The following is a 288,358-nucleotide window of genomic DNA, read 5'->3' on the forward strand; positions in this document are numbered from 1 at the left end:
TCCTTTACCAACACATCTTATAACACCTGAATAATTGAAGATGAACTTTGAACAGTGAAGCCTGAACAGGAAGAAGATGAAGAAGCTGTAGTATAATTCTTTATCAACATAAACCTGAATAAATGAAGACGAATTCTGTGCAGGCTGTTAAAAGATCCACCTGGGATTCTAAGGCAGCATACTAGCAACCACCTCAGATACCATCTAGCAATCTCAACAACCACATGGGATATCAAAATAAGCAAACTGCTCTTTTTCATAACAAAGGTAAAAAGAATAATTTATGTATGTCCTTCACTACAAGCAAATAAACATTCTTTCTTATATACAGCTGGTTAATCAGCTGGTGTCCAGTAGCTAACTTACTCAGCAAGAAGACAGTGGACCATCTGAGGGCAAAATTGAAGGTCCAATGGGGTTTTCTGGGCAGACCATGGATATTTATACAGTTTCAGACAAAATGCTGCATTTTTCCATTCACAGTCAGATTTATTGATATTTCCTATTATATTACATTATATTTTCAACCTAATCATTTTTGTTAGGCCTACTCATTATTTTATTTCTCACATTTGTTGGTAATATTTGTAATTTATTTTTCAAAATAAAAGTCTCCGTAAAATATTGTTTGAGGAGTCCCATGTTGTACAGGTAGTGGCCTACATCCTGTGGCATACATTGTGCCAACCTTAATAAGTCAGTGGATTTATATGCTTGTCTAAGTAGTTGTATAGATTGTGTTTACCAAGAAGACAGTGAGGAAACAAACAAACAAACAAAAAAAGACCCAAAAGACAGCATTTGGCAAGCTAACTGGCTAATTTGTGATACAGGAAATGCAACTGTACTCTACTACACTGTAATGCAGGTTTATTATATTAAGCTACAGGTAACAAATCCCAGAGCAGATGCACTGAGTTTGCCATTCTGAGATCTCCAAATACACAGTTGCGCTCTTATTTGGCTCCATTAGGAATGTCATAGTTGTTCCGTAGCAAAATATAGATAAGTAAAACCTATGACATGGCCAGAAAACACCCGCAAAAACCTCTTTACCACTCTGTTTTAGAATTCAACTTCTGTGGAAATTGTAGCACCCGGACACGGATATTTATTATAATTATATATTTTTACATTTACATTTACATTTATGCATTTGGCAGACGCTTTTATCCAAAGCGACTTACAAAAGAGGAGCTAACATTCGAACTACAGCACAAATTATGCAAAATACCTTACATTAAGTGCAGTATGCCAGGAAGTAATAAGTGCATTATTAAGAAAGACATTCAGTGCAAAAGATACTCTCGGAAGAGCTGGGTTTTCAATGATTTCTTGAATGCAGAGAGGGTTTCTGTTGCTCTGATAGTGCTTGGAAGCTCGTTCCACCAGCGTGGTACCAGAGATGAGAATAGCCTCAACTGACCTGTACGGAGGGTTGGTCGTGTTAGTAGGCGCTCCTTTGAGGAACGGAGAGGGCGGGCGCTAACGTATGGTTTTAAGAGTCTATTGAGGTAGATGGGAGCAGAACCAGTGAATACTCTGAAGGCCATCATTAGTGATTTGAATTTGATGCGAGCAGCTAAGGGTAGCCAATGCAGCTCAACTAATAGGGGCGTGACATGTGCTCTTTTTGGTTGGTTGAAGACCAGGCGTGCTGCCGCATTCTGGATCATCTGTAGCGGTCTCACAGCACAGGTCGGAAGACCTGTCAGGAGGGCGTTGCAATAGTCTAGACGGGAGATTACTAACGTCTGAACGAGGAGCTGTGTTGTATGTTGAGTTAGGTATGGCCTAATCTTCCTTATGTTGAATAGGGAGAAGCGGCACGATCGAGCTACAGCGGTAACATGATCTGCGAAGGTCAGCTGGTCGTCAACCATGACACCTAGGTTTCTTACAACCTTGGTGGGAGCCACTGATAGGGACCCTAGCTTGATGCTGATGTTGTGGAGAATAGCTTGCTTGGCTGGGAGGACCAGTAGTTCAGTTTTGGATAAATTCAATTGGAGGTGATGTTCCTTCATCCATGTAGATATGTCAGAGAGACAGTCAGAGATTCGAGTTGCCACTGAAGTGTCTCCTGGAGGAAAGGATAAATAGAGCTGTGTGTCATCTGCATAGCAGTGATAGGAGAAGCCGTGCGAATGTATGATTGGGCCTAGAGAGGTAGTGTACAAGGCAAAGAGGAGGGGTCCCAGCACCGAGCCTTGGGGCACACCTGTGGTGAGGTGGTGTCGCGCTGATGTTTGTCCAAGCCATGACACACTGAAGGATCGTCCAGTGAGATAAGACTCAAACCAGGAGAGTGCATTGTTCTTGAAGCCCATGTCAGTGAGTTTGTTTAGTAAGATGTGGTGGTTGACCGTATCAAACGCTGCTGATAGGTCGAGCAGAATGAGAACTGAGGATTGACCTGTTGCTTTTGCATCTTTAAGAGCTTCCATTACTGACAGAAGTGCAGTTTCCGTCGAGTGGCCGCTCTTGAAGCCGGACTGGTTCGAGTCAAGAAGGTTATGTTGGGAGAGGAATTTTGTTGCCTGCTTAAAGACAGCTCTTTCAATGATTTTAGACAGGAAGGGGAGGAGAGAGACTGGTCGGTAGTTCTCTACTATAGAAGGAGCAAGAGCAGGTTTTTTGAGTAGAGGTCTTACTTGAGCTTGCTTGAAGGTGTTTGGAAATGTTCCAGAGGTTAGTGAGGAATTGATTACATGAGTGGCTGCGGACACAATGGACGGGGCTATTGTTTGCAGTAGGGTGGTAGGAATGGGATCCAGTGAACAGGATGTGGGACGGCCACCTCTAAGAAGATTTGATACCTCGTCTTCTGTGAGAGGAGTGAAAGAAGGGAAGGAAGCAGTAGGTTTAGGAGGATTCAAAGGGGGAGCCGAAGGCTGTGTAGAGGGGTCAGAAAACCGGCTGCTGATTGCAGCAACTTTGCTGGTGAAGAAGTCAGCAAATGCGTCAGCGGTGAGGTTGGTTGCAGGGGGTGGAGGTGGAGGGTTCAGCAGAGACTTGAAGGTTGAAAACAGCTTCCGGGTGTCAGTAGCATTGTTGATTTTGTCTTGATAGAATTTCTTTTTTGCAATGGTGACATTTGTTGAGAAGGCTGAGAGCAGGGATTGTAGTTGTGTCAGGTGTGATGGGTCTTTTGTTTTTCGCCATCTCCTCTCAGCAGCTCTGAGGTTAGTGCGCATTGATCGAAGGGAGTCAGTAAGCCACGGGTGGGGCTGCATGGGTCTTGCGGGTCTGGTAGTCAGAGGGCACAGGCGATCTAAGCAGGAGCTCAGTGTTGTGCAGAGTGACTCTGTGGCGTCATTGACCTCAAGAGATGAGAAGGTGCTGGGGGGTGGGAGAGCAGAAGTCACAAGGGCAGAGAAGTGGGTGGGAGATAGGTTGCAGAGATTGCGCCGGACGGGGACAGGGGGAGCGGACACAGTGGGTTGCTGAGGGAGACAAGCATTGAGCTGAATAAAGTAATGGTCAGAGAGATGTAGAGGAGTAACATTTACAGAGTTAATTAGGCAGTGTTTGGTGAGAATGAGATCAAGTGCATTACCTGCTTTGTGAGTTGAGGGGGTGCATACCTGCTGTAGCTCAAAGGAGTGGGTCAGAGAGAAGAAGTCAGCAGCAGCCGGAGTATCAAGGTGGATGTTCATGTCACCGAGAATGAGCATGGGACAGTCATGTTCAGGGATGGATGAAAGCAGGGTGTCTAGTTCTTCTAGGAAATCACCCAGTTGCCCTGGGGGACGGTATACAACGACCACATACATTTTTACTGGTGCAGTCATCAGGATGGCATGGAATTCGAAGGAGCTGTATGAGACCGATGATTCGAACTGGGTATATTTCCATGGAAAATCAACAGCCCCGTACCACCACCTCGTTTACCAGGCCGTGGTGTATGGGAGAATCTGTAGTTGATGGAGAGAGCAGTGGGGGTAGCGCTGTTTTCCGGTTTGATCCAAGTCTCAGTGAGGGCTAGGATGTCTAGTGAAAGATGCTTTGCATAGGCGGAGATGAAGTCTGCTTTGTTTACTGCAGACTGACAGTTCCATATACCTATTGAGAAGGAATTGGTTATGGGTGTGGATGTGTGATATAGAGAGCGAAGGTTATCAAGGTTTCGTTTCCGTCTGTGGAAGTAGAAGCGCCTGCGAGTTCCAGAGAGAGGAGAGATGGGGTAGGGACACATTGTGGAAAGAGGAAAGAGGAAAATTAGGTTTAGTGGCCTCGCTTGGGGGACACGATTGGGAGACACGTTATGTCTTTACCCCAGAATGTCTTCACACCACAAAGGCTGACGCTTCGCTGACGCTTCAGAGGGATCATTCATTTTTGTAATGGAGATCTCACACAGCTGTCCTGTGTTGGTGATTGATTGTCCCAGCTGAGACCGCCCACTGACAGTTTGGTAGAGAACAAAAGGCCTGAGGGAGTGGTCACAGCTGAAACTCCCTCGAGCTGATTGTTTCCCTAATTGAATCAGTAGTGGTACTTAACACCTTTAGAATGGGTTTCAGTTGATACTTGCAGTCAGGTGACTGGAGCCACAGCACAGGAAGTCCACAAGATCAGTTGAGTTGGTAAATAAATACAGAATGCACAAGCATGCACTTACTCAGGTTCTTCTTCTGTGTCTGCAGTTCTGCAGTTCCTCCTTTTTAATCATTGCAAATAAGTTTACCTAGCCAATAGCTAGCGAACAGAAGTTTTTAAACAATAAATAAATCTAACGTTAGATAAGATTAGTTTTAACAAGGGTTTTAACTAGCACATCAAATACAATAAACCAGTTAAGTGGAACCACAAGTAAAAAAAATCAATATGTATAGACATGGAGAACAGCACAAATGTGAATTTCTTTGCATTTAATGTTTGTGCTTGTGCAGACTAGCATGGGTGATGCTGCTCCACTGAGTCCTATTCATTTTATATTAGTAAAAAAGAATATCTAACAAGTTTAATGATATTCATTTCAATATTTATTCATGTCTATAAATCAACAAAAGTCAATACCTGTGTTGCTTAACTTATACGCTATTATATTTCCTATGACCAGCATAAGGAATACTATTTTTTAAATTTCAATTAGCATACATCTCAAAACACAAAAATCACAAAACAAATTCTATAGAAAATTAATGTCTAATATCAAAGACTTCTTTTAATTAAAATTTCACAGTTTTGTCCTTAGTGTATAGTCTATGAACTATATATTAACACATTTTCTTAGAAGCATTTGTGAACACAGAACAAAAGAGTGTGTAGAATAATTCCAAAAATACTAATGACAACAAATATATTGACTGGTTACATGATCATCTTATTAGTTTAGTATCCTATCTTCGACAGAACGTTTCTTGGCAAAGAGATGATTTGGGTCCCTGTTGCGCAGGGTGGGTTGGATTCTGAACGTGGGTAGCCCCTGGGGCCAGCGAAAGCTCTCCTGGTTATCTGTCCCAGCCTGGCCAGTCCCAAATTCCACTGTGCACTGATTCTTTTGAAGCAGCTGGAAGATGGTGTCCATATCGGGTCCAAGTTTAGACACCAGCCCTGATCGGACCACCTCCACTGTTTCTTCATTGCACTTCATCAGACTTTGCAGCAAGGTACTGTAATATCTACATAGATGAGTTTAACAAAAACAGATCATTCATAATTACTGTTGAAGATTGTTCAGACACTAATATTCAGTCACATAGCTGGGAAAATTTGTGTTAGTACGGTCTTAGCTGTATGATTCATAGTAGGTTTGGGACCAACTCTGGTCCTCATCAGGGTGAAGTTGTTACAGAAAATGAATGAATGAATTAATGAATGAGTGCTGATTACCTGTTTCAAATATAATTTGCAATATTATCCACATAACCGATTAATTAATGTTACTTTCTGTTAACTTGTCTTTTTAATATCATGTATTCAAAAAAAACTAGGACAAAAAAAGAAATAGGTATTATATATAAGTATTTATGGTTTATGGAATGTAGGTATACATCATTATTGGGTACTTAAATGGGTTGATGAATCTAGTTTGGGATTCAAATAAGACAAATAAAATATATCAGATATTTCCCTTTTTAACAATTATGTGATGTATAATTTAAGAGAAGGTGGGATGAAAATACATAACAAGAAAATAGAAGCTATTATTTAAAGGAACACTAAGTAAGATTTTTTTTTTTTTGCTCCTGTAGTTCCCCCTAGTGTAATAATTTTTTACAGCACTATACTGAAATAAATAGGAGTGGTTGCCTACCCTCCTCCTAGTGCAGTTTCCTGGACTGCAGAGCCCTGTTTAGTTTTGACATAGCCCATTTAAACCATTGGAACCAGTTCAGTTTGTTAAAATTTACCACATTTTCACCAATATTAATTGGTTCCCAAAACTGGTAGGGTCTTCAGCACGAAGTGAGGCATCACTGGGTATGCTGAGCTAAAGAAGCTCCATAAAGAGTACAGAGCATGAGCATGCAGGAAAAAAACCTGCAGCACATTTTTCCTGTGGACTGTAGTGTGACACAAGACACGTTATAACGGATAATTTTCTCCAATGTTCAGAAGCTCAGCTGGACAGCACAGAATTCGATATTATTTACACACCTGTATCAGAACTGATATATATATATATATATATATATATATATATATATATATACACTGATTTAAACAGGGGTGGCACAGTGGCGCAGCAGGTAGTGTCGCAGTGGCCAGGGGCCTGGAGGTTGTGGGTTTGACCGCTCCGGGTGACTGTCTGTGAGGAGTTCGTGTGTTCTCCCTGTGTCTGCGTGGGTTTCCTCCGGGTGCTCTGGTTTCCTCCCACAGTCCAAAAACACAGGTTGCAGGTGGATTGGCGACTCAAAAAGTGTGTGTGTGTGTGTATATTGCCCTGTGAAGGACTGGCGCCCCCTCCAGGGTGTATTCCCACCTTGCGCCCAATGATTCCAGGTAGGCTCTGGACCCACCGCGACACTGAATTGGATAAGCGGTTACAGATAACATGATCCTATCCGTTTATCTGTGGATCAATTTCTATTGATCCATTCATCATGAAATTTTTTACACAATATTTATTCATTCATTCATTCATTGTCTGTAACCATTTGTCCAGTTCAGGGTCGCGGTGGGTCTGGAGTCTACACATCACTGGGCACACGAAGGGAACACACCCTGGAAGGGGCACCAGTCCTTTACTGGGCTAGGACACTCGCACCTATGGACGCTTTTGAGTCACCAATTCACCTGCCAATATGTTTTTGGACTGTGGGACGAAACCGGAGCACCTGGAGGAAACCCACACATAATTCTCTGAAGTCTTTTTTCCTCCATATCACACTTATATTGTTATTTAATATAAAGTACATACAATATATTTGGAACATAAAATATCCCAATGACCACAAGTAATGCTGATTGAAATAGACTTGAATACCTGTTAGGAAAATGTCTGGGCACCTGGACAACATCTCCTATAGCATCAGGGTTTGTGTAGGCCACGTTACAGATGTCCAACTTGCTGTAACATTCCTCTTGCACCTCAGTAATCATTTTTTGGAAGGTGGCACAGCGTCGGATGGTTTGATACACCTTAGACGTAATGCCTTTGGCAATACACTTGATGCTCTCTTTTACAAAAGTCTTGCCCTGTGTGAGATTCAAGTAGTTTCTATGATTTGTTTTTAGCAATGTACAATATATTATCTCTTGTGCATGTAAATACCACAATTCAATAATCATAATTTCATTATTATACATTGAATAACTTACCTCTGTGTTGAAAACTGCAGCTGTATTGAGAAAGACATTGCAAATGTCATGCATGCCATCAGTATCACACGTAGAGTTTTCCAGGCAGGCAAATACACTACAGCCCACTTGCAGAGCACTGTTCAGACAACGGGCCACTTCAGCTGATAGGAGGAAAAACAAAATGAAAACATAAATAAAAAATAATAAATATATAAATAAAATAAACAAACAAAAAAAACGGATAAAATATTCAATAAAAAAGAAGCATGTAACATGTTGGAATCTAGATGGCAAACTTACATGGACTGCTGGGTGAAAAACGAGCTTGTCTCAGTGCAGGTTCATGCCCATCTGTGTCAAATGCAGACACAGATAGGACAAGGGCAACCAGAAATCCACTTTTTATGAGCATTTTCGTAGCCGTGACCAAAATGTCTGAGGCCTTGGAAAAGCTTTAATGGTAACTTCTTGTTGAGGAAGGGCTGGGAACCTTATTTATACTCTTGACCAGTTTTAGTATAACAGGTCATAAACCTTGTGTGGATGCTAGTCCAATCAGAAGCCAGTGTCTCAGAGCAAAGTTTAGCCTGCTTGAATTTTAAAACGTTCCATCACCTGATAAATATGTATGAAACGTGTTGATTTTATCTCACTTCCCCACACCCCTTAGGCTAAAACTGGACTTAAGAAGTCTTAGAGCAGCAGTTCTCAACTGTAAAATATAGAAATGTCAGTTAATAATATTATTATTAATAGTAGTAATCATTGTCGTAGTTCTAATATCAGAGCTGGCTGCCACAGTGAACTTTTATATGTGCAGTTGCTTAAATAAAACAGTAGGCAGAAATTTCGAGAAACTCAACTTAGAACTTGGGAGTAACTATGTAATTTCTAAGGTGGAATGACATAGGAATAAGAAAGGAATTTTAGAGTGTACTGGTGTGTTTCTGGAAGTTTAAACGTGTACTGGACCGTGTAAAAACAACAGTATATATAACATAAAAGCAGGTGTTGCCCTGATTCAGCCCCTGTGTATCCTGTACAAGATCCTGGCCTTGTCTCATCTACACTATCATGCTTGGCCATGCTGTTTTATCTCAGATTAACTCTGCACCTAATTTTAACTCACACAGAATCCCTGATCACCTCCTCCTTCATCAGACTCGTACATCACTAATATCATCATCCTGATCATTTTCTTTTCCGCTTCTCCATCATCACTAATATACTACATTTATATTACTATAACCCCTTCATCTGTCATCATTTCACTTTTACTTCTGTTCTCTGTTGTGTCTCCGGTGTCGACCCGAGGAGGATGGGTTCCCCGTATGAGTCTTGGTTCCTTCCAAGGTTTCTTCCTCGTGTGCTGAGGGAGTTTTTCCTTGCCACTGTTGCCCCTGGCTTGCTCATAGGAGGCTTGGACCCGGATCTTTGTAAAGCTGCTTTGTGACGACTTTTTGTTGTGAAAAGCGCTATATAAATAAAATTTGATTGATTGATTGATATATGTTAGCTTTTCTGCTTCAGAGTTTCGTTGTGGCGCTTCGAGGCTTTTAAGGTCGTGGAGAGCAGCTGCGCAGTGCACTCCACCTCTAAAAATATTTATACGGCTATGTTCGTAGATTATTATTTATTAACAATGCAACCTCGGGAAGAACAGTCACAGGTTTATATGACTGCTGTTTACGCAGCTGAGCCGTGTGGAGTCTTTTTTTTCCTCTTCATATCTTGAAGTATAGTTTCGTCTCATTTTCTAATGACACGACACGAGGGGAGATGAGGGGCCTTTGTCAAGGGGCGTTCCGGCTCTGAGTAATTTAGGTATATGTATTGAGAATTATTTTGTAAATTTTGTAATATTTAAAATAACAATTGACCTTTTATATATATATTGAAAATGGCAGTATAAGAATTCATTAATCACTGCATTTATGAGTTCTATCAAAGAAAGTGCACTGCAAAACATGTGCATCGACATTTTCTGTTCTTGGGATACTATTGTATCTAAAAATATGCGTGAGTTTTGGTTTAGGCAATTTAAAGATTGTCATTTTGATGTTAGCAATTGTAATTTTTATCGTGTTTTTAAAATGTACTTTTAATGTTTAACAGTAAATAAAGAGGCCTACTTTACAAACTGCTATAAAACAGAGCAAGGACAATGAAGAACAAGGAGGAAGGCTTTGTTATGGACATGTATCTCTTATAAAATTCAGATTATAGTAATAATGACCAATGTCAAACAAAATGTTAGATTCCATCAGAACAACACACAACAAATAAAAGGGTCATCTATTGCATATTAAGTATGCTTCTGATGAGAAAAAATAACTTAATAATAATTGTGACCTTATTATTCTGTTTTAAAGCTAGCCCCTTTCTTACATTTACTATTCTTTCCTGTTTCTTCAGCAATTATTTCAATTCTGTCAGAATAAGAAGGAAGTGAGTTTTTCCATGACGAATACATTTACCCCATAAACCTTTCCATGTACTTTCTTCTAAAGTTTTAATTACACTGATAGTGATCAAAGCACTCAGTAATTTAGGGGGAACTGAGTGGGCTATTTGTGTTTTACTGCCTTTGCTCACATATTTTCCCACAGGTTGTTGGTCTAGGAAAAGGCACATTCATTCAGACTAAAAATAAGAAAGGTGGAAAAGGTACAGAGAAAACATATGAGCACTGTCTACATATTACTTAGATACAACTATCCATGTATTTATCAACTTAAAACATTTAAAACAACAATTAATAATTAATGAATATTCAAATAAATTAAATTAAATTAAATTAATTATTGACAGCAGGAAGTGTCACAGTCACACAGCTCCAGGGACCTGGAGGTTGTTGGTTCAAGTACAACTCTGGGTAACTCTCTGTGAGGAGTTTGGTGTGTCCTGCAGGTAATTTTATAGTAGTTCTTGGAAGTGACACTTTAGGAGGATATATAAAGAAAACAAAATCTCATTGGATAATTAGTGTTGTTGCAATCTCTATGAAGACTAAACCATTTTAAATAACACAAGTATGTTGTGTGACTGTAGATTCCAGGTATTTTTACATGTTCCCACACCTGAACATCTCAGCAGAAAGCAATTTTCTGATCATTGTGATCTATTTTTAGGGTATTGAAAAGCTAATTGCTAGATCTAATACATGAATAAATGTTGGAAAAATAAATAGATTGATAATACATTATAATAAATTTATTAATAAATTTATTATGTGTATAATTTGAAATATTAATAGCAATGAGCTTTCCCTGTGTTAAATAGAAAGTGACTAATATTTATTGTGCACAGCAAATTCCCCAGTGTTAAATCAACAGCGTTAGTGTTAAATTAACACGGTTAGTGCAATAATTTAACACTCCCAGATTTAACACTGGAGAATATGTTGTGTAATATTCGTTTATACATAATAACAAAGGTGGCTAATTTTAGAATATAACAGCATTTGTTCAATTCAATTTTTAGGGTATTTTTTTGTTGTTGTTTTTTTTTTTTTTTTTTGAGTCATGGCACAATGTTAATAAATATAAAGTGTAATTATGTACAAATAACTAAAATTCTATATTTAAATGAAAATGGCACAAATACAATATATTAAATGGTTCAACTGAGAAATGTTTTTTAATACATTTTAATTTGATGCCAGCAACATGTTCCAAAAAAGCAGAGAAAGGTGTGGTAAAGTTGTTTGGTTAAAAAAAAAACAATACAAATACAACAACAACAAAAATTAGGTTAACTGGAAACAGGTCAGTGACATGATTAGGTTTAAAAGCAGCATCTCATTGAGGCTGAGACTTTTAGAATTAAAGATGAGGAGATTTCATCATCTACAGTACATGATATCATTAAAAGATTCATAGAATCTGGAGAAAGGTTTATATGAAAACAAAAAAGCCCAAACCAGTACTGGTTGACTGTAATTTTCAAGCTCTGAGGTGGAACCTAATTAATAATACATTGACTGTGAATAGTTTGTTGCTGCATCCACAAACACAAGTTAAAACTCACATAGATAGATAGATAGGACCCATAAATGCTCCCACCTTCTCTCAGCCAATTTCTCTCTGACAATTCAATATGGAAAGCCCCAAGCTTTAAGATGGACTGGGGCAAAGTGCCCTCTGGTTCAAAAAATCTAAATTTGAAATACTTTTTGGACATTTGAATGCTGCATCCTCCTGGATAAAGCCAGAATCTGTGATGGTATGGGGATTAATACACATGTAACGACTCCAACACATCTGTGAAGGCACTGTTAACACGGAACATTATATATAAGTGTTGGAGCAACATACTGCCATTTTGACAATGTCTTTGGGAAGGTTTGCTTATTTCAGTAAGACAGTCCACATTCTGAATGGAATTAGAAACCACTTGGTAAACTTGTCCAGACCTGTCGTGCATTGTACATAACTGGTGCGTTATGAAATGAAAATCACTAGAGACCCTGAGCAATTGAGCCACTTAAAAAAAAAAAAACAGCAATTGGTCTCAGTTCTCAAACATTTAAAAAGTGTTATTAAAAGAGGAACTGGTGCAACACATTGGTATTGCCCTGTCCCAACAATAAACACGTAAAATAAATACATACATGAAATAAAAAATATAAAAGAATAAATAAATCGAACAATAATAAAAAGAATAGAGGCAAACACATTGAGAAATACATACATTAAAAAATAAAATTAAATACCTGTATAAATAAAATAAAAATGACAGGGTTTTTCATATATTTTTTATTTATTGACGAATTTATTAATTGATTGCAGATATGGAGCTCCGAACCTGCACTCTTTCTAATAACTCGTTGCTGTGAATGTATTTTCAATCATACATTTTCATTACGAATAGTAAAAAGGCATTCACACTCACATCTCCCAAAAGGCATGTGGTTTTAATACAAAACGGCAGGTGGCGCTGTGAGTTTAATTCCTACAACCAGAACCACAACGAGAAGAAGACAGCAATGATAACAATAACAACAACAACAGTAAAGCTACACGTTGCGTCCTCCGTGTTAAATATTTTGGGAATATAACATTAAAAGAAAAGCTATCACTGCCAAATGGTAGGTGGAAATTATTCATATGGTTTAACACATTATGGAAGCCAAATAAACAAGTGCTGATTTTGTATGTATCTTCGTGTTTTCTTCATGATTTCAACATGCATGTTGCTGGCGAATTATTTTCTTTGTTGACATTCTCCGTACGAAGCGTTACTTTTCGTTGTTTAGGATTTGAGTTGAAGCTTGATAGATGGTCCATCCAGCGTCAATTCATTCAAATTTCATTTTCATAGGCACGCAGTTTATTTGGTGTTTCTCATACCATTCCTCAAATGCAACTAGAATCGACACGGTTTAGCTATCCCCAGGGCAAATTAAAACCTTATTACAATGTATTTAATATGTCATTTATATGGCTATTACATGTAGGGCCAATTTGGTTAGCCATCTCTTATAATTCACCTATAAAGCTGTTAAAAAAATCAGTCTGATAAAAGTCGTCGTCGATATATATATATATATATATATATATATATATATATATATATAATATATATATCAATGTTGAAATCTTCATTTCTTTAGTGGGTTTTATATACTGCTTATAAAAACAGTTAGTTGGTTAGGTGTTTCCCAGAAGTTTTCTATATTGCTACAAAAGGTTCACTGCCAGGGTCTGTATTATCAGTGCAGATGAGGTAAACATTTATTGTATAACTTTGTTATAAATCCATATTACTCTAGATGGCTTTAATGCAGTTTGGATGTCCATTACATATAGGGCAAATTTGATTAGCTATTACTTGTAATTTTCCCATAATGCCACAACAATTCCATTAGGTATCATTTGTCTGTCAACAGTGCAAATTCTACTGTAATACTTTTGTAAATATGGGATAAACGTGGTTAGTTATTTCTCATAATTCACCTCATAACTCATAATTAGCCATCTAACAGGGTTAGCCATTGACTTTTAACCAATTTTTATATGATGAAATTACGTTGTGCAATGTTTTTATTCTGAAACCCATAGTGATGGATTTATATCAATAGGTATTAGTGAAAATATATTACTGAAGAATTTGGCTATACATACAAATATATGAATATAATGGTTCTTATATTATCCATGATGGTACTTTAAGAGTGGATATATTTCTCTATTATTGCAACATCAGACTGAGACATATATTAACCCTATTGGGTACATGTGACCCCTACATTTTGCCCAAGGCTACGTGTCACATTAGCATCGTCTGGGATCACTGGAGACACAGGTTTGACTGATAGCACATGTGATTCACGCACAGAAATATTGTCTTCAAAGACAACCACTTAAGATCAGTTTATGGCAAAAGATCAAAGGGTTCTTTATCACAGTGAAAGAAGAGACAAATGAGGCAGGCAAATCTCTGTACCCCCTTTCAGAAAGGTCACAACCAGTTTTGGGAATCCAGAGATGAGAACCAAAAATGTGACATGAACACTTGCCATATGCATATGTATAAGGTGTAGGTTGAAAACCAGCAACTGGGTCCTGAATGTCAAGAAAACCAAAGAGATCATCGTCGACTTCAGGACGATTTCTATCTCCTCATCAAGGACACAGCAGTGGAGACAACAAAACCAGGTTCCTGGGGCTACAGATAACATACACTTTGACGTGGTCCACTCACACTAAAGCTCTGGTCAAAAGAGCCCAGCAGTGCATGCACTTCCTGAGATGGATGAAAAGAGTACACCTACCCCCAACAATTCTCAGCATCTTCATACTGACCAGCTGCATCTCTGTCTGGGCAGGAGCCTGCAGCACCTCTGACTTGAAGTCTCTGCAGAGGGTGATAATGACAGCAAAGAGAATCATTGGGACTTAACTTCCTCCCATACAAAACATTGCATCAAGTCGCTGTCTGACCAGAGCTCAGAACAAAAACAGTGGCCCCTCCCACCTCCACCATGGACTGTTTTTGCTTCTAGCCTCTGTCTTTGAAAGTCTTCACAGCAGAACAGCCAGGTTCAAAAACAGCTTCTTCCCACATGCAGTAAGGCTGCAGAACTCTAAATAGATGCTGCTGACAATTAATGACAATAAAGACATAAATACAGTTTTTCTCAGATTTGCACTGCACAGCAAATTCACTGTTAGTGTAATCATTTAACACTCTCAGTGTTATGTTAACACAAATAGTGTTGATTTAACACTGGAGAATTTGCTGTGTGGTAGCCAAAGACCATTGTTGGGCCACAGTGGAATTATTGTGGCATTATGGGAATATGATGAGAAATAGCTAAGCAGAATTTCCCCATATTTGCACAGATGATACATGATTACTTGACCGTTAATTGAAAAATGCAGTAAGTCTGAATTCATGGTTAAAATGCTCAACTCTTACCTGACCATTTAAACAGAAAATATGTGAATATGACAAATATGGTCTCCTGTTTTTGCAGCAACATTTATCTCTGTGTTTTGCTTCCTTTACACAGTTCAAAGCATGGCTCAGCAACGAGGAGTCAACAGTCTGCAGTTCAACCAGGACCAGAGTGGGTTACACTCTATGAGCTTTACATTTACTCTCTTTGTGGATTAGTCATGACTGTGTTTTATTCTACATCTCATCAGACTACTTATCTAATTTAAACATAAATATATTAGGAATCTGGGATGAAATTATATTGACATACTGAATATTTGAGGAAGTTTATAAGTGGGCTAACATAGTGGCATAACATAGTCAAACTTACATGAAAAATTGACAGATAAGTACAGGTTCAAATTTGTTCAAACTGTTAAAATGTCACAAAATTTTGCTTCAAAAGGGTACTGTTATTGAAATAGAAATAGAAAAAATCTTTAAATGTTGGTAAAAATTGACAGGATTTTAGGTTCAAACCATACAGTGTAATGTTCCTGACAATTTCTCTAATGTGAGTCTTTTTAAAGACTACAGTTTTTTTCTTTTTTTTTCAAAATTCTTGATTGAAAGAAACTGGCGATTAACAAACTAGTGCTTGTGTTTTTTTGTTTTTGTTTTGTAACGTAGTTGGTCTTAGCACAGTCTCTGCAGCCTATGGATTTAATATACATTTCCTGAATTAATGTACTTAAAAATATATATTTAATTTTGCTGCAGTGCTAGTAATATGCTCATTTCTCAGTGGTGACGGTGAAGGTAGACAGTTGCATGGAGGTGGAAATAGGGTCTCTGAGTTCTGCAGGTCCTGCTCCAGTGCAGTGTTGTAGAGTGGTATTTAAAACTTTGTCAAACCTGTTAACACACTGCTTCATCCAAACACAACCAGTGACACTGACCAGAACCTTATTCCAGAGTAAAATTATGAAAAGGGTTTTTAAGTATTGTAGCCAATTAGTCGCTTACAGTGTAGGAAATATTCAATCTTGATGAAAAACATGTTGTGTTAAAAACATTCAATATATGGTTCAAATGTGCAAACCATTTAAATCCTATATTAAACTAAAGTACAAAAGACATTTTAAATGTTGAAACTGCTGAAACTTAAATATATTATTGTTTTTTTTAAATATCTCAGATAAATCAATAGATTTTTTAGACTAATTTATCTGTATTGAGTTATCAATTTATGGCATATGCCTTCTACAATTTGAAGAGGTACACTCACATTAAACACACAACTGAAAAAATATATCTAACAGTGTTTTTCAAAGAAATGTTGTCATCCAACTAGGAGAAGAGTAATAAAATGTAGTCCTTACTAGGAATCAAACCCAGACTAATTATGATAAAAGTAGCTTTCTTGCCAAAGTAAAAGACTCCTATCATACACAGTATAAGCTAAGCATTTATACTTTTTAGCCATGTTGCTTGTAATTTTGTTTAATTGACCATGACAACTTTTATATTCTTATGTCTAATATGGCTTTGACTTTCTGATTTTATTCTATTATGTTTTGTAGGTTGTTTCTGTTGTGCCATGGAAACAGGAGTTCGAATTTACAATGTAGAACCCCTTATGGAAAAAGGACACCTGGGTAAGGAAATTTTCTCTGGTCCTAAATATTTGAAAATTGTGTGTGTTTATAAATATGCAAGTGCGAGTAAGATTTAAATATTTTTTTAATTAAGTTTACATTTTTTAAAGCCTTCATTTTTCATTATAAAACATACATTAAATAGCTAATGGATTTAATGGTTATAAACTGAATTTGATAATTTTCTTACTGATTACTGAAAACTTTCAGAGTTACGTGCTTTTTTGAATGTAAGTGGTCCCTTAAAGCACTTTGTTTTCAGTGTAGGAGACCTCCAAGGATTGATACATTTTCAGCTAATATTGCTACTTCTGATAGAAAGTCAACAAATTCTTGTAGAAACCTGGTGATCCTGGTGGCCTGTAAATTGCAATTATAAGAAGTTATTTGCTGGACGTTTGCTTTGAGAAAAAGACTTCCAAAAAAGGAAGAATTTGTACAGTGGTGTCTAGATAATCCCAACAGTATTAATCTAAGTATTGGCTGTTCTTCCACTTCTGCCACTCAAGCAAGGGTTTTGTAAATAATTGTATATTTTTGTGGTGTAGCCTATTTAGAGCATTTTTTTTCTAATGCACTCACAGACAAACACACACATATTCTAATACGTTATTTAGATTTGACATATAAAATATACATGCAGACAAAAATTTGAGAAGCTATTAAGACAACATTGAAATTTGATTCAGTCATGCTACAATCTCTTTCATACACACAAACAAACCTCATTCACACACTACCGCTTACACATAATATCAAATTCACTCATGCACACTATCAAAACATTTTTACGCAGTAACAGACTTCACATGCACACCTACAAACCTCTCATGCACATACTATTAAGTCTCTATCACACACTATCCAACTTTCAAACACTATCATACCTCTTATATACACTATCAAACTCTTACACTCATGGTCAAATTTTCTCACACAATACTAGACTTCTCACTCACACACTGTCAAACTCTCAAACACTATCTGACCTCTGATATACACTATCAAACTCTTACATTCACTGTCAAATTCTCTCACATAATACCAGACCTCTCTCACACACACACTCACACCTATGGACACTTATTGCCAATCCACATACCAATGGGTTTTTGGACCATGAGAGGAAACTGGGGCACCCAGAGGAAACCCACACAGACATGGGGAAAACACACCAAACTCCTCACAGACAGTCCCTGAAGCTGTGTGAAAATGACACTACCTGCTGAGCAACCGTGCTGCCCCTCACTCTCCTACGCACTATCCAAAAATGATGGACATGCTATCAGACTCCCACAAACTATCAAACATTCTCTTACACACTGTCAAACTCTTTTACACTATTGAATATTTCACACCACACTTGTTACTTTACATTGAATGCGTACATGTAGCTCATTGATGAGGCATGACTGCCTGTTACTCAGCAATTCACTGGTCATTGGTGAAATACCAAATTCATATATATATAACTACATTTATATAATACATTTATGTAATTTCCCTTTGTTTTTACAGACCATGAACAGGTGGGCAGCATTGCTCACTGTTCGATGCTTCATCGATCAAACCTCTTAGCCATTGTAGGTGGAGGTGTCAACCCAAAGTTCTCAGAGATATCTGGTATGCTTTAGTATCTTTTCACTCTCTCTTTCTAGTGTCTAGGTTGTAGTATCTGTTGTGGAAAATCATTGTAACAATTACGGTGCCAAATATGTTGAGTCTATAAGTAAATTGCTTATAAAAAGCAGCAAGCAATGATTTATTAATTCTCTTTAGGCTGTATTACACTGAAAACAGTATAAAATGGAAACCTGTCTCCTAAATAGAATGCTCCCAAGTCCAGCTAATAAACTGAAATAGTACAAAAGTAAGCAGCAACTTGCCAGAGATTAAGAAAAAACTATCAAGTCATAAGTTAAAATGACATGACATGCAGCAGGGCTGCAATGACACCACATTCTTCCAAATTGTTCGAAGCAAGCAAGACAAGAACACAAATAGAAAAAAACAGAATCATGATACATTAACTGGAACACATATATTCGCCAAACACAATCATCATGTCCAAAAAATGTTGCGATGCTGGGCAAACTGTAAATACAAACAGAATACAATGATATGCAAATTATTTAAATTCTATATTAAACTAAAAATAGTACAAAAGACAACATTTTAAATAATACCTTAATCCAAACACACATATATTATCCAGAAAAAAAGTACATTCACCAGAACACAAGTGCATTTAGTGAAATATACATTACCAACCTCAGATATTAAAGAAAACATATATGAATGAAACCTTAAATGCTACATTTTTGAAAATATTATCCCTGTTATGTCAGAACTATCTTAGAAAACAGGGTGGCAGATTTCAAATAATTGCTTGGCAATACAACCAGCACATTTTCCTGATTTTTAACTACAGTTTCTTGCAAAATTATTAATACCCCTTGAACTTTTTCACATTTTGTCACCTTACAACCACAAACTTAAATGTATTTTATTGAGATTTTAAGTGATAGACCAACACAAAGTAGCACATAACGGTGAGGTGGAATGAAAATGATACATGATTTTCAAAATTTTAATCAAATAAAAATCTGAAAAGTGTGACGTGCAAAAGTATTTAGCCCCCCTATATCAATACTTTGTAGAGCCACCTTTCACAGCAATTACAGCTGCAGGTATTTTGGGTTATGTCTCTACCAGCTTTGCGAATCTAGAGACTGAAATTTTTGCCCATTGTTCTTTGCAAAATAGCTCAAGGTCAGCCAGGTTGGATGGAGAACATCTGTGAACAGCAATTTTCACATCTTGCCACAGATGCTCAATGGGATTTAGGTCAGGACTTTGACTGGGCCATTCTAACACATGAATATTATTTGATCTAAACCATTCCACTGTAGCTCTGGTTGTATGTTTAGGGTCATTGTCTTGCTGGAAGGTGAATCTCTTTCCCAATCTCAAGTCTTTTGCAGCCTCCAACAGGTTTTCTTCCAGGATTGCCCTGAATTTAGCTCCATTCATCTTCCCATCAACTCTGACCAACTTCCCTGTCCCTGCTGAAGAAAAGCATCCCCACAGTACGATGCTGCCACCACCATGTTTCACAGTGGGGATCGTGTGTTCAGGGTGATGAGCAGTATTACTTTTCTGCCACACATAGCGCTTAGCATTTAAGCCAAAAAGTTTAACTTTGGTCTCATCTGGCCAGAGCACCTTCTTCCACATGTTTGCTGTGTCCCCTGCAAGGCTTGTGGCAAACTGCAAATGGCACTTCTTATGTCTTCCTTTCAACAATGGTTTTCTTCTTGCCATTCTTCCATAAAGGCCAGATTTGTGGAGTACATGACTTATAGTTTCCCTGTGGACAGATTCTCCCACCTGAGTTGTGGATTTCTGCAGCTCCTCCAGAGTGACCATGGGCCTCTTGGCTGCTTCTCTGACCAGAGTGCTCTCCTTGCTCCATCTGTCAGTTTGGGTGGATGGCCATGTCTTGGTAGGTTTGCAGTTGTAAAGTACGTTTTCCATTTTTGGATGATTGATTGAACAGTGCTCCTTGGGATGCTCAAAGCTTGGGATGTTTTTTGTGATCTAATCCTGCTTTAACTTCTCCACAATTTTATCTCTGACCTGTCTGGTGAGTTCCTTGGTCTTTATGACGCTGTTTGTTCTCTAGTCTTCTCTAACAAATCACTGAGGCCTTCACAGAACAGGTGAATTTATACTGAGACTAAAATACACACAGCTGGACTCTATTAACTGATTAAGTGACTTCTGATGGCAATTGATTGCATTGGATTTTATTCAGGGGTAACAGAGTAAAGGGGGCTGAATACTTTTACACATCACACTTTTCAGATTTTTATTTGATTAAAATTTTGAAAACCAAGTATCATTTTCATTCCACTTCACAATAATGTGCTACTTTGTGTTGGCCTACCATTTAAAATCTCAATAAAATACGTTTAAGTTTGTGGTTTTAAGGTCACAAGCCACTGTACACTTAATAATCAGTGGGGAACATTTTGAAAATATCAGTACATCCAGTTTTGAAACTGAAATTTTCAGCAGCTCATCTGCACAAATCTTTCCTTCATATTGTGCCACACATAAAAGAGAGACAGGTCTGGACTGAAGGAAGACCAGCCTAGCATCTCTGATTAGACAGCAATATGTATGTAGCTTTCAGTATTAATGGTTTCTTCACAGATGTGCATGTTACCCTTAGTAGTCCATTTCTCTTTGGCCAGGCCATTTATTATTTCCAAAGATCCTAGTCCCCTGTTTTCTCAAAGGACAAGGCATTTTGTTTGAAGGTCCTTTTATACAAAGCGTTATTTCACAAAGACTTTTAAAGGAGACCTATTAAGTAATACATGACCTCCTGTTCAGTTTCTGTGGTCTGTCGTTTTGTTTTACAGTCCGAAAATGTGGGGAAAAAATGAGCTGTTCTGATTTTGTGCAGCTTCTTACGTAGAGGGCAGGAAATTTAGGGAAACAAGAATGGAGAAAAATAATACCAAGCAGAAAATGGCCATAACCTGAGCCTCTGCTTACTTGCTTCTCACTCCTGGGCAATTTTTATATTCATTTCAAATACTGTACAATTTTTTATAATTAAAATGTATAAAATACATTTTATAAAATCTCAATATGAGTGTACATGAAAATAACATGGCTTTTTGTCTTATTGCTTTATAGAAATGTCCTATTTAATATTTCAATGTATTGTTTTGTCTTGCTGCAGTTTTAATCTGGGATGATGCTCGAGAGGTGCGAGACACCAAGGATAAATTAGTGCTAGAGTTCACGTTCACCAAACCAGTACTAGCTGTACGCATGAGACATGACAAGTAAGAACAAGACTTTTGCCACTGGCAGCAGTGTATCATTCAGAGGAGAGTCACATAAACTTAGTTCATGTAACATATATTTAATATTGTATTTTCTTTTATACAAAGGATCATTATGGTGTTGAAGAACAGAATCTACGTGTACAGTTTTCCAGAAAACCCAGTAAAGTTGTTTGAATTTGATACTCGAGATAATGTAAAAGGTATTTTATTTTTGCTTTATGCTTGAATTCAGAGTAATTTCTGAACATGGTCATAAGCTTTTGTAACTAAAAACCAAATGCTATATTCTCTTAGGCCTGTGTGACATCTCTCCCAGTATGGAGAAGCAATTGCTGGTTTTTCCTGGACATAAATGTGGCAGCTTACAATTGGTGGTAAGTCATGTGCACGTTGGCCAGTAAAAGGTTGTAGCTTGTGTGTGTGATAATGCGCACATGAGTTAGGGTTAGGGTTTCATTACAGAAAAAAAGGTGGAAATATTCAGACCAAAAATATGTATGTATGTATTAAACAATTAATCAGATCAGTCTGTGTAGTCGCCATTGATATTTATGCTCACATTTGACCCTAATGTGTAGATGTCCAGTTTAAAATAAATGTATATAGTTGTAGATATTAGAGTGGACAAAATAGGCTTTGTGTAATTGATTACTTTCAAAATGCACCTGTGAGCCATTAATTACCAAATTTTTTTTAGAGATAAAAATGATCCAATGGACAAGATCTATAGCTGTTTACTCCTACATAGAGTTACACACTACAGAGAAATGACATTTAGTTATATTATGTGTTACTGCCTCAGCTACTTTCTGCAGTGAGCCCCACATACTGTGAATATGCTTATTATCATCCAGAGTGTGAGAAAAGAAGAAAGGAGGGAGAGAAGGCTTCAAATACAAAACAAATAGAAAATAAATGGTTGTATAAAGGGTAGCTTTTGAGTGTTTTCCTACATGTATTAATATAGGGTTGGTGCCCCCCCCCGACCAACTGTTAAAATCTTCCCCACGCCAAACTCACCCACATGGGCACAGTCATGCTAGAATAGAAGAGGGGTTTCCCTAATACTTTCCCACAAATGTCCAAAATGTCTTGGCTTTATATTTTCTCTTAATTGGAACAAAGATGCCTAATCCAATCCCTGAAAATCAACCCCACTCGTGTTGTTTGTCACTCCACAGTTAGTGTGTAGGCAGTGTGCTGGTGACTTTTACGAAGTGTGTGCCTCAGCACTCTGTTACCCCCTCTGTAACATCCTGTGGTCTGCTAATTAGACTCTGTGTTCCTGTGGTTCCTAAAGGCTTCCGCTTTTAAATAAAACAACTCAAAGTTGATTATGGAATATCTAGGAGGGAAGAAATATAGCCATACCTGAATCCAGAGAGCTCTTTAGAATGACTCATCCATTCAACATATGTTTCTAAGAGTAGGCAGCATGGCTAGGTACTTGATTTTATACATCTTTGGCAATGAAATTGCATGAAACACCTCAATTCAATGATTAGGAGGTGTGTCCCAGTGATGTGTATAGTTTAACATGTATTACTACATTTTAGTAACTTTAGTATTGTGGTATTTCACAGTGCAGTAACATTTTACAGTAAGTACAGTTACAATAATGTGCAACGTTTATGCTGTAATTTTCCAGACTTAAGACAATAAAGCAAACTGGCAAGCTGTTTAGTTCACTATTAAGCAAAGGCAGCAGGTTCATTCCCAATAGAAATGTTGCATAATGTAATTGGTCCTCAATAGCAAGCTTCTTGCCTGTATCATGCCTCAATGAAACAGTTTTTATTTTTACTATTCTTCTCTGTGTTCACACTGATATTTTTATTAAATTACTTGTCATAAATACATCCCTTGTTTGAATACTGTATATCTGCACCTTTTGTTTATCTATTTTTTACAGGACCTTTCTAATGCAAAGCCTGGTACGTCTTCTGCACCCTTCACTATCAACGCTCATCAGAGTGAAATAGCTTGCCTGGCTCTTAATCAGGCTGGTAGTGTGGTAGCCTCTGCTTCCCGTAAGGGTACCCTGATCCGCCTATTTGACACAGCCACGCGTGACAAGCTTGTGGAGCTACGACGAGGAACTGATCCTGCTACTTTATACTGGTGACTGTTGTATTTAAAAGTGATAACATTTACATACTGGTACTGTATAGTTGTACAGTAGATATATCTTATCTATAGTTTGTGGAAAATTTTAAGTTCTGGCAATTTGCTCATATTCATGTCATGAGACAGAAAAATGTGGTGATTCTGATTTCCTATGGACCTAGAATATGAGATTAAAACCACACATAAATTAAATCTACAAGCACAGAGTACAGAGCAAATTTTGGTTCATACAGTTTGATGAACATGTACATGCACCTTCGTCAAATGAAAAATCTCAGTTATAGGGTTTTTCATTTCGAAAATATGTACTTCTCAGTTTATGCAGAGACATACTTATAATTTGTAGAGTTGTTACAGACCTAATCATTTATATTAACACTGTAGTCCTTCTACATTTTACATGTTTTACAGTATATCACTTGTTTTATCAATTACCTCAATTTTGTTTTTCAGCATCAATTTCAGCCATGACTCTTCCTTCCTGTGTGCTTCTAGTGATAAAGGCACTGTTCACATTTTTGCTCTCAAGGACACCAAACTGAATCGCAGATCTGCGTAAGACCATATTTGCTCTGAATTAACTTTAACATTAACTTTATATATTTTTTCTGGTTGACAATAATGCACCATGTTTCAGATTTAGTTGCTCTTTATGCATAATGTAGTGTTTAGCTATTTATACCTTTAATTATTTATAATTTACTTTCTCATTGTAATTTTTTTAGCTTGGCTCGGGTGGGAAAAGTTGGGCCAGTGATCGGACAGTATGTAGACAGTCAGTGGTCTCTAGCCAGTTTTACTGTTCCAGCTGAATGTGCTTGCATATGTGCCTTTGGGAAGAACACCTCCAAAAATGTCAACTCTGTCATTGGTGAGTATGCTTTGTGATGACATCTCTCTTGAGATGGCAGAATGTGCTTGCATGCTTGAACTATGCTTAAAGATTTATATTACACCATTATGAGTTTGTCTTTTTCTTTTCCTCAGCTATATGTGTTGATGGAACTTTCCATAAGTATGTCTTCACCCCTGATGGAAACTGTAATCGTGAAGCTTTTGATGTGTATCTTGATATCTGTGATGATGATGATTTCTAAGGTTGACATCAACAAGAGTTGGATACAAACTGTAAGATTGTAAAGATAAATTATGTAGATAAATAACTTGGCAATGTTCAGCAATAGTATACTTGTATTTTGTGTACAGGACAGGACATGTAATACTAGGTTGTACTTTATAATATACGTGTGTTTTTCTTAGTGGTCTCTGTAATCTTCAGTGAAATTCGAGGAATGTAAATCTTAAGTATGTTTGCAATTTAAACATTATGCGCTCCTCTCAGTACACTCTCAGAAATTTAATTGTGGAAGTGTAACCCAAATGGGGCTGTTAAAAATGTATGGTTCTCCAAAAAGCCCAATACAAATTTGATGACAGAAAATATAAAGAGTGCTGATTGACTGTAATTACCTGTATGACCCCAACAAGTGTGCATCCCCATTAGCTTTAAGAACATGTTATTTTTGCCAGACAGGTGGTTGATTTTAAAAATGTACAGATTAAGTTTTTTCAACCATATTGTCCCAAATTTCATGAATTATCAAAATAATGTTTAATAAACATTACATAAAACTAGACAATATTAAATTTTTCTCAGATAAAATTATGTTCTACTTTTATTTAAAACTGTTGTCTGTTGACACCGTGACCCTGAAATGGAAAAGCAGAAAAGAAGATGAGATGAGATGAGATGTTGTCTGTTGAATACCCTTGAATTTATTTAGGACTCCAAAAACCCAAGAAGACAAAGACATTCAAGGTGCACAATACATCTTGCCGAAATCTAGCAAGAATCTTTTTATGTGACACCTGTTGATTAAAGTGTTTAAACAATTGTTACCAATGCTATTTTTTATGATGTCTTAATGTTTTGCTTGTATAATCTCAAGCAAATTAATTATTTTATTATAAATCATCAAATAAATCATTAAAAGAATCAAACATTTTTTCTACACCCATTTCATTTAATAGAACATAGTTCTGTTGTATGATATGAATATTAAGACATATGTGTCTCAGGAAAGATATTCTCATTTCATTACTTTGAATACATACAAGTAATTACATGCTCATGTGCATACATGATTCATGTATAAAATGAATTTTGATTTTAGGCTTACTAATGAGTCATAAAAGACATAATTCATAAAACTACACATTAAATTAAACAAATATAATTTCATGTTAAAAATAACATACATTTATATTGACCAAGTTTCAGTTTAAAATTCTTGTTCAGAATAGGTTCTGAATCATCAGACTTCTAAAGTTCGATTGCAAATGCTATAAATACAATTTCTGGTACCTTAATATATGTTAACTGCCCAAATATATAATACCTGGCTTTCAAAACGAATTCTGATATGGAAATGTTTTGACAAAAGGCATTCTATGGTTATTTTGCATTGCAGCGTGAAGGTAGGTAACCTCATATAGCGGAACCAAAAATGAACGAAGACGGACATTTTTTTAAGTCGGACGTTAAGAAAAAAACAACACGTGAACTTATTTGGCACAACACAGTCCTTCTGTCGGTGAGGACGTTTGTCTTTTTATATTTTTGTCTTTCTTGCGTGTTGCGTTCTTTTACATGTCTTTAGAAAATATGTCTACGTAAAATTCTTATAATTTATGAGGTACCACGCTGATTAGCTTGGTCAATTTTAGCTAAAATGGTTGTGTTGTCAGCCCTTCGCCTAATTTTGGGGTTTTGTTTGTAATACTGCCAGAACACACTACGCCAACACCATATTGTTTGGTTTGTGGCTGCATTATGGGGAGGTTGCCGATAGTGGCTCTAATACTATTAAAAGTGCATTGCACAAAAGAACTAAAACATTGCTTGGACTTTTGACATGAGAGTAATAGAATGTGCCTTTGGTTTTCGGTGTTTAAAGAGCGATGAACATTTAGCCAAACTTGGTTGTTAAGAATATTCAGATATTAAAAGTGGATTATAAATATTTTTTAAATATCCCGAATAAACAAGCATGAAAAAATAAAACCAAAAACAAAGACGCCAGTAACAAAATGGGAATTATATTAAATCAACAAAAATTATTGAGGAAATATCTATATATTATTTGGTAAGTCACTAAAGTAATTACATTGTCAGGCCTAGTCTGAACGGACATAATAATTTGTCTAGAATCGGAAAGTTTGTGAAGGCCAAATAAAGTTTGAAAATGTTACTAACGTATTGGATCTGCTTTGTGGCTGACGAGAAGATTCTAAAAGGTTTGTGGAATTTAAGTTAGCTGCTAAGTTATTTCTAAGCGTTGCTATGGAGTCCGAGGTGTAGCTGGGCTGATGCTAAGGCATTGCATAGTGATTGCTATGGTATCCAAGGTGGTTGTTAAGGTGTACCTATACTGCTGCTAAAGGTTTCCCCAGTGGTTAATCTCAAGGTGTTAATTAGGTATTACTAGGCTGTGGTATCCCAGATGGTTGCTAGGTTATTGTTGCTGCTGTTGCTTTGGAAGACTATTTAATTTTGTAATTGCTGGAGCAACGAGGGAGGTGTGTCTAACGGAATAGACAGGGAGTGGACACTGTTAAAAAACGGATTATTATTATTATTTCTGTAGCAAAACAGTTTTTAAACAGTGTCCACTCTCTATCCATTCTGTTAGAGGCACCACCCTCATTGCTCCAGCTTGTAGATGTAAAGTGTTTAAGTGTTTTGGTTGTCCTCAAGTCCATCAGTGGATACAGCATGTCTCACACAGGATGCTGTTTTCCATTGTGAAAGAAAATAGGTTTGGCCAGGTAAAATAATATGGGAAACAAAGAGACGATAAAACCAGTATTTGTACATTTTGTCACTGAGTTTGTCCATATACACATATTGATAATCACATACACACAAAGATAAAGTAAATAAATTTGATTGTCTTGATGTGCCAAACATGAAAGGATGCCACAATATGTTGTCTAAGCATCTATGCAGCATGTTAATAAAAAATAAAGACGGTATTTAATGATACACTAATAAAACCTCAGTAAACGTTGTCAAGGCTTGGTCAAGCTGTAAGGTTTTACAGAAAACATGTTTGTTTTTCTTTGACTGGAGTGTTCTAGCATGATGAACATTGAAATGTAACATTGCTCCTGGATTGACAAGTTTAAAATAAAAGGAAAAATTAAAAAGAACAATAGTATAATAATAAAAAGAAGTAATACATTACCACAATACCACTTTTTGTTTTAATTAATCATTTGCATTGCATTTTGTGTTCCTGTTTCTATCCTAATAATTATTTCTTCACATTAGAGAGCTCCTTGTATTTTTGTCTTGCTTCAGTTTTTAACATGATTTCTCTTAAAACACAGTAAACAATGCCACGCTGGGCAAGGGCCAACAATGTTCATAAACACAGATTGACTGAAGCTACCCCGTGGAGCCAGCTAAAGGGAGGGGAAGCTGGAGGCTTCACTGAAACTGAGAGAAGCCTAAAGAGAGGCAGCGCTATAGGTGCATCATCACACATTCAACAAAGTTCTAGTAGAAAGAGAGCTTATAAAAAGAAAACAGATGATGTGAATGGATTTATGGAATATTTGAAACAGACAGAACAATCACAATCTACAGGACCAAAAAATGAAGCATGTATGGAGGATATTTTAGCCACTGCCCTCAAAAATGATAATAGGAGAGAAGTCCGGAGGATTAAGAGACAGACAGCAAAAAAGAACAACATGGTATGTAAGATATGCAAGATATTAAGTATTGCATTTTTTAAACATGTTGGCTCCATACAAAATCATTTATTTTCTTCCTCATCTTTAGGTGTGTTTTAACTGTAGAAAGCCTGGCCATGGATTAGCAGACTGCCCAGAAGCTGATAATGATGAAGAGTTAGGCAGGGGGATCTGCTATCGTTGTGGCTCTACAGAGCATGAGATCCACAAGTGCAGAGCAAAAGTGGATCCTGCTTTAGGTAAGTATGTAGAATAAGGGTGAATTATTTTACCACTTTTCCAAAAGTTAACACGGTTCTCCTTGGGTCTTAATTGAATGTTTCTGATGTAATTTCATAATACCACGAAGGTCAAACAACACAGCACCTCTCACCCACCCTGTATTAACAGCCCTGTTCAGAATGACCTGCTTTACGGCTTTTTCTTTAAGTCAGTGGTTCCCATTTAAAATGTATTTTTAAACATTGTAATTCAGGCAAAACTGCAAACTTGTGAAATAAGTCACATTTACAGTTGAATTATTACAAGTAACAAGCAACATGTATCACATTCATGTGCCTGGTTACCCCACCAAAAGCAAAGACTTCTCCTACTAATCGGGCCATATACAATGTATGAGACGGGCTGTCACAGAACCAGGAGACATGAGCCAATAGTATTCCCTGAGAGAAACATCGCTGACCCCACGGCCAAACTTTCAAAAACCCACCAACTTCAAAACCCGAGTGCGTAAAGTCCTCACGAACGCAGAAAGAGCTTGGGAAATTTCAAGTTCTCCAGGGTAACCATTTGAGAATAAAATAAAATGGTTTGAGAGTGAGATTATGAGCGGTGCATATACTTATTCCTCTCTCTGTGCTCACGAGTTTCACATTTGCACTCATGAGAAGGATATATGCACCCAAGCAATATGTTAAAAGCTGCAGGTTTCCTTTTCCACCTGGTGTTTTTGCACCCTCTACTTTTGACATTGATATGAGGCCATACTTGTTTGTTGGTGACACTCGGGTGCTCATATAAAACTGGGCATTTTACTTTATTATATTATTTCAGAGTAGTTTTAATGATATTTGAATTAGAATCTCTCTATATGTCGAGTAATTATTTCAGGGAGAGAGTTAACATCAAACACCACACAGATCTGACACGAGAAATAAAATTACAGCGCACATCTCAGACAATAAAACACTTCCAGCTTCAACAACTTATAAGACATAAATATTTGGATTAAGAGAGGCATGAGGGAAAAATGTCAAACTTTTTGCATTCGTTTTTTGTGTGTTGGAGAAAGAGAGAGACAGTAAGAGCTAGTTAAGAGATGTATTCCCTGTTCAGTGTGTGTCATGCCATTCATCTATGCAGTCTAAAGGACATATTCTTTGTATGTGTAAGACACTCTTCCTGCTACACCTGATTTCCTGCTGAGTGAGTGAGTTAGAGCAGGAAAAAAATACTAAAAAATATCTTAACCAGTGACCATGCTTGAACTTGATTTCAAATTTATTTTCTCACTTATTCTAATCAGTGTGATGTATAATGTGGTTTTGTGGAATTTAATGTTCTTAAATCTTTTGTTCACTGTCTTTTTTTTTTTTTTTCCCCTAGGTGAATATCCATATGCCAAATGTTTCATTTGTGGCCAAACTGGTCACCTATCCAGATCCTGCCCTGACAACCCAAAAGGACTCTATTCTGCAGGTGTGTTTTTAAACAACCATAATATAAATATTAATATACTCTTCTTTTACATGCATTTTTTTGCAAGTTTGTGTGCAGTAATTGAGAGAAAGTAATCAACATTTAAGTCCAAGTACAACCTTCGTTTCTAGAAAACAACAGGACATTACATTAATCTTTACTTAACTGTCAAAAGGGTTTTTTGTTTTTTTTTTTAATAATGATTTTCCAATTTGATGCCAGTAACACACTCAAAAATAAGAAATGGGCCCTAGGCATGTTTGCCAATTTGTGTAAGTGAAACTTTTACCCATTCTTGCTTGATACAAGACTTCCGTTGCTCATCAATCCATGGTTGTCTTTTTTAGTCTGTTTTTCCTGTTTATTATTCTCCCCATATTTTCAGACAGACCTGGACTGCCGTCTGGCCAGTCACACACATACACAGTCATTAAACATATGTCTGTGTATAGTCCCAAGAAACGGTACCTTCACACATATGCAAGTGACCCATGCTGTGGACACTGATGCACCCCCATGCATGACAGATGCTGGTTTTTGCACCTTTTAATTATAATAGCTTTAATGGTCATTTTTATTATTGGCATTGAGAATTGGCCGTGGTTTTTTTCCCCTTCCCTAAAATAATGAAACATGGACTCATCAGACCACAGCCTGTGTTTCACCTTTCCTCAGTCTACCACAGAGAACTCAGTATTGTTCCTGCATAGATTTAACGTATGGCTTCCTCTTTCGGGATGCATTTCTTGATGCAGCATCAGACTGCATTAAGTGACAACGTTCTGAAATATTACCAACCCCATGTAACTATATTTATCATAGATAAATGTCGAATATCAGTGCAGTGCCATCTTTTTGCTTGAATTTAACTAAATGTTGAAAGAACTCAGTTCTCTGTTATTCTCTGGTGAGAAATGGTGAGCCATGAATTGTTACAGAAAAACTATTACAGAGACTGAGCCTTGGCTGGGGGTTCCTTTTATACACATTCATGACACCAGCCGATATTTCCAATTCACCTACTTACTGTGGAATGTTTTACGCTGAATATTCCATAAATCTTTTTTGTTTTTTCTTGTCCCATCCAAACTTTGAATGTGTTGCAGGCATCAAATTCAGTGTGTTATTAGTTAGTATATACAAAGTTCAGTCAAATTAATAATATTTTCTTTGTATTTTTTTTTTCAGTTAAAAATAAATTAAAGATAATTAATAAAAAGATGATAAAATTTTGCAGAATTTCTCGACTTTTCAGCAAATGTGCTTTATATATATATATTTCTGTGAGTCTTTGATATGAGGTCTAGTATTTAGCAGGCAACTTTTTTGTTTAGGGGGCTGCTGTCGTTTATGTGGTTCGGTTGAACACTTCCAGAAAAACTGTCCAGAACACCAGACTTCAGGTGAGTCGTCCCTACCTGTCTTACAAGGCTCTTGCCTATGAAAATTTTGTTTTATTATGCCTAGACTACTGTAATGTATTATTAACTGGGTTTCCAAAAAACACATGACAGACTACAGGGTGGGTCATTTATATGGATACACCTTAATAAAATGGTAATGATTGGTGATATTAACTTCCTGTTTGTGGAAGATTAGCATATGGGAGGGGGAAAACTTTTCAAGATGGGTGGTGACCATGGTGGCCATTTTGAAGTTGGACATTTTGGATCCAACTTTTGTTTTTTCAAGGGGAAAAGAGTCATGTGACACATCAAACTTACTGGGAATTTCACAAGAAAAACAATGGTGTGCTTGGTTTTAACGTAACTTTATTTTTGCACCAAAAATCAATTAATATTCATCAGGCATTATCTGTTACTAGTTTTACCGTTTTATTTCTGACTTTGTATTTATTGATATATTTGATATATATATTTTAATTGTAGCTTGTTACTTTCATATGTTGGATGAAAGCATCGACACCTCTAAAAACATTCTGCGGTTTGGAACTTCTAAGCTATTGCCTGCTTCTAATCCCTCTCTGAGCCACAATTTCTAACAGAAACCTGACAACTTCAAAGGGAATTAATGCATTTGACATACCCTGTTGTCACTGTGAAATCTTGAAGTATTCAGCAGAGATTGGCAGATCCAGATCCAGAACTCCCATCATTCCATATTAGAAAAATATTTGTATAAACTTTACTTTGGCTTAGTCCCAATTGTTGTAAAAACACCCAAAATTATGACAGGTTTGCTTTCAGCACATGTAGCAAAATCTGGCCGACATATTTTGAATAATTAATTATAAATAAATATAGGATTATTATTATAATATTATTTTGGCAAGTCCTATCGCAGACTTTATAATTGATTTTCCCATAAATATGCATTAGTGTAACGCTGGCCACAATTTTCAGATGAGTTTGCATTTTACTTTATAAAAACACAAATTAAATGAACACATGATCAACCCTTTGAGCAACCAGTCTAGAAATTGTTGTGGCATAGCTGTATGATGTAATCATGCTTATAAATTTTGGTATAAATTAAAATGTCTATTTTGACCCATGTGTTTTTTTGTGATTCTTCTGCTTAACATGACAAGTAATTCTTCATCTTGAATATTCAAATTCTTCTGTAGCAAATTCCATCACCGTTAGCCGCCTGTCCAACCGGATGAGTGCTGATCAAGAGGACATCCTTGTTTCTGTGAAGAATGTGCCAACTAAAAAGACCAAGGTGGTGGTGTTCTGACGTCTACCTATTGGACGTCATCTTGGACAAACTATTATCAATGTTTAGTTATTAACTTTCTTATATTTCAGCTTAGAATTAAATAAATAATCTAAGCACATGCCAGTGCATCAGCTGGGTGTCATGTTTTCATTTTTGAGGGATGTTATGGATGTTTAGTGCTAGTTTAGTGCTAAATCGGAACACAAGCAGTGGTTAAATTGTCAATATACACACACACACATCACGTACACCAAGAAATGGCTGTATTCAATTACAGTCTTCAAAGATTGTTGATCCTTGGTTTGCTTTCTTCTATTAGTCCTTTTAGGCAACTTGTGGGTATGTAGTTTGGAGATATCCTGAGTCTTCTGTTCAGAGCATTTCCCCCAAAACAATTAACTTCCGGAATCTTGAAAGAACCTCAAGAATTGTGAGTGCTTCCGCACAAAGAACATTAGAAGGACGTTGATAGCTTCAAGCTTCTGAATGGAACTAGTAATAGAACCAGAGTTCATATGGTTGGAAAAGTGTAAAGGATGTGTGGTCCTTGTAAAAATATAATTTTATAGACATTTCATAATATGTGCAGCTCAACATAATTTTGTTGCACACCTCGGCTCTATCTTGTGGCTTTTATCAGAGTTGGATGACGATGAATCTGGTATACCTGTCACGTGCCATACCTATTTTGGCCACCAGAGGTCTCGGTCCCTGGAAAATTGTGGTTTGGCAACAGCTACTGCACACGCTTGAAACTCATTACTATCAATTAACTCTATATAAAAGCGCTGGTTTGCTTCTATTTCATGAGTAACAATACTGAGGCATTATCCCTTTTTTCTGTATACCCAACTCATTGGATTAAACGGATATAAACCTATGTGCTTTACAAACATGGTCTTGAAGTTTTTGAAATTACAATTTTTAATTCAGTTTCTTGCTTTTGTACCTCAAGTTCTTGTATGCAGTTCTGTTTTTTAATAAACATTTATGTGGATCCAGCGCCCCCTGCCTCGATCTGTGTCTGCCTCAGGCTACAGTTTCATATTTAGCCAGACTTATTGCTATCCCTGAAAAGTATTGTTTCATTTATTTTGCTCCTAATCCAGCTGTTTTGATCTAACCATCTACCACTAGTGTAGTAACCACGTGGGATACCCACACCTTAGCAGCCAACAACTTGGATACCATAGCAACACCATTGCCAAGTTCTGTGACACTAGAGGGTGCTAATTCATGTCCAGCATAGGGGTTACAGTTTCTGACAGCTGCCGTCATAATTTGTGACCCCACTGAATATTAATTATATAAATGTACTTAAACCTGAATGTTTATAAGGTCTATTATGGGGATTCAATGGGGACGGCAGCTGTCAGACATTGTGACCCTCTATGCCAAACTATGAAGTAGCACCCACAGAAGGGTCACAGAATTTGATGTAGTGCCTGCATGCGTGATTCGCCCATGTGTGGGCCAATACCATTTTGCTAGCTGGGATAATAGCTTATTTAATTAGCAATCAAGTAATTTCCCATCAATATGTATTATATCTGTTTGCATTTCATTTTTCATCTGAATGATTTACATTCAGTGATATGAAAAAGTTTGGGCACCCCTTACAATTTTCAGGATTTTCTTTTATAAATCATTGGTTGTTCAGATCAGCAATTTCAGTTAAATATATCATATAGCAGACGAACACAGTGATATTTGAGAAGAAAAACGAAGTTTATAGGATTTACAGAAAGTGTGCAATAATTATTTAACCAAAATTGGGCAGGTGCATATATTTGGGCACCCTAACAAAAATTACATCCATATTTACCCAATCTTCATTATTATCAGGGGTAGGGCGGCACGGTGGCGCAGCAGGTAGTGTCGCAGTCACACAGCTCCAGGGGCCTGGAGGTTGTGGGTTCGATTCCCGCTCCGGGTGACTGTCTGTGAGGAGTTGGTGTGTTCTCCCCGTGTCCGCGTGGGTTTCCTCCGGGTGCTCCGGTTTCCTCCCACAGTCCAAAAACACACGTTGCAGGTGGATTGGCGACTCGAAAGTGTCCGTAGGTGTGAGTGAATGTGTGTGTGTCTGTGTGTGTTGCCCTGTGAAGGACTGGCGTCCCCTCCAGGGTGTATTCCCGCCTTGCGCCCAATGATTCCAGGTAGGCTCTGTACCCCCCGCGACCCTAAATTGGATAAGCGGTTACAGATAATGGATGGTGCACAAATTTTTCTTGCCACTGTAATATTTCTTAGCCAACATTTAGGCTATGTTTCTGTAACTCATTCATGGAGAGGAGGGAGGACACATGCAAGAGAGGTATGTTTATTTAGAAAATGAAAGACATAAGTGAAAAACGTAATAGAATAACATAAATATAGGTCAAGGTCCAAAAAAAAAAAATTTAAAGCATATTTGACAAAACAAGGAACCTAGAAAACAAGAACGCATTAGCTACAAAATCACAAAGAATAAAATAAATAAATAAATAAAAAATATCTAGGTGAACCACGACAGTGGTTTGACATATAAATTCCTAGAGGTCTTCCTAGTCTTAGATGTCAGTGGATGATAACACCCCTGAAATTATAACTTGATGTGCTGTATGTAAACTAAAGATAGGTGTCATTTGCATTCTGATTCTAAATACCAAAATGATTATTAAATTCATAAGTGCATTTGAATCAGTTGGTGCATAATCATATCTAAATGTTTTTTCCAGTTTATTTCAGTTCTGGACATATGACGTTGTGAAGATTTGAATGCTTGAGAAAATTATCAATGTAAAGTAAATTATCAATGGCCTCCTAATAAGCCTAGCCAGCTTTTCCATTAGTTCTTGAATTTAGAGCAATCGTCACTTTTTAAATTTTCTTTTGATTTATATTTATATTTTTATTACGTATTTTGGTTCAACTGTAAATGTGTCATTGTGAATTAACCAAATCATTTTTGTTTGGGCCTGACCTGAAGTCTGAACATACACTAAAACCTACATGTAAGAAAGGTCCTGTAGTAATGTAACAAATTTATTTTGACAACTTAACATTAATTTTCCATTTTATTTGTGACTAGACCACATGAGTCCGATAAAGGGTGCTTGGCCACGGGGATGGAGCTACACCGAGTGAGCAGGCCACGCTGAGAGAGTCTCAAAATTTTGCGCCTTATACTTCTGAGATGAGCAAAAACGTTCAGGGCAGATTTCTCCCGGAAGGACTAGCATGGTAAGGAAAGATTTGGTAGCAACAGCTAAACACCAGTCCATGTTTGAACTTTGTGCAGTGCATTTTTTGCTTTTATTTCCTCAACGAAATATATCTGTAGTTCATTTCCATGGAACCAAAGTGTTGTGTAGGCTAAGAAACGTCACTCGCCGCTTGAACTTAAACATTTTAAGACGCCACTGTTATGCTGGTTGAATAAATAGTAATGTCAGGTTCTAAATTTGTAGAGCATTCATTCAAAGACCATATGAGATGGAAGGTTAAGGAGGATAAAAAAAATCCCGGAATGTTTATACACTGTTAGTATTCAGCCTAGGTTCACTTCAGACCAGAAAATTTTCAGCCAGGGTGCATTACCATAACAAAACAAGAACATAATAAAGCAGCCTTTCATTAATAAATATTTTACATATCACAATTGGATGAACTTCACGAAGCAGCCTTACCGGTTCTATTTGTTAACATAATTATAAAAGGCAGCGCACAGGGATTTTTTTCCCTCAGTAACATGACTGTACAGATTTTATTAAACACAGTAGAAACCTCTTTTGGACTTATACCAAACACCTGATAAATGCCCTTAATTTCAGAAGAAACGACTGTTGACGTTTCATTCAGTCTAACATTATATTTGGAATTTGCTTATTTTAAACATTTTGCATATTTAATTAAAATACTGTGTTTTAAATTGTTTTAAAATTTAAAAGATTTAGTCCTGTTTCTTCCTGTGAGTGAAAGACTAGTGGGGACAGAGGATGCTCAGATTTTTCATTAAAATATTATATTCAAACATCTGTTTACATAGTTAGTAAAGGACTGTTTCATACATGTCATATCAATAATGTGAAAATATCACATTCATTACGCATGGTTCCTTACAATAATTTATTCCAAAACAACATTTTAAAATCTGCCCTTTGCGGTTTTTATCCAAATCCATTTCATGGTACACATAATGCTTTGCAGGAGTTTCTTTAAATTACCCAGAGCTTATGGAAAACATGTAGTCTCCCATAAAATGGTCCAAATTGTCCTACAATTTGTCCAAATGGTCCAAATTGTCCTTTTTTTGTTTATTGATTTTTGTTAAATATGCTCATTTCAAGTTATATGCTTGCAACGTATTCCAAAAAATGTAGGGAGCATGTTTAACAAGGTGTTACATCATCTTTCCTTTTAACATTTAATTGAACCTATCTGTATTTTTCAAAGTTAATGGTGCCTTCACAGTTGAATAGGTTTTCCATGCTATAGGCACTACTACTTAATTTCAGTTTTATATAGCACTTTTTACAGGTAGCATTTTCAGAAAGCAGCTTTGCAGGCTTTTTGGGGCCAGCTAAGCAAGCCAAGTCAACAATAGCAAGGAAAAACATCCTTAGAACTTGAGCAACAAACTTTGAGAGGAAGCAAGACTCAAAAGGATAACTACTTTGGTAGAAATCAAATAGCAAAATAAGAAAGCAATAGGGCAATATGAATAACAAATATGGTTTCACCAATCATTTCCAATTAGCATCAGTCAATTTTAAATAAGCTTAAGCCAAAAAAGGTTTCAGATTTACTGGAAATTGTTGACATATGGTTACTCTTTGTGTAGTATGTGTGGATGCAGGAATACATGGTCTTTTCTGATGGCATTGTTCCTTTTTTGTTGTTGTTTTTGGCAAAGTGGCCTATTCTTGTTCATAAAGCAATAAACTGACTATGAATATAAGCACTGACTGGTTATAGAAATGTAATTAAACTTAATTATTATTTTTCTATTTCTATTTTTCTCTCAAATTTTGGTTACGAAACTGAAAAATTAAGTTAGAATTATTTTGTAAGTTTGAAGTTTTTAATTTCTAGATTGTGTGTTTATGTTTTGTTTTGTTTAATTTTCTTTTAATTTAATGCATTTTGGTTCTTTTCAGATGTCAGATGAAGAAGAATCAGGTCCTATTAGATGTTACCTTGATGAGAAGAGCTTTTTCCTCTGCTGCCAGCTTTTCCTCCAGCACTCTGATGTCCTCAAAGATGGATGGAGCTGGACAAACGTAAAGGTGGGATAACCTATACTTACCACACAAGTCATCTTCTAAAGCTAAAATATTTGATCAGTGTTTCTGAACATATACCAATCAGCTAAAAGTTTAGAACAACAATCAGCTAATGCAAATTACACTAGCCACTTTTACAAAAATCAGACTACCTCAGTCATAATAGAGTCTGTCCATGTATACAAATCAATCAGGATAGACTAGGCTGATTGAGGCCATTTCAATATAAAATAATTTTGCACTGATCCAGGTCAGTAATCCTTTAAATAATCAATTAAATTGGAAAATAATAGCCATGCAAACCTGTATCCAATTACATTCCCCAATCAGCCTAGCTTGTACAAGGCAACAGCAACAAACATTATTCCTGGAAAGGGGCTTTTACAGCATGTTCTGTGGGGGCAAGATCAAGTCGCATAAAATAATGAATGGTTGCTATGTCATACAGAGATTTTTCTTAAACTCAGAATTATCACTGATGATAATGGCATACAGTTTATGTATCTTGGAAGGTTGTAAGACATAATGTCTTCCTCTCGGTCCTTCTATAATAAGTTCATCCATCCATCCATTATCCACCGCTTATCCGGGTCCGGGTCGCAGGGGAAGCAGTCGGAGCAAAGAAACCCAGACCTCCCTCTCCCCAGCCACCGCCTTCAGCTCCTCCGGGGGTATACCGAGGCTTTCCCAGGCCAGTCAAGACATATAGTCTCTCCAGCGTGTTCTTGGTCTGCCCCGGGGCCTCCTCCCTGTTGGACATGCCCGGAACACCTCTCCAGGAAGGCGTCCAGGAGGCTCCACTCCGAGTCTCTCCCGGATGCTGGTGGGATTGAGTCGCCTGACGGTTTGCCAGAAACTTCTCGGAGCCGACCAAAAGTCGTTTTCCATGTTCTCACCGAACTCCTCCCACACCCGAGTTTTTGCCTCAGCGACCGCCGAGGCCGCGAGCCGCTTGGCTCCTCGGTACCTGTCGGCTGCCTCCGGAGTCCCCTGAGCCAACCAGGCTCGATAGGACTCTTTCTTCAACAATGGAGGTCCGGAACATGGCCCACTCGGACTCAATGTCACCAGCCTCCCCCGGGATGCAGTTGAAGCTCTGCCGGATGTGGGAGTTGAAGATCTTTCTGACAGGTTCCTCTGCCAAACGTTCCCAGCAAACCCTCAGCACACGTTTGGGCCTGCCAGGTCTGTCCGGCATCCTCCCCCGCCATCTGATCCAACTCACCACAAGGTGGTGATCAGTTGACAGCTCAGCGCCTCTCTTCACCCGAGTGTCCAGAACATATGGCCGCATGTCAGATGATACGACTATGAAGTCGATCATTGAAATGCGGCATAGGGTGTCCTGATGCCAGGTGTACTTGTGGACACCCTTATGCTTGAACATGGTGTTCGTAATGGACAAACTGTGACGAGCACAGAAATCCAATAACTGAACACCACTCGGGTTCAGATCAGCGGGGCCGTTCCTCCCAATCACACCCCTCCAGGTCTCACTGTCATTACCCACGTGAGCATTGAAGTCCCCCAGCAGAACAATGGAGTCCCCAGAATGAGTGTTCTCCAGCACTCCCTCCAGGGTCCCCAAGAAGGCATGGTACTCTGAACTGCTGTTCGGTGCATAAGCACAAACAACAGTCAGAGCCCTTTCCCCAACCCGAAGGCGCAGGGAAATTACCCTCTCGTCCACTGGGGTAAACCCCAACGTACAGGCGCTAAGCCGGGGGGCTATGAGTAAGCCCACACCTGCCTTACTCCTCTCACCCTGGGCAACTCCAGGGTGAAAGAGCATCCAGCCCCTCTCAAGGAGATTGGTTCCAGAGCCCATACTGTGTGTCGAGGTGAGCTCAACTATATCTAGCCGGTACCTCTCAACCTCGCGCACCAGCTCAGGATCTTTTCCCACCAGAGAGGTTACGTTCCATGTTCCAAAAGCCAGTTTCAGTAACCGAGGATCAGAACGCCAGGGCCCCCGACCCCGACCGCCACCCGATCCACAATGCACCAGACCCGGATTACTACCTCTCCCATGGGAGAGTGGACCCATGTATCTCCTTCGGGCTAAGCCCGGCCGGACCCCATAGGTGCAAGTCCAGCCACCAGGCGCTCGCCAAGGAGCCCCTCCCCCAGGCCTGGCTCCAGGGTGAGGCCCCGGTAACCCTGCTCCGGGCAAGGGAGGCTGTGTCCACGTTATCTTTTTCATCCGTGTCTTTATGGATCACTCTTTGTCTGGCCCATCACCTAGGACCAATTTGCCTTGGGAGACCCTACCAGGGGCTATTGCCCCCGACAACATAGCTCCTAGGCTCACGCAGGCACGCAAACCCCTCCACCACGTTAAGGTGGTGATCCAAGGAGGAGTAATAATAATAAGTTCAAGAAAAGCATATTTTGCTGATATGTAAATAGAGATTTTCATCAAATTGTTGAGTGGAGTGTAATATAAACACTTCAGTCTTAATCTATAATAGGAATAAATTCAGTCAGAAAGGAGAAAACCTTTGAGGGCAATAACTGTCACTCATTCGCTTGTTTTGCATTGATGAACACACCATGAGAAATTCCCTTTTGAAGATGCCCTAATCAAAACTTTATGACTATGGCAGTTTGGCTCTGGTCAAAGTCACAAGAATTCTTAGGCCTACATATGTGTTGTGATTCCATTATATCAGCTTCAATTTATCCTAATTCATCGTTCCCTAATAAAGAAGCCATAGTACTGAGATAATAAAAGTTATTACTCTCGCCTGTGCTTCATTTTAATCTGGTGTATTAACATTATTAAAGTATCATCTGAAATTTAATGTTGTTTGATGGATTTTTATTTAGGGATGTGAAGAAGGCTACATGAAAAAGACTGTTCTAATACCTGGAAGATTGTGTACTTTGCCTAATGAACGTAGGCAGCAGAAGACAGAAGAAGATATAAATGCTCTAGTTGAAGACAAGGTGATTTTTTTTGTATTTGCATAACATTTTTAATCCCTGAATCCCTGAGTAGTGCACTGTGTATTTTAAGAAGTATTGGGTGGACAACAGCTCCAAAAAAATGTATAATATGAAAGTATAATATCTTAAATAATTAAGTTAAATAATGGCCATTTATTCTGTTTTAATGATTAGAAGAATATTCATTTAATTATACCCGTAAATAGAAAACAATCTGCAAGTGTATTATAGAATTCTGAGGACTGGTAAAGATATTTTGAACATTAAATAATAATTCTGAATACTAAAGGAAACAGGTTTCATGAAAACAAATTCATTCAGCCATTCATTGTCTGCAAGCACTTATTCAGTTAAGGTTCCGTGGCAGGTCCAGATTTTGTTGCCCGTTATCAATTTCTAAATGTGTTTATATTCATCACATAGAATTAAGTTCATCATCGAAAACACTGGAAAAAATTTTGCTCTTTTATGTGTTAAATAAAGGTGCAAGTAAATTAGCAAATGGCAGATTTCCATTTTATTACATTTCTAGAATGTGTTTGTACTACACTGTACATCAATACTGTATGTAAAAATGACAGTATATCAACCTGTCTGCTGAATATTTCCCTTGCTCTCTCTAGGTGGAAGAGGTTGATGATGCTGGAAATAATGCAGTGTGTGAGAGCCCTGTGGTGTTGTGCTATGAATACCATGTTTTATACTCCTGCAGCTATCAGGTCCCTATCCTGTACTTCAGTGCATCAACACTAGGTATATGATTTTGGTGATTCCCTCTGTACGTAGTATTTAAAATACTGTTTTCATTCATTCATTCATTATCTGTAACCGCTTATCCAGTTCAGGGTCGTGGTGGGTCCAGAGCCTACCTGGAATCATTTGGCGCAAGGTGGGAATACACCCTGGAGGGGGTGCCAGTCCTTCACAGGGCAACACAGACACACATTCACTCACACACTCACACCTACGGACACTTTTGAGTCGCCAATCCACCTTTGGACTGTGGGAGGAAACCGGAGCACCCGGAGGAAACCCACGCGGACACGGGGAGAACACACCAACTCCTCACAGACAGTCACCCGGAGTGGGAATCGAATACACAACCTCCAGGTCCCTGGAACTGTGTGACTGCAACAATACCTGCTGCGCCACTGTGCCGCCCTATACGGTTTTCAGTGTACCAGAATACGACAACATTCTTATGCAATGGCTATTAGTTTGCCTTTTTTTGCAGATGGACGTCTCTTGGCCCTTGAAGATATATGGAACAATATTCACCTAAAGTACAGAGAACAATTACTTCAAGGACCTTGGGATGCTCTAACTCAACAGGTGACACACAAATATTAAATATCTCTTTATCTTCCATCTTTTTTCAACATCAATAATTTTGCATGTAGCATTTATAAGCTATGACTATTGTGGTGGAAAATTATGACAGAAAATAAGACAGCTCTTGAGTCTCTGAGTCAGCATCAAATGAGATAGCAATTTTTTATTAATGTGAGAGAGGAACTTGCGTGCAACGCTGTTTACACCTCTCTGCTGACCATTTTTGATCAGCGTTTTTTTATACCTGGAAAACCCTTTGAAGTTCACCATCTGTTCGCTCTTTTACATTTCAATCATCTTTCACTGTATCCTGTTCCCAAAACTCAGAGTTTCCCACCATTTGTTTTCCACTCTCTCCTGTATTTCTAACACCTTTCCAGACGTGCCCTGTGCCTCCCCCTCTACCTCTGTAGCCATCACATACTGTCTACAAACAGTGGAGGAATAAAATATATAATTCAATTTTTTTTAATATTTTATTTGATTAATTATTATAGGGGACTATGATTGTGGGGAAACGTTCTCTCTGGATTGTTTTCGTTCAGAGGCTCCATGTCTTTTAGGGTGGAACAGTATGTTTGAGGGGAAAAACTGTTGTTTGTATGTGGTTTAAATGTAACTTATCTGTAATGTTTATTGTTTATATCATTCCCCATCTCAGACGAAGAGGAATTTCTGCACCACAACTGTACCATATCACCCCAAAATGGTCATAAAATACACATGCAAGTTTACAGTTTCTGTAATTTATTCAAGTAACATCAACTTCTCTCTGTAAATCAGTAGCTTCACATTATAACACCAGATTCAACATTAACATCAGTGTTAAATAAAAAAAATACAGAAAATTGGCCAAAATACAGAAAGTTTAATATTTCAGATTGTGCTTCAGTTTCTCACTTTTCAATGTGTGCAAAAATGAGCAAAGGCAGATGCAAGGACGTAGGAGTGAGTTTGATATTGGTGAGAGACATAATTGCTGAGTAAAAGTCCACCTCATACCCAAAATATTAGCTATAAGCTGATTCCTATGTAGATAAGGCAGTCAAATACAGCATTTATAATGATGTGGAACAGCATTTTATTAACATTAACGTTGGAGACGCTGTGTCCCAAACAACACACTATGGAACTTTACGTAGTACACTAAAGAAACACTGCTAAGGGTGGTAGATATGTATTTTCATACTATTCAGAGCAGCAGCGTGCAGTTTGGGACAAGGCCAGAGACTAATTTAACTTGCTACATGTTTAGAGCACTTTCTCATAACCTGAACACAGCTAATATTAACGTTAACGAACACTCAGATCCTCCTGTTTCCCTAACAGTTATATAGGCCGCTTTTATACCTGTAATTTAGGGCTGCAGCAACTAATCGATTAAAACCGAGTGTTAAAATAGTTGGCAACTAATTTGATAATCGATTAGTTGGGTCTAAATTATTATACACATGGGTACACTTGTTACACGTGACGAACTCTGGAAGAAGGGTTTGAAAAATGGCGGAGGCGGTCACAGCAGAGGATAATGTAAGCACAAGCAGAGAGAAAAATGTACGACCCAAGTCATGAAAAGCATGGGAACACTTTACATTAACGCTTTCAAGGAACAGCGTTAGGTGCAAAATGTGCACAGCTGATCTCGCATGGCACGGCAGCACAACATCACTGCATGAGCATCTGAAAATAAAGCCTGTTGGAGCTATGTGTGAAAGAGATTAAGTATAGTAAGTTAATTCTACTTTTTCTCTCACTCAATGTTACTAGAACCTGCTAGAGTAGTTAGCATTTGTTTTCTTAGTACATTGATATTACACTCGCGTTTAGCGAACAAGCCTTAGCATCCCCCGAGTTTTCTCTTCCACCTTAAATGTGTCATCTCGACCAGCAGTTCCAAAACAAGCCGTAGTTTTAGTCAAGCTAACGTTAGCGACAAGTTCTATTTTTTCTCTCACTTAATGTCACTAGAGCCTGCTAGAGTAGTTAAACAATGTCAAAGTAAATTTATATCACTTTTGTATTTACCGAGTTTTCCGTTCCACCTTAAATGCGGCGGCAGTTACATTCAGAGTTGAAAAAAAAATCCAAAACATTTTTTTAAATAATATATTTAAAGCCTTTTTCAAGGTATTTTTTGACTTGCATTGCATGTTAGTGTTTGTGTATCATAACCAAGTGTATATTACATTACACACACTGTGTTAAATATTGATAAACATAAAATTAATGTAACGGTTGGGTGAATTGTTCATGTAAACGCTAGTTTTTAATAATGGTAGGTTGTGTGTTCCTTATACAATTACAACATTAGTTCTCTAAAATCTTAAGTATCTTAACCATATCTGAGCATATGTGTTAGATGAATTTCCCTTTTATTCTCAGCACATGGCAGCATCACCCAATATCCATTTATGTAATTTCAATTTGCCTGCATTGTTGTCTGCATTTTAGATCAGTAATTATTAACTTAAAAAAGGTGTATGTTCATATCGTCACTTTCTCACCTCAGATAAAAACAGCCCAGCTGACTATGTTTTGAAAAAGATCTGCACACTACAGCAAGCAGCTGTTCTCACTGATGGTATCCTGAATATGCTAGTAACAGACAGGAAACCAAATTTGGCTTGTCTTCCTTTTTATCCAAATAATAATCGATTATCAAAATAATCATTAAGTGCAGCCCTACTGTAATTATCCGTCATTGCTATAATGTTGTGCTCTCATTACTGACCTCAAGCCCAGAGCTTTATAAATCAGACTCTGACAGTGAATCAGAGGCCAGTGAAGCCGAGGATTGGAGCAAAATAAAAGTTTGCGAATAAAAGCATATTTTGCTTAAATCTTTAAATTTTGAATGTCGCCTTCAAGAACACATGATATGTCAATGACTGTGATGTCATATGCAAAATTTTCAGAAAGACTTTGACAACAATAAGTGTACAGTGAGTAGAAAAATGATGAGTGTACTCATTTTTGTTGGGCATCAATGCTGATTGTTAGAGTTGCTGATGAAAATTTTCCAAAACTCACCTGCACCTCTCTGTGAGGAAGCGGCCAGGTAGAGGCCGACATGTTGTGTTGGAGTAGTTCCAGAATGATTGTTTTAATGCAGGGGGAGTTTGTGATGTCCATTATATGTGCCAGTACCTGCCTTTCGAAGCAATTGATGATTGAATATGTCAGGGCAATGGGTCTGCAGGCATTTAGTCCAGTGATGATGGCTTTCTTGAGGATATTATTATTGTGGTGCATTTTGAGCAGGAAGGTTGCGCAGCTACAGTGATTTGTTGAAAGGCTGGTGCATATCGGCACAAACCTTCAGATGCGGGTGAAACACCATCTGGGCCTCTTCACGCATTCTGTTCACAGATCCTTAGTACTGGCTGCGAAGCAGTCAAAGATGGGGAAGAGGTGCTGATGCTTGAGCTATAGTTTGAATAAGGTGTGAATGGGGACTAGAGAGAGATGTGATGCTATGTTTGAAGCACGCTGTACATCAGCCAGATGACAATACAAACAGCAAAAAAAAATCCTGGCCATCTTGTTTGTGTTCATTCAGTAGCTCTGCGTCTCTTGGCAGACTGTAGCTTGGTCGTGGCTGAGGTTGAATTGACTTTTTTTATTCACTGTTTGAATTACTACAGAATCTCATTTGTAAGATGAACTGTTTAGTTTTGTAGCATGTCTTACTTTCATGCAGTCAGTTCCACCTTAAGTAATCTGTCACCCACCTGTGGAGCAGGAAAAGAGCAACATCCTCATCTCTTTTGATGCTTTTCAACATTTGGAGGTCTCTCCAAGTCCAGACAGCTCCAGATGCCATTCTCAACTGTGTCTGTGTGAGGAAAGAATGGAAAGACCTCCTGAATCAGTTTGAATCCAGACACTCTTGTTTCTTATTTAACAAGACAGGGTTGCATACAAACACTGTGTGCTTTTCCAGTGCACAAACAGACTGGAGAGCCAGCAAATGGTTAGGAAACAGGAATTGTATAAAAATTGTTTTGGATTACAATCATGAATATCTTCTTTAATGTGAGTCCTGGTCGGAACATATGTCCTCAGAGAAGCTGATGTGGGATGTCACAATATCAGTATGTTCATCCAAGTTATCAGCTGCATGCTCAAACACACTCCACTTAGTGTCTCCAGACAGTTCGGTAGAATGGACTTTATTTGTCTACTTCTTTACAGAATTGCAACATATTTTCAGATTTTAGCTTCTGTTTGTATGTTCAAATCAAATCAAATTTATTTATATAGCGCTTTTCACAACTGATGTTGTCACAAAGCAGCTTCACAGAATTCCAGTAAGACAAGATTTGACATGAAATGTAAAGACAAATGTAAAACCCTCAAGTGAGCAAGCCAGGGGCGACAGTGGCAAGGAAAAACTCCCCCAGCTGAGGAAGAAACCTTGGGAGGAACCAAGGCTCACAAGGGGTGACCCATCCTCCTCTGGTCAATCTACTGGTGATGATAGTTAGTAGTCCATGAGAACTTCAGTGTAGGGACAGCTTCAAGGCACTTGGTGGTTGCTGGAGCGTGGGCAGCTGGTCTGAAGCGTGGAGGAGGATCTCGACAGTCATCCATCAGTGTCCAGACAGACAGGTGGGCAGTCGTTTACTCGGAAAGATGTAAAGGGATGGAATTAGTTTTGAACTGTTTTGTGTTTGTAAAGTAGAAAATATGAAAATTTCCAGAGTGTGGCTAATGACTCCGGCAGATCTGACTATGACAGCATTAACTAAAAGGAGAGAACCAGGAGGACACACAGACACGGGAGCATCCTGAAACACTGGCATCCCTCCACTCCACCGTCAACAAACCTGAGTGATCGCGAGAAGCGGCGGGACGACAGCACCAGCGTCTCAGTTTACTATAATTCCCTGTGTCCATGGACCCCCCGGATCTGCCGCCTTTATCTATGGGGGAGCATTAGCTACCAAATGATAAACTAAACAAATGAGTTTTTAGCCTACATTTAAAGATTGCGACTGTGTCTGAGTCCCGAACATTTTCTGGAAGATCATTCCAGAGTTGGGGGGCTTTATAAGAAAAGGCTCTTCCCCCAGCTGAGGCCTTCTGAATTCTGGGAACATTTAAAAATCCAGTATTCTGTGATCTGAGTGAACGTGGGGGCTCATAATAGGAAATTGTATCTTGAAGATATTCAGGAGCAAGCCCATGTAGAGCTTTATATGTTAATAACAAAATTTTGTAGTCAATGCGGAATTTAACAGGCAGCCAATGAAGTGATGATAAAACTGGGCTGATATGTTCAAATTTTCTAGTTTTAGTGAGGACCCTAGCTGCAGCATTTTGAACTAGTTGAAGTTTTCTTAAATTGCTGCTGGTGCATCCTGACAGTAGTGCGTTACAGTAGTCAAGCCTTGAAGTAATAAAGGCATGTACTAATGTTTCTGCGTCCTGAAGGGATAAGGCATTTCTAATCTTAGCAATATTGCGAAGATGTAAAAAAGCTGTCCTAGTGATACTACCTATGTGTTGATCAAATGATAAATCCGGGTCAATTATGACACCAAGATTTTTTGCTGCTGAACCAGGTTTAACTGGAAAGTTAGCTAGATTTAAAATTAAGTCTGATAATTTATTTCTTGTCACTTTTGGACCCAAAAGCAGGACCTCTGTTTTGTTGCTGTTTAGGAGGAGGAAATTACGCAACATCCAGCCTTTCACGTCTTTTACACAGTCCTCTATTTTCTTTAATCTGTGTTTGTCATCGGGCTTGGCTGAAATATACAATTGTGTGTCGTCTGCGTAACAGTGAAAGTTAATGTCATGGTTTCTTATAACTGTGCCTAGCGGTAACATGTATAATGTAAATAATAATGGTCCTAAAATAGAGCCTTGTGGAATTCCAAATCTTATTTTAGAATAATTTGAATTTAGATTGTTTACTTTTACGAATTGATAACGTTCCGTTAAGTAAGATTTGAACCATAATAGGGCTGTCCCTGTGATTCCAACCAGGTTTTCTAACCTTTCTATGAGAATATTGTGGTCTATTGTATTGAAGGCTGCGCTTAGGTCAAGAAGCACCAACAGGGATACATGGCCTTGATCAGAGGCAAGAAGAAGATCATTTGTTATCTTGACTAGAGCTGTCTCTGTACTATGATGTTGCCAGATTGGAATTTTTCATGTATATGATTCTTATGTAGATATGAACTTGTTGGAATGAAGTTGTTGGGCCACAGCTCTTTCTAAGATCTTGGACAGAAATGGCAAATTAGAAATAGTGTAATTAGACAGTGTACTAGCATCAAGATTTGGTTTCTTGATCATAGGTTTAATAACTGCTAGTTTAAAAGCTTTGGGTACATGGCCCAGACTAAGGGATGAGTTTACTATAGTTAAAAGAGGATCAATAATAGCTGGTAGTACTTCTTTGAGCAACTTTGTGGGAATTGCATCAAGTGTGCAGGTTGTACAGTTTGCGGAGGTGATAATCTTCTCTAGTTCTAATTGTGGGAGTGGGCAAAAGGTTTCAAGTCTTTCTTTTACAGTTATATTATGTTTTATTTCATTCACATCAGGTGGCAGCCAGGATGGATTTGATCCTGTGGCTAGAGTTTGTTGTCTAATATTCTCAATTTTATTATTAAAAAAGTCCATAAAATCTTTACTGGTGAGAGTTGCTGGAATTAGTTGTTCAGAACCTGCTTGATTTTTTGTAATTCTAGAAAACACACTAAACAGTGCTCTCGGATTATTTTTATTATGGGAGATCAGCGAGGCCAGATATGCTGAGCGAGCTTTAGTGAGGGCATTTCTATACTCTATAAGGCTGTCCTTCCAGGCAGAATGGAACACTTCAAGCTTGGTTGATCGCCATTTCCGCTCTAGTTTTCGTAATGTTTGTTTTAAAGTACGGGTCTTATCGTTATACCATGGTGCGAGCTTGGTCTTATACTTTTATGTTTAAGTGGTGCTACCTTTTCTAAAGTAGATCGACAGGTATTTTCTAGGTAATCAGTTAGTACATCTAGGTCCATTGGGTCTGATGGGGTTGGAACTGGGGTCGATAGTTCTGGTAGGTTTTCTATAAATTGTAGGGCGGTTGATGGTTTTATTATACGCCTTGTAGAATAGCGAGGGTTCTTACATATATTATGGATAAAACGTAGCTCATATGAAATTAAGTAATGATCGGAGATTGCTGAGGATTGCGGTAAGATATTAATTTTGTCAATGTTAAGACCTAGTGTCAGAACTAAGTCTAAAGTGTGGCTGCAGTAGTGTGTAGGCCCTGTTACATTTTGAGTAATACCAATAGAGTCTAAGATTGAGGTAAATGCCTTTTTTAGTGGGTCACTTTCCTTCTCAAAATGGATATTGAAATCTCCTACAATTATAACTTTATGATTGCACACCGCTAGGTTTGTAGCAAAATCGCTGAATTCTTTCAGAAATTCTAAGTAAGGCCCTGGTGGTCTGTAAATGTTGCATAATAAAAATGCGTCCTTTTTTGTGACCGGATTTGTAATAATAGTGGAGAGAACCTCAAAAGAAGAGAAGGTGTCACATTGTTTAAGACTAATTTCTAGGGTATTTTGGTAAATTACACATACTCCACCTCCTTTGCCTGATATTCTTGGGCTATGTGCATAATTATAGCCTAGGGGGGTGGCTTCATTTAGTGCTAAATATTCATTTGGTTTAACCCACGTTTCCGTGAGACAGAAAACATTGAATTTATGATCACTTATAATATCATTTACGATGAGTGCTTTTGAGTTTAGTGATCTTATGTTGAGTAACCCAAATTTTAGTTCTGAGGTGTTGCTGCTAGGTGTTGTGTATGATTTAATATTGATTAGGTTGCTGAAACAGGCTGATTTTGTTTTTCTACTTTTACATTTAGTTCGGGGGAAAGACACAGTCTCAATACAGTTGAACCTGGGTGACGTCTCAAGACAGTTCGCAGACGGTCGGTTTAGCCTGTCTGTCTGCGGCCTGGTCCCGGCTCTGGATTGTCAGCAGCTATCTACACTACTCTGCCGACTAACTAAAAGACTATGTGCTATACTGCAAGAAAGTAAGGCAGCACCCTCCCGCGTGGGGTGGATACCATCCCTACCTATAAGACCAGGCTTGCCCCACTTGATTTTCGGAACACCACTTGGACATCCAGCAGTTTAACGCCCAAAGTCTGCTGTAAGCTTCGTCGCCACGCCGCATTGGTATGGGGCCAGAGCAGATTACGGCATCGGACATCGTCTGGGCCAGTTTAATCACCTCTCTAATATTACCCTTAGTTACCTCAGACTGCCGCAGACGAATATCATTGGCCCCTACATGAATGACTACCCTCGAATATCTCCTATTAGCTAACAGTCTAAGGTTGCCACTAATATCCGGCGCTCTGGCTCCCGATAAACAGCTAACTGTTACTGCCGGCGCCCCTAAAGGAGTAGCTAATTTCACGTGCCGAACAATAGAGTCTCCTATAACCAGAGCACTCTTAACAGGCTCCTCAGCGGGTGCTTCGCTGAGCAGGGCAAACCTGTTTGACACGCGAATCGGAGGAGCGTGGTGTCCCGGTGGGCTAGCTTTGGCCTCAGCGTTAGCATCAGCCTTAGCTTTCCGGCTATGACGCCGAGACGTCACCCATTCACCCCGCTGTGAGGGCTCTAACGCCGGAGTCGTGGGGGTGCTAACTCTCCCTAAGGCACCCGGAGTTGCTAACACTGAATCTCGCTGTTTATCCCTCAACAATAATAAGCTCCGGATGCGCACTTCTAGCTGGTCCACTTTATCCACCAGAGAGCTAACTAGCTGACACTTACTACAAATACAACCACTATATTTATCGCTAGAGGTGGAAAAGGGCGTTAAACTAAACATGCCACACTCTGAGCAGGCAAAACAGCCAGTAGTAGCCATGGAATTGCAGGTACTTACCGCTTTTAGTGAATTTTAGTAACTTACACCAAGAACGTTACTCCAGGGTCCGGTGGCAGTTTTAGTGCCTCTGTAATGAATATTCCTGCGGAGACAATCTAAAAGATAGATCTATGGATGGTTAGTAGGTTATAAAAACAGATATAAATATAGAAATAACAATGGAAACGAGTAAACAGGAAAACCCGAGCGATCAAAACAGCTTTCAAACGGGTCCAATGTTGAGAGAAGATTGAGTAAGCAGTGATCACCTTTGTCCTTGAAGAAATTTATTTTGTTTTACTGTGCATTACATTTGCATTACAATGTGTATGCATATTACATAATGTGCATACACATTGTATATGGTTGAAATAGAAATAAAATCCACTTTAACTAAAACTTGACCAGTCACAAATAAATGACATAATATGTACATACTGAGAGGGTTTACAATGGAATCCTAAGGTGAAAATTAAATGATTTGTTTTAGACGGACTAGCACATAGGATTTATGATGATGTGAAGATACTTTGTAATTGTGGTTTACAAACTCAAATTTTCTGAAAATGAGGTTTGTAATAATACTAATAATTATATGAGATACAAACATGTATTATTTCTAAGATTACAGGTTACAAAATTTTTATGTATGTATTCAGGAACACCCTTTACTTGGGCAGCCATTCTTTATGCTCCATCCTTGTCGTACAGAAGAGTTTATGAGGCCTGTTTTGCAAATGGCACATGCTGAGAAAAGGTATTGACCATATTTTTGAATCAGTTTATATTTAATAATACTACACTGGTAATTTATTATAGTTAAATACACTTTCATTGCACTTCTTTTTGTCTTATTTCAGGAGAGTTAACTACATTGTTACATGGCTGAGTGTAGTAGGACCAATAGTGAGACTGGATGTACCTCTAAGCTACTGCACAAACGTGGATGCTCCAAGCTGAACTGCTAATATATCAAAGGACTATTGAGGTTTGAAAATCATGAAGCTTCATCAACCTGACCTATAGGTCTATGGCGCTAATGCAAAAGACAGCAGGTTCTACACCTTGCTATTCAGTGGTTTGTAGCAACTGTGGTCATGCTGCCCTCACTGGTGGAATTTTTTACTTAATAAAAAAAAAATTTCTATAAAAATTAACTACTTATTTGACATATAAATGTTACAAATGGGAAATAATGTTATGTACATTGTAATATTTATAAAATGTATAGAGAAAATGTTTCCATTGGCTGATTTGCTGCCATGGAAGATATGTTGGGTCCCTGTGCGAATGCATAAGCACAGCCAACCAAAAACCACTACTGAAAGAATATGTAATTAGCAACATAACTGTAACCAATCAGTGTCCTTGAATATGATGCCTTAGAGCGCTTCCTCATTCGTCCCATGTAGAGTCAGTCAGTGGTGGAGTAAGCACCTGAGAGTTATTGGTGATTAATCAGGGCACAAGATTCCAGCAGCCTCCAAATTCAACATGGTCTCTCTCCTCTCCAAAACTGATGTTTACAGTTAGAGTTTTATAGAAGATGTTATATATATAAGAAAAAAAAAAGATCTTAGGATATAAAGGAATGCTGGTAATAGTCATTCTTATTTCTTAACACACCCCGGAGGGGGAGCTACACATTTTCACTCACACACACACATCTATGGACACTTTTGAGTGGCCAATCAGCCTACTAATGTGTGTTTTTGGACCATGGGAGGAAACCAGAGCACCCGGAGGAAACCCACGCAGACACAGGGAGAACACACCAAACCCTCACAGTGAGTGGGACTTGAACCCACAAACCAAGGACATTAATTGCTGTGCCACTGTGCTGCCATGATGATTTATTTATTTCATAGTAGCCAGTGCTACGCACTAACTCAGATCTTTACAGGTTGGTTGGTTCTACAGTGTAGTAAGCCATGATACATCGATCACACGAGCAAAAGTAACCCCTAACACCTCAATAAAGTCATGTATTTGGTATTTAGGGAGTGCAGACCCAGACTCTGTCAGGAGTCAAATACATGATTTCAACAGATGTTTAACATTTTGCTGGTAAGCTTCAGCTTGCAAGACTAGTTAATCTATAGGCCCATGAGGAACAAACTCCTAAGCTGTTCTGAATAATTTGCACTGTAACAACAATGACAGAACTAGACCAGTTTGCCAGCTAACATCAAAACTTGATTATAGGATAATGCAGAACTGTACAGCAGTTCTTAGGCATGGGTGGTATAGCTACTGCCTGCATGCTGGACCGAGCTGGAGAAGCTTTTGTCTGTTATTTTTGTAACACACAGAGTCTTCACCCACTGGTATCTAAACAACAAGCACAGAAAGAAAAAACAAGAGGACCAAATAATATTAGGCTGGGTGGATTTAAGTGGCTAAACAAGAATCAAAGAGACAGAAACAGGAAAAAATAACCACCACAGAAATGCAAAGAGAGAGCACTACATCTCATGTTAAATATAAACGTGAGAACCCAACTAAAAGAAAATGACAGCCACAAAAACACAATTCCACAAAATGGAAATAAAATTGTGTTTTCCTGAGGGAGAGAGAGAGATAGAGAGAACCGGTATCCAATTTCAAGGCTCTTAGTCTGTCAAACCGTAGCTAAATTAAGACCGACATAGGACATAACACCAAAGACATTGTTTATTGTTTATGCAGTTTGTGATTACTGACAAGAAATTTTCATTCAAATGTTTAGAATTAGTATTGAATGTGGCAGCTATTACTCACATCTGTTGGTGACACAGTGCTCTGAGAACCCTCTCTGTATTTGTAATGAGGACTCTGAGATGTTCCATGAGTCTAGGTAAATATGTCAGTGGATTTATTGTGTAGTAGAAAAAATAGGGCAAGGTCATTTTACCTATGTTCTCGTTTTAGCATTTGTATTATGAGTTGCTATCTTGTTGCTCTCTCTTACTTAATGAATGGATTATTTAAGGTGGAAATGTCTCTAGATTCGGGAGACTGCTAACTACATGAAGAAAAAGTACTACAAATCTATGAGTTTCTGTGGTAATTCAAACAGTAAATAAATACTCACAGGTAAGTTCAACTTTAGCCACGTACAAACAACTTGTTTTGTTTTTTCCTTAAACATACCTTAAAAGACACAGAGCTTCTGAACCTAAACAGACCAGAGATAACTGTGTTTCCCCATAATCGTAGGTGTCCCCTTTAAAATACAAATCTTTGCTGGGTATTGTCTGTCAAGGTTTAGAAATACACTTTATTTTGAAATTAAGGATACTTGTTTCTTTCATAGAAGGTTCACTTTCACTCTGGTAAATGATTATCTAATAAAAATGTTTTTTTGAAGATAATTTGATTTGCCTTCAACCACAAATGTTTGCTTTAAAAAGCAAATAAAATCATGACAGTTCTTTGTATCGTAAACAGTTTATTTATGCCAGAGACTATTTTAACTGTTAAATTAAGGTTTGTTTAATACAAACCAATTGCAGAGGAAAGCTATCTTTGTATATGTTTTCAAGTCCTCAAACAGATCAGGAGGGGAAAACATTAATTTAAGAATCTTGATGCTGGAAAAAAAAAGTCCTAACTTGCTGTTAGAATGAATGGCCAGTAGGAGACAGTGTGCTGTTCTCAGGTTAAGCGCTGAATTCTCACAGTCTGCCTGTAGGACTCAATAAGTATTGCAAGCCCAAACTGTCTAAATAAACTTTGTGGGTTTATAGTCAAATAATCAACTCATACTGGTTTATGTGTCAGCAGATATCTGTGGTAGCTTTAAAATCAGCTTTAGAATCATTGCATAACTGCAACATCACATAGGAGAAGGGAAGATCATAAAACTGGAACACGACCTTTGATTGACTATGTACACTGAACAAAGATTAGAAACACTTTGCATTCACTGTCCATTTTAGCAGCTCAACTGACCATACAGGAGCACTTTGTCATTCTACACATACAGATTGTAGTAGTTCTGCTTCTCTGCATACTTTCTTATCCCTATTTCACCCTGCTTTTCAATGGTCAGGACCCCCACAGAGCAGGTATGAATTGGGTTGTGGTTCATTCTCAGTCCTGCTGTGACACTCACGTGGTGGTGCAGGGATAGTGTCCACTCACTCTTCACTCTGCTAGACACACCTATCTCATTGGTCCATATTGTAGATGTAAAGTCAGACAGTAGCTCATATGTTGCTGAACAGTTTCTGTTGGTTGCCCTCATCCAATCATCAGTGGACACAGGGTGCTGTTCACTGGATATTTTAGGTTGGTGGACTATTCTGAGACTATTCTGGTGGTGCACTGAGAATGATCCACCACCTAAATCATACCTGCTGTGTTGTGGTCCTGTGGGGCCATTGATGGACAGCGTAAACAGGTGGAATATAGTCTGTAAAACTTGTAGAACTGCAAAGTGCTCCTGTATGGTCAGGAAATAAATGTAAATAAATGATTATTTACATTAATGTTGGGAGCAAGATCTGTTGTTGTGCAAACTGATGCTTGTGAAACTAACTCTACCAAGACCCTAATGTGCTCCACATAGTACCAGATCATAACCATCTGCTTCATTTTGGAAAGAGCCTTTTGAATTTAAGGCATTATTCACTCTTTGTGCTAAGGCCAGCCAAACACTTTTTTAGATTTCTTGAAGAAATGGCCCATTGTTTCCTACTATAATAGGCTTCCTCAATGCCTAGAAGAGTCTGCGCAGTATCTGTACTGCCAAGTGCAACTGACCTGCTTGGAAATAAGTAGTAGCTTCAGGAAATACAGAAGCCAGAATACATTTACTGCAAATAGCCTAAGATGTTAAGGCTAAGATACAAATGTACCTCCAAATTTAGTTACATCAGAGCATCTGTTGCCCTGCATACTTTGTTAAAACCCCTTTCACCCTGTTCTTCAATGGTCAGGACTCCAACATGATCACAGCAGAGAAGGTATGAGTGGTGGATCTTTTCAGTACTGGAGAGACCTTTATGTGGTAGTTGCATTTATGTTAGTTTTACGCTGGTAGCAGAGGATGAGACACAGCAGTGCTTCTGGAGTTTTTAAACACCTCAGTGTCAATGCTGGGCACAGAGCAGTCCACCAATCATGCAAAGGTATGCAGAGCAACAGACTACGGTTCTGTAAGTGTACCTATATGGTCAAAGTGCACCTATATTTTAAGTGGAACTGATAAAATGGACAGTGAATAAAGATACACTGGGGTGATTTTGATGTTATAACTAGTCATCTAGGTCAGGACCATCACAGAGCAGGTATGATTTGGGTGGTGGATCATTCTCAGTACTGCATTGACACTGATGTTGTGGTGGTGTGTTTGTGTGCATTGCACTGGTATGAATGAATCAGACTCAGCAGTGCTGAGTTTTTAAAGCCTTCATTGTCACTTCTGGACAGAGAATATTCCAGCAACCAAAAACAGCAACCAACAGTGTCCTGTGGGTAGCATCCTGTGTCTACTGATAAGGGATTATAGGTCAACCAAAATAAACTGTGCAGCAAAAGATGATGTCTCTGACTTTACATCTACAAGGTGGACCAACGGGGAAGGTGTTTCTAAAAACTCAGTAAGCACTACTGTGTCTGATCCACTTATATCAGTGAAACCCATCTTATTCATTTATAATTATCAATGATAATCTATTTATTTTATTACATTAAGAATAATCACTGGAGAAAATGACTGATTGCGCCCTTGATTCCTTAAAATCTAAATTACTTTAAAAACACACATTTACAACTGTATAAAACTATTGAAGTCCAAGCTGATGCCTACAATTCTCTTAAGCAGGAAAGACCCCCTGGAGAACCAGTAAAGAGCTCAGCATCAGAAGGCTTTAAGTTCACTGCCAGTTTTGCTTCTCTCACTTGTGTGCTCCATTTCTGTTCTACCTCTGGGGCTCTAATTCATGCATATGTTTTTCATTATAGTCCAGAGCTAAGCTGTACTGCTTTCCTTTTAGTGTTTCAACAATTTTGTTCATTTTGAATAACACAAAACTAAAAAGCAAGAAATACATTATACGTTTCACTGATTTTTAATCCATGCAAATGACTGAATTTGTCTTTGGCTTGCTGGGTAAATATAATCCCTGTAATTATGATACTCATGTAAGAATTCACAGTAGTGCCTATCATCAGTGTTCTCCACTGTCCCTGTAGTCAGTAGTCCACATAACATGAGTTGAGAAAGCCTCATACTGGTCCTATTAAAATGCCCCCTTAGGTTTGGATCACATCAGAAGAAGTAGTACCATATGGTGACAATAAGTGCCCAGTGGAGATTTAGGAGTTTAGGAGATATAGTGGTGGGAATCACGGGAAAAACCTCAGATAGACTGCCCATCCATGCTTACAAAGTATAATTGTCCCCATTTTTTGCTGAACAAAAGTGGCAAAACACAAATTAATTAAACTTCAGTCACATTCAAACAACTGAACTTAACAAACCAGAGGGAACAGTGTTTCCCCACAGTTTTAGGTGTCCCTTTTAAGTATTGTTTAAATAATATTTAATGTAACTCTATGATAAACATGCATTTGTTACACTTGGCATCACATTGGAATCAATGTGTATTTAAAAGAACAGCAAAAATTCCACATGCTCTCACTAATAGCAATAATTGTTCATGTTACATACATGAGTTCCTGTTTTCATTTAGGAGTTAATTGATTAACAAAAAAAATCAGTGTATATTAAACATCCAAATTATGGAAGATACTATATGTGCCCATTTAAAAATATATGCACTGGGCAACACTCAGCTGGCTTTCATTTGTTTTAAGGGTCAATAATTGTGACACACAAGAAGAGGTATGTTTTTCTAGTCTCTGTGAAATGTAAGATGCCAGCAGTTAAACTTTATAGTTTGTTTCCAAGTGCACTGCTTCCAAGTCCATGTGTTTCTCTGATGATGAGGCACTTAAAACACAGGATGTGTACATCACTGCTTGAGTCATGGGCATGTCACCACCCTCCTAAAATCCTCAAACATAGCCTTCTGTTTGCTATATGTAGTACGTGTGTGTCCCCATCAGTTGAATAATATCTAGCTGTAGCCCTTCAAAAAAGGAATCTCAGTTGAAGTATATGTTAGAAATGTATTTTGGAGAACAGCTTTGCATTAACTTGCACTGACCCTTCCTCCAAGGGCACATATGGAACCAAAACAAGTTAGTAAAAAAGTCCCCCTAAAGTAAAAACGGGTCCCACACTACAATAGTAACCTTGTGAATGTAGTCAGTCATTAAGGTTACTGGATATATGCCATGCATGCACTCTTCCACATGTGAAGAAAAGGGTGAAAGAAAACCTTATTACTTTTTACATACTGTGACTTTGCAATGTTATCTCTCTCTCTCTCTCTCTCTCTCTCTAGTTGTTGACAGAATATTGCAGATCCTGTTCTGCACGGATGTTTTCAGTTACCTGAGAAACACTCACTTTCACATTTCAGTTGAACTTATAGCACTGTTATTGCTCTCATTGAAGGTACATATTCTACCACACTTTCAACGATTTGTGATAACTGTATTAATTTATTTTATATACAATAGATCTAAAAGCAGATGTCACATTTTTATATTTCTTATTATTAAACTAATAGTAAACCCTCCCATCCTTGCCCATCCCTTTGCTATTGTGGTCTATAACCAAGGTCTGCTAAATTCTCAGAAACGATTTCGCTAACTTTGTGTGCGGCCTGTTCTCTACAAATTTATATCCAGGTTTCCGTATCCAGCTTTTTAGACAGTGCCCATATGAAAAATGTGTGTATATATATATATATATATATGTGTGTGTGTGTGTGTGTAATATGTGTAAGTGTAAATTTTTTGTGATGAATAGACCAATAGAAATGTTTTTTTACGTTTACATCCATTGGATATTAAGAAAGTTTATTCTTTCTCCTGTAAAGTTAATGTTTTTGGGATACATATATTTTATATGCCAGCGATCCAAATATCGCTGCTATCCAATGAAAACCATGCTAAAATAGCACAGCCTCGTCAAGGTCTCCCAGCGCTATTATACTGGCACAGATCAGCAACATTTGCTGCCCAATGTGGACGTTTGCCATTCCACCAGTTGCTGAGCGCACCTCAACTTTAGGTACATGCCACATTGAGCTACCACTTTTTAGTTAACACATTACAGTGAGTTAAAACCTCTAGCAGCTAATGTGTTATGTCAAGCTATCCAGCAGTAAGTGGTTACAAGAAGCTACCCTGTCGCTACCCGATTTGAGCGACCAACTCGATTTGGACGGCGCATGCGCTGACTTTCACGCATATAGCAGCAAAGAACAGCTTTATCGTCAAGGATGAGTAACTTTGTGTGTTTAAACATGAGTTGGCCTTTCCTCACTGCCCTAGAGTGTTAAACAACTGAAGAACCTGCAAAGTTTATTTACAACTGACGATATCCGTGTTGAAGTCTTCCGTTTAAACAAAACATTACGTTAAACCAAAGAGGGTAGTGTCTCTTAACAGTTATACTCGAAGAAGAAATTAGTAAAATATCGGAGCTATCAGTATAATGTACGTAAGCATGATGTTCAGCGCATGCGCAGCGCAAATCGAGTACCGACAACCTGCCAACACCTAACCTGCTAACCTTAGCTACTGCTAATGCGTTATGCAGCGTGACCATACATCCTCTTTTCCCCAGACATTTTGGGACTTGAAAATGCATCCCGCTGGGATTTCTAAATCTTCAATAATGCCTGGGGTTTTGCAGTCTGCAGTTTTTCCCTGTCCCAATACTTGCAATCAGCCCTAAATAGATACTTGGAAGTGTTCACTTTGCTGACATTTGATGATGCCATTGAAGGGTGAAAAATAGGGGCGCAAGAGTTCAAGTGTTGGGGTCAGAGAGTTGAGAGCAAAATTAGGACACACTTCGCACGCATTCATGTTTACATCACTACGGCTTTTACACCATTCACTGGTTTTCAGCTGTGCTTGACTCATCATTAAGGTGTTTTACTAGAATCTCAAACAGAAATGTGTTGAAAGTTATTAAAGTAATGTATCATTGTGTTTTCTTCATGTGGGGATCTTTTCTGTGATTCATGGACCCTTTCATTTTCTGCTTTATATTTTACAAAACTGAAAGTTATCTGTCTTAAGGACATGAATACACTGGAGACATCTGGAAAATTACTGACTTTCTGATTAATTAATCTGCACAGCCCTTGTTTAAATTTAACATTACATGAAAACAGATGAAATCTCCAGATTATTAACGCCAGAACATGAGAGAGCGAGGAATAAGGCTGTGATATAAATTACATACAGCACTGTTTTTTAACCAGACCTTTATATGAAATGTGTTTTTTCATGATTTTGTGTGTGTGTGTGTGTAAACGAGTCACTTGAATATCATGTCAATCCAGTGCTTTAGTTTTGTTGTTTAGTATGAACAGAAATTAACATGCTTTGCATTATCATAAACTGTCCAGAACTGACAAACTTAACTGTTTTTATGTTTTATTTTGTATTTTTTGTTTAGGGCCAGATAGACATTTGTTATTTGTCTTGTTAAAGAGTTTATATCTGTCTCTATCTTAAAGTTCAATAACATAGTTAAATGTTTATGAGTCCATCTGTCATCTATTACACCCCTGACCTCCAACCCCCACCAACAAAACCTTCCACCCATGCAGGTGTTTGTCTGCCCCATATTTCCATCCTGTTCCTAAGTGTCCTCATTTTGCAAAACAAAATATGGTCACCCTACATTATTGTATTTCCCCTGTTAGATTAAAGAGGGTCCTGTGCCTGGAAATTTACCAGTGAGCCTGAAATTTGTTGTTCAGAGCACCCAAATAGCTTTGCTCACTGCTGCAATATGTTGGCAGCTATTTTGTTGCTACCACCTTTTAAAAGGCTCCATGCCTCCACAGCCAATTGGAGGCCCTCTTGGATTACTATTGGCACTTTTTCACTGCATGGTCCCTACTTCACTTGAAAGATGACCTCAGTCTAATTCTGTGCTTCACTCTCAGAGAGACTGTCTGCATTTAGGATGCACCTCCACTTATTTGGGCCTGCTGGAATACACCTGGATGGTTCAGCTCAGCTTGCTCCAACTTTGCTTGTGTCAGTGTTTGGTATTAGCTCTGCACTTGTGAGGTTTATGTCATTCTTGCTGTGTCTTCAGGGGAAAATGGAATGTTTACCTGTTCTGCAATTATAGAGAGACCTATCATGGTACATCTCAGACTTTTGGCTTTTGAGGTTAAATAGGACAATATAGTCACACTTGCCTGTACACTTTTTCGCCACTTGTCACTTCTGGATTCCTCTGTTTTTCAGGTCAGTTTGGAAGCAATACAGGAGTTGAAAGAGAAACTAATGTTACATACGTAATGCTGGTTCTCTGAAATGAGTGAGGTATCTCACTACCACTCTGCATTAATATGTGGAAAAGCATGCCTGAGAATGACTTGCAAGATTTAATATCTGAGATTGATACCATGCGTGGTTCCATAGGTACATTCATAGTCAGTCATATAGAACACATTTACCAGAGCCAAGGTTATGTTACTAACCTTACATTCAGGAGTTGCAGAGTAGCTGCGTAAGGGTGTGTTTATACGTATCAGCTTTGTGGGTGTGTTTATACTTGCCAACTTTTACTGCGGTTCGTCTGAGTAAGTTTCAACACATCCTTTTGAACTCTGGTGGCCACCAAACAAATGGGCCAAGACCAACTTGACAGTTGGGTCTCATTCCATTTCTAAACGGATTCTGGTGTGGTTTCTTTCAAGTCTGAACACAATATGATCCAAAGGGAACCAAACAAACCAAACACACTGCATGAAGTCATAAGATGTGGCACTAAACATGCAGTGAGAGAAGAGAGTGAGTTGAAAACAAACAATAAGAAAAGGGCAAAATTTTGCATTGAAGAAAATCCTGGTGCTTTCTGAGTTCTTTACTCATTTGCCATAGGTCCTGTAGTTTTTTCACTTATTTTGGTTTCATTGTAAATTATCAATGTGAATGCTAAAGTAAACCAGGACTAATATGTAATGATGCACATGTTTTCTTGTTTGGTCCTGACTAAAGAACGACACTATAGTATAAAGTGTAAACACACCCTAACCCTGTATTGGAAATTGCTATTTATTCACTATTCCCTATATTATTCACTAAATAGTGTACTATTATAAGGAACTGAATTCACAAGGGTAAGGAATGATTTTGGACACTACATAATGCAGTTTTTTTTTTAATCAAACAACCCAGTGGGTTATGGGTATTCTGCTAGTGTACCTGGGTTGTCCTTTAATTTTTGCACTGGATTGTGGGATTTTTGAGTGCACTAAAAATTGTTCACTATGTTTTCCGATACTACTACAAAATGGCAGAACCCCCTAATAGTGCAATATATAGTGAATAGGGCACAGTTTTAAACACAACTTAAGTGTTGGGCTGATCATCCAGAAATTGTAAGTTCAGTTCCCAGGAGGCAGGGAGCCCTTAAGAGAACAGTTGTACTTGATCTCAGGGTGAATCATTGATAGCTAGCATAAGCATCTGTAAGCTGATGTGACTAAGCACTTTGCATTTGTCTCCAAAGCATTAAAACTTAATTAAAACATTTGAGGATAAACAAAAATGGAATCAAAAATCCAGCCAAAATTGTAGCCATTGTTGTGTTGCTATGACCACCCATGTATCAGCAAAACACAGCACCACAACATCAGTGTCAATACAGCACTGAGAATGATTCACCACCCAAAACATACCTGCTCTGTGGTGGTCCTGACTATTGTAATTGTAGAACCACAGACGTTGTATAGACCATGCATTTAAGGAGGTGGTCATGATATTCTGATATGACTGTATATATAGTACAAGTTAAATGATTGGACACGCCCACTAAGGGAGCGTTTCCTTTGTTTTGGGCCATTTTCCACATACTACGAATGTACATGTATGTTTTGCTTTGATGACAGCTTTGTTCACTCTTGCCGTTCTCTCAATCAGCTTCATGAGGCTGTCACCTGGAATAGTTTTCAATGAAGAGCTGTGGCTTCGTCTAGAGTTAATTTGTAGAACTGCGCGCCTTCTTAATGTGTTTGAGACCATAACTTGGGTTGTGCAAAAGTAGGGCTGGTACACAATGAATGCTATATATATATATATATATATATATATATATATATATATATATATATATATATATATATATATATATTTATTATTATTTTTTTAAATATAAATAACAATGTATCTTGGGTTATATATAAGGCTTACATATACTTGAATGCTTGTTATCCACTACAAACTTAGACCTGGTACACAACAGCCTTGAAACAGCTTGAAATTGTTTTGTGGAATCACTTGTGATACCCCTCTGGTTATATGTAAGCATCATTCATCTAATAGTCGGTTTGCTGATTGCCCAGAATATACAACTCAAATATGCCCATAGGCACTTCAGTACAAAAATGTGTACCCATGGCAAGAGCAAAACGAACCACACTGAATTCATTGTGAAAGACAGTCAAGATCTTGCCAGCTTAGATCTATGTGATGTTTATTATGCAATTTTGCAAACATTAAATCTGCAGGGGGTTATATTACATAACAGAAGCACAGAGGATCCATTCATAGCTGCATGCTCCACCACACTCCCTGTTTTCAATTTAGTAAAAGAAGGGATTTAGCCTCAACAATGATGATTATATGTTCATTATGTTTTACTAATCTTTATTGTTTTCCTATGTTCTTTTGCAAATTAAATCTTTAAAAAGTGAGCATTTTCAACATGGCAACCTCAGATGCACTATGTACTTGTATTGCATTATTATTATTATTATTATTATTAAACCCACAAGCAATTAATGAGACTTGAAAGAAATACAGTTTTAAAAATTCAAACAATAATAATAATTAAAAAAAAAAAACACAGTTAATGGGACCTTGTTACTTATTTGTTTTATTAGTCTTTGTAACAAGTTGCATACAAAACCTATGATGGTTGTTGAAAACGTTGGCTTCTCTTACTTCTGTTTTAAAATATAGTATTTCCACTAATTTTCCAATATAACTAATGTAAAAGGGGGAAATCAGGAGACAGCGCTTGTCATCATTCCAGTTCCTAAGAGCCTGATTACATAAAAGGTTTGTCTTAGTAAATGCAAGCATACAAAGTAACAGAAGTTGGTTTTATTATTGTAGTTTTAACTTGTTCTTGAAGGAACTTTACAATTACAAAACACATCTGCAGATTTTGCAAAGTTTAAATCAACTTTATGTGAACTGAATGTGAACTCTTCATTCAGTATCATATGGGACCTCATGTATCAGAAATATAGAGAAATCATAGTTTTGCCAGAAGTGACAACTTTCAAGTTCATTTCAACATGAAGGGGGAAAAAACATTAAAAATATTTGTAAACCAAATCTTTTGGGTTCTATGCTAGGAACCCATTTGGCAATATGTAGAACAGAGAACAGCTGACTGAATTATCTCTCTGCTTCAGAAAGTAATTACAATACAAGTGTTTCACATGGTGATGATGACAATAAAATACTTTATTCAGTATAGTTGTTAATTTGTGCCATACATGTGCTCAAACACTACTCTTTTTACAAGAACAGTTTCCTACATACAACTTGGCTTTACTTGAATTAAAGACATTAATAATTACTTACATTCTGCTAACTTTTTGCAGTAGAACGGTGAATCCTGTCACATTGGCAAAATTGTCACTTGTCACATTGTTAAAATCTCCAACACCAAACCGTAAGAGACACTGAGTTGAGGTGAGAACAGATGTGTCATTTTCCACATTCCAAAGTTTGGTGCAACTTGTCTCAATAATGGGTATGTTCAGAAAATTGGGGGGCAAGTTGTCACGTGATGACATCCTTACTGATATGCCAGTTAAGGAGGTAATTGAAGTTAAAAGGAAGGCACAAAAATGAAGCCATAGTTTTGATCAAAGTACTATATCATTATTTGAAATACATTTTTAATTTATTTATTTCCAGTAAATTTAGTTGGGGTACAGTGCTTAATGATTACTTGCATTTAATTATTAATCAACCTTTCTTTGGCATTTAGTTTTGAATATGTATTGGATTAAAAAATAAATAAACAATTGAATAGTTGCATTGTTTTTATTTGTTGAAAAACCCAGTGTGAAATTTTGTCCCACACAGTGTCACAATCTTCCCACTGATGGGGAAATGTGTCACAATTAGACACTCACAATTTCTTTGCTATTTCATCTATTACAAAGTCTGTACTAAAATAAGAAATAGAAATATGGCAAATAAAAATATTTGCCAGAAATTGAGTTGTTTTGTTTGGTATGCAGTTTGTAATATGGCCTACTGATCCCATGATACATTTAAATAATAAAAAAAATAATAATTTGGGAAAAGTGTGACAAAATGCCAAGGTTTCCCTTAAAGTTATTTATTCTTGAATGAAACATGTTGTTTGCATTAAATCATTATTTCATCTGGAAAGAAAGTCCAAACATGCCCGCTTATATTATTTATAATCCACAAAGAAGCTTGATTTTAGAATTCATCAATACACCAATCCAAAATAGTGTGAGAACAGTGTAATGATTTACTGCTAAACAGCCAATATTGGCTATAAGTCAAAGATATATCTTGCAGAATAATAGTATTTAGGATGATGTTCATCATTAAGGACTTATATAAAACTTAACATGGTCATTTTTAATTAAACTCACTTGCGTTTGAGGATTTCAAAAATATATATTTCAGTGTGTTGGGTATAAACAAAATAAATCTTTATGGATTCAAATGAATACACTGAGCAGGAATAGTTGCAAAAGAAAACAACTTATCAAACACCAGAGTAGAACTATAGGTATTGTGATATTTATAACATTGATTATCTTACTACAATGACACCTATTGATATAGTGGGATATATTAGGCTGCTACTAAACCTGTTGTGGTGGAGGCAGGGAAAAATGGGAAGTCATAAAAATCTGAGCAACTTTGGTCAGGTCCAAATGGTTTGAGTCAGAGCATCTCTAAAACAGCAGGTTTTGTGGAGTGCTCCGGTATGCAAAGGTTAGTACTTAACAAAAGAGGTTCAAGGAAGGACAAGCGGTGATCTGATGACAGTTTAATGGGCTCCAATGATGGAAGAGAGTAGTAAAAGCTAGCTCATTTGATCCAATTCCATAAGACGGTGCATGTAGTTCAAGTTCCTCAAAAATGTATTGCTGGCTACGCTGGAAAGTTGTTAAAACACACTGTAAATTGCAGCTTGGGTTTCCCCCACACATCTCACCCCTTAAACCATGAACTTTTTATTGGTTCACCCATGAAACAATTACAGGTTCACTCTTGGTGGGTACAAAGCACTGCATATTGGGAACACTCTTCAAGATCTCTGACCAAAACATTATGACCATCACAGTCACTCCTATTTTTTTCTGCTTCAAACACATTAGCTTTTTAAGAACGGATTCTTCACTTGCTGCCAATATATATATAGAGGTGTCAAAAGTAAAAATTCTAAATGTTATTCTAATTGATAGGGTTCTTTAATAATCTAAAATCAGGCCCAATGAAGTGTCAGGATGTTTGAAATTTGAATTTCTACAAAGGATTTTTATTTTCCAGACATGAATTAGCCATCTCTAAATATATCCCAATGCTTGATGTGTCAATGTATTGAGGAAATCACTGTAATACATTTTAGACCTCTGTGGTTTGTCACCTCATTGTGTCTTGTGGCCGATCGGTGTATGTGCAAATACATGGTCCACATGCCGGGTACTGAAATACAAGCCCTCCTAAGTCCATAAATATTTTTTCAATAGCACAATGTTTTAGGGGCTTGACATAACGGGAGCAATAGGGTGCAAGCAACAAAACCAGATGTCTACAAAAAGTCCAGGAGTAAAAATGATCAACTTGTACTTCAGAAGCAGTTTATGTTCCCATGCTGAGTAACCAGAACCCCAGCACTGCTGAACAAAAGAGAGATTCAATCCAAACATTACAGACTCCCTGTTGCAGAGACGTCATCTTACATACTGCCATTTCCAGAGTTCTCAATGATTGCTTCTACTCTGAAAATAAAATGGTGAAAGCCATGATGATGCAGCAACAAGCCACATAAGGGCTTTTTCTTTCACCTGGTACAGACAAGAAAGAACAATTATATTCATCATAATGGAAAATTATTTAAAAAGCAAACACAAACAAGGCAATATGCAACCCATATAACATACCTATTCTTGCACATTTCCAGAATATACCCAGAAATCTGTGGGAGAACAGAAAAGCAGGGGAGTGCATTTAAATTAAGGTTAAGACACCAAAGCGTGTGACATACAGTACTTTAATTGCAATCGCAAAAATATTAATCACAAGTAAGTGATTTGTCTTCTATTTCTTCATCCTACCTCCATCAGAATGTATACCTCTACAATATGCATTATATATAAGAAAGAGAGAGAGAGAGAGAGACTAATAAAGTGAGATGCAGATGAGTTATTGCAATATTTCATAAGATCATAAGCAGAGCACTGAAGGAATAGTAACACCCCTAATTATTAAAATTACCACTTTGTTTCTACACTCACTGTCCATCTTCTCAGCTTCACAAGGGCACTTTGTAGTTCTACAATTACAGAGTGTAGCCCATTTGTTGCTTTGCACACTTTGTTTTCCCCCTCTTACCCTGTTCTTCAATGGTCAGGACCACCACAAGGCAGGTATGATTTGGGTGGTGGATCATTCTTAGAGATGCAGGATGACCAACAAAGTAGGTGTGTCTAACAGAGCGGATAGTAAGTTTAAAATCTCCAGCAGCATTGCTGTGTCTGATCCACTCGTACCAGCACAAAACACTTTAACACATCACCACTTAAAGAAATGGGTGAAAGGGGAAAAATAAAATATACAGAATAACAAATGGACTATAGTCCACTGTGTGTATGTCTATGTATAAACATACATTTTTCTTTAGATATCTCATTATGTTTGGTATGTTTGCTGTAAAGTCCTATTAATTGGCAGGTCTTGGTGTGTTTTTCTGGGCGGTAACAAAAAAATATTTATATCAGGAATAAAATAAAGTTATCTATTAACTGCATAAAACAGTGACTCATTATACAATTTTTCTGTTCAGGAATTACTGGCAGGTAAGTCTGTTTGAAAACCTAAGAGTTGTCACAGCATTCAAAGAATATTTAATTCTGTTATTGTTCAATGGACGTGTGTTTTCATTTCTCTGGTCTAACCACTAAGAAGGGAATTCTTATTATAAATAAATCAGAAATGTATTTAAGATCTCCATGTTCCCTCCTCTCCTTTAGTGACTCAGTGATTATATTATAAGAAGAACTCTATAAACACATTTTAAGTTGCAGCTTAAAGGAAAAAAGACAACAAGCCAGCCACACATTGGTCTCAGTTCGTTTATGACCTACTGCCAAGTGAACGTGAGCAGGCCAAAATGAATAGTAAGCTTCTCTTATAAAAGCCTTTATAAGCAAAACAGAAATCTTGGACGAGAACACGCCACTAAAGAACTTGGGATGTGGTATAAAACAAACATAGTAGCCTATAATCCCTCTTTTTTGGCAGACTGAAATTAAAACACGATTTGTTCCACTGATATTGAACAAACATAACAACATATCTTTGTGTGTTGACTAAGCCACGGTTTAAATTGTCAGAAATACTCATTAAAAATTTATTTCACTCATCACTTCTATAACCATATATAGTACTGATGATCAACTGACAGGAAACTACTTTTCTTTCCAGTAATACTTTACAAATGCTTGGACACAAAAACTGGGACAGTCCTTTCACAGAGTAAGCTTAAATCCTTACAGTAGTACCCTACAATTCTTTATAATCCATTTTTGAAAGAATATATGTTCGTGGAGAGCAAATCCCTGGCTGAAAATAATCCTCTTCATTTCCTTCTCAGGCCATCTGACACCATGATAAGTGGCAAATATCTTGTGTCCTTTGCCTCAAGCAGGAGATTAAAGCAACTATTTGTATTTAGGAATTTACCCCAAGACAAATATTCACTACTGGGATACATCTTGAGCAGAAGAAAATTAAATCTGTAATAAAAAAAGGGAGTTTGCTGAGCTCTCACATTTAATCAAACAAATGAATGTTTTCAGTTTTAAAGCACATATTAAAATATGGATTATGCTGACACAAACACTTTATACGTCCACTTTCAGATCATCAATCATTTTTTCAGAAACAGACACCGAGATGTATTTACTTTATGAATAATTATATGGCTTTCATATCAACAATAAAATATGGTGTGGTTTGGTACATGGGGTATTCCTGAAAATAAACATAAAAGGCAATGCACAATTACTGACAGCCTTCGTCCTTGGATCATATTAGGATAACTGTCACAAATCAGCAAAATTCAAGTTCAGAGCCAACCTCTATACTAAATTTATAATGGCTTGCCACAACGTAACATCTGCTATCAAACCTTGTATTTGAAATTCACCACAGCAATAGAACTACAACTGGAAGCATGCCCTACAGTCAAATAAGGATTTTAGGAGGACAGACCACAGGTGAATTTGTAGTTAAAAAAAAAAAGTAATAAGGCAGAAAAAGACTACTATACTAGGCATAAAGTATCATAGAAAACTGGTTTTATTTTGGAGATGTTTTCTTCTAAAAGCCAAGAGAATCTTACTCTGACATACTGTTACTGACTCTAAATCCAAGCAGGAAAACAATGCAATGGTCCATTGATCTCCCAAATATATGCTAATATGTAAAATGCTAATAAAACAGAAAGCAGTGACTAGTAAATTCAGTTGCACCATTATTAATCGAAAACAATCCAAATACACATTTCTTAATAATGCATGTATAACTGTATGGGCCCTTTGTTGTTGTATTTATCATTTCCTTTCGTGCCACATGTATATGAAAGAAGAGACTGTGTGACAGAAAAACCAGTCCGGAAAGGCCTCTCATTAATTATGAAGCCTCAAATTATACTGTAACATACAGTATGTTGTAACATGAAAGTGGCTTGCTGAAATAACATGCATATCTTTGAAAAAGAAGGCAAGTAGAAAGCAATATTTGGTACTCTAAAATGTTGGTCTAAATGCTTTCAGGGTTCTTGTGCCTTCATGTGTGTGCAGATTATCCATGCTACTGTATAATAATACATGCATATACAATGACAGAGACTACATTTACAATTTTAAGCTGGTAACAGTTTGAATGGTATTTTTTTTTTAAACTACTCCCCAAAGAAAATTACTCCCATTATTTCTATAACAATTTTCCATCTGGTTATTTCCATTCTCCTGAAAGCATCTTTCTGATTTATTTATACAATATATTTATAGCAATTAGAAAATGTGCTTTAGTGTGGCACACAATTCTAATCACAATCAAATGCTGCTGGATTATTCACTGGCAGATTATCTGTGAGCCTTGATTCATCATTTTCATGGATGCTTCTGTTTGCACTGTCCATGTCTATGTTTGTACTAGTTCCAGAAATCAATTTCAGAACCAGAATGTTTACTAAAGGTAAAACAAATAATTTATTTGAAAACACAAAATAATAAAATATATTTTGTTGATGCCACCTTGTTTAAATTGTCGCTGTCCAATGAAAAACATGCATCTTCAAAATAGTAATTTTACAGGAGAAGGAGGTCTTTCAGTGGTAGTCGTAAAATGACGTTATTCCAAATTATTTGGGAGCATTCCTATGGGTAATTTATTATTAAAATGTAACATAGTGTGAAGGAAAGCTGCTGTGTTGAAATGATGTAGTAAACTACAAAGCCACAAAAATGTAGATATGTTTTTAATTGGACAGCAACAATATTTGAAAATGGATTTACTGTTTTCTGTTTTTAAATTTGCACTTTGAATTCCATCCCATATTTTTTGGAACTGTTGTGTGCATAATAGAAAGAAAGAAAAAAAATCATCACGTTATTATCTGGAACATTAAAAGGCTAATTTCAAAGGTGACTTTACAACATGTGCACTGGGCAAACTATATGCAGAATAATTCATGGCAGTTCCTTCAGAATATCACATTTGGAGGTGGCTGAACAACTGTGCATTCAAGCATACGTACATACCCTGTTTTATTCTTATCAAGCAGACTTGGAGCTAATGCCCTGATGTATGCACAAGTGCAGATGAGCAGCAAGATGACAGTGAGTAAACTCTGGAAATTGAATATGGCAGACTGGAAGGAGAAAGGGAAAAAAGGCAAATGATTAATGACAAGAATAATCAGTTTTATTAATCAAAGCCACATTTTCAAATCATTTTAAAATGGTCTTGAGAAATGATCTGCTTAATGTTCTAAACGACGTAACGTTTTTTTCACTTATTCTTAACAGTACATCAGCATTTGTTCATAAAAATGTATGATAGGCAACCTTCCTATTATAGCAAATGACAGACTTTTGACAAGGCATTATCCACTGCCTTGCTAATTCTGCATTTTCTACACGTTCTCTCTTAAAGAGTACGAATTCATATGAATAATCTGCGTTTGCAACAGAGTAATATTACTGCTTCACGCAGAATAACAGTTAAAACACTTAGCTACCGTTAGCTAGACAGCTAATGCAGCGACTAATTTACTTAATATAAGCCAACTCATTGTTGCAGCCGCGACATTACGGAAGAAGACTTGGAATATGCTACACAAAAATGTAATTCGTTTTGTACATGACCAAAAACTTCTAAAAGTTATCATGAGAAATGCAGGAAAAGCCAGTGGACTCACCATCCTGTTAGCTCCAGCAAGCCACCTCACACTTCCTGAGTTTAGAGGAAATGACGGCGGTGAACGGGGTTTGGTGAAGAGGGGAGAGGGGAAAAAGAAATATAGAAAGAAAAAGCTGTATATGTAGTTAATTTAAACGCAAACAACCTGCATTAGTTAAGTTAAATACACTGCAAGCGATGGAGGCGAACTGAACCGGCACAGCCGTAGTCAGTAACTCGTTTATGGTACGTTCTATTTAAATATATTTATTTTGCTAGTTATCATTAGCAACGCAGTAAGCACCTAATTTATTTAAAAAAGCAATATTTACAGTTTAAATACATTTAATATTACTTGTGCACATGATATAAGTTGTGACGTCAACGTTGCAAAAATTATGGAATCAAAACTTTATTTTGCTCTGTAGCAAATAAACAAATCACAGATAGGACAAAAACATTTTTGTATATTTTGTTATTCGTGAAACATAACTCAAATGAATAAAATTAAATAGTTTGAATGAATGGCCTCTAAATCACTTAATGTTGGGGTTTAGAGAATCTTAAAGAATACTTTGTTGTTCCTACCTGGACTTATTTGAGGCATGAATTAATTGTAAACAATATTCTTTATCAAGCTGTTTTTTTTTAACTTTCTCAAAAAAAGGATGACAAAAAAAATCCCCATCTTTTTTTCAGTTATATGTTTTCATTAGATAAAATAGCACCAGATAAAAGCTCCATCTCTTTGGCCAAGATAGATTTGCAGTCCATCACTGAATTTCGGCAGTTCAGCCAATTTCTAACTTTTTCCCCCACAGATTCTGACTCCTCTTTCCACACCTTTGTTTTCCATATTTTGGTGTGTATTTTCTAATTTCAAGTCAAACAAAGCCACATCAACTTGTGATTACTGTTATATTGTATTAGATATTATAATATAAACTTTTAACATATTGAAACTGTAGTACTACAGTTTTGATAATGATTATAAATATAAGGTAACTCAGATGCTTTCGATCTTGGATATAGCCTTTTTATTTTTTATTTTTTTAATCTTTTTGGAGGGGGGGCGCAGCAAGGCAAATGGGCTACGCATATTTGAGCACTGCTAGCAATAAAAATATTCTCATCTACAAAAAGGGGGAATGGCAGAAAATGTTTGGGAACCACTGCAGTAGTCTAACCTGCTAATCATACAAACTTGTTTAGGTTTTCTGTATTGGTCTCATGGATTCAGGAAAGCACCTGGCCAAGATGGTCCTCAGCCCAACAAGGTCCCCCCAAAGGTGGCTGGAGCTTTGGACACAAGCCTTCTTTACCTTGGGGTTAATTTTACTACCAGACCTAGGGTGCCTGGCACAAGTGGCACTCCTTGGCAGTGCATGGTGTTTGCCTGCTTACGCTCTCACTCATGTCTCTGGTGCTGTTTCATGAGCTGATGTAGTGCCTCAAGCAGCTTGTTGGCCTCATTGACTACATCATCCTTGGGTCAAGGATGCTGCCAAAAGTCAGCTCATTAGGCCCATGGTCTTGTGTGCACACAGCACTAAGAGGAACTGCTTGTGACATTCCTTCTGACAGAGACTGACAATGGTGGTTGTTTTGGGGGTGGGTGGAATCCTCCATGTGTTCTGGAACACCACCAGCCACTACTATTCTACACTAAACAAAAACATCAGTAACCGACACAATTAGAACCTATTTTCCCTGGGCACTCAGGTCATGATGGGAACTACTTTGCATGACTGCACCCCTAAACAGTTCCAAAAGGACCACAGAGCCTACAATGTCACATTAATAACTAAATAAAAAAATATCTACTACTTAAGAGTGAGTTACCCAATGCGTAAAAAATATTAACCCAATACTTGAAAAATATAATACTCAATAAAATCTGCCATGAATAAAGGAGATAAATGGACTCTCTTGCTATCTTGTCCTATAACTGATAATTATTAAAAATGATTAAAAATGAATAATCACAATGATGAATGCTTTGTTTAACTATTTGTATTTGTGGTTTAATAATCTGTGCTTATCTCTTGATTCTCCATTTAGCTATGAAGGTCATTGTGCGTCAGATATCCGTGGTCTCCAAACCTGAGTGCAAATTCTATCTCAAGTTAGAGTGGGACAAAGACCTGGGAGCTGGTTTTGTTGTTCTTCTCTGTGATGGTATCTCAGCATGGAGTGGTGAAGGTAGTTCTGTTGTTTTACAAACTGAATTAAATCAGTTTCTCAGTGCAACTCAATGTAGTTCCTCACTGTTTTCTTCCTCAGATTGATGCATGTGTGAAATTGTGTGTTGTCATTAGTTTCTGAGGAGGATGTGACCAAGGAGGCCAAAGAGATGGAGAAGGAAAGGGAGGAGTATGTTCATGACCTACGACTGGCTCTGATAGGGGAGGGCCAGACAGCCCAGAGCTACAGCTTTCATTTGGCACCTGAGAAAGGAAGTGGCTCTGTGATCCAGCTGTCCTATGAGAAAGTGCAAAATGACATCTCGGTGAGTGGCTTGTTCTAGCATGGTGCTGTACTCAGAGTGGTGTAGCCATCAGTTAAGTTCTGGAGGTATGTTCAGATGTACAGGTTAGTGACCTATCCAGTTATTTATGTCTTTGACTGTGTGATAAATCCAGCTGCAAATTAACTTGTGTCATTGAGTGCAGAGGTTCCTTTGTGTGCCCTTGTGAAATAAACTTGTGAAGTATACTTAAATTTTGCTGACAAAGTTATGTACATATGTTATTTTGTCACTGCTAATATGTAACTTAATTTATGTTAAGTTACACTTAAAGTATCCTGAGTATCCTTTTGCCACCCTTCTAATACAACTGAAGTATATTTATATATTATAAGAGCTGCTGGATTGAATTTTAAAAACACATTAAAAATGGGCTTAAATTATATAATATATATGAAATAAATCACTAATACCAAAGATCAAACAGTCTGTGTCATAAAGTGTACAAAAAATGAAACAATAACACAAGATATGATGATAGGCCTATATAGTTTCACAAATTATAATAATTGTAAATTAGAAGTATACGAAATATACAACACTAATCATATAAATATAGTTAAATTGTATTAGAAGGGGCAAATATAACATACTATTTGTATACTCAGTATATATTAAGTGTAAATTTACTTGGATCCAATTAAACATAACTTAAGTATATCAGCACAATTTAAATACTCATTTTTTTCACAAGGGTATGATGCCTTTGTTGAATTACAGGGACAGTTAGAAACCAGGTTAGAAGCATACCAACTTCTCACTATACATGGAAATAAGTTTCTCCTACAGCCAAAGAGATTTACACAGTGTGACAAACTGATGAGGGGCTCAGAGGACACTCAACGTCACATAGCTTCAAGAGATGCTCAGAATTGAATGAAGAGTGAGTGCTGTTTATGCTGTGTTTTAATTAATCCAGTTAAGATATCTAATTAATTTCATGTAACTAGCTTGTTTCACTTATCAGCACTGATTAAGACCTTTGTCAAACAAACTTGACAGTGCTTCCATTAATTAAGTAATTCATTCATTCGTTTTATGTAAACATTTTTTCCTGATCATGATTTTAACTATGTATTTCATGAATATGCATTTCATTAATTTATCAAGTTTTGCATCCACTCTTCTCGAAGTGTTCCTACAGTATTATGTTTGTAATATAGGCCTATATTGCCAGTTTGTATAAATTTGCTTTTCTTTTTGTATCAAAGTGCTAGATTGCCATAATTAATCTTTAAAAATATAGAAAATCAGAAAAAAATCTGCTTTAAGAATCATGATTTTAAGTTTATCTGGAATATGCTTTTTGAAATTATTTAACAGTTATGAACTATTCTGTGAGTGGACTGTGTTGATGTTACTTACATGTTGGGATTTGGTGACTATGAAGTTGTTGTTTGAATAAGTGTCACATGGAGAAAACAATGGTGGGCGTTCTAGAGAGAGGGTAGATTTACTTTTACACTGAAAAATGGAACAAGATTAAATTCTGAAATGAATTTGCCAAACCTTTATTTATTTTTTTATGTTTTTATTGTGGAAAAGTACATTTGTGTGTCTGGGTTTGTTCACTTTGAAATGAAATTCTCTGCCATATGTCAGGCCCCATCAATCAGTGTTAAGTGATTTATTTTATTTTTTTTTTGTGATGTAACAGCTGAAGAAGAGCTTTTAAAGAGTCATTTCCAAGTTGTAAAGTTCAAGGTTGGAAAAACAGGTGTTTTTCCTGTCAAAACAGCTTCTCTTGCAGTTCACACGAAATGATACGGTGTGGATGAAGATGTCAACTGTTTGTAGTGAAGAGCTCACACCTTAGTGTAACCCTTTAAAATCTAGGAGCACTCTAACTTCTGCTTCTCTAAACACACTTTAATGATGACATTCCACAAAAATGAGCAGTTAGAAGCAAAACATGCGTACCTGAGACCTGTTCTTGCTTTAGTTCACTGGAAATATTAGTTTTTATGTGGGAAATGATGATACTATAATCCTGAAGATTTTGAGGATATCAGAATATCCTGAAGATATTTAGAGAGATTTTTTTAAATGTTTCTGCCCACTGTTTTCTTTCTGCAGAATATGAGTTGGGCAGGACAGTTCTTGGCTTACATGGTGTTCAGTCTGCCACAGAACCGATGAGTTAGCAGTATGTTTGTGTTCCTTGCCTCAATAAAGACCTTGCCTTCCAGTGTATTCAGCATCTAAAGCCCTATAGGGATTGGAGGATTTTATTGGTGATGATATAAAGAACCTTTTCATACATCTCCTGATTTAATATTTTCCCCCACCCCCTGACCTTAATGCTGGCACCTTGCTGTTATTAAAGCATCTAGTAGAGGCATGTGGGCTCTACCACTGCGCACCCATCGTTCATTTTGGCTGGACAGCATTCGGTGTACTAGGACAGTGTAGGATGCCTGTCTGTTGTACAGTGTCACTTCTACATATCAATGTCTACAGTTTGGTTGCCAGCCATCTCTCAGCTCTCATCTGCTGTAGAGGTGTCCAAACCAAGCTAGCTGTGCTAGCCTTGGGTTTTTTTTTCTCTGAGGTTTTTGCTAGCATTGTCGTTCTCCTACTGATGCCGTTGTGATACCACTGACAATCATTCTGCGATCTTACATCCCCCCACAGTTTAGAACAGCAGCAGATAGGGATATTGGAGCTTTTAAATACTCTGTGGCATATCTTCAAATGTAGCATGCATCCTTCTATACTTCAAAAGTGGCAAGTGGCTGTTAAGAATCTTCACAAATTTTGCACTTATATATTAATGTTAATTAAAAAAATTACTCAGTCATCCTGGGAGGTCTTTACATTGTATGGTTCTTCTCACTCATATCTAATTCATATGAAGTGGTTGATGTTTAAAAAAAAGCATAATTGAGTAGGTATTCAGAGAATGAAAAAGGTTATTCTAGGGCATTGCACAAAGAAACATTTTTGGCATTATGATCTTTAAGAGTGTGTTAACTCTTTGGTAGCACTTTAGAATAAGACTACACTTATAAAGGTTTATAAATGGTTTGCTATCTGTTTAATAATTAGGTTGTTAATGTATTAAAAGTCATTAATAATCATTTATAACACATATATTGAAAGTGAATTGCTGTTTGCCAAATAGTGAACCCACATCCATCTACGTTGTTAAATCTCAGATCTCTGGATACTGAGCTTACTTTGTCTCCTCCATCAGTTGACATTAACCCTGTCAGCTTCTGCACATATTTGTTAATAGGTTTAACCATTTACTCACTAAGTTTGGTCAATTAAGCACCAATAGATTATGTTTTAAACACTGATGATAATGTGGTGCACCTTAACATATTCAATGACTAATTTCACAATCTAAAGTCTCAGTATATTCTTTACATCAACATTTTCATAAAGTTCTCTGACACTTTTACTATTAGCCAAAAACAGCTATTTCCCATTATATTTTTGTGATTATCAATACCTTCAATGTGTTTAAAACTTTATAAATGACTATGAAATAAACAGAATTTTTAAACCATTTATAAATATTTATACATGTAGTCTTATGTTAAGCTTTTACTAAAAAGTCTTGTAGAGCTGTTTTGGTTCTCAAAGCCTGTACTAGAACAGTTCAATACCTGAACTAGAATCAATACCTCTCTGTACTTTGTGTTCTGGGAACCTTGTTTCTTTCATTTTTGCAGTTTGAGTACCAGGGTTAAAGAGATCCTGGTTGCAGTTTTAGATGTTTATTTGTTTTTTGTTTTATTTTGGGATTTTTATTTACATAATTTCCATGAAATTATGTTTTCGCATGTTATAGAAATTCTCAGAATTAGTTTGTTTTGCTTGTTCACTGTAAATTGTTTAATGCCAACTTAAGGGCTAGGGATGATATAAAAGCATTGCAGGGCAAAACTACCCTGACAGCAGTGCTCTGAAGTTTAGGGGCCTGTTTTAAAAACCATATAAAAGTTCCGTATGGAGGCATTTAAGTAGTTTTTTTAAACAATTCAACAGTTTTAACTGCAGTGATGCAGTTTATGCAAACATGACATTAGAAACAATAGGCCTGTGAATTAGCATGGATAACAAAAAGCTTGTTTATTTCCCTTACCCTTAATGCAAATGGTATGATAAATTTGGGTCAAAATGACCTTGTGGTAAGGAAAGATACTATTTTTGGATTATATAAGAACTTCCAGAATGCACTTGTTAAACATAACCTTAGCTGGAAATTATTTTAAAAACCAATTCATGTTTATGGAAAAACTTGAAAAGCTTCACTGTATGGGGAAACCTTTAGAACTTCTAATACTTATTTGGGGGAACTTGATCCGGACTGTGAGGCATAGCAGAACCCTATTACATTGTGTGTGGCACAGCTGCTTTGTGACGCATAGAACACAGTTTTTCCCACATGGACTTACTGAGTTTAGTTCCCAGCACCCTTGCAGAGTATGATAGTTGTTCTGTTTGGTTGATTGATTGCAGAGTTGTAAGTGACTAATGCTTTCCAGACCAGCTAGCTCCAGAAACAATGCTACCTCTGTAGAAAGGTCTATGTGCAGATCTTAGTCTATTTTAATGTGGTGCTTGGTATGGTGGTGTGTTACTTTAGTAATAGTAGTACAAGAAGCTACTTTTTCACTTTTTTTCCTTCTGCTGACACTATTTTAACAATTATATGGAGTTGACATTATTTAATCTTAATCAGGTTTAACTGCAAGGGCAAAAGTCCTGGCAATTTGAGCATCTTTTTATGTAAAACATATGTAAAATATTTATATTTACCTTTGAATTTATAAACACATTATGTCTAGCAGTAGATTGATTGTATGTTTTCCCCATCCTGATTTTGCCTACTTTGTCATATTTGTCCTGCTATATGGTTAAAGATCCTCCTTCCAAAAAAAAAAAAGTATTTTATTTATGGATGGACTGGTTTGCTGCACCTACATTATTAGTTTGAAAAATGATTTCAGCTTGATGTGGAGGAACTGTTTTTTCCAGAATCCTCAGTTTCATAGTCAGGACCTTGACTAGGCTATATATGAACCAATTCTTCTAGAGCTTAAAGGCAATGTTCACGATTATAATAGAAGAAAACTTTTTTTTTTTTTTTTATAAAATTCAGAAGTTGTTTCCTCACCATTAACTAGCTCTCCATTCCGTTTGCATGCTTGAAACCAGTCTAATGTGTTTACGAAACCTGTGTCTGTAAATTAGCAAAACAAAACAAACTTTTGTTCAAAATAACAAAAAAAAGTCTCTGTCCAGTATGCTAGGCTTTCCCTTTCCTTCTCTGCTCATGGCAGAGGCATCTGGAGAGAACTTCAAACATTGACAATTTCTATTCCTGCTCCATAGGTGGGTAATATTGATTTTCTTGCTTGGAAATGTCACCTGGAGTTGTAACAATACCAGTTACAAAAATGTTCTGTGGGTATTCGAACAGTGAATAAAAACTTACAGACAATTATACTTCAGCCACATACAAACAACAGTCATTTTTTCCCCTTAAACATTAAAAGAGTGGAGCTTCTGAATGTAAACAACCAGAGAGAAATGCATTTCCCACGATCATAGGTGTCCCCTTTAGGTAAAGCGCTGATAAATGGACATTTTCAAGACTTCCTTATGAAAAACAGAATTTATGATCCATAATATCCAGGTTGCACAGGCCCTGAAGCAGCAAAGCATCCTTACGCTAACTCCCTGCTACGATGTGTTCCACAGAACACTAATTCAAGTGACATAAAGGTATTTATTAGCAAATTTGTTTTGCACCTCTAGGTTAGGGCTACCAATTATTCAGCATCTGTTAAAATCTATTTTCTTTTTATTCTATTCATCAAATATGTTTTTGTTAGTTAATTCTGTTAATATGTCCCCCACTGTGTGTTCATGGACTGTCCCCTTTAAACCACACTGCCACGAATGTAGTCATATGATTCTGCCCCATGTAATCTGCCACATGAAAGCAACATGGAGTATAACCTAAATACAGAGGCCAACTGAGCAACTCAGGCAGCATATACCAAAGAAAAAGGCTGTGTCTGTTATTTGGACATGCTTTGATTTAGCGAAGATGACATCAAATGTAGTCAAATGTAAACCCAAGCCAGCTACCAGTTAAAACCACCAGTCTGTTTCACCATTTGAAGCACAATCACATCCAAATATGAACAATCTATCCCTCAAAAGACAGGGCTGGCAAGTAGGGATGGACAGTAGTTTGATATCAATTTATATCGCAATATATAATGTTTCAGTAACACTGATATGATTTTTTAAAACACATTTTCAATATTGTTTTAACAAAAATATTTACTGCATCTGACACTGACTGATGTTAATTATAGGAGGCCTCCCTTTGTTAATTGCACTTAATGTTAGTTAGTTAGTTTAAAAAAATATATATTCACAAAGCCAAGAGGTTTGTTTGACTTAATGACATGTTTCTTGCTTATTGTTGGCAATATTTCTGTGGCTTTTATATTATTTGTATCAATATTGGAATGATATTGTATCGAGATGTTGTATCATGAAATATATTTTGACCATGTCATCCAGCCTTGCTGACAAGCTCCCAGCAACATTAGAAAAATAAATTCCATAATTCTTTGTTCATTAATGGCAACTGAGCTAAAAGGTTCAATTAATCTTCATGTTGATTTGCGGTCATATCACCTAGCACTACTCTTCGTTCGTAGTTTTTTTTATTATTTATTTTTTTGCCAGTCTCCTATCATGTAGATGCATTTGTACCCAGTCTTCTTCTATGGTGGTCTTATCTGAATCGGGCAGGGCTTGTAGTTGATCTGCTTTCTTTAATCAGTAAATTTCATTCTCATTTCATTCCATGTTTAGATTAGTGATGTCAATCGACTAAAAAACCATGATAGATATTCTAATTAATCATGATTCTAGTATTTCCTTGTTTTTTTTTTTGTTTGTTTTTTTTTTTTGGAAGGGAGATAAAACAAATAAATGTGTAGAGTGGTGTGCACAACTAATTGTTTAAAAGAAATCATACGTTTTACTTTATTATAAAATTTCAGAGCCATTTTTATGATATTTTTGCTGATAATTTGCTGAGTAAAAGCTTCAGGGAGGGAGTTACATCAAACAATGGTAAGAGTGAGAGTTAGACATGATATTTAATACATATTTAGGTATATAAATAATGTAATCTACCTTCTGAACTCAACAGTAGCAACTCTATGTTTACATCGCCTAATAAAAACACTAATATGTCATTAGGCTCTATTAAAGAAAAATTATAGCATGAAGTTGGCCAAATTTGGTAAAATTATTCATTTGAATTAAAAAGAAATTATGCATTAAAGTTTTCACATTAATCACACGATTACATTAACAGCAGTAGTTTCGATTCAGTAAGCTTGCTTGTGTTAAGTTTAATTTATTGAATTTACTAAAAAGCCATTTGGTTCGAACCGTTTGGTTCATGAGTTGATTTATTAACCAAAGATGCATTACTTTTTACATACAGACAATTTGTGATGTAAAGCTTTTTCCTAATAAAAGGGAAATTAATATTTTTAAAAGTTCTATTTAGTTTTTACTTGTTTTGAGTTTTCATATTAAATTTAAAATTAGTGTGACAAATATGCAAAAGCAGAAGAAATCTAGATGGGTGCTAGATTTAACTCCATTTTAAATCTTTTTTTGTGTCTGTCTCTTATTGTGAATGTGTGCAGACAGCAAATATAACATTTTTTAAAACTACATTTTGTTGTTCTGTACTTACATTCTAGTCCATTTGTTGCTCTGCATGTTGTGTTTCCCTTTTTTTCTTTCAATGTAATATGTGTTACATTGGTATTAGTGGATCAGACACAGCAATGCTGCTGTGCTCACTCACTGTTCTCTCTATTAGAGATACCTACCTTGTTGGTCCAGCTTATAGATATAAAGTCAGAGACAGTAGTTAATCTGTTGCTGCAGTTTCTGTTGGTTGTCCTCTAGTCTTTTAGCAGTGGACACAGGACGTTGCCCACAGGATGCTTTTGGCTGAATATTTGGTGGACTTTCCTCAGTCCAGCAGTGACACTGAGGGCTTTAAAAACTCTAGCAGCACTGCTGTGTCTGATCCATTTGTACCAGCATAACACACACCAGTACACCACAACCAAGTCAGTGTCACTACAGCACTGAGTATGATCCACCACACAAATCATACCTGCTATGTGGTGGTCCTGTAGGGGTCCTGACCATTGGAGAGTGGGATGAAAGAAGGCAAACTAAGGTCTCATTTTGAACTCATGAGCAGGCTAAAACTTGTGTTCACATTAGTTTTAGTTCTGCAACAATGCTGCTGAGACCCCACCAATTTACACCAATGTGAGGGCTCTACAAGGGACTACTAGCTTTCCCTGAGTCACCCAGGTGCCTTTGATCTCTCTATGCTGTTCTTCTGTAAACTCTAGTTATAGACCTTTAGCTGTGTAGTCTTCTCTGTCAGGCTACAAACTAATTAATAAGAGAAAGAAACATTTCTCAGAGAAAGCACAGAGAAAGAGATCATTGTCTCCCATAATGATACATTTCAATCCAAACATGTCCAGACATCCACTAGAGAATTACAAAACCTTTGAATGTGTGTGTGGTTGAAGTTTGGTTTGGAGTAACGTACAAATAATAAGGAAAATATTTATTAAAATTCCACTATAAAGGATTTGGGTGTTGAAACAGTAACATTCCCACGAAGAAAGTCACAAAAAGACAATTTTATGTGGCCTCCTTCGTTTTTTTCTAATTGTCATGTTTTGGTTTGATTTTTGTTTTTCTAAGTTCTAAGATGATACATGGCTAAATTCCATCTTCATCCTAATTTCCCAGACGATTTGTTTCAAGTCATAATTGATAAACCATTTTGCATTCTTGCATTCTCCAGGCTCTAGATGGGTAGCACAGTGCAGTGGTAAACCAAGTAGTGGTGCAGTGAGGAATATCCTGTGTGTCTGCATGGGTTTTCTCTTAATGCTTTGCTTTCCTTCCACAGTCTAAAGACACATGCTGGTGGGTGAATTGGCTATTCAAAAAATGTCCATATTTGTAAGTGTGTTGTGTACGTGAATGTGTAAGCATGTGGGACACTATGATGGACTGTCACCCAGTCCAGGGTGTGTTCTTGGCTTGCACCCAGTGATTCCAGGTATGCTCCAGACAACCCTGAGTGATTACTGGAAAAGAAAGAAAGAATTAATAAATTAATAAATGAATGTATGAGGCTCTTGACTATGGTTGGCTGTGTGCAGTATTTAGTTTGGAGATTCTTATGAGTGTTTTTCCCAAAAGTAATTTGACACCAGACAATATTTACTTGCTGCAGGTCTGAATAAATTCTGAGGGGTGCTTTTGTCCAGTCTTAAGCTGTGTGATATATGTAAATATGTGTAGGTATGAAATAATGTGTAGCTGTGTGAAAAACAAGAAATAATCATACAAAATAGCTTCTGGTGTTCTCATAACAATGGACTGGGTATCCCAGAACTCAAACCTTAACACTATTAAAAATAAGTGGGAACAATTGAGAGAAATGCAGCCAGTGAAATTTCTTCAAACTTCCTTAAAAGATTTAAAAAGTCACCTAAAATAAAGTATTAAAAAAAAGTATAAAATAAAGGGGTTGGGGTGGGGAGTGGTCAAAAAACCAGTCATTATCTGGTGTGACCATCATTTGCCTCACACAGTGCAACATATCTCCTTCACTTAGAGTTGATCAGGTTATTGACTGTGGCCTGTGGAATGTTGGTCCTCTTCTCTTTGGCTCTCTGACTGTGAGAAGATCATACTGCAACAAGAGGTGATGGTCATAGATGAATGGCAAAACAATGGGCCTCAAGATCTCGTCACGGTATCTCTGTTCATTCAAAATACCATCATTAAAATTACCTGTGTTTGTTGTCCATAATATACGCCTGCGCATACCAACCCCAAAGCCACCATGCCAGCTCGATTCACAACACTGACATCAGCAAACCTCTCACTCTCACAATTCCATACATGCAGTCTGCCATCTGCCCTGTACAGTGAAAACCGGGATTCGTCCATGAAGAGAACACCTCTCCAACATGCCATAGAATGGCATAGAATGTGAGCATTTGCCTACTTAAATTGGTTACCACGATGAACTAAAGTCAGGTGGAGACCCCGATGAGGACAACGAGGATGCAGAAGAGCTTCCCTGAGACGGTTTCTGTCAGTTTGTGCAGAAATTCTTTGGTTATGCAAACCGATTGTTGCAGCAGCTGTTCGGGTGGCTGGTCTTAGACGATCTTGGAGGTGAAGATGCTGGATGTGTAAGTCTTGGGCTGGTGTGGTTCCACATGTCTGCAGTTGTGAGGCCAGTTGGATGTACTGCCAAATTCTCTGAAATCCCTTTGGAGATGGCTTACGGCAGAGAAATGAACATTCAATTCACGGGCAACAACTCTGGTGGACATTCCTGCAGTCAGCATGCCAATTGCATGCTCCCTCAAAACTTGCAACATCTGTGGCATTGTGCTGTGTGATAAAACTGCACATTTTTGAGTGGCCTTTTATTGTGGCCAGCCTAAGGCACACCTGTGCAATAGTCATGCTGTCTAATAAGCATCTTTATATCCCACACCTGTGAGGTGGATAGATGGAGAAGTGCTCACTAACATAGATTTAAACAAATTTGTCAAAAATATTTGAGAGAAATAAAGCCTTTTGTGTACACAGCAAAAGTCTTAGATCTTTGAGGTCAGCTCATGAAAAAAAGGGGCAAAAACAATAGTGTTCCATCCATATTTTTGTTCAGTATAATATAAAATAAGTAACAGAAAAGGCTGATATAATATTTAGTTTGTGAGGCTTCTTATATACCATATACATATTATTTCCTGATGCTGAAAAAAATATTTTAAATTGTCTTTCTTGGCTGCTTCCATTTGGCAGTTTTGGGATGTAGGTTAAAATGGAACAAATTAAAAGCTAGAGTTGTGGAAATTGTTTCACAGCTTGGGCATATTATTACTTGGAAAAACACCAGTAACTAAAAATTGGTTGATATAGTTTGTACGGGAATATTGTAATAAAATAAAAACAACATGAAATTAAACTAATGGACGACTTATCATATTTTGATGATGAAAACAATAATATACAATTTCCTTTGCTCCTAAAATACTTTTTTTTTTTATTTGCTCTTCCAGTTTCGACTTGGCATGGTGGAACTGCTGCCTGTGCCAGAGCCTACTGAAGTCATAAGGGAACTAATTAGCTATGGTCTGGAGTGCAGTGCACGTTTGCAGACCAAGAACCACCACCTGCTGGAGGAGAACCAGAGACTAAAGAATGAACAGGAGCACACCACAGCTGAGTAGGTCACACCTGAAGCATGTTTCACTTGGCCTAAAGTCCTGCAGGCAGTCAGTTATTAATCATTCCCAATTAGTTTTCTGCAATACAACTAAATATTTTATTTAAGATTCGTTAAACATTTTATAAATTCTAATTTATTTGTATAGTTTTGGAAAGAAGCTATACAGAAATCCGAGTCCTAGCCGAGTGGGCTAGCCAAGGCAGCACTGGCATGGAAATACATCCTCAACTTGAGGAAGATTCAAAGCAGCTTCTTGTGCTTCAAGCAGTTTCTTCAGCTTCAAGTGCTTGAAGTAATTGCCTAATATTTCAGGACTAACTTTGGGGGATTTTTTATGCTCAGCATGCATATTGCGGTTCCATATATCCCACATATCACCCTCTGGCATGTGAAGAATGATTGTTGGAGAAAATGACTTATTTGTCCTTTTAAAGCCTGGGAAGGATGCATTTTTCTACTGTTTTTTTTCTTGACACTATAGTTATGAAATACAATAATGGGATAAGGTCCAGATGTGGAAAGGATTGTGCAATAAAACAAAAACAAACTTGCACCATTATTTGTTGCTTTGGATTAAGTCCTCTTATGCAGGTCTATTTGTGGAGCTGTTTGGGTGAATTTATAGATATCATTTTTCAAGGTCTTCAAAACACTTAGCCTGGAAGCATATGGTAAAGCATGCTTGCAATTTAAAGCACTTGACAGTCTGACTGAAATTTCAAAAGAAATGCTGTGGTCTTCAGTGTATTTTGTGAACTACTAAATATCCTCTGGTTTTCTGGAATAGTTGGGATTTTTTGTAAAATGGAATAAATACCAGAATCTATTGTTTGTTAAAGTACAAATAAAACATTTTTAGTATTTTCCCTGACCAATATGTATGTAATCACTGCAGTTGTGACAGTGTTTTAATTACACTTTTATATCATTTAGGAACAGAGAGTACACATGAAACCTGTACACATGTACCACAGGTGATATAGAATCAGATATAGAATATAGGCAAGTCAAGCAAACCCATGTATATCTTGTCTACAAAGCCACAGTTGTAGTAGCATGTGCAAGATGAGGTGTTTGCTTTGTCTTTCTGAAATAACCACTCAGGTCTTCCCAGGAAAGATGTCATCATGATGGCAGCATATGTCTTTCCAAAATCCTAATATTAATTTCTGTGTCAATTGTACTTTCATAATTATGTAAGTTGCCAATGTTGTGGGAACCTTTGAACCCCCAGACAGGTGTTGGCTTTAAATCTTTTCACTATTAGCAGTCTGGCTGATCCCATTTGTCTTTTGAACACAGAAATTAACATATGTGTTTTGTCTGAAGACAAGCTGAAACATGGACTCATATGAACATGGACTCCCACTATCTTTCAGATTATCTGAGATGGGATTTCTGAAGTGTTTCTGCACAGAAGTGATGTATGGATTTCTCTTTGTGTAATACATTTTCATCTTCCATTTCTTGATACAGTGGATGACTGTGTTAAATGACCATGTGGTTATATTTGTAACAGTAGCATGACATATCTTATGTATATATATTATTATGCAGTCTGAGGGTTAGATAGGCAGCCACGTTCAACAGTGGTTTTCAATTCCATGACCTGTGTTGTCTTGCAAAGCCTTTTGTGGATACACTTTTTTTTATTCTTAATTAAAAAATAAGTTTTTTTTAATGTTTCAAAGCAAATTTGAATATTTGATCAAATTTTCACTCTTATTTTGCCAGTATCACAACTTTTTGAGTGTGTTGCAATCATGAAATTCAAAATTTTATTTTTAATGATGAAATAAATGTAGTCAAACAAAACACTGAAAATAGTTTCCTTGTAACTATTACCAGTTAAATAAAAGAAAAAAATGTAAATAAAAACATATTCTTGATTATTTTAGCATATGGCTTTCTGGCCCATATTTCAGTTATAAAAGTTACAAGTTAAAAATCACTTTCTAAAGGTTTTTTGTTTGTTTGTTTTTTATATGATATATAGTGGTATTGTGCAAAACATTCCAAGATTTCACCAGTAGTAATTTGACTTATGTAATGCTACTTTTCCTGTGTTGTTGCTAGGGAAATATAAACACACATAACTCTCAAGGTTCCTTTTCTTCCATGGTGAATCATAGTCTTTAAAGAGCTGAAAATCAGCAAAGGAAATGTTTTTTTTTTAAGAATAGGGGAAACATTCATTTTGCATGTGCCACTGTATGAAGCAATATTTCATTATGACCCAAAAGAGGAGGAAATATTGACTATGTTGGCTGCGAATAGCCATGGTAATATCATATTTGCAGTTGAACACTGAAAGCATCATCCAAGGAAAAGACTTCTTGAGCATGTGTTAGAATCTGATATTGCTATTTTGATTAGAATTTGCTTGTGGTCTTTAAAGCCTATCAAACTTGATGTAAAAAGCACAGGTCCATATTGAAATAATCTCTTCAGGGAAAAAGTATGAAGTAAAATAAATATAATCCTTCAAAATTAGGATTAGATTTTTACTGGATTTAACGGCTTCATTCTGGTCAGGGTCACAGGGGGGTCCTACACAGATACATCACACATTTAAACAGTCAGTCACACACTCACGCCTATGGAAAATTATTATTATTATTTTTGGATTATGAGAGAGTGGACAATTGGAGCAGCTGGAGGAAACCCGCACAGACATTGGGAGAACACGCCAAATTTCTCAAATACCTTTACCAGAGAGAGACTCCTCCATAAAGTGCCATATGAAAAATGTATATTAATATACATAAACATTTTTACTTCACAGATTGGAGAGGTATGTCAAAGGAAAGGAGACTTTGGAAAATGATCTGTACCGCCGATTTGTGCTTGTCCTCAATGAGAAAAAAGCCAAGATCCGCACCTTACAGGAGAGGAACAAGAAACTACAAGACGAAGTAGAAGAAGAAAAGCAGAGGTACAGAAGCATTTCAGTGACATCACATACAAAATCTTGAATTATGAGAATATGGTACAGCCTTTAAGATGAAGGATGTGCGTGTGTGTGTGTGTGTGTATATATATGGCAAGGGGGCAAACAATTCTGGCAGATGGTATGCAGAGTAGAGCAAAAAAAATTTATCTTCTCTGAAACTGTAAAACTGCAAATTGCTCCAGTGGAGCTGAGAGAATGGGCAGTGAATTTAGTAACAAGGAGCAAGGAGTTGCTTATAATTTTATGGCTGACTGATGTATATAGTTTATGTTGTGCTGGGTCTGAGTGGATCAGTCACAATAGTTCTGCTGGAAGTTTAGACACCTCTGTCTCACTACTATTCTCAATGCAGACCTCACCAAGACAAATTCCTTGTATGTCCAACATACTTCTCTCTTCTTCAGTGGTCAGGACCATCACAGAGCATGTGTTATTGGGGTGGATGGTCATTCACTGCACTGCAGTTACATTGATATGTTAGTGTCATTATAGTCCGAGTTGTGTTGGTTCAAATAGATCACCATTATTGAGTTTTTAAACACTGTGCCCATTCATTGGCCACATATATGTGTGTATGTGTTCGTGTATATCTCTGATATTTTGACTTCTTCTCTTAGAAGGAAGAAAGGAGTAACTGACAGTGGAGGAAGTGGCCTGCAAGAGGACAAACCTGAAGAAGAGAGTGACTATGGGAGCACAACAGATGAGGAAAGGAACGATTATCCAGAAACATCACTCTCAAAGTCTACCAATCAAGGTGGAGTGCGGTTATTCTGAAATATCTAAAGTACATATATATGAGTTTGTTTGTGATTCATGTTATGGTCAGGATCACTATGAGCAGAGCAGTTTTCAGGCCTGGTTTAGAAGTGTGTTTATTTTTATTTATTTATTTATTTAACACTACACTTATATAGTCCCTTTCTAGAAACCCAAGGACACTTTACAATCAACACTCAACATTCAATGCACACACATGCACGTTTGGGACAGGAAAGTTGCCACTTCAATCCGTAGATTGATAATAAGCACTGTTCTTTCACTGCCATTGCCTCCATTTTTCCTGCTCCATCAGGGGACAATGGTAGTGAAAGAACAGTGTTTATTTTCTCCCTTAACATTTATGGCTGAAGTGTTGAGCAAGACACCTAATATTCTACAGCTCCCTGGGTGCTGAGGTGTGTTTGTGTGTGTGCTCACTGCCCCTAGTCACATAAGATAATATTTACAATATATATATATATATATATATATATATATATATATATATATTTAAAATATGTATAGAGTGTATATTCACATAAAATAGTAATAATATCTAATATAACTTTTATTGTGCTTGTATGGACAAAATGGCAAATATGATTAATTTATATTTTGTCATTATTTTCAGAGCTGTCACGTGATTATTTTTAATATAATTGGCTTGTGCTTTCAGTCAAAGAAAAAGTGTGACGCAGCAGGTAGTGTCGCAGTCACACAGCTCCAGGGACCTGGAGGTTGTGGGTTCGATTCCCGCTCCGGGTGACTGTCTGTGAGGAGTTTGTGTGTTCTCCCCGTGTCCGCGTGGGTTTCCTCTGGGTGCTCTGGTTACTCAAATAATCTTTGAGCCTGCTGCTATATTAATTATGGTTAATTATTAATTATTAATTATATTAATTATGGTTTGACTACAAGCCCCAGAAGCAATAAAAGTCAATAAAAAAACCTATTTAACCTATTAATCAGGAGTCATTTTTAAATATGTGATGAATTGCTTATGGTTGGTCTTCTGATTTGATTATTACCACAGAATCCTCTAACTTGGTAACTTAAATGTCTGTGTTTTAAAGTGTTGGCAAGGAATCCAATGGACGAGAGCCTAAATGATATCACAGATGTGGCACCTAGCCGTAAACGCCGCCATCGTCATCTACAACATCAGGAGTCTCAGCCCAAGAAAGCAGCTGTGGAGCCGACAAAGAGCTCACGGTAAAACACTTTTACCTCTGCATCCAGCAAATTCACTAAAAATGCTAATACGGACTATAACAGAGAAAAATATTTGGTTACTTGTGTGTCCAATTCAGAAAGGGCAATTTATAGGCATTATATGCTAAATCTTATATCTATACTTATTGTCCATTTTATCATAGAGGAACACTTTGTAGTTCTACAGTTACAAACTGTAGTCCACCTGTTTCTCTGCATACTTTCTTATCCCCATTTCACCCTACTCTTCAGTGGTTAGGAGGTATGATTTGGGTGGGGGATCTTTCTCAGCACTGCAGTAGTATCAATCCATCAACAGTGGACATCGGACGCTGCCCACAGGAAGCTGTTGGTTGGATATTTTTGGTTGGTGGATAATTCTCAGTCCAGTAGTGACACAGGGTTTTAAAAACTCCAGCAGCACTGCTGTGTCTGATCCACTTGTACCAGCACAACACACACTAACACATCTATAAGAGGCCGTTTAGGTCAAATTTCAGACTTACCTCTTACATACACTATAAATCCACTCATACACATTGGCAGTCATCTCATACACAATATCAACCCTCTCATACACATCATCATTCCTCTTACACACTCAGCATCAAACCCTCTCACACTAAAAAATGAAACAGACTTTGATAGTAAATGTGTGAGAGTTTAATGGTTGTGTTTTCTGAAAGACCTACAGAAATTCTGATTCGCTAATAGTCAACTATGCCCATCCCCTGTGTGCGGGTATTTTCTTAAGAAATGGAAATCCCAGTTGGCCACATTAAATGGAACCCAGAGCCCAGACCCAGATTAAGGAGGCTATGGACCTCTTAACAAACATAATAAATTCACCCAATGACATCAACACTATGGCAGACGTGTTGCTGGTTCTGGGTCAACTCCGGACCCATCGTGACCTTAATCAGCGTAAAGCTTTTAGACTAACAGTCAGCATTCAGCATCCAGGGACCTGGAAGTTGTGGGTTCAAGTCCCGCTCCGGGTGACTGTCTGTGAGGAGTCTGGTGTGTTCTCCCTGTTTCCGTGTGGGTTTCCTCTGGGTGCTCCGATTTCCTCCCACGGAAACACATTTTGGTAGGTGGATTGGTGACTCAAAAGTCTCCATAGGTGCGAGTGTGTGCGTGAATATATGTGTGTGTCTCCCTGTGAAGGACTGGCGCCCCCTCCAGGGTGTGTTTTTGCCTTGTGCCCAACGATTCTGGGTAGGCTCCGGACCCACCGCGACCCTGCATTGGACAAGCAGTTACAGACAGTGAGGAAAAGTTCCTTATGGTCACAGTAACCTTTAATTATTTACATATATATATTTTTAAATGAGTATAAAAATACATCTTATTACTTGTAGCATTTTTACAGGCTAGCTAGAAATTGTGGTGAAAGCTTACTTAAATGTTTCTTCTTTTTCTATACACTGTCAAAAAAGGTTCATATCTAGTGTTAAGAGGCACCTATTGGGTTTTAACACTATTTTGTGCCTATGTAAATGTCACTCTTGCACTGTTCATGTGACATGTTTTTTCATAATGTATATTATAGTCACGTGTGGCAATAATACTACACGTTTGATCGTACAGACCTAGACAGTAACATTATAGGTATATTTTATATATTAAATGCACTTTGTCCCATTAGAAAACTGGCTGGAGCTATAGTATTTGCTTTTAAAAGTGTTGGAACTTGAGTTCACTCACATATTGTGAGGGCTACAGTGCATTAATTTCAGCAAAACTTGAAACTGTGTCCCAAAAACTATAAATCTCTGAGAGAGTAGACTTTTGGATTGTGAATATTAGTCATATTCCCAGTTGTGTAATTCTCTTTTGTCTGTTGCATGTAATTTTGGATGATACCTTATGCTGTTCCTATAGCCATTCAAGCAGACACGATTTTCCCACAGTTCTTTTTTTACTGTGTGCAAATCAGAGTTTTTTTAAACCTGTTTTCATTTGCCAGGACTTTTTCTACAACTAATGGATGCCACCCACTTATTTTGCTTTATTTATATATTTGGAAAATATGTGGAACTCCTTGTCAGTGTTCTAACTTTTTATTTGAGCGTTAATATCTCCCAGATGGATCAACATTAATATTGAGCAATAGTGTAATACCTACATTAGGGATTTAGATCCTGAGAAAGTGTGTTTATTTAATATTAATATTTTCTACATTATGATGAAGATGAAGAGCAAATATAGACATTCAAACATTTAAAGATAATTTTAAACCACAATTTTTATTGAAATCCACTGTCTTGCTGAGCCATAAAATTGAGCAAATCCTTGTGTCCTTGTCAGACATTTGTTGTAAGGACATTACGATGCGAGTAACTGGACCGTTTGAAGTCTGAGCTGGCCGAAGCCCTTGTCGTATATTATGTAAAGCACAGAAGGCCATAATACGGGCCTTTTATGAACACAGTACAAGGATCTGTGTGTCAGTGAGCTTGACTGAGAATCTCACACAGCTGGCAAGACACTGTGCCATGCACATCTGCTCCGATAAAAGCCAATATTCAAATTATTCTCTTTTTTCCATAATGCTGAGAAGAATCACTTGGTTGTAATTCATTTATAAAGCAGCAAGTTTGGCTAGAACACTTATTCTGAATACTTTCCTGAGTCATTGATTTTTACCATGACATATGTAGTATGATTTGTGTCTGTGACACAAAAGAATAGTTTGAGATTTGGCATTTAAAAATGACATTTAATTTTTTTCTTGTCTTCTCCATCACTGGCCTGGCATGCATATACAGCAACGATGTGTTCAGTCCAAGTTCATATTGATATGAATGTGATTCCCATAAATAAAAAGCAGTCTTTTTATTCCTGCTTCTAAATAAAAATACTAACACGTAGTTTCACAGTTTTTTACAGTTTGAAACAGAAAGGTATAAGAATAATTTCAAAGCATGACACACCACAGAGCAACATATGTGAACGTCTAGTTGGAATCTGACCCACCTACTCCAAACAGATGCACTTGCAAACTTTAGTTCACAGTATTCTCTGCAACCCTTTGCACAGTTAAGTTTTAAGTAAATGCTCAGTGGACTGCTGAGTTTTGTTGCCGTAGATACAGTGTCTGTGAGCAATGACTTCCAGATGTACAACAGGAAAACCCCTTGAACAAGCCATGCGTTTACTGTATCTTTGGAGTCCATTTGCACATATCCTTATGTACTGCTCGATTGGATGCATGACTGTCCCAGAAAACATAATTAACAGAAAACTGCAAAACATTTTTTAACAACACAGCTATAATATCAGATCTATCAGGATTTCATTTGTTCAATAGGAGCAATTAATTACAGCTGCATCTTCTTATTCAAATGTGTTCTCAAAGAGCATTAACATTATGCTTACACTTTATTACATTTCCCTTCAGACAGACACACAAGTTATCACAACACACTGTATAAATATATTTTAGTTTTTCAGTATTTTTTAATTTTGCATTAAAAATTAATGAAAATATTTGAAAATGATCAGCAAACGTAAAACGTAAAAAAAAAAAAAAAAACATGGCTATTATCACCATAAGATTACTTCACTACTAAAGGTGACATTCACAATTTTTATCAAAAAACACTTTTTATAAACCTCTGAGGAGGTTTCCTCACCATTTGCTGCTCTCCAGTCTGTTTGCATGGGAAACCAGTCTAATGTCTTTACAAAGCCCCAATGTCTGTAAATGGCCCTGAACATTGAACAATAGGTTGAAAGGTGGCAAACAAAGTATGCAGAGCAACAGAACAGACTACGGTTTGTAATTGTAGAGTTGCAAAGTACTCCTGTGTGGAGGGTGGAGCTGATAGAATGGACAGTGAGTGTAGAAACATAATGGTTGATTGGTGTATGTGTTAATCAGTAAGCATGCATCATTAAAACCAGAATCCTTTAAACTCTCCCTTTTTTATATCCTTTCTTCCTGTGGTGCATTTGTCTGTTCTCATTTCCATGTGTATACTGGCATTCCACTGTTCAAGGTTTTGCTTGAAATGTATCTGATTCTCAAAACTTAAAAAGACAGCAAAGCTATAAATCATCTTGATTTTCCCCATGAGCCTAATTATTTTTGTGCGTTTATAAAGATCTTCATTGTATGACATCAAGCTGCAGGCTGTGTTTATTGCCAGACTGGAACTGTGCACCCCTGGCCTGTGGTATCCATGATCAGTGCCAAGGGTGGGCAAGAGTTGTATAAATTTCCTCAGAATTAGACTGGGGAACAGTAGGACTAAGTTCTTAAGCCTTATGTAGATGATTTTCACTGGTGTTTGTGATCCAGAACTAATCATCCAACACCAATAACTGACCTCTCTAATGCCCTGTGAATGCCAACTGCCAATAACTCCTCACAGAAAAGTACAAAGATTTCACAGATTATAGGAATTACAGCAAATAGAAATAAATACATTTCTGTCTTGTCCATATAAAGGCTGAATACAATGGATACCTTAGAGGAATGTATAATTATTTGAGACACACACACAAACAGTTTTTAAAGTGTGCACACTCTCTTATAATTAGGGACATGGCCATGATCCTAACTGACCAATCACATTTAGACTCATGTTCAGCATACACTGATCAATCATAACATTACACCAATGAAAACTGTACAGCAAACTGCACATAATCAAACCAGAGAGAACTGCAGGTCCCCGCAGTCAGAAATATTCCCTTTAACTACAAAACTAAAGAAAAAATACACAAAAAACACCATTACTGAAATGCCAGTCTATTCTGGTATACATGTGACAGCATGTGATTCTGACTTCTTTAACATTATAGAGGAGTAAGCGATTTCCCAAATGTCTTGGGTTATTGCTGTTCGTCACCTGAAGCAGCTTGTCAGAATTTATGTTTTGACTTGGTTGATTACATGCTTCCACACATGCTCCCCATTGCAAGTTGTCATGTGTGTAATCTTTCTGCAATTTTGACAGTGCTCACTAACTCTGTAATTACAGGAATGAGCTGCCTGAAGAAGCCAAAGCAGAAGTGAGGAAAGCTCAAGTCCAGCCGCCTGCCCAAGACAGTCCTGATCCCGATGACCTGTTTGATGACTTCTGACTGCCTTCCGCAAAGCTCAATATTATTAAGAACAATTTGTCTAAAATGTGATTTAAATTTACATTTATATTATTGAATGAAGAGATGTGATTGTGATAACCATTACTGATATTTTTGCTATTGTATATGTGATCTAAAAACTGAATAAAGAGCAGAATGTGTGACATGCTTTCTGTTTGCTTAATTCTGAAGTAGTTGGCATATGCTTGGTGTACATTCATTCATTGTCTGTAACCGCTTATCCAGTTCAGGGTTGCAGTGGGTCCGGAGTCTACCCAGAATCACTGGGCGCAAGGTGGGACCACACCCTGGAGGGGGCACCGGTCCTTCACAGGGCAACATACTCACACATTCAATCACTCACACACTCACACCTACAGACACATTTGTTTTGCCAATTCTCATACCAACGCGTGTTTTTGGACCATGGGAGGAAACCAGAACACCCTGAGGAAACCCACGTGAACACAGGGAGAACACACCAAACTCCTAACAGACAGTCACCTGGAGCAGGACTTGAACCCACAACCTCCAGGGCCCTGGAGCTGTGTGACTGCGACACTACCTGCTGCCTTACTAGGTCATTGTCGGATATGTTACTTCTTTCTACACTCAATGTCCATTCTCTCAGCTCCACTGACCAAAGAAGCACTTTATAGTTCTACAATTACAGAATGTAATCCATCTCTTGCTCTGCTACTTTTTTTGCTTTCCTGTTTTTTCAACTATCAGGACCCCCACTGAGCAGGTATGATTTGGTTGGTGGATCATTCTCAGTGCTGCAGTGACACTGATATGTTTGCGTATTGATAGTGTGTGTTGTGCTGTTAAATTTTGATCAGACAACGCAGTGCTTCTCTTGTTCTTAAACCCCTTATTGCTGTTATTGCTGGATTCAGAATAATCCACTAACCAAAAATATCCAGCCTAAAGCGTCCTTTTTCCCCTGATGAAAGACTAGAGGGTGACCAACCCAAACCGTGCAGTAACAGATGAGCTACTGTCACTGACTTTATATCTACAAGTTGGACCAACAAGGTAGGTGTGTCTAACAGTGGACAGTGCCTGGACAAAGTGTTTAAAACTTGAGCAGCACTGCTCTGTCTGATCCACTTATAGCAACGCAACACAAAATATAATAACACACCTCTACCACGCCAAAGTCACTGCAGGGCTGAGAATGTTCCACCACCTGAATCATACTTGCTCTGTTGTGTCCTATGGACATACTGACCATTGATGAAAAGGGTGATTGGGAGAAATATATATATAAACCAAGAGATGGACAGCAAGTGTAGAAACAAGGAGGTAGTCATAATGATACGATTGATCAGTTTATGTATGTATTCATTTATATATCTACTTACCACGATATGGAAAGATGAAACTCATCCATTCCCTTTCCTTCTAATGCGTACTTCAGGCGATGGAGTGTTAAAAGAGGGGAATACGTCTACTTGGGGTGGGACTCTCGTGTCCCACCTCCTTTGAATGACGAAAGCGTTGGTGTAAAATGAGTTTGAACTGGCCACCGGCTGAATTTCTTGATCCCTGTCTGTGGTACCACGGTGAAGGAAGCTCACAGAGATTCAGTCTGAGCATCGGAGCTTAGGAAGAGTTACTCTGTTCTTTTCTAACAAGAAGCATCACTGGAATTGTGACTGCCCGGAGTAACAATTATTAACGGTAATGTTTTTAATGATTACCATTATAATTATTTCAAGAACAGCTCACCTACTTTTCATCACTAATGCAGAAAGTGTACATCGTATTTTGTACTCCTTATTACCCACTGCTTAAGGAAAAAATCTCAGTTACTAGAAGAATATCAACTTTGTGTTAAGTATATTTCATAAACATTTTATTACAGAGTCTGTGCTCTTTTATTCAGTGGCAGTGGAAAACGGGTTATCGGTTTTTTGTCCTCTCCATCAGTCCAGTGTAGAGGACCTATTTTTGCAATGGGGATTAACGATTGCAGACAGCTTTATACTGTAATTCGAACCTAGCAGGCATCATGCCTCTTTTTTTTTCAATTCGCGATTCGCTCTAATATTATTTTTAATTAAAAGGTCATACTTTGTCAGTCAAATATTTTCCTTCGGTTCATTGGCTGCAAATTAGCCTACCTTTCCTCTTTTAATTCAAACTGTTTTTAACGAGTCAACTCTCTCCCGCCATAAATACTCACAAATATAACAGTTATTACCGATGGAGCGTATTGAATGTACGAAAAACGGCCGAAAAATATGCTCATGTGTTAATTTTTAAAATCATTTACTTTAAATGGAAAGAGAAAGTAGTGAGGGATGTGTTCGCTGTAAACCCCGTACACAACTGTGTCGACTTGTGTCATGTCTTTGAATGGAGGGTGGGGGTGCTGTTGCATTTTATTCTGTTCGTTAATGATTTTCACAAAGAAAATTTCCTCGCAGAATGGAGATGTTGGTAGACTTTAAGCACATCTTCTGGGTAGTCTTTCTCTGCAGCGCTGCGGCACATGAGGGTGAGTTGATTTTTTATTTTTATTTTATGGTTACTGTATATATCTGAAGAAACTTTACTGTAAAATGATGTATTCATTCTTTAAACACCTAAGTTAACTAAAGCTGCCTCAAAGTGAACGCTTAGGAATAGAAAGTAAGGGAGCAGCTTCCAGGGGCTTCCACACCGTTTAGCTTTTTGTTGAGTGGGCGCTTTGTTTTCTCCTCTGATATGTAGCGATAATAGTTGCGAAAGTTGAAGGCAATATTTCAGTGTGTAACCTTAAATATAAAGCATTTGGCTTAGAAAGAGGTGTAGCCTACGACCTGACAGGAACAAGCAATATGTTAACTGTGGAATCGACTTTACGAATTCAGTTTCAGTTTCTAATTCAGATTCAAATTCAGCTTGATTTTCCATGATAGAATTACTTAAAATTAGGGAACATAAATATTTTTAATCTCCATGACCTACAGTGGTATGCAAATATTTGAATACCATTAGTCAATAATTACATTTAGGCCTATGTTCCCCATCAATAAATTAAATTGAGCAAATATATGATAACTGTGCTTCAAAGTGTGTAAAGTCTGCTTTATCTGTAGACAACACATACATATTTTCACTTATGAACGATCACTGGAATAGGAACACCTTACTTATAATATCATTCATCGTACATTTTTTCAGCTCTTCTGACCATACAGGAGCATTTTGTAGTTCTACAATTACAGACTGTAGTCCACATTGCATCTCATTTTCTCCCTGCTCTTCAAAGGTAAGGACACCCACAAGACCACCACTTAGCAGGTATGATTCGGGTGGTAGATCACTCTCTATGACACTGTCATGGTGGTGATGTGTTAGTGTGTGAGGTGCTGGTAAGAGTGGATCAGACACAGTGCTGCAAAAGTTTTTAAAGTTCTGAGTGTTACTTATGAGCTGAGAATAGGCCTCCAACCAAAATATCCAGCCAAAAATGTCCTGGGGCCCTCTTCTTTTGCCCAGGACTAGTGGATGTCCAGCACAAACTGTGTGGTAAAAAGATTTTTTTGCTTTTACATCTACAAGGTGGTCCAACGAGGTAGGTGTGGATAAAAGAGTGGACAGTGAGTGGAGACAGTGTTTTTTTTTAAAATTTGAGCGACACTACTGTGTCTAATCCACTTGTACCACACTAACATAGCACTGTCAGTGTCACTGCAGGGCTGAGAATGATCCACCACCTGAATCTTACCTGCTTTGTGGTGGTCCTGACCATTGAATAACAGGGTGAAATGGGGATAAGAAATTATGCAGGGAAACGTACTTTCTTGTAGAACTACAAAGTGCTCCTGTATATTCAGTGGAGCTGGTAAAATAGACAATGACTGTAGATACAAGGTAGATACTTTTAATCCAATTCCTGATCTTTCAGTGTATTTACAAATCATGTCACTTGATCAGTAGGTGCTGAAATGTGGTATGCGACTTTTGTTTATTATTTAAAGAATTTATGTCATGTACTGCCATTAAAGCTTTGATTGCTCACTGCTTTGTCGATGCTTAGACACAAGCCAACAGATGAGATTAGAGAAGAGTCCTCCAGTATGGGGTGTTCTGGCCGAAAGAGTGGTTCTGCCCTGCCAATTTTCCACAATCCCAGTGCATATCCCCAATTCTGGCTTGACCACCATGAGCACTACTACCAAAACTGTCTCCCCCGCACCAGAAGACCACCTCCGGATCAAGTGGACAAAGCTGGAAGGTGACATAGAGGTCACAGTACTGGTGGCCCAGAATGGGTTCATTAAAATTGGGCCAGAGTATAAAGGCAGGGTGTCAGTGCCAAGCCACCCTGAGGATGTGGGGGATGCCTCTCTGATTGTGGTAAAGTTAAGGGCAAGTGATGCTGGAGTGTACCGTTGTGAGGTCATGCATGGCATTGAGGACACACAGGACACTGTCTCACTGGAGGTTTATGGTGAGTATTCTAAGTATATTGTTCATATAATGCTTGCACTGCACTGGAATAGCTGTAAAACCATCACTTTAAAGAGTGCAGAACTTTATTAAACACCTTAAAATTACAGCTCCAAAATCACTACGATGTTCCGCTGATCTGTAATAGAGAGAATAGGGCCTCTGTCATTGTTACTCTAGGCTGAGTGCTGCAGAAACTGCACTATGAAACTTTTGTAGGAGGGTAGGAAAACATCCTTTATCCCTGCCCCTTGATTTCAGGACAGTGCTGTAAAAGTGCATTACAATCTGAAACTGCAGGGGGTGCCCAGCAACAAATATACCAGCTCATACCTAGTGTTCCTTTATATGGTAAAATATTAATATAATCTTCACTATTTTGAAACTTAATTTAAACTTAAACACACCAATCATGTTGAACAAAGTAATGTATTAATGTCTTTGTGTGTTTATGGTTTTGCATTACACATATAGACGATGCACACACTGGAATCATGTTTAATATAACTTAAAATTCATATGAATGCTTTTTATGTCTATGCTGAAGGGATCTGTTTTTACGTGAGCAGTGACTTGCTTAATGATCCTCATAAAGAAAAGTTTGACAGAAGGTTTATTAGCCCATAGGGGGCACTATATTGTAGCAGACATATAAACTCACAGCTGTCATATGTTGGTGCCGTACTTCTCAGCAGTAGCACATTGCTGGACTGCACATAATGGGCATTTAATATTATTATTTAAAATAAATATAAAATATTTATGCACCCCTATTAAAATGGCAGGTTTTTGTGAGGTTTACAAATCAGACCATGAATAACTTCAGATATATTTCAATGACTTACAATCTGTGCAATGCAATTAAAAAATAAACTGAAAATCATTTAAAAGGGAAAAATAAAAGCTAAAATAATGTGATTGCATAAGTGTGCACACTTGTGCGCTTTGTAGTTCTACAGTTACAAACTGTAGTCCATCTGTTGGTCTGCATACTTGATTACCCACTTTCAACTTGTTCTTCAATAGTCAGGACCCCCAGGGGACCACCACAAACAGGTAAGATTTTCATGTTGGATCATTCTCAGCTTTAACAAAATTGATGTGGTTGCAAGTGTGTGTTGTGCTGATACAAGTGTATCAGACACAACCAAAGAAAGGAGAATATGTGGACACAGTGTTTGAAAACTCCAGCAGAACTGCTGAGTCTGATCCAAATGGAACAGCACAGCACACGAAATCACACCACCACATCAGTACATCAGTGTCACAGCAGTGCTGAAAATGGTGGTCCTGTGTGAGTTCCTGACCATTGAAGAACAGGTTGAATGAGGGCAAACAAAGTATGCAGAGCAAAAAAAAAAAGGATTTCAATTGTAAATGTAGAACAACAAAGTCCTCCTGAAGGGTCAATACAGCTGAGAGAATGTACAATGTTAGTAGAAATAAGGAGGTGGTCAAACCTATCATATTCTGCAAAGGGATCAAATTATTTATGATAAGGTATCAGTCAGGAGAAGGGTACAACATTTTTTTAAAGGCATTAGACAAACCATGGAACACATTGATGATCAACAAGTAAATAAAATATAGCACAACAGTGACATTTTTATAATGTCCTGGTCACTCCCTTAATTGATGAAAACAGCTACCAAGAGGCCTAGAGCAACATGTAATAAGCTGCAGGAACTTCTGGTCAAGTAGTGAAGCATACAGGAGATTGTTCTCACATGTAGTACACAACCACATGTGTGGGCTGTGGGACATGGTGGCAAGCGGAAGCCATTTCTTTCCAACAAATAACATCTAATCCTGGCAACATTTAGCATAAACCTACATTAATTTTAGGTTTATGCACATTAAAGTTGGAAAATTCTCTTTTTACACACAGACACACTCACACACATACACACACACACTGATCAATCATAATATTATGAGCACCTTTCTACAATTACAAACTGAATTCCATCTGTATATTTTGTTTGTCCTCTATTCTTCAATGGTCAGGACCCCCACAGCATGACCACAGAACAGCTATGATGTGGTACCATTCTAAGTGTTGCAGTGACACTGATGTGGTGGTGGTGGTGGTGTGTTAATTAGTACCAGGGGATCAGACACAGCAGCCCTATTGGATTTTTTAAACATTGTGTCCACTCGCTGTCCACTATGTTAGGCACACCTACCCTGTTGGTGCACTTGTAAAATCAGAGACACTAGCTCATCTGTTGCTGTACAGTTTGTGTTGGTGTAATGTTTTGATTGATCAGTGTATGCTGAACATGAGTTTAGATGTTGATTGGTCAGTTATGAGCATGGCCATGTTTCTCATTTTAAGAGAGTGTGCACACTTTAAAAATTCATAGCAGCCCTGCTGTGTCTGATCCACTTGTATCAGCGCAATACACAGCACCACCACATCAATCATCGCAGTGCTGAGAATTGTCCACCATTGTCCACCACAACCAGAGTTGTCCAATCATAGCTGCTCTTTGGTGGTCCTCTGGGGGTCCTGACCATTGAAGAAGAGGGTGGTAGGATGCTGACAATTTGAGCAGTAGATTTAAATAGTGCAGAATCTTTAATTTTAGAACTGCAAATTGCCCCCGTGGATGGTGGAGCTGAGAGAATGGATTTTGAGTATAGTCATAATGATATGGTTGATCTGTGTGGAGTACATATATATATATATATATATATATATATATATATAAAACTCTATAGGATGCTAATACAACTGATCAAATCACTATACAAAAATATATACACGACGACACTGTACCATAGTACACCCAGTCCATTGATAAGGGATTACTTCTAAGGCCCAAACCCTGCAAATTAATATTGCTTCATCTCTTTAAAATTAATTGTAGAAAGACTGCATGTAATATGGCATGTAATTATCATTCTGTTCAGATTTGATAACAGATGAGCTGGTTTCAGAATAACTCAAATACACAATGATTCTTCATTTCACTTAAACAAAGAGCAGTTGTTTAGTCACTATTTAGAAGCAGTTATACAAAGGCAGCCTTTATTTCATCAGACCCTAATAAACCATGCCTCCAGAAATATCTAAATGAGCATCTGTTCAAATAAGCTTGGAACTGAACTGTAAAGCTAAAAATATTGTGAGCCCTGATTTATAATAAATAGTAATTAAGTATCTCTGAAAAAAAAAAATAGATATAAATACTGTATAAAGGAATAATTGTGGAATCACGGCACTTTTTTCAAGCAAAGCACCACAGAACAACTTTTGTTTAATAGTTTAACATTATGGTTTATGGTTTAAATTCTATTAATTAATGACTTCCAGGTAGGCTCCGGACCCACTGTGACCCTGGTCTAGATAAGTGGTTACAGACAATGAATACATTAATGAATAAATGGCTTATTTTTTCCCAATCATGTAGAAGAAATGAAAATATGGAATCACTAAATACCAAATACAAAATTATGGACTCACCAACAAAAAAAGAGCCCAATTAGTATTTTCTTGCTCTTCCTTGTGTTTGAATTTTTTGAACCATGTACTTCTCTATGAAAAGAATATTCTGTTATTCTATTTGCTAGCTCTCAGTTCTCAAAACCAGTCTAATGTGTTTATGAAACCCTGGTGTCAGTAAATGGCTAAAAATATATAAATTGTCTCGGTTCAATCCAAAATGAGGATACTGCTCTATTCCTGCTGCATTGGTGGGTGTTATTGACTTTATTTTGACAACTTAAACTTCAGCCATGTACAAACGAGTCGTTTTTTTCCTCAAACGTACTGTTCTACCTTAAAGGATGCAGAGCTTCTGAATGTAAACAAACCAGAGAGAACTGCAGTTCCAACAAACATAGATGGTCCCATCTAATGTGCAATTAGTTAATCAGACCTTTTAAGTGTTAACATCAAATAATACTATGATTCAGAGAGGAGCAGTTAGGAAATAAGCAAAATATTAACATACATAAAATGAATACTTACTGTATTAAAATAATTTATGTTTAAATTATATTATTTGTGTTTCAATTTGTAAATGAATAATGACTGGTCTATTTAACTGATTGGTTCAGATACAAAAACATTGCCCTGTGCTGTGCATTTTCATTGTTTATTAAGTCCTACTAGCCCCCTCCAGTGTGTTCCTGCTTTGCATTCAGTGATTCCGGATAGGCTCTCGACCCACCATGACCCTGAACTGGATAAGCGGTTACAGTCAATGAATGAATGAATGAAGTTCTACTAAACAAATGAATTATCATAAGTTAAAGGGAACATCTACGATTGTGGTGAAATACAGTTCTCTCTGGTTCGTTTACATTCAAAAGCTCTGCATATTTAATGTGGACCAGTATGTTTGAGAAGAAAAAGGACAGTTGTTTGTACAAGGCTGAGGTTTAACTTGTATAGAAGTTAGATTTATCCACAGAAACTCAATTTGTAACTCAACTTGTTCAGTTTTGTAGCATCTTCCATCTGTGTTTACTTTAATGCAGTTAGTATCCTCCTAAATTTAGAGTGGGTTCCTACATAAATAATCTGAAACAGCAACAATAAGCCAATAGTACCCACCTATAGACCAGGAATAAACAATAGCCTCATCCCTTTTTATAATTTTTAATGTTTGGGGGGCAATTTGTTTATTTACTCATGTACTGAGACCGGTCTTCATAAACACATTAGACCAGAGTGGAGATCTAGCAAACGGTCAGTAAACATCTTCCGAATTTTTATCTATTTATTTATTTTTTTAAATTAGTACAATCGTGAATGTCACCTTTAATTCCACAATTAGCAACAAATGCTACAAATAGCAACTTTCTGTTAAACATAAGGTTTTCTGTTCATGGCTATGAGCAAATTGATTGTTCTTATAAGTATGAGCTAATGAATGTGGAAAACCTGAACACAGTTAATTTTTCAGCTATATGGCAATAACGTTTTCCAGAGACCAGAAAAACTGCTCACATTCAGAAGATACACATTTGATTATTAATTTAAATGAAGCACTGCTACACTCCTATGTCACAACCTCCTTTTTTCTTAGTAGTAAGACATACTGCTAGGTACTTACTTTCAATGAGTCTAAGTTGTTTATTAAAGTCTTATGTTTAAAAACTGAAAAAAGCTGAATCTGTTCTTTTTATTCCTCTAGGTGTTGTATTTCATTATCGGGCCAGCACTGGAAGATACAACTTGAATTTTGAAAGAGCCACACAAGCTTGCAAAGATGCTGGGGCAACTATTGCCACAGTTGAACAGCTAATTGCTGCCTATGAAGATGGCTTTGACCAATGCGATGCTGGATGGCTGGCTGACCAAACAGTCAGGTATGTCTTTTGAAAGATTAAGTTATTTTTTCATTATTTACAATTATCAAATGTGTTATATGTGATTTTAAGCACACTAGCACTTTTTATTAACAGATACCCAATAACAAGGCCCAGGGAGGGTTGTCATGGGGATAAAATGGGGAGACCAGGCATTCGAACATATGGACTCAGAGATCCCACAGAAACTTATGATGTGTACTGCTATGTGGACAAACTTGACGGTAAGCTATATCCTGGGAACAGATTGCATAAATGACATATCACATCTGCGATATCAGTTGTGGAATAAATTTTGGGGTCCTGAAGTTTAATTTAAAACATGGATACATTTACCTAGTTGTTTTTGCTGTTTTGCCAAAATTAATTAAATTAATTGCTGATCTTAGTATAACATTTTACTGGTTAAAACTGCAGCTGATGAAGCTCCCATAATCTAATATTTGGGATAAAGTGTTCACCTGGCACTAACAGGGTTGGGTGGACAAGACTCAGGTGCCAAGTACTTCAGTTAACTTCCTATACCCAGAAGCAGAATAGTGTTGTGTAGTTTAATAATATAACATTATATACACCGATATACAACAAAAGGTTGTTTGCAGGTGACGTCACACCACTGTGTGAACTGCAGATGAAGAGCAGGAAGTGATTTTCCATACAGGGAGCTCTATATATGAGATGCTTTAATAAAGCCTGTGGTTTGTGTCATTTACAGTCACTCAAAATCATGTTTGATAAGTCAGCTAATAAATCACAAGGACCTTGTATCTTTCACAAAAATTGGTGTTCATGAGGGAGAAAAATACCAGAATTTGACTAAAAACGCCACTAAAGCATCTTGTGAGTCACTGCCCGCCCTCAGGACAAGACTGAAGGCAGCTTCCTATTCAGAAGCCACTTTTTGAATTTTGTGTTGTTTCTTAAAGATGTTTTAAACCTATCCAGCCAACAGAACTGTGTAAAACACAATAGTAGACTGATCAAGATGCATGTGCATTTTGGTGATTGAGGGGAGTGTCTTTAGAACAAGGGCTGATTCGGGATGTTTTTTTTTTCTGTATTTTTTCAACAAACTGTCTTATCTCTTACTCCAGCTTCAAATAATCACAATTTAAATAGTTTGAAACTTTATCAACAGGATATACACTGTGTTTAATTCAAAAACATTATTTTGGCCTATTCTGATTTTGACGTCATGCAGTTACCCATAATACGGCATACATTGTTTACATGAGTCATTTAGCCACAGTGAAGTAAGGTGGAAAGTGGCTCTGAGGTGAAGGAATTTGCTCCAAAAAGTGGCTTGTGGAGGTGGTTTGGTTATAAAATGATGTACATTAAGCCATGGTATAATGTTAGAAATGAAAGAAGTCTTTAATATTATTAATATATATTAAATATATTTATTCATTCTCTGTAACTTCTTATCCAATTCAGGGTCACGGTGGGTCCAGAGCCTACCTGGAATCATTGGGCGCAAGGCGAGATTACACCTTGGAGGGGGCGCCAGTCCTTCACAGGGCAACACAGACACACACACACATTCACTCACACCTACGGACACTTTTGAGTCGCCAATCCACCTACCAATGTGTGTTTTTGGACTGTGGGAGGAAACCGGAGCACCCGGAGGAAACCCACGCAGACACGGGGAGAACACACCAAACTCCTCACAGACAGTCACTCGGAGCGGGAATCGAACCCACAACCTCCAGGTCCCTGGAGCTGTGTGACTGCGACACTACCTGCTGCGCCAAACAAATATGCTCATATTAAGTATATTTAATTAAATTAAATTAATTCATATTTATATAACATGTATTTTGTTGCAATAGTCAGTCTGTGTTTGAAATGAATACAAGTATTTTTCAGTGTTTTGTCTTATCATCAAGGATATTGTTATCGCCAGAATACCCTGAAATATCATGATATTATTTTAAGGCCATATCACCCACCCCTAATGTATGCACATAATGAGAGACAGTGTATTCATGCAGCCAATTTTGAAACATGGTAATGTTAAAACAACTCTCAAGAGGTAGAGCATTGTAGTCAAACATGGTACAATGGAACCTCTACCTACGAACTTGATCCGTTCCATGACCCGGTTCGTAAGTAGAAATGTTCGTTTCTCGAGTCAATTTTCCCCATTTAAAATAATGGAAAAGCAATTAATGTGTTCCAGCCCACCCAGAAAGTCACCCTTTTTGCACTGCTACATGTTTACAAAACTCTTAAATTAGTAAAAATAAATACATGTAGCATTACTAAAAATAAAAAGGAAATACAGTGGTAACAGTAATAAAAAAGAAATTAAAAAGATTTTAAGTGGTTACACATCGCTATCTTGAAGACGTGACGACTGGCTGGAGGAGTAACACAGGCACTGACTGTATGACGGGAGGTGGGGGTGGGTGGAATAACAGAGAGTAGGCGGGTGAATGTGGGGAGACGAAGCATAGATACTGCTCAACTTAGCACGAATTTCAATGTCTGCTATTTACACTAATGCTAAATTGCTAAAACTACAATTTGCTAATCTTAAACGCTCACTCAAGTCTGGGCGCACTGGGAGACTCGCCTATTGGGGTCAGTGGCCATTTCCAGCCACCGGCTCGGCGGAGGCTCGGGTTCATTTCTAGAGTCGTGGTTCGTTGATGGAGGCAAAAAATATTCAGATGCCCGGTTTGTATCTTGGAGAGTTCGTTAGCATAGGCATTCGTTAGTAGAGGTTCCACTGTATTGTTAATGCTATTGTTTGGGGATGTTTTGCTTTTATAGGGCCTGGCCACATGCCATAATGGAACCTTTCCTAAGATGTATTCAACAAAGCATATTCATTATAAGTTCTGTTATAATTATTTTCTTTACAATAATAACATTGCTTGAATCAAACACATAAATTAATTTATGGGATATAAATTTGGCTGTTTAGCTGAAAATCTTGGAAGACAGCATCCGTTGTGCAATTAGATTATGCCTAAAGGCAAAAATCCACTGAAAAAAAGAAACAATGGTGACTAATCAAGACAGTTCTGTGGATGTGGAGGATGTTCATTCAGAACATTGTCATGTTTTTTGTTTGTTTGTTTGTTTGTTTGTTTGTTTGTTTTGGTGGACCAAAAATCTAACTTAGAGAGCAGATGCTCTAAATGATGTATGTTGTAAATATCTATTTCTGCAAACGCAACTCCTGATTTCTCACAATTTTTTGCATTTTTTTATACTGTACTATTAAATGCAGACAGGCAATTGCGATGTAGCACCAGTTAAACTCCAGCAGCACAGTGTGCACACAGTCTGCCACTGCCCAGCATGCACATAGTCAATCTTCACATTCTCTGAATAAAAAATTTTACTTCTAAACAGGACAAATAAGGACATTCCTTTCTCTGCTGCACTATGCTTTTCTGAGACCTGGCATTCACCCTGCATTCATTTCAAACAGCGCTTTCCAACTACCCAGCTTCCATTTCTTCCAAATGGACCATGCCGCAGAGCTGTCTGGGAAGTCAAACATTTTTTTTTTACCAGCCAAAGCTGGTATCCTGATGCCACAGTGTTAGCGATGCATCTAAAGCCTTGAATCACTTTTCATAAACTAAACCATTCTACTCTCAACAGGAATGTTTTTCCTTTGTTGTTAAGCATTTGGGCAAAAGGCTCAGTAAGAACAAGCTATCAACCACACAAACTAATTTTTCATAATTTTAGGGGACATAACTGTAGTTAATCTCGGTCACAAACTGCCCAAATACTGAAAGCATGTTTCCTGCCCCACCAGGGACAGTAACACATTAAAACACTGCAAAAGAATGTATATATCACTGTTCCCCAAGCAGTCGTGGGCCTTTCTGTTCATTGCTTAGCTCTTCTTTTGCCCACCTTTAGCCAGAATCTAAAGTGTACTTTTGGAAAAAAGTTGACAATTGGGGCAAAGAACAAACAGCAGAACAATCTGGAATACACTGGTTGGAGTGTGTTTTAGCGTGCTGCAGATAACTTTGACAACACTTTGATAACAGATGAATACACTGGCACAGTTAAGTTTACAGTGTGAGTGTGTGATTTTAGGTCTGATTTAGAAGAAGAATCCCAAATTCATACTATAAAGATTTCCAGTCATAGGAAGCATTTGATTGTACATGCTATTGCTAAAAGTGGCATAACATTTTATAAAATATAAGGGTATTTTTTCATTTCCAAATCTATTCCCCTCAGTAAACCCAATCAGTGTTTCGTGATGTTCTCTCTCTCAGTTACATTGTGTTTGAGAAGCAGACACCATGCAGTATGGTAGGAAAACAAGAGGGGCCAAATAATTTTTCATCGCTATGTAGTTGCGCCTTATAAAGTGGACATCTCAAGGCAGAGAGTTCTGCTAGAGCACAACCTTGAGTAAGCAATTTATTGTTTGTGTGTATGTATGTGTTCTTCAGGTGAGGTGTTTTATCCTGCCAACACGAGGTTAACTCTAGAAATGGCTTTTGAGGAGTGTAAGAAACTTGGAGCAGTTCTGGCCTCTCCGGGTCAGCTACATGCAGCTTGGCGGGAGGGTTTAGATCGCTGTGACTTTGGCTGGCTGTCAGACGGCAGCGCACGCTATCCCATCGCAGTGCCCAGGATGCAGTGTGGAAAAGGCTTGCTGGGGGTCCGGACTATGTACCGTTTCATCAACCAGACTGAGTATCCATTACCCACTGAGGAACTTGGAGCCTTCTGTTTTAAAGGTACGACTTCATCAATGTTTAATCTTCATCAACTAGAAATTCATGTAATTTAAAATAATATAATAGCTATAATATTAAAGTGCACATGTGCCTAAATTAAGTGTAATTGCACAGCAACTCATAGAAAAACTAATTTATAACAGCCAAACAGATCACATCTGTAGACATAAACTTGTCACAGAAAGCTATACGGAGTTAAACCACAAAAAAAGCTTAATTTGAATATAAAAACTTCCTAAAATAAATAAATAAATAAATGGAACAGAAAGTGTGTGCTGTATAAGCCCAGCAGACCTCTACCATGGTGTATATGGTTTGAATACATAGATATATTAATAAATACCTTTGAATTAAAGCTGGAATTCTGCACCTCAACTTCATATGTTTGATATCAGAGCCTTTGCATTAGCTTCCAGTGCCAAATGTCTGTAAACTGCACTGTCTAAAAGTTGTGTAAGACCTTCTGAAGATTTTTAATATAATACTGTACGAATAATTAGGTGATTTTTTTTTTCTTTTTTCACACTGTTTTACAAAATGGGAGTATCACACTGTAACAGCTGTGACTCTGAGCTTATTTTGCTGACTTTTTTGTGAACTCTTATTCTCTATACAGGGTGGAAACAAGATCAGATAGTCTCTTTGGGGAACTGTTAAATTTCAGCATACTTCTCCCTTCCCCCTGCTCAGACTCTACAGTGTAGCTCTATCTCAGTTTAAAAAAGGTTTGAAGAAATTAAAGTTGTCAAATCAAGTCACACAAACACCACTGATATTTTGCCTGTCAATCATTTGCTAACAGAAATAGGAATATCCCAAATCAGTGGAAAACATTTTTTACTCATTAATAATAATAATTATTATTATTATTTAAAAGCCTATTTCCAGGAAAGTTGGGCTACTCTCTAAACATGCGAATTACAAGCTGTAACTTGTGTAATCACTTGAACTTTTCACTGATAAAGCTACAAAGAAACCACTTTAAGTGTTTTCATTGACAAACCTAATTGTATTCTGTAAATATAACAAAAACAGAAATATGTGATGCCTGTAGCACACTCAAAAAAGGCAAAAGAAGAATAGAAAGGTTATAGAAGTAACACTTCTGGAAGGTTCCACAATTAGGAGTTTAACTGGTAACAGGTGAGGGCTTTTGGACTGACTATAAAAGTAGCATCTGTCAGAGGATTAGTCTTTACAAGCAAAGATAGGTCGTGATTCACCACTGTGTCAAACTGCAAACCAGAGCATCATCAGTCCATTCAAAGACAATGTTTCTCAGCGCAAGATTGTAAAACGTATAATCTACAGTTCATAATATCATTAAAAATTTGTGTTTTTTGATTATTGGGTATTCAGTGCCTAATATCTATGATTTACATGCTTTATATATATGAATTACAGCTTACATAAAGTAAATTGACATTTATGGCATTTAGCAAACACTCTTATCCAGAGTGGCTAACAAAATGCCTTTGTGTTCAGTCAGAGATTTTATTCTAGCTAGTACACATAGGTTAGTGCCTAAATACTCTAGAGCTCAGGTGCTGCTAGAATCAGGGCCTAGATAAAACTAAACAGCATAAATTCAATACCTAGTCAGGCTTTATACATATGTGTTCACACTTAAAAAGAAGATAATGTGTTAAGTACATTATAAGTGCAAATACAATGCATTTCATCAAGTACTTGTGCACAGATAAGGGTTTAAAAAAAAAGTTTGAAAACATTTTATTATTTGTAATGTATAACTCTAATTCAAGGGCGGCATTGTGATGCAGCAGTTAGTGTCACTTTCACACAGTTCAAGGGACCTGGAGGTTGTGAGTTCAAGTCCCGCTCCGGGTGACTGTCTATGAGGAGTTTGGTGTGTTCTTTCCCTTGTCCGCGTACGTTTCCTCCCGGTGCTCCGGTTTCCTCCCACAGTCCAAAAACACATGTTGGTAGGTGGATTGGTGACTCAAAAGTGTCCATTGGTGTGATTATGTGTGTGTGTGTGCATGTGTCTCCCTGTGAAGGACTGGTGCCCCCTCTAGTGTGTGATCCCGTCTTGCGCCCAGTGATTCTGGGTAGGCTCCGGACCCACCGGGACCCTGAACTGGATGAGAGGTTACAGACAATGAATGAATAATTACTGTTATTTGTAAAATTTTATATTCTCAATAAGCAATACTATTTATATAATATATAATTACAACAAAAACATAAAAACAGTAAAATAGAGAAAAGGAAAAAGATATGTTTCTAAAATGTAGTAGATATGTTGTTAACTAGTGTGAAGAACTTAACTTTGTTTCCAGATATTTTTCATGATCGTATGGATTTGTTAAATCAGCCACAAATTATATAACATTAAAGTATTAGCTGGTAAAACTAACACATTGTGATGGAGCTGGTGAGAATTCTCTTGATGTGGCATCTGTAGAAGCCCGTCATAATTCTGGTGAGGGGTGGCTGATAGCCCACAGCGAGAGATTGTTGATCTGACATCATACCAGGTTTGCCACCTCATAAATTTGATGATACAGGTGTTACTGTGGCTGGCAACACAGTCATGGGTATAAAGGGTGTGAAGTATGGCACACAGCAGGAGGTTTATAGTCAGTGTACTGGAAATGTAGTTTCCTATCTCTACAGACTGAGGTCTGCCTGTCAGGAAATCCAGAACCCAGTTACAAAAGGATTGTGTCCGACCAATAAACATTTCAGTCAGAATGGATGGAATAATTGTGTTGAATGCCAGCTGTATTCTATTAGCAGCACTGACACATAGCTGTCTTTGTGCTCCAGGTGTTCAAGAGCAGTGTGGGAGGTAGTCCCAATGGCATTTTCTGTGGATCTTCACCAGCAAACTGGAGAGGGTCCAAAGTGTCCAGAATTCAGTGGGCGTATCCCATTTCACCTCTTAGCCTTACCCCTCCGTTTTGCCTAGGGGTAAGGTGTCCTTGTTGGGAAAGAGTGGTAAGGCCAAGGGGGAGGGCTATATACCACTTCAAACCCTGAAGGGGCACACTTTTTATCCAGGGCTAAATGCCTTGTGAATCAGCATCAAGATGGCGGCGCAAAAACAGCCACAAAGATTTTACTTTATAACAAGCATAAAGCATTGCTAATAGTTTGGCGATGTCTCTGAATTTCCTGTTCCATTAAATGCTGGAGATCTCCACAATCTATTGCCTGTGGCTGCTGCAGCATTTAAGGTGGAACTGAAAGTGTTGAACAAAAAGAGCCAATTTAGCAGCTTCATATTTAGAATTAAGCTTTATATCACAGAGAATTCAGAGTGGGTGATAATATATAATTTTGGAATGCTTTTGAAGGCTTATGATGCCCATAATTTAATTAAATTATAGCCCAGCAGCATTTCTCTGATATTGCTGCAGACCAGCAGAGCAGTAGAACTGCTGTAGAGCTGCTTTTTTTCCATGTTCTGATAACGTATCAGGCTCTCGAAAGGTCTTTCTATTCCGTAGGGAAGATTTTACCACTACACCCTGTAACTCAGTTCCAAGGGGCAATGTAACAAACAAAAACGAGGAGTAGGGGTAAAAATTTGAAATAGGATTCAGCCAAGAAAAACAACTTTAAAATGACAACACGAATACAAGAGTAAGTGCAACTATTCTGTAGTCATTAACACAGGACACATGGCTTTGCTTTAGGTGAGGCACAAAGGTGGATTACTTAAAATGGGTTAACTATATTTAGAGTCTTCATCACTTCCATCACAGATGGAATTGTTAGAGCAGTCTTATGTGTCTTAAATCACTCAAGAGCCGTCCTCTGCTGATCTGTGTTGAGGACCTCCAAACAAGCATATAATTCATTCAGCAGGACAGGGCAGCCTTGCAGTTTATTACCTCTCTGGACTTGTTCTGATAATCTGGGAGCTGTTTCAGTCTTTGCCACCTGTGCCTGGTGTCTGTGGTGGGGTCATTAGAATCGCCAGAGGCTAATAGGCTAGTCCCTGCAGGGACTGAACCTCAGAGTTTATTCAGGGTTTATGGCTGGGGTAGGTCATGATGTGTGTTGTGGGCAGTATACTTGTAACACTTTTAATGTGCTTGTCATATCTGTAGCATACTCTTTTACATACTTAACAATGCTATTGAATGGATGCTGTTTTACCTCCCAACTTGTGGTGGTAGCAAATTGTACAACATGTAATCTGCTTCTTCAGTATAGGGTTTAACAACCTCAATTACTTGAGGAGGCTTGCGGAGTGGGGGTCTTTGTTTAGGAATGGTGAGTAGGAGGTTAGAGGAATAAGATAGTGGGGTTGTGGTGCTGCCTTGTGAATAGCCCTAACAGGGAGTGTGGTTCTCCCTTGTGGGAATTTTCACAAATTGGTGAAATTTGTCTAAAACCTTCCTTAAAATGCAACAGTTAAAATAGCCTGCTGCAATAAACAATGCATACAGATGCATTGTTTCTTGCTCACTAATGGTGTTGTGAAGTTGTAAAAGTGCTTCTTATACGTTTTCTTGTGGTGGGATATATAGTGTCCAGGATGAATACAGATGAATACAGAGTAAATAATGGCGCAGTTCCACTCAATTCGACTCTGCTTTACTCTTTTTTGCTTTTCTTTAGGAAATTTGGTACTTGGTACCTGAAACTGGGTATTTTTAGTAATTGCTTGCTGATGGTTCCAAGCGAGACGAACAGGGAATAAACATGCCATGAAAACCTTGTAAAGTGCCGACTTGTCAGTCATGAGACAATGCAGATATCCAGCACAAACAAATAATTTGTACTCCAGGCTACAGTAGGAATCATTTTATTTTTATTCGACTCACTATGATAGCTTTGAAATTAACACTGTTTGTTTTTTAGAGGTACAAACATTCCTTGCAATAGTGGCTGAGGAAAGAATCCACCAATCAAAACAAAAACAACACATGAATACACCATAAGTAAACAGTGCTTAAAATTATCGCTGCCATTGTTGTAGTTTGCAACTGCATATTTTGATGTCACTGGCTAAATTTTAGGAAGGGGGTGGGTCGTTGTAGTGGAAAACCAGCCTGTACCAGGGACCAAACCTAGAGTAGCTTCAAGTTGAGGAGGTACCATAAAGTGGATAAGCGGTTACAGATAATGAATTAATGAATGAAAATCTTTGACCAGCTTACCTGCAAAAACTTATTGTATATAGATACTAGCAGTATGTTCACTTAGATTTCAGAATTAAATTTTTATTTGATCATCAAAGGAATTCTAGGTAGTATTTTTGCATTGACATTTCAGCTTCAGAAGCATTGTGACACTTCACCAACTTCTTCAGCCTCTGTATTTCCTATTCTGGGCTCAGCACTGTAGACATTGTACAGTGTAACCTTTGATTTCAGGACAGTGCTGTAGAAGTGAATTTCACTTTGCAACTGTAGGGGGAGCCCCAGAGCAAAAATGCAAAATCTTACTTAGTGTTCCTTGAATGTAGTGAGCTTTTCACTACTAGGTGCGTTTTTGATAACTTTTAAAAGCAACATTTTCCCATGTCCCCCTCAAAACGCCCATCAGCCACAGTGTACCATAAAATAAACAACACCACGATGAGTTTGCTTACACAGACCTAGAACAATATACACAGGGGCTGGGGGTGTGTGGTGTACTCCTGGACTGTTGCTGCAATATAGTTTTACTAAGGGGAAAATGTTCCTCATGTTTTACATCATAGATAGTTGCTGAGAAAGCAGGACATGTCCCTAATGCCTAACAGCTGGCAAGAGGGAGAGAAAGGGAGAGCAGTGGTTCTTAACATGAAGCATGTGCAAGATTGCAGAAAAAAAGTTAAAGACAGAGAGTGAGAGAAAATACTAAGAATTTGAGACTAACAAAGTTAGATGAATGACAAAATGACAATGACAGAAACAGAATTATCCACAGATCCACATAGTTTTGCTTAGCTTCTGCAGCTACTCCATAATTGTAATGCTGCATTTGATTTATGTATATGGACATATGCTACATTATAATGTTCCTTTTAATTTATGTATGTATAAAAAATGAAACACTTCTGTTTTTGATTTAGTTTTTATTTAAATTTTTATTTCTATTTTATTTAAAAACATTTGTGATTTTAAAATTGTGATACAGAACAGGGGTATTTTTATAAAGTATATATAGGACTGGGGCGCCAGTCCTTCACAGGGCAACACAGACGCACACACACATTCACACCTACAGACACTTTTGAGTCACCAATCCACCTACCAACGCATGTTTTTGGACTGTGGGAAACCGGAGCACCCGGAGGAAACCCACACGGACACGGGGAGAACATACCAACTCCTCACAGACAGTCACCCGGAGCAGAATCGAACCCACAACCTCCAGGTCCATAGAGTTGTGTGACACTACCTGCAGCGCCACCGTGCCGCCCCATATATATATAAGTATACAGTGGAATGAAGGAACATCCCCTCAGTATGGAGCAATATAATAATCTAAGCATGAAAGACATATAACAGCAAATACACTCAAATACACTAAGAAACAGAAGGACCACTCCAACAGATGCAAACAATCTAGCACTATACACAATACTGAAATAAGCGTGAGGCTGTGCAAAAGATGCTTATGATTATGATAATCTCATAATATAGATTTATGCAAAAATAGATGAAGCTCATTTGGAAGCTCATTATTGACTGAAAAATCATATGCACATACTGAATTTGATTCCAGCAACATATTAAAAAAAATTGTGGAACTCACAACTAATTAAGTTAAATGGCAAAGAGCCAGCAATATGGTTGGGTATAACAAGTATAACCAAGAGAGGCTGGGTCTTTCAGTCTTTCATTGCAGAGTTCAAGAATAATGTTTCTCAATAGAAATCAGCAAAGAACTTCAGATTTCTTTATCTCAGATTTCATTATCTATTCCCACTGTGAAGCATGGGGGTGGCAGCATCATGTTGTGGGTGTGTTTTACCCTAATAAATCAAATTAAAAATATTATATTTCTTTTTTTTTGCCTAGGTGTATGTAAAGTTTTGGCCTAAACTTTTTACAATCCTTTGAATATTAATTTTGTTTTGTTATGGGAATATTTTAGTGGGTTCTCAGTGTTTTAGCTCACTGATAAAGTAGGAGTCCATCTGTGTCTTTGAACTGCCCGTGAATGCAAGCCACTGTCCAGCAGGATGACTGTTGGATTACATGCGACTTCACCCATTATGAAGGGAATGAATGCTGTGGTGTTATACATCAGTTATTTACCCCTTTCTAATTGTAGAGACAGTCTTGTTCTTCAGCGCTTATTGAAGTATTTTTGTCAACAGTAATTTGCTGGTTTCCATTTACATGCTGAATACCCGTTTTATCTTTCTGCATCCTGGTGGTAGTTGCAATGAAAGTGGCTATGCCACAGGATTTAGAGTACAAAGGTAACACATTTACATGAACACCCTGGTCATTAAACATCAAAACCTTTTATAATTTTGTGTTGCTAATTCAGTTTTTGTTGTAAAATATTTCTTGTTGCTACGTTGCTTGTAATTATTGGAGCAGGGATGGAGAAATCTCAGTAGTATGCTAACAGCAGTGCTAAGTTATATTATGCCTGACTATATTTGTGTAGTCATGAAGTTAGTGATCTGACACAAACTTGGCATCACTAATGCTTGGGGTGAGAGTTTTACAGATCAAACATTTGAGATTTAAAGGCATCTAAACAATCTGAATATGACTATTATATTCTCACTGGTGTTTATTTCAATTTTGGATATTGTAAATCCAGTCAACAGGTAATAACTTTTAGTTTTCAAAGTATATGGTATATATAGAAAGTAAAACAGCACACAATTTATGGTGTGTGCCCCATCCATATTTTGAAAATATATAGTTCATTATCAAGAGACATTCTAAAAATATATATGTTCTTAGAAGAAAGAGGTTCAAATAAATGCTTAGACTGCCGTTCTCATGTTGGCACTACAAAGTTTTCTGTTACTAAAATGCTCTGATACCAATGCCATATTGTACTTTTAAATGATTCATCCAGTGATTTATCCAGTGTTTATTTTGGGCAAAGTTAAGCTATTATACTCAGTTGTTTTAACCTCTTAAGCCAATTCTGTGTAGGTTTTCTCAGAAGGTCTGCACTGAATGTGACCTGTTTGTTATGTTATAACTAAAAAATTCTCAACTCAATGTTTCTTCAGGACAAGAGCCAACATCCGGGCCCACAGAGGTGATCCCAACCACTCAACTCTCAGACTATGAAGTGGATGAACGCAGTCAGAACCAAGTGCAGGCGGTGCCTGAACGAGGGGATAGCATTAAAGAAGATGCAGTTGTATCAGACATCACTAAGCAACAAGTGACTGTGACTCCTGAGCTCTCAATCTCTAAACAAGACCCAACCAAGCTAGCAGTTGTGTATAAAGAAACCAAGGACTCAACTGACCATGAAGGCAGATCAGTAACACCTGATCCTCCCATGTATGAAATCCCAGTAAGCAGCCCTAAAGAAGCAGTGTTAACCGCACAAGATATCATTAGGACAACAGAAAAAGAGGATGAGGAGGGAACCGACTCTGAATCTGCCATTCCTATAAATGTAATTTTGGTTGACTTATCGAAAACAAATATATCAGGTATGTTAATTTCTTTTTCATTTCTTTTTATATTTTTTACAAGCAACTTGGCAGCATTTGGCATATTATAGCAACTTCCTAGATACACTTTAGCAGTCTCCTTAAATAACATTTTTTCATCCAAGCAACAGCTTAGCAAGTACCACCTGGAATAATATAGCAACCCAGAGAGCAAGCATATATTGGTCCACTGGCTTAAAAAGTGCCTGTTCACCATCTGGCCGCTCAAATTAGTGTCCTGTGTACAAGATAATCTCCTGAAACTGATTTTAAATTTAGAAAAAAAAAAACTAATATAGGTATTACTAACAACTGTGAGAGATATAACATAATTATGCAAAAAACATTGTGCTGGATTAATATTATTTACTAATGTAACAAAGAATAACAAAAGCAGGTAATGCTCTGTTTAACAACCTGTTGTCCGCCCAGAAAATGTGAAAAACACTGAATGACCTCCAAACTTGCCCTCAGTGGACCAACTGTAGTCCGCTGTCTTCTTGCCATCAAGAAACAGCACAGCAGCACCTTAGCAGACACATGTGATACCATAAACACAGCTTAACAACATTTGGAATACCAAAGTAACCACCTAGCAACACTTTAGCTATTTCCATGGATAACATTTCAACCATCCAGCAACAATCTGGCAACACATTACATAGGAATTACATAAAAACCACATGCCAACAGCTTAGCACCCAACATAAATACTGTAGCAACAGCTAAGCAACACATCTGGAACCACCTGTGGAGCCAAAGACACAGCCTATCAACAACTTTTTTTTGGGATACCAAAGTAACAGTCTAACAACACATTAGCACTTTTTCCATCTCCTAGAATAACATTTGAACAGCCTAGCAACATCATAGTAACCTCCTGGTATGTCATAACAACTACTACATAAGCAACACTTCAGCAACTGTCAGTAATACCATAGCAACAACTATCTGAATACCATAACAACCGCCTAGCAACACCTGAGTGGCCACATATAGTGAACACCAGTGACATGCAAGGCCAGGTGAGGCACTTGACAGACAGAGCCAGGTTTACAAATATAAACCCCAAAGTGATTAAATAACTTGGTTTGGCCATGGTATTTCCCTATTTAATATCACATTCTTAACAAATACATAGAATTTGAGTCACTTTTTATTCCAAGGTTTTTGATGTGATTTGGTGCAGTTTGTGTATGAGATCTATGCCTGATTTTAATTAGTAGAAAGATGTGAGATGGACCTAGAAGAGCCCGTTACATTTTCGAATGGCTCTGAGTCTCATCTGTGCCCCTGACGAACATTTTTGCCAGTACATTTCAAATATTCTTTTCAACAAAAATGAAAATATGCCTTGCATGGGCTTACATTTATTTATAAATTACCTTTATTCATAGCATACTAGCTGATCATATTTTCAGTCTAATAATTTCAGTCTAACAAGATCTGTGCTTCGGCTACAACATTTCTTCCTTGCCCCCATGCCTGCAATGTAGTCTTGTGCATTTTTTGTGCACTTGCACTCTGCTTACTTCACAAAATCTTTTGGAATATGTTACAGGTATTGATTTCATAATGACAGTATGATAAGTTTAAAAATTGTGAAATAAATCTTATGTCTTTTACATATACATCAGTAAAACATAACATTATGACCACCTCCTTTTTATTTTTTACACTAATTTCCATTCTCTCAGCTCCATTGGCCCTACATGAGGACATTTTTCTGCAATTACAAACTGAAGTCCACCTGTTACTGCGCCCTTTTTCAGCCTATTCATCAATGGTCATGAACCCCACAGGACCCCCACAGTACAGATAAAATTTGGGTGGTGGATCATTGTCAGCACTGTGGTGACACTGATATGATGGTTGTATGATAATGTGTGTTGTGCTGTTATGAGTGGATTGGACACAGCAGTGCTGCTGGAGTTTTTAAACACTGTGTTTGTTCATTGCCCACTCTGTTAGACACACCTATCTTGTTGTTCCACCATGTAGTTACTAAGTCAGAGACAGTAGCTGATCTGTTGCTGCACAGTTTGTGTTGGTCATCAGTGACTTCATCACGTCATCAATCACTGCAGCGCTGATAATGGTCCACCATGAAGAACAGGGTGAAAGGAGACAAACACTGTATGCAAAGCCAAAATGGACTTCAATTTGTAATTGTTTAACTACAACTTCAAGTGCTCCTGTATGGTCAGTGAAGTTGGAAGAAAAGTGAGTGAATGTAGAAACGAGGTGGTCATAATATTATGATTGATTATGATATGATTGATATTATGATTGAAAGTAAATTACAGCTTTCAGTTTGTATTTGCTTTTATACACTGTGCCAAATTTACACCAACAGAAGGGATATTTAGGGATGCACTGATATAGAAATAACATCTTAATGACATTATTATGTATAGCCAATGCGGATACATAAAATAGAATATAAAATCTTGAAATTGGGAATAAATCGACCTGAATTACCATTTCAGATACATTTATTACTGGTGGATTACAAATGTAGCAAAATTACTATCAGAAAACGTACAGAGTTTCTATACATGCATAAAAAAGCCATCAACATAAATAGGCAACATTTGCATATAGTATTTCAGTGCAGAATTTATTTTTATAAAGTGCCCATAAGGTATTCTATAAATCCCATGTAATACTGTTTTTTTTTTGTTTGTTTGTTTCTTTGTTTTTTAAGCTGAGCATATAACTGAGATAATTGAAGGAACAATTATGGAAAGCAAAACTGATTTTGTGAGTGAGGAATCTGGTACCATCACACCTGTTCTGACTTACATCAATGGGAAACATGAGTTACATTTAACATCCATTCCTAAGGAGACCCAAGAGGCAAGAGGAGACCAGTTTGAAACAGCAAGCCCTCAAATGATAACCACAGATTTCATGCATATAACATCTACTTTTGATGAAGGTTCTGGTCGACACCCAACAGATGATGCTGAGGTATCTTCCCACCAAGTCTCTGCATATGATGTCAAGGCTACAACAGTTCCTTATAGCCAAGAGAAGGTGGTTAAAGAAGAATCTGAAACTACAGAGTTAGTGAAGACTTTAATAACAGGCGCAATAGAATTTCCCACAAAGACACCATTTACAGAACATATTATCACTACAGGTGGCAGTAGTGTTGATAGAGAAAGGCACGCAAGCACAAAAGATTTTGAAGGATTCACCTCAACTGCAGAAGGCTCAGCACAAGATGAACATAAGTTTGAAGGGCCAAAACCAAGCACGCCTCCTGCTTTTACCTTATCATCCTTTCTATCCACAGTCTCGTCCACAGCTGTTGATTTGACAGCTCTTAGCCAGACTGTTTCAAGTCTAGTTTCCCTCTCAAAGGAGGAAGAGGTGCCTAGAAGTAATGTCTCTCACATTAAAACAGATGTGGATGCTGTTAAAGACACAGAGACCCCTCTATCATTGCCAGAAATGGAGACATCCAAGAGCACTGTTTTTTCCATTACTGAAGATGTGTACTCTGGTGACCACCCCACTCGCATGTTTTCAGGAACACCAACTACCCCTGCAACAACAGTCCCATCATATTTCAGTCAGCAAACTACCCTCACTGAACAGATTCATACAGATACCGCAGTACACAAACAACTTCAGGAAACTGATCGTAAAGAAACTGGGCCCAGATTTGTTACACAAAGTCCAATGAGCGTCATGTTTACGAGTGTATCTGCAACAGATGAAGAGAAGAAGACAGAGGCAAGATCTGATTTCAGTGTAGTTGATCACAAAATCCTCACTTCACCCCTGCCATCCACTGCTGAAATACCCCATGATGAGGACAGTCGTGGTGAAGATAGTCCATCACATGTTGAAGCGCTACCACCACGCAAGGAAGAGTTAAATACAGTAGAGCCGCAAACAGTGGATTTGCCTGGTAGAATATCATCTTTTTTTTCGAATGTTATTAAACACTTTTCAAATAATCATCCATCCATCCATTATCTGTAACCGCTTATCCAATTTAGGGTCGCAGGGGGTCCAGAGCCTACCTGGAATCATTGGGCGCAAGGCGGGAATACACCCTGGAGGGGACGCCAGTCCTTCACAGGGCAACACAGACACACACACATTCACTCACACCTACGGACACTTTCGAGTCGCCAATCCACCTGCAACGTGTGTTTTTGGACTGTGGGAGGAAACCGGAGCACCCGGAGGAAACCCACGCGGACACGGGGAGAACACACCAACTCCTCACAGACAGTCACCTGGAGCGGGAATCAAACCCACAACCTCCAGGCCCCTGGAGCTGTGTGACTGCGACACTACCTGCTGCGCCACCGTGCCGCCCCTTCAAATAATCAGCTGTTTTAAAAATTCTGTGTTTATGAACAATCACTCGATTAGGAACAACTACCTTTTGTCTACATGTATTGTCCATTTTAGGGCGGCACACTGGCACAGCAGGTAGTGTCGCAGTCACACAGCTCCAGGGACCTGGATGTTGTGGGTCCAAGTCCCACTCTGGGTGTCTGTGAGGAGTTTGGTGTGTTCTCCCCATGTCCACGTGGGTTTCCTCCAGGTGCTCCGGTTTCCTACCCAAGGTCCAAAAACACATATGTGTTGGCGACTCAAAAGTGTGTGTTTGTGTGTGTGTGTGTGTGTGTGTGTGTGTGTGTGTGTTGTCGCCCTGTGAAAGACTGGCGTGGGTGTGTTCCTGCCTCAGTGATTACGGGTGGGCTATGGACCCACCGCCACCCTGAACTGGATGAATGGTTACAGACAATGAATGAATGAATATTGTTCATTTTATCAGCTCCACTGACCAATTGGAAGCATTTTGTAGTTCTACAGTTACACATAGTAGTTTGTCTGTTTCTCTGCATACATTGTTAGCCAATGGAGTATAATCAGTGGAGCTGATAAAATGGACAATGTGTGTAGATACAAGGTACGTGTTCCTAATCCAATACTCAATCAGTATAGAATCCTAGCAAACAAGAAGACACATTCAATGTAGTAGTTATTAACAGGATAATGCACAGAATATGATACTTTCTTTTTCAGATCTCCCTGTGTGTGCAGAAAATGTTTGTGAAAATGGAGGAACCTGTTACCTTAACGGTACAAGTAACATCTGTCATTGTATCGCTGGATTCAGTGGGAATCATTGCGAAAATGGTTTGTGCTTTATGCCCTTTTGCATTATTACATATGTGATAAGCACATCCGAATACAATATTTTAAATGGAATTAATTTTTTTCTGTCTCCAGATATTGATGAATGTCAATCCAGTCCGTGTCATAATGGGGCCACCTGTATTGATGGAGCTAATTCTTTCACCTGTCTTTGTCTACCCAGTTACTCAGGAGATCTCTGTGAACAAGGTAAGAAACAGAAAGAGAATCTCTATTTCCATTAGTATGTTACACACATAAGGAATGCCTTGGGCAGAGCAAACATTTATGGCAAAATAATGCACACGTATATTTATAGTATTCAACGAAATTATATATTAAAGGTGACATTCATATTTGTAATGAAAAAACACTTTTTAGAAAATTCAGAAGATACCTCACCATTTGCTAGCTCTCCATTCTGTTTGCATACTGTATAATGTGTTTATGAAGTCCTGGTGTCAGTACACAAGTAAATAAACAGATTGTCTCCATCCAGTATGTTAGGCTTCCTCTCTCTCTGCTTATGGCACAGAAAAGGCATCTGTCTTTCTTTTATACAATGTAAAGAATTCCAAATTATCAAAAGCATGAACAGAAATGCAAATATGCTCTATTCCTGCTTCAGAGGTGTGTAATATTGACTTATTTTTGCTGTTTCGTATTATTAAAGTGGAAATAACACTAAATTCGCCAGAAAGCTAACTGCATTACTGAAAGTGCAAAGATCTATGGTCAAAGATCTGTGTACTCTGGCACTTCATGAAGTGAAGAAAAAGACGATAGTGGCAACAGACTGGGCAAACAGGCAAGCAAAGAATAGGCATAGATTCTACTTGCATATCTTCAATAGTTTGTAAGTGTAATTAAAGACTCTGAAGTAACAAGTGTGGTAAACTTGCTTCTGTCACAAATGTCTGAATTTGTTAAAGGCATTGAATTCCTTATGTGTTTTTTATTTACAAAATACCATCAGATTTGTCAGTGAAAACATTTTTGAAAACATTTTAAAACATTCTTCAGGTAAATAAAGGTTCAAGAGAATCAACAAATCAGATTCTAATTTTATTGAATTTTACAAAAAAATCCCCAAAAGACAAAGTTGTGTGCATCCACTTGCTCTTTTCCAGAAGCAAATTTCTAGGGGTTTTATTATGTTGATATTAGAGAATCTCAGCTTTACTGTCATAAGCCCTATTCGGATGGGATTTGTTTTACATGGGGAGTTTGGCTAATGTAATTTTTTCATAAGACGTTGGTAGTATTCATGGTGGATTTGCACTGGATAAGAAATCTCTGTGAATATAACAGAGATGGGAGTGTACTCGATTCACGCACTGCCGTCACACAGTTTGGATCATGCACAACAGAGGTACTGGAGTTTTTAGTGTCACAACTATTCTGAGAACAGCCTAAAATTAACCAGCCTTCGGTGACCTTATCTTGGTCCTTTGTAACAGTTAATGGGCGAGAAGACAGCCAAATCTTTACTAATCCTTCATACAGTTATAAGAATTAATATGAACAGTTTAATGGTAAGTTAAAGAGTTGGACACGTTCATAATAATACGTATGAAGGATACTGCACGAAACCTACAGCTACCAGTAATGTCTCTTTACTGAGTGATTTTTCAGGTAATTTTTTGGATTTGATCGTGGTGCTTCATTTAGCTGCTGAGCTTTTACTTAAACCATATATTTCATCAGTAAACACCTCATCCAGTTCTCTTTTCTCGTTCTCGAAAAAAACAGTGAAAATCTCCTTTTCCCCAGAATATGGCACAATATCAAATGTATTTGTATATTTGTTTTTACAACTAATGTTGTAACAAAGCAGCTTCATAGAATTCCAGTAAAGATAAAGTTTTAACATGAAAAGTAAAAATGTAAAGAATGTAAAAATCCCCCAGGAGAGCAAGCCAAGGGCGACAGTGACCAGGAAAACTCCCTTCGAGCTGAGGAAGAAATCTTGGGAGTAACCAAGGCTCACAAGGGGGGGGGGGTACCTATACTCCTCTGGTCAATCTACTGTTAATATTAGTTAAGGTCCATGAAAACTTCAGTCTAGGGCGGGCAGCTACAAGGCAATTGGTGGTGGCTGGAGCGTGGGCAGCTGGTCTGATATGTGTAGGAGCAGGACCTCGACAATCAGTCATCCATCAATGTCCAGCCGGACAGGTCGGCGGTTGTTTACTTGGAAAAAGGTAGAGGGATGGAGTTAGTTTGTTCTGTTTGGGTGAATGTAAAGCAGAGAATGTGAACATTTCCAGAGTGTGGCTAATGACTCCAGCAGATCTGACTATGACAGCTTTAACTAAAAGGAGAGAACCAGAAGGACACACAGATGCAGGAGCATCCTGAAACACTGGCATCCCTCCGCTTCACCGTCAACACACCTGAGTGATTGCGTGAAGAGGGGGGACGACAGCACCGGTGTCTCAGTTTACTATAATTCCCTGTGTCCATGTACCCCCTGGATCTGCCGCCTTTGTCTATGTGATCTAAGCAATCGTGGAGGCTCATAATAGGAAATAGTATCTTGAAGGCACTCAGGAGCGAGCCCATGTAGGGCTTTATACGTAAATAACAGAATTTTGTAATCGATATGGAATTTAACAGTCAGCTAATGAAGTGATGACAGAACTGGGCTGATATGGTCATATTTTCTAGTTGTAGTGAAGAACCTGGCTGCAGCATTTTGAACTAGTTGAAGTTTACTTAAATTTGTGCTGGTGCAGTAGTGTGTTACAATAGTCAAGCCTTAAGTAATAAAGGCATGTACTAATGTACTAACGTTCATTTCTAATCTTGGCAATGTTGCAAAGATGTAAAAAAGCTGTCCTAGTGATCCTCCTTGTGTTGATCGAATGATAAATATGGGTCAATTATGACACTAAGATTTTTTGCTGCTGAACCGCGTTTAACTGGAAAGTCTGCAAGATTTAAAATTAAATCTGATAAATTATTTCTGGCCACTTTTGGACCCAGAAGCAGAACCTCTATTTATTACTGTTTAGCAGGAGGACATTACGCAGCATCCAGTCTTTCATGTCTTTTTCTGTTTTCTTTAATGTGTTTGTTATAGTTTATCATGGTTTCTTATAACTGTGCCTAGCGGTAACATATATAATGTAAATAATAATGGTCCTAAAATAGATCCTTTTGGGATTCCCAATATTACTTTAGAATAGTTGGAAGATAGATCATTTACCTTTACGATTTCATAATGTTCCGTTAAGTAAGACTTAAACAACGACAGGCTGCCCCTGTGATTCCAACCATGTTTTCTAACCTTTCTAGGAGAATACTGTGGTCTATCGTATCGAAAGCTGCACTGAGGTCAAGTAGCACCAACAGGGATACGTGGCCTTGATCAGAGGAAAGAAAATGATCATTTGTTATCTTGACGATAGCTGTCTCAGTGCAATGATGTGACCTGAATCCAGATTTTTCATATATATGATTCTTATGTAGATATGAACTAAGTTGTTGGGCCACAGCTTTTTCTATGATCTTGGATATAAATGGTACATTAGAAATAGGCTTGTAATTAGACCATACGCTAGCATCAAGATTTGGTTTCTTGATCAGAGCTTTGGATACATGGTCCAGGCTAAGGGATGAGTTTACTATAGTTAAAAGATGATTGATAATAGCTGGTAGTACTTCTTTAAGTAATTTTGTGGGAATTGCATTAAGTGTGTAAAGTTGTACAGTTTGCAGAGGTGATAATCTTCTCTAGTTCTAGTGGGAGTGGGTAAAAAATTTAAGTCTTTCTTTTACAATTACGTCGTGTTTTATACCAGCCACATCAGATGACCGCCAGGTCGAATTTAAAACTTTGGGTTGAGTTTGTTTTCTAATATTTTTGGTTTTATTATTAAAAAAGTCCATAAAGACTTTACTTGAGAGAGTTGCCAGGATTTGTGGTTCAGTACCTGCCTGATTTGTTTTTAGTTCTGGAAAACACATTAACAGCACTCTAGGATTATTTTTATTATTGTACATCAGCGAGGCCAGATATGCTGAGCGAGCTTTAGAGAGAGCATTTCTATACTCTATAAGGCTGTCTTTCCAGGCCGAGTGGAACACTTCCAGTTTGGTTGATCGCTATTTCTGCTCTAGTTTCCGTGCTATTCATTTTAAGGTACAGGTTTTATCATTGTACCATGGGGCAAGCTTTTTCTGGCTTATCCATTTTCCCCCATATGTCAATTCAGACAGGATAATACACCCTGGGGTTATTTTTACTGCTTGTTTTACAGTAGGTAAAAGGTTCAGGAATCTTTCCTGATACGGGAGAGCACACACTGGTAAAATGACTGAAATTTTCTATTCGGATGGGATTAAAACTACTGAGATACTATAGTAATGACTTTACCCCACGTCCAAAGATAAAACTAATTCTGTGTGAATAGGGCATATTCTTCCACCCAGTCGCATAGCTGTTGTGCAGCATAAACCAGAAATATATAAGCTGCTCTTCTATCCCATAAATGCAGTGCACAACCAACCTGCTTAAGGTAAATAGGTTCTACATTACAGGTGTTACTCAGCTAGCAATTTAGTATTTGGATTACATTTCCTGTGTCTATGCTTTATTTTTCAAATTAAACATTATAATTTTAAATAGGAAAATCTATACATTAGAGAGAAATATGAGCAATAGCTACACAAAAATAATGTGATTAATGATGATTGAGGGGGCATGGTAGTTGGCTACCCCACTCTACACATGCTTTGTAGATTTGAAGAAGGTGTAAGACTGTGTTCTCAAGATATTCTGTAGGAGGTGCCTCGTATGATGTTGTTCTTCTGGTTTCCAAAGTGTGGTTGACCGTAGGTTAGGTGCAGCATCAGCAGTGACTGTACTGTCTTGTTGAAGAGAGAGCTGAGCCATAAAGCAAAGTTGTCAGTTCACCTGTCAATCTATGTACCAAATGTCTGAACCTGTGGATCCTCTAGTACTGGGCAGGATTACTATTCCAACAACACATCATCAGTAGGGTAAAACAAACCTGTCTCATGACGGTCTAAACCCAGCTCAGAGAAGAGTCGTTGCCCCTTCACAACAAGAGGAGCTTGCTGAGGTGGTTCAGGCATCTGATAAGGATACCTCCTGGACGCCTCTTACTGGAGGTATACCAGGCCCGTCCAACTGGAAGGGATCTGGAGGGACAGGCCCTGGAAACGCTGGAGGGATTATATCTCCCAGCTGATCTGGGAATGGCTGGGGATCCTCCAGGAGTAGCTGGTGGAAGTGGAGGGGGACAGAGATGTCTGGGTTTCTTTGCTTGCCCTGTTGCCACTGTGACCCTGAAATGGATCAAGTGGAAAAGAAGGCGAATTAAGGCGTTAATTAATTAATGATACAAACATATATGACATGTGTAAATATGAATTTGGTATAGTTGTCAGCTTCTATAAGGTGGGTATTCACTGAAAGTGCAAGATGTACATTGAATGACTGCTGTGTAGAACTGGATCATCAGGGTCACTGGAAGGTTGAAATCCTTCAGCTGTTTTGGTAAGAACATTGGGCCTCATTCACCAATATTTTCCTAAGAATCTTCTTAAATGAGTTCTTGAGAAAGATATTGAGGTAAAATCTAAATCAGATACATGACCTGTTCTTAAACCACAGAATTGTTTGCAGCTGTTCTAATAATGATGAATCCCAGTGTCTTGAAAGTGACTGTCCATTGTTTTTAATTAGCTTAAAAATATGCACGCTACTCCACATAAAAGGGCATAGAACTGCAGGGCCATGTGCATGCAAGGAAAGCACAGACAAACTACAAACCACTGACATTGTTAGACCTGTTTTAGGGACCCTAAATACCCTTAAATATTCTTTGGCCCCGAAATATACTGTAACATAAAATAATCAAGCATCCCCTATTTAGACACTAAATAGCATGTGCCACATTTTTTAGGCTAGGCTTTTAAGATGGATGATTTTTTGAGACACAACAACTGGAGGTGTCTGTCTCAAAAAGATCTACCCCAGAATCAAATAGGTTTTAAGAAGAAATTTCCTCTAAAGAACAGCTGACAAATGAGGTCAATATCTGCTGTGCTCTCTTGGTGATTTAGACCATGTTTCCCTCTCACTTTGGGTGTCTTTTTGTATTTTCAACAGCAGCTGGTTGCTGTTTTACCAGGAAACCATCTGCTTGATTTGTGTTGGGTAAATAAACTTATAAGAGTTAGTTATTAGTCTGACCATGTTGGTGTTAGCTGCAAACTACAAGAGCACACAATTGATACTCAAGTTCTGAGTGTCTGTTTGAAGCCTATGCACAGAGTTCTAGTAATGTGTTAATGTCTGTTAATCAATTGATCACAGCAGTGTATCAGTGTGGATGGTGAGAATAATGTGGGCTTAAAGCTTTCCTCGCCTTCTTGTTTCTGAATATCCTGGTGATATCCTGGCTGTAGATGGTAAAATGAGCAGGGGCAAAGGTGAGAAAGGCAGAGTAGGTGATGAAATGGTGATGACTTGGAGAGAATGATCAGGAGCCATCTGCAGTAGGACTCATTGAGGTCATCTGTGAGCTGGAGGTTGTCCAGTAGGGGCCTTTTCTCTTTATAGAATCTTATTATATAAATATTGTCTCCAACACTTTTACTTGAGAAGCACATATAATAAAGGAAGACACACTCTATAAATATTTATATATGATATGGCCAGACCATGTATTGGGCCAGGATAAAAACAGATTTTGCCCTGACTGGATTAAACTCCAGAATATCAAGTCCAGATATGTTCTGGGGTGGTCCTTTCACACATGCAGCATGCAGCGGGAGATTTTCAGGGTGAGGCACGTTCTCGCAGCATGATAAGTGCCATGTGCATTAGGCATGGGGAGGTGTCACATAAACATACCCATTTGACATTAAAAGAGGTGAAGCTTCTGAATGTAAACAAACCAGAGAGAAGTGCATTTCCCCACAATCGTAGACATTGCTTTCAAATTTATGTGGAATTTACCAGCTTGCATATAATTTATGTTCATAAAGAAATTTTGGTGTACTTAGATAAAATGTATGTCTCCCATTTTCCCAGTTTCTGTTTCCACATTTAATATGCTGTCTTGGTGTTTGAACATCATTGCATTCTGTGTTTATTTATGTTCTGCATTGCTTCTCATTAGGGCTGGGCAGTTAATCGGAAAAAATGACGTTCAGAACTTCTAATTGACATAATCTTGCCTATATCGATTATATAGATTATTTTTATTCTGTTATGTCCATTTAAAAGCACGCTACCTGCCCCTATCTGCAACATGGAAGCAACCTAAACGCCAAGGCTGACTAGTACCAAAAAAAAACACAGTGTTTGGACATGCTGTGTTTTGACTATAATTAAGATGACACTGAAAATAAAAGAAGTAAAATGTAAATGCTGAGAAAAAAACTATTTCAGTGACCAAAGCACAATCAAACACCAAATATTAACAGTGCTCAAAAAACAAGAGAGGAACAAGCTCTACATTACATATGTACATACTCTACAAACAAAAATATCCCTGCTTTAATACTGGGTCATATTTACAGTACAAGCCTCTTCACTGAACTATGAGGGTCAAAAATAAATAACAAAATAATTGTTCATAATCATGGTAAAATGTATAATGATAATCATGGTAAAATGTATAATAAATACAATTGTTCATAATCATGTAAAATGTATAATCATAATCATGGTAAATGTATAATTAATTGTGATATTGGTTTGCGCTCATATCGTCCAGCACTACTTCTCAGCTTTTTTGAACTGGGTTTTACTAAACCTGTTTAAAATTTGATAGTTGCTGAGATTTCTCAATTGTTTTTTATTTTTGCTTTTCTCATGATTTCATTTAACAAATTTAAGATTTTTTCTATACGGGTAGAAAAAATATCAAGTCTCTTTTCAAGGGTCTCTGCACAAAGCATGTTTTGGTTTGTAGCTGTGATATCCCAGCTGATGCCTTCTTTACTGAGACTACATGAACATATATACTAGAGAATGCATGCTCAGAAAGTGATTATATCTATGACAATTCAGTGTAAAGGACACAAAGAGGACCATCATGCCTCTAATTGAATGTGACTGTGAACTTCATTGGAGCTTGTGGTGTTTGAATCTTTGTAGCATTGTCTTTATTGTTTCAATGTCACTATTTTCTTACAGTACACAAACTGGCCAATGTAGTTTTTATGGACTTGATTAAATAACACTGGATAAATGGAGATGTGTGCCAGGCTAACTCATTTAGTATATTGGTCATGGTTTTGTGACTCACACTACTTTGCATTAGCAACAGACTATTTATTATTTGAAAGCCTCAGTTGTTCTTAAAGAGCTTAGGAGGAAATAAATAACAGACTCATGCATTAAGAATGTTGGACAGTATCCTTTTCTCTTGTAGCCCAGAGACTGGTTTATTTAATTCAGCTGTGTCATATTCATCTCACTGAATGTTGTTAAAAATTAATTATGTTATAAATTGGGAGGCAAGGGCAGTTTGTCACTGATTACCGTTAGGGTTGCTTGTGATCCTGGGCATTCTTACAACATGTAGTTATGATGTATAATATACATGGGACACCTAGCATTGAAAAATAATGTGTGCATGCACTAATGATCTTTCTTTGCGATTGCTGTTCGTTTGGTTCACAGATACCGAAACTTGTGACTACGGCTGGCTTAAATTTCAGAGCCATTGCTACAAGTACTTTACTCACAGGCGCACATGGGATGCAGCTGAAAGAGAGTGCCGTCTGCATGGAGCCCACTTGGCCAGTGTAGTAACTCATGAAGAGCAGCACTTTGTCAATCGTAAGTCTACATTTAAATAATTGTGTGACACTTTATAATAATGCTTGTGAGTAAAATATAACAGGTTTGATAAAATGTATAATGAGGTATTGAGATTTATTAATCATTAATATATAATCGGTGCATTATTAAAAACATATATTCTCTTCTTTCTTAATTAGCGACCATGAACTCTCAGGGACTGCTGTTTGTCTACTTGTTTTAGCATAAATTTTAAAAACATAATTACTTAGTAAATACTGTGTATAAATGACAATGCATTTCTACATTATTATTATTATTATTGGAAATATTATTTGCCTTCTCATGGCTTATTCCAGTTGCTGAATTAATACAGTGCTTAGACTGACACTCTGAAACCATGCCCAGTTGCATTTTTTTTGAGGAAGTGGCTATACAGTGGCTTTGCCTGACATTTGAAGAGTTGGCCATTTTTGGAGATATCCACTGGGTATTTGTCAAGGCCAAATTTTGCATAATAGCCTCCACAAATTGAGTAATTCTCAGCATTTCATGTTGTAACTTTATTCTGTATTGAGACGTCTGGTTATGGATCTATATGAGACCTGGAGTACTTCAGTCATTCAAGCAATTAAGTGATTTATACTTGAACAACAATTTTTCTGCAAGATTCAGGTGGTTTTGGCATTGTGCAAGAATTTGTTCTTCATTATTTAGTAGTTAGATTCAAAATTGTGTGAGCTGGGCCTGAGAAGGTAGCACAGCTAAGTGTAGATATTGAGACTTTAGCTTCATCTTAACCTACTGCACAATGTTTGTTGTATGGTCTTGTTGTGTGAACCTAAACTTGGCCGGCACGCTTCCAATGAATCGTATTCTCCCAAACTGGTTCCTTTCTAGAGTTTAAGATTTTACTTATTTATTTTATGTCTCTCTGGTGATGAGCACTGCCATTGCATACATGCATGCATTGCGCTGGAAATTAAACTGGAAAATCCTTGAAAATCCTAGAGAGGCCTCCATGCTCTTTGTTGATACTCCCTCTTTAGTTCCTCTTTAGTTGGCAAGGTTGATGAAGTGGACCTTTTACTTCTTCCCATGGAGAAAGTGGCAAATATGCATTTGGATCGTTTCATTATGTGTGTTTTCTGTAAATAAAAGTCCGAAATTATGATCAGATTAGTACGAGCTCGGTCACAGAACGAATTGAACTCGTATTACTGTACTCAAAAAGCTCTAAGTTGCTATTTTAATGATAGATCACTTTTTAGGCACATGTTCTATACAGTGGGGGGATCCTCAGCCAAGCACCCAAACGCAGTGAAGTCATATTTACTACTTAACCATCTGGTATATACAGACTTCCAATGAGCACCCGAACACAGCATTTATCTGTAAAAAGATTCCATGTTCAGTGTTATGAGAATTTCAACCGGTTCAATCGTTCCCTTCTTATTCAAGTTTCTGGTTTTAGCTCACACAACACTGTCGTCCCGAGCATGTCCCTAAAGAGTTTTTACCACATCCCTTGAGCTATTTTTTACTGGGGCCAGGACAGCAGTGTCTGGAGCCTTGCGAGTCACGGCGCTCATCATAATGCACAGATCTGATTGGCTGAGCAGCCTCACATGTGATATGCAGAAACGCATACGATTAGTCTGGTAGTTTCCTGGAATGCTAAAACTGAACTGTAATGACTAGAAGAGTCACACCACTAAAAAGTCACACAGCTCCAGGGGCCTGGAGGTTGTGGGTTCGATTCCCGCTCCGGGTGACTGTCTGTGAGGAGTTGGTGTGTTCTACCTGTGTCTGTGTGGGTTTCCTCCCACAGTCCCCAACCAACCAAACACACGTTGGTTGGTTGATTGGCGACTCAAAAGTGTGTGTGAGTGAATGTGTGATTGTGTGTTGCCCTGTGAAGAACTGGCGCCCACTCAAGGGTGTATTCCCGTCTTGCGCCCAATGATTCCAGGTAGGCTCTGGACCCACAGCGACCCTGAACTGGATAAGCGCTTACAGATAATGAATGATAATAAAGGTACAGATAGGACAGCGTCTGGTTTAGATGGTTTAAAAAAAAACTTATTTGTACTTCTAATACTTACTGCCTGTGAAAATGAAAATTTGTTGTGCTGATACAAGGCGTGTTATAAAAAAAAAAAAAACTACTCCTTAACCACTCGTAGAATAATGGTGCAAGCTTGATTCAGGTCAGGTTTGTAATGGTGAATACTGCAGTTCCCTGCCTAGAAAGCTGACTAGATATTTTAAATTGCATATTTAAATTTTATTGTTATAAATTATATTGAGTGCAGCTTTATGTACATTATGCATGCTGCTTAGCAAAGAGAAGATATCTTCTGTTCTCATCAAACAAATCCTGATGTTTCTTTTCACTGTACCATAAGTTCTGCAGTGCCACTTCATGGACTAGTGTACTTTTGCTCATGTTCAGTTTTCAGCTAGACATCACTGACAGTGACCAAAAGTCTGTCCAGCCGTCCACCCCCTCATAGCTTGTGTTACAATGACATCCTCCATTTCAGATCATCAAAAGTGATCTAATTGTTGAGAAGCGAGTGTTTTAACCATGCATACATCCAAAAGGTTATATACTTCTTTTTCTTCTGGAACATGGTATTGGTGTAGGTAAACTCATGTTCTGCAAAGAAACAAATTAACCGAGACCCATTTAGTTGGCATGGTCAGCCCCATTCTTAAAAAAAATCACTCTGGTCTCATAGATCTCATAGTCCCTACCAACACTTGCATTGAAGTCCCCTGATAAGCATGCTTGTTACACTCTGGAGGGGCTTCATATAGAAGATGATAGAATGTGACCTTGTCTGTTTTGATGGTAAATTTGATTTACAATTTGAAGTAAATCTTTCACTTATTCCTGAAAGTTTTCCACTGAGACTTAATAGAAGGGGGGCCTTGATTGCAAGACCTACTAAATGCAAGTGTTTCCTCTCCTGAGAATATTCTTTCCAGTAAAATCTGTAGCCTTCTTCTTCTAAGTGACCCTTCACCTAATAATCTGGTCTCACTTAGGACTGCAATATTGATGCCTCATCTGCTGCAGTGAATGTAGTTCTTCGTTAATTCTGCATTACCCGCATATTTATTTGACGTACTCAACATACTAAGTTCTGTAAATCAAATATGATTTGTTAAGCATTAAAAATCAGCAGTGATTATTCTTAGTCATGTTTCAGGAATTAACTGCAAGTTATAATCACCTGTAATTAAAATGGTTAGATTTTTTTCCAATCCTTAATATGAAATGGAAAATATTCAGTATGTTGGAATATCAACAGGGTAATTTAGCACTATGTCTGTCGTCTACAACAATCTGCTGAGAAAAATTACACATAAATATGCCACCATAGCAAACGTAAATCATTTTTTTTGCCGACTTTAGTCGTTTACCACGACTATCATCCTTGTAAGGCTTGATAATATTTCAGCCACTGCTGCCATATATTATTGAAAAATGACCTCTCATTATTTGATAGAACATGATTAGTAAATCTGGTAGAAACTCTTGTGTTATGTTTTTGCAAGCAAAATTAAACCTGGACTTTAAATTTCTTTTTAAATTAACCACCTAGTAACAGAACTAATGTAGCAGCTTAATCTCTTTCACAGGTAATTGTCATGTGCATTTTGTATATATAAAATAATTAATGATATATAGCTTTAACACCTCAATAATTTATTTAATCACATAAAATCTCACAGTGCTTTATAGGGTTGTTTATTACTTTTGTCAAAGAAGCTGTTACTGAAGCTGATTTAAGTTTCTAATAAAGGTTTCCTTCACATTCAGATGGTCCTATGAACAAAATGAAGAAACGAGTGGGAGCAATATAATATAAATAATGTTTATATATGGTTTATATTTTACATATTCACTGCCAGTGTCATACTTCATACAAACTATTGTAGACTATTGTAGATCTATTGTCTAATGCACATGTGAAGAGTTACTGTCCACCCAAGCGTATGTGTAAGGACAACAAACTTAATATCTGGTTATTTTAAGAAGGAATTGACCTATACTTCATATTTTCTTGTTGACAACAGAGTGTGGCTGATTAATGAATGCATATTTATTGGTGCTCTAGAATTAGGCCATGACTACCAGTGGATTGGCCTGAATGACAAGATGTTTGAGAATGACTTCCGTTGGACAGATGGCAGCCCCATGGTAATGTAGGCTTTATAAAATATCACAATTTTTCAATATTTAGTTTCTGGCTGCATCCTATTTGTGTACTACACATTAATACTGTACAGTATAATATTAATATAATATATTAACCTTAAATGTGCGAGTTCAGCAAGCTTGTCATTGTTCTTGTAATAAATTGTGTTGTAGAAGTAGCATATGTATAATTTCTCCCTCTACCTTAAATTAAACTTACAACTGTGTTCAGCTGAGACAAATGGAGTACAACAAAGTCTGTCATTCTATTTTTCTCCTAAATGAGGAAAATCCCCATTGACTATGCCAGATGTGCACGTTGCAGTATGTGCACTATTACATACAACTGAAAGTGGCTTTAGCGCCCTCATGTGGAAACATATTGTAGTGTACTGATAGAACATAAGTTTGATTTCAGTGAAATATTTTTAAGATTGTACATGATATCTATTTAAGCAAATATTTTTGAACATGTGTTCAGTTACTTAGCTAACATTGCCTGGATTTATTCAGACTTGCAAAGAGTTAATATTCATATTTAAAGGAGATTATTAAAAGGAATTGGAAACCAATTCTGGTATATTTTGCATATTGCTGTATTAATGTATCTCTTCATACTAAATCAGAACTTGTGGATGTTCTTAATTATGAATTAGTTATTAATATTATTATTTGTATTACTAGCAATATGACAACTGGAGAGAGGGACAGCCAGACAGCTTCTTCTCCACCGGTGAGGACTGTGTGGTGATGATCTGGCATGAGGGTGGCCAGTGGAATGATGTGCCATGCAACTACCACCTGACTTTTACCTGTAAAAAAGGCACAGGTAAGGCTTTGTTTTCAAATTTGTCCTTTAACACTGTAATTCACTTTTGATTATAGGAATTTGCATAGACCCTAATCTGGGTTAAATGTACTATATACAATTTCAATGTTGTAATGCCAAAGTTTTTGATGGTGTTGCTCATTTTGCCAAAATATTTGCTGACTCTTGTAGCTAATTCCTAAAATACACATGTAACCTAATATTATGTATCCATTCTGCTCTTTACCTATAATCTCTTTAATTTTGTTTGTTTGATTTTTTCTCAGTGGCCTGCAGTCACCCACCCATTGTGAAGGATGCACATATCTTTGGCAGCTTGAAGACACGCTATGAGATCAACTCTCTGGTGAGGTATCACTGTCATGACGGCTTCATCCAGAGACATGTACCCACCATCAGATGCAGAGCTGATGGCAAGTGGGACGAACCGAAAATCACTTGTATGAAACGTAAGTCTCCTTTTCGTTATTGTTCATACACTAATATGTTGAAGAAAAACTGATATTAAATAAATGTTTCAATTTATGCAATTAATGGAGTAGTTGAAAAGGCGTTTATTATTGTCATCATCCCTTTATATTTTATTTTTTTGGGTAGCATCGACATACCAGAAGACCTACTTACAATATTACCAAGCTAATAACTACTATGAGAGCAAGAAACGCTACAGTGAGTGGATGCAGCAACACTGGGGCAAAGAAGGGCAACAGACCGGACACTAATCTCCAGTGTAATAATACGATGTAAATTGACAAACCAGAATCATGTGCCTTTGAATGTCTTAATGCTCATGATCCTATAGTTAAACAAATAAAATAGCAATTGTCTTACAGCAATGCAAAAATGACATCATTAATGAAGTGCATTTTGCTAAAGATGACTATGCAATACTGTAATTCTATATTGTGTTAAGTGTTATTTGAATAGGTGAAGACTACCTGTCAAAAAGCAGAGGAAAAGGGCAAATCCATCGAGATACATTCTGATCTGGACCTTAATCTTTATTTTCAAGGTCCAGATTCTTGCTCCTTTTGTACAGCAAAATGAGCAGAACTACAGTATGCATACAAAAAGCCCAAGACTACCAAAACAATAGACAGTTTTTGTTCAAAAGAGAGGTCACAAGACTAGAGAAAGACAATGCTCAAAGGACTGCACTCATGGCTTTATCACCATCGTAGGAGGAACTGCAACAACCAATCTGTAGTCCAGCTTCTGTTTACTTATAAAATGTCTTTTTGTTTTCCAACAGCATATGTTTTCGATCAGCATTAACATAAGGTTTAGATGTGTTTTTGTGATGTGGTAAATTTCTTTGTACATATAACCATATTTCACTTTTCTATGTAGGTTCCAGTAGAAAGATGAATAGGCAGACTATATGTGACTGAATGAATCAGCTATTTTTTTTTGTGTGTGTCAGACAATACTGCAAATGCTACATGAAGCCATATAGGTTTAATTTATTTCAGAAGATACATGTAACAATGATCAAACTGTGAGATTTTCAGTAATAAAAAGACATTACAATATTACTGCCACAATGTGTTTCTTGTTTTCATGTTTATTTAAGCACATTTTCTGATTATTATTTTGTAATTGAAGTTGATCAAGGATGAATTTCAGATAGACTGTGTGATACCTAAAATTCTACCATCTACCACCACTGTTCAGCCATGTGTTTGAATTTTTAATCATCATGATAATCAAAAGATTGGATCTGGATGGTTGATCATTTTGAGTGCTGCACTGATATGTTAATGTGTGTTGTTCTGGTGAGTGGATCAGACAAAGCAGGGCTGCTAAGGTTTTTAAAGCCCTCTGTTTAAATGCTGGACTGGGAATAGCCCACCAAACAAAAATTATCCAGCAACTGTGCCGTGTCCACTGATGAAGGACAAGAGGATAATTAACACGAACAGTGTAGCAACAAATAAGCTATTGTCTCTGACTACATCTACAAGATGTACCAACAAGGTATATTTAACAGAGTGGACAGTGATTGGACATAGTGTTAATACATAAATCCAGAGGTTGTGGTAGGAGTAGAAAATTATTTTGCATAATGTGGAAACTTAATCATGCCGAAATGATAATATATATATATATATATATATATATATATATATATATATATATATATATATATATATATATATATATATACCTTGCAATTAGCAACTGCTCACAAGATCAGTTCATTTAAACCACTGATATGTTATAGCTATTGTGAAGTTATACACACTGGAGGCCTTGATTTATGGTTTTGGTGCTGTTTCGACCAGCGGAGGATGGTTTCCCCTTCTTACTCACAGTATCATCCTCATGCCCAACAGGCCCTGTATTGTAAGCTACTCAGACTCTCAAACCAGTGTATGTGTAATCCCTGAATTAAGGGACTGCCAGCTATAGCTTTTATGTTTAAAAGCGATATTCAAGCAATAATTTTTTTATGTTATTCAGAGACCATTTGCTAGCTCTCCGAGTTGTGCTACCTTGTCGAAATGTGCTGTCCTTTTATATGTTCAGTTGCTCAAATAAAACAGTAGGTATACTCTGATAAGCTAAATGTAGTGTTTCAGAAAATGCCACCTACAGAATTATAAGCAGAAGATATACACAGTCTAAATCCCCTTAAAGAAATTAAAAGATTACGGTGATAAGAAATGATTTTATAGTTGGTTTTTTTTAGTTAGCCATGAACAGTTTTGGAATACTCAAGCAGTTAATAACAGTAAACTGAGATTGTGTAATGCACCGGAGAAAACAAATCTATCGCGTAAAACTCCAGAAACAGTACAATTTTAGCACATTTCGACAAGGTAGCACAACTCGTCAGTACACCGGTCATGGTACGCAGCCGTTTCGACAAACAAGAAACAAACCAAGTGTCTCGGTTCAGAGACTCTCTCCCTTCACCCGGATGTCTTGACTGAGAGACCTCTGAACGTTGAAAACCATGGAAACAAATAAGGATATTACTGCGGTCCTGCATTATAGGTGGGTAAAATAGACATTTTTGTCTGTTATAGTAGCTAGCTACATTACTTAAGGTGGAATTAACACCAAATTATGCAGACCGCATATATCTAAAAATAATAATAAAATAATGCATACCAGAAGTGCTTGCTACAAACCTGCATCTGAAGTTAGACATCTGAGATCCGCAAACATTGAAAGGCATGAACCAATGTGAAAATATTGCTCTATTTCTGTTGTAAAGGTGAGTAATATTTACTTATTTTAGCAGTTTTAGATTATATGAAGTGGAAAATGTCTTCACATTCATGAGGTGGCTAGGATAACTGCGTTACAGTGCTACAAAAGTAAACAGCTCAAATAACATGAATTTCTGTGGTAGTTCAAACAGTGAACACAATCTTAGAACAAACAAGTTTTTTTTCTCGTCCTCAAACATACCATTCCACCTTAAAAAACGGAACTACTGAATGTAAACAAACCGAGAGAATCACATCCTACAATTGTAGCCATTCCCTTTAAGAGACCTGATATATTTGTACATTTTAAAAAGAAAACCTGTTTTTAATTAAAATCAAGCTAGTAATTTTAAAAATTCTTACTTGTTCTAAGGCAAAATTTATAATATTCAATCAATCCAAACAATGAATTCTATTATGTTTTTATTTCTGTTCTGACTCTGTGTCAAGGGGCTTTTTACATAGATACAATCAAATCCTATCTGTAATGTTTTATGTACACAAATGAAAGATTTGGGTGTATCTAATAGTCTACAAATGCAGAACAAATCATTCAAAATGTGTAAATCTTCAGACTGTAAACAAGGCACCTGTAAGTTACAGTTGCCACTGAGAAAAGTAAAATGAATTGACACTTAAGTAAAAACTAAAGTTTTTTTTTTTTTTAAATAAAGTACAACATTCTCTAAAGCATTTTCTTTTAAAGTTAACACCTAACTAATATAGCGCATGCCCTTCTTGTGTAGAATTGCTGCTCAGTCTTTGCTTAAACATAGGCAATATGGATCTTGGCAGTCGGTGTGTTTTGTTTCCAGAGGCCATGATCAATATTAATAATGGCTCCCCAGGTTTAATACATCACAGCCAACTCAAAGGAAACTTCTAATTGCAGCATGCTGAATATGCAGTGTGCTTTGCTATTGCTCTTTATGGGTTCTTTAAGCCTTTATTTGAACGGCTTGTTTACATCCCTGGAAAAAATATTTTTAGAGATTTTTTTCCCCCTTAATGTCAAAGTGGCTACTACAAATCTCTTATTAGCCACTTGTGTATTTTTCATTTCATACATTGACATGCATTTACTAATCTATGGTTCCAAATTCAAAAATATAGCTTACAAGGAAAAGTTTTTATGATGTACATTGAAGTCATGCCTTTTTTTCTTCAATGAATTGACTGTCTAGTATATACCAGGGTTGCCACTGGATGCTGATGGGCCAAGCTTATGTCTTTGGCTTTATGAGAAGGTCCTGAACGGTATGTAAAATACAAATACAGTACATAAAAAAATCTACTATAAAAAGTAACTCTTGTGTCTGAATCACAATGGTGCTTTTCATATCTTGCAGTGAATAAGAACGTTCCTGTCTTAGTTATATAATTTCAACTAAGAGTGACAAGATCAGTGCATGTATTTATGTTTTCTGGTTCGTAATCTGTGAACAAAGTTTAGCACTGTCATTAGTTACTCAGTCAAGAGAATATAGATGTAGGGGCTATATAAATAAGACATTCCAAAAATAAAAAATAAAAATACCTAACAAAGATACAATTATAAATGCTTGTTGTATTGTAAAAATAATAGAACAATGAGTGTTTACCACTTCAGTATGACCTATGTAATATTGGATGTTTGGTCCACAGACAAAATATATATTTGTAAAGCTAATTTTAAAAACATATAACTTAAAAACAACACTTTACATTGTAGCACCTGGAAGGATGATGAAAAGAATACTGAGAGAAAGAGAGAGACTGAGTTACTGTGCTATGACCAAACGGCAGAGTGTTCCCCTCTGAACTGCGCTATTCTCAAGGGATGTTAGAAAACATAGTACTCAAATGTATCTATAGTTTGATTAACTCTTAATTTAGCCATAATGTGTCTTTTTAGGTCTTCACGTGCTTAATGAAATGGTGCTGTATTACTACTGAGATCTTTTATTATTTATTCAGTCTCTCTTCTACCTGTAATATTGTAGTAGTTCGTCTGTCATGATTAATAGAAAATCATTACATATCAGTAACCCTAACCATTCAAATGTCTATATATGTGTGTATTTTTGTTTTTCTTCTTTTGAAAACTATAATTATGGTGTTAAAGTCTTATGGAGTAAACTTGTTTTTTCAGAACCATGGGCAATTTTTTTTGCTTCCAGTCCCTCTACTCCCAAAATCCTCACCTCAAAAAACCCCACCACTTTCATAAAACATTATCAACCATTTTCTTATTACATTATTTGGAAAACACTGTCACAGTTTTAACACACTCATACTGACTCCTCTATTCCTCCCTTCTGCCAAAAACACAATGCTTCATATGGGTACATCTCAGTTATTTGCTTTGAAGCAGTAGACACCATAGAGTTTGTGCTTCTTGTCTGGAAAGCCTGAGAAGCGCACAGCTGCCTCTGTGGGGCTGCAGCGTCGACGTGGGTGGGAGATGGGATACCGCACGCTGCCATCGGCCAGCCAACCTGCGTCACAACGGTCGTAGCCCAGCAGCTTCCATGCTGCATACATTTGGCCCACTTTGGCAATCTGTGCACCATCTTTCTGACATGCCAGCACCGCCTCATCATATGTCATCTTTGAAGAGGGTATCAGATAGTAGAAACGACCTGCAGAGTAAAGAACGAGGAACTAATGTTAAAAAATATAGTTATTTCATTAATCATTAGCAGCTATGGCCAAGATGGCCATACAATACAATTTATCTGTACAAATAATACATACAATGAATTTGAGGTTTTTCCAATGGAGTTTGGGGCAAAAGAATGGGCTGTCAGTGTCAAAAATGTTGTCAGTGTTGATTAGCATGCATTGACCTTTAATATGAAATAGCAGAGATGTTTTCTGAAGGCTTTTCTATGCAGATCACATTTTAACTATATGTTTGAACATTATCCAATTTTTCAAGCTAATCTTACTCTCTAATTCAAAGGTTTCCAGGGCCTCTGGAGGACAAACAGGCCCAAAACAAAATTCATCTCTGCATAACCCACCTTTCTTACTGAACCAAACCTACCACTAATATTTACTGTCAAAAAGTTCATATGAAAATAGAACCCAAATCCAGTCAAAATATCAGCAGAGTTTAGTAGACATCTGCTGTACATTTGTGGTTAGCTTAAAGAAATGCATTTTTCTGGCATGTTTTTCATACATTTATGTGACTGGGTGTAAAAAAAGCATTCCACAAAGCCTGAGTCTTTTAGGGATAAAGATCAGTAGGGGTTCATCATGCTGTGAAAGTCTGCATGGGCAAAGAGTGCCAAAATTCAAGATAAAAAAAATCTCAACCTAAAATAGCAAAGAACATGGTGATTATATTATCTACAGTACATAATATCAATTTAACACTTATTTTAAGTTTTAAGTAGATTACATTTCATTTATGCTGAAATATGTATCAAATATCTTAAAAATCATTTTTTTCTCTTGCACACACAGTGCACTGTAGTGTTAATTTTGTTTTGTTTTTGTGTACAATGCTAAAGCTCTTCACAAAATTTTACTCAGCAAATGATTCAAAAGTCATTACATTTTTTATTTAGCTATTTTAATGCTAAAAAAGGAGTTTGCCAGTTTGCCATATCACATTACACATTTATCTCCCTCCCAATAATACACAAATGCTAGCATTTTAACTTTATTTTGTTATTAAATTTGTTTAATCAATAGACACTACTAATATAAATATAATTCCATTGTGTTGATATTATATAATTGTACATTCATTGTTATTTATTTTATTATTAGTTAATAAAAACTTTAGTCTTAAGTGGCAATGCAATAATTATGTTAAATTGCAGCACAGTGACAGTTTTTGTTTCCTTCATTTCATTTCAGCCAGGTGTTTTATTAGTTTTATTTGGACCAGTTCTCAAGCAGGCATTCGAGTGAGGAAAAGCAGATTTACATTACATAAATGAGGCACGATTGACAAAAGTGCAAGGTGTACTTGACTGCAATTGCAAATCTGATTGCGAACTTGCCCTTGATCCAATATGGTGGCTTTCAACATGGTACTATATTAAAAGCAGGTATTATTCTCCAATGGAAATAACTGCATAGGCTAAGAAACACTTCCCAAAACCACTGTCTTAGTATAGTTCATCGCTGCACACACAGATGCAATTTTAAACTTTAAGATACAAAGTACCCAATTTAAATAAAAAAGTTTTTCAAACATTGCCACATTATATGTGCCTGGATTTATTTAAAATGGCAAAAAAGTGGATGTGCCCTGTGGTAAGATAAATAAAAATTTGAAATATGTTTTAAAATCATGGATGCCATGTCCTCCAGGCTAAAGCGCAGAGGAACTATGCAACTTTATCAGTGCATAGTTCAAATGCCAGCATCCAAGTTCATATAGCATGGGTGAATTGCACATCAGGAAAGGCCTTATTTCAAAATCTGTGACTGTTATGAAATGAAAAATATGACAAAGGTTACCCCCAAACTGTTCAGCAGCTGAAATCATGTACCAAGCAAGAATGAGCTTTCAAACAATTCACTGTCTAAACTACTAAACTATTTAATCTACTAAACTACTTTTGCAGGATGGTAAATTTAACTCACTCACAGCTCTGTATGCTGAAGACTGAGAATTAATTAAGTTAAACCTCCATGCACATATGTAAATGATTACAAGTGAGGTTTGATTAGACACTGGGTCTTGCCACAAGAGTGTGTAGAAGTGCTTTACTCCTGTGCTCTATAAACAGACACTTTTGGTTGTGTACCTCTTGATGAGAGATCATTTACTGCTATAGACATACAATGCACTCAAAGATATATTACCTAGTTAACACATTGAGAGAGGGTGGGTAATTGTACTAAGAGAAGTAGGATGGTGATTTTGATGAACTGCCCACCATCTAGACTACACTGACCAAGCTGTTTGGAGGTGGTTGGAGCAGTGGTTAAGCAGCAACAAGAAGCATGGACTGTTACAAACTGGAACCGTATTGTCTTTAGCAACAATTCCACGTTCTGTTTGGAATCAGATGACAATTGATTTTGAGTATGACTGGGCAGGCTTTGTGGTGAGCACTTGCCAACACTGCCTTTGTCGGTCACTCCTAGTAGTTCTATAAGGGCTAGAACCAGCTCAGAAATATATGCAAGTCATCCTGCAGCCACATGTGTTGCCGTCATGTGTAAAAGCACTACTTAATATGGTTCTGAAGGCAGCACCGTCTTTGAGGCAGAACGAAGGAAACTGGTTATTAGCCAACAGGTGAAGATTAATGTGATTGCTTAGCACAAGTTGGCCAGAGATTTTCAAAAATACAGCGTCATAAACAGTTCAAAGCTCCACCTAATCCCTCATGGTTGCCTTATCTGACATCCAGAAATGTCTTTGGAAGAAATAAGTGTGTAATATAATTAGCTTTTTTCTTAATGAAGTCATGGAAGTTTCATGGTACTTGGAAGTGTAAAAACCTCAGAAAGCCCCAATGCCAATGAAGCATTGTTACAACAAAGAAATAATCTACCAAACACAAATATCCTTACTTTTTGTGCTAAGCTTATAATGCACACCTAAATGTGTAAGCAATTTTCTGTTTACAGTTTAAGAATTCAAATACCAACACACCTTTGAAATGAGAAGTAAAACAGAAGACATCATATCTGTTGTTGTCCTTGTCCCGCATCCCGTAATTCCTTACACCAGGCACTGTGTTCTTCCCTCCGCATGGCTCTCGAGGTTTGGTGATTGGGTACTGCACTGATCCATCACTAAGCCAACCAGCATTGCACCAGTCTAGCCCTCCTCTCCAGGCATCATACAACTGATCAAATGAGGCCACAACAGCATCCTGGTCCTGGCAAGCCTTGTCAGCATCATGAAAGTTTAGATTGTAGCGGCCAAAACGAGGGAAATATGGGAAAACCACACCTATAGGGAGATTTAATTAACAGGCTATTAATTGCAATTTGCAAAAAATACCAAGTTATGAAACAACTGAATAACTTTGGGGATGGAACATTTCTGAAACAACAGGCAGAATATGGCAGTCCTTTAACTTACTTACAATTTACAACTTATTTAGTCATTTTCAATATACATAATAAGGTTTTAATATTCAGTAATAATAATTTTAAGAAAACATAACGGTTTGACATCCAATCTGTGATTGCAAAGCTCATATGAATCTGTTATTATGCTGATTTTTCAATTAGAGGGTTTTATTTTTTCTAATCTCACTGAGTTTACAAATGTGCAATGTACATGTCCCTTCTTCCAAACCACAAGGCTTTTATTAAACCTTACCTATAATTTTACTTATATTATAAAAAAAATATATGTTTTGATATATAATTTTTTACTTGATTTATAATTTTTTAACTTGCCTTCAAGATCAAGGGTCACCACTGCTGTGCCATCATCCAGGCCATCTATGACCTCGCATTTGTATTTCCCATAATCGTCCAGTGTAAGCTCAGTAATGACAAGCGAAGCATCATTCTCACTGGCCTCCTGAAGATGTACACGGCCATGGAAGCTACCATAGCTTTTCTTATGGAAACCCATGGCAACAAAGACGTCATTCTCCTTCAGATAGTCTGAAGTCAGCTTAGTCCATTTGATCCGCAGCTTAGGATTGGGTGCAGAAGAAGGGTCCCTCTGGAACGTGCATGGCAGTGTTACGTTGCCCCCACGTCGAGACACCACTTTGGCTTGCTCTGTTACAACCGAAAGTCGATTCCCATTTTCTGAAAATGTAAGGTAAAAGGCACTGAAACTATGAGAATAAAAGGTTTCAAGGTACTAGGGCAGTTTTAGAGGAAGGGAAGAATTAGCTTTTGTAGTATTTAAACCACAAAGAACAGTTCTAATGACAAGACAATCCCTTGTAGCAATGTGGTAATAGAATTAATTACATGGCCCTGTTCCATTAAAGGCTGGATGCTGGAATGCTGGCTAATAACTATTATAACTAATTAAATTGAGCAATTCCCTTCCAAATCTGTGTGTAAACAGGGAAGTGGCTGCAAAATATTTGTTACATTGCCAATAATCTTTGAACCAAGTAATTCCTTCCACATGCCCTTTGTTTTAACTTTTAAACCATGCTTTGCTTATGGATATCTGCCAAATAATGAAGGATGACATGTCCATTTTAAGATGTAAATGTTAATAAGTGCATAAGTCTAAAGCATGAACACAAATCTTGACTTATTACGTTAACCTTGGATTGTAAAGATGCAATGCCTAAACAAACCACCCATTCACTGCATCATCAGCACCCCTGTTACTCATATTAAACTACAAAATCTAGTATCTAAGGCAGACATGCTGCCTTTTTGTTGACGTAGAGTGTACATTCAATATTTCAAGGCGTCTCCAAACAATTCACTGTCATGAACTTATTGTGGGCTTTGAAAATTGTTGTTGTTCTGCAAATGTATGAATCATCACGTTTGATTCTCAAAGCAGAACCACCCCTGCATGTTTGTGTTAGACAGAAAATTCTTAAGTTTTAAAATCCTTACACATAAAATTTAGCTGTTTCAGATGCAGTTTAAATAGATGGTCACAGTGTTAACAATGAAACTGTTTATAAAAAGAGATTCTAAAACTACTAAACACATCTTCATCATTAAATTGTCTAAATCAAAACTTACACAGACATTACAATACAATATTATGCTTAAGAGCAGAACAAATTGATGCACATGCTTTTGCTGCACTTTTTTCCTTGATAAATCTTTTAACGAATGCAGTAAAGGATAATTATTCTTGCCATTTTCAAACGGCTTAATTTTATTAATTTTATTTATTTATTTTAATATGACAGTTGTCATTTTCAATACTATGCAAGTTATCATTAAATGACAAAAGTGCAGCCTAATATCATTGTTTGTGCTGCCTGCTAAGGATTTTAATATGATCTACATAGGGGTTGTTGAGGAACAAATTAAGGACACAACTCCAGCCTCATGGCAGACTTTAAAAAGGTCTCCACTTCATTAATCATCTGATCTGAATTTATGTTTTTCTCATGTCAGGTTCTCACTGGACACAAGCATTTCAAGGGCAGAGAAGGTTCTGCAAGATACTTTTCCAATCACTTTCACAATTGTTCTGTACAAGTGTGCAGGCAGAAATGAACACTGTACATCTGTTAATTTTTTGGGATATGCTGCAAGAAGTTATCTGAAATGTGTTACGGTACATTTGATACATTCCAGTTTTCTATATACTCTGGGTATTTTTTAATAACATTACCATCAGACAGAAAAACTTCTATAAATACAGCATCATCATAGTAAATATTATAATTAGCTGTACAAATAAGTTTAAATTTAGCTTACTTTACGTATCATTGTAATTTAAAATTCAAATATTCTCCTGCTCTTTGGTCATTTTATGGTAATTATTGTGACAAGTTTCAGTTTATTAAAAAAAACACTAAAGATCAAGTCATTTGAAAATGCCAAACAAGAAGAATTTTTTTGTCAGTATATTGGCCATGAGTTCCATCAAGCAATTGCATCGATTTGTTTTGTTCTTGGGTATAAAAGTGCATCCAAAAGTATGTGTGAGTTTTGTTTATGGGAAATATTCAAAAAGATGTAAAATATGTGCCACATGAATTGACACAGAAGTCTTTCCTGTGGAAAAAAACTAAACTTTGGGTAGATCCTCGAGATATGAATAGTATATAAAGAGTGTGATGTACTATAAACTTATGGAGCCAGGTGAAAAAGTTACTGCAAATAAACTGAAAAATCCTGGCAAATGAATACATCCCATGACAGTGAAAATCAAAAATGGCTTAAGGACTTCATCACATCTAAAGACAAACCAAACCTTTCTTCAGATGGTGTATGATAATACAAATAATATTCAAATATTTTGATAATTAAATGTATTGTTTTTTTCACAAATGTGTCTTATTACAAATGACAAATATTTTTTATTTAAAAAATGCTTTATAATTTATTTTACCCCTATTTTTACTATTATTAACCTCTTGTAGTAGATCTTCAAGAGCATAGAAAAATCAGCTTCTAAAATAGGCCACCTGAAGGTAGCCATCAGGTCAAACAAACAGCTTTAGGCATGGTAGAATGTGGATATGACAACTGCAGCCCTCGTTTTCTTTTTTTAACTCTCCCAGCAGGGAAAGCACACTTGCCCTCAACTTACCTGAGATGTAGATAGTCCTGTAGTGCTCCAGGTCACTATATGCCTGGTCAAAGCTGTCTGCTTGGCTCAGGGAGAGGAAGCAGAGGAGAAGCAGCATGATCATGTTTCTAAATAGCACCAATGGAGTCACTTTACTACAAAAAAAAAAAAGAGGACATAACAATGTCAGTGCACATTTTGACATAATCTTCAATAATCTTCAGTATGTCTTCTACACAGCCACAAATGGTTATTTTGAGACGCATATGGACTAAGAAAATCAAGAAGAAAATGTCTAAATTTGTTTAAATCATTCGAAATAGTGACCTGCTTCTGAGTCTCCTTTATATTACAATCTGCAGTGATTCCCTTGGAGGTGGGGGGTTGTATGCTTACACTGACAGTACAGTGCATATATTGTCTTTGTCACACACTATGATTCCTCATCTTGAGGCACACATACAATAACAGGGCAGCTACACAAATAGAGGTATAAATTGGAATATGCATGAGTGACCAGAGAATGTATTCTATATGACTTTCCCTTGGGTTAGAATTTCCACTCTATGTAACAAAATGCAGAAAAAAACAATTAAGTATGCATAAACACAGCACCTCTGAATACGAAACTTTACCTGCCACACTTTTTGAGCACAGTTTGTCCCACTACATCATGATTTCCTCTAAACACAGCAAAGCCTAAACAGACAGGAGTGAAGTGCACTTACCATCTTTCAGAGTGTAAACTCCTAGTCACAAGCCTACTGTATGTGCAGATAGGCACACTGTACTGGTTTCTCTTACTCTTGCTTTTTCTTCCTCTCCCTCTCTCTGCAGTCACACTGATTGATCTCTTTTTTTTCTCTTCATTCATTTCAGAGTGCTGACGCACTGGCAGAGGGTGCCAGGTAGTGCTTCTGCAGTCAGCAATACAGAACCGTGCTCTCTCTGCAGAGCAGTCTTCCCCACCCCCTCCATTTAATCCCCACCCCCAGTCCAGCCTGCAAATAGTCATTACGCATACCAGGGATCCACCACTGATAAAACATGAGAGGACACAGTGAAGTGCCCTATTCCACGACAGAAAAGTTACAGCATGGACAGTGGAAAAGATTAGTGAATTCTTTGCAGCAGAGACAAACAAAAAGATAAACAGGGCAATGAAAGAGGGGGGAAAAGTTCATTGCAGCAAAATACAATGCAGAGAAAGTCTACTTTCAATGTCACAGTAAGACACACAAACACACACTCACACCCACACATTACACACAGGAAGTAAATACACTCCATTAGATCTGCAGGGCTAAGACAGCCCACAAAAACGGTTTTATTGCAATTGTAACAGCTTACAGTTTTGTCCCACCCAGAGCTCCAGGGAGCATCTACGATGTAACGACTGCCAAATATACGCTTTTGTGTGTGTGTGTGTGTGTGGGGAAACACTTAACTAAACACAGACCCCTTTAAATCCAGTCAACAGCAAATACACTTTTGACAGGAGATTATGTCACTAAACACATTCCACTGTCACACTGTATTGTTTATAGTGAGCCCAAGCATCGGGAAAACGAGCCCTAGCTTGCATGTTATCAGAGACACTTCTTAGTAGATAAACAACAGTGGGCTTGACTGCAGAAGGTAGCTGAAATAAGCTGCTAGCTTGATTAACACATCATATACCAGCTCTAATAGACACGTGTAGCGTATATGTGATATCACCTGGAGACTTTATCGCCAGGGAATTTGTCATCAGCTTTGCAACAGGGAATGATTTCAGCTGTTGAATCGCTCCCAACTTTAGCTGGAGCTCAGTCAAAGGCAAGACCGTATAAACACTGACTCACTCTCTTGATTGCACATAATCAGATGCATGAAGACCAGTATAGTACATGTTTTATAAGATTTCTAAAAGCTATAGGAATAATTCAAATAAAGAAATCTAATAAATCAAAGTTTAATTCACACACACACACACGCGCACACACACACACACACACACACACACACACACACACACACACACATATATATATATATATATATATATATATATGATTATATTTGACATATATATATATATATATATAGCACCTACATGGTACAACTAGTAGTGAAATGCTTTTGATGCCTACTTCTTCCTTGAAAAACAAATCAAAATGATGGAGTCTATGAGTACAAACAGTGAGTCTAAAGGTACAAACAGTGTAAACGTACCTGGTTGTAAAGTCCAGTTTTGTTTTAAATTACAGCACTGTGTGAAATGAAAACAACATAAGTCCTGAAAATTAAATTGGGTGTATGAAATCAACACAATTTAAAATCTATAATCATAATAGAATAAGGTATAATTATATTCCCTAATTAAAGGGACAGATTATGTACCATTGAGGGTACCTCCACAGTGACAGGTTTTCTGACCGTGTTGAATAAGTCTTCTCAAGAATTCAGCAGAGGCAATAATATAACCTTTTTCCAAAAAACAGTTGTGCAAAGATCAGCCTGTTGTAAAAAGCAGTAATGAATAGTTTTATGTAAAGTGCAGAGTGTAAAATGTGCAAAAACAAAGTGTGCAAAACAAAGAGTAGGTGGTGTTTTAAGTGTTGAAATAATAATTTAGTCTTTTTGAGTCTTATGCAGTGCTCTCAGAGTCTCCGGAATAGCAGTCTGTTAAAGACTAAAACAGGCAAATGGGAACTTCTGGCTGCTTATGCAGCAAAACTAGCATCTATGGGGAACAGCAACATAAAGAGCAGTGAGCTGTGATAGCTGTGCTGTCAGCTGTATGGCCACAGTCCTGACCAATTAGTATTACTGTGAGTTGCCAAACATAGCCTTATTTTTAAAGAAAACAAATGACCTATTGACAGTGCTAGGTCTAGGAATGCTGTAATTTAACGTGACCATTTAACTCAGGCCAGGCTTTCTTGGGAAGACATTATTATTTCAACTTAAACAACTGAACTTTCCTTGTTTGGCGATATGCAAACCTTTTGTTATGATTAAACATGTCTCCTTTCCAAACTGAATGGAGACGTTTAGTCTACCCTCTTCACAGTGTCCATTAAGCTCACTTTGATCTGTGATTTGCTGTTAAATGAATATTTATGTATACACTGTAGTGTTGTTAATGGTTAAAGGCAATGCCTCTAGAGTGTCTTGTAAAATAAAGAACACAAACATTACAGTCTTTAACTTGAAATAAAGTAAACTTTACATCTATAGTTAGTATTGTTACTAATGCATAATCCTACCACATTGACCTGACAAATTTGCTAGCCCACGTTTTGCAAGAGATAATGTGGAAAATGAAAGATGGAAAAGAATATTTCATTGTGCCACTTTCATAAGACTTATTGTTTATTAACACTAGAAGAGTAATCAGTGATCAGTTCTGGCTAGAGCTCTGCCCCATTACACAATGTACCAGAAGAGAATTGCGCAAGAATGTTTTTTTTATTATTTTTTTTTTTTCTCCCATTATATTACACTTCTAGGTGTATTATTAGGCAATAGACAGCCATGATTTGGGATAAGCAGTGTTTACTAGTCATGTAAGAAGAAGCAACCAGATGATTAATATTGCAAAATGCACATACTTAAGTTTTATCCTCAAATAAGATGATGATACTTGCATTCATCTGGACAATGTCTAATAATCACAGATTACTGATTGAAGACATTTTCAGGCTTGTGCAGGGAGTAGGGTCTAAATCAATCAAAGGCCTTCAACTATGTTAAACATTTAACGTGCATTGTCTACACTCATATTAGTGTGTGTTTATTATCATAACCATTGATATTTATACTATTTTTACTGAATTAAACTGTCTCGTAATTAAATAATAGCGTACCATACCAGCTTGAGTTCTAAATGTTCAGTACTTGTGAACTGCATTTTCTTTTTTTTCTTTTTTTTAATGACAAGACTTAAGCAGTTTACTCATAACCACTAATCTACTCGTCAGTCAGTGTTAATGCGTCATCTCCTCTCTTCAAAGAAGCCACATCACTTGGAAGGGCATGCCACCTGTGTTTTTAAGGGAGAATGATGTCATGCATTTATTTATTTATTTATTTGCTATAAAAACATGCAGGTAATCAGGTATATTTAAACAGAAGCATTCAAACAAAGACAAATCTGCATTTTAATGGGAACATTATTATATGACAGTAAAATAGTCCAAGACTAGGGTTCACCTATAGCTTAAAAAAAATAATTAAATATAATTACAATGCATTAAATTTCATTTAATGCCGTATTTAATGTTTATACATACACACATGCACACAAATATATTAAATATCCTGACATTCCGGCTTGTCTGCCCAATTATGTTTGACATTCCCACAAACCAGCACCTCTCACCCAATCACAGACAATCCCACTAACAAGAGGGTGAGGGTAAATACATGCTTTCTATGAGACATGTGAAGGCAAATACTGCTATATTTTTAACTTTTTGCTGCATATGCAATGCCACTGGACAGCCCCTAATGGCACCCTTCATGCCTAGAACTGTCACATCAGCTGGCAGACACCTGAGTTTGAGTATCCTACCCAAACAGATTCAAGGGCACTAAAGATTCACGACTCTTGCCATGGATTGCTGAGGCATCACAGGGCAGCTAACCAATATATGTGGGTCAGTACTTAGACTGTTGCACTACTATAGAGTCCCTTTTTAGGTTTTAAAAGTTCTGAAATGGATTTTGGACACACAGTAAATATCTAACAAAGTATACATCTGCAATTTCACAAACTGTTCAGTTTTTATGAACAAATCTAATACAGATTTAATTAAAACGTTCCTTAAACCATGCATTTCAGAGTCTTTTTCAGAGTGTAGCTCTAAAAACATCTCTAGCATGAACATCCTGACATGTTTAACTGGCCCTGAAGACTGCATAACTGAATAACAATTTCATATTCTTAAGCACCACTCCCAACCACTTGTCACACAAGGCTATATGAAACCGTTCCATGAAATTCCCCAAGAGCCATGTGTAGAAGACCCTCACTCTCTAACAACCACGAAAAAGTGAGGTCAGTATGTGGTCTCGATTACATATGCTAAAAGTTACAGGTGTAGTACATACATACGACTGATGTCATAACCTTCCATTACCACAAACCAACATACTTTTCTTCCCTTAAAGGCACTGGATAATGGAATTACAAAGGCTTTGGGGGAAAATTAAAGCCAGGATGTTTACATGCAAATAATGAAATATATTTGTAGATTACCATTTTACTTTTAGTTCCACTTGTTGCTAAAAACTTTAGTCTTAATATGAATGATATGGTAGATTTCTCTCTATTGTTTACACAACTGTGAACAACCCTTTTCCAGCTTTTATAAAGTTCATGTACTTCACATTCTGTGGCTGCACTCAGAAGTCTGTCTAAGACACTTCTGAAGCAACATGCCCCAAATATGCTCCAGTAGATTAAAAAAAACCCGTCTTATTCCATAATTGGAACTCTTCTTCTAGATTGGTTTGTTTTTTGATTCAGAGTCTAAAAATGCTTTGAGGAAAACTGTTCAAAGTTACACCTAAACGTGTAATTTATTCAGTGTATACTGAAAGCACAGGTAAAGCTCTGATAATGCACAAAAATCCTTTTTTTAAATTATTATTTTTACTGCATTTATAACTGCGTATAAGTTTGAAAATTCTTTGGTACCCAAATTTTATATACAATTCTGAATTGCCACTAATAATCAGATAATACATGTATGTTTAATAAAATACAAATAGTTTTGGATATTTACATTAATAAAAATTAATTTAAAATATATTAAAATAACACACATTTTAGTAGGAGATTTCATAAAGAACAGTTATATAGTACTCTGATAACATAGTACAGCGTTCTTTACATGAATAGTATTTTGCTGCAGCAGTTTTATACCATACACTGTATCAGTGTGGCTGGAGGAAACACGCTTCCATTGATTCCAGGGAGGGTTCAGTGGTGAAAGCATAAGGAGCCTTTGAGAAGGCAGAAGTACCTGGGTGTGTTGACAGCACAGTTGGGACTTCATTCAAAAGTGGATACATGTAAGCTTAGTCTACCTATAACATTTATATTCTGTTGCATTATACAAATCAAACCATAGATTATTCAACCTGAGCCCATTGCAGGATTAGGAGAGATAATTAAATTTTTGCTGACATTTAAATAATTGCTGGTGACAGACTATTTATTTGAATACAAAACATGTTCACGTCTATGTTTGAGTGTCTTTGTTGTCCCACTGGTAAATGGGGTAGGTTCACTCCAGTCCACCTTTTGAGAAGCTCAATTAGACCGCTGTGTTTTTTTTTTTTTTACGTCACACTCGCACCACCTTAGCTTACACAAAGACCGCTCAGTATGGCAGAATATTGCACTGACCACTTCACTAGGCAGGCAGGAGCAAGCATCCTGTGTCCACCCTTCCACTGAACGTGTCTTCCAATTTGTTCACTTACACGATTAATGCAAATAGAGAGTATATATAGAAACAGACTAACCAAATTTACTAATGGAACACAGAGCTGGAATCTCCTGGAAGTTTCTTGAATGGTCATTTGTAACCAACTCTTTTAAACAAGCCTCGAATATATTATAGCACTCAGTTTTATGTGTGTGTGTGTTAGGGCTGGACAATAATTCAGTATCAATATATATCTCAATATAAAATGTTTCAATAACAATGATGTGAATTATAAACACACTTTCAATATTTTAAAACATTTTATTTACAGCATCTATAACTGACTGACTTTTTTTTTCTTTTTTTTCCTCCCCGTCATGTCCTCCACTTAATAGCATAAATGTACAATAACTGCAATTCCAAAAGTAGTGAAAAGTAACTTTCTTGTTTCAGTCTCACTAGGGCAAGTATATCTCAACATACCATCTCATTAAATCAGACTGGCTCCATATGAGTACATTCAGATTGCATGTGATTTCCCAGCCATAGGGCCTAGTGCCATCAGAGACCTCAATGTTTAAACAGCTACACACCCGGAGCTATGTGTAAAACCTCTGGAATGCTTCCCATAATACAGCAAAACAGTGAATGCATGCAGAAAACAAAGAAGTCCTACCAGTGCCAAATGAGACATGTTGATTTTTTTTCTTTTGTAATAAATCAATTAGTGACAGTGCAAATGACACTCATTGTTTGATGCTTAGCTGAGATGTCCTGAAGTAGATCTCCAAGTAGCAAAGAAGGAGGCTGGCCTATGGCTATGGAGTAAATCTCTTGCATGGCTTTAGGCTGACCATTCACAATAGCTAGGCACTGGTCAGGGTGGAGTAAAAGGTCACAGTGAAAGGACTGTAGGATTCATTTGTGTAATGAACAGGTCAGGGGTCAGCCTGCCCTGCCCAGCCCTCTGGAATACAAGTGATCAGAGTGAAAAGATAACCATGAAATTCAAGCCTCAAAAACCGTTAAAGCTGAAAAACACCACTGGCTGCTCATCTGTAAATCCACTAGAACCTAACTATGTTAAGGTGCATTTAACTTTCCTGGACATATCTGTTTCTTAAACAGTGTTTAGTGTGTATTCATATCAGAGCTTTCTGCTATTATAAAAAAATTTGAACAATGTATGATAACACTGATTTTTGGTTAATATATGAAATCATATGGAATTGATTAAATATAATAAGATATATAATACATATGAAAATACACATATATGATATTAATGCAAATAAATAACATTCAAATAAATACAGAAGTGCATTATGAATTAAATCAATTTTACATTTGACTCATAAATATATGATGCATCATGTGGAAATGTTACTAACGTAAGTCTAAGACAGGTCAAATATCAACCATATTGTGTCTGAAACTATTAGTCAAAATAATTCAGACAGAAAAAATGTACACCTTAGTACCACTGAATACTTCATTCATGTGATAGGCTAAATAAAGCAGCTCGTTTTAATGTGGACCACTATGCGCACTCTGCCCATAATATTTGTTTAACCAGCTGTTCCTTCCCTCCATACTTGCCTATATTAAACTGTGCTCTCTGCACAAGCTTCGCCTGCCCACTTACTAAGATGTTTCTGTTATTGCATAAGGTCCACAAGCAGGCTTTTCATTTATGAGAATGTGGGCTACACTCACTGGTTTCTGTGGAGCCAGAGTGTCTCTCATAATTCAATCAGAATTAACAAGGGGAAGTTGTTTATGTAAAAACAACCAGCTATGTTATTGAGAGTAATTATATGAATTATGTGCATACAGATTAAACACTGTGGAAAGCCACTGGACTGCTTTAACATGAGTGTGAGATTAATTAAACCAGAGCCAGTTGACATATTAAGTTGGTATGTTATGTGTAATTAAAATTCAAGACATTCTTTATTATTGCAAGCAGATGTTTCAGGCTTTGCAAGGTGTTTTCCCACTCTGAGCACCATATTAAAACCAAAGCTGATGTCAACGTGCTAGTGGCCATTTGAAATTCTAGAACGAGGGGATACTGTAGAAATTACTGCTGAAAAGCTACGTGCAAACACCCCAGCGCCACCACCAAACAGATACAAACATCCTCTCCAGATAGTTATTTATTAATCCGGGCACTTCGACACGTTTCTTAACTGTACATTTCAAGTGACTTCTTAAAAATATCCCTTATGTGTTTGCAGCACACTGACGAGAGTCAGTTGTGCTCGAGGGTCGTTTTGTGGGTAGTGTGCCCCTCACTCGGGAATGAAACTATCATAAAAATACACTTTAGGCTTTCAGATCGATGTCTGACCGTTAGACAGGCTGAATCCAGTGCTGTACAATGAATTACACAAAAGTTTTAACAGTCTTATAAGTTTACAAGTCTTTTCATAGAACATCGATGGGTTATCGCAAAAGTTTCTGCTGTTAAGCCAACCGTCTCTTACCTTGTGAAGAGGAGAGGAGAGGTGCGCGTGTGGATGCTTTCTGGAGCGCTGCTGATGAAGTGTCCACTGTTTGCTCTCTTCAATGGGTCCTACGTCACGCTTAAAGTGGAAAAAAAGCAACGTAACTGGCTCTCTTTAGACCTGCTTCTTCATTGAATCGACTCTGTATCGATTCATTGTGTAATTGCCTAGTACAACACTACTATGACTACTAAAGATAAATACTACTAAAAAATTCTGGTTCTTGAGCACATTAAATTTAGAATGTAATTAATAAAACAAGTAAAGGCATAAAGTGGCAGTTTAAATGTTTAATCAGCAGGTAGAATCTACCTTTTCTTGTATACCTTCCTATGTATGGAAGCCGTTTTCTGCCGCATAAAACAACTTTAAAAAGGCACCAAGGCACCATTTTCATTAATATGCAAGTTGCTATCTCAGTATTTCGAGATACTATCTCATTATTTTGAGATACTAAGTAAATATATTGACATACTTATTATTTTGAGAGACTAAGTCAGTATATTGAGATACTATCTCATTATTTTGAGACAGTATCTCATTATTTTAGAAAATAAGTCAATATATTGAGATAGGATACAATTAATTAAATCTCAAAATAATGAGATCCTATCTCAATATATTGACGTATTGTCTCAAAATAATGAGATAGCACCACAATATTTTTACTTAGTATCTCAAAATAATGAGATAGTATCTCAGAATATTGAGATAGCAAATTGCATATTAATGAAAAGTAAAAACTGGTGCCTTTTTGTATTATTTTATATGGTATAAACTTATAGAGGATGGGTTTATTATATTTTAACTTGCATATGAATGTATGAATGTTAAAATTTTTATATACAAATAAAAGTGCTTGGATCAGGCATTACTAGGATGCCATTCAAATGATCTGGGTGGGCAAGAAAAACAACACTTGCCAATTTTTGCAGGGAGGTCTGGCCAGGTTTTCCTCAGGAGTGCTACTCTCCCATTTTTGGAAATGAAAATCACCAATAAAAAAATGGGGCCACGTTCTGATATGCCCGTATTTGGCGTATTTTACATTTAAATATACATCAAACAATTTTTATGGTGCTTAAATCTAATGCATTCTTTGCCTTTAAACATATATTTTAGCCAAAACTACTATTTCAAAACTATTGTAAGGCAGTATGATCATTCAGACATTTTGAAAAATGCCAGTCCTTCACAGGATGACACACACTCACATATTCACTCACAACTATGGACACTTTTGAGTTGCCAATCTACCTACCAACGTGTATTTTTGGACTGTGGGAGGAAACCCAGGCGGACACAGGGTGAACACAAAACTCCTCACAGACAGTTATCTAGGACTTGAACTCACAACCTTCATGTCCCTGAAGCTGTGTAGCATGATAGCCAAATACTAGCCAATATTTAAGAGACAGAAGAAGATGACTGTACAGTATTTCTTTCTGTAAATGTCAGATAGAAGATTGTTAAAACTGAGTGTGATAGCAGAGGTAACTCCATGCTTTTTTTAAAAACCAGATTGACGTTCATACAAAAATGAAATGTTTTATATGTATCATCCACGGCATACAAGCATGAAAACTGTACCCAGTCATAGTTCTCAGAGACAAACAGTCAACGTGTTCTTGTGCCAAAATCTAATTGCAATAAAAACTGGATAAATGAGACTCACTGTGAACCTATTTCCTATAAAGATAACAACATCCTGCCTGGATACTAAGATTACTTGTCAGTATCTAGGTGGACTGATGCAGCTTCCACTTCCTAACTGTTGACTCAACCATGCACACTAGAACATCAAAACCAGGGGTATGTCTACTGTGTGGGGTGGTCATTGCCCACCCAGAGGAATCATCTAACAATCCAATGAAAGCAGAAAGATTATCCCTTGCAAATAATTTCCATTCATCCATCCATGCATCCATTTATTCATTCATATTCTGCAACCACTCTATTTTGGCCAGGGTTGCCGTGGGTTCAGAGGAAACTCTGGACAGGGTGCCATTCCTTCACAGACCAGAACATGCTCACCCAGAAACCAACTGTAGCTTGTTTGTAGCTGAAGTTTAATGTTCCTGTATGTTTATATTCACTGCTTGAATTTCCACAGAATTCACTGAATATAACAGAAAGTTAGTGGTCTCCTAATTATGGGGTCATTTCCACCTTAACTAATGCATCTGAAACAGAAAAAGTGAGTCAGTGTTACTTACATATGGAACAGGAATAGAGAAACATCCTCAAATCCTTTCATGCTTTTTCCATGTTCAGATGGTTCTCCACTGTCCAAATATCTCCAGATGCTGTTTCTTTTCTTTGGCTGAGAGAGCTAGCAAATAGTTAGGAAACTTTCTCCAAATTTTATAAAAAGAGTATTTGATTACAATCATGAATTTTGCTTAAAGGCAAAAATAAAACACAGCTCTTAAAATGTTGTCTTTTTAACAAACCCAAACCAGTTTTTTTCCCAGATTGTTCACTATTTTATCTATATTACCAAAAAACAACAAAGGCATCAAAATTTTATATTTTTTTGTTTTAGATTTTTAGTATTGTATCAGTATTACCAATGAAAATACATTGACATCGTGCAGAAATGTTAAACACTCGGTGGAATTGCCCTTTGAGTACAATGCTGCCTCGAGACTTTTTCGCTAAATCAACTGTCCTCAAATTTCCACATGATTGCTTCATAGTATATGTGCAATTTGTTGGCCTATACTACTAGTGAAATCTCAGTGAAGGGTGGAGTGAATAAACAGTCTCTGAAATTTGTTCTTAACCTCATAGCTGTTCCCAAGAGAGCTCTCCATCCACAAGAAAAAAAATATCCTTGTGCAAAGAGGGGAACAATTTTATGTACTTTAGCCACTGATAGACTAGGCCTAAACTCAGTAAGAGCTGTTTTGGAATGCATGCATGAGTATCAGTACTGTTTACAATCAGACTGCACAAAGACACCTTTTGAAGGAGTTGAAATCACGGGGGAAAAAAACATACCTCTGTGGTCATGTTGTTTAGAGTCAATGGGTGCACAGAAAACATGATTAGAATTCAGGTCCTGGACAAGGTTAAGTACTGCAGCTTTACTCATGCGTGAAATTTACAGTAAGGCACTGATTACTATCTTATCTTGCAGTGTCAAAAACAATTGCAGAAGATAAACCCTTAAATAAACACAGTTAACAACTGGTAGAAAAACTTTCTCATGCTCTATCTCAGAGTGCACATGTAGGCATGGGGACACCCGGGCAGATAAAAAGGAGACAGACACTGTGTCCCCTCTTTCCAGCTTGTGATTTCCTGCTGAGGGAGGGGGAGTTCAGATCAGGGGCATAGCTCGTCGCTTTTTAATGGGAAAGCAAATGACTAAGGAAAAAATTATTGTTCTTATGTGTGTGGCCTAAATGCATATATATTTATGCGTATAAATGAAACATTCATAAAATATCACATCAGTGAACAAAGTAGAAAGTAAGTACACTGAAAGAGGACACTGTATTGACATGGATGTGACATAGTTGATGAAAAAAAGGACTTTATGCTGCCACTGGCCACCCCTAGCCACCCTATGACTACAGGCCTGCTCCAGATTGTGAGAGTAGTAGAAATAGGGTGCCATTTTGCACTTTTGTTTAAAGGCAAAGTTTAAGATTGTGGTAAATCAAACCATGAATAAAAACTTACAGAGAAGTTAAACCTCAGCCACATACAAATAACTGTCGTTTTTCTCCTCAAATCTACAGTTCCACCGTAAAAGACTTTTAACACTTCTGAACATAAACAAACTAGAGAGAACTGCAGTTTCCCGCAATCGTAGACGTTCTCTTTAATACTGTGGAATCGACAAACATCAAGTGCATCTCCACATAAGCATCATGCTGCGCTGTATGTAATTATATATGAGATTATCAAGGGTCTTTTTTTTTTTTGCAGTGAAGATATGGGTGTTTTTTTTCTGCTTTGAAACTACAATGTTCCAAAAACAAAAATCTATGGAACCAAAACTGTTAACATTTAGAGTTGAGTCTTCCAGCTGCAGGCAGAAGTGGAGGGTTGAATCGACATAGTTACAGGGATCTATTGTATATTCAAAATCCATGCATACTCAATGAAGGCATCAAAGCTTACCTAGTATTGCTTTAAAGATTCCCCTGAAGGAAAAAGTACCAAAATATTATTTCATGGCTACAATATATTATTTCATGGCCTTAAAGTATTATTTTGTGGCCTAAAAATTATCTTGTGGTCACAATATAATATTTTGTGGCTTCAATATATTATTTTGTGGTCATGCCTTAAACAATCACAATGTCACTTTAAGGGCTCTGTCATCGTCATTTTGAAAGACTATTTTAAACATTGCCTTTAATTTCTAAAGTTACAAAACTTAATTGTAGCCTATTTATGGTGTTACTCATTTTGACTTGCACTAGAGCTGCGTTCTGACTAGTCAGTACCAGTGCCAGGACTTTTCATCAGGAAGCAAGGACTCTGATGTATCTGCTGATGTTGGTCCAGCTCATCCAGCTGGTGAGTTTGCTAACATGCTGTTAGAGTCAGCATTTTTCCATAGGCACACCTTGTGTAACACACGAACCAAACAGAGAGCCCAGTCAAACACTAGAACTGGCACACACCTCGAAAATCAACAGTCTCCTGGACAGAGTGAACGGACCATTTGTCTGGACTGCCCCTTTGGGTTAAGGCGGGAGAAAAGTGTGCTGCGGAACTGCATTCCATGGGGGGTTTCAAAGCAAACGAAATACACTGCTCACAGTCATAAACCTCAAGAAGGTAGTTAAAAAACTCCATTACACGGACACTAAGGATTGTGAATCGAATTTATTTTATACCAAATTCATAACAATTTGTTGTAAAAAATAAAAGTCTCTGAGAAGTGAAAATGTTAAGCGAGTCTTCAGAACAATACAAAATTACACTCAAGGACCTTTAGGACATTGATCATTAAAAAACTTATAGGATATAAATATTTCAGATAGACGATAAAATTGGCTGTAACGTTTTTAAACCATTGCGTCCCTTGTCCTTGATGTTTTATTATCTTAGTTATATTTGTTGTTGTTGTGTGTGGCTTTTTGTGTGCAAGACAAGTTCCCTTAGGGATAATAAAGGTTTCAACTTCACTCACTTCACACACAACTTATAAAGATTTCAAATTTGCACTTCTGTCTGTCTTTTGTTTTTCTCGCCCCACATGACTACCCCACGTAAATGGTGTCTTCAATGTTCATGTATGCACATCGCCACAAGATGGCAGCCCTAATTTTCAAGGAATTAAAGTATTTTCAAGTACTACACGTTTATTCATTGATCTTTTCTTTTACTATGTATAGTGCAAAATATGAAAAGCAGTCACTTCAGTGTAAAATCGTGAAATACGAAGCATTCAAAATAACCTTGACCTCTACTGTATAAACAATACACGAGGATTTCCATATTATAAACGAAATGCTGCACTAATGTCATTGTCATGTTAAAAAAAGCCAGCACGAAAAGTGACATTTCCAGTACACTGATTTATCGCCGATCAATCACTTAAACAGAAAAACAATATGTGTGGATTTAAACTATGATGCGGTTACAGACAATGAATGAATGAGAACTGAACACAAACCCCATTAAAATCTAATCAGCGCCACTGCTCACTGTGAACTTGCCAAAATAAAAGTCAAGTATTTCGTCAAGGAGCAGTGTGGTCTTCAGGCCATGGTCATCACAGTCCAGTCGACAATTTTATGTTATCACAATTAATTTAATTATGATCAAATAGCATAGATTTTAAATTCAAAGTTCTGAATATCTACCGTGAGATTCGTCCAAACATGCCGTTAGATAGGTGAAACCAGCAATTCCCTTGCCAACATTCCCTTGACATGGAGTAAATTGTTTTGCAAAACTTAAGCCAGGCCAAGAGAAGCATATGTGTAAAAGAGCACAGTTCTCATTCTTTTTATTCATCTTGCATGAATGTTTCCTGGAACAGTCTCATGCACTTAAACTGATCTTTTCCTTCAGATTATTTTCCAGTCATGCTTAATTGAAACAAGTACTCATGCTTTTTTTTAATCTTACTTCCAGTGCATATACTGTAAAGTTTTACAATATTGTTATACATAAAAAGTTTAAAAAGTCTCTTAAGATCACAGGAATAAATGATTCAGAAATGGCAGTCAATGCTGCAGAATGGCATAAATGTTAAATATTTTCATGCAAGCTACACCTGTGGTAGTAATAGAGCAAAAACCAAGCTTTGCTTCTTTTATACCTGCTTTTAGAGGAATGTTGCTAAAAAAATTTGTACTTGTATTTTTCTATAATGTGTAGCAGGCATTAAATTCAAAGTAATAAAAATTAATAACTTATGAATGGTTAAAATGTACTCACTAATATAGTAATAAATACTACCCATATCTGGTCATATTGAGCTATATTCATGATGCTATGATGTAAAAATAAATATTATTTTCCTCACAATTTTGATCAGAGTGTAGTAAAGCTAATTCAGATATTATGATGCACCAGTCATCTTCCCCTACCAGCAACAAATAAAAATAATTAATATATTACAGTATAGACAGTGCAACAGGTAATGTCGTTGTCACACAGCTCCAGGGTCATAGGGTTGTGGGTTCCAGCCCTGCTCCAGGACACTGAGGAGTTTGGTGTGTTCCTCCGGGTACTCTGGATTCTTCCCACAGTTCAAAAATACACATTGGTAGGTGGATTAGATACTCAAAAGTGTCCATATATGTGAGTGAATGTGAGAGTGTGTGGCCCTTCAATGGACTGGCACCCACTTTAGGGTGTGTTCCCACCCTGCACCCAGTGATTCTGGATATGCTCCAGACACACCGCAACCCTGAACTGGATAAGCGGTAACAGACAATGAATAAATAATGGTAATTGAGATATGATTTCAATAGGCTTTATAACATTTTGTTTCTGAGAAGAGTGCTGCGGACTAGCTTGGCGCAGACATGAACAAATGCTGAAAACTAAACATTTGTTGTCTTAACTGTGTAATGATTAAGCCATGAATAATTAAAATACATTTTTTTTTCTCTTTGTGTGATAGTTCCCAGTGCTATTTCTCCTAAGTTATGAAATCACTAAGTAAATGTGGGTTTTTGCTCCTGGGCTCCCTCTACAGAGTGTATTTTTGTTTAACAGCACTGCCCTGAAATTAAGGGGGAGAGGGAAGGTGGGCGTGGCTGGTTTCCTACAATCTCTAGAATTTACACAGTACAGTTTCTGCAGTGCTGAGCCCAGAATAGCAGTGACAGATGCTGTTTTTCCTATTTACATGTCAGTGAACCATCATGATGATTTTGAAGCTGTAATTTTAAGGCAAAATCTTACCAAATGTTCTATTAAACCTGCTACGGCTAACAAGCTCTCTACTAAAATGCAATGCAAACTAATCAGCAGTCCGTACTAACATATTGCGTATATGTCCATAATGATATGTATGACAAAATATCCTATATATAGCACACTAGATGTACTGTTTAATATGAAATAAAAAAATTACGCTAATCATTCTTCAGTATTACTGTATTATTATCAGTGTGGTGAAAAAACTAGACACAAGACAATATAATATTCCACATTTGTAATCAAAGAGGTAGAATTACAAGCAGGATGTGCTGGCTGTAATAACAATAAATAGCAAAATATTTGTGAAAATGTCACAGGGAACATAGAGCACAGTAATATAATTTTCAGTTAAATTAACAGTGTTCTAAAACATAGCAGCTTTACACACAATCAACCAAATTTCTAATCAAAGCAGGCTGCAAACCTCTAAATAAATGGTTGAACTACATCTATGAACACAAAAATATTCCAAATACAGATCTAACAACAATCGCACCGCAATTAGGGAGTTCAGCAAACTCAGATCCATAGCATTATTCAGTGAAGTATGTCAGATCTGATCCATTAATATCAGCTTTTTATTCCTCTGTTATAATACAACATTGTACTGCAATTTGTGCTGACCATAGTTTGCCACAGTTTGAGGTGATTCGTAATGCTTTATGATGTTTATTATTAATTTTAATAATATCTGGTGTGCTGTCACGGTGATGACAGATAACTCTTGATGATGTCTTGTATGCTATTAAGCAGACAGACATTAACTGGGTAAATCACAGTTTCACAGTTTATTTGCCAAAGCATCTATTTACAGATGAGTTATGTAATACAATCTGCCCCAAATCTGTATCACGCAAAATTGATGCACTATCCCTGTCATTAATGGAAAGTAAAGTATATATGAAACATTTGGAGGAAACAACTTTGACTTTGCCTGTACACAAGTTCCAGTTCAAATGCACTAGAATGACAAAAATGTATTGTTCTTTACTATACAAACCAGAACATGACATTCATTGTAGTACATATTGTTGTCTAATAACATTAAAAAGCTGTATTTACAAGTGCATATCAATATTACAGTTAAGATCCATTTTAATATTCCTCACTGTCTATTTTATTACATACATTTTAATCAGGCCCACTTACGATACAGATGCATGTTGTAGTTTTACAATTACAATTTGTAATCCATCAGTTGCTTTTTATCGTTTCATTTTTCAATACTGCTGTGACAAAGTGGATGAGACAAAGTTATTTTGCTGGAGATTAACACAGTGAACTGAAATGTATGGCTGTATAGTAAGTTCACCATATAAAATAACCAGTGAGTGAACTGAATAAACAGGCCAGTGAGTGCAAATTATAATATAGAACTCAGTAATTAAATGATCACATTAAGCTGAACATTAGTAAATTAGATTATTGGTTATATACACAAAAATACAGTAGTATACAGAATTTCAAGTGTAATGAATTAAAATATAACAGTCTTCATATGTATTTAAAGCAAAAAAAAATTTTCTTCTAGACCTTCTAAAATATATTTGGCTGAATGTGCAAAATCACTTCTGCTATAACTAACATTTATTATTATTTATTAATTACAAAATTGCTTACTTACTTACTATACCTTCAGTATACATTTTTTATTTAAGAAAATTTTGTGAAGTGAAAGCAGAGGGGAAAAATCATTACTCAGCAAAGAAACACTAATAGATAAAAAGTGGTTAACTAATGTATGTTTTTTTTTTTCATTATTTTTCAAGATTGTTTCAAATAGCTACACCATGGTCGTACTCAAAACTGGTCACTAGGTGTCAGGCTTCATTCGCTTTAGACGAGGGCTACGTAGGTCATTGTTCTCTTTTTTTAGTGGCCATTTTCCATGATTGAGCTCAGGTTTTGTATTACACTGTGTAGTGCTAATGTTTAAATTAAAATATTATGCTTTTTTATTATTATTTTAAATATATTATGTACATGAAAAAAAATGTAAACCTCTACAAATTGTGGAACTGAATGTTGAATGAAATGCCATCATTAAAATAATGTAATCTTATTAAATAAGTGATTTAATATATGTCTTGATTGATCATTTGCAACTACTTCAGTTTTCAAGGTTACCACAGTGTCTAATAAAAATATGAATATGTGTTACCACCTGGAATAAACACTCACAGTTATCATGGAGTGTATTACAATACAAACAAAGTCTCTGATAATAAATGGAAGAAAGTAGTTGATCTGTTTTATTCCACTTCTGGGCATCCCAGCAATTCCGCTCTCATGGTGATGCGCCCATACCAAGACCACGGGATGATCCGGACAAATTGTGCATAGATGGGAGGATCTATGACATTTTTTCTGTGTGTTTCATTGTCAAAATTTCCCTGGAAGATCTGTGATCAACAATAAAAAAAATAAAATAAAAAAAAAGCAGTGTTAGGAAACAACCATGAAAAATAATTTATGCACATTTTATTACTTCGTACATAACATTTCTTTTATTGTTGTCAATTTTACAATTTGTGTTTAAATATAAGCGCACATAGAAAAAAGGCATTTTGTTTATTTTCTTTAAAATTCCATTAATGTAATTTTATCAAAAAATGTTTTATCTTTCTTTCTTTTTTTTTTTTTTTTTAAAGAAGCAGTCTATACATGTAACTGCTTCCTTGTGTGCCCGACATTTACTGTCAGATTACATTATGCCTCTTGCAGAAACAGCATCCCCCATCTATGGCATAAATGACCTCTTTGTATGCGTGTGCGTTAGTGTAGATATATTGGGATAGACATATCTGGAGTAAAGATGGTGGTAATGATGAGGGTGAGAAGCCAGTGTAGAGAAAATCAACACAGATATCCAGTTTGCATGTTGAAACCTAGTTGAAAGCCAAGGACTTTTAATTGCTAGCAGCAGGATTATCTGAACTACAGCAACCAGAAATAGAGGAAAAATGTTCACAGTATGCATTCATTTTTATCTCCTTCCTCCTGTCTTACCATCATACTTGTTATATTAAATAAAGCACAATAAAAACTTTAATTATTCTAAATTATCACATTAAGAATTTTAGAACATTTATTTAGGAATATTCTATTCAAATATTCAGAATGTTCATATGAGCTGTACAACACAAAAAATATGTTGTGATATTTCTGGTTGGTGGACTATTCTCTGTCCAGCAGTGACATTGAGGGCTTTAAAAACCCCAGTACACTGGCGTGTCTGATCCACACACACCACCACCATTTTAGGACCACTCTCTGGTGGTCCTGACCATTAAAGAGCAGGGTGAAAATGGGGATAAGAAAGTATGTGGAGAAACAGGTGGATTACAGTCTATAATTGTAGAACTGCAAAGTGCTTTTGTATAGGGATGTCACGATACCAGAAATGTATAAGTTGGTACCAATACCACTAAAATTTCACGATTCTCAATACCAATTTCAATACCATGACAAAAATAAATCAATGAAACAAATGCCTGTCAACATAAATGCTTTAATTTAAAAAGTATTTTTCCAGAAAAAATGGTGCAATTTGGCTAATATTTTGTTTGGGTTTTTGTTTCGTTTGTTTTGTTTACTGTTGTTTCTAACCCAGTACGCTACCACTTTAAAAGCTAAGCACCACTTAATGGACCTCCATGAATATTTCACATTATTTTAGTTACTGAGATATATAAGTATGAATTGAAATGAAAATAGCATGCTTAATTTGCTTTAAAACTGACAATTTTATTAAATTGACGGAAAAACCCGAGCTCGCTACGGAAATTCTTGAACTCAACCGTGATGTCACTGGTGGACAACCGTTGGGGGTGGACCTTATTCCTTGAATTAGTAAGAAATAACATGTTTTTTGACTATCAATAAACACAATTTAGGAACTCAAATTCTACTGTATTTGTTTGACATTTTCATATAGCTTGTGTTTAGCCTTTAAATGCCAGACGTGTTGGAAGGTGGGATCTTCACCCTGATTGGCTGTAAAGCAAGGCAGCCGCCCTCAGAGCCCTCCTGTATTTAAACTGTCTCAGTGGGAGAAAGGCAGCTAGTGAAAGAAATCTAAGCTTTGAAAACATATTGATCCTCTTGATTATTGTTTGTTGCTGCCAAATTAAACCGTTTGAGTCATCTCTCGCGCTGCGTGGGTCCGTTAGGTGCTAAAATTGTAAGCGTCCTCCTGAAGTATGGGTCTGTTTGTCCCTTCCCCTTGATTGCGCATCACCATATCTTGGCCCCTGATTGGTCTACAGACTTGATTGACATGTTGTTCAAACGCTGAGTCTAGTACTCATTACACAAAACACGAGGATTACTAACGAAAGGTTTGACGTAAAGAATTTGGTCTCGTTTTGAAGTGAACAGTCTAAGGTAAGCGCTGGTATGCTTTGTTTGTGAGTCGCTTCTTGGCTCTTCAGGCTTAGTGACGCAGAACTTTTGTTTGGTCGTCGGACTCAAACGCTATTTCCATACTTAATTTTTTTGCCAACCAGTCGCAACGTTGCTTCTCCTGCCGACGCCATTCCTAGTGCTGTTGTTGTTTTAGTTTTCTTGCCCTAGTAGTGTGTAGGCTTATTATGATAACCTCGTGTGATCTGGGGTATCCATGAAGCCTGTCGCTACCTAATTTGCGCGACCTGCCCGATTTGGACAGCGCATGCGCTGACCTTCACGCATATATCTTGTAGAAACAATGGGACTGTTTTCAAAAGTAAAGACTTGGCCAGTGGCCCAAATCTGGTAGCAACAAAGCCTTGGATAACACAGGAAACAAGAACCGTATCGTTTTCAGAATAATTTTATTATAGACTTGGTACTGAGGTATCCGTTCTTGTGACATCTCTTGTATGGTTAGTGGAACTATCAAACGAACAATGACTAGATACAAGATAGGTGTTCCTAATCCAGTGATCGATCAGCACAGAATTGCAAACATACCTTATCTTTTTGCTGTTTTTCATCCTGGTAGATATGCCACTTTTCTCCATCATTACTGTATGCCAGTTTATAGGAACCTACGAACTGCACATGGCCAAAATCTTTTGCTCCCTGTGTGATGATTCCAGTAACTTTCGTGGGGAAGAGCAGGTCCACCTAGTGGTTATGCAAATCATTAAATTACAGAGCACATTTGGTATATTTTTGTATAAAAATTACAGAACACAGGTTGAAACCTGTGATATAATATGGTATTGTATGACTTCAGGTACATGTTCAAACAACCAACAACTGGCTTCACAAATTAAGTCTAATTGTGTATCAGTAACAATACTTAAAATCAAAAACCTAAAGACACTGTGTCCCTAAATGAATTTACTGCTGATTTTGTTACGTTTTCCCTCAGGTTGCAATCTGCAAATTGCAGCTTGCATAAAAATGCCCTTCACAGTACAAAGGAGCTGAACAGAAGGACATGCACTCCAGCGTAACCACCTTCAATGCTGATATATTCCTCATAGGACCAGAGTAAATTTGGAGCACAAGTTTAGAAACTGCTTTTCGGGAGCTTGTGAACTACACTGTCTATTTTTTGAAGATTGTAGTCGAGAGGATTACAGGATTTTGTTTTACTGTTCATCTTATCTTGCTCAATGATGATGTCACAATACAAGATATATACTTATACACTTAATGTTATTTACATTTTTTAAACATTCATTAATTTTCAAACAGTCACTTGCATTCTTATCATAATTCGTACATCCATGCTTTCAGTTTATTATAAACTCTCCTGGGGTTAATTTATGCGCTCAGTTTCACTTGCCTTCCTTCTCTGCATTAATAATTCATAAGTGTTTGACCAGTGCCTCAGAGAGAGAGAGTAGGAAGGGAAAGAGGGAGTGTTAGTTATTATTTTTAACACATATTTCAACATAAAAAAATGTAACCTATCTTCTGAACTCAAAAGTAGTGACCCTGTGTTTACATTGCTAAATAAACCCACAAAAAAAAACAATTATGGGGGAATTTGTGGCCATATTTGGTAAATGGTTAATTAGTGTAAAAAATTACATCTTAAACTCCCACATACCTTAAAACATTGATTTTGACAACATTACTCTGTTAGATTAAATTTCATGAGCCCTGCTCATATGCAGAACAAATAACAGACTTACACAGCTCTGAAACCTTGCTCGCACTCACATTCATGGAGAAGGTCAATTAAATAAAAACCAATGTGCTTCTAAAATTCTTGGTATGATTAGTGGAATATAAGGTTCATACGGAGCAATGTGACCTCAGATCATACACTGTGGTGTTGTGTGTTGGAGAAAAAAGACTCTTTGATCTGTTTTTCTGTATATAAAAAATTTGTTTGACTATATCTTCCAGCCATCTTAATATACACAATATTTAAAAAAATAAATAACTTAAATCCATAACAATTGTGCTGTTATTCTAGCTCAACAACAGGTATCATTTGTTTAATAAAGACCTTGTCTGCTTACTGGTCGTTCTATATTCATTTCAAAAACAGAAAAAAGTAAAAAAAAAAAAAGACAGTTATTTGATTTTCAGAAAATTAGCAGTAGAAAGATTAAAAACAGCAAATTATATTTCTTTTCTTTCTTCTGAAAGCTTAGAATTTAGTTTGGCTGGTATATGCATGTTAATGTAATTAATGTATTAATTATATAACTTACAAAATGTTTTCATTTACCTGCAGCCACTGAGACTGGTCGTTATGGGCAGATGTCCATGCATTGACCTTGCCCTGGTTGTCCAGTCTGGCCTTGCTAGGCTCCCAGGAGAATATTTCCATATTAAGGGTTTGGAAGACACTGGAAGAGCTGATTTGATGGTCCTGGATGTGTCCTGTCTTCATCCCCATTGGCTCCGAGCACCCTGCAATAAGCCAGAGTAAGTTTTTTTAAATTAGTATTTTCTAAGAGATTTACTGGAGTTTACTATTATCAGATAAATTACTAGATGTTAAGATGCTAGAACACAATTGATCATAAACGTTTAAACTATGGTCACATTCACAATGTGACCTTCATTGCCCTGCTGCATATTGTAGAGTAGTATGAAAATGAGACCTGTGAGTTCACAACCAAGTAGCTCCATACGCAGAGTGCAGTGCTTTCTGCAGACTTGTGGGTAAATGCGAATATATTGTGCCTCAATTGGTGGACTGAAGGAATTTGCTGAAGGTATATTGTTGTCTGTGTTTCCAGTGAAAATCTAAGGAAAATACCATAAATAAATTATTTAAAAACAAGAAACAAACAAACAAACAAACAGGAACAGTGATGTTTGGAATCATGTGTATGAAATAAATTAAGCCAAAGTTGGATCTATTTTCAATTCCTATTTGTCATACAGGTGATATTCTTTCCAATGGTAAATATAGTTGATTCTTTAGTTCTTTTTTCAATGCAACAAGTCTTTTGGATTTAATATAATTAATTAATTAAATCCATATATAATTCATTACATTTAAATGAATTAATCCTTGGCTAATTCACAGTCACGTAATATTTAGTGCAGACATTTTTTGTGCAGAAAATATCATAATGTATACATCGAAAAATGTTCCTTGTGCTATCTCAGCTCATCTAGGACAGTGCAGCAGCTAGATTTACCATGTCCTCATCAGTGTCCTTGACTTTAAACGTGCTCCAGGATTTGCCGTCATCGCTGTAGGACACTTTGTATGTCTTCACATACTCAGGACTCCCAATATGTTTTGCACCCTGTGTTATTATTCCAGTCACCCTCATCCTTCTCTGTAGGTTTACCTGTGATGGATCAGAGAAAAATTAAATCTCTAGGAATTAATGAAGATTTTTTAACAAAGGAATTAACAAGAACTAATGTGAATGACTATATATCTGTTCCAATGGAGCATCTCTATTCTGAATGCTGTGTTGTGTGTTGAGGTGTTGTATAAGTAATGGTAATGCTTGTGTCATCCATTACAATGATTATATATATCTAAGATGACTTTGTGCAGAAAATGGAAGGAAATGAAAAGACTAAGAGGATCTCCTGCACTATCAAAGGATGACTGATGCCAACTTTTTCTAAAATTGATTTAAGCTGGAGCAACTCACCCAAAATTAGCAAGCACAGAAATATTGCTGTATTGTGGGTAAAGCTGGCAGTAGTTTTAATCCAGCGATTAATTCATTATGTTCCTTTAAAACATTGCTGGATATACTGTTCCATCTGGGCTTGGTAAAATGTCAACCAGTGGAAAAACTTGTAGTGTGGTAATTCATGAATGCTTTGATTTCATCATCAGTTTTGTGCTTTGAGATGCTAATTTGTGCTTCTTGTACAACACAGCATGAGTATAATATAAATTTATATTTAGGTAGAATTGTGCATGATGGTTAAACAGTTTTATTTTTAAAATGTGACTTCTAGAGTTTGTGACAGACTTTTAGGGCCACTGTGTTGAAAAAATAATTTAATTCCGAGAATAAAGTCATTGCGAATTTTAGCCTAGCACTGCAGAAACTGCACTATGTAAATTTGGAAACAGGTAGAAAACCATTCCCTTTTCCCATTGATTTCAGGAGTGTTGTAAAACCGAATTACACCCTGCAATTTGGGGAGCCCAGAAGCAAAAATTTTAAAAAGCATAAAAACAAATTTAATGGACTTATGAATCTTATTTCTCTTGCTGTGTTTAAAATTTCACAATATACCTTGTGCTAAATACCCATTCAAAATTAACATTGTGCAGTTTCCACACACAGTGGGGGAGCACGGTGACGCAGCAGGTAGTGTCGCCATCGCACCACACCAGGAATCTGGAATTAGGGGTTCGAGTCCCACTCCATGTGACTGTCTGCGAGGAGGTGTGTTCTCCCTGTGTCCGCATGGGTTTCCTCCGGGTGCTCCGGTTTCCTCCCACAGTCCAAAAACACATGTTGGTAGGGGGATTGGCAACTCAAAAGTGTCCATAGGTGTGAGTGAATGTGTGTGTGTTGCCCTGGGTAGGACTGGCTCCCCCTCCAAGGTGTGATCCGCCTTGTGCCCAGTGATTCTGGGTGACCCTGAACTATATATATATCATTAGGCTCTTTAAAAAATTATGGGAGGACATTGTGGCCAAATTTGGTTAAATTATTCATTTGTGTTAAACTACAGTGTGCATAAACATATTAAAATTGTCACTAATATATACACGCAAACGTTTTTGCTAACATTTATTCACTAAGCTGTTTAATAATCAATATCTTCTTTATAAAATTAAAACAATGGTATGAAATGATAAGTAAATAGTGATAGGTACAATTTTGCTTAGGCTTTTCAGACAGCTTACCTGCAGCCATGGCCAACGATCGTTCCCTGCAGCACTCCAGGCATTAACCAGACCCTTTTTGTTGAGACGAGCAAAGTAAGGATACCATTTCTGCAGGCCAAATAATGTGCGATGTGTGGAAGACCCAGTTATCTGCTGGTTAGAGATGATTCCACCTTCCATTCCTAAAGGTCCAGAACATTCTGTGAAGAAAAACATAAACAAAAGTATTAGAAGCACAAAACATAATTTAACAATAAAATATTGCCATAACTGCAAATATTATTTTTAATCAATTTGTCTTGTGTGTTAAAATGCAGTAGTTAAAGTACCACAAATACAGCAACATAACTCCTTGGTCTCAAGTGGTAAGATATCATCTTCATGTTTGCTGTCACATGTGCCTGTCACTGACATAGTATCAATTTCTGAAATGCCGTCTTTGGTCGTCTTGTCCTCAGAGGTGTCAGGCGAGCTTGAACCCTTTGATCCGGCATCCTGGGTCTCATCAGTGGATGCTGTATCCCTGCTGTCGCTTACAGAGACGCTGACTTCACTTTCACAGACTAAAATCTCCTCCTTTGCGTCGTTGCCAAAATCATTTCTTCTGTCTGCAGCAATAGTATCTGCTCTTTTGTGTTCTGGAGAGAGTACAATTGGGAATCTTGGGCCATCTCCACCTACTGAGTGCGATGAATATTCCAGAGGGGATTCAAATAAAAATTTCAGGCTTTTGAAACCAGCACTCAGGGAACTCCTGTTAAGATGTTTAGACGGCATGATCACAGCTGTTTTTCAAAAGCTGCAACTTTATATAGACTCAGAGGAAAACAGCCTTAACAGAACTAGCATGACACAAAATTGTCACTTAATTCAGTTATGGTTACAGATGCAGTGTACGTCAGCTGGATTTTCCCATTTCTCTTTCTGAAAAATCATTTTAAAAAATTCGGAGAAAAGTATATAATAGAGTTACATCTCTCATAGGGACACTTTCTGTTTTGCAAACACTACGGCTGTTTACAAAGAAATAACTCTTAAAGGCTGTAAGGCTTCAGTCAATCGTTCGTTATGTATTTCACTCTTATTGCATTTTAGAATAGAGTGAATAGTTTTAAACCATGCTGCAAGTTAAAAACATGGCCATTAAAGGTGACATATTATGTCCTTTTCCATGAGTGGAAGCTGTTCGCTTTGGTCTTAATGAAATATCTGTGATATGCTTTGGTCAGATATCACAAGGACCAAGCAGCATAGCAACCTTCTTTTGTACATCCCTGTACATCAGCACCTGTATTTTTAAATGTCAATAAGCTACTGTTTACTCCAACACAAGTTCACATCAATGAGGAACAGAAGCTTGTTTTTAAGACATTTTTACTTGGTGCACTTTCCTCTTTTGTATTTGCTCTGTGTTTTCGCTCTGTGCTCTTGTTTCCACACACTCATTGCCTGTCTTATTCTGTCTTTGTGTTTTCATAAAGATCCAGTGCTGTGATTGGAGATTCAGACGAGGAGGTGCTGCCAAAATAAAAAGTCTCAGCACTTGATTTAAGAAGTTGAGCAAAATCACTACAGCTTATTTTATCCCATAATATCAGATTTAGGCAGCTCAAATGAAAAATGCACTTGTGTGTTTGGTCTTTTTTACAGTTTGTGTGTTTGTATGTTTTTGGATTTGTCCCCAAATGAATATGTATATAGGACACACATGATATAAAAATGTACAAAAAACTATATATGAATTTAGAAGTATCTACTACAAATCTAAATTTATATAATCTATCTGCTATCTGACATCAAGAAAATTAATTCATTTATTATTTAAAATCCAGTTTAGGGTCATGGTGGGTCCGGAGACTACCCAGAATCACTGGGCGCAAGGTGGGAACACACCCTGAAGGGGGCACCAGTCCTTCACAGGGTGACAAACACTCACTAACACCTGTGGACACTTTTGAGTTGCCAATCCACCTACCAACGTGTGTTTTTGGATTGTGGGAGGAAACCCCTGTGCACACGGGGAAAAATAAATAAAAACCTATATTCAAAAATGACTGAGAAGAACAACTCGGACAACTCACTGTATTGACAGTTCCTCCCCATGTATTCTCCAGGGCATTGACAGGAATAGTCTGCTGTCAGATCTGTGCAAATGCCTCCATTTTTGCATGGGTTTTCTTCACATTCATTAATATCTGGGAAGAGAAAAAAACAGTTTATTATTTCAATATTCACCATATGTAAAGTTAATAACTTTGATTCAACTTGTTTGTTCTATACAAAATAATATCCACAAGAAAATCCAGTATATGTCCTATGGAGCATAAAACATATTCAGCAATTAATTAGTATTAGTGAAACCTCTCAGTCAGCAAAAGTTACTGGCTGACTTCTGCTTTTATACAGTGTAAAAAGTTTAAATTACACAAAGGTGATACTTTTGCGGATTTATTAATATGTTAAAACACAACCCAAAAAAAACAACAAAATTCTTTGTGTTCTCTTTGGCACAGTCCAAGCTATTCATTTACTTCATTCATTCATTCATTCATTCATTTATTTATTTATTTATTTATTTAGGCATCCTTCCACACACATTTGGCCAGTTTCAAAAATGTAAGCCACATTCTCAGTTGTAATATAAAATTATACTTGTTGAAATTGATTTTACTTTGGTGAGGTCTAAGCCCAGGCAATATATCAGGTAAATTAATGTGAGGAATGCAGGGGTGGGGGCAACGGTCACACTGAATCAGTTTCTCTCTCTTTCTACCCTATGCTATATTGACTTCTCTGGGATTATTCCTTAGATATTCCTTAATTTATTAATTAATTGTCTATACCTGCTTATCCTGTACAGTGTTAATATTTTTTAATACATTTGGAGAATAAAATACCTTAATTTTTATGTATTCATAAAATCTTTACTTTTATGAGGTTTTCCAACAATATTATTTATTTTTAATTTTCAATTATTGTTAAAGTGATAATTATTTAAGTCTAAAATAGAGTCAGGTTTTTAAATCCCTAAACTGAATGATTAACTAATTGTTGTCATTTTATAGGAGCACTAGGTAGAATTTTTAATTTAAAATTACAGCTTCAAAATCGTTGAGTCTCCAATGACCTGTCATAGGAAAAAAGAGCCTCTGTCATTGCTACTCTTAGTCTAGCACTGCAGAAACGGCATTATGTAAATTTGGAGATTGGTGCAAAACCATCCTCTTTCCTCAATGACTCCAGGAGTGTTTTCACCCCAGAAGCAAAAATTCTTTAAAGGGTTTAATAAAATTTTAAAAAGAAACATAAAAACTAATTTAGTGAATTTATGAATCTTATGAAATATTTCTCTTGCTGTGTGGGAAATTTCACAATATACCTGGTGCTAAATGTCCATTCATCCTATTTAGAAATGTGCGATCAGCATCATTAAATTGATCTACAGTCTCTATAATACATTATTTGTACAGTACCACTGCTTTCTATTTTATGTATATTTCACTTAATTATATACATTTGTCCTATTTTCAGAATTAACACTTAATTAATAGAAAAAAAAAACAATTGCAAGAATGTCTTACTGTATTGACAGTGGACACCACTGAAGCCAGATGGACACTTGCACAGATATCCAACAGAGGCATCACCAGCTTCACATACTCCTCCATTATGGCAAGGGTTGGGATGACATAATGCTGTGAGATGTGATGATGGATCAAAGGTATCAAAACACTATTTCGTCCACATTTTATCAACTACAGGAAAAAAACATAAAATATTTGCATACTTTCATGTATCAAAATCAAATTCTATTGCTAACAAATTCTTTCAGTGTAATTTATTTTAAGTTTTGTGTCTCTCCATTGAAATAAGAAATTAACAACACAGAATATAAAATAAAATGTTAATAAAAACATATTAAAACAAATAAAATGCTAATCATAAAAATCAATAAGATAAAATGTTTAATATATGAAAATTGGAATAAATATGTGAAATATGGATAAAACCAAAGTTATATTTTGTAATATTGTCAGGACACAAAATGTAGCTTATTAAAGCATCAAAAAGCAGTTCTTTTTTCCAAAGTTACATACAGAAGAAATGTAGTTTGGCAAAAGATTTCTGGGTAAGTAAACTCAGTATGAAAATATAGTTGACAAAAAAGTATTCACTCGTCAGGGGTTAATACCAAATTTCAAATTGCATAAGTAAACAGCAATGAGCCAAAAACAGATTAATAATTTTAACAAGGACAGCATCATTCTGCGATTCAAAACACTACTTACATAGACCAACATATCCACCTGAATAATAGTTTCTCTCATGTACAAAGCAATCTTAGAGGGGCAGAGCCTCAGATTGTGCGATTGCATTAAAGCAGCATTAAGTAGTACTATTACCTTAAAATTACAGCTTCAAATTTATTGTGATGCTCCACTGACCTGTAATATGGAGTTCATTCTGCAATTCAAATCACTATTTCCATGAACCACCAAATCTACCTGCATTACAATATACTCTTTCATGTCCCAACTAATCTTAAAGGAGCAGACAGTCAGATTGTGGGAAAGCATTAAAACAACATTATGAGGTACTATTACCTTAAAATTACAGCTTCATAATTATTGTGGTGATCCACTGACCTTTAATGTGGAGAACAGACCCTCTGTTGTTGCTACTCCTGGCTCAGCACCACAGAAATTATAATAAAAACATTTGGTGGAGGGTAGGAACCACCACACCACCCTCCTTCTTGATTTCATGGCCGTGCTGTAAAAGTGAATTACACTCTGCCACTGTAGGGGGAGCCCAGGGGCAAAAATTGAAACACATAATATAGATGCATTACAAACAAAGTGATCAAACAAAGGGTATTTATTTCTATTCATTTTGATGATTAAGGCTTACAGCCAATGAAAACCCAACAGTCATTAAGTGAGAAAATTAAAATAAGCAACACAAAACACCTGCAAATATTTCCTAAGCCTTTAAATGGTCCCTTTGTCTTGGTCAGTAGGCTACATAATCAAGGGGAAGACAGCTGACTAAGATGTCTTACCTGGGCCAAGGAGAAAAAATGACTGGAGGTCTAGTGTGAGGTCTGCTTGAGGTCTACAATCAGTGATGGTTTGGGGAGCCATGTCATCTGCTGGTGTTGGTCCACTGTGTTATATCAAATCCAAAGTCAGTGCAGCCATCTACCAGGAACTTTTAGAGCACTTCATGCTTCCCTCTGCTGACAAGCTTTATGGAGATGTGGATTTCATTTTCCAGCAGGACTTGGCACCTATCCACACTGCCAAAAGTACTAATACCTGGTTTAATAACCTCAGTATCACTGTGCTTGACTGACCAGCAAACTCACCTGACCCAAACGCCACAGAGAATCCATGGGGTATTATCAAGAGGAAGGTGAGAGGCACCAGACCTAACAGTGTAGACAAGCTGAAAATCGCTATCAAAGCAACCTGGGCTTCCATAACACCTCAAGCAGTGCCACAGGCTGATCGCCTCCATGCCACTACGCATTGATGCAGTAATTTATGCAAAAGGATCCCCAACTAAGTGTATAATCTACATACTTTTCAGTAGGCATTTCTCTATTAAAAATTAATTTTCATATTGGTCTTATATAATATTCTGATTGGAAATAGTTAGAGATAATGACTTTTGGGTTTTCATTGGCTGTAAGCCATAATCATCAACATTAAAAATAATAAACGCTTGAAATAGACCACTCTGTTTGCAATGAATCTATATGAGTTTCACTTTTTGAACTGAATTACTGAAATAAATTAACGTTTTGATGATATTCTAATTTATTGAGAAAATTTCCTGTATATTTCATATATATGCACATGATTTATGTGATTTGTGACACTTTAATTTATTGTATTGTATCTATTAAATGGAAAAATATTTCTAATATTTAATAGTTAATTAAACTATAACTAATAGTTATAATAGTACCCACAGCAGTTGGCTCAAGAAGAAAATTGTGGGAAATTGTTCATCAAAATTTCACATTATAGGGATTCTGATGTTAAAGAATTCTATTCATCCATGTCCTTAAATAACCACAGCATTATCTGAGGGCACAGATGACAAGGCTAGGTTTGTGAACAGAATGCAGAATGATTTCACACCTGCTATCAAATATAGCCTTAAAAATGTGTGCAACATTCTACATATGGCATAGATCAACTCATTCATAATAAAAAGCCTCTACATTTCAAAGAATATGGCAAAGATATTCATAATATGATCAATATTACACTCACAAGACATTGCCTCTTCTGTAGGAATGCTGAAGCAGTCAGCATCTTTTTCACAAGGGATGGGCTCACATATGTCTCCTTTGAATTAAATAACAGTAAATTAAATTTACTATATAATCACAAAAGCTACCACATTTGTTTGAAAATACACTGACATTATTGTAACATGGTAATTACATTTTTTTAAGTCTCAGTCTGGTAAGCGCTGCATGAAATGCTGAAGATTGCAATGTAAATCATACCATCAGCCAAGCTGAGCTTGTACGGTTGCATTGCTTGTTCACCATTAATGGGACATTACAGCATGAGGTTGAAACAAAGGAGCAAGATAATTTACTACCAATAAACTGAGAAAAAAAATGGCATATATTTCTAAAAACGTTATCTATATTAGGCCTTTTCTTTGGGAAAGGCACTATACAAGTTTTTAATTACTATTATTAATATTATAAGATTCAAACTACTAATCCCTTAAAGCAAAAGTTTATTTCTGACAAAGTGGCCTTTTGTAGAAGTGGCCATGTTAAAAATACACTGCATGAACACAAAGTATTGGGACATAAACAATTTATACCTACAGGATATTTTAGGATATCACATTGTTATTTAATAATTTAATTATAATTGTAATACTTTCTGTGGTCTGCCGCTTTGTGGATGAATTACTGTGGTTCCTAAATGCTTCCACTTTTCAGCAGTACCACTCACATTTTATTGTTGAATGTCTAGGAGGGATTAAATTTCATGAAAGGACTAGTGGCATCCTACTACACTACCACACTCAAATTCAGTGAACTCTAATCAGTTAATCACTGATACATCCAGAACAATAAGTGGCTTTTTAATAACAAGAAGAATCATTTAATAAAACACCAGAATTGCTCCTTTAACAAGGCACTAGGCAGTTCTAGCGCAGTGTCTGTGTTATTGTAGTTCAGTGAATTACACACCAGAGGTCGCTCATCTTGAATCCAAAATTCCAGTGTGCAAGCACAAGAAACACAAAAAGCACAGCCTTTCCAGTCCAGAGTGCAGTTTTTCTCAGGCACTCTATGCACTTTTGTTGGTGCCATCGCTAAAATAAGTATTTGTAATGGTGTTTTTCATATTGTACATGTAATATGCACCAGTTAGAAAACAAAACATAATCACCTAGTGCCCCTATTAAAATACCATATAATTACATGTACAGACTTAGACATAAAATCTTTGGGTGTTTCATGTTTTTATAATCAAGCAGCACTGTGGTGCAGTAGGTAGTGTCACAGTCACACAGCTCCAGGGACCTGGAGGTTGTGGGTTCAAGTCCTGCTCCAGGTGACTGTGGAGGAGTTTGGTGTGTTTTCCTTGTGTCCAAAAACACACATTGGTAGGTTGCTTGGCGACTCAAAAAAATTGATAGGTGTTGTTAGATGTGTGTGTGTTAATAAATGTGTGAATGTGTGTCACCCAGCGATGGATTAGCACCCCCTCCAGGGGGAGCCTTGTGCCCAGTGATTCCGGGTTGGCTCTGGAACCACCCAGACCCTGAACTGGATAAGCGGTTTCAGAAATTAAATCAATGAATGAAAAGACTTGGCAGTGTATTTTTCACAATTGCATATAACTTTGTGTGCGGCTAGAATAAATATCTGTTTTTATCAGCATAATTTCTACTGAAAACAATTTCAAAAGGGCAAAGTATAATACCTAACAATTTCAGGGAACATTTGAAAAAAAGAATCTTTCTGTAAATTCAAATTCCCTTGGACTTTGCATAAAACATTCAATGTCAGCTTGGTGGTGTGGAAGACTCATTCAGGTTTTCAAGACATTTGCTCTCCTGATGTCAATGACAAAATGAAAAACAATAATGAAACTGTGGCCTACAAATGGCAGCCTACAGAATGACAAATTATGACTCATATCAACAGTGCATAATATAAACTTGTATTGAAAGTATGGGAAAATAGCTTACAGAAAAATGTGGAAAAAAGTACTTGTGCCAATTAAAGTTTTAATCATTTCTGCCGTTCCCAAATATTCCCAGCTGAGTCCTCAATATGGCGTCATCCATTGACAGAATCAGGTTATACCCATAATCAACCTATCACTTATCAGTAATGACCATTTAACAAAAGTGAATTCAAAAGGCGATACTTAGCTCAATAAATTTATTTCTACAGCGTTTAGGCTGCAATTTGCGTTGACACACATAAATCCTGAAAAAAGTTTCAAATGAAGTTTCAAAATATATACCACGTGAAATTCAAGACTAAAACACGGCGGTGCTAATCGTCCCTTGCACTGTTCATAGCCTTCTTCCATGCTGGGCTGCTTCATTATTTTTTTATAACGTCTGGAACAGTGGGTATTGAATGCCCTATTATGCTTTGAACGATGTCAGTCCATTAGTTCTGTTTATATATAAACTGTAACACTGATTAGGTCATGTTTGTGTGTGTATATATATATATATAGTACAAGACGACTAATATATAGAAGTTGTGTTTGTGAAACTTAGCTTTGACGTCGACATGAGCGACAGTTGTGCTAATGGGCATAGTTACTATAGGCCTATATCAGCACTCTACTAACTCGCCTGAAAACGAAGAGTTTTTTTTTTTTTTTAAATCTACTCACCGTTGGTCGGGTCTGGGACAGCCGCGCCAATGCGGAGGATCATAAGCAGAAACAAAGGCACCATTATCGTTAACTGTTAACGTCTTGTTTTTCCCTCAAAGGCCGAACGCTACTTGTTTGTCTTCGTGTCTTGTCTTTGATTCACGTATATCACGTTTGCTCTCCGGTGATATTCGTCAACGCAGAATGAAAACAGAGCCAGCCTCCCACTAGTGCTGCTGTAGGTTACAGCGCAGGTTCATTTGCTGCAGTGATGGAGCTCTAGTCCTTTAGCCCACCATCCTTCGCATCATCCGCCTCCCACAGTCGTCGCGTAGTGGTCAAACATGGCAAAACCTTTTCGTGGCGTAGGGCTAAATAGGTGAATTTCGACGCAAACAGAAGAGCTGAAGCTAGATTAGATACAGATAAATGAGATCCTCAAAAATACAGTCGTATGCTAATGCTAAGACGGGACACTTCCTGAAATAAATAAATGTGATGCCCAAAAATTTGTAGAAACCCCTTATAATAAGTGAATCCAGCCTCTTAAAGTTGCATTCAGACGTTCAGTTGTGCAGACAATAATCAGCCACAAGATTAAAACCGTGCACAATTTAATAACTGATCTACTTACAAAGGTACAAGGCCAGAGTAGTAATAGGGGTGCAGCAAGTAAAAAGTCAGTGCGTTATGCTGAGGTGTAATTAAAACTTAGGAAATATTCAGCAAGTGTAAGAATCTGAGTGAGTCCAAAAGAGACAAATTGTGATGGTCATAATGTTTTGGTCAGAGCATCTTCTCCTGGTAAAGCTCTGACTAAAACATATCATCACCACTTGATCCTTGTAAAAACCACCCAGATCCCATTTATCCTGCATCCAATACATCAGCTTCATGAACTGAAGATCACTTGCTGCCTAATATATCCCATCCCTTGACAGATGAGATATTATTATATGTTCTTCACCTTGTGAAGTCATTTACATCTTGTGGCTGATTGGTGAATGTTCTCTAAAAAATGCATGAAATAATGATAAGCTATGGAACAGCTCCTCATGAAACTAGGTCACCATACTCAATGCAAAGTGTTGGCTAAAACGGTAAAAAAAAAAAAAAAAGCCCCAGCATTGGTCTGTAAAGCAGTGACTGGGTTTTCTGGAGTGATCATGAGCCGTCCAATACCTTTGAGATGAGTGAGAGTGGCTTTGTAATTCAGAACTAATTATTAAACATGGCTTTGAATGAAGTTGTTACATGAGCAAAATGTGGGGATTCACTGTATTAATAAACTTTGGCCAAAGATCACAATGCTGTGTGAAGTAGAAAACTTAACATACGTTAAGTTTATATTCTAATTTTCTCCAATATTATTCATTTATCAGTAAAAAGGAATTAAAACTCATTACACCAGTAAGTATGGATTGATTTGATCTGTAGGTATGTAAATGATGCACTTTGCCAAGTATGATTCCCAATAGACAGTTAACTCATTTTTAAGTACAACTTTGTTAAAAAATAAGGACCTTAAATTATAATTTACAACTTTTCAAAACCAGTATGAAGCCCATTTGGTTGCTCAGGCCCAATATACAACATGGAAATGTCTCCATCTAGTGGTTCATTTGTTCAAAGTGTTGCAGTCAATAGGATTTTGTTGTGGAACATCTTCAATAAAATAAAACAATTATTTTACAAACTCTGTTACTGAAATATAGATAGATAAAATCTATAGCAAAAATGGCACCCTAAATTTTCAATTTTCATCCTAGAAATCAACTAATGATCGAAGACCAAATAAGCATAGACATTAGGTCAGTTAAACAACTGAAAATTATTACCATGAAACAGCATTACAGCATAATTTGGATGCTTTCTCTTTCAGAAGCATTTATTTATGGCCTCAGTCAAATTCCTATGAGTTCATTAAAGACAGACTGAGGTGAAGTGGAAAAGTCTCCTGTGGCCTGACAAATAATTCATTCATTCATTCATTATCTGTAACCGCTTATCCAGTTCAGGGTCGAGTTGGTGGGTCCAGAGCCAAACCACCTACCAACGTGTGTTTTTGGGCTGTGGGAGGAAACCGGAGCACCCGGAGGAAACGCATGCAGAGACAGGGAGAACACACCAAACTCCTCACAGACAGTCACCTAGAGCGGGACTTGAATCGACAACCTCCAGGTACCTGAAGCTGTGTGACTATGACACTACCTGCTGCGTCACCGTGCCGCCCCCTGAACTGTATCTGCTTTACTGGTCTTGATCTCAAGTCCGATCCTCTATCTCCCCTAGGCGGCAAGCTCACACTCCCTCCTCCTCCTGTAGCATGCTTTGTAAATGTTGTGATCTGAGTCATATGTCTTTCGGACAGTCCCACACAAATACACATTCCAGCAAGCCGGGTTCAGAACAGGAGCACGAGGGGACGTAATAAGGGTCGCCAGGGTCTCACACAAAAACAAAAATCATACACGTAGAGTTTTTCTACAGTTGCAGTTGTGAATATGATGCAAAACACATTCAACACTCATATAAAACATGCACAGTAGTTGAACATTCGCAAACTAATATGTGAATCTGTGCAATGTGAGTTACACACCTAATTTGTGCATCTGCAGACACTGTTTAGTGATCAGTGAATCCTTCTGACAAATCAGAGGACTTGTTAGGCACATGTGGAATTCTATTTGCTGAGGTCTCCTGGTTCTGTGATTGAGTGCCTCCTACAAAAAGCTTTGTCCAGAAAACAAACATGGAAGACAGAGGGTTTATGTAGAAAATGGAATGGAAAATGGGAAATTACACTTTATCAGATTTCTGATGGAAAATTTTGTGGCATAGAAATAAAACCAAGAAAGTTCTCTGTTTCTGGGACTGTGCTCTGGGCGATTCAAGCTACGTTTACTGTGCTGTTCATATAGCTACTGTCTGCTTTAAACAGGACAAAGCCAGGGAAGAACACATAGTCAGGACAGTCAGGACTAATTCTCAGTGATATATGATACATATTCAGAAACTGTTGAGTTGGATATGTTTTTATATTCAAATTCCGCAGCAGAAATCTGATAAAGAGTAATTTCCTGATTTCCATTACATTTTCTACATGGATGGTAGGTAGTCCAGCAAAAATCACAATTTCATATGAAATTAAAAATAATAGTTAAGTTTTTATAGGAGCTTTCTCTGAAGTCACCATTTGTTTACGTTGTTATTTTAAAAAAATATATATCAGCACCTTGTGCAGGCAATTTCTGTCTTAATGCGAGATATTTCATTGTCAGGCAGATACACTGGACTGAGTTTACTGTAAGTGTGAACTTTGTAACAGTACTATCTAGGAAAATCTAAGACACTGCTTGGGATCGGGGGCATAAAACCTTGACATCAGGTCAGGACCACCCCAGTGCAGGTATTTGTGTAATTGATTATTCACAGAACTATAGCTAATTTGATATGGCGTTGACATTATATTGTGTGCTGTGCTGTGCTGGTACAAAGGAATCAGACACAGCAGTGCTGCTGGAGTTTTAAACACCTCTTTGTCACTGCAAACTGAGAATAGTTAGGGTGACCAGACGTCCTCTTTTTAACGCGGACATGTCCTCTTTTTTAGACTTAAAAAAATGTCCGGGCGGAATTTCACAAACTTCCGGGATTTTGTTTTTCTAGAGCTTACATAGAATTTCGTAAAGCGTTTCGTTCACAAACTAGTCCCACCCTCCCCTACTCCGTTGGGTTCGCTTGAGTGAGAAGTGGGCGTGGTGAAGTAGCCTAAAATCTTTGGATTGGACGGTCTGATTACCGTTATTGGTCGATAACCTTCTCTGTAAACATTTAATTGGTAAGCCTGCATGCCCACCTGCGGGTGTATGCTGACGAACATGCTCATGTCTCTGACAGCAGCATTGGCTGGGTATGTGAAGATCTGGGACTTAGACCAGTTAATAATAAGATTTAATTAAAAATTTTTTTTTACATATTTTTAAGTATCCTGTATAATGTGTTGTTTTTACTATTTAATAGATTAAAGAACAGGAATTCATGTTAGTTGATTATTGCAGTTTACCTTTATTTTTGCACACTGAAACAAATTACTGAATGGAACATAAATCATTAATAGTCCTAAAGGGCATAACAATTAATAATCTTTAATAATCTCCGGGTGCTCTGGTTTCCTCCCACGGTCCAAAAACACACGTTGGTAGGTGGATTGGCGACTCAAAAAGTGTCCGTAGGTGTGAGTGTGTGAGTGAATGTGTGAGGGTGTGTCCCTTCCAGGGTGTGATCCTGCCATGCGCCCAATGATTCCGGGTAGGCTCCGGACCCACCGCGACCCTGAACTGGATAAGCTGTTACAGATAATGAATGAATGATATTTTATATTGTTAAACAGTAATTTTGAATGGTGCCACATTTGTAAGGAACATGCATTTGTGATATGAGCAGTAGAGCTGAGTATTGTGGGTTGCACCCATAAAAAATTTGCCAAATCCTCTTCCAATACCCAACAGCTTATTCTGCCATTGACTCGTTTTATGTGTGTTAGACTGGATGATATAAGTTTGAAGAAACAAGACATATTGGCAAATTAACAATTTATTCATTTAACAAACAGGAGCCTCAGTAGTGTGATAGAACCATACACAGCTACAACAGCCTGCCACCTCCTCCTCATGCTGGTCACCAGCCTGGTCACACATTGCTGTGGGATGACGTCCCATTCTTCAACCAGCATTTGTCAGCCAACATGGTTGTGTTGGTCACTCTAGCGCGAACAGTACGCTCAAGCTGATCCCACAAGTGTTCAATGGGGTTGAGGTCAGGACGCTGGCAGGCCATTCCATCATCTCCACTCCCAAATTCTGGAGGTAGTCTCTGATAAACCCCGCTCTGTGGGCTGCCATCTTGGAGGATAGAGTTCGATCCCAGACTGTGGAGATATGGGATTGCCACTGGTTGCAGGATTTAATCTCGATATCTCTCTGCATTGAGATTGCCTCCAATGATGACAAGCCTCGTTTTTCCAGTGAGAGAGATGGCACCCCACACCATCACACAAAATAAGCTGTTTGGCATTGGTGAAAAGCATTTGGCAAATTTGTCATGGGTGCAACTTAGCTCTACTGCTCATCTCACAAATACATGTTCCTTACAAATGTGGCACCATTTAAAAGGGAAGTTAACAGGCTTTCCAACGGTATAAGATTGTTTGCCAAGGAGAATTGTTACAACAAAGAAATAATCTTCCAAACACAAATGTCCTTCCTTTTTGTGCTATGTTTATATACTATCAATGGTTTCATTGAAGCCTGCAGTAGTAACTGAAAAAAACACTTTCCACCTGCTGGTCAAAACTGGTTAAACGTGTTATTCATTAAAAAGTTATTTGTTACCCTTCTGACTCACCACACTAGTAGAAAAAAACATAAGGCATTAAGTATTTTTAATGGCTAAAATTGTACAAGTGTGGCTAGAGACTGTGTATATAGGCAGAAGAAATGTATATGGAACTTTGTCTCAGGAACATACTTTCATTCCATAAGGAACCAATGTTTGTTGTGCTAGCTTCACACAGGGCAATTTTTAGTTAATTATTTTTATATAAACCATCATAAACTGACTTGCTTTAAAAACAATAAAGAAAAGTATATGCCCCCACTAAGTATGTGAAGATACAGCTTTAAAACTAGCAGTGTAGGCATTTTACAGCTCAAACAGATGTCTGTGAATGTGGCTATAATAATTACTTACATTTATAGGCTACATAAATGTCCATTTTTCATGTTTCTTACAGTCAGTATAGTGGGTAGCCACGGAGCTAAACTCAATCTACATACAAACTAAAACTGCTCAATTGAAAAGCAGCCAAGTAGCATAATCTTAAATGAGTTTTAAATGCTATGTTCATGATTTTAATGAAAGAAAAAAAAAGTTCTCAGGTCTATTTGCGTGCTCGAAACCAGAATCACAAAATTGGAATCACAATGTAAATGAAGATCATTTTGTATCAGAATAATTATTTAGCTTTTTGTCTCTGAATATAAAAGTCTTAAGTGAGGATGCAGTAATGACAGTAATAAATACATGTATAATCTCAGGGGAGTTTTACAAGATATACATGAATGCAGCTTCCTGTTTTTTTTTTTTTAAGGGGTGGGCGTTGTTGGTTGGGGTGCATGGTGGTGTTGGTTGGTGAACTATTGTTATTATATTTCTACAATATGATTTCTAGAATATGGTCATTATATTTCTACAATATGATTCTAGAAAATATGTTTACAAGTAAAACATTGCCTAAAAATTTAGGTATTTGCTACAGCAAAAGTATTGGAATAACATCACAGTAGACATTTTCTGATGTAAATCTACATTTGTAATTAATTATTTAAATATAAATATAAATAATTATTTAAATATATTTTCACTGTTTTACTCATATTGTTATGCAATTATGCAGTCTTATGTTCATCAAAATATTGCACCACTAGGCATAAGAAGGCTATTTGCTGTATTATGTTTTCCCAGTAGATGTCAGCAGAGGACTTGCATAACATTTAGGCAGAAATTCCACAACAAATATATAAAGACTTCCCCTTCCCTCGGTTGCTTGTAGCTTGTGTGTGTATGTTTTTTTTTTGTGTATATATATATATATATATATATATATATATATATATATATATAGAGAGAGAGAGAGAGAATGTATTTCGTATTTCTAAATATGTTGTGAGCAGCAGTTACCTGCTTTATAAAACCTATTACAGTGATCATGGGCTTCATTTTTTCTTTGATAAAGCCTTGTTTGAGCATTCCATGCCACTATCTTGCCTTCTTTCAGTAATTCAATTTAGAGTGAAAACAACCTCTACCTTTAACATTTTCCGGGTCTCTATCACCATTTTCCTAAGTGACATCAGATTATCTCATAGCAATCTGTTTGAATCTTGAAGTCTGGAACTAACTTGACCAAAGAGCTGCAGGGCTCTAGAGGAGTGATTTAATTGTCCTGTGGTTACCTCTGTGAGGCACAATGGAGATTACAAGCACCCAATCGATTCCCCAGTTGGTCTCTATAAAGGACTCATCCCCCATATTCCTCCCTCATTTTTTTCTTTATTTTCTTCTTTCAGAGGGACCAAATAGAGCTCAGCGGGTTTGAGTAAAGAAGCCTGAAAGACCTTCTGTTCAGTAAGTGGCCTAATCCTGTAAAGATGGATAGGAGCTATGTCAGCGTCCATTATGAACAGTTTTTTTCTTATTTAAACTTCTCCTGCTGTGCCATCCATGCACTGATCAATAGAACTTGATCAGTACAGGTCATGACCTGTTCTCCCATTAAGTAAAATGAATTAAATTAGCCTTAAGTTTTAGCAAGATTCTTGTAGAACTTAAAATAGAATAAATTATATAACATTTTCCTTTTGAATATTCCTGTTTTTGATTAAATAAACACCACTATAACTGCTTCTCAGAAATGAAGGTGTCCTTTAAAGGACTGTTTTTGATATTTCGATAAGTCTATATTCAATTTTTTACTTTCCACTTACTCTCTTATTCTTTTCATCTGAGCATAACATCAGATAAAATCACACATTTCTCTTCTTATAGATCAGAATTGTGCAAATATATCCACTTATCCACATTTCCCCTGTTCCTTATATTCTTGCACATTGTATACACTAATGAAATGTGTAATAATATTTCATATTCACATGTATTTAATTAAATGAATACTAGGTAAGTTTATTCCCCACCTGGTGCTCCTCCCCCTAGTGTAATTCATCGATGCAGCACTGTACTGAAATCAGCTGGAGTGAGTGGGCGTTCCTACACTCCTTCAAAAATTACATAGTGCAGTTTCTACAATTGGGTGGCACAGCAGGTAGTGTCACAGTCACACAGCTCCAGGGACCTGGAGGTTGTGGGTTTGAGTCCCGCTCTGGGTGACTGTCTGTAAGGAGTTTGGTGTGTTCTCCCCGTGTCCACATGGGTTTCCTCCCATGGTCCAAATACACACGTTGGTAGGTGGATTAACAACAGAAGTGTCCATAGGTGTGAGTAAATATGTGTGTGTGTGTCACCCTGTGAAGGACTGACGCCCCCTCCAGGGTGAGTTCCTACCTTGCGCACAGTGATTCCGAGTAGGCTCCAGACCCACAGCAACCCTGGACTTGATAAATAGTTGCAGACAATAAATGAATGAATGAGTTTCTACAATTCTAAACCCAGAGTAGCAATGACAGTGGCTTTATTTCCCCTATTACAGGTTAATGGAGCAGAGTGGTTTTGAAGCTGTAATTTTAAGGTAAAATTATTATATAAAATTCTTTTAAGTTCATGTGGTGTAAATAAAATGTATTAACCATCTTTGCCCCACCTTAGCTCATCTCACATCCCGTGCTGGTGTTTGAATGCACTGGTAAGGTAACATTCATTCATTCATATTCTGTAATCTCTTATACAGTTCAGGGTCATGGTGGGTCTGGAGTCTACCCGGAATCACTAGGCGCAAGGCAGGAACACACGCTGGAGGGGGCGCCAGTCCTTCACAGGGCAACACAGATTTACACATTCACTCACACACACACCTATGGGCATTTTTGACTCGTCAATCCACCTACCAACATGTGTTTTTGGGCCATTGGGGGAAACCTGAGAACCCAGAGGAAACCCACGCAGACACAGGGAGAACACACCAAACTCCTAACAGACAGTCACCCAGTGCACAACCCAGGGTCCCTGGAGCTGTGTGACAGTGACACTACATGTGGCGCCATCGTGCTGCCCCTCTGGTAAAGTCAGAGATGTTTAAATATTTATGCTACGACATTGCAGCCTACTAAGCAAAATACTATGTTTCTGCTTATACTCAACAAATTCACCAGTGTTAAATTAAAACTATTCGTGTTAGATTAACACTATGAGTATTGACAGATGTTACATTTTTACACTCAGTGTTAACACTGATATGTTGGTTTCACACTAAAATGTTGATTTAACCCTGGTGAATTTGCTGTGTATTTTCCACAGAATCTTCCTCGTGTGCTGAGGGAGTTTTTCCTTGCTACTCTCTCCCCCTTGGCTTGCTCATAGGAGGCTTGGACCCAGATTTCTCTAAGGCTGCTTTGTGATCACTTTCTATTGTGAAAAGTATTATAAATAAAATTTGATTTGATCAACGTTACTGAAATGTCTGTTACAAGTTTCCTTTGTTACTGTTGAAACAAATATTTTAATTGCAACCTATTTTCACAAGTGAATTCCTAATACAAACACCATATTGTCTATCCAATATCTGAGGTTTTTTATTAGTATTTTACTTTCTGTGGGGTGTAGGTGCTTGTGTTGAAAATGTCCTCCAAAGATGTGTTTTTGTTTGTAATCTCCATAAATTATTTACCATAAAGCTTTGCCTAGGCTTTTCTCTTATTTTTGGTCCATGTTATTTAATTGCAAACCCAGTCTGCGTTCGGTTTCATGGCCTGTGCTTACCCTCACCCTCCTGGTTGGTAGCATTTTGTGTGATTGGGCGTGTCTTAGCTAATATGTAGACTTGGCAATGGCTAAACTGGCGGAGAAAATTGGATAAAAGAATGAATTAGTCAGTTTTATTTTCATTGATTTTAATAATATGCATACTATTAAATGGTTTATTTAACCCAGTCAATCTTATATATATTCCATCCATCCATCCATTATCTGTAACCGCTTATCCCATTTAGAAGTATCATTTTGAAATACAAATTACAAAATGGCTGTGGTGATGTTTATGGTATATTGGGATATTAACCCATAAATAATTACAGAATATGGCAAGAAATGTAAAAATAAAAATCGGTTTATGATTAAAAGGTTTAAGCTCGCCATGCCATTTTAAACTATTTTTTTACTACAATAGATTATGAGATGATACAGGATTGTTATACCTTTACTGTGTGATGTCAACAAAAATCATCAATGTTTGTTACCTCAAACAAAAATTAACCAGGTCTACTTGGTTAGCATTCATGAACACACAGCCTCAATCAGTTGGACATCACAAACTCTGAAAAGCCTCAAAGACTTGCAAGTGTGAAGGGCTCTGTTGGTTTTGACTTCAATGGATTAGCCTGGCCATCTATGGACTGAGTGGCCAGCTGGTCTAGGTTGTTTGCTCATTCAAAGCGGATGGATTACAAGGTGGCTGGAGAATTTGGCCCAGCAGTAGGCTGTCCAGTTGCCCTTAGGGAGGTTAGGGGTTAAATGTTTGTGTCGGGGGTCCACAGCCCATAATTGAAAACAGGCCCATCCTCCATTAACTCACAAAACCTCAGAGTTGTTAAACACTCACAGGGACAGCTAACTAGGTGACATATGAAGTCCACTGAGCAAGAGGTCACTATTTAAAACCAATTTGCGGACACTGTTGCTCTGCCATATTGCGGCAAGATTTTTTTTGGTAAAAAGGTATAAAAGCAGAGTTCCTTTGAACATTTATTTAACTGGTGAAATAGTTAAAAAAAGATGTCCTATATTGTAGCAGACATAATTAATTGTATTTTGTAAATGTTTAAATTTAGAACACACTACTTATTTATTAACGCACTACTTAATTATTTGGGAACTAATGTACTTTAGGATACTAATTTCTGGAGTTCTTCATGTGCATAGTCTGATTCGTCTCTTCATGACGCATCATAGGAGACAGGTCAAACGCACTAATTCTGTGTCTACGAAGAACAAGGCCTGACATTGTCTATGCTGAAATAACCATGAACATCCCTGGGGTAATGACACTGCCTTAATGGCAGAATATATGTCTTTAAATTCCCAATATATGACAGAATCAGGTTTATTTCCCAAGTATGTTGACTCTGAAAATAGCGTGTCTAAAAAAATCTAGGATTATACATTGTACGTGAAAAAATAAAAAACAATATACAAACTATAATACAGAAAATGTCTTAGAATCTTTTCTTTCTACATGTGTCAGTTAAATAAAAGTTCAAGAGAATGAACAAATCACAGATTCTTGTGTAGTTCTATTTTACAACTTTTACAGAGATACTTTGTAGTAAATATACCATTTACACTTTAATTATTACTTATTGCTACTCTGTGGCCAGGAGAGAATTCTCACAAGAAATAATCAAATCTGTCTTTGTTTAAGACACACCTGCAGGTGTGTTTCAATTGCAGTTAGCATACAGCCAAGTTATGTCAGTTTGAGGCTACATTGCATGCTTCTATTTTATCTGTGGAGACAGAATAATGCTACTGACATATACTTATGAATAGTTTTCCCCCATCTCTTTCTACAAAAATTAGTATGTGTGTTTTATACGTGCAGTATACAACAAATGTGAAGGTTATCCTGCTGATGTTCACAAAGATGTTTGAAAATTGTACTTTATACATTTTTAATATTATATATATATATATATATATATATATATAATATTAATAATTAATATATATATATATATATATATATATATATATATATATATATATAATTAATATATATTAATGCACGGTGGCGCAGCAGGTAGTGTCGCAGTCACACAGGTCCAGGGGCCTGGAGGTTGTGGGTTCGATTCCAGCTCCGGGTGACTGTCTGTGAGGAGTTGGTGTGTTCTCCCCGTGTCCGCGTGGGTTTCCTCCTGGTGCTCTGGTTTCCTCCCACAGTCCAAAAACACACGTTGCAGGTGGATTGGCGACTCGAAAGTGTCCGTAGGTGTGAGTGAATGTGTCTGTGTTGCCCTGTGAAGGACTGGCGTCCCCTCCAGGATGTATTCCCGCCTTGCGCCCGATGATTCCAGGTAGGCTCTGGACCCCCCGCGACCCTAAATGGGATCAGAAGTATTTAAATTATTAAAAAGCATTTGAATTGTTAAAAAGGTTGAAAAAATATATATATATGCTTTTAAACCAAGTGGTTTCTACTCACCAAACACAACCTCATTCTGTAAATTTGGTCACACTTCCTGCACTGAAAGATAAAACTGCGTTGGGAACTTTCTGGACCTTATAAAGGGTTTGTGACATATGCCATAATGGCTCTTATGGGCTAAGATGTTAATTTTATTTAATTTATTTCATTGCTTAATTGAGTGTCTTACAAGTTATGGTACTAAGCAAGCTGCTTGTGTTTTAATGGACTTGCTCTGGTCACTCAACTGTCTCTTTCGGTGCATGCCCTGCCCTTGTTCCCCACAGAAAAGTACGCCATTGGAGTGGACATCACTTGACCTGCATTAGTTGTCTGCCCATATGGACAAGGGTGAAAACATATTGTTCAGAAGCTCTTGAGGTCAGAGGGGGGTGGAAGTTTAGAAAATATTGCATAAGTCTAAAGCAATTGTCTTACATATTTTTACCATTATATAATACTATTCTATTGACAAATACTAAATTGTGTGTTTATATATTTGTTTGTCTCTATATCAGCGAGCTGTCCAGCTTCCTTAAGTAGGTTATGAATATAGTTGTTAAAGGAAGCTTTGTTTTGATCAGGTCCCGTTGGGATAAAGCACTCTCCATGGCTGACCCTCAGGGTCAGAGGGGCTCTCGTGCTATCAGGGAGCTGACAGACCTTTTTTCCCACACACTGCAAAGCTCATTGTCCCATGCCTAGATCTCCCATTAACGTTTGGCCCTTTTGGACTGCAGAGTTTGGGCACTGGCTTGCAGGGCGTCTCCCTGGTACGTTACGATAAATCCCACGAATGGCTCCCTTGGAAACGTGGATAATAAGGAGCGGCTGAGCTAACTGTGACAGCGTGGGGCAATTTTCCGGCCTGCTGAGTCTGTAAGGAGTTTTCTGGTACACACGACACAATGGTGTGTGTTGGAAGGTGTAAAGGAAAAAAGTGCTTTGCGTTTACATCTCTCCCTCTCCCTCTCTCCCTGTCTCTCTCTCTCTCTCTCTCTCTCTCTCTCTCTCTCTGTTCCCCTTAATTTTTGTTATTGGATGCTATCTGAGAGGACGTCGCACTACATTGCTTTAGTAAGGCAATACTCATTTAAACACTTTAAAATATTTTTAAAAATATTTTTTTAGCCAAGTGAGTGACAACAATTCACCATCTTAGCATTGCTGAAAAATTAAGACGTCCACAGTCTGCTTTTATTTCCAGGGCAGTTCCAGAGGTGAAGAAAAGTCACTCCAAGGCAGTACAGCTCCTCTGTTAGCTGAGGATGGGAGAGTGTGCAGGGAAACCCAACAGAGCCAAGCCACTGTGATGCTAATAACCCTCAGCTTGAGCATGCTAATATAGATCCTAGCTTGTTAGAGGAGTGCTAATTAATGGGCACATTGAGGTGAGGGCCACAAGCTTTAGTGTGATGTAAATCTCTAATGAAATAGCTGCAAGATTAGACCATGGCAACAGAGAATCGCTCTCCTGAAATCTGTCCTTTTATACTTACACTGCTATTGTAAATATATTGAAATTATAATCCAAACTACACCAATATTTTAACATATATTGTGTATTTTCTCTCTTCTTCATTCATAAGAGCAGATCCTTATCTGGTACAAGAACTGTTCCAAGCCTTCTACTCAAAGTACACTCTATTGCAAAAACGTACTCACTCACCCATTCAAATCATTGAATTTAAGTGTTCCGATCATTTCCATGGCCACAAGTATATAAAACCAAGCACCTACACATGCAGACTGCTTCTTTATGAAAGAATGGATTGCTCTCAGGTGCTTCCAATGTGGTTCCATGATAGGATGCCACCTGTGCAACAAGTCCAGTCATGAAATTCCCTCACTATTAAATATTGCACAGTCAACTGTCAGTGTTACTATAACAAAGTGGAAGTGTTTGGATATGACAGCCACTCATCCACAGAGTGATAGAGCGGGTTCAGAATGCATTGTGCCAAGTGTAAAGTTTGGTGAAGGGGGGAATATAGTGTGGGTTTTTTCAGGAATTTGCCATGGCCCCTTAGTTCCGGTGGAAGGAACTCTTAATGCTTCAGCATACCAAGAAATTTTGTACAATTTCATGCTCCCAACTTGGTGGGAATAGTTTGGGGATGGTCCCTCCTTGTTCCAACATGACTGCACACCAGTGCACAAAGCAAGGTCCTTAAAGACAAGAGACGAGTTTGGTGTGGAAGAACTTGACTGGCCTGCACAGAGTCCTGACCTTATTTGGGATGAATTAGAGAGGAAGCTGCCAGCAAGACCTTCTTGTCCAATGTCAGTGTCTGACCTCACAGATGAGTAACTGAGGTCTTGTTACTAGGTACAGATACTCAGAAAGATTCATGTAGAAATGCTGCTATTAATCTTGATCAACAGTAATACACAATACCATCATTAAAAGCTTAGGAGTAGCTTTTGATTCAACTCTCACATTTGATGCCTGTATATCCAATAGAGTCAAAACTGCTTTCATTTAGTTATGCAATATTGCCAAAAATCACCATATTTTATCCAACTAGTGCTTGCATTTATAACTTCATGTCTAGACTACTGCAATGTGCTCCTGGCAGGGAGCTCGTGCAAAGCTTTACACAAGCTTCAGTTCAAAATGCAGCAGCCAGGGTGCTCACTAGAGCTAGAAAATTCCACCATATAACCCCAGTTCTCTCATCCTCTACACTGGCTACCTGTAAAATTTCACATTGACTATAAGATTCTCCTCTTAGCTTATAAATCTCTAAATGGTTTAGGCCCGCAGTATCTTACTGAACTACTCCTACCTTTTCTCCCGTCATGTGCAATTCGTTCATAGGACTCTCATCTACTCCTAGTTCCTCACATTAAGAAAAACAATGCAGGAGTAAGAGCCTTTTCTCACAAAGTTCCTCAACTTTGGAATAGCCATCCTGTTACTCTTTGGGGCTCAGACACACTCTCAATCTTTAAATCTAGATTAAAAACCTGCCTTTTCATACAAGCTTTTGGTCAATTGCTCACTTTCAGGTTACTCTTTCTACACTGGTGTTAGAGCTAGTTTTCTTATTATCACTACTTTGTATTAACCCTGTCATACTACCGTAGCTACTTTTTTAGTTAGCTTTCCAGACTGCAGTCTCTCTCTTTCACACACACTTGCTGTCTGTTGCTGGGTTCTCTTGCCTGGCCCATGGGAGCTTTTTTTGCAGGACAGTTTTGACCCTGCTTTATCATGAACCTACAAACCCCTTTATTTTTCCCCCTTGTCTTGTTCTCTTTCTCCTGTCTCTTTCATGCCTCGAGATGTCCTGCTGCTCTCCAGGTGTTGCTCTGATCCAGCCCCTGACCCTGTGTATCCTGTACAAGATCCTGGTCTTGAGACATACTAAAGCTGCCACACCTGAACCAAGATCACCAATGCATTGGCCAAATAAGTGCAAGTCCCCCCACCTCCTACGCCCACCCAATTTTGACATTCAGCGAGAGATGAAAGGGACCATCCAGACTGTTATCAGCCAACATCTCTCATGGTATCGGGGTGCATTAGAGTATTTAGAGAGACACATTCTGCCATCAACATGCTAAAACATGTCTATATGCTCATTTCAGCTAAAACAGTCTGGCTTTCAAGTTTGGCTGTTTATTTATTTATTTATTTTATTATTATTATAATATGTATATATATTCTTTTGCAAAATTATGACAAACAGAGGAGCAGAAAGAGGCTGCCTTGTTTGTTAATGATCTACTCAAAAAAGTTTTCGGGTGAAATTTATGGAAAACTTTAAGTTTACACTGTGCTATTGTATTGTGAATATAGAGCAAAAGTGATTTACACATCTCCAACAATTTATTGAAACAAAAGCCAACAAAAGTGGTGGGTATAGACCCAACAAAAATGTCAATCTCTAAGTAACGTCATGTGCCCTTGAGCATCAATTACAGCTTGGCAACGACTTCTCATTCTGTTCACAAGTCAACTTATTGTCTGCTGAGGCATAATATCCCACTCTTCTTGAAGGGCGGCCCTCAGGTCATTGAGGTTCTGGGGTACAGAGTTACAAGCCTCTACACTGTGACTCAGCTGATCCCATAGGGTTTCTATGGGATTCAGGTCTGGAGAAAGTGCAGGCCACTCCTTTTGAAGTACCCCAGTCTCCAGCAGATGTTCCCTAATGATGCGGCACTGTCATCCATGAAGATGAAATTAGGCCTTTGTTGTTAATGCAGAGGCACAATGACTGGATAAATGATGTTATTCAAGTATTGTGGGCTTGTCACTGTACCATTCACAAAGTGTAGGGCAGTTCTGTATTGACTAGACACACCTGCCCACACTGTAACACCACCACCACCAAAGGCTTGTCTTGTCAGCTTTCATTAGTGAACAGCACTGAGGCCCACAGGTCCCTCGTCCAGGATAGATGAGTGCCCATGCAAGATGATGACGACTGTGCCTGGTGGTTTGGTCAGTTTCCATTGCAGGTCGTCTAGCCCACAAACCACTCTGATGTAAACAATTTCTAATTGTTTGACTTAACACTTGGGTGCCTCTCACCTCCCTAAAATGTCTCTGAAGTTGTGTGGCATACATCATCATGTTCCACAGGGCATTGTTTACAATCAGTTTGGGATGTGGCCAAAGGATGCCCACATCTATGCCTCTTCCAGTCTCTCTGCATCTCTTTTGCAACCTGTTGATGACCCTCTGTGACACTCTAAGCTCAGTGGCCACTTCCTCTGAGAACATCCTGTTTGAAGCCTCACAATGGCCAGGTAGTGTTGACCAATTGTTAGGTGTCGTCTTGGTCTCGTGATGTCAAAATGTGAAACAGCATGAGGAGGGAGACTGTTTAAATGCCAATTCTAATTGAACCAGGAAATGTGTTTGTCGGTTCATTGATCAAACACCTGTTGTGAATTTTGCCATTAAGCTCCTTGTTAGAGAACAGCAAGTTGTGCAAAATTTACTGAAACATTCAACAGTTGGACATGTGCATTCATAAATTTAGAGAAGGTCACATTAAGTTCCCCTGTAAAGGTTAGAGTGAAATTTCACCCTAGAGCGAAATATAACTTTTTGTGAGTAGTATTTTGTTCTTTGAGAAAGAAGTAACCACAACCTATGCTTTGGTTTTCTAAAAGCTAACGCACTCATGGTGTATTTATATTGCAGTATTTTCTCCTCTCATTCATTTCTAGGGGCAGGTTTCATGCAGACGACTCACATCTGGTGAGACTGCTTAAGAGGTGGGCTTTTCCCTCCAGTCGCATCATGTTGAAAGTCCCGCTGTGACCTGCTAGACAGTGTAAGATACTTTTGGCTTGGTACCCTGGCAACTATCCTTAGACACATTGGATGTGCAGTTGTAAATCTCCATCACTGTTCTACAACACAACAACAACCTTATACAGAACTTGAATGAATTGGGCTGGGATGAAATACCTTAACCTTTCAGGGTCTCAGCTGAGGAAAAAAGAAAAAAAAAAGTTGTCACTTTTGTTTTCTGATTTTGGTATTGGTAACATGGTGTTGCCATGGAATAGTTTGGTCACTAAAGGGTTCATTAGAACATGAAGATCCAGGGTAAACTGTAAGCCTCTTGGCTTAGAATAGTAAAAAAATTAATTAATAATAATATTAATACTAAGCAAAAGAACTTTGTGTGCCTAAACTTTCCACTGCAAAACTCCTCTGAGAGAAAATTCATGTCTCTATTTATAAGTGTGGCTGAAATTCTAAAACTGCTCACTTTAATGGATGAACGTTAGACAAGGGCAATGCAGCGTTCACTTGAAGCTTTCTTAGTGAAAGGAAGTGTCACCAGCATTGTGAATGAAGGTTACGTTTAAATAGACAGGCATGTTGGAGCCAGGTGCCACCTATTGCTAGCTTTGCTCTTAGACTTGCCTTCTTATAGCAATTAGGTCTGAAGAGCTGCCTCAGAGGCCATTGTGAAACAGCACTTAAAGTCACTCTGTGCAGGCTTCATGAGCCCACCCTCTGGATTTTAGCAACTTCCTCCCACCGATGAAGTTGGAATACAACTGCAAAAGAACGCACATGACTGCCTCAGCATCTTGCATGGCTTAAATTAATGACGAATTAGAGCGGACTGAGTTTAACACTTATATGAATATTAAGCCAGTGATAGCCAAGTCTCAACAGTGATTGAATGTTTAGAATTCCACCTGCCAATGCTGATAATAATAATGATGGCTGGCTGTGCTTGCACAGTAGCCCTTTTCAGCTTTTTATTGATTTCTTTCTTTCTTTCTTTCTTTCTTTCTTTCTTTCTTTCTTTCATTTTGGCATTGTCCACTCTATAGTGCACTATTATAGGGAACTGAAGTCAGGAGCGAGAGTTCAAGCACTACCCCATGTCCAAACTGTGCCCTATGTACTATATAGCACATTATCTTGGGGTTCTGACATTTTGTAATAGTGTCCAAAAACATAGTGAACAATTTTCAGTGCACTGAAACATTCTCACAATGCACTGCAAGACGTAGTGTACAACCCACTGCATATGTAAAACCTGCATGAGGTAGTGTCTGGAATAGTTAACTAATGTCCTGAATTAATTTCCCTATAATAGTGTAATATAATAGTGAGTAATATAGGGAATAGTGAATAGGGAACAATTTCAGACCCAGCGTATATTATTGGATACAACTACAAAATAGCAAAACCCCAGAATAGGGTACTATATTGTACTATATATACTATATGGGGACACTGCTGTGTTTGATCCACTTATACCAGGGCAACACACTAACACACACTGGGTGTACTGATCTTTGAAATACAAAAAAGGGCTGGCTAAAAGGGGTAAACAGTAAGAAGAGTATGAAATGGGCAACTGTCTATAATTGTAGATCTATAACATGCATCCATATGGTCAGCTGAGATGATAAAATGGGTAGAGAAACAAGGAGGTGTTAGTAATGTTATGTCTTATCAGTGTTCAAATGCTTTTAGTCACCCCTTAATTGTGCACATAGATTTGTAATCTCAGTAGAAAAGCTTTGATACACAAGATCAGCATGTGCATTGCCAAGCTTTACCTATGGATATAAAGCTTCAGCCCTATGAAGCAAATACAAACATGCCTGTTTTAAAACCTGGAAAACCTTGGAATTGACTACATTCTACTGCCAAACCTTTTATTCAAAAGCCGTCCTATGGCGGTCCTGTCATTTCTGTCAGACTACTAAGGGTGCTGAACACTTCTGGGGCAAGCTTGAACTACGCTTATTAATCGAAACAGTATGTGTTTCATTCAGTAGGGTTTTGTAGGCCCATTTCATAGCTGGAAATTAAGGTGTTGCTAAGATATTTGCAGTCATACTGTTGGATAAAGGTCTACATTGTGACATGAAACTGGATCATGTCTTAGAAACTATAGCCACACACACAAATAAATTAAACTACATTTAGTAGTTTACAAAAATTTGCCAAATGTAAGATAAATAAGCTTTTATTATTATTATTACAGTAAAATTGCAAATGTGTGTGTGTGTGTGTGTCTGTGTGTGTGTGTGTGTGTGTGTGTGTGTGTGTGTGTGTACATGTAGCAATAAAGCCAGCCCTATGGGTCAAGCATATCTGGTTAACCTGTCCTCTCTGAAATGCCTTACACAGGGGGGCAAGGAATGAATTTGTCATTACCATGGAAACCAGCATCTAGGTACCAATCAGACTGGAGGAAGGAGGAAAGACTTCATCAAAATGCTGTATAAGTCCAGGAGGGCGGCATAATTTTAAGTGGAATTAAAATATGTTTTGCGTTAGTAAAACAAAATTTGCAAAAAAAGATTTATAATATTTTTTTTATTTTTTTAATATATGCTGCCAACTCAAATTAAGTGTAATTTAAATAATGTCAGTTGTGAATTAAAAAATAAAAAATAAAATTCACTAATTGGATGGATAGAACAGGTGGTACCACTTTAAAATAAGACTATCTTTACAAAGTTTTAAATTGTTTAAAACCTATTTATCAAGTTATTTATTTATCAGATTTTAAACACCTTAAATTCATAAAAATTAATTTGTGTAATAGTGAAAGTGTCAGATAACTTACGGAAAATGTCTGTGCAAAGAACATGCAAAGACCTTAAAATATGAATTTAGAAGTGCTGTCGATCTATAATAAAAAAAAAAAGCTAACTTATTAATCAAACCCACCTTGACCCTGAACTGGATAAGCGGTTACAAACAGTGAATGAATGAATAATATCTGTGTAGTTTTTTTTTTTTTATTATTGAATGCTCTTAATGTGCTGTAGCACTGAACACAGCTTTAACGGAAAAAACTAAACACTGCAGTGCAGCTCGTGGCTCAATCAAGGTAGGTGACAACACATGAGCCCTGTTTGAATGTGTGAGCGTGTGCTTATGTTGCGGTGTGTGTGGGGGGAGGATGGGAGGGTTATGGGATGTTGAAGAGAGAGATAGTTATAAGATTTAATATACATTATACATAAATAAATGTAATGTGGAGGGGTGTGCCAGTCTTTGCTAGGCAATACACACATACACTTTCACTCACAAACTCACATATATGGACACTTTTTAGTAGTTAATTCACTTACCAGTGTGTGTTTTTGGACCATGGGAGGAAACCGGAGCACCCGGAGGAAACCCACATGGACATGGGGAGAACACACCAAATTCCTCACAGACAGTCACCCAGAGCAGGGCTTGAACCCACAACCCCAGGACCCTAGAGCTGTGTGACAGCAACACTACGCTGCTGCGCCAACATGCTGCCACAGATTTAGTCATGGTTAAATTTATGTTTCTGGTAGAATCTCACTTTAAATAATGAAGGAACTGAACTTGGATTTACAATTGACTCTCAGCTGGAAAGCAATCCCTCAGTCCCCTGGTCTGGCAAAGTAAGATAATTTGACACTAAAGGTTAATGTGAATTTTTAAAATAAAACTAAATGTCATGATCACTTTTAACCTTAATAAAGTTTTAGCATATTCATTCATTCATTGTCTGTAGCACTTATCCAATTCAGGTGCCCACCCGGAATCACTGGGCGCAAGCCAAGAAGGGGTGCCAGTTCCCCGCAGGGCGATACACACACACTCACACACTCATACCTATGGACACTCTGAGTCGCCAATCCACCCACCAACGTGTGTTTTTGGACCATGGGAAGAAACCGGAGCCCCCGGAGGAAACAGACAGACTGGAGCAGGACTTGAACCTACACCCTCCAGGTTGTACCTGCTGCGCCTCCATGCCGCCCAGTTTCGGAATATAATTTTCATAAACTTAATATATATATATATTATATATTATATTATATATATAGACAACAAAATAATTCCTAGACCAAAGTAGTTTTTCTTCGGACCTGTATATCCAAAAGTGGCATTGACAGAGTAGTGGTATTTGAGGTTGGGGGTGAATCATTTCTATTTCACACTCCACTTGGTTGCTGATTTGAGATTGTGAGTTAGCATAACAAAGCCGCAGAGCCTGTGAACTTGGGAAACCTTTTGACCCTGGAGCTCTGGCAATGAATAGACCTTGAGTCTGCCTATAGAGCTCCTCCACCGCTCCCCTGTTCGTGGCTAAATTGTTAATCAGGGTAATTTAATATAGTTTTCAATATGCCTCATCCCTCTTTGGGAGGGTATTCACAGCTTCTCTTGCCATCCCAGCTAAAAAAAAAACAAAAAAAAAAAAACACACCCCTTTATTCATATGGGACGAGACAGGCAGCTGCAGTCTAGCCTCCTTGACTGAAGTGAGCCAGTATCAAGCATTGGTGCAAAAGAACAGAGGATGTAGGGGGAAACTTGAATGTGGAAACCTCTTAGCCTTGTCTGACTCTGAGAATGGCAGAAGGCCCATGCTTTGGTTTGGGTCCATAATGACAATAGGCTGTCTCCAAACTGCTTTGCACACATCCAGACGCTTTGTCCGATGTGTCTTTCTCAGCTCTTGTTCCATGGAGATAAAATGTGGTGGTTGTCACTGGTTGTCAGCTTTTATGTTTGTGAATGGTTAAGACTGTAACTCAGTTCTTGGGGTGTTTAGAATGTGGTCAATTATGTGTGTAAAGCCTTTGAAATTGGATTTTCTTGGATTCGACCAAAAAGCATTTTTTGTTCTTCAATCTATGTCAAAGGGCACTTTCAAAAGCTAAACATTAAGCTACTGTCTTCCCACTGAATGATGTGACTTCACTGAAACAACTACAAGCCAATGTAAACGTGGAAAGTTTATAGAACTTTGAAGTTGCAGTGTTTTAAAGTTTGGTGAGAAGTTCGAATAGAACATTTCTCATTGCAAGACTGCCAAGGATTTAGGTCTTTCCCCATAATATTGTGAAATGATTCAGATAATCTGAAGAAATCCCAGTCCGTGTAGGCTGGAAACCACTACTGAACATGCCTGACCTTTGAGCCCTCAGATGGCATTGCATATGAAATTGTCATGCTATTGAATTAAATATAGCCACTGTTTTCACATAACACATTCCATAGCTGCATTAAGAAATGTAACTTGAACTTCCAAAATGCAAGGGAAAATCCATATATCAATTCTGTGCAGAAACACCACAATGGAAACATCTGTTGTGGACAGATGAGCCTATGCTGCAGCTTGGGTTTGGGAAAAGTTTATGTCAAGTTCTCTGTCCTAGAGACAAATGGGACTGGTCAGAACATATGTGTGAAGGCACTTTTTATGTGGAGACATAAATATGGGGATTTTAGAGGGTCATATGCTGTCATCAAGTCAATCAATCAAGTTGGTGAGCCAAAATATTGGAATTTTTTTTTTGTACGTTTGTGTTTTCAATAAAGGTTTTTAGATGGTTAATGTTATGAGCCCCAATCATGAAGTTATAAGAATTTTTTTCATCATCTTTTTGAATGAGGCACAGTACAAGGCCTCAAATAAGAATTCACATGTGTGAAGAGATTATTCACATGTGTTTTGCCATTTCATAAGAATGGCAACCTACCTAAACTACACCATACAAATCAGTCATGTTTGACCAGTGTGGTTGGTTAATAGGGCGGCACGGTGGCGCAACAGGTAGTGTCGCAGTCACACAGCTCCAGGGGCCTGGAGGTTGTGGGTTCGATTCCCGCTCCGGGTGACTGTCTGTGAGGAGTTGGTGTGTTCTCCCCGTGTCCGCGTGGGTTTCCTCCAGGTGCTCCGGTTTCCTCCCACAGTCCAAAAACACACGTTGCAGGTGGACTGGCGACTCGAAAGTGCCCGTGAATGTGTGTGTGTCTGTGTTGCCCTGTGAAGGACTGGCGTCCCCTCCAGGGTGTATTCCCGCCTTGCGCCCGATGATTCCAGGTAGGCTCTGGACCCCCCGCGACCCTAAAACTGGATAAGCGGTTACAGATAATAGATGGATGGTTGGTTAATATAAATGTAAACATTGCTCTGACAGTAGTAGCCTATATTTAAAATTGTTGGTTTGTTTTATTAAACTGTTAACTTTTATATTAGAACATTAATGAACAGGAATAATAGCTTGCTCTTAGAATTATTATTTAGTCTCTTGAGTCAGAGGATCCAGGACAAAACATATCTAGTTTGAAACCATTATGTTTACTATGTTAACTTCAGGATGTCATAGGGGCCATGTTTTTTTTATTTTTTATTTTTAATAAATTTTTGTCTTATTCATTTTTGCCATAAAAAATGAATCCGGTTCAGGGTCAGGGGGGGTCTGAAGCCTACCCAGAAACACTGAGTGCAAGGCAGGAACACACTCGGGAGGGGGCTATGTTTATTATATATATATATATATATATATATATATATATAGGGCTGTGCAAACTTTTTAGGTACCAGAGATTATGAGATTAAACAGCTATTTATCTGAACAGTAAGAGTTTATTTGCTAAAAAACTTCGAACTCACTCACACCTAGTACTTTATAGGAAAAAAATATTATCTTAATTCTTAATTGTTTTACATTGTTATTTTTTTTATTTACTATGATTATATACCCCCCTCCAGGGTGAGCTCCTGCATTGCGCCTAGTGATTTCGGGTAGGCTCCAGACCCACTGCAACCCTGAACTGGATAAGCAGTTACAGACAATGAATGAATGTGATTATATATAACTATACGAGCACCACGAGTACTGAAAAAGCATTAGTTAAAATATATATAATTATCTTAGGTGCCTAAGACGTCTGCACAGTACTGTATATCATGTTAGACTGACAAAAAAAGAGATACATGGACACAAAAGATTTTTAAAAAATATTTAAATTAATTCATTGTCTGAAACCACTTATCCAGTTCAGGGTCACGGTGAGTCTGGAGCCTTTCCCGGAATCACTGGGCACAAGTCGAGAATGCACACTTGAGGGGGAGCCAGTCCTTAAAGGGGAACACATGCTCACACATTATCATAATATTTAATTTTTTAATACCCAATTTTGTCTATTATTTTGTTATTTCGTAATTTACCTGTTAGCTACCTAGGAGTCCCCCAGTCACACCATGCTGCCAGGCTGAGACAAGCACGTTTCCCTAAAAGACACTGGCTGAACTGCTGATAATACAATGACATCGTACATCTGACTCTACATGGAAAAGAATGCTAAATGCTCAGGTCATTATGTCAGCTAATAGACACCTCCACTGGCAAACTGGACTGTTGGGGGACAGAGGGGGCAATCCCACCCACCCAGAGAGAATGAGGGCCATTGTCCTCTGTTGAACTCCAGGCCTCAGAAGGCAGAGGCATCACTGGGGACAGAACATGTGATTTCCTAATGATAGGGCCAACACTAGATTGCTGCAGCTATTATCGCATAGAGGTAACTTATTCTTCAGCAGTTCTGACAATCAGGCATCACTTATCAAATGCGTATTTGCAGGGTACAACAAGCATTAGAAATTATGACATTTTACAGGATTTAAAAGACATTAAAGACATGACACAAGGTGTGTTGAAACATTTTAATTTATGCGTACATTAAAGTACAGTTACCTTTGTGTTCAAAATGCCTCCCATTATATAACATTAATGATAAAACAAATAAATAAAAAACATTAGATCACAATAAAATAATTTACACAGATTTTTTTTATTGATCAGGATAGTTAAATACATGGCATATATACACACAAATATCTAAGAGTGACATAATGAGACATACATAGACTTTATAAACTTAGCATAGCAACTCTGGCTGCTACATATATAATGGGTATGATTACTCTTAATGTTACTAACGTTAACCTGAGTGGTTTGTGCATAGCATTTTACTTTTTTTTTTGTTTTAACCATGAATATAATATAATTACTCCATACCACTCTCATGAAGTCAGCCTTTTTATATTCATTCATTCATTCATTGTAATCGCTTATAGAGTTTAGGGTCCCGGTGGGTCCGGCACCTACCCAGTATCACTGGTCGCGAGGCAGGAACACACCCTGGAGGGGGCGCCACTCCTTAACAGGGCCACCTTTTTATATATAAACATTAAAAGCCTTATAATCCTTCTAAACATTCACATACATTGCAGATATAATGAAAATATTGGTATGTGAAAGCAATGGCTTCATTTCAAATAGTAAAGTTAATAATAATGCTGTTTACAAAATAAAAAAATTTAAAGATTACAATGAGGAAAATGAACACAAAGAGATACATATACATATATATTTTACATGGTGAATTCTTTACACTGAATCTTTTGTGTATAGGGAAATATTTCTCATACCAGTTTCTGAAGGCTCTGAAATCAGCTCAGATCCTTTAGTTTTCTGACAATTTAATTAATTATATCTTTGCTGGTTTATGTCCCATCCCTGAAATCTCTGAAAAAAAAAACCACACCACACACAGAAACACACACACACACACACACATGCATTAAAATAACAGCAGGTTTAGGTACAAATGAAGTCGGATAGCAATACATTTTCCTTTACTGTTTTCAAAAAATTATCCCAAAATCGATGGGTATTTATGTAGTAATTAGTTATTATCTTTCACCAAAACCATACTACTCTGATTAACTCTCAATATTAATACACACTTATGGTTCAAGTGTGCTTTAGTAAAGAATATCATTTTATATAGAACCCTGAACACACAAAGAAACCTTTGCACAATTAAATTGTTTTTTGCACAGTGAAAGTGTTCTATAGATTGATAGAGAATGTTCTATAAAGCACCTTTAAGAAAGGGGTTCTGTATGACACCAAAACTGTTGTAACAAGTTTGACATTGTACCTATAGAATAAAATTTTTTGATGCAATATAGAACTCATATTCATTTTCCATGAATATGAAGAAGGCTTTCACAATGCATAGAACCCTTTAATCAAGTGTTTATGGTTCTATATAGAATCACTTTTTACTAAAGAACCCTTGAAGAACCATTATTTTAAAGAGTGTACTGATACTTTCACTACTACTACTGTTTAAAATAATAATAATAATGAGGTCTGTCTTACATGGTTCAAAGTATGCCATAAAATTGAATGCAATGTGGCACAGTGTGCTACAGACTTTGCTAATATAACGCTAAAGAGAAAGCATGGAAGAGGAAATAGAAATGGGTTTGTTTTGTACACAGGTCATTTTATTAACTTAAAAGATATGTGTATTGATATAAGGAAGAAATCATTAATGTGTAACTGCCATTGAACTTAGTAATTAAAGAATTTGCTTTTTAATCTGTGTAAAATTGCCTTCTGCATATTATTAACCAGCATGATTTTCCAGTTACAAATCAAGCAGTGCATTAAAATGTAATTTGTGATCAGAAAATATAATAAGCTTGTAAATTACTTTGTTCTCCTAACCTTTACTCTCTCAATACTTTTGTAAATATAATCTTAAACAATGTCTTAAATTCATTAAAAAATAAGTAACTTTTACCCCACTTAAGTTATTTAAATAATCTAGCTTCCTTACTTTATCTTGAATAAGCTCATTTTAAGTTTAGATTAATAATTTTATTAACGAAAACATTTTTTAAAAATCTGTCATGAAATTTATCTGCAACTGTACCCTTTTTAAATGTTTATTTTCTACACTCCTATTTCTACTGAGCCCATTGTGTGCATCTGTACACACAATTCAAATATCCCTTCTGTTACTATAAGACTAATTTAACCTATCGATTATTCTTATTCAAATTAAGCTACAGTTTCCCGAGGTAGGTGTCACAGATGGTTCCAAATACATAAAACATTTTATAAGAATTGTTTTCTTTTGCTTTTTTTTTCTTCCTGGATATCAAAGGGATTCACAAAGCCTTTAAGGTTTACCCAACATTATTTGCATACTTTTGTCCTCAGTAATTCAGCATATCACTTACAGCATCAGTGCAGTGTAACAGATCCCCACAACAGACCCCCAATAGACAATGACCCCTCAACCTGGTCCTTTCTTTTCTTTATATTTGCTTGGTTGCATCTCCTTTAAACACTACACAGTTTAGTTGAATTACATCAACCTCCGATTTGTAAATATAACAATGAGGCTACCTTTGCTTTTATGGGAAATGTACAACACAGATCTTCGTGGTTATAGATCTGGCATAAGGGCTTCAAGTACACTGTTATAAGAATATGCAAGCACTACTGTAAAAAATGATAGCATTCTTTAACACCCAATTGAATCAGTTGATGATGCAAATGAGACTGTATATATATTGTGATGTATATGAGGGTTTATTTGAATACTTCATTAATACTGTCAGTTCTGAGAGATTTTTTTCAAAACCATGGCTTAGAATCTCTCCAAAACTCACTCACTTCAATGCAAAGTCAAGTGGGTTAAACATATTTATTTAACAATGTTTGTAAGATGTAAAGACACAGATAACTGCCTATAATTATGTTTATAAACTAAATTTCATGTAGTTCAGCAGACTCTCAGAGCTGCCAAAGCAAAATATAAGTAGCTGTGTCCCAATTGGCCATCTAATACCAATTCTAACTAGTGTTTGAGTATGTTATATAGTATAGTATCAAGCTTCAATGTTGAGTATACTTAAAATCCACATTGCATACTTAAAATCAGTCGGCTTTTGAATATGGTAATGATGGACAAAATTGTCCCACAATCAAAGTGAAACAGAATGGGAGGAGCTTCTCAAAACTTTAACATTTTAGCTCTGTCCCCAAAGAGTGCCTTACTACCTACATTGTGCACTTCACAGATTAAAAAGCTAATACTACTACACACAGACAATACACTAAATGTTAAGCAGAGAGATGTGAAGCTTATATTGAATATAAATTGATTTATAATCTAATATACAATGCACTATTTTAATGCAGATACCATTATTTTATGACCTACACTGAGCACTATGCAGTGTGGAGGGAGATACTGAGTTTTTGCCTGTGATAAAAAGGGTGGACTGCATTGCTGCTACAGCTTGGTACAATGTGTGTTGTAATAGCAACAGTTTACCATGTCCTGTTAGTAAGAAAGAAAGTAGTTTGTTAATATATTTTAAAACTCACATTTATAACATTAGCACATAATAACTGTATAGTATTAGTGTGTAGCACACACTTGGGAACTATTGTCACTGTCATATATGAGTCAATTATGGCTTGCTATGCTGCAGTCTGCTCTAGTATTCTGGCAGACCACCACGCATGCACTGTAGGCTTACCCGAATTTCTGCTAAGCTTGAGTAGACTCATTAGGAGCTATTATTTGGAACCAATGAATCCCTAAATATCTTTAACAATTGAGCTAATCATTGATATTCAACTGCTAGCATAAATGTTCCTTTTTACTTGATTCCAGCACTTCTTCGACACTGTCTCTTGGCAGCACGTGCCACTTTGTAACCTCTTGATTTCACTGACTTGTGCTTCCCTCACACCCTCCATGATAGATTTTCACCCATGCTGCATGCTATGCTATGGCTGTCTGGTGATGCTCTGTTTAGAACAATCTTTTCAAGAGTTTCTCAAAGGCAGATATGTCAGGTGTAGAAATTTAAAACACATTTTTAACAACATTTTTGTGTATCATATATTTGTGATTCCACATTCAAACATTCTCCCCCTCTATGGTCATGGTTTTATGGTTTTTGTTGCATAGTATTAAAATGACTATTGTTATTTTTGTCACGGCATTTGTTATGAGTTCCATCAAGGAAAAAGCACTGCAAAAGCATGCGCATTGGTTTGTTCTATTCTTATATACAAACAGGGATAATATTGTATGCAAATACATGTGGGTTTTGCTTTAGATGATTTAAAGATGATGATTTCGATGTTGGTGACTGTGAACATAGCATTCATTCATTGTCTGTAACTGCTTGTCCAACACACTCTGGAGGGGGTGACCGTCTTTCACAGGGTGACACACACTCGCACATTCACTCACACACATGGACACTTTTGAGTCGCGATTCCACCTACCAACGTGTGTTTCTGGACCATGGGAGAAAACTGGAGCACATGGAGGAAACCCACACGGACACAGGGAGCATGCCCAGGTCCCTTATATGTAACACAAACATGTTTAAAACATGTTAATAATATTTTATTAATTAAGTGTCTGGATCATTGGTTTATTACACTGTTTAAGTTCCTATACAGTTTGAAGTATACATTTATTGTTTTCACAAAGATCAAAACACACACACACACACACATATATATATATATATATATTAAATGTGTTTCTCCTCAAAAATGAATGAGAAAAGAATGGTGGTGAGATGTTGTGGCATTTCAATGACATTTCAGAATATTTCCTCAAGCTGAATTCTGTCAGCATCTAATTGCAGTTACATGCCTTGCTTTTGGGGGCTATTTTGTTTTTACTTTGTGGGTGTGGGGGTTGGATTGGTGGTGGGATCAAGACTGATGCAGGCGTTGTATGAAGCTAACAATAGCCACAGCTTAAACCCCATCCTCCTCATCCATGATTTCTCCCTCTTTCTCACAACTTGCCTCTCTTTCTCACTCCCTCCTTCTGATTGCTGAGTGGGTGAGATGCAGCTGTGTGTGAGAGGCAAAGTGGGCAGAAAGCTCTCTGATTGGTCAAAGCAGAAGACAGAAGCATGCCATGATTTCCCTCACACAGAGGGTACTAATAGAAAACTGTACATGCAAATCAACCTAGAAGAATAGGCTGGACACATGCAGGGTGAGGAAGATGGATATTATACCTTACACCTGGGTCATTCCTTCAGGGGCTTTTTTAAACATTATTTGGTTTAAAGGGATGCCATAATTTGTAGTTATAAGCCTTAAGCGTGTTTCAAATGATTTCACTCCAGTACTGTAAACATTTTCGCCTAATTTGTTCTGCTATGCATTGTGTTTGCAATTTTGCTGCTGTTGCAATTTTAAAATGGTGAGAACACTACAACTAAGGTTATGAGAAAAATTACAAATATGTCTCAGGACTTAAATAATGCATTTTACAGTAGGAACCTTATGTGGCACACCCTTATGTTCAAAACATTTGAATGTTTGACTAATCTATGTTCATAGTGATGATACAACTTAAAATTTCATTTACGTACCAATGTAATAACTCGCGAATGCAACAGATTCCGGTACAGAAACTGAAAATACCACCCAGAATTTTTGGTTGAAAGGTTGGTTTAGGATTATTAAAGTAGGCAAGTAGTTGGAATAAAATCCTGGACTGGAATTTTACATATATTTTTTAATTTGCCACCTCTGATCTTGAATGATATATCGTTTTGTTTTTGTGCAATTATTTTGTTCCAGAGAGAAAATATGTTGATAAGGTGAAAAAATTATTTAATATGCAATTTAATACATTTTAAAATCAGGTTCACTGACAGAATTTAAAATTTCATCTAGCTTGTTTTATGTACACTATCATGGTATGTATATTTATTTATGTTACAAATAGCAGTTTTAATATTTTGTCACTTTCATTCTGTTCATCTGAACCTAATCTAAAATAATCCCATGTGCTAGAAAAGTTGGAATTGTAATGCATGCTTACATACAAACATTCTTACATATGTAAAGCCATACATAAATGCATACATAAATAAATAAAACAACAGGATCAACTTTAGATACAAAAAAAAAAACACAAAAAAACTTGTGACACAGGCAAACTAAGTTAAAAGTTCATAGACTATTCACTTTTAATAGAAAATCACTGTCACTTAATGCAGCCCACTTCTGCATCAGGACAACAACTCAGTTCCTCAGTTCCAAAATTAATAGAAAGTTTAAATAGAAGGAAAGATGATGTAACACATATTCATTCATTCAATTAATGTCTGTAACTGCTTACCCAGCTCAGGGTTGCTGTGGGTTTGGGGCCCACTCAGAATCACTGGGCACAAGCTGGGAACTCACCCAAGAGGGAGAGCCAGTCCTTCACAGGGTTATACACACTCACGCATTCACTCACACCTACAGACACTTTTGAGTCGCCAATTCGCATACCAACGTGTGTTTTCGGACTGTGGGAGGAAACCGGAGAACCCGGAGGAAACCCTTGCAGCCACAGGGAGAACACACCTCACAACTCCTCACAGATAGTACCCCCGAGCAGGACTCAAACTCATAACTCCAGGTCCCTGGAGCTGTATGACAGTGACACTACCTGCTGTGCTACTGTGCCACTTGTTACATATTTCAGTCCCATTGTTTGGAATGTGTTGTAGGTGCCAATTTCCAAGCTAAAATTGGGTCAGGGAAAACATTGGAAATACTCATTTTGAACATTTGTTCCATAAAGGGAGCATCTGCGATGATGGGGAAACACTGTTCTCTGGTTTGTTTATGTTCAGAAGCTTCCCTTTTGAAGGTGAAACTGTATATCTGAGGGAAAAAACTACCGTTGATTTTATGTGTCTGACGTTTAACTTGCTTTTAAGTTTTTATTCACTGTTTGAATTACCTCAGAATCCCATTTGTGACTCAAGATGTTCAGTTTTGCAGCACTTGGCCTGTGTGTACTTATATAAAGTTAGTGCTCTCCCAAATTTAAAGTCAGTTCCATCTACAGCAGAAATAAACCAATATTATCCTCAATGGAGCAGAAATAGAGCAATATTGTCATTTCAGTTCATGCTTTTCAACGTTTGGAGCCCTCTTCATTGTCTAAAACCCTGCCATGAACATAGAGAGAAAGCCTAGCAAACTAGACACTTTATTTAATTTTTTTTAACCCATTTTCAGACACTAGGTTTCGTAAACACATTAGACAATATATATATATATATATATATATATATATATATATATATATATATATATATATATATATGGGGACATACTCTAGTGTTACCAACTCTATGTTACATTTCTCCAATCATTAACAAAATCGCTGTAGTCATGTCAGAAAAAGAGGCTAATTTTTTATTTTTATTTTTTAAATATATCTATATCTATTATTAAATGCTAATAGATAATCCCATTTGGCTGACATCCACTTCTCCTGAATTTTACCCTCCCACTCCTTCACCCACTGTGCAACAAGAGTCTCTTCATGAAATTTATTGATGGGACGATGCCATGAGAAGCTTGGCCCTTTCTCACAGCTCCAGCTGACAAGATCCATGCCAAGAGGCCTTGTTACAGTTACCCATCTCTCCCACCTCCCCTCCAGGTTCCCACCCGCTTCTAGAGCCTTTAACAACTAGAGCCAAGCACCCCAATACCCCCACCCTCCTAGAACTACCACTGCCATAATGAGAACCAGGGACAATGCTGGCATTGTTTGGTACCTCGGCCCAAGAACAATAGCTGTTTACCCAAGCAGTTGTCCGACGCAAGACTCTGTCGTTGATTGCTGTTGTGTGCCCTTGAGTCCCCAGTAACTCTGTTCCCCACCCGGACACAATAGGCTCTTTGACTGAGCTACTGTGAGACCACCAACCCCCAACCCCCTAGTATGGCCTTCACTCCTCCTCTCCTCTCTCTTTACAGCACCTCTCTCACTGAATTTTGCTCATCATCTGCCTGCAGAGCACTCGGTCTGTCCACTGCTCAATGGAAAGTAAAACAGAGGGAACTGTTAGTATTTTAAGAGAGCATATGTCCATATAATTTTATGGTCTAGACTATGGAAAAACAAATAGATATATTACACAAACATGTGTGAATGAATAATGTGCAATCAAAACACAGCATCAGGCTTTGATATTGTATGAAATTTTAAGATGATTTGACCAATAGAAATGCTCCAATATTATTCATTCATTCATTCATTGTCTGTAACTGCTTTTCCAGTCCCTCCAGGGTCACAGTGGGTCTGGTGTCTACCCGGAATCATTGGGTGCAAGGCAGGAACACACCCCATTTTACTTGGAATAAAATATTTTTACATCATTAACTTCCAATGAATAATGATGAGCTAATTTTAAAAAATGAAATAATAATAGTAATAAAAAATATACTTAAATAACACAAGGACCTTGCATGGCAACTTTTCATCTCCTGGTGACCCAGAGCATTGCAGAGTTTCAAATGTTCTTCTATACCCTATAAATGAAGGGTCTGGTATTTTGTTGATAAACTGAACAGTGCTGAGTGTCAGGATTAACTTATGTATGTGGTATATATATTCACTGACATTAATGCTTAGCCTAAAGGGATCTTGTTGAAGATTTTTAAAAACCACATATTTAAAATACTTTTGTAAAATTAATACCTTTATTTATTTATTAATTAATATAATTTTTCAATTACATTGCATGAATATAATATTTGATAAACATTACCAAGTCTGTGCTAAAAAATAATGGAAGATACCATACCATAATAAGCACAACTCTTGCAGACCCCTAGGGCAAGGAGACTCTGACAGTTATATAGTGTTGCATAGTGATGTTATGCTGTTTTTTTATTGCATGTTGCATCCAATAAAAAAAGAAATGTGTAGATTTATTGTAAATTATCTAGTTTTATATATACTTTATAGAGCTATGATTTCTGAGAAAACCTTTAAAAAACATATTTGGGGTAAAACATGCATTTTACAGTCTGTCGTCTTGTGAAATGTAGTTAATGCTCATTGGTTCTTTGTTTGTGCCTCCAGTTTCTTGGTGACTTTTTTTCATAAATTGTATGTTATTATTTTTATTATTATTATTATTATTATTATTATTATTATTAAATCAATATATACCATTCTTGATTTTATTGTCCACAATAGGATTCAATGTGTAATTATCAAATTATTTATGAACATATAAGAGAGAAGTAGTAACCAAAATACGTTTATATTTTTTGATATTTACTGCTGTAGACTCCCTGCATGTCTGGTGCTTCCTAATTACTTTACCACCTGTAATAGTCTTATCATATAGGAAATAGCATGAAGGAGAAAATAGATTAAATAATTACAAAAAAGTATAACAAATATCATTTTTTCGCTGCTGTCTACAAGCCAACAGGAACGTTCAGATTTTATACATTTTTCAGAGCAATTTTTTTTCATGACACATTGATTTTAGATGTCTATTTTTTAGATATATGTTTATTTCAATGATTTTGAAATACAACTGATTCTGATTCTGGTCACCATCTGTGTTCCCCATTCCTCACGAAAGCAAACAATTTCTTTTTCAACTGTGCTATCACTATGAATATTTCTGCACTATGTTTTAAGACACATCTTTGTGGCAACACCAATAAATAAATACATGAATATAAAAAATAAGCCTTTTTATTTCTTTTTTGATAAGTAATAAAAACTGCATGGTGAACTTAATGTGTTTTATAGTTAACTGTGTGCTCTATGGTGAACTTTGTGTTTTTAAATAGGTATTATTTGTGTATCAGCTTAGTTCATTTACATATGTTATTAACATAACCCAATCCAATCATTATTTTTAGAAATGCTGAGGGTCTGTCCTTTTCTTAAATGTGCAATTATATATTGTGGATATCTGATGCTCATAGTTACAGTGGTGCCCTGGGCTGTACTGTTTAGTTCCATTGAGACCCAGGCATATCAACCAAAGCATCCATGCTAGAATATTCAAATGAAGCCTGCGCAGATTAATAAATCATTAAGGCCCTGCTGAACATAACCGCCCCGTTCACACGCTCTCCGGCCAGGCCTTGTCTGCCGCAAGCCCAGCATTAGACATGCAAGAATTTTAATGCTGGCAGGGTGTTTATATCAAGCTTCTGAATCGTCTGTTTCCACGCCAGTCCTGGGTGCAGGGCCATATTGTGTCTGAAGAGGTGCCCCTGTCTTGTCTGGTTCAGAAGCCTATCATTGTGTCTGTTCACCATAAGAAGAGCCCATTGATCTTTATAAAGATCAAGTTCATTAATGAGGACAAAGGTGTATTTTTGCACGTTTTTTTTTTTTATAAGTAAACAAATACCATTGTTTCTATGAAGTAACTGCCCTTGTATTTATAAATTACCCCATGGTTATACTGATATTTTAATTACTTTGTTACAATAGCATTAACAGCATTTAAAAAATGAAATAAAAAGCACAGGATTTATATGATGTTGGAAGGAGACACCTGTTTTTTGCCATGTGCAGGGCACTTTGTCTACTGCTTAACCCACCACTTTGAGTACACAGTAAGGGGGATGATTGCATCACAAAGGAAAATACCACATCCATACCCCCCTCTTCTGGCTTGCAATTTGCATGCATTTGCATTATTTTATTATGTACACGTTCTTTGTTCCCAGGGTGGGAACTGCAGGAAAAATGGCAGTGCCTATGCAGTTTAAGGCATACACCAAAAACACACATTTGCTCATTGATTATACAGATATTAAATCTAATGTTTACCGGGTTTAGATTTTACATTGAAATGTGCTTAAGTACATTTCTTGTTGTACTTGTTGTTGTTATTATTTGTGTTATTGTTTTGGTATGTCTTAATATTCCTTACTCTACTAATGCAATTTTCAAAACGTTGTGTTATTTAGTGTGTTAAAAAACATATAATGACTACATCCATGAATTATTTTCTTTAAAAACCTTCAGAAAGTGGGTTAAATATTATTACCCACTTCTACTGATTCCATTCAAAGAAATAGGTCAGAGGTATGATGCTGCCTTTGACCTCGTTTTCTGAAGCATGCGCATACACACACACACACACACACACACACACACACATCCAAACACATCTATGTTTTCCCCCAGCTCGATAAACAATTATTTGCACTGATTCTGCTTCAAGGAACTGTAGCCCATGCTGACAAGGTCTGAAATCTGTAGCCAACAATGCACACACCCCTACACACACGTCTTTGAGTGGTCTGCAGAATACGGCCAGCGTCCCTTTTTCTGCCCTCTGGCTCTGCACTCACCTCATCTTTCATCAGCCTCACTTGGCCAGTTCTGGTCTCTCGTCCCCTGGGCAATGACCAAGCACCCTCTGTACTGTCCATTCCTTTAAAAATGAAAAACAAAACCGCACAAATCTTGATTATAACCAAACAAAACTGAATAATTCAGATCAGGACAATTTTATTTTTAAATATTAAAAATAAATAAAATAATGAAATATACAGGATTGGAAATATTTTTATCGTTGGTTTGAGACCATGGAGGAACCTTTCTTTTCTTTTTCCATAACCAACCATTTTGACAAATTTATTATTAAGAACATCGTTTTTCCAATGTATCAGCCGTTATAGGACAGCACTCCCCCTACAGCCAGTGACTGAAATTTCAATGATTTGGTACCTTTTCAGCCCGATTTGTCATAGCAAATCATGTTCTTTAAAGCAAAACTAGGTAACATTTGGTATTTTTGCTCCTGCTTAATTCATTATTTCAGCTCTGTCCTGAAATCAAGGGTAATGGGGAAGAAGTAAGGGTGGTTTCCTACCCTCCTCCAAAAGTTACATAGTACAGTTTCTGCAGTGTTGAATCCAGAGCAGCAACTACAAAGAGCCTGTTCTTCATATTACAGGTCAGTGAAGTATCACAATGATGTTGAAGCTGTACTTTTAAGTTAATTATATTACCTAGTGTTCCTTTAAATTATAACATATATAGTTTTCTGCCTATGTTTGTTGATAAACTTAGTTTATTTCCCCAGAGACATTTGTTTATATATATATATATATTTCATTCACAGTCAGAACAAAATATTATATTTTCATAATGGTAACTTCACAAGAGACAAAAAAGCATTTTAAAATTTACATATTTCATGCTGCAGCATGCCCAGTATGTACAATGAATGCTCTAAATATAAAACACCATCCCTTTTACAGTAGGTACTGTACTGTAAGGTGTAATGAGAACTGATACGCCATGTTGCTTGAAAACAACTCTCCTGAGAATGGCCTGATGGAAAGAATCCCCTCCCATCACATGCTGAGACTCAGTCTAGCTGGATGGAAATGGTGCTAATTAGAAAATTGGTATTCATGGTAACCGGCAGCTGTTGTTCAGTGACATATGCAAAGCCTGGGTGAAGTGTGTGGCAGCAGACATTTTGGGATTGCCCCTTCAGTTACACTGCCAAAGCCATAAGATGGTGGCACACAGGGATATTAGCAACTACACTGGACAGAACAGCATACAAAAGTGTACATGTAACATGTAGTATACAGAATATTATTTTTAAATACATTGTGTTACATTAAAAAATAGGAACATATATATTATTAATATTTTGCTTTTCAAATTATTATTATACATAATAATTCTTAGGAGCTTAAAGATATGTACTCCTGCTCAATAATGTATTGGTTTTATTTCTGGTTGTTTCAAAAATAATGTTTGCTAGCATAAAGTGCTAAGCTTTCAGTGAGCAACCAATGTCAGTGAGTGTTTCCATGATTAAACCTGCAATTCCCATTCAACATCACTTTTACATTATAATCATAGAACAGCTCACATACCATTAAAATGTATTTGAATGTACCATTTTGAAGTTGTCAGTCACTATACTTACCTCTTGAATAAAATGGTTCGAATTTGTTTTGTGCTAATCAGTGTAGATTTAGTCCCTAATAATGCCAATTAAAATGATTGGTCACTATGTCACCTTACATATACAAAGCCTGGATGGATGTAACAAAAAATATGTTTTCTTTACACAAAAGAGCAGTCTGGTGCCTCAATGTGTTGCAGTCAGTGTTTATGTAAAACAAGTGAAAAAATATAAAACTCTATTATATGTGTATACTTCTTATAATATTTTATAAAATATTTTTGGTCTACATATGATGAATGCTGTAAAAATAATACAATACTGTATTATAATTATAGTATTGTAATATATGTTTATATGTATAGTATTATATGTTTGTCCAGTCATAGGAAATAAAGCACAAGACAGTAAGATGGGAAAATAAATACATAAATGTATATAATATATGACAGTGCTGGAATTTGCAGTAGGTAAAATGTACTTCCGTGTCATACAAGATGTTATTTATTATAATACTGGATATTAAACTGGATCTGTCTGTCAAATGTATTTGGCCTTGGTAAACAACTCGTGAAAGGCCTGCGACTTTTATTTTAGCTCCAGTTTTAGCTCATTCTGTTTTAAAGAATAGCGAATATCGTCTGTTCTGATGTTAGCTGGCATGCTAATTGCGTGAAACAGTTTTACTTCTACATCTTCTCTAGAGAAAACTGAATCACAAAAGACATTCCTCTATTAATTTCCACGCCTAGAAATAGAGTAAAATAAATTTACTGTAACTCGGACCCAACATTCGGGCGCTCTGCTGCTAGGCTAAAAAAACTGCCTCACAGACAAATGCAGTAATGATGAACAGAATTTCGGGGACGCTGACCGCGTTGATGGACATGTTATGACCCCTCACTCCTCAGGTCCTGGGGGAGTCTCGTCGCAGGCACGTGCTTCACGGTCAAGTACAAGTTCATGCAGGCAGTCTAATGCCTATTTGCTTAGCGTTTGTTGAGATAAATCTGTTAATTTAAGAACAAGTATAAATATTGTATTTGTGTTTTGAAAACATACTGGTGTGTCCTAACCGACTCATTACCAGCTCGGTTCATTTCGTGATTTGAAATCGCCAATCAGAGTCCTTCCATATTATTCCAGCTATTGCCAGTTCATGTCCAGGGTTGGATGGGAAACGTCGCCCACCCACCACAGTGATGTAGATGAGCATGGTGCACTTGTGCGTCTTTAATGACATGGGTCATCCACTCCCCATCCCCCCCAAACCAGCCCCACCAGAGCTGCCTGTCATAATGAACCAGACGCGTTATTAGTTCCCCGACCCGTTTTCCGACTAGCCCCGCCCACTTGTGCTGTGATTGGTTCCTCGCTCAGAACAAAAGGAAGCAAATGTTGTGTCGAAGCACACGGGGAAGGCAAATATCAACCAATCCGATCTTAGAAGGGCGGGGGGTCACGCAATACGGGTGGGAAAGAAAACGAACACAAGCCCAGACAAGACATTGCCACTTGCCCTCGAGCGTGGGAACTGGGGGCTTCAGGCGTTCACATCTTCCCACGAGCTCTCAGCCGAATCAATTAAGCCAACGCCTCGCCCCCAATCCACTCCATTTGTTTCTGTCCCTTTTCATATCTCCATTATGTCCCAATTATTTCATCTGAGGGGCTTAAGTTCCCAGCTACACTTGAAAACACGTGGGCGCAACAATACTGAGAACGGAATCCCAACTTATGCCAGCGTACAGGCATCAATCTTAGTCAGACCTCGATATGGAAGTGCCGAAAATACGCCGCGCTTATTTAGTAAGGGATATTGAAAGAATACATCCACGCATTCCGATGATTATGGAAACGGTTCTTACTTTCGGTTATCTAGCTTTATGACGAACAGCACACTCATACAGCTAGATAACCAAAGATAATAACACGCCTCCTATGGTGTGGCACAAAGCAATTACACGAGTCACATGCTCCAATTACGCAGGTACCATGCCATTAGCCGGGTAAAGGAATGAGTTTAGGCAAAAAAAAAAAAAAAGAGAGAGTGACAGAGAGAGAGAGCGAGAGAGAAACTTCCTTGTAGATGTCCTTGGTCGTAACAGTATTGCTAATGGATTCAGCTTTATATTCGGCTTGGTAGGAATTGTCGTTTGCAGCCATTGTAATTCCTCACAGAATCGGGGCGACGAACGCGGTGCATCCATCGTTTGCTCTAACGCTTTTATTCCACTCCGAGGTTCCCTTTTGCAGGGTTTACAGAGCTCTACGCATAGTATCCTGCGCACCCAACCTCAAGAATCAGGCGGTACGCAAGAAAATATGCGCAAGATGTGAGGTTAGCGTTGACAAGGTTTGCGAGCATGGCGCAACAGCTGGGTTACCCACATCTGCTCAAGACAGGGCCGAAAGCGTCGGGGCTAAACATGCATATGTTCTTTTAAACATAGAGACTATATAGACAGCAAGGGTTCTCTGGCTCAAGGCCTAATAGCAACGGACAAATACTTGTCTCAAAGAAAATTAAAAAGCGCAAAATTCAACAATATCTCGCGAAGTCAATGACCTTGTAACATGGAACTGATACAGTATTCCATCGAGAGTACTAATTACCTCAGGTAATTATACAACACTGCCGGTTATTCCAAATTATGGGCGGTTTGTTCCATAGGTAATAATACACGTTGCTAGGAAGACCCAGGCAGTCTTTCTTTAACTTTGTAACATTTTCAAAGCCAAATATAAAACAATTGGCAAATAAATATGTATAATTGACACCAGAACTGGGAAAAAGACCCAGCGATCACCGCTCCAGGTCCGAAAAAAGATTATTTCATATCTTTTCAGAAGGGACACTATCCATAAACGGCATCAGACGTGCTTTATAAAGCTCTATGAAATCGATCTATATTTATTGAATTAAATTGTTCTATGAACTACATTATCACGTGCTTGTACACAACGTTTAATAAAAGTTATCGAGGAAAGCGTCAGTTTTTAAACAGTTGAATGAGCTTTGATTAAATAACTGCAACACTTGAAATAACACGAACAACAACAACAAAATTGTTATAAAATATAACAATTATTGTTATTGATGTTGCTGTTGTTATTATTATTTCTATAGTAGCAAAGATACTGAGTTTAAAAGATTTAAAGAGTTTATTAACTTGACCGTACGTTTCTGTGTTGAAGAAGACTTAATTTATGGCTTATAAATGCGTTTTATGTTACATCTTGCACACATAAATGTGGTCAATTTTACACATTCACCTTCGTTCACCTGATCAGAGACGACGTGACGTCATTTGGATAGGTGCATAAAGACTTTTTTTTATTATTATTATTTATCACAGTCCGTGTTTCTTCCCAAAAAGTGGAAAATTCCCTTTATATTTCAACAATTATTAATGGCCTGCCATCAAGAATGAGCGATTATGTGGTATTGTATGGTGTGATTTTGAAGCCACTTTTACCAGAATAGCACCTCTATGTAATTAGTATATTTTTAGTATTAAATTAGAGCCTAAATGCAATATATTCTCTAACAAATATGGGTGTCTTTGGGATAACGACAATGCTTTTTAAACGAGCGGCTTAATGTTGGTAGCCTAAACATATCTTAACCTTTAAACGGTGTTTTAAACATTATGAATATATCACAGGTCCATACAACCTATCCTCAGGCCTAAAATAGTAAATAGACATGGTTGACTTACATATTGGTTGCGTTTCTCATCCCATGTTATTTGAAGATTTCAGGGCAATAATCATCCAGGAATTATTAAAAAAAAAAGAAAGAAAAAAGAATTTCATTCGCCTGCACGGAATTCCTCTCAAGGTGCACGAGAGTTTTGCTCATAGTGAGCATGGATTTGTGTTTTGCGATAAACATATTCCAAACACACGACCGGCAAAGCGTGAGATGCAGAGAGCAGAAGAAACTTCGCCATCACCACCAATGGCAAATGCAAAAGTGGAAGTACAGCAGCCTTGCGAGTATATGGGGGCTGGGGGCCGGGGGCCAGTACGTGTGTGCATGCGTGCTGGTGCGTTTGTGTGCGCGCGCGCGTGTGTGTGTGGAGGGGGTGTTATGTGCCTCACCATGCATACGCATGTTCTCATCATAGAAGATATACTAGGTATTTCCCTTCTTGAGGGTGACTGTACACCCGGCTTTATATTTAAGAAATCGTCGATATTGTGAGCTGTCCATGGTACTGGACCTTCGCTTTCCTGACATTTTCTTGTGAATGGCCCAATAGCAGTTCAGATTGAGAAGACAGTGGGTTGTGTGTTGTTAATCTATTTCTCTATTTCTGCCCAATTCCTTTTTTTCCTTCCCGTTAAGACACATTTAATTGAATTGAAGAGGATTTTAAAAAACACAGGAATTTGTTTTCTTGGAAAGTGTCTAGTTTTACTGAGCTGGCTTGTTTTGCATTATAACAATTAGTCATATACATTTTTTTCTCTCTCTCCAGGCTTTGAATGAGATCACGTTCTGTGACGTAGTCCTTATTTGCTCAGTGCAGCCATATTTAGATATGAAGTTAATTTAGTGAATCACACAAGGCAATGCAAATCAGGGTACAATCATTACACCAGGAGCCCGGACACCGGACATTGTGTATATTTCTGGATTTTTATCAGGATTGTTATTTTATTTATTATTATTATTATTATTTTATTATTATTATTATTTTTTTTTCTAATGTTGTCAAGCATGCTTTGCAAACGTGTGTTTTACGTTTGTGGTTCTTGGAAAGAATGAGATATCAGTGGAAGACATCAGCGTGTATTAAGATTCTTGATGATACAGTGCTATAGGCGAATTAAGGTAGGGTTCGAAAGACATGATAGCACATGAGATGCGCTTCAGCTATAGATATCCTTTACCTGAGATAGGCCTATATGGATATATACATGCAAGTGTTTAATAAGGTAATTTAATGATTGCTGTATACCTGTATAGTATTTTTAATAACCCCTGAACCTAATTTATCACCATCAGCTAATCATTCTTTATTGCAGATTAATGAAATACATTTTTTGTTACATACCATTTGAACTGTTCTGTTTATTTATGTTTATAATTTAATGGTCGGTAGAAATGTTACTATATACGAGCCTTTGATTCATCCAGTGATGGTTTCATCCAGAGAAAAACATGTGGGCAACAGCAGTTTGTCATTATGGGATGTCAGTAGCTTGAATCAGTTTTGGCACACTTACATTTGTCCGTACTTTAATGGTATATGTAATCATTGTTTAAATCTGTTTTATTAAAAACAAGTTCGAACATAATTATTTATACAGCTTCATTGTATAAGGAGTTTTATCTACTATTTCCTAGTATTCCGTTACCGTGCATCGAACTATTGAAATTGATATATATTTTTTTGTCAGATTTGTACAAATGACCTTTTGTTTTCAATAGAATAACATTCACCGACGAACGCACACACACACACACACACACACACACGCAAACACACACACACACACACAAAGGCACACACACGCGCGCGCGTGTCCAGGTTCGCGAAGGATTACTTTCAGCAATAACAAGATACAAACGTTACGTGCCGGCTAAGCAGCGGCCTTTAGTGGAAGATGAGTTAATATAGTCGTAATGAGGGTGTGCCTGCGCAGGGGTGCACCTTTATTTTGTTTAATGTAATATTATTTTATAACGGTTAAGTGTGCTTTTCCTGGAAAATAAGAATTTACATTAAGGGAAATTAGAATATAGTCCTACGCGAGAAAACACTGATGAAAAAACCCACAAACAAACGGAAAAATTAACGGAAGTAAGTAATACAGTCCAGAATTAAAGCGTACTGAATGATTATTTTCAATTTCGCTAAAACTCGAATAAATTGGTTGTGAAATATAGCGTTGTAGTTGGAATAGTTTTTCTGTAGTTTTAGTCTTTTTTTCCAATATCATTCACAGAGTTCAGCACTGCGCGAGAGGCCTCCTTGAACTCCATTTTGTGTCGCTGCACGATGGTGACATCTAGTGCTAGTCTAAGGCACATGTGAAACAGTTATAGAAGAAAACCAAAGATGAAAAACGGTTTATGGGTACATTTCTAAAAACAATAAAACATTTAATCGCATGGTTCTGCAAACAGAATCTCTGCAAATAAACAGCGACTCGTTACAGGATATCCGCTTTGTGAATCAACTGGCCTGGAGTATAATAACACTACCTGAAGAAACAGCAATTTCACTGTGAAGCTAATCAAAACAGACAACACTTGGTCTTTTTTTTCTTTCTCTCATGATCCCCACACTGCTCCTTAAATGTTATAAATTCACTTCTTACCAATTAATATTTGTATATAATTATTTTAACATTTAAATCGTGCATGGGGTTATGATCCAAACCGATGTAAAAAGAACATTTTTACGGCTTGCCGTCAAGCAGGTGTAATTGTGATTAGACAGTTTTTTACAGGAGAGAAAAGCAGGTGTCATACAGCCAAACTTTAACTTATTATTATCTTTAAATGAATAATAATAATACGTATTATTATTATTATTGTTGTTGGTATTATTATACATCTTTGAATTTAAAAAATATTTTCGCGTTAGATGGATCTCACTAAGTCTTTTAGATTAACTAAATTCTGTTGCAACAGTGGCACGCATTAAATGGGAATACAAAAACAAAATATATAACACATAAAATTGACGGAAAATATAGCCACATTCGGCATTTCCTCCGTGGTGGGCAGCGCTATTAGAACAGAAGTAGGACAGCTGTAATGGGCATATAAATCGTTACTGTTGCAGCAGCGTAAACATTGCACAGAAGTTCAGTGCCCTCGTAAATGGTCAGCAAGAAGTCAGGAAACGTCTCTATTGTTTATCAATAGACCGCTGTGCTCCACAGGAATTCAGTCTGCAGGCACTTTCAATTTTAACACTAAGAATAAACCCAACAACTTCATGAGAATACGAAAAACACTCTTAAAAAAAGAAAAAATATAAAAAGGCAGAACGCCCACTCTCTGTGGGCAGAGATGAATAGTTACAGCGATTTCTTGGTAACATTTGACTTTTACTTTCTAATATCCCTTGGGGAATATTGTGGTTTAATCACTGCTCTTAAGCTAGCTGGCGTTTTAAACTGAGCTTAAACTGATTTAGAGTTTTCATTCTGAATTTTAATAGGTATCTGTACGTGCTTATTTTCTTTACTATATGCAGATCTGTTGTGGATTTCATATTTTATTGAGCATCCTGGAGTTTAATATGAAAATGTAACATTTAGTAAGATTCAGTTTAGTAAATTTTCCTTTTTATGAAGACTATTTTTTTCTTTATTGTAGATTTAAGAATCTGGTTAAGCGAGATTGATGATGATAAACTATTAAAGAGAAAACAATCACAATTGCCTTTTTGTGACTAGATTTTATTGCCAGACGTTCATGGTATATATGCATATGCTAATGTGACAAACGAGCATGATTAGCAAAAATGTGCTTGTCTATATGAACTTATAGTGCACGACATAAACCAAATTCAAGACAGCTGAAATTCCAATGTCAATCAAAATCTGCATGTGGACAAGAAAACTGTGGAAATAAATAAAAAGGAGACAGGAATTCTTTTTGTTAAAACGTTTATATGGCTTTATTATCGGAGCTCATGTGGCTTTACCTCTTTGTTCAACATTGGCAAAGCTTAAAATCACATTCTGGCTCATGTGGTCAACAGGATGCAACAAATGCTCTGCATTTTTATGAAAATATAAGCAAAATGTATTGTACATCTTTTCCACCGGGGAGAGGCAATACATGGCCCAGAATAATTCAAAGCTGTTATCACTGCTTTTGATCAAAATATCAACAACATTTACAATAGATTTATAATAAGCAATCTGTTCTCATGTTACTTTAAACTGAATAAAGTCCTTGGTACATAGTCTTTAAATGTTGTGTGATATCTGTGTGTCTCTCTCTCTCTCGTGTGTAAATAATTCTGCAAATCCTGGCAGGTTATTTACCCCAAACCCATGACCCTTTATTTACATAAATAGGTTGAACCTGCAACACAACATTATTTGTGATAACATGTTTTGCATGTTACTGTGCACTGATATGTCAGTTGCCCGGTCCCAGTCTGTACGTGTTTATTACTTGTACAACTCTAAGCCCTGAGACACATCAATGCGTGCAATAATAGTTTACTTATGCATAATATATTACTGAATTAAAAAGTAGCTTTTACCAAACAGGAGTACCAGAAGACAATTTTTTTTCCATGTATGCTTGTATACGTACATATATATATACACATATGTACGTGTGCTTATATACTTATTTATATTCCCCACACACGGCACAAGCAACGCATGCCCCCAGCCCACCCCCCACCCATCAACTCCCCACTCACAAATGCCCTCCTGTGTCTCATATACCACTTTAATACTTAACGTAGCACTCACACTCAAAGAAAGAAAAAATTAATACTAAAAGTGAAATCTCCAGAATAGAAAAGCCCTCCCTGAGGGGTGGCGGACACTGCTACACTCTTAAACCTAAAGGAACCAAAAAGATTTTTGCCAACAGATGAAACGCTTTTGGTTCCTTAAAGTATATTTAGTGGATTAAAATGCCTACTGTGGGCAATAATTTAATAATTTGTGGAGAAACCAGAAAATCTGTTGACTCAACACATTTAGACACCTAATCACACTCACTGCTCTGGGTGTGTGTGTTCACAGCTTCTAAACACTATCGTAAGTGTGTGTTCACTGCCAAATATTGTTTTACTGTAGTACAATGACCACTTCATTTTTCATAATGAAGATCTATTATGCTTTCATTCAGCTAAATTCAAACTGATCTCTTAGGTTTACAAAAAAGTTTTAAAGAGTTTTTCATATAACATAGTTATAATTAAAAATTCAAACATTCTCCTGATTTTTGTATTAATAATGAAAAAAAGATTGATAAAAAATGACCTTATAATTAAATATTAAAGGAGCACTAAGTAGTATTTTTACCTTACAGCTACAGCTTCAAAACCACTGTGGTGCTCCATGGAAGTGAAATAATAAAAATAGGGCCTCTGTTGTTGCTGCTCTGGTATCAGCACTGCAGAAACTCCACTATGCAACGTATGGTGGAAGGTAGGAAACCATCCACTTTCAGGACAGTGCTGTAAACGTGATTTACACTCATGCCCTTTTCACACATGCATGGTAATCGAGGAATGTTCTGGAGTTTACTGGGAGGAGCTGTATATGTGAACGTGAGTATGTGCAACATTCCTTCATGACATTATCCGGACTATATCCTGGTAGTGCCCTAGTAAAAACTCACAGGCGCTGTGCCACACCTAAAACATGTGCTTAATTTCCCACTGCGAGAGCGCACCTGACACGGAAAAGCTCAGGCTGTGCGTTCCATGTGTGAAAGAGCACTCTGGGACATCTCTGAACCCTGATACACAGAAGTTTCTTTAGAAATCCTCCGGAGTTCATGTGTGAAAGAGGCATCAGTAACTTCAGGGAGAGCCCAGCCCAGGTGCAAAAAATAACCAATGCTATCTAATGTTCCTTTAATACACTGCCTTTACAATTGCCATTTTGGATACTTCACAAGTTATCATGAACTGACATCAGAGTGGAAGAATGTTTGAATTTTGAATTACAATTATATGTTAAACAAAAACACTTTAAAACGTATTTGTACACATACACTGAACAGTCACTGGATTAGAAACACCTACTATATATCTACACTTATTGTCCATTTTATCAACTCCACTGATCATACAGGAACACCTGGTAGTTGTACAATTATAGGCTGTAGTCCACCTATTTCTCTGCATTATTTCTTATCCCAATTTAACCAAAGGACCACCACAGAGCAGGTATGATTTGGAAGGTGGATCATTCTTAGCACTGCAGTGACACTGATGTGTTGACGTATTTAAAACCCTCAGTGTCAATGCTGAGTACACTGAGAATAGTCCACCAACCAAAAATATCCAGGCGACAGCGTCCTGTCCACTGATGAATGACTAGAGGACGACCAGCACAAACTGTGAAGCATCATTTGTGCTAAAGTCTCTGACTTTACATTCACAAGGTGGACCAATGACATAGGAGTGTCTAACAGAGCGGACAGTGAGTGGACAATGTCCGACCATTGATCTACTTTTACCAGCGGAACACATACTAACACATCACCACCATGTCAGCCTCGCTGCAGCACTGCGAATAATCCACTACCCAAATCATATTTGATCTATGATGGTCTCGTGGGGGTCCTTATGGACTACAGTCTGTAATTGTACGAATACAAAGTGTTCCTGTATGGTCAGTGGAGCTGATAAAATGAACAATGAGTGAAGATACAAGGTTTTCATGATCCTGTGATAGTTTACTGTATAATCCTGGATATTTACAATATGGGTTTGTCACAAAGCAGCTTCACAGAAAGTGAAAAAGCCAAGGGCAACAATTACAAATGCAAAGCTCCCTAAGCACAAGAGGAAAATGAGTGTGTTTTGAGATTTTTTAAATTTTTTTGGCAGATAAACTGTAGTAGACTCTGTAAGTCATTAGCTGAAAAAGAATTCCTTTGATGAATCACATGCTTAACGTTTCTGTAGGAAAACAAAAGCATTTCTTTCTCCAAAGAACCTTTTAGGCTCTTTTATTTTTAAGAGTGTAACGGGCGGGTGATGGTGGTTTGTGTGTGCAATCACGAGGCCCAGCCTTCGGCCAGACGTACGCGTTTGACAGACGGACTTTCACGCTCCTCGTGTGAGGGTGGACGTAGCAGTCCCATTGGTGAGTGGAAGTCAGCGCGGTGGTCGTCGCGGTCGCTGCCTTCGTACGAGCTGCCGCAGCTGCTCAGGCTGTCGACAGGTGAACGGCCTGAGTCCTGATGGAGCAGGGGCTGCTGGGACGGTGGTGGTTGCTGCTGATGCTGCTGGGGAAGGCTGTTAGGAGGTTGACCATAACCTCCAGAGCCACTCCCCGTCCGGTCTCTGGGAGGAGAAACAGGTTCCGACTTGATGGTCAGGCTCTGAGCAGAGGGCAGCGAGAGATTGCCAGTTGAACATAACTGAGTGCTAGTGCAGTTTCTGTGGGAGGAAAGGAATGGTGGTTAATATAAAAGTTTCATATACATTTTTAAAACCTCCCCAAATGGTTCTACACTGTCAGAAAAATTCTCACCATGATGGTAGCTTTTGCTGTCACTGTGGTGCTACCCTTAAAGGGTACATATTCTATTCCTTATTCTATTATTATTGTAGATTTTAAAATGGTGTTGATTTTATATACCCCATAAGAACTTATATTATAGATGTCAACATGGGCACACATGGGACCATACAAAGTGAGCTGCATAGAACTAGTGTCCTAACAACTTTCTATCAGAGCCAGCATGAACTTTTTCAACAGCTGTTCTGTGGGACTGGACAAGATTAGTTACACTTTGATTCACTCGCGGTTCTTTGAGCCATGGCTGCCCATGATCCTTTTGCCGTTTAACCAGACGTCCTCCCTTGGATGTCTTCTGGAAGGTAATAACAATTGTATACCAGGAATACCCCACAAGGTTTGTATTTTTGAGATGCTGTGACCAAAACATTATCAACATTATCATTGGCCCCTGCTCCAAGCCTTTTACATTTCAAATGAAAACTGTGGTGGGCCTCACCCTAGGTGTCCAAGAGCTGGATGCTGCATGTTTTGAAGATGCTGCTGCTGCCATCCTGTCATGGAGCCCAGGTGGAGAGAGCTGGAGCTGTTGAATCCTGACAGAGAGGTCAAATCTGCACTGCTAAGAGAGTATTCTGCATACAGAGAAAGAGAGAAAACCTTTTTAAATTTTAAAAGGCCAGCAATTATATACTAGTTATAATGATAAAGTATTGTTAGTGAAATATTCAGAGCTACTGGGGATGTCCCCTTTAAAACAACACTAGGTAAGATTTGGTATTTTTGCTTCCGGGCTCCCCCTACAGTTGCAGAATGTGAATTTAGAGCACTGTCCATAAATCAAGGGGGAGGGAGGGGGTGGTTTCCTACCCTCCTCCAAAAGTTGCAATGTGCAGTTTCTGTAGTGCTTAGCATGGAGTAGCAATGACAGAGGCTCTATTTACACTATTACAGGTTAGTGAAGCACCACAATGGGTGGCATGGTGGCTTAGTGGTTAGCCTGTTTGCCTCCCAGCGCTGGGATCTTGGGTTCAAGTCCCATCTGGGTGGAGTTTCCATGTTCTCCCTGTGTCTGCGTGGGTTTCCTCCGGGGTCTCCGGAGGGTAGGTGAATTGGCTTCTCTAATAACTGTCCTGGTGTGTGAATGAACGCGCTCTATCCTGGGTTAAACCCTAGTGCCCGATACAGTCCTCCAGGTGGACGGTCGTTCCAGCGCGTTTGGCTGCCGCTTCTCACCAGTGTGTGTGTGTTCTGAGCAGTGTGGATTGTAAAGAGTCCTTGGGTGTCTAGAAAGGCGCTATATAAGTATAAAGATACATACAATGATTTTGAATCTGTAATTTTAGGGCAAAAATACTACCCAGTGTTGCTTTAAATTATTAATAATCCCATTTAGTAGTCACACTGGGCTTAGGAAAAAGTATTAGCATTATAAAGATATAATCAAGGCATGATAGCTTAAGACTTGTCTGCCCAGCAAAATCACATTATAAAAACTAGAATGCTAGATTAAACGTAAACAGAAAAAAGCAATTATCATGCCCCGTTCATAATAGAGATTATAAGCCCACAAGATCTATCCTCCCCCTCACCTGTACCATATGAAGCAGAGATGGCTGAGGGGTATCCTCCCATCCCCTGCCCTGGCAGAGTGGGCGTCGCAACAGACATCACCGGGGTGGTCAAGGACTGAGCAGACTGGGAGTTGTTTATTCTCTGGTTCTGTGAAACAGATAATATAATGCTTCAGATAAAAAAAATAGAAACAAATAAAAAACACACTGGACATGTGTAAGTACATGGGCAGATAGCTTCATAGGTGCTGCTTCCTAATGCTTAATAGACCACATGATGCAAATAGCTAGTAATTACCACTCTACCATGCAATCACGTAACATACGACTAAGTCTATCATTTGCCACCCCCTCAGAGATCTTACTGTTGCCATGGGAACGCCTAAAGCAGTCCCCTTGGCAATAGAGGAGTGAAAATAAGGCTGCTTTAAGATCTAGAGGAAAAGCAGACACGTATTGCTTTTGTGGTTCTTACTGAATGGTGATTCCTAGAAAGCAGATTTTGAGCAAAGGTATTACAAAATGCAGCTAGGGCATACAAAATACGCAGGTTTACTGCATTTTAGTTAAGATAACGAAACAGTGAAAACACCTGTATATGTGGTGTGCGATGTCAGCAGAATTTGTTCTAAATTATTTTTATAGTTTATGATTTTTAACACAATTACCCCATAATATTCAATAACGGGAGGACTACAGGATGTAAAAGCCCACTTATTTAGCAAATCATGTACTGGAGCCCTTGTACTGGACACTTTTATTTTTGGCTGTGTGTCATTAGAGTAATGCATACTAACTTAACTTACCAGTAACATGTCAACATCCTCTGACTGGCAGCAATTAAAAGCAACAGAGTGATCATTAGTGCACATTGTGTCTTGGAAGCTGCAAAATGCCATTTCTATACTGGACTATATACTGGGACACAGCCACTAATTGTACAGAATTTGCATGTACAGAAGCCAGATTTAATCACATAGTGTGCCAATGTCTAACTGATTTCAGCTGTCACGATGTCATGCAAGAAATATAACCCTGATTAAAATGTACAACCTAGTGTTTATAAAAGCTTCAAAATTCATCTTTTTTTAAGGGCAATAAAAAGTCATGATTGTTACATTATTTTCCAATTTTAATGTTATTGTCATCCAAATAATTCATAGATTCCTGGAAAAATAATATATCACACAGTGACATTCCTAAAAGTATATATCTGAGACCCTGAGTAACTTACAATAGAGGGCATGGTGTTCTTGGTGCCAGGGGGGATAAGCACACGGAGGTCTGTCTTGCGGTTGCTCATGCTCATGGACATTGGTGGGGGGGACTTGGCCTGCATACCCTTGCTCATGCTCCCTGGAGAGACCAGCAGACCAGGGGAGTTACGGTGGTTCCCATACCCGTTTCCTGTGGGAGCAAAAGAGATGAAGAATATTGTTAGCAATATCCACATATGACCACTAAGGGGTGCTATAACCACAGATTTGTTGGGTCAAAATGCTAGCGAGCAGTTAAGCCTAGTTTGCAAGATTTAAGCATTTTAAAAACTGTCAAGACTATTCATCTCTACAAAAGGCTCACTTTTGATTAAAAGTTCTAGATTAATATTGTAATTTAATAGATTGTCAAATGTCATAATCAAGAATCTTAATGCAAGGTTGTTATACGAAATCCCACATATTTATGCAAATTTAGAAATGAAATGAATGACATTCTGACTAGCCATACGTATCTAAACCTAGCACATCTGTGTTGTAAATACAGGAAGAAATATTTAATACCACTGGCTCCTTTAGATTATTTCAAATTCAACTGTAAACATGTGAAGATATATGAAGCAATAGATGATCTGAAAAAGTATTTTTAATATATTTTTTCGACATGAAGGTTTGATATGACGACAACAATGTAAAGTCTAGCTTTATATTTACACTTTAATTAATTTTAGAATAAATAAATTTAATAGATATATAATAGATTTTAGAATAAAATCTTAATATATATTTGATACTTATACATGACAGACATTCTTGGCTAGAGCTTTAGTGTAGGCATGTCTCCAACAGATAAGGATGAATGTTGGATAATAGCAACAACACAAATGTGAAAAGCCTTGCAACACGAACTATTTTTAGTAATAGGAAGGAGTCCTGATGTTTACTAAATATGCTTTGAGAAACCTTTCCACATTCCATAAGGTGTAAGTAGAGGTCTGAATTCATTATAAAATATTTCTCAGAAAACACTTTTTTTATATATATACTATTTGAGATCATTTATCACAATATCCTATGGCAGTGTGCTGAGTAAACATCCGGAGAGGAGTTAGCTTAGCACAAACAGGCTTTGAATCAAACCACTTGAATCCATCTGTATATTGAGATGGCAAACATGCATGTATGGGAAATATACATCGCTCTTACCAGCACTGGTGCCCACGCTGCTGGTCAAGTCTGGACCCATGAGTCCACCTGAGGTTAAAACACAGCAGACATTAAACACAACTGACGTTGGAAACACACTTGTGGAATGCCTGACTGCTACTTCCTTCCTGCCTTTCCTCTTTAAGAAAAAGCTAGACAAAGTCATTCAGCATTTGAGATGTCAAGCTGGCGTTCCAGTGATCTATCTGCCAGGGCCAGTGAAAAAACACCTTTCACTGCAAGCTAGCCATGTCCACAAACCCTATAGAGAGGATGCCAGTGTCCAAGAAAAACCTTTCAAACTCGACACAGTTAACGCACCTCGGGTCGTGCCAAGACTCATATTTAGTTTCGCTCCTGTAATATGAAGGAAAATTGTACAAGAAGGGCCAAGGATAATGACAGGGTTGACACTGTGGTCAACAGGCCTCTGACCATGGCACAAAATAGATCTTTTTGACAATAATAACAAGCCCGCAGAGGGATTAAACTCCCCACACATATGTCATCACAGCCTGTCTCTCTCGGTCACTCTCTCCATTTCTTACCCTGTTACTTCCTTTCTATATACACAATCAGGAAAAAAGGTGAAAGGATAATGTGTTTTAAGAAGTCCTGAGTTGAACACACTTCCTTTCTAGACCGGACCAGAAAACTCAGAATTTTAAAATGTGTGAAAATGGGTGTACAAAAGGAAAAATTGTGGATTTTATCATTTGAGATCCGGTGACTGCTATGAGTAGCATGAACTTACATATATAACTTACAGTGTACAGTGCTTATGAACCCTGCTAAACCTCACCTCAAAATAAATTGGGGATACATGATATAAATATATATATATATATATATATATATATCTGGAAAATGACTGGATATCAGTATTGAACCCCAAAATCCTATAGAAATGCACCTAGAAAAAAGGTTTGAGTAAGTGTAATCACTTATAAGTTGTTTACACTTTTATAAACCTATTTACAGTGAGCCATATTTGGCAGGATATACATGAATAGTACATGTAGACTGTACCTGTGTTCCCTGCACTAGGTGGCCTATGAGTGACTCCAGGAGACATGCTGTTCCTCTGGAGTGAGGGGTGAGCCAGTGGCAGCAGGTTGGGATTGCCCAGGGAGCCTCCTGGGTGGCTGTAGATCAGACTGTTGGGGTTGGTTACTGGGATGGAGACTGGCATGTCATAACTGGAAGGAGGGATTGTCTGATGACACACACAAAAAATACACATGCATTACTAAGGGATTTATATTATTTGGACATTTCTGACATTTAGAACGTAGTCCTTCACTTCCACATCTGTAGTGTATGAGCGATTATCACAGACAATATCTTGTGTGGGGGGAAATTAATTGACCAAATTATCTGTGGTAATCAGATAATCAGATCTATGAAGAGATAAAATTTATCATTAATGAAGGCAAAAAAATATTAAGCTGAAAACCTTTAATGCAATAAGTATTAATTTCATTTATTAATGTATTAAGTTACTTAAGGAATTGAAAGTAACTTAATAATTAGCATTACTATTAAAATAAACATCAATTTATTTTAAATGTCTAAACCGGCTGTTGTGGAAATAGTTAAATAAGGTCCTAGATAATATTAGGTCATGTGATCATATGAGAAAAAAAAGCATACTTACGCAGAGCCTTTGCCTACTGATCATGAGGTCAATGTCCTCATTGATTTTGCGATATTTATCCTCTGACTCTGGGCTGTGGCCTGAATCATCAGCATCAATATCAGGGCTGTCACAACCATTTAGACCCTTCTTCCTCAGTGTCTAAAAAAGAAAAAAAACAGAACTCATAAATAACTGGGAAAAACCACAAGAATTATTTTTATATATAAAATCTCATTTAATCGTTTTCTTTAATCTCTTCATCCTGTTCAGGGTTACACTGGGAACACTGGCCACAAGGCGGGAAAAGAAACAATACATGTTGAGACAAAGTGCTGCCCACCAAATCTAATTATGAAACAAGTTCTTAGTAAAGTAAATGAAAAGGTACAACTTAATAGAAACTACGTTATTATAAGGTTAAGTACTGCTGCTGAATGAATCTGATATCTAAACCTGGTGCCAGATATATTGCTAGAACCCAGAAACAGCATCCAGATCAAAATCAGCAAGCAGCAATTTTCTGTCTTACCACCTGAGGGCTATGTTTGAATACAAAAACAAGGCCTGGTGCAACAGGAATGTCTGATGCCATAGTAGAGTGTTTAGCCTTTGATCATGTTGAACTGAGGCTTGTGGTATTTGGGTCTCATATTGAGTAAATAATACTGGTTACTACTGGGCAGACTTATGTGATATAATTTTAAACAAGAACATTTATCACAAACCATGGTCAACACGTTCTGACAGCTGGGGAAAATTCAAGAAGATCAAACCTCTTTCAAGACTTAAGTTGAAAACACAGCTAGAAAATAAAATAGTACAAGCAAGAAAAGCCAGGCTCAATTGGTCAACAGAGGGAGCTGGGAGTGCCAGGTGTAATATAATTTTTAACCCTATTCAATTTTATATACATTTATGTATATTTTTATACTGTTACTAGGAAATGATTCCATTAGCTGCTCTGCTGCACTGAGTGATCTCTAAGGCAACTTGTGATTGCAGGAACACAACTAATCAAAAACCATTGCTGAGAGAAAATACACAGTAGAAACATAAATTTAGCCAATCAGTGTCCTTGAGTCTGACACCTCAGGAGCGATTCTTCTATCACCCCAAGCACAGTAAGACAGCGGTGGAGTAAAGGCCTGATGGTTTTTGGTGATACGTAGGGCACAGGATTGCAGCAACCACATACACACACATAGCCCAGTTTTCTTTTTTATATCATCGTCACTGTCCAATGATAAACATGTTTCTTCAAATTAGCAACTTTACAGGAGAAGGAAAAAACCTTCTAAAGGTTCAGTGGAAGTCTAAGTAAAAATATATTCTATTGGTCTGTTCATCACAAAATTACCAGACAATGTGAAGCACTGCTGCTGTGTTCAAATGATGTAGTAACTAGACAGTGACTATATATATTTCTGTTAAAATACACTGGTTTTCATGAATGAGCTTCGGTATCCTGCAATTTGTGTTAAATTGTATTGGAATGGTTGTTGAAACTGACAATGTAGCACGAACAACCCCACCTAGAACATGTTTCACCAGCTGCCACTGTGAAAGGACATTATATGGCTGTAAACCACAAATATATATTAACATATTATTATATTAAATATGAATATGCTGTCACAACAAAAAGCTCCCATCTAACAGAAATCCTAAGTTCTTAACCGAAGGAATGAAGTAGAACGTATGAAAAGGACAACTGGATTTTCCAAACAATGTATAAATTAACACATGAATATATAAAGTACACTGCAAATACACTGCACACTTAGTGGGGAATCTCTACCCCTAGACTAAGTGGATCTCCACTAGGTGGGATAGTGGGCCTAGTCTACATCTTGTTGTGTACATCAGCAATGAGAATCAAATGATATGAAAATATGTGACTTGGCTCAGCTGTCTGGCCAACCTCAGCACTCTGCCGGCCAGCACGGGGCCATGTAACAGGCTGACAAGTATTTCACTCATTCAAGACATCTCTTCCACCTGTCAGTGGCTTTGCACCTGTCTACCCAACCTTGCTGGCCTTGGGGGGCGGGATGGGGGGGGGGTGCACGACAAGCACTCAGCAGCAGCCAATCACTGCCTCAAACCCCAGTGATGGCCGTAGAAGGCTATTTTTTGCCACCCTGGTGCCACCCAGTGTCCCAGCAACCCTACACCCCATTCCCCACCCCCCACCCCCACCACTCCAGCACACAACCTCACCAGAAGACCATCTGCAGGGCTATGAAACGTCCAGCACAAGCTCTGTGTCATCTCATCTCCTTTTAATAACGTTCTGTACCCTCCTTACACTGACACAGGCAGACTAAACATCCCGGCTGGCAGAGGCAGTAGAGGGGAATGCTGCAGCCTGGCAGGGGGATATAGGCTATGTTGAGCCTTGAATTTTTGTTCGGTTCATCACTCACTAAACACAGGGCAGCAGACGACAAGAAGAACTGCATCTAGCTGAACTTGAATTCTGGGTGTATACAAAATGCTCACTGTGCAAACTCATTAAATATTTTTCACTTTTTATTTTTATTTATTGGTCAAACCAAGACTGGTTTATAAGACAGCCCTATAAACATGTAACAAATATTAACACATATATAGGTAACAAATTAAATACAGAATTAGACCTATCACAATAATGACATTATTATCTCAATACTTTTTGCTGACCTCTGTGTTTGTTTACATAAAAATGAACATTAATATATTTGCCTCTCTCTATTCTGTTCTCTGGTTTTTACTGGTCTCTCTATTCTGAGGTTTTTTATATTGATTTGTTACAAAAGTGATTTTATTTTGAAGATTTTATTTTATATTTGTTTAGGATATTTAAAATTTCTACGTTTTAATTTAAAACTACATATTTGTGTCAATGTTCACTGCTCTTTAAAGTGGTGTAAATACCTTATTATGCTATTAAATTATCATTATAATACTTGTCATAAAATTGTCTTAAAATGACAATAATATTGTTTATCACAATTATTTCTGGCACAATATATCAACAATAAAAATGTCTATTGTGACACATTAAACATTTCCAGAACTTAATTTACTCTCGTCCAACAACATATCTGAACCCTGAGAAGTTCCAACAGAAACAAAATATTAGAATTGTTATTATTATTATTATTATTATTATTATTGTGTTTGTCTGCAAACAAACTGGTTTTATATTAGTTAGAACTTTAAATACAAACTTTGAGTTTGTTCATTTATTTATTTATTTATTTATTTATTTGCCTACACAGGGAGCAATCTTGCCGGAATTCTTAATCATGATTGTGTTTTGTTCAGTATGTAGTACAGACATTAACCATAAACTATGATATTCCATTACAAATCTATCACAATTTGCATTTTAGGAATGTGAGGGTATATTGGGAGAATGTATATTCTACTGATTACACTTTTTATTTAAAGCTCTAGTGTCATCAGGACAATTTACATTATTATAAATGCATATTTTTCTTCATTCAAAATGAGAATATATTTGTGTGTTATGAAAGGGCTGCACATCATGTTCATATTGCTATAACCCTAATTACTGTAAAGCATGCTTACATATATTTTCTTATTATTAATAAAAATACAGATATATAATGTTAATCTTAAATCATAATCTTTTGCTTGGTGATAAATGCCAAGAAATAACAGATAATCAGTTGCACAATAATGTCCAGTACTCTCCCCATACTGAGAGATGTAAAAGAGAGACCGTTTTCAGTTTCTTCTCTCTCACAACTCATATCAAGTCTATGGAGGCTTGCTCCTAATTAAACCAGCTCTGCATCTCTCTCCCAGTTGGCATAGATAGCCAGCAGTCTGCTAGGATGTAGACACGGCGTCCTACATATCGCCTGCTAGCTGGTAACCTTCAGTCGAGATTGCTTTCTGTTGTGTGTGTGTGTGTGTGTGTGTGTATGTCTGTGGACAGGCAGGTGGTAGAGTTAGGGGACAGCTGAGTCTTTTGCAGTAAGCAGCTGACTACTTGACTGCCTGCATCAACTCATCTTTTACTCCCCTGACACACTCACATGGGTGGTCTTAACACCTCCATCTGACGGAAAAAACCCAGCCATGCAGTGTATCAAGGGAGAGATTTAACAAAGTTACAGTTCGAGTGGCAGAAGACAGTGTCTTTGTGGCCTAAATGACAGCACACACACATGCACAAACACACACACACATGCACTTCACATATAAGAAGCTCCCCCTGAGGTAAAATGAAAGGAATTGATTACATAAACAAAAAAAAATTGAGGGTAATGTTACCTCTTGTCTTGTCTGTCAAATGATTATGAAAGATCCCAGCATTTTAAGGGTGTGCTGACACATTTGCTGATGTGGAAAATGGTGTGATTTTTAACCACCATGGTGGTAGGTTAGTGTGAATCACAAACCAGAAGAGCGACTGCCAACTTTTCAGACCAGCACCCTGTGATTTTCTATGGAAAAAGGCTAGTGACCAATACATTAGTTGGCTTGAAAAATAGCCATCAATATTTGTTGGTGCATTTACTGAAATCAACAATATATAGAAAATGCAGCACTGAAATATAATATTTGGAACCGTGTCCCTTGCTATATTAAAAGAAAGTCACCTTTAACTTTGGAAGACAAGACAGCATTGTTTAACTCAAAACACTCAGAGATGGTTTGTGGACATAGATTAAACCTGGCACTGGACAATGGTTTTCAATAAACAATGCTACACAGTCTATAGTGATTTAGCATAGCTTAATAGCATATTATAGAGAAGCAATAATCAATAAAGTGAAGCAAATGAAAATAAAGACATTTGGTTCTGAGTTCAGCTTTTGTGTAAATCTAGGAAAGTGAATATTGTAAGTGAACATCACTATAGGTAAATTATAATACTGATTAGCTCCAGATTAGTATTGGTGACAAAACATATTATATAGTACCCTGAAAGTCATACTTTATGAACACAAAGAATGGACAATTCAAAATTGTGTTGTTAAAAGTAACGTGTTAATGACTGTTAACACACGCAGGAATTTCATGTTAATGAATTTTTACCAAATTTGACCACAACTTCTTCCCACAGTTCACTCTTTTTACAGGGCCTAGTGTCATATAAATAGTTTTATTTAGTGGTGTAAACATAGCATCACTGGTAGTTCAGAAGGTAGCATTTTAAATATGCTGAAATATGTACTGTATACCATAATTCTCTCTCTGTTCTGTCTCCTATCTTGCTGAAGCCCTCCATGTTTGAGCCATGCGCTGCGCTGTAGTGCTAATTTTCTCCATTTAATTTTCTGCTTCCGATACTAAAGTTCTCCCTAAAACCTTTTACTCAGCAAATTAATAGATTTTAATAACTATCAAAACTACACAAAGTAAATAAGATTGGTATCCTCTAGCCAGCTTGTCATGCTTATCACACTACACATTTACATTTGTGATGAATTATTTAATCGATATGTGCTACAAATACACATATAATTCCATTGTGTTGCTCTTATATAGATTACTTTATTTTACAGTTAAATAGCCATTATTAAAAACTTCAGTCTTAAAAAGAGGCAATCATGATTAATCTCAACATATGTGCTGACTTATTATTATTTTTTAAATACATAGACAACGCTAATAAAAAATACATTATTAAATTCCAAATCCATTTGTCAGAGAAACAGATTTTTTTTACTGCATAAATGCCATTAATGAGGATATGGCCTGTCATGGAGCTTTATCAGGAACAGATGGGTACATAAGAGACAAGGAAAGGCCACCATTTTGGCTGAGGCTGAACCAGATCAGTGCCAGTATCCTATTAGTGTCCCACAGTCAGACACAAGCAGGGAGGCCCCATCCTGTCAGGGGTCACATGGTCACCACGTGGCCCGCCCTGGCTTGCCTCCAGGGCTTTACTTCCACCCGCAGCGCAGACCACTGCAGTAGGTAACACTCACCAAACCACCAAACCACCAAACCAGGGGGGGGTTGGGGCATTCGGATGACTTTGATGCTCCCAGTCCCCTATAATAATGAATCAAAGGCCCCTCTTTTATAGCCACAAACCAAGTGCCGGGCGTTTGGTATTAAACACACCCTAGGGTACAATTATGAGTGTGCAAGGGCTCTCCCCAGTGTAGACCAATGGATACCCAATCAAACCACAAGGCAGTTAAAGAACCCCCCCCTAAAATTGATATGAGATCACTAAAACAAAAATGTCTAGAAAGTCTAGTTTTTTATGACCTGAATGGCTTAGATATTTTATTGACAGCTGGTGAACACTGGCACTGCTTTACTGTGCGTGCTTCACAGTGGTTGTAGGTCAGTTACAAACAATTTCGTAACTTTAAAACTCATATTGTTTTCAGGGGTGGTCTAGGGTAAAACCTGCCTCTAGGGCCTTTTCAGAAAAAGATCATACATTAAAAAATGAAGCATGTCCCTTTTCATACTCATTTCCATGTGACTGTTCAACAAGCCTGTGCTCTGTCCTTTGTTTTTCCATTTCAGTGTCTCCAGTGGCTAAGACAGTATGGTTATTCATGTCAAATTATTACTGATCAAGCCTGTCCAGGCACAATGCAACTCACTGTCATCCAGCAATGGCATGGACTCTTCTGGGCTGCAGTCTTTCATGTTCATCAGACTGGGCTTTAGTTACATTGCTATGGACCCTTCTAGATTTGAGTAGACATAACCAATCATTGAGGCAACAGTGCTTTCAGCTTGAGGGCGAATAAAAACTCATCTCTCTCTCTCTCTCTCTCTCTCGTTTGTCTTCTTTTCTGTGCCTCAATTAATAGTTTCTCTACTCAACTCCCACATATTATCAAGGGCAGCGTAGCAGAAAAGAGGCCATGACACATTAATAGCCCAGTACACTCTGGTGTTTAGGCCACGCTGCCTTTAACCAGGACTGTTTAGATCATGATGACTTTAATGCCTTTATGAAATGGAATAGTAATTCATAAATTCACACTAATACTATACAGTTTATGCAATGTACTTATCTTAATAGTAAGTATTTGGCAGGTTATTACATAGAAAATTAACATATTACACTGTATCTTACTAAAAGAGTGTAATGAGCTGGTCCTAAGATTTCACACTGCATACCTGGCTGCACCTGCAATCCTCTATACCATTTTATATAAATACTGAAACTAATGTCTCCTGCCACACTGCGTAGTGCACAGTGTATGTCATAAAAAGACAGTTTCTGCTTTAAAATAGTGCATTGTATGTCAGATAATTAAAACCATTTTTATTTGATATATGTTTCAGGTCCCCTGTCTAAAATTTAGTCACTGTCAGAGAGTAGTAGTACTAGTTTTATAATCACTGAAATGCACTATATAGGGTGTAGGACACTATCTGGGACAGATTAAAAAATGGGCTGTTTCTAAGTATGCACTGTGGATTGATTAGTATACTCATCTTTGAAAAATGTAACATACTACATACTCAAAAACTATTTTGAATTAATATTAAGTGTGCAATTGGGATGCAGCCTCCCATCTTTAATTCTTATAGACCATAAAACTATTTAAACGTATGCCATGCTATTGTTCTTTGGCAACGGTGAGGAAAGAGTGCGGGGGAATATGTTGATAAATGCTGGCCACTTGAAAAACAGGAGCAAGTTCTCTGCACAATAGTTGAAATATGAGTGTGTCACTCTCAACTCAGATTTCTCTTCATTTTTTTTTCAGGTTACATAGCTGAACAGATGGTAGATATGAAAAGAGACAAACAAGTTGGAAAGGATGAGGGAGTGAGGGAGTGAGGGAGGGAGAAAGATCACACGGACAACAGAAGTTTTTCTTTCCTCTCTTGAAAAAAATGAAAAAGAAACTGTCCTTAATAAGTTTGATTTAATCTGAAAGTAAAGAACAGAGCTGTCGCCCGTCGTTCTTGATCAGCTGTAGTATTTCTCCAAGGGAACAACGTGTGTGTGAGTGTGTGCGTGTGGATCTCCTGCTCCACGCCTATTCTTCTCTCTTTCCCTTGGCACGACGGCGAGCTGGTTCTATTCTTAGCTGTGCTGCTTTCTATTTTTAGCAAACTACCGGTTTTCAGGCATTTAATGGGGAGAGACGACAGAAGAAAAAAAAAACAGAGGGGGAGAGGAGCAGGAGGAGGCTTTTGGCTTGTAAGACCGCCGTCTGCATTTCATTTGCGCATGCCTGTGTGACAAGTTTGTCTGCTCTCTGGCCGAGACAGTGGACAGAAAAGGGGCAAAGGGGAACAGGCTGAAGAATGTATAAAGTCTTCCAACCAATAAATAACCATAATTCCTGGGCCAAGAGCGCAAAATACAACAAGCTGTTACCAAGTGAAGCAGTAAACCCATGTTAACCTCCACACCCCCTCCATTTTGAAAAGGAGGGGTGAAAAAAGGAAAACAAAGGAGCCTCTCTTTGGTGAAATTCTTGCTGAGCACAACGTTATACGGCAGGGCAATCTTTTCACAACCGTGTAATATTTTACAGTTTATTTTTCCGCTGCTCTCCAGAATACCCACACAAAGTTTGCCATGGTCTTTTTGTTTGTTTTTTGAGATTCTCCTTGGATAACCCCAAAAATATTTTTACAAGCACGTTCATGTCTCTCATGCTGCTTCCTCAGTACTAAACCATTCCCCAGAACCAGCTCAAAATAAGGAAATATCAGTTTGACAAAGCCCTTGTTTTATTTAAAATTTATTATTTGCAGAAATGACCTACAATACTGTCAGTAATAGCAAGGCAGGCGTGTCACTGTTGTTCTGGCTTCAACGTCATAACGCAGGCCAGAAAGCTCAGCAAATCTGCTTCACAGCCTTAATCCTGCAATCACCAAAAAAGTTAACAAATGAAGTAATCAATAACTTCTTCGGGCGGCATGGTGGCGCAGCAGGTAGCGTCGCAGTCACACAGCTCCAGGGACCTGGAGGTTGTGGGTTCGATTGTGGGAGGAAACCGGAGTGACAGTCTGTGAGGAGTTGGTGTGTTCTCCCCGTGTCCGCATGGGTTTCCTCCGGGTGCTCCGGTTTCCTCCCACAGTCCAAAAACACACGTTGGTAGGTGGATTGGTGACTCCAAAGTGTCCGTAGGTGTGAGTGTGTGTGTGTCTGTGTTGCCCTGTGAAGGACTGGTGCCCCCTCCAGGGTGTATTCCCCACCTTGCGCCCAATGATTCCAGGTAGGCTCTGGACCCACTGCGACCCTGAATTGGATAAGCGGTTACAGATAATGAATGAATGAATAAATTCTTCTCGCTTGCCATTTTCAAAATACTTAGATTTTAGTCAATTTTTCTTAAATATAATGCAATTTATCAGGTTCGATGCTACGCAACAGTTACCATTAAAGGAAAAATGAGCAGGAATATTTGAATTTTAAATTACAATTATATGTGACTCAAAAAAATGTTTTAAATGTATTTCTACACCTAACACGTGTACTTTATTATCACATGGACTGATAAGTCTTTCTTCATTGTTGAACTAGGAATCAAGAATTAGAGAAGGTCCTCACTGTTAAAGAATGTGTTGGCATGCAAGTACATGAAGACACATTATCTCAATTAAGAGAGAGGAAAGTGGTTTGAGGCAAATGTGCCTGAAATGCAGCCAGTGCATTAAGGAGGTCAACTTTTTTTTTTAATTCATATTTTAAATGATATCAACTTGCCAAATGCTGGAGGGAATGCTTTCTAAGGTCGATATGAGGGCTTGACAGCTAAGTTAAAAGGCATGAATGCAGTCCCCTCAAGGAGCTTCCATCAAATGACAAAACACAAGAGGTTTATCAGTATCTCATTAGCATGGCAGGTAGGCTTTAACAGTATAACCTTTAGAAATATTTAACAGAATTTCCCCTTTCAAACCTTATCCTCACTAACTGAGGCCACACTATGTAAAGTATGTGTGTGTGTGTGTGTGTGTGTGTGTGTGTGTGTGCTGGGGAGGTTGCACGCCTTCAGTTTAAAGATTAAAAGGAGCATTTACAGATTACGTTAATCAAGGAAATGGGATTATTCTGGCATTTTACATGCTTGCCAGGGTGTCCACAAGATTTGCCTTGTGGAGATCTAACACTGTCTGTTGCATGAGGCATGCCACGCTGATTCCTCCACAGGTGACCCAATCGCTCAACCAAGTCGCTCCAACAAACTACATATACTTAAGGACCAAAGTGCTTTGACCTAACCCTCGGTCAGTTTTGTACACAGCTTGTCACACACTAACAGGTTGAACAATTTATCTGCAGTAATGGGGTTAAACTGAGGCTCGTTACAACTGCAAATCAATGTCCAACATGATTGTCACACAGAAATCAAGAATACCACCTTTCTAAACTGTTGAAATGCAATAAGAAACTTTTCTATAGGGTGAAATTTAAGGTAAAGTAAATGTTAAAGTAATGTTTTCTATATACCCTACTAAAGTAATCAATATTTGCCCGAACTATGTTATCTGTTCTAAGTTATTTGTAGGAATCCTATCCCTATTCCTACTCAAACCTATTGCACTTTCTTAATAGTACTGTCTTCTAGAAACAAGTCTACAGTTCTTTATGATTTCTACCAGCTGGTTTTACCAGTGTTGAGTTGCAGGTGGAACCTATTTGTAGGATACGGCCAGTTACCTTCACAGAATAAAACCAAGCTATGTTCCTGTGTTTGTACTGGAAAAGGGGACTTTTCCATGCCATTATCCCAACAATCCCAATGGGCAAATCAGGCCCTTCGTTAAGAATGTACAGTGGGAACTTTGGCTTTTTTCTTTTCCAGTAGCGCCTGCCAGGTTTGACAGGTGGTCGGTCATAGGAGCTATGTCCTCAGACTGGTCTGACATCAGTTTTGCAGTGTCACCTATAATGGCAGCAGTTGTGTCTTGGTTCAGAAAGTAAACCTTTTGTCATCATTAACAGACAACCTCTGCCTGAGCACAAGTCATGCCCCATGACCTTTCCAAGTGCTCACTTGTCACAAAAGGTGACATTGATGAGCCAGCAACATCTTAAGCCCCTTTGCAGACCACCTGGATTGAAGAGTGGAACCTGCCATGTCCTTTTAAACCTGTTGTGTAATAAGGCTGTGACGGAATCAGGCAAAGTCTTCATGGCTTCTATTAGCTTGCCTTGAGCCCAGCTTACACACAGGCCTGCCATGTGCCATGCTTCTGTTGCAAGGACAGTATTACAACAGCCCCTACAACAGTATGCCAACCAGATGAGTAGTCTAGCAAAACACCAAACGCATTACAAGTTCCAGTCTCATTTCTGGCCTTGTCTCAGAAGATTTGCATTTAAACTGAGTTCAGTTTGGAAGAATTGTATAATAAGTGTTGTGAAAACTTTGCCAGAAGGAAACCCACCTCCACGATGTCCGAATTGGTTCGACTCTCGTGTGGCTCGTTGTACTCTGTGTATTTCAGCAGCACTTTATCCATATCGGTGCTGGCATATTGGAACAGCTTGTTTGTGCTGTTGAAGATGATCAGTGCGATTTCACAATCACACAGAACACTCAGCTCATAGGCTTTTTTCATCAGGCCAAACTTCCTTTTTGTGAATGTAACCTGAGGGAGAAGAAACAACAGATATTAGTCATATTCTACACAACATGAAAATTCATCTGCAATTAGCATAGCTGCATTTTTGTGTGCATTTTTCTGTTCCTGAACCATGTACAACAAAGTAGTTGACGAGCGACTCCAGTTAGAAGGCTATCAATGTGTCACATACAATGCTAAATTTAGCATGGCGAGTCCAAGGTGAAATTCTGCCCAGCAGCCTTCATAAATTGACTGCCCCTAGGTGGTAGGGTTCATAGGATTGTGCTAGCCAATGATAACATCACCTAAGTTTACAGATAGCAGAGAGCGTACATTTACATACTATAGGACAATGTGAAAGTTTCCTCTTGGATCTCATTTGTTCTTTGTATTTTATGTGTACAAATTTAGGAGACACAAATTTGAATTTTTGCTGTGTGGAATGTGAAATATTGAATAAAATTCATAGTATTTAAGTTAAGGTGACACTATAGTCTGTCTGAAAGAATATCTTTTTGGGGTATCGCCTTTCTCTAATTTAAATCTGATCAATAACTGTGTCTGTTTGTTTGTGTAAAGTAAGAAAATTTTGCAAGCACCTTGATGAATAACTGGATAAAAGAACTGTGTTGTGTGTTGTGTAAGTGTGAGTGTGATCCCTCTGCATGGACGTCACATTTTCTGTCACAAACTCCAGCAGGGTGAGCTTCTCACTCCTACTGCTCTGCACTCACATGCTCTCACCTCCCCATGATTTAGATTACAGACACACAACACACATGGTCCAAACACACATGGGCAGTCACAGATGTCTTGCACATGGATAGTTGACACGCGCTTGCATTCAGACACGTACACAGTTTTAAGAAGTTCAGCAATCTAACATATGATCTGGCTCTTTAGCAAATTATTTCATTCGTTAATTCATTCATTCGTTGTCTGTAACTGCTTATCCAGTTTGAGGTCACGGTGGGTCTTTGCAAATTTGATTCTCCTATATGTTTACTGATATCGCAAAAAGCTCATTCAAGACAGATCACAGACCAATCACAAAAAATGATGTTCCACTAAACATTGTATTAGGTGTACAAATAAGTACTGTTGTGCAGTGTACTTTTCCTGCCCTCCTCCCAATGTTACATAGTGCAGTTTCTGTAGTGCTGAGCTTAGAGTAGCAATACTCCCTATTACATTTCAGTGGAGCATAATTTAAGCTGTAATTTAAAGGTAAATATATTACGTAGTGTCCCTTTAAAGCATTTTCTCCAATATATAAGTGTAATTTTATGGTTGCATAGCCATTGTATAAATACCATAACACAATGGTCAACATGTTTAAATTGTCCAAACCAAAACTCACACATACTTTTGGATACAATTTTATACACAAGTACAAAAACTGATGCACATGTTTTTGCTCATTTTTCTTAGATTGAATTCATGACAAATATATACTAATTGCTTGCCATTTTCAAACTGATTCATTTTTACGTTACATTTGTTGAAAAATATGACATTTATCATTTTCAAAATACTTCACAAAAATGTTTGAATTTTCAATTATAATTATATATTAGAGTGAATGCGCGTGTTTATGTCACCCTGTGAAAAACTGGCGCCCCCTCCAGGGTGTGTTCCCACCTTGCACCCAGCAATTCCAGGTAGGCTCTGAACCCACCGCGACCCTGAACTGGATAAGCAGTTACAGACAATGAATGAATGAATGAATTAATTATATGTTACACACACACACACACAAATCATGCTTTAAATTTGTACACCTTATTGTACATAAATTGTAACTATGGTTAACAACAAACAAACAAACAAACAATTTTTAGATAACTTCAAAGGAACATACAGATATTAATTGCTTTGCAATATCTTTAAATGTAGCCTAACTTAGCCTTGCAGATTTAAGTACAGGAACCTTCCACTTCATTAAATGTATTTCTATGAACTAGTCCTGGTATTGTTTTGCTAAATGTTTTATTGAGATAGATTAAGTATGTATGTATGTATGTATTTATTTATTTATTTACTTTTTATTTATTTTCCCCACATCCTGGACCTTTATGACTCTGACCTCAACATTTCACACTGAAACAACTTGAAGACTGCAGCTTCCGTTAAATTACTTTATATCTTTTCATCTTTACTTGTACATAGAATCATGGGGTCAATTGTGAATGATAGGGTGTGACTAAGGTGGTAAACCCACTTCACAAGTTGCAAGACCACTAAGACTAATGAATTAAAGAGTGAATACAACATGAGTGAAAAACAGAGGGTGAAAAAGAGTAAAAAATAAAAGTCATAGACACCAGTCCTGCTCCACAGAAAGACAGGAAGCACATTTCAATACATTTCCTCTCATAACAGGAAGGCTCCAATGGCGTCCCCCAATATTGGCTAAGCTTGTGCTTCCGGGTGTGGGGATGGGGGTTGGAGAGGAAATAATTTTTCCTTGCACTCCTGAGCTGCTGTCCTCTCAAACACTGGGACATTGTTAAGAGCCAAAGTCAAGCCGAGTGTCTGTTTACTTTTTTCAAGCATAGCAATCAGCTAGCTTTTTCTTTGCGTAAAAATGAACACACATTTAAGCAAGGTTTGACCCACCCAGAAAACATTATGGAGAGATTATGGTCACATCATGTGGTAAAATTGAGAATTGCAAGTAAATGGGCAAACCATCCTCACACATATCAGTCCATAGATAAAGATAAAAAAATAGAAGATTAATGAAGAATTAAGCATGATTAACACTCATATAAAAATTTCCCTTTACAATATTTCAGACAAAGACACACACTTTTTCAGCATTCCTCCTCTCTCTGCGAGATATAACGTGTGTAGATGTTTCTGAATTTCGAGCTGTCCTGCTGAACTTGTGAACAGTGGAGTAACTTAACTATCACAGAGCCAAACACAGACCCAGAAACACACACAAACGGAGCATGGTCCTGATTTATTTCCTATTATTTATCTATATGAAACTTTGTAAATTACTGCGCCCAGCTCCACTTGGTGATAAGTTTATGTGTGAGGCTCTGAGATCTTTCTTGAGTTACTGAACCTCGACATGCCCATGGACAAAGCCACGGTTTTTGCTGAAGAACCTACTCTACTTTGGTTCCAGCTGGGAACAAATTTTTCTGGTTGGTGACCCAGTCTAGGTCGGCGGAAGCACGACAAATGGTTCCAAATTTAGTTCACAAACTGGAACCATTCCCTCGTTGGTGGAAAAGTGCTATGTGAAATATTGCTGAACTAATGGCAGAAGGTGAAATAATATTAGGAGTCAGTCTGTCAGTAAGTGAATATGCCTCTTCTAGGCCAGCCCGGTAGGCAGTCCGGCAACAAACAGCTTTCATGTTTGCAAGTAAAATAATACCAAGGATGACATGTTTTTGGAAATATTTCGGAAAAACAACACATTTGCCTCCATGATTAACTACACACATAAAGCCACTATTCTTCTCATCACTAACATTTAATTTGCATTGTCTGTAACTGCTTATCCAGTTTATTCACACACACCTATGGACACTTGAGTCGCCAATCCACCTACCAACGTGTGTTTTTGGACCGTGTGAGGAAACCAGAACACCCGAAGGAAACCCACGCAGACACAGGGAGAACACACCAAACCCTGGATCTGTGTGTCAGTGACAGTAACTGTTGCACCACCGTGCCTCCCCACACAGGAGTGTACTCTTCCATATTCAAAGTATATTTTTGTTCCGGGGCTCCCCCTACACACTTTTAAAAAGGTGCTACAAAAGGTTCTTGGAGTGATGCCATAGAATAACCACTTTTGGTTCCATTTTCACTTAACATTTAAATGGACAATGAATCTAAAGCTCCAGTAATGAATTTTTAAACATTAAAAATGTTCCACGTATTCACACACCTCTTACACACACATGGTTCTTTATGGAACCAGAAGTGGTTCTTGTTTGGCATCACTCAAAAAAACACTTCGTAAAACCTTTATTTTTAAGAGTGAGAGTGTAATTCACTTTTATAGCACTCTCCTAAAATCAAGGAAAAGGAAGTTTCTACCCTACTCCAAAATTACATAGTGCACATTCTGCAGTGCTGAACCCAGAGTAGCAACCACAGAAGCTCTGTTCTCCTTATTTGTGGTCAGTGGAGCATCACAATGATTTTGAAGTTGTAATCTAAAGGTAAATACTACTGTGTGTTTCTTTAATGGAGTTGCCCTCCCCCCTCATAATCCCTGCTCTAACTCCCCCGATTCAACTAAGCTTAGGTTAATTTGTATAGGCACATTTAATGTGTTATAGGTTATACTTGCAATCAAATTGTGTTTTTTCTTTGTAAGAACACAGCCTGTGCAGGACATGAGAATACACAACAACATGCAAAAGACATGCACATATACCTAACACATATAGGCGAGCTAGAAGCAGCTCAAGCCCAGTGTGTGAGAGTCTTGTGACGTGGTGACGTCAGCAGCTGCTGGCACTTCCCTAAGTGATGCGTGTAATGTGTGTCTCTGTGAAAATCTGTGTGTGTGTGAGAGACAGTGAGAAGTGAGAGAGAAGCAAGAGAGAGAGTGGAAATGGGAGAGAGAGGTGTACAGATAGATAGATAGATAGATAGATAGATAGATAGATAGATAGATAGATAGATAGATAGATAGATAGATCTTTTTACCTGTCTGTTGCGTTCATCCATAATTCGTGCAATCTGAATTTTTTTCCTCCCCATTGTTCCTCTCTGATAGTCTTTCCTTTTCCAAATGTACTCTTCTTCGCTTCCTTCCTTCCTTTCTTCTTCTCGTGTTCCACTTCTCAGTGCAGTCTTCCTGCTCTTCTTGCGCCCCTCGGTTCAAAAGACTCTAGGACTCGTTTCTAAATAGCCAGAGACAGAGAGATAAACTGTATCAAATGACAAGTCTGAAAAAGTGATACTGCTCTGTGGTTAAAAATGGGAAAGAAAAAATCCGCTGCCATCAAAAGTGACAAAGCTACCACACTCAACGTTCCTTATAAACTGTCAACAACATTTTCCATTTAATCTACTGAGCAAAATTTATGGAAATATTATTTTAATTTTAGGCAAACTTTCACCAAACTGATTGGTGAACTCATCGGCTAGTGCACAAAACCCAATGGCATACCATTGCAAAAGTGTCAAACTGGCAAAGTGCTTTCAAGCATTGAGTGTTACACTTGCACCCCTTCTGTAAGCTAACAGAGCCGGCTATGTTCTGCAACAGTCCCCTGAGAGGCCAGGCTGTTGGCTGAAGACTACAGTAAAATGGGAGGAAATAGACTGAAGAGAAGTCTCTGATGCAAATAAGAAAGAGTGCTGGGCAGCGGAGGTGAGAATTAAACAAAAAAGAAAAATACAGCTCAACATTGTATGGTATAGAGAAACGAACAGCACTCTTCTAATTCTATATATATATATTCATGAGATCTTTTTTTGTTTTGACTTGGTCACCAGTTTGGCATGTACTCATCATGGTTTGACCCTCGATTCCTGCTTTGAGTCAATCCTAAAAGCTTCAAAGATGTAAAAGAATTATGACAGGAAGCTTGTGAACTTGCAGCAATGATGCCACTGTGGAGAAGTTACAGGAATGTTTTGACAGCAGCTAGACATTTGAATTTGAAAGGCATGCTAAATGATGAAAAACCTCAGGAAGTTCAGTTACTCTCTATCTGTGAACAGTGCTGACAAACCAGGCAATGCCAATACCTTCTGTACAGGAGAACAATAGAGAAACACAATAGCAAATACAAATGCATCCCTTACAGGATTTTAATGTCATGATAATGTAAACGAAAATGTGCATTTGTCAGTGTACATCACACAACAAAATGTGTCTTCAGCATTTAACCCATTCATGGCTGTAAACACACACACACACATGCATGCACACGCTCACACAAAGAACAGTAAGCACACACACACACCCAGAGTGGGGGCAGCCACCCAGCAGCGCCTGGGGAACAGTTGGGGGCTAGATACCTTGCTCAAGGGCACTTCAGCTGTGGATTAAGGGAGGAGACAGCGTTATTCCTTCAAGCCACAACACCCCGCCCCCAATTTTACCGTTTTATCTTCCTGTCCCAAGTCCACTTTTCTAATCATTAGGCCACGGCTGCCCATATAAACTATAATATCTCTGGAAAGTTCATGATAGAAAAAAAATCTTTCAGTGCACATATGTGTTATATTTTATACATTATAATTTTGGGTTATGTAAATGTATTCATTCTTTATAGTGTTTCAAAGTGTATTCATAATGCACTTTCTGCAGTGCTGAACGCAGAGTAGCAACAACAGAGGCTCTGTTCTCCTTATTAGAGGTCAGTGGCGCATCACAATGATTTTGAAGCTGTAATTTTAAGGTAAATACTACTAAGTGTTCTATTTTACTATTTAATACAAAGTAATTTTGGGTTATGTAAATTGATTCATTCATTATAGTGTTTACTCAATGTGAGTGATCACTTGCCTTTCGTAGAGCAGAATTACAAAAGCCTGCGAAGAGAGCTGATGAATCATGAATCATGAATCACGACTGTATTCAAATGAATAAAAAGCCAAAATGTTTTTGAATATTGACCAAAAAGCCAAAAGGTACAAGACTATTTACTTAACATATTTAATGTCAGAATGAACTACACATCCCACAAAGCACTGTGAACGATGCCAATTTCTTTCAACCCATTTCCCCAACAGTTTTCAAACTAATTTATCAATTGTGTGTTTATTGCAAAATTTTTTAAAAATAAATGTATTAATGTTTTTTTTTTTTGTGCGCATAAAACGTTGCTATTACCAATCTGGATTTTGGTTTGTGATAATGCAGCTTAAATCTCTGTGATAGCACCGCCATCTCTGATTGGTGAGACTCACTTTAAGCACTGTGGTTAATGTACATCTTTATGAGGAATGGGGGAATATAACATGATTTTCCAAAAACAAAACTGAAATCAGTCTAATTCATGGTTTTAACTAGAGCATATGCCCTCATCTCACTATCTGATATCTCATGCTAAGTCTACATTTGCTAAACAAAATATAATGGGTAAAAATCCTTATGGCGATTATGAATGGGATTTTTACTTCCGGAACTACAACGTTCAGCTTAATACTCACTTATTTTTATTGATTTGAATTTTTATTTGATTACTTTCTATACAAATACAAATACTGAAAGTAAAACTCTGAGTAACCTCAATTCTTTTTTAAATGCTATGCTGCTTGAACTTTTGCTAACACCCTGCAAGGCTTCAGCAGTGACTTACATAACACTAAGCTGCAGGGTAAGACCTTTAATCCATTAAACCTGGTCTTAAACCACTGCCTCTAGAAACTTAAAACACATCTGTGAACATGAAGCTGAATCCATTAAATATAAATCACTTTGACTATTATCTAATAAATGGAGCACAGACACGGATTTAGCCCACATTCATTTATTAGGAGGAATGAGAGGACACCTCACCAGTTATCACCATGGATTATTAATCATGTCACATAGTATTTTACTTCTCTCCTATTTTAAAGTAACCTTTTTCAGAACAGTCATAATCCAATATCATGATTAAGCATGTATTAGATACTCCTGCTGGCTTTTCCTACAGTAAGACACACAGGGCTGCATGCATTTTGTCGCTGTGCCAGGGTGGTAAAGCCTTGTAGTGCCAAACTGTATTAATTTCGTAAGAAGCAGATGCATTTTTTTGGTATTTGTTAATTTGGTGGACCTGTGACAAGGTGGGTGGAGTGGCAAAACCAGAGGGTGTGACATTTAAAATCCAATGTTATTTTTGAACCCATATTGCCTTAAAACTGCTCTACAATTACCACTGTCTCAGACCTGGAATTACTGTAAATTCAAGTGCAACATGGTATTTAAACTTCAAGCAGCCATATAACAACGTGTCCAATTTCTCACAATGGGATTTTGACCAGAAATCATCCCACTAATCATCTCCAAATTACTTACTAATACAAAGATTAAATTATTTTCTATTATGTATAATTTTATACATTTTTAAGAAAAATTCTGTTGTGACAATTACATATGAATTTGACAGTATCAACAGGAGAAAGGTAGGAATACACCTCAGCCATAGTGCCAGTCAATCACAACCCATCACATACTCACCATGTCATGCTCACATGTGGGCAATTTTACACAGCCAATCCAAGTACTAACGTATGCTTTTGGATGGTGAGAGGAAAAGTGAGCACATGTAGGAAAGCCACACAGACACTGGGTAGAACACACCAAACCACTTACAGACAGTGACCCAAGGCAAGGACAACTTAGAGATAAGTTAAACTTCAGCCTTGTACAAACAGAAGTTGTTTTTCTCCTCAAACATACCATTCCACCTTAAAAGATGTGGAGCTTTTGAATGTAAATAATCGTAGATTGCCTTTATCTTTCATTGATTGATTAATTGCTAATATAAAGGAAAATGACAATAAGCAAATATATAGAATCTGTGGTTACGAAAATATAATGTAACAGGCGCAGGGACTGGGAGGACATTAACATGAGCAGAGGGAATTTGGAAGGGTTAAAGTTTTCTTAATGTATGTCAGATGGAATGGAAGAATTTAACATAGAATTCCCAGAGCAATCTCCATTAAAATCTCTAGAGTCAGCGCATAAACCTGAAGTAACAGCCCACCCCATATTACTAGTAATGAATGAAATCTTTGGGTCAAACTCTGCTATGAAAATGAGATCATGCTTCCCTTGAGATTTCATTCATTTTTGTTATGCTGTGAGATTATGATTCAGTCTTTTGCTTAATATCTTCTCTATTAAGACTATATCAGGAAGGGAAAGGTCTGTCAAGATACTGTGAGAAAGAAGCACCACAGTGCCATAGAGGTAGGACAGCAGCAAGATAAAGCTCAGATAGCACTGAGCCTGTCTCCTGAGTGAGGCCATAAGGACTCAGATAACCCTCGAGAGTGGATTGAGCAGAGACCTCTTAGGTACCTCATTATAAGAAACAGCAGAGGAGATCTTGATCATGTAAAGAATATCACAACCTTCAAATGATTCACAAGATTTAAAAAAAATTCTAGTACAAACACTCCCCAATACTCAGCTTAATGTAACATAATGAAGGACATAAAATCTAAAGAGACAGGCTATGATATCATTTGCTCAAGTCTGCCAACACCTTTGAGACTGAAGCACATAACCTCATTAGCACCAACTTTCAGGGCATTTGATGCACAAAGGAGCCTTGCCAGGCTGAAGAGGTACTTGTCAGTGCATGTTGGAGCACACTGTCAGTGCTCTTGGCAGACCCCAGAGTTGCCAGACGGCTGACTCAAAGAAGGAAGTGTCTCTTCGTGCACAACACCCAGCAACTTACACAGATGGACAAAAAGACAGGAAACCTCACGGTAGGATGTGACATCATAGAGGAAAGACCATAAACAGTCCAAAAGGTGCTTCCTCTCACCAACTGCATAAAATGACCAAGTGTTTCCACTGAAAATGAGTATGAAGAGCCACAAGTCATTCAAAATTTTATCTAGATTACTCATTATTATCTTCAAATTAAAGAAGACCAAATTTACTTCCACTTAAACATCTCATAACTGTGACTGACCTTAGTGGCATCTGACATGCTGTTATTGGAACACAACCTAATAACAATGACTTGTGTGAACATGTAAAAGTGCAAAGAAAATGTCTCCTTAAAGGAACATTAGGTTTTGATCCTCCACTGATCTGTAACAGGGAGAGAAGAGCCTCTGTTGTTGCTACTTTGTGCTCAACAGTGCAGAAACTGCACTTTGTTACTTGGGAGAAGGGTAGAAAACCACAACTCCTGCACTCTTTCTCTTAGTAGGACAGTGCCGTAAATGTGAATTACACTCTGTAATTCTAGGGGAAGGAAAGTGTTCCTTTACTGGTGAATAACCCATTTGGGATATATTCAAATGTGTTGCATGTAATTTCAGAAAATGTCTCTGTTTAAAGCTTAATTAGGTAGTATTTTTACGTTAAACTTACAGCTTTAAAATCATTGTGATGCTTCATTCACACATAATAGGCAGAACAAAGCCTTTGTCATGGCTAATCCAGGCTCAGCATTGCAGACCTTACTTAGTGTTGCTTTATTAATTATTTTAACATGATTATGCCTGCTTTGACATAATGGACATAATGCTGACCATTTAAAGGGAACGTCTACAATTTTGGAGAAACGCTGTTCTCTGGTTTGTTTACATTCAGAAGCTTGACGTATATTAAGGTGGAACGGTATGTTTGAAGAGAAAAACGACTGTTGTTTGCATATGGCTGAAGTTGAACTTGTTTGTAAGTTTTTATTCACTTTAAGTTTGTTTTATCCACAGAAACTTGTTTCTAACATGAGCTGTTTGGTTTTGTAGCAGTTTCTGTCTGTGTTCACTTTCATGCTGTTAGCACTCTTCTGAATTTAGACTCAGTTCCAATCTAAATAATGGGAAACAGCAAAAATATGTCAATATTATTCACCTATGGAGCAGCAATAAAGCAATATCCTCATGTCTTTTCATGATTTTCATTATTTAGAGATCTCTCTTCTACATTTCTTTGCCTTGATCCGAGAGAGGAAGCCTAGTATGTCTTACTGTTTTTTTACTTGTTTACAGACACTAGGGTTTCATAAACACATTACGGATTACTAACCCAAGCAAATGGTAAGAAAACATATTTGGAGTTATATACAAAGTGTTTTCTGATTTTAAATTGTACACACCTATGAAGTGGTAATAGAGCAATATCCTCATGTCTATTCATGCTTTCAACATTTGGAAATGTAATCTCCTTGTATTCTCCTTCCTGTCTTTTACCATTTCTCTTGCTTAGTTTTTCTCATGATGATGAGGACTAGAGGTCTCTGTGCTGTCTGTCTAGGGAGCAAGTTACAGCTCAGAGCAATGGCAGCCAAGAGCCTGTATCAATCAGAGCCAGAATGGGAACAAGCCACTCTCAGCCCCACCCTTTCCGCTCTCCTCAAAACTTCCCAAGGACAGACAGGAGACAGTAGAGAGTATCTGCCTTCTCTCAGTGAAATCCTGACGCTGACAGTTCTGCAGAACAATCCCAGATCCTGCTACATTTCCCATGCCCGGACCCCTGCCACTCATTTAAGTGCACTTGTAACAAGTATGATTTTATCTGGTGTTGGCTGCTTATTATCCATGGGTTTACGTTGCCTATAGAAATAATGGCATTATAATTTACTGAGTATTGGAAAAAAGATCTCCCATGTCCCTAAACATATGAGGGTTCACTAAAAATATTCAAACATTTTGAGCACCAATTTACACTGTTTGCAAATCCCTTTGGTCTCGTTCCTATCTATGCTCACAGCAGAGAAATGGCATCTGGAGTAATTTAGATGGCTGAGAGACTTCCAAGTGCTGAAAAGCATGAAAAGAGATGAGGATAGTGCTATATTATGGTTCCATAGGTGGGTAATATTGATTTATTTTTGATGCATCTAATTACTTCATGTGGGAAACAATTTACCACATAAACTCATTTGTAGCTTGATTCGGTTTGTTTTGTAGCAGTATCAAAACAAAAATAATCAAGCTACAAATGAGTTTCTGTGGTAATTCAAACATAAAATAAAACATTTATTTACAGCAAATTATTACAATTTATACAGCACTGTACTGAGATCAATGAGGAGGGAGGTATGGAAGGGGGAACTACCCTCCTCCAAAAGTTGCATAGTGTAGTCTCTGCAGTGCTGAACCCAGGAAAGCAATGAGAGAGGCTTTTGTCTCCCTATTATGCTTTAATTGCAAATCTCCTACACTTCATACAACATCTCAACAATGACAAGCACTCAATATTCAATATTCCTGCACATTCGACTTCACACATCTTTTCATGGGAGCCTGTTTCAGACTTCGGTACTGTGTGGTTTTGGGTACTAATTTGCATAGCTTCCTTTAGCTGTAGAGATGTGTGTCACAGCTGCGATCTCACTGTGTGGGCTGCACATGCACTCCACCACTAACCAATGCACTCTGCCAACTGACACTCTGCGGCCCCATCCAAAGCCACATGCAAAGATACCATCTCTCTTCTCTGTGATCATTTTAAACACAGTCAAATAATGATCCGACATGTGTATATAACATATATTGCACAAATAAATACTAGCAAATGAAATCAAATCACACCATATCATTTATTCACTATTATTGAGCAAGGAATCTGCCAAATCATTTTCTGATCAACCAGTCAGTTATATACACCATATATAGACCTGAAAAACAATAAACATTTATTGGGGGATTTTTCTCAGCCCCGCACTGACATGGTGGTAGTGTGTGCTGCACTTGTACGACTGGATCAGACACAACAGTGCTGCTCAAGTTGTTAAGCAGTGTGTTCAATTACTGTCCACTATGTTACACGCCTACCTTGTTGATTCATTTTGTAGATGCAAAGTCAGAGACAGTAGCTCCTCTGTTGCTGCACAATTTGTGTTGGTTGTCCTCTAGTCCTTCTTCAGGGGACACAAGAAGCTTTTGGCTGGACATTGTTGGTCTACTAACAATTCTCAGTCCAGCAGTGACACTGACAGCTTTTAAAAATTCTAGGAGCACTGCTGTGTCTGATCCATATATATAATTATTTAGAATGTGAAAAAATCAACGGTGTCTCTCAGCTCATATATTCAATTTGCGATTGTGCTTGATATTCTTACGTGCTCTTGTCATCCTGACCAATGATTTGCCTGATGGTTGGCTCTGAGATTTAAGTAAAACGCATGCAGTATACCGTTCTCCCGCTTCTACACTCTTGGCCCAGAGAGCAGTTGGAGGTGTGTAGGACACAGAGCAGGGCACCATGAGTTGGGGGCAGGAGGGGTGGGAGGGGGCTGCACCAACTGGCCCAAACAAAGCAAAAGATTTTCCCACAAGCAGCCTCTAATCGCGATTCCTTAACTTGCTTGGCTTGTTGTAATTTGAATCTTAAAACAATATTGTGAGAGTTACGGAACACAATATGGGTTTGTTTGAGAAAAGGGGGATCAACATCATGTACAATATAATATGCCTTTGGATTCTGAGTGTCCTGAAGTGTAAATATATTCTCAGAATGGGAATCCTTAGGGGTATGACAACAGCAGTAAATTGTATGGAACTACCAGTCATATCAATTCTGTGCAGTTTTCAGCATTCCAAGTCTCTGATATAAAACTTTGTGTGGTAGCTAATGCAAAGTTTACCCGTGTAAAAGAACCTGTTTTAAAACACCAACACTGGTGACAACCAAGCAGATGTTTAAAGGACCTAGACACAAAAGTGCCTCGGTCAGAGTGCACTGGTCATAGCCATGCTGTTGAAAAAACCTCTCAACTATATAACTAGGAACAACTATATCTACTGTATGCTTTGAGGACGTAAACTACTACAAAGTTTACTGAGGCCATGTAAAATAGTTCATTTGAAGAGTAAACTGACATTCTGGGAATTGTCTGAGGTAATGTTCCTCTAGTTATGAGAATAAAACAGTCATCAGACAATGGACAAGCAGACATCAAACTTGGGCAGACTAAACTGTTACCAACTATGGTTTTCAAATCTACAATTTGCAGACTGTGCAATACACAATTCTTTTGGCTAAATCATGCACTGTGTGAAGCTCATGGGCATAGCCTACACTTTTGCATCCTTAAAGCCAGGAGAGCACTTAAACTCATAGGAGTGGTTTTCCGGACAGGAATTAAACCTAGTCTTGGACTATATTCTTCTATAAATGTAAAATTACAACTTAAAATGCTGTGCAGTCCAGGACTTGGCTTAATCCATGCCTGGAAACCAGCCCTTAAACTTTAAAAAAATGGAAAAATTGTCAGAAAAAAAGGGTGCTGTAGGGTTACATGTAGTTTATTGCTCACCAAATGTTCAAAAAGTGTAAATGTACCTTTAAAGGTATAACAGCTGTTTTAAAATCCAGTTATGTCCCTAAAGGTACATTACATTCTCAATTCCATTACAGAACATGAAATGAACACAACATATATAGAATATGGTACAAATATGATCTCTAAATAAAAGTACTTGTAAGTATACCTTTAAGGGTACCACCACAGTGACAGTCATGACAGCAATCAATCAATCAATCAATCAATATATATATATATATATATATATATATATATATATATATATATATATATATATATATAATATATATATATATATATATATATATATATATAATATATATATATATACACACACACACACACACACACACACAGAATGTTAAGGACGGCTGCTGTGTTCAAATGATGCAGTAACTACAAATCAACAAAAATGGAGATAGATATTTTTCTTGGAAATGTGATTATATATTTTAGCCTCATTGTGAAAATGTTACTGTGAAATCAACTAGGGAGAAAACTGCATGTCTGTCCTTCAGGTACACTGGCCAACTTCAGCTGGTCAAAAATGAGGCACATTTGGGCAGTAAGTGGCACCTGGCATACATTCCAACAGCAAGGCGCTCAGTCAGCTGCCTTTAAGAAAACAGCTGTAACCTCTACAAGATATGTACATAGGTAAAGCTGCTAATAGCAGTACTTTAAATCAGATAATCTAGCTCAGGTTTAGGCCATTGCCCAAACTGCTCACTCATTGTAACTGCCTTTTTTTCACAGTAAAGTCACAGAGTCTGGTTTGAGAGCACCTCGTTCCAAACTATGGGCATATGACCCACTAAAAATATCCTCTTTAATGGTTGTGTTGGGCAGAGGGAGCTTGCTGATTAACGCTACATACGGCCGTCATACAAAGAGCTCTCTGTATGTGAAGCCTCCTCACTGGACCAGCATAATACGCTGAATTGAGCATTTTACACCAGTGACAAAGATAGATTACATTTAGAGAAAAATATCTTGAGAGGGAACTTGGGCCATATTACACTCTGAGCTGTGCCAAATGAACATTTTTCAAGCAAGATCAGCAAATCCCTAACCAAGGAGAGGTCATGTTTCATGGGCTCGTTTATTTAGGGTTAAATATGAGGCTAAATGTGTGTAAAGTAAATATTAAGGTATACATCCTATCATTCAATAGGTGATTTAAATTATAAGAGAAAAATGTGCACTATTTTTCCTTATTTGATGAGAAAAGCAGGCCACCTAATGGCAATGGGACAGTGTAAAAGCCTATTATTTAATTTTGTGAGGTTCTGAAACTTTAATGATTCATTTGCATAAGTAGCTTTAGCTTATTTATGAATACTAGCATTTCACTGATCACTCCATCAGTCAACTTTTGCTATTCTACTGCTTATGGTTCTGTCTAGTCTAAGACACGGTGGTCCAACCATCTCTTAGACCACCCAGCAGCATGCTCTGCACAATTCTGACAGAAATCAGATTCATCCGTGTTAAATCTCTCTAACAATATTAATGTTGGCCTCTGTGAAATAATATGCTTAATCGGTGATTCAATTCGTAAGTCCATTTTTAAGTGCAGGTAAGCGTGTATCTCGGTTCATTACGTTATATATCTTGGGCAATTGTAGATTATACTGATCAGCCATAAAATTAAAGCCGCTTATTGTCCATTTCCTCAGCTTCACTTACCATATATGTGCACTTTGTAGTTCTACAGTGACAGTAACAGCTACAGTTTCTATAGTTACCTGTAGTACTTTTGTTGCTAGCCTTTTTTGACCTTAGTCTTTCATGGTCATGACCCCAACAGATCATCTGTGGATCATCCTTAGCACTGCAGTGACAGTCAGGTGTTAGTGTGTTGCATAGGAACGTGTGAGTGAGATTTTTAAACACTGTGTCCACTCACTGCCCACTCTATTAGACATCTATAGTAGCTCATTTGTCGCTGCACAGTTTGTGGTGGTCATCCCCTAGTCCTTCATCAGTGGACACAGAACGCAGCCCACAGGAAACTGTCAACCTGATATTTCTGGTTGATGGACTATTTTCAGTCCAGCAGTGACACTGAGGTGTTTTTAAAAACTTCAGCGGCACTGCCAACGCAACACACACACACACACACCCATCACAACCACATCAGTGTCACTGCAGCACTGAGAATGATCCACCACCACCCAAATAATACCTGCTCTTTGGTGGTCCTGTTCGTCAAAGAACAGGGTAAAATGGGGTTAACAAAGTATGCACATCAACAGAAGGACTACAATCTGTAAATGCAGAACCCACCTCAAAAGCCACTTTCTTTGTCCATTTTATCAACTCCATTGACCATAGAGGTGTTTTTTGTAGTTCTAGAGTTCCAGAATGCAGTCTAACTGTTGCTCTGCATACTTCATCAGCCTCTGCCTTACAATTATTCACAATTTGCATAGCACTGCCACAAATATGCATCAGAATCTATATATTTCTATTGGTCCATTCACTGTGAAGTGTCACACAATGTGAAGGACCTTTGCTGTGTTGAAATTATTTAGTACACTTAAAAAGAAAAATGGACAAAAAAGGAAATACAGTTAGATCAGTTTATATATTTTTTTACAACTTATTTAATTAGTCCTGAAAAATTACAAAAAAAAAAGTAAACAGTCCAGCTTTTGAAAAACTTGCCCAATAAGCACATCTGACAACACATGCATGTATTAAAAATGTAATCCCTATAGGCATACATACGTAAATACAAGTTAAACAAAATTCAGGTAAATGCAAAATTGCTGATAACATATGTTTCTATGTCATATTGTTATGCTGTATTATGTTATGTTATATTATAATTATTAATTGAATGGCAAGCCAACATACTTGAATAAAGAGCTACTTTCTGTATGTGCATCTGTTCACATCGACCTTTATTCTTGTTTTTTTCTTACTACAAACCTAACCTCAAACCTATCCTAACCTCATCACTCTTAACCCTGATTCTAACCCTAAGTATAATGCTGAAGTTTCAGCAGCTTGGAAATGACTTCAATATTTGTAGATAATCAAGAGTGGATGATTGCCTGTGCCAATATACAAAATAAGTAATCTCCATATAGTTTCTGTGTCAGTACTACTAAGATACTGAACTCAGCTTATTAAATGTTGCTGCAGTGGCCTTTAATGTGACTCCTATATAAGGTAATATGCGCCGTGAATAAAACATTAATATCTATTTTTCTAGCTTAAAAAAAGTTATTTTGGATAGAGCTCTTCCCTACAATATATAAAACCCAGTTAACACTAGATGACAGACGTTAGTACCAAAGCAAAGCAATACATTCCACTTAACTTACTTTGTTAGGCATGAGTATGATCACTGGAAAGAGTGACGGCGACCGTTGGTGTTTTGGTCAGTGAAGGTCCAGGAGAAGTGACCGTTCGCAGGACCACGCGAGCGCTCCGTTCTCTGATTACTTCAACAACGACCGGAAAGTAAGAGCATGATCACATACGTCCAACTCTGTGTGTGGTTTAAGGCTCAAAGACGAAGTGTCAACGTGTAAAAAAGTGCTGAAATGTCTCACGAGCTTTTCTAGAAAGAATATGTAAGCTTTGCTAAGCGCGCTCCCGCTTCCTTTCCATCCCCGTGTGGGACTCTTCTGTATACTTCACTCACGCGAACCACGACACGACTTCGTCACGCATTGGGCGCGCGCGCGCGAGAGAGAGGGAGGGGGGTAGGGGTCGGGTGGTATTTTCGCTGTGAAAATGGGCGGACTTAGATCTCCATGTACTCTACAAAGATGAGGACTGGCAAGCAGATGCCTGAAAGTAGTAAGGTTCAGTGGAGTTTTATGGTTTTAACTACCTTATCTTCGTGTTTACTTAAAATAAAGTTACAGCTGAATTCACTGGGAAAATTTCGATTAAAGTTAATATGTTAAGTTATAAATATGTGTAAAAAACAAGGCCAGGGATCTTAAATTCCAGCACAGGCAAGCCCTTTTAATATTTTTGTACCTTTTTTACTTCTAGTACACTGCAGTTAAAGGCGATGTCCGTGGTTGTAACCCAATGCACTTTTGATAAAATTCAGAGCACATTTCCTCACCATTTGCTATCTCTCCAGTCTCCTGTTTGCTCCGTGGAAAAATGCTTGTACTAAGGAAACAAACTAAGTGTCTCGGTCTGAACTAGATCAGGTGTTACTCTCTGTTACTAGCTCAGGCACAATGACACATGGGGAAGTCTGTGGAACTGTGGAAAGTCTGATCCTCCAAATGTTGAAAACCATGAAATGAGATGAGGATGTTGCTCTATGCCGGCTCCCTATGTGGTAACATTGACTTATTTTGGCTATTACATTTACATTGCTTAAGGCCTAATTGACTGCAAATTCAGGAGATGCAAACTTAGCATGAAAGTAAATGCATACCGAAAAGGGCTACAAAATGAAACAGCTCGAGTTACAAATGAGTTTCTGTGGTAATTCATGTAGTGAATAAAATCTTACAGGCAAGTTAATCTTCAACCACGAACAAGTTACAGTCAGCTTCTTACTCATACCAGTTCACCTTTAAAGATGCAGAGCTTCTGGATGACCACAAATAGGAGGGGGAAGTTATTTTGCTGTGAGAACAGGTGTTCTCCAGAATCACCTGTTGCCTTTAACCCTCTGAGGTCTAAGGATATTTTCTCAAATTTTGCATATTTTCTGAAATTTGCCTTTAATAAATTGTTAATGCATCTCATCAAGTCTGTAAGAGTAGGTTAAAAAAAAGAAAGAAAAATACAGAGTATAGGCTCCCAAGACCATGAAAATGTTCTTTTATATCTGACCTCATACATCCTACAATTTTATGTTGCAAAAGAGGGCTGACAGAGTGCTATGAGTCCTGCCAAAGGACTATATCAGCATAGTGTAGTGTTTCTGTCCGAACTAGGAATGGAACCAACCTCCTGGGTGGAGGGCTGGTTAGGAGTTACCCCCTACGTTATACTTATTTTAATTATTTACACTGTATAAATACATATAAAATACATTTGATTCAATTTGATGTGTGTGTGTGTGTAATTTAGTAATTTCCAAATGTCCCCTAGAATAAACCAAGGATTTAAAGTTAACATAAAAACCCTAGCTCAGTCATTCAATACTTCATTAAGTTATTTCAAGTGTGATAGTCTCTTTACTCTAAACCAAATACAAATCCCTTATGTTTCTCAGTATGTATGCATAACTTTAATTATGCACTTGGTATCCCCCCACCTCTTTCAGCTTCTACCGCATGGGGCTGCCACAATGGATCACCTGCCAATCAAGCTGGTGATCTACACAGCTTCCTGACTCAACCGTCCCATATCAGTTGGGTTGTGATAGGCACTAAGAGTGCACAAGAGCAATCTCAGTGACTGGGTGGCAGATGTCAGGTGAATGTAGCAAACTCCACACAGACTGTGACCTTAGGTAGGGCTTGAACCCAGGACCCCATGACTCCAGAGTGTAATTTGTCAAGTACATTTATTGTCAATTTACATTGAGTTTGGCAAAATATAGCCCAGTTATTGCCCAGTTTGTTGGGTATGAAGGAGAACTTGCTTAATAATATGTTGTTGCAGTTTGAAGAGAAAATATATCTCCATTTTTCCTGATTTTTGTTTATTATATCATTTGAACACAGCACACATCCTTTATTCATTCATTATCTGTAAGTGCTTATCCAGTTCAGGGTCACAGTGGGTCCAGAACCTACCTAGAATCATTGGACGCAAGGCAGGAATACACCCTGGAGGGGGCGCCAGTCCTTCACAGGGCAACACACACACATTCACTCAAACAGTCACACCTACGGACACTTTTGAGTCGCCAATTCACAATTAAGAGTAAAGGTTTTCCTTCACCTGTACAGTTATTATTTTGGAGATACATGTTTTTTTCAGACATCAATAATACACAATAGCAACTCTTATGTAGTAGTAGTAAAAAATAAATAAAATAAATGAATAATAATAATAGCTGTTGTAGTAATAAATGAATATTCTTACCAACTACTTGCACATATCCTCCTGCCAACAACTTTCTGATCCCTCTGTTTCAATCTTCAGAATATCTTTGCATCCATTAAGTTGTTCTTATGGCTTCCAGGCCTGTGGTTTGGCACCTCAGATGATAAAACAAAAATAAATAAATAAGTTATGTAATTTGTAGTTGGTTATTTAGTCAATAAATCAAATAATATTAAATAGAGAATTTAACTTTCATGTGAAGTCACGCAGCAGGCACTGTGCTCAAGTGGCTCATCAGTGCTGATCAGTGGCTGGTTTGAATATTACACTTTGGTGCCTGTAGTTGCAATGAAATCTGTGGAGCTTGCTTACAGTTCACAAACACAAACCTTCACCTCCATCGTCCTGCTCCCTGGCTGGCTTGAGCACAGACAGTTACACACTCAGAGCACATGGGCGCTCTCTGCTCTCTGGGGACTGTTTTTCATTGACAAATTTCCCCTGAAGTTGCCAAGTGTGGTTAAGGTTAAAAAAAAAAAGTGAACTTCAGCAGCATGCTGATCCAATAGTGTAGCTCTGTGATATGTTTATGGACTGTAATATGTATTATGCCTTTTGCATTTTCCATGCTTAAATTTCAAAGCTCAATAATACGAGGCCAATGCTGAGACAGATGAGTGCAGGGCATTTGTTTAACTTGCCTTAAAAAGAAAAAAGGAGCTGTTTGCAGAATAGGCAGATGAATTTTGGATGAGCTTTGGAAATGTGTTTCAAATCCTTGGGGTATAGTTACTGACTGTTTCTGAAAATGTCTCAACTGGTAATTGATTCATGAACATCACATAATGAGCTTCATGAGGGAACACATTTCAACAAGCTAATTCAAATAATCCAGCAGATTTGTAGCTTTTCATGGTTTCTTTTTGGTTTTATGATTCATTGTCTTGCATCATACTGGTTCTTCACATGTTGGGCCATAATGTTTCATGTTTTTGTACTTGTAACAAGGGGCTTATTTGACATCTGGAGTGTGACTCCACACATGAAACATGATTCTTGTAGATTTTAAGCCTGTTTCAGGCAAAAACCTAAGGTATAAAAGCCATTTTATATGGCATTGTGGTTTATCTCAGTTTAGTAGTTTAGCCTTAGCCACTGTTAATCATAGAAATCTACATGGCATAAAAGCCTCACCAGTGGTTGTGCTAAAGGTGTTGTGTAACATTCTTTTTTTCAAAGTAGAAAAGAACTTAGTAAAATCTTTTAGAATTTTTTAGAAATCTATAAGAGTAGCGCCAAAATATTTTGATAATCCAAAGTCCAAAATCATAAAGTCATAAAAACAAGATCACACAAGAAATATACTATATATATATATATACATACAGTAACTATGATGCAAGCCCTAATTGGTGTGTTAATAATTTTCGGATTTTTTAGAAACATTTTCATGTCTGAAGATTTGGGTTAATTTGACCAAATATAAAGTCTAAAAATCTGTTTATTAAGTTGCAGTCTGTCAAAGACTAAGAACCCATATATATTGGAGAAACAGAACATGTTAAATCCTGGTTTATTCACACTAGTTCTGGAGCTGCAAACTAGGTCAGCACTCTTCAGATCAGTCTTTAAGCACTGATTCTGATTTTTTTCTATGTTTACTAAGTAGGGTACAGAAAAAAAATAGTGCTAGCCAATGGCACCCTCAAAGAAGTCGAGTCATAAAAACACACAAAGGCACAAAAGTTGGTGGTGTATGAGGTGAGCTTGAACAAAGAGCAACATTTTTTTAAACTAAGGTTGGAAAAGGAGGAGGCATCTGTGGCTGTGGTCGGGCACGAGCTGTTTTTGTGGGCTTTCTTAAATGCCCTTGATATGCCTTTCATTATCTCTGCCACTCCTGATTGATTCCCCACAGCTGCGGCCTCTGAGGGAAGACAGCGGCGGAAAGTAGAGCTGAAACCATCTGACAATTTAGCTTGAAGTGCAGCTCTGCGGACATGTAATTTCTTCATTGTTCTACATCCTTTCAACAGGCAGAGTGACGTTTTTTTTTTTTTCAAATCTTAAGCCAATAGCAACTCAGCCAATTTGGAAAATCAAGCAAACACATGGCAGAGAAATTAAAAGAAAGCGTACTTATAGAACAGTGTCCAGTGTCAGTGCAAGATTGAACTTTCTGACTCTGCTTGGCTATGTACTTGACTTGTTCTAACAATATTGTTTCAGAGGTGTGCCCTAAACATCCATGACAATATTAGCCAACGATGACACGCACCCCTGTTTCAGGACAAACATATCTCTTTACCAAGCTGAAACATGTTCCCAAAAAAACAGTGCCCCTCTCTAAATTTGTATCTTTCTATTTCTATTCTAAGCTCTGCATATATCCCAGGACACACAGGGAATCAGTGTCACTCAGGCTCCCACACTTTTTTCTGCTCATCGCAGGCATTCTAGGTTTTGCTCTAGTACCTAGAACCTTTTATCACGGTGAATTCCAACACTGTCAGAGACTACTTACCAGTCCTCTCTGTCGTCTTCCCCAGGAAGCACTACCCTCCAGCACCTGCTGTGGGCCAGCTTATACAAAAGTAATTAAAAAAAAGTAATTGAAAAAAAAGAACTGAAAGAAAAAGAAACAAAAAATGAAAATGAAAAATGAAATAAAGCCAGACCAGCTGGCTTTGAAGAGAAACCCAAAACTGGGTTGTGTTTAGTTCAGATCTCAATCCACAATGAAGAGAGATGGCGTCCCAGCCCCAACCACACCCAAAAAGGAGACACACAGCCACACACACACATACATGCAAGCACACACATACATTTCAGTGTGACCTACAGTGTATGCTTGATCATTCAGTGCAAATGTCTGGCAGGGCCTTGCTCACCTGCTGCTGTCAGTCTAGGATATATTTAAACGCAAAGTATCACTGACATGCGGGCTTTTGTCGGCCTTGGCACAAGTGCCCAGGATTACTGTCCCTTCAAGCAGACACTGATACTAGCGGTAAAAGTGGGACAAATTAAATTTGTTATAGAAACAGAAGAAGATAACATAGTTATTAGGAGAGCTGTCACATGACGAGTACAGCAAAGAGCCGAATCAGCTGCTTAAAAGAAACAATGCTTTTTCTGACTTATGACTTAAATGTCGTGTCATCAGTCTTCCTAAGAAAATATTTCTATCACCATCTCCAGAATTTCAATCACCAGTTCTGAAACTGGTGTCATGTGTCAAGTACGCTTACTTTTTTATTTTGTGTTTTGCACTGCTTCAAAAATTGTTCATAATAAATTAAATATTGCCTTATACGGTGCCTGCCATTTTTAATTAAATTTCTATTGTTTATAATTTGTTTAACCAGAGGAGTCTTGGTTCCTTCCGAGGTTTGTTCTTCCAACTCCGAGGGAGTTGTTCCTCGCCACTGTCACCTTTGGCTTGCTCACCTGGGTATATGAAGTCCAATTTTGTTTTAATTCTCAACTTCTGTGAAGCTGCTTTGTGACACCTTCAGGTTGTAAAAAGCTACACAAATCAATTTGACTTGATTTCATGCAAACAGCATGACCTGTTTTCATGAAGCTTCACAGAATAGGAATGCTGATCCGGTATCTGTTCCTCTTATAGGACACTGAAGGGGAAAAAAGTGGAATCTGTTCCAAGATCAGACTCAGACAGACATATTTCCTTTTTCACTACTGTCATTAATTCCTTGATATTAGAATTAATTGCAGCTTTATTTGGAATGCTGATCCAAGCAGAACCTTAGCCATGGACATGTAAGAGTATATGGTGAGCAAGGGACAAGAGACATTCAGTCACATGACTTTTATGGAACATGTCCCTGGCCTGTATGTGATAATGAGAGGGTCCTGCTGGTCTGCCCAGGCATGCACGCTGACCAGCCCAGAGACACGCTGGACTTCCAGCTAAAACCAAAGATAACAAACATTTACCTATGCGTGACCGTTTCAACATGGAAAAGTGAAAACATATAAACCTTTTTTGCACAGCTTTTGGGAAATGACACATTCCAAATCCACGTTATGATGTTTGGACCATACTGACTTCTCGGCATTGTTGACGATGTCATAAAACTTATTACAAAGTTTTCCCAGAATGGCTCCAACTAAAAGTACCTGAATGAGGGTGAACTGATGGAATGTTAACTCAGTGAACAACTGCTGAACCCCAGCAACAGCTGAGTGATCAGTGGGAGGATGGAACAAGTGATATGTTACATCTTGATGTTTCCTTTGGGAAACAATTAACAAGAGTTTTATTTGAGAGTCTTTTTCTGTACATATACTGTATTTTGTTATTTTAAATTGATGCACCAAATTCATGCTGTAAAGTGGACAAAATATTTGTGTAAGAATGGGTTAGGGTGATTCCCCCCACTCCCATCTCTCACTCTCTCTCTCTCTCTCTCTCTCTCTCTCTCTCTCTCTCTCTAAAAAAAAATAAAAGCGAAGTTCATGATTGTAATCAAAAAACACTTTTTTTATATAAAATGCAGATGATATTTCCTCATCATTTGCTAGTCCTCCAGTCTGTTTGGATGTTGGAACTGGTCTAATGTGTACAGGCCCCAGTGTCTGTAAATTACTTAAAAATACAAACTGTCTCAGTTTGGTATGCTAGGCTCTCTCTCTCTCTCTCTCTCTCTCTCTCTCTCTCTCTCTCTGTTCATGGCAGGGGCACCTGGAGTCTCTACTAACATTGAAATGAGGATTCTGCTGTAAACCTGCTCCATAGGTTGGTAATACTGACTTATTTTTGCTGTGTTAGATCACTTAAGGTGGAAATGTCGGTATATGAATAACTGCATTACCGAAAGTGCTAAAAAACCAAACAACTTGAGTTACAAATGAGTTTCTGTGGTAATCCAAACAGTGAATAAAAACTCACAGACAAGTTAAAGTGAAGCCACGTACAATTCTCTCAAACATACAGTTCCGCCTTAAAATATGCAGAGCATAGAACTGTGTTTTGTAGATGTTCCCTTTAAATCATTTAGATTTGCTTGGATATTGTTTAAGGTACCTATATATGTGTGTGTGTGTGTGTGTCAAATTTTATTCTACTTCTGTCCACACATATACTGAAGAAAAAATTTTGATTTATATTGTCCATCATGTTAAATTCAGACAATAAAAAGAAATTGTGCCCTTCAGTGCCTTATTTAAATTTGTTGCCTATAAAGTCTTACCAGCTGGGGTGGGTTAAACAATGTATAGAATTGCATTTTACAAAATGTACATGTTACAAAAACCTGAGATTGCAACAGTGAGTAGACTTTATTTCCACTGAACCCACCTCAGAACACAAACGAGTGCTCTGCATACAACTTATTCAGCAAAAGGAACATCTGTTGGAAATAGATTGCAGGAGGGTCCTCCTGGAACTGTTTGAGAGAATTATAATAAGAAATGTGTGCTTTTTTAATAATTCATTGTGTTTTTTATATGTCTGATATCTTCAGTGATATTTTAAAATGTGGAATTCTGAATAAAATAAGGAACAAAGCCTTCTTTGCAAGGTTGGGTCTACAAGTAATATAACTATATATTAAAAATATATGTAGGTGTATATACATCTTACAGTTTTATTTCTCAGTAATGTGTTATTTAGCTGAATGTATTTTATCATTATTTTGTTTAGAATTTATTAATTTAAATATCACTGTTTTTTTATTTGTTGATACTTGTTTACTAGTGTTGTTTTACACTGACACAAATTTCTAAATAATTAAAGTTGAATTTTATGTTCAAAAAAAAAAAAAAAACCTTTTCCCATTCAGTGTTAGGCAGCAGCTGTAAATCTTCATAAGCAAAAGTGCTGGGCTTTGCAGTTTATTATGAACCACACGAAATGAAGAGAAAGCTATTATCTCCATGCACTGCAGCAGTTCCAGTAAAGTGAGGTTGGGCTAGTTGGTTGGGCAGGTCTGTGCTGCGTTGGCGTGAACTGGGCCTCTGTTAGTGTGTCCCCCTGGTCTGGCACTCTGCACCGCACTGCTCTAGGAGGAGTGTGTGGCACCAGTGGCAAGGCCTAATGACAGAGCAGCCGAGCCAGAGCGAGCTTGTGGGAACAGTGTGTCCGGCACACCCAGGAGGGGCTCCACCAGCATGACACATTTACAGGAGAGCAGTTTCCCAACACAAAACTCCTATTCCTTTATGTTGTTGTTGCTGGTGGTGGCTTTGCATCGCCAAGACTGTCCGTCGGCACTGCTATGCCTGGTTGCGCGCTGAGAGAGTGCGACTGGCTCTGGCAATCAAGGGGCACCCATGAGCCATCGGTCAAAGGGTTCATCCAACTTTCTGTTTTGTTGCGGAAGGGGACGAAAAAAAATCAACAGGGCTGAGTCATTATTCCAACGAGCTCGCTGACAGATTTGCATGTGTGTTTTGTCAGCTTCCACCTCACCACTAGAAGTATAAAAACCTTGTTATATAAGAGACTCCACTTTTATTCAAAAAAGCCCTGAGGTTTGTGGCTGTTCTCCCTTTTTTATGCTCCTTGGCTTTCCATAGGGGGCCCTCTGTGCAGAAGAACAACCGAGCTGTTTCTCGACTTGTGGCCTGCACCGCCACACAAGGTCGCACTGTGTGTGTTCAGACCAGACGCTGCAGCAAAGCACAGCACTCACAATGGTCACCTTGGCCCTAATTTACCTCATAGGGGAAGAGCAGGAATATCAGGAGAAATGTCACAGAATGTGTTAAGTGGTGTAAGAAAGGCTTAGAAGGATATAGTGAAGAACAACAAAGTGGAAGCGAATGGTGAGTGGTGAAGTGAGAAAACATCTTTGAGGGTTGGGCTGAAGAAAAGAACTTTACCCTTCCAAAGATAATATTTTCTGTAGATCTTAGCAGGCACATCTGGTCTCCTTTAAAGTTAGTGTATTAGTAGTGCCATAGCTTTATTTTTTTTACCCGATACCTCTCTGAAAGTGCAGCTCCCACCTTATCCGAGTGGCTGAGCTGAAAAATGCTAAAGCCCTGGCCACTTAGACAAGTCTGGCGTTGTGGAAACGCTCTAAGGACATGCCTCTTAGCTCCTTCCTCTTCACGGTTAAGTGTTAAAGTAGAAGATGAATTAAATTAAAGATGAAGATCAGTCATTAAAAAAATTGGACACCAAAGGGAGTAGGTACAAAATCGAAATGATTCAGATCCACAACAAAAACAACAAAAAATTCTTCACAACATTAAAAACAAAAGCAATAATTTAATTCAGTAAAACCAATTCAGTTCAAAATAATGTTGCCACATTTTTCATTTTACAGTCTGTGTTTGCCTCACACCCAATCTTGGATCTGTGAATTGTGGGGACATTACCCTTTCATTTTGTTGAGACTTTCCATTGAACTGTTCCATTTGTGCTATTAGCTTAACACTTAAAACAGGACTTCCTCTAGAAATGCAATGGTTTACATAGGAGGACAAGTCCTCACAGTGTTAGTGTGTAACCATGATTTGGCCCACAATGTAATTTATTCAGAGTACACACTCATAAACAAATATACACACACAAATCTTTTATTGTTAAATTTTGGGGACATAACATACACTTCCAATAATTTTAGGAGACGTATGTCTATTAGCTTAGCCCTAATCCTTAAAATGTATTCATCTTAGAATGTAATGATTTACATTGTGAGGACCAGCTGGTGGTCTGTACAAGGAAGATATGGCACCACACACCGCAGGAACACACCTTCGCCGGGCGACACACACTCACGGACACTTTTTGACTTGCCAATCCACCTACCAACATGTGATTTTGGACTGTGGGACTCCTCACAGACAGTCACCCAGATCGGGACACAAACCCACAACCTTCAGTTCCCTGGAGCTGTGTGACTGCGACGCTACCTGCTGCACCACCATGCCAACCATCTCTTGATCATACATGTAATAAAACAACTTGGACAAACCTGTGCTTCAACACATGGAGTATATGTATTGTATTCCCTTTGAAGAGTCCCTTTGATGCTTTTCAAAGTATTTTTGTTCCATGTCAGCAGGCAGACATTAACTGAATAGTAACATTCTGTGCTCAATACCAGCACATGATTCCATTAGACCAATCCTTTTCTGCGTGTAGACAACTAGTGCTTTTCTTTCCTTTCTCCGTGTTTACACAGGCAGAATATACGGCACTGGTTTTAACACAACATGTGCATTCCTCAGACACTTAACGGAGCCCATCTGAATTACATGTGCTGAATTCCATGGACCTGTCCTGAAAGTGTCTCTTTAGACACACACTAAACACAACTGTGTTGAAAAAGTCTTTGTGCCAACTTGTAATTTTATTTGAATGAAGGTTTTTAATGGTATCCAAGGGAAAGTGCAATGGAAATATCCACTCTGTACCTTCACATCTGGACCAAGTGGTTTTGACACAAGCTTAAACATCTGGATGGTGTGCACCATATGAAGCACATACAATTCTTTTTTCTAGTGTAAGTAAACTGTGGCCTGAAGTAAGTCAACCAAGATCTTACAAGGTAATCTAAACAAATACAACTAATTTAATATAATATAAAGTCTTGTATTATACCCACTGAAGAGAATATCCAAGGAGGAGGCACAGATTCCACCAAATTAGCATAGCGGAACAAAATATTGTGTCTTCAAAAAAGTTTAAATATATGTGTTATTTATTTTAAATTTCACTTTACTGTAAAACAATTTTGCAACGTGTCTGTTTTGTTAAGATTAAATCAAAGAAATGAAAAAAGCAAGATGCAAAATCTATTTCTTCAGCAACAGTGACAAAGATTATCAAATAGAATTCTGGATTATTATACATATACTATAAACATACTATAATTACTATATACTGTGCAACTTTATTTGTATTATTATTGTTTTCATGTAATTCATTTAATTTGAGTTTATAATATAGTAACTAAAATGGGACTGTAAAGCAAGGCTTCTGGACAAGGACTGACACTAGATGTAATGGAAGTCATTGTGAGAAAAGGAAGGAGGTCATAATGGGTTATGTCTGGAAGACCTGCTGTGAGGGCCTTAGGGATAACAGCAGAGGGCTGTGGCCTCCATCCTGAATCTAGTGGGGTTCCAGAGTGACAGGAGGAAGTGGCAGTTAATATGTTACTGATTGGACAGCCTATCTCTCAACCCCTTGCTACACTCTTCATTTATGTGCATATGAAACCGTTAAGTATGGTGTAATCTGTAATCATTGAGCTTGCCTGGTATACATTTATCAGTAGGCCCAGTATATCAGTAGGAGTCCAGAATTATACTTAAACAAGTATTATGAAATATATATATATGCTTTATATAAGCTTAAAAAATTAAAAATTTGGGCACTTCTATTTTTTGGGAATCAAACATCATGTTTGAAATAAAAAAATGTAGTCAGAAGTTTTTAATCCTGACATTTTACCAGCACTGAACATTTTCCTGAAAAGCGAGTGTTTTCTACAATATTGCTTTTCAAATATTTACATACAGTTCAGGGTCACGGTGGGTCCAGAGCCTACTCGGAATCATTGGGCGCAAGGCAGGAATACACACTGGAGGGGGCGCCAGTCCTTCACAGGGCAACACAGACACACACACATACATTCACTCACACACATGGACACTTTTGAGTCACCTATCTACCTACCAACTTGTGTTCATGACCATGGGAGGAAACCGGAGCACCCGGAGGAAACCCACGCGGACACAGGGAGAACACACCAAACTCCTCACAGACAGTCACCCGGAGCAGGACTTAAACCCACATTGTTTTATTAAATGATCTTTTAAATTAAGAATGCTTCAAATTTTACGATATTTTGTAATTTTCTTATAAGTACTTTTTAAATTTATGTATTACTTTATAAGTATTTTATTGATAAGGCATATGTCAAATCTCTGTAAAATCTTGGTAAAAATCTAAACCAATGTAATTCATATCCGTATGAACTTAACTGGTACAGAGTGTACACAAGTTGATGTTTGTCATGGGGGTCTGGTGAGAGCTGGTTTCCTGCAGCCTGGAGGCCAGCTTGGCTGCTTACTGGATAAAGTTACTGTGAAAGCCATGATGAAGGGTAAAGTAATCTCTTGCTATGAAGCTGCTGCACATAGCTCGGCTCCATGACATATCTCTAGCATTCTTTCTCTAGGGTGAGCAGGCTCACCTGCTACCTCTGAGATGCCATTCAGACTAAATAAACTAAAGTAAATGAAGGTTAATCGCTCCAATTGAGAAAATAAGTAGTATTCCCAGTGAATTTTCTCTGAATGATTGCAGTCAGATTGCTGTCAAAATCTAAGGTTATGATGATTGATAATCTACTTTGAACCTATGCAGTAATATAGAACTCAAAATGCCTACATCTTGTGCCTGATAGTCCTTGTAAATAAGGTTTATTATTTTTCGCAGCAATTTTGTTTGTAGGCTCCAGATGCGTCACAAGCCAAAACTGAAAATTAATGAATTAATGAATTTTTAATAGTTTCATAGCAGTAGTAGTAGGCACGACAAGTAGTATCGCTGTCACACAGCTCCAGAGTCCTGGGCTTGTGGGTTCGAGCCCCTCCAGCTGCTCCAGTTTCCTCCCACCGTCTAAAACACACATTGGTAGGTAAGTTGGTGACTCGAAAGTGTCCCTAGGTCGGAGCGTATGAGTGAATGCGTGTGTGTGTGAGTGTGTGTGTTGCCCTGCAAAGGACTGGCAGCCCTTTCAGGGTGTGTTCTCACCTTGCGCCCTGTGATTCGGGGCACACCACAACCCTGAACTAGATAAGTGATTACAGAGAATGAATGCATGAATACATTTTACCAGCTTTCTATACAGCTTTCCCAACCTTTCAAGAGTTGTTATAAAAGAATGACCTTGTGGACAGAGCATGGACAGAGAAGTGGATGAAATTTATTGTTTTTGTATGTGGATTGAAGTCCACAGGCACTGTTCTTGGCTGTCTATTGTAACATGTCACGTAATGGATTGGCTGCATGGTCATCATTGGTTTGTACATGACTCTGAAAGACTCTGTAAAGGATGGAATTTTTGTCCTGTATGATGCTTTTAAGTAGGTCCACACGACATTGTGGGCCTCTGGAGCTGTGTGGAAAAGATGCATGTCTAACCTCACGCACCACGTCAGAGCCACCGCCAAAGAAAACTGTGGTCGGAAGAGTCCTCTAATAGTGCCTGCTGCATGTTACCTGAGACTAGAATCATCTGAAACGGAGAAACCGCAATCATAGACATGAATGTAGATATTTGCAGAAACAGAGTCTTGCCAGTAGAGTCTTGCAGTCTGCTGCTCTGTTCTCTTCAACATCCATAATTTGCCCTACTTTTACTATTAATTAACTGACTCTAGACAAGTTATGAGATATATACAGAGAGATACTGTACGTAGTTGTGATTTGTGTTTTTTTTTATAATACAGCTTTGTATCCACAAAGATTATAGCCCACTTTAATTGTATAGTCTACACAGGTCTGTACTTCTACAGTGCTGCTTGATAATTTTAGAAACATATACAATTTTTCCATCATATGATATACAGTAAGTGTGACTAAGCATAACCTGAAGATTACTCATTTCCAGACATCTGCACAGCAGTGCTTGCCTGTTTACTGCACCAAGATGTGTGTAAGGATTTTTACATTTATATTTTAACACTGCTGTGTATATATATATATATAGTGTGGGGGCTAATTTCTTACAATTCACCACCATGTACAAAGTGATGCTCAAGTTTAGTCAGCATACTTGTGTTACCCATAATGGTTTCATTTTCATAGAGACTGCAACAATACTAATGATCCAATTACCTGATGATTTCTTTATATACCCTCAGAAAGTATGACTTCCTAGAACCATTGTAAAATTGCCTGCAGTCTTAGAAGCTTATACTGATACAGAGAACTTACTGAACAATTCTCGTGTGTGTGTGTGTGTGTGTGTGTGTGTGTGTGTGTGTGTTTGTGTGTGTGTTCTTTCATTCATTAATTCATTCGTTCATTCGTTCATTCATTGTGATACAGAAACATCTTAAGCACGTAAGAATATAATTTATTTACACACTACAAGTGATTCTGCTAATAGTGCCCCTGTGTAGAGAATCGTTATTCATCTGGTCACATCAACTTTGGACAGACCCTCCACCCCCCACCCCAAAATATGTGTAGGACTTAGGTCAGGGTAAAATGTCAGGTTCTGGTTTGTTCGACCTGACTTTAACAAGGTTTTACTTATTTATTCATTCGTCCTCCCTACTTTTCCCACATTAAAGTCGTTTTTTTTTATCTGGCATGGACTTACACTGTTGACAAAGTGTTTTATAAGTTCTGGATAAGATTAAACAAATAACGGCTTATATCTTGCAGTATCAGCACTTATTATAGAGAGTTTATCCAGAATCCAACAAAATTTTGGGAGGTCATTAAACATTAAGCGTTGGTGGTGATGAGATTCAAAGTATGTTTGTACTCAAAATTTGATGCTGTGTTGTGACCTTATCTTAAAAAAGCTAATATGATATTTACTGCACATCCTTGGTGTTGTTTTTTTATTAAATTAAGTATTCAATACTTCCTATTTTTGTAAATCTGATTTCAATTCACGGGGATCTGGTTCCTAGCAATTAAAAAGATTCTAATTCTATAAAAGGTCATGTAACCATAGGGCATCTGAAGCATCTCTCATGGCATTTCATTAATACTGGGATCCACACTCATTTTTAGTGGGGAGAGTACAGTAAGCAAGTGGTGTCTGGGTAGACTGACCAGTGACATACAGGAAGACAAGCAAAAAAGGTGGTTGGATAATGTCGCATGTTTGCAGGACCCCCATTAAGGAGACCACACAAGTCTCCAGACACATCCAAAGGCAGATAAACATTATCAGACCTAGAGACAGCTGCTGGGACTAGTCTCCTGTCTCATTCTCTGATATCCTCCAAGGAACAAGCTCTCTAACACATTCCAGCTATTTATCATCTGATTTCCTATTACACAGTACAGATGGCTTACATGTGTTCCTCCACAGCAAGTGCTGGGCTCATCTCAAAAGCACATCCTTTTTTCACACCATGATACATCAGCAGATGGAAACCTGACGATCCGCAATTTGAATTTTGGGCAAACCCAAAAGTGCAAATTAAGTGTTGTGTTTTTTAACAAATGTGATGCCAAAGATTTAAAAAAATTCTCTACACAATATAAAGTTTCTAGGAAGAAGTTTAAGATTATTATAGAATCCTTATGTTCATAAATCTCTTTTCCAAACATGTTTTCTTTTCAGGTTTTATGACTATTTTTATAGAAATATGTTTATGAGTGTGTTTTTGTTTGTTTGATGTGTTTTTGTCAAACAAAAATGACAAAAGTTTTGAAAATGGCAAGTGAGAAAAATGTATTATTCACTTTATTTGTTATGAATTCAATCAAAGAAAAGCACTGCATCTATTTGTTCTGTTCTTGAGGATCATCGCTGTGTTAGAGATTGTGAACATAGCGTATTAGATAACACTTTAAATTACAGCCTGCTCATTTTAATGGGTAAATGCAAAGAAAGTACCTGTTAAGTAAGCCATAAGATAAAGGGCATGATGCTAGAAACATGTGGTTAGTCAGCTATGTACATAAAAGGCCTCAATACATATAGACTAAACAATGTAAAATATCTCTGAAGTATGTGATGATGATTATTGTGGTAAATCACGTCCTAAACCTAATGAGTACAAAGCACCTTGAAATTCTGCTAGTGCCTGTAATGAAAGTAGCTGACCATGTCTTCCTCTGTAGATGCACTGTAAATTTTAAAGGATCTATAATTACATTCAGAACTACAGTCAATTCAAAATAGTATTTGCATTCCTTATTTATGAAAAATGAAAGTAATCGTCATTTGCATAAACTGTCATTCTTTTAACTCAATTTTGTATTCTATAATTACACTTAGAAGTACAATGGATTCGGAACGTAGTTGCGTGCCTTATTTGTAAAATGTTTGTAAGATACCCGTAATAACCACATATTTCTAGTATCATGCACTTTACTTGCTTATTTTATCTGAAGGCTTACTTAACAGGTACTTTCTCTGTACTTAGTCAGTAATTAGTGGGCTGTAATTTAAAGTGTTATTGCATATTACTGCTTAATTTTGTTGTGGTTGTTTTTTTTTTAATAATTAATTATTAATATGCTACCTTCATGATCACTAAAATCAAAATCACCATCTTTTTATATCATTTAAACCAAAACTCACACATATATTTGGACACAATATTATCCACAAAACAATACTATACAAAAGCAATTGATTTTGTAGCGCTTTGTCCTTGATTAAACTCATAACAAATGCAATGACGAATCAATTCTAGTTTCTTGCCATTTTCAAACTATTTTATTTTTATTATCTTTTGTTAAATAAATTGATCTTGTAGCCAAAGCTATAACTATAGATATAACAATAAGCATCTGTGCTGGAAAAATTAGCATGAGCAGAAATTAGCATAGCAATGGTCCATATGATCAAACAAACATTTTATATATATATATATATATATATATATATATATATATAAACCCTGCTGCACCCACTGTAGTTTTATTATTTTAGTCCTGTGACTCTTCACTTGGTTAGCATTAAAGTTCACTTGGTTAGTGCTGGATTACAGGGCTTTGTAAAGTACCGCTGAATATTTTTCAGGTATGGTCAAGTATTCCCAAACATATATCTAGAATGCAACATGATCCAATCATTCAGTTTTGAAGTATGCCTTAAAAAAATATGTCACTTATTTCCTCCATATGTGTCTCTCTGGTATGGCACCAGTAAAACAGAGCATGGGAACAGCATGAAGGGCTGACACAGTGTGGGCAGGCGCCTGCTATTCCGATGTCAAAAGGGCAAGTGCTGTCATATGGTCACATAGCTGAGGTAATAGCTGACAGGCCTTAGCAGTGACAGATCACTGACCTTATGTCCATGGAGACATGAAGATGTATAAAAGGACTTCCATATTGTAAACAGGAACTAGAGTTCCTCTTCCGGTTCCAATTCTAGACACTCTGGACTCACTAGCATTTTTTGTGTTTTAACATCAAATTAGTGATCATTTTTCTAAGATGCAGCATCAGTGATGTAATTCATTGTGCTGCAGCATCCTCTCTCAGGGCAGCATAAATAAATATATTTCTAGAAAACTGAATATAGGCCCTATATAATATACATGATAATATAGAAGTAAAATATTTATTCTTTGAGTTAATAAAAAATGTGACAATGAAAAGTGGTACAATGTATGTTCTCACGCTATATAATATCATCAGTGTGGATAAATATATAACAAAGACTGTTACATATCCAACAGCAACAGACAAGTACGACAGCTCATAATTTCCATTTTTCCATTTTTTCCATTTTTTTTAGTTTTTAAGAAATCTTTTATCAGTCAGATGAATGTGAAGGTAGGTACTTAGTGACTGTGTATAATTCCAAAGAAACTTCAGTGTTTTTTCTTTTCTTTCTTTTTTTCTTTTTTATTCCACAGAAAAAACTATGATATTATCCAAATGTTAGTTAGCCATACCAGAAGACAATCACCAATTAGCTGCCAAAAACCTAAAAACACATTAAGGCTATAACACTTATCATATTTATATTAGTTGCACATATACGTTTTAAAGAATTTTTAGTGCAAAATACAATTGAAATGGGGCAGCACGGTGGCACAGCAGGTAGGGTTGCAGTCACACAGCTCCAGGGACCTGGAGGTTGAGGGTTTGAGTCCCACTCTGGGTGACTGTCTGTGAGGAGTTGGTGTGTTCTCCCTGTTTCCGCGTGGGTTTGCTCCGGTTTCCTCCCGTGGTCCAAAAACATGTTAGTAGGTGGATTGGCGACTCAAACATGTCCATAGATGTGAATGTGTGTTGCCCTGTGAAGGACTGACACCCACTCCAGGGTGTGTTCCTGCCTTGCACCCAGTGATTCCAGGTAGGTTCCAGACCCACCATGACCCTGAACTGGATAAGCGGTTACAGATAATGAATAATATAATTGAAATTCAAACATTTAATGGTAACTGTTGCATTGTATTAAAAAGTGACAGTTGTCAAATGACTTAAAAATGACCTAAAAATTAAGTATTAATATGCTACCTTCATGATCACTAACATCAAAATCACCATTTTTATATCATTTAAACCAAAACTCACACATACTTTTGGGCACAATATTATCCACAAAAACAATACTATACAAAAGCAATTGATTTTGTAGCACTTTGTCCTTGATGAAACCCATAACAAATGCAATGACGAATCAATTCTTCTTGCTTGCCATTTTCAAACTGTTATATTTTTTAATCTTTTGTTAAATAAACTGATCATTGTCATTTTTAATACTACACAACAGTTACGATAAAATAACAAATGAACAGGACAATGTGTGAATTTTGAATTTCCTTTATACATTACACAATAAATGTTTTAAAACTTAAATTGCACACCTAATATTTCTTCTTGTGAAGTGGCTACCACAGTTAAGAAATAGCAATACAAATGAAGAAGCAAGCAATTAATAAGCATGAAAACCACGTTTTCTTTTTTGTATATAAAGTATAAAATATATTTTTTTTAAATTTGAATCCAATCTGTATAATGACTGCCACACGTCACTGTAAATGTCTTGCTGTGATACTGTATCAACAGCGGGAAATCCTATATATCTGATACTCTGAGAGGTCTTGAGCTGTGATTGTGGAGTGAATGTATTAGCCTTATCTTGAGTGAATGATTACATTAGATAAGATATGGCAAAAAGTCTCCCACAGTGATAAAAACAAGCTGTGAGTTGTTTTGATAGAGAACTTTAACACATCTTGAGGTGGGTAATGAAACCAAATGAATAGAAAGGGCTTTCTTAAGTGTGAGAGAGGGCAAGAGAGAGATATATAGCTTTTTGCTGATACTTCCATGTGAGAACCAACAGTAAAAACAAGATGTTGAAGAAACTGCTTTAATCAACCTTACAAATCTATATTATATCTGGATAACTGGCCTGCAATTTGGGCGTTTGGACATCCTGACTGTTGATTGTCATTTGACTGTGTCTGTTTCTCAGTAGCACATCTGCTTTCTATAATTTAAATCTTTCAGCTAGAACACAATACAGAGCAAAATATTTTATGCTTAATGGGTGTGTGGGAACAATTTAATAAAAAAAAAGCCTTGTTGAAACAGAGGAACCTAATACAGA

At 37.4% G+C, this 288,358-nt stretch overlaps 10 protein-coding genes and 2 long non-coding RNA genes across 18 annotated transcripts; 6 read left to right on the top strand and 6 right to left on the bottom strand.

Annotated features, from left to right (window-relative positions):
• Positions 1–5,332: 5,332 nt before the first annotated feature.
• Positions 5,333–8,164, bottom strand: stc1l (stanniocalcin 1, like). The gene is made up of 4 exons (XM_066650413.1): positions 8,053–8,164; positions 7,771–7,913; positions 7,436–7,647; positions 5,333–5,627 (listed from the first exon to the last, which is right to left on the bottom strand). Exons 1-4 carry the CDS (start codon positions 8,162–8,164, stop codon positions 5,333–5,335), a joined length of 762 nt encoding a protein of 253 aa, XP_066506510.1.
• Positions 8,165–12,730: 4,566 nt separating this feature from the next.
• Positions 12,731–25,768, top strand: wdr45 (WD repeat domain 45). The gene is made up of 11 exons (XM_066651274.1): positions 12,731–12,841; positions 15,269–15,325; positions 16,719–16,793; positions 18,312–18,416; positions 21,550–21,655; positions 21,764–21,858; positions 21,953–22,032; positions 23,571–23,779; positions 24,239–24,340; positions 24,511–24,656; positions 24,773–25,768. Exons 2-11 carry the CDS (start codon positions 15,277–15,279, stop codon positions 24,880–24,882), a joined length of 1,077 nt encoding a protein of 358 aa, XP_066507371.1. The 5' UTR covers positions 12,731–12,841; positions 15,269–15,276; the 3' UTR covers positions 24,883–25,768.
• Positions 25,769–26,290: 522 nt separating this feature from the next.
• zcchc9 (zinc finger, CCHC domain containing 9) lies at positions 26,291–33,922 on the top strand. 2 transcript variants are annotated; one of them, XM_066651156.1, is made up of 7 exons: positions 26,291–26,379; positions 28,178–28,319; positions 28,437–28,546; positions 28,635–28,785; positions 30,152–30,244; positions 31,579–31,647; positions 32,832–33,922. In XM_066651156.1, exons 2-7 carry the CDS (start codon positions 28,184–28,186, stop codon positions 32,942–32,944), a joined length of 672 nt encoding a protein of 223 aa, XP_066507253.1. In that variant the 5' UTR covers positions 26,291–26,379; positions 28,178–28,183; the 3' UTR covers positions 32,945–33,922. The 2 variants fall into 2 exon arrangements, with proteins under 2 accessions (XP_066507253.1, XP_066507252.1); XM_066651155.1 differs by having other exon boundaries at positions 28,178–28,546.
• A 2,119-nt stretch (positions 33,923–36,041) lies between these two features.
• On the top strand, positions 36,042–52,490 carry atg10 (ATG10 autophagy related 10 homolog (S. cerevisiae)). 2 transcript variants are annotated; one of them, XM_066651620.1, is made up of 7 exons: positions 36,042–36,148; positions 38,065–38,193; positions 41,020–41,139; positions 41,763–41,892; positions 42,374–42,471; positions 52,041–52,138; positions 52,242–52,490. In XM_066651620.1, exons 1-7 carry the CDS (start codon positions 36,146–36,148, stop codon positions 52,339–52,341), a joined length of 678 nt encoding a protein of 225 aa, XP_066507717.1. In that variant the 5' UTR covers positions 36,042–36,145; the 3' UTR covers positions 52,342–52,490. The 2 variants fall into 2 exon arrangements, with proteins under 2 accessions (XP_066507717.1, XP_066507718.1); XM_066651621.1 differs by lacking the exons at positions 52,041–52,138; positions 52,242–52,490 and adding an exon at positions 43,133–43,287.
• An 11,605-nt stretch (positions 52,491–64,095) lies between these two features.
• Positions 64,096–72,312, bottom strand: tmem167a (transmembrane protein 167A). Its single transcript, XM_066651300.1, has 4 exons — positions 72,194–72,312; positions 71,535–71,644; positions 67,650–67,684; positions 64,096–67,553 (listed from the first exon to the last, which is right to left on the bottom strand). The coding sequence occupies exons 1-4, from the start codon at positions 72,194–72,196 to the stop codon at positions 67,483–67,485; spliced, it is 219 nt and encodes a 72-aa protein (XP_066507397.1). The 5' UTR covers positions 72,197–72,312; the 3' UTR covers positions 64,096–67,482.
• xrcc4 (X-ray repair complementing defective repair in Chinese hamster cells 4) lies at positions 72,211–96,217 on the top strand. Its single transcript, XM_066651298.1, has 8 exons — positions 72,211–72,420; positions 74,236–74,376; positions 74,493–74,683; positions 85,885–86,051; positions 88,840–88,989; positions 89,625–89,764; positions 90,840–90,978; positions 95,970–96,217. Exons 2-8 carry the CDS (start codon positions 74,238–74,240, stop codon positions 96,070–96,072), a joined length of 1,029 nt encoding a protein of 342 aa, XP_066507395.1. The 5' UTR covers positions 72,211–72,420; positions 74,236–74,237; the 3' UTR covers positions 96,073–96,217.
• A 1,408-nt stretch (positions 96,218–97,625) lies between these two features.
• On the top strand, positions 97,626–140,246 carry vcanb (versican b). 2 transcript variants are annotated; one of them, XM_066650825.1, is made up of 15 exons: positions 97,626–97,758; positions 98,508–98,578; positions 100,106–100,519; positions 105,666–105,840; positions 105,937–106,064; positions 110,280–110,570; positions 118,741–119,175; positions 121,883–123,097; positions 124,231–124,344; positions 124,438–124,551; positions 133,010–133,168; positions 137,260–137,342; positions 138,024–138,168; positions 138,435–138,617; positions 138,766–140,246. In XM_066650825.1, the coding sequence occupies exons 2-15, from the start codon at positions 98,509–98,511 to the stop codon at positions 138,888–138,890; spliced, it is 3,651 nt and encodes a 1,216-aa protein (XP_066506922.1). In that variant the 5' UTR covers positions 97,626–97,758; position 98,508; the 3' UTR covers positions 138,891–140,246. The 2 variants fall into 2 exon arrangements, with proteins under 2 accessions (XP_066506922.1, XP_066506923.1); XM_066650826.1 differs by lacking the exon at positions 121,883–123,097.
• A 71-nt stretch (positions 140,247–140,317) lies between these two features.
• On the top strand, positions 140,318–177,753 carry LOC136674534 (uncharacterized). Of its 2 annotated transcripts, none has more exons than XR_010796058.1 (3): positions 140,318–141,391; positions 173,553–173,746; positions 177,626–177,753. It is a non-coding gene; the product is annotated as an uncharacterized lncRNA (long non-coding RNA). The 2 variants fall into 2 exon arrangements; XR_010796059.1 differs by lacking the exon at positions 140,318–141,391 and adding an exon at positions 171,170–171,256.
• hapln1b (hyaluronan and proteoglycan link protein 1b) lies at positions 141,377–159,505 on the bottom strand. Of its 2 annotated transcripts, none has more exons than XM_066650553.1 (5): positions 159,446–159,505; positions 150,556–150,689; positions 147,753–148,115; positions 146,995–147,297; positions 141,377–144,007 (listed from the first exon to the last, which is right to left on the bottom strand). In XM_066650553.1, exons 2-5 carry the CDS (start codon positions 150,656–150,658, stop codon positions 143,718–143,720), a joined length of 1,059 nt encoding a protein of 352 aa, XP_066506650.1. In that variant the 5' UTR covers positions 150,659–150,689; positions 159,446–159,505; the 3' UTR covers positions 141,377–143,717. The 2 variants fall into 2 exon arrangements, with proteins under 2 accessions (XP_066506650.1, XP_066506651.1); XM_066650554.1 differs by lacking the exon at positions 159,446–159,505 and adding an exon at positions 151,263–151,338.
• Positions 167,147–185,481, bottom strand: edil3b (EGF-like repeats and discoidin I-like domains 3b). Its single transcript, XM_066650552.1, has 10 exons — positions 185,048–185,481; positions 182,429–182,503; positions 179,726–179,839; positions 178,226–178,339; positions 176,163–176,344; positions 174,472–174,627; positions 173,926–174,070; positions 173,547–173,731; positions 171,824–171,979; positions 167,147–169,272 (listed from the first exon to the last, which is right to left on the bottom strand). The coding sequence occupies exons 1-10, from the start codon at positions 185,109–185,111 to the stop codon at positions 169,123–169,125; spliced, it is 1,341 nt and encodes a 446-aa protein (XP_066506649.1). The 5' UTR covers positions 185,112–185,481; the 3' UTR covers positions 167,147–169,122.
• A 24,508-nt stretch (positions 185,482–209,989) lies between these two features.
• On the bottom strand, positions 209,990–226,750 carry LOC136674235 (uncharacterized). The gene is made up of 3 exons (XR_010796027.1): positions 226,516–226,750; positions 221,214–221,296; positions 209,990–210,755 (listed from the first exon to the last, which is right to left on the bottom strand). It is a non-coding gene; the product is annotated as an uncharacterized lncRNA (long non-coding RNA).
• Positions 226,751–231,216: 4,466 nt separating this feature from the next.
• mef2ca (myocyte enhancer factor 2ca) lies at positions 231,217–268,732 on the bottom strand. 2 transcript variants are annotated; one of them, XM_066650361.1, is made up of 11 exons: positions 268,451–268,732; positions 255,853–256,049; positions 250,990–251,193; positions 239,647–239,787; positions 239,019–239,205; positions 237,990–238,037; positions 236,801–236,973; positions 236,373–236,396; positions 235,585–235,714; positions 234,492–234,627; positions 231,217–233,910 (listed from the first exon to the last, which is right to left on the bottom strand). In XM_066650361.1, exons 2-11 carry the CDS (start codon positions 255,904–255,906, stop codon positions 233,526–233,528), a joined length of 1,482 nt encoding a protein of 493 aa, XP_066506458.1. In that variant the 5' UTR covers positions 255,907–256,049; positions 268,451–268,732; the 3' UTR covers positions 231,217–233,525. The 2 variants fall into 2 exon arrangements, with proteins under 2 accessions (XP_066506458.1, XP_066506459.1); XM_066650362.1 differs by lacking the exon at positions 236,373–236,396.
• Between the last annotated feature and the right edge of the window lie 19,626 nt (positions 268,733–288,358).

The sequence above is a fragment of the Hoplias malabaricus genome, chromosome 18 (genome assembly GCF_029633855.1).
Source record: "Hoplias malabaricus isolate fHopMal1 chromosome 18, fHopMal1.hap1, whole genome shotgun sequence".
Taxonomy (NCBI): domain Eukaryota; kingdom Metazoa; phylum Chordata; class Actinopteri; order Characiformes; family Erythrinidae; genus Hoplias; species Hoplias malabaricus.

Bases quoted from the DNA above. Each gene is read 5' to 3' on its own strand.
- wdr45 (XM_066651274.1), top strand. From the start codon at position 15,277: ATGGCTCAGCAACGAGGAGTCAACAGTCTGCAGTTCAACCAGGACCAG. The intron at 15,326-16,718 runs GTGGGTTACACT...TATGTTTTGTAG, and splicing joins GCAGTTCAACCAGGACCAGA to GTTGTTTCTGTTGTGCCATG. The intron at 23,780-24,238 runs GTGACTGTTGTA...TTTGTTTTTCAG, and splicing joins GATCCTGCTACTTTATACTG to CATCAATTTCAGCCATGACT.
- edil3b (XM_066650552.1), bottom strand. From the start codon at position 185,111: ATGGTGCCTTTGTTTCTGCTTATGATCCTCCGCATTGGCGCGGCTGTC. The intron at 178,340-179,725 runs GTAAGACATTCT...TTCTCTTCCCAG, and splicing joins TGGTGTCCACTGTCAATACA to ATATTAATGAATGTGAAGAA. The intron at 174,628-176,162 runs GTAAGCTGTCTG...GATCCATCACAG, and splicing joins ATCGTTGGCCATGGCTGCAG to GTAAACCTACAGAGAAGGAT.
- atg10 (XM_066651620.1), top strand. The intron at 41,893-42,373 runs GTATATGATTTT...CTTTTTTTGCAG, and splicing joins CTTCAGTGCATCAACACTAG to ATGGACGTCTCTTGGCCCTT. The intron at 52,139-52,241 runs GTATTGACCATA...GTCTTATTTCAG, and splicing joins ATGGCACATGCTGAGAAAAG to GAGAGTTAACTACATTGTTA.
- vcanb (XM_066650825.1), top strand. From the start codon at position 98,509: ATGGAGATGTTGGTAGACTTTAAGCACATCTTCTGGGTAGTCTTTCTC. The intron at 137,343-138,023 runs GTAATGTAGGCT...TTGTATTACTAG, and splicing joins GGACAGATGGCAGCCCCATG to CAATATGACAACTGGAGAGA. The intron at 138,169-138,434 runs GTAAGGCTTTGT...ATTTTTTCTCAG, and splicing joins TACCTGTAAAAAAGGCACAG to TGGCCTGCAGTCACCCACCC.
- tmem167a (XM_066651300.1), bottom strand. The intron at 67,685-71,534 runs GTATGTACGTAT...GTTCTCCCACAG, and splicing joins CTTGATAAGAATAAAACAGG to ATTTCTGGGTATATTCTGGA. The intron at 67,554-67,649 runs GTATGTTATATG...TGTCTGTACCAG, and splicing joins CTGGAAATGTGCAAGAATAG to GTGAAAGAAAAAGCCCTTAT.
- mef2ca (XM_066650361.1), bottom strand. From the start codon at position 255,906: ATGGGGAGGAAAAAAATTCAGATTGCACGAATTATGGATGAACGCAAC. The intron at 236,974-237,989 runs GTAAGAGCGATG...TTGCTCCCACAG, and splicing joins CAGCGTGGGCACCAGTGCTG to GAAACGGGTATGGGAACCAC. The intron at 233,911-234,491 runs GTGAGGCCCACC...TTCCTCCCACAG, and splicing joins CCAGCTCTTGGACACCTAGG to AAACTGCACTAGCACTCAGT.
- hapln1b (XM_066650553.1), bottom strand. From the start codon at position 150,658: ATGATCATGCTGCTTCTCCTCTGCTTCCTCTCCCTGAGCCAAGCAGAC. The intron at 147,298-147,752 runs GCAAGTTAAAAA...ATCTCCCTATAG, and splicing joins GGTGACCCTTGATCTTGAAG to GTGTGGTTTTCCCATATTTC. The intron at 144,008-146,994 runs GTGTGTTGGTAT...TTTACTCTGCAG, and splicing joins TTTTACTTCTCATTTCAAAG to GTCGTTTCTACTATCTGATA.
- stc1l (XM_066650413.1), bottom strand. From the start codon at position 8,164: ATGCTCATAAAAAGTGGATTTCTGGTTGCCCTTGTCCTATCTGTGTCT. The intron at 7,648-7,770 runs GTAAGTTATTCA...AATCTCACACAG, and splicing joins CTGCAGTTTTCAACACAGAG to GGCAAGACTTTTGTAAAAGA. The intron at 5,628-7,435 runs GTATTCAAGTCT...TCATCTATGTAG, and splicing joins CCCAGACATTTTCCTAACAG to ATATTACAGTACCTTGCTGC.
- xrcc4 (XM_066651298.1), top strand. From the start codon at position 74,238: ATGAAGGTCATTGTGCGTCAGATATCCGTGGTCTCCAAACCTGAGTGC. The intron at 74,684-85,884 runs GTGAGTGGCTTG...TTGCTCTTCCAG, and splicing joins AAGTGCAAAATGACATCTCG to TTTCGACTTGGCATGGTGGA. The intron at 88,990-89,624 runs GTACAGAAGCAT...TTCTTCTCTTAG, and splicing joins GTAGAAGAAGAAAAGCAGAG to AAGGAAGAAAGGAGTAACTG.
- zcchc9 (XM_066651155.1), top strand. From the start codon at position 28,184: ATGCCACGCTGGGCAAGGGCCAACAATGTTCATAAACACAGATTGACT. The intron at 28,547-28,634 runs GTATGTAAGATA...CCTCATCTTTAG, and splicing joins CAGCAAAAAAGAACAACATG to GTGTGTTTTAACTGTAGAAA. The intron at 30,245-31,578 runs GTGTGTTTTTAA...TTTTTTGTTTAG, and splicing joins AAAAGGACTCTATTCTGCAG to GGGGCTGCTGTCGTTTATGT.